Genomic DNA, 288,358 nt, shown 5'->3' with positions numbered 1-288,358 from the left:
TCCCGTTCCCGGTGTTTTCCTTCCTCGTTGAACCTCTTGTCCCTCAGATCAAATCCTCCGGTGAAAACGAAACTAAAAAGTCTGTCCATTCTGGGTCTGTTTTTTCTTCACAGAAACAGAATTGCACATTATCTACAGCAGTGGAGCCCTCAGTGTTTTTTACTCTTTTCCTCCTTATGTAGCCCAAAGGAATGCTCGTTCCCATTATTAACCACCCTGGAGGCCACGCCAAAGGCCATCTTTGTGGCTTGGAAGAAATGATAGGAGATTTTGTTCAAATGCAAGTGCTAATAAATTCTTCAGATTATCCATTCTAGCTGTTTTTTCTTTGTTTACAGGGTTTTTAATAACAGGTTGAAGGTTTATAGTGATGATTGTCACCCCAGGAATGAGCGGGCTCTCCTCTCTTATTCTCAATCCCCAATAAACACATTCAACCGTAGCGGGATCATGTTTCCACCTTGGATGCTGTGGCCCATTTATCCCATCAAAGTTGAGCCAGCAGAGCACGCCTGAGAGACTCGGGAAGCACCGTGCTGAAGTCTGATAGAGGATGAAAGAGCAGGGATACCCGAGTGAGCACAAATGCCTTCCCAAATGAGGGTCTGGACGCCTCGGAAGAGGTTGCTAAAGGAACCCAAGAAGAACGGTGCTCCTTTCTCTCTCTTCTCCCTTGTTTGAATTGCTCCCCTCTTTCATCGGCACTATCTCTACTCCAAATATTTTTCTTCTTAACAACACCCTTCCTTTCCTTGGGCTTTTTTTTTCTAAAACCACACTATTATTTCTTTGAGAACAAACACCCTTAGCTTCTTTGGGCAGGATTGGTAAAGATGCAGCTTAAATTATCAAAAGTGCTATTTCATTAGTACAGCTAATACCAGTTTCCCTACTCAACTATACTGCAGGATAACTTTCATTACCCTTGTGTAAGTCCACACTGAAGTTTTTGCGCCTGCAAATATGTAAATTAATACGCCGTTTGGGTCTGTTCTTGTTTTACATTTTCAGCCGTAGCTATGCCTACAGAGTGCTGCTGATTAACCCATATTTCATATGTCATGTTCAGCATGGCCTTGCTACTCTATCCCGTTAATCTTTTTTTTTTATTTATTTTCCTGTTTCCCCAGAGCACGCGGAGCCTGGCTCTCTAGCCTTCCCTTCAGTGGAAAATGAGGCCCTTTCCCTTCCATGTCCATGTGCTCTAAAAGTAAACTTTTGCAACATTTAAAGCAAAGGCCTCAGAGAACAGACCACAGCCTCCTCACCAGCTCTAATTAATCCCTGGAGTAGAGCACGTCCTGCGCAATTATGAGATGATACAACTGAAGCCCGCGCCTGGTGAGTAGCAAGGAGCCTCAGTTAAGATTGAGCAAGCAATGGAAGGTGGTGGGTGTCTTTTATGATATCCAGCACTGGGGGGAATGTGGACAACTCTGCCGGTGGGTTTTCCAGCTGTATCTTTAGGACTAACTTAATTTCTTTTCCTTTGTATGTCTGTAGATCTTGTCTATACTTGAGACATCATATTAGTTCCCTTTGGTGCCCAAGCTCTAAAGAGCTCTAACTCTACGGCAAACTGCAGGGTGTAATAGAGGCATAGTCTTAATCAGCGCCTGCTGCCCAGCTTTCTCAGTAACAACTCGGTTGTATGTGGTTTCACCCCGTAGGTGATGTCTCAACACAGCTGAAGCTTCACCATGCTCTGTTGCAGGCAGCTCTGTTAGCTCTACATGCTGTCAAGCACATTTCTATCTGCCTTGCCCTTTCCGTCTCCCTGTGCTGGATTTCAAAGCTGATGCTTGTGAAAAGAGAAGCCTTGAGAAGGATGAACCCAGAGCAGAGGGTTCCCTGCAGAAATCAGAGGCAAAGGTTAAAGAAAAGGTAAGCTATAGTCCATACCTTGTTAACCCATAGTGTATTCAGGTTTTAAAAAGACCGGTTTTGATGTGGAATGTAGTTTGAAGGCGGACTTGCTAGCCCACAGTGCTTCCAAGCAACAAGAGCTGTAGTTGAATTTGAGCTGTATGTGCCATGAGAACCTCCCCGCCACTTCCAGTTTTCTGAAGCTGGATAAATCCTCTCAGAAGTCTGTGTTTGCAGAGGCTTTTGGCTTGGCACAATGATTTAACTGTATTTGCCCACGTAAATTTTATCTTCTGTTTGTTTGTGCAATATTTTAATGGCTTTGACTTCGTGACTTTCAGGTGCCTGAAGTGCTGTATGTGCAGGTGGGCACAATAACATTTTTATTAAAGCCTTTCCAATTTGGGTTTTAACTCAGACTTTTCCAGCTGCTGATCTGTGGTCCAGTGACTGAATGTATGTCCAATGCCTTTTCGTTTATATGGGTGAAAACAAGAGGACAAATCCCACACTTGTTTGGGTCCAAACTGGGCCTTTAAGAGCTCACATACAAACACAGTAACATCCCTCTAGAAATATAACTCCTGTTTAAGGGCATACTACGTGCCCACCAGCGTGCCTGCTTCATAAAGCGTACGAACACCCAAGCTTTACAACCTGCCTCTTTGCTTGCAGCTCGCTATACCATGAGCCTAGCTGCATCATCTGTATAAAGTTCCCCAGCCTTAGTCCTGAAGCCTGTAAAGTGGGTGCTGGACCAGGGACTGTACAGGGACGTACACTGTTCCCTTACTGACCCGGTATAAATGGCAAATAAATGCTAAGCAGTTTGAAGCTGTAGTACTGGGTCTATGAATGCTTTGGTTGCTAGAAGTACTCTTCTTAAGCAGGATCCTAGGCTGGCCTGATACCATAGCACCCTGGTTGCCAGAGTGTTTGAGCTGAGGGAGAGGAAACCCAGCGCTGGATGACTTCAGCTACCGTGATTAATTTTGAAGAGATTCAAGCTAAATTGTCTCCAGTCCTACCTCACAGGTCCAGCTTCAAGGAAATATCCTGGGCTTCCAGTTTTCTTCAGGCCTCACTTTGGCTTCTACATTTAAAAAACTTCGCTGAGCTAATACTGTTACTTTAGTAGCATAGCTGCTACTGATTTTCCAAACAAAATGAGTTGCACCAATCAAAGTACTTTTTTGGCTAATATAACCTCAAACATTACAAAGTTCCCCAGCCTCACTACATTTATTGGGTATATCATTTGCCCGCATCCCCACCATTACCATAACAGTGATAAACATGGCAATGGCAGACCCAGACATCAGGCAAGTCTTGCTGCATTTAGGAGAATGCCTGCAAATCCTTCCCGTTCATTATGGCAGATGCTGTACTGCAGGGAAGAACAGCAAACCAGGTGAGCACATTAAGATTCATCTCTTTGTGCTTAACCTGGGTACCATAAAGCATCCTTTTTTTTTTTTTTTTTTAATCTGCTAGCTAATACTCTCACATAACCAGGTAACTTGGTAAATTTTTCATAGGTGATAGTTAATCATGCTTTGCATTTCTTCAATTTTTTTGCCTTTTGGCAAACAGTTGCTTAATAGCAACTTTTTACAAGAAGGCACTCATCTTTTTAGGACAGGTTCACATTTCACAAATACAGAAGAGCAGAGATTCCCCCCTAAAATTTCTGCCTGAAAGAGAACAATTTCAAATCATTCAACTAAAGAGAATAGCAAGTCTAAGACCAAAGCTAAGGGAACAACAGGAAATAAATTAAACAGCATGGTCAGCGTATTCCTCAGCATTGTTGTACAATCTGACAGTGTCGTAGTAACCCTGGTCCTAGCATTTGTCGATGTTCTTGTTGCTTTGTCCCGTATTCCGTGGCAATATTTGCTAGTAATGCATTAACAGAATTGACATTCCCAAGGCATGGAAACACTTTTTTTAGCTCCTGACATTACAGACGTATCTTGAATCAACAGAGCTGGCTACTTACTGCGATAATCGGAAATACTGCAGAAGGTAAATTGCTTCACAGCAAATGACTTCACATAATTTGATAATCGCTGGGTCCCAGGCGTTATTCTTGCTGTTAATCCATTGTGATTTATTGTCCATTTCTACTCTATTATTACTCGTTATTGTTCCAAGGTTCTTCTTGATCTCTGGTTCTCAGAGCCCAGCTGCACGTTTCATTGCTGGCAGTTTAAAAAAAGTAATTAGATTAAATATCGGTTGAAATGCTGTGCCCAAAGAATATGTTTCCCTTGTACTGTTGTCTGGAGGGTTTCCTGGGCAGTCCTCAGTTATCTTCCCATTTTTCAGTCCCTGTGGTAACTTAAAGGGAGCATGTCAGTATAACTCCCCTCTCTAGGGTAATGATGATTAGATTTTACTTCACTTCCAAGTCTGGCTACAAATACATAGCACTGCACCTCTTCATTGCGCAGCTGGCATTCATTGAACATGTGTCAGAATGTTTTGAAAATATACTATTATTCAGTGCTCGTGTTCTCCGTGCTTCTTGGGTTTTAAGGGTTGTCAGATTCAACTGCTTTTGGACAGTAGATAGAGACAGTGCTAGCTGACCTGCATCTCCTTCCACTCCGTTTCAATTCTGTTAGTATTTCCCAAGTGAGAGTTACCCCTTGGAGATGCAGGTGAGAGCCCTCAGGTCCTGCTGCAGGCGAGGAGAGGGAAGAGTGGCCACCGAGCAGGTTCCTACACAGCTCGCCCAGAGCTGCAGAGCTGGAAGTGGGCTCCATGCACACTCCCAGGGAGCAGGCGGGACAGCCCCAAAACGACTTTTTGCTTGGGACTTTCTGCCCAGAATTCCTGCGACGTACTTTCACAACTGTCATAGCTGCGTATGAAATAAGACTGCATGAGCTTGGAGGAGAGAGGGCTTCCCTGTGCCAAGGTGGCACGGATCAGCACCAGGGCCTTGAATAATGCTCTTTTTTTGCCCCAAAGGCTACAGTGCTTCTGTTGGATTGTTTCACTGGCGGTAAGGCAGGAGGTGTAGAAGACAGCAACAGTGCTAAGTAACCTCTGATGAGGCTCCTCCTATTTGCCTCTAAATAGAGCTGAAATGTCTGGAGCTGAGCTATGCAAAGCCTCAGAACAGAAGGAGGCAGCACTTCCATCAGGTTGGTCTAAATGACCGTCAAAGCTGTAGGACGACTCTCTCCACTGACACCAAAGCACAAGTAGCATTCTAGCCTGTGAGTGACTTGAGTAGTGAGGATCATTCACCATCCCAGATGGTGACGTGGTAGCTGGACTGCTAGCTAGGTTACTTAGTCAATGGGTTACCTCTAAAGTTACAGGAGAAGAAGGAATCTTCTCTCTCATGCCTTCAGAATGGCAGGAGGTTTGCCCAACTGGCGCTTCATTTCCCTTTCTAGTGAATGCAGTTTTCCTTCTGTTACGCACAGACTCCTGGCCTGTGTTTGGGAATGTGTGGCCATTAAAGATGCCCAGAAAGATAGGTAAAGCCTAAAACTGTAGGTATTTGTTTTGACAGAGATTCTTTCTGCCTAAATGAGACCTTTGTTTCAGCTGACAATCCAGCAGAAGGCTTGCCTGTGCTTTACACGCTTGACAGTTTTTGTGGCTAAACCCCATTTTACATGGTAGCAATACAGCATCAGGAGAGTCCTGAGCTTTTTTCCTTGACCTTCTGTACTTCCTGTTCCCATTTTTATAAGTCATTTCAAAGGTTGCTGCTGGTTATGTTCCATTTATAGTCAATCTGTTCCTCGCGTCACTGTTGTCACTCATACTGGCTAACTATGAATCTGAGAATCAAGATTTTTCTTTTCCAATGAAAGTGCATTTTAAGCCTCCTTATCTGTTGCCTATTAATTGGAATTTCAGCATTACCTGCAACACAGGTCCTTTTTCTGTCATTACTCATTGCATGGTATGTGCAAGTTGCAAGCTACTGCTCAAGAAGGGGTTTTCCTACAGTTCAGCCAATGATAATTTGTGACTGCTGTGGATTTTGAGTAAAGCCCGTATCTCTTTCTGGTAAAACTGTGACATAACCAACACCAACAGTGATAGCGTTGAATCCACAGCCTCAGCTGTCCTGATGGCTTTGCTTTCTATCCGTTTTTGAAGCAAATGGTGTCACCGCCATGGTGTCACCACTTTGTGGTAGGACGGGCAGAATTTCCCCTCTCCTCCTCCCCTCATTCCTAAGCCAGAGAAGCAAAGCTGCTGGAAGAACTCTTCCTCCAGGCTTACCTGCCAAGACCCACTCTTGTCACCACTTGTCTGCAAGCTTGATACAATTGCCCGTTTGCCTGAGGGATGAGAGTCTAAAGGCAACAGTTTAATTACCCAGAGACTTCAAAATGGCTGGCAAGTCTGTCACTAAATGTAGCATGTTATATCCTCTGCCACAGTCATTCTTTTTGCCATAAATGTACCATTAAGCAGGGTGTTAAAAATGGACTTCATTTATGTTATACACAGAAGATTTATTGCTGTACATACCAGAGACCTTTATGGAGCAGTGAACACTATCATTGTCCTCGTGGACACAATCTGAAGGGTCAGTGGGTCTTCACAGAGGACCCTGTAGGGAACGTGACCTCCGTCAGCTATGCTCAAACAGATCTGTTTCCTCAAGGCTCATTTATGTGAAAGAGGAACAGACTCCTTGAATGTGTGTGTCCTCCCTCCTTCTCCAACCCCCATTTCATTTGTCCCCCTTCCAGGTGGTGAGCAGGCTTGGCCTATGTTGTGCCACTAGTGTAAGAGCCCGTCGCACTTCTAGCAGATGCGAGTTTGTTACTAAGCACTCTTCCCTGTTGGACTTACACTGTCTAGGTGAGTAAAGCACAAAATTTAAAATCACCATGCCAAGGTTTGACCATAAGAGTTTGACTCAGCTGACATACACCTGAGAGGAGTCTGGCTTTTAGGGCTGTACAGTTGACAGGAAAGAAAAGTCTGGAAATAGCTGCCTTGAGATATCTATGGGAAAATGAACATCTGGTCTTGAGAAGGACTACCCTGGACTAGACCCAGGTAAAACTTCCCAGGTTAAACCTGATTTATCTCACTGAAACGTTGTCATGGCTTTTAATTTTCTTTGAAACAGCTGGGGTTTTCCCAAGATAACCCACTCATGGCCAAATGACAAGGGTTATATTTAGTGTTATACTGGAAGTGAACAGGCAGTGATATTCCTTTAGAGCATGTTATTATGACTAATTACATCAGTAACAGTTTGCTAAATCTGAAACTAAAATATATTTTGCTGGGGCTTGTCAAGAGAGCTGTTACCCAGGTTATGATTTGCACAATCACCCCTGAAACAATCTGAGCTATGTGACTATCTAGCATGTATCGCTTTGGCCTGTATTTTTAAACAAAGCTTTAATTTTCTTCATGTTTTCTGAGTGCCAAGATCTTGACAGTTCTGCAGAGCAATAACTTGGCACAGCAAATGAAAGTGCACCCGAGGAAGCCCCTTGCTGATGAACAGTGTTGTGAGGAGTCATGAGTCATGTTGATAGTGCTCTGGTAGGTCAAACCTGAGGGTGCCCCTTTGGGTGCCGCATGAAGAAGCACTGAACTTATGCACCCGCTGCAGATTCTGGGCACATCCCATGATCTTTGGCATGACACTTTTCTTGTAAGTCTTTGCAACCTGCCCTGCAAGGCCCTTCTAGTATCATCTCTTCCACCATTCGGACATATTTATACCATACACATGGAGTGAGGCAAGGGTGGGCAATATCCACTAAGTTCTTACAGCAATACAGGGGAAAAAGGAGCTCCCCCACACTGGCAAGGAGCTAGATGTCTGGAGTAGCAGCCTTCCAGCGCAGTGACCCCAAAACCTGAATGCATTTGTGTTGACCTGCATGTAAGCTACAGAGAGCATCCACCCCAGAGTTTCGGCCTAAATCAGTCTGTACAGATCAGAAGGCTCCAGATTACCCCTGTGAGACAAGATCTTATCTCAGGCATTCACAGGCATGTGGTACAGGTATATACAGCAACAGATGTGTTTGCAGCACAGCTTTGGTATGGCATAGTTCCTTCTCACCACCTCCAGTTCTAGATAAATGCTCCCAGGGGTGCTCAAAGAGTGGTGGGGATTTTTTTTTGTGTTTTCCAAGCACAGAAGACTTTGGCCAAAGAGACCACAGTGTGAGTGCATTACAGATACCTCCATACAAGAGTGAGTGAATAGGCAGCAAGGAGTGGGCACCCTGTGGCAGTAACGCTGGCTGGGCTGGCAGCGACAGGGAGCCGGCAGCAGGCTGGCAGGCAACGTGCAGCCTTGGCAGGCATGAGGACAACAGAGTGGGCAGAAAAACATTCTGTGAGGGCTGTCCCAACTGGTCCCTTTCTGCCTTGACCACTTGCTTAGCAGACTGTTCAAGCCACAGCCTGTGTCCCTGGAAGCCCACCTGAAAGGATGCGGTACTAGCCTTGCTGCCTGCTTTCGAAAGCTGACTGTGCAGGAATGAAGGCTCAGGGGACTGAGGCTTTGTGGGGACTGAGGCTTTGCAGGGACTAAGGCTGAGAGGTAGGCAAGGATGGCCCCTGGCGGGAGGCAGGGACTGCTGAGTGGATGGGGCATGGCTGGTCATGGACCCCGATGTGTCCTGCTTTGTTTGTCCCTGAGACATGACCTTGTCATCCGAACACAGTCTGCCCTGAACTGTGTTTCTGATGTGTGCTTGTAGCCCCAGCTGGGGAGTGCCCAGCCTGGGAGCCACACAGCTCCACACGGGTGGCGTGGGACTCATCCAGCATCACACCTTGGGGCTGGTAGGGATGGAGGACAGGCTCATGGGGTGAACACGTGGGCTGGAGCAGCAGGAGTAGCTAGGGTCCACATACCATAGCAAAGGATTTGTAGGCAAGTAAAGAGCCCTTCTGCTGAGGCTTCCTTTGCCTGTGCACAGTGCACTTGGGAATGCTGGTTCAGAGTTGTGCTGGTGCCTGTACCAAAATACGGGGCAAGCCAGGCCTGCCTCCCGTGCTGGGCAGGGAATGGGAAGAGTGGGGGAAACTGCTGAGCAGGCACAAGCCTCAGTGTGTGTGGCAGGTGCAGAGGAACAAAATGGTATGGAGCCTATGTAAGCACATGGTGCTCGTCATCTAGGGGAACTAGCTGGTCGGTGTCAACACCAAGCACTAACACAGCCCAAATCTGTCTAGCAGCCATCTGTCAGGGAACCGACATTTTGGAGCTCAGCTATTAATGCTGGAGTTCTTAAGCAAGGAAAGGCATATAGAGTTTGATAGCCGTGGAGGAGGCATGAGCATGAGCTACAGATGTTGCAGATGAGCTACAGTGTGTTGCTCACTGGACAATTTTTTGCTTATCAGGACTGAGGTAAACTTCAGGTGGGACCACATCTTATAGATTTTCCGTGATGACTTTGGCCTGAGGTTCCCCTGCAATGCACTGGAGGTGCACTGGAAGCCCCGCTCAGGGCCCACACCATATTGTTAGTGTATTCTGTTGCTAGCGAAGTAATGAGGTTCTGCCTGGGTGAGAGCCCAGCTTCCTGCTTGTGCCATGAAGGTGTACTGCAGCACCTAAAAACAGTGACCTTCAAGTGGTCTTAAAGGTCAAGACCATGTAGACTGAGAAAGCTTAGCCTCAAAGGCACTGCAGCAGGAGGATCATGGGGGGTGCTATAAACAGGCTGAGTCCAGCCCTCTGCTATCATAGCAACCACGTCACGTAAGTCCCTGCGCAAATTCAGCAAGCTTACCCCTAAATCAGCTAGTTTCTTCTGTTGCAAAATATGTTAAATGTCATGCACCTTAACAAACAAGCAAACCCAAACGAACTCAACTTTCAACAGGAAATTCTGTGTATCTCCCACGGTTTGCTGAACGTAACGTTTAGAAGGACGACACCTCCAGCATCCTGCCTGCCCAGGGAAATATGTCATCTGCAAGGAGCTACAGGGAGGATCATTATCACAGAAAGTTGCCTTCGCTCCAACGCTTTAAAACTGAGCTCTTCATTTAGATCAATGACACTCTGTCGAAACACACACTTGGCTTGCAAGGTAGCAGACTTCAGGAGAAGCAATGGGCAGGGTGCTCAGCAGTTGACCCTGTAACTGCAGTACAGCTGCCTCAGACCTCGCTGCTCGCCTGCTTCCTGCTCGCCGAAGACAAACCCGGACCTGGATGTGCCATCAGAAGCCACCAGTTCCAGAGCCAAGATGCTGCTTAGAGGTGGGCTGGTGACTTCCCAGACATATCTGCTATGGGACCCTACTCCACCTGGATTCCTGTGCACGAGGGGTCAGATACAACAATACAGCTGATGCAGCAGGAGCCAGCTTTCCAACACGCTCCTATTGTATGACTGGTTTGTTTCAGTCAGCAAATATTCAATGGCACTGTGAATTTATTCCTAGCAAAAGGAGAAAGTTATTATATGAGTAAGGTTATTCTTGGTTGTTCAGTCCTGTTTGTTTACAGGGAAGTGCATGCATGCCTCTGTCCCCAAAACAACCTGGAAACCAACAGTGCGCAGTTGTGTTGCTCACTCTTTCCGAGACTGCTTTTCCTCTCAGCTCTGCTGGCCCCAATTTTCTGTCTCCAGGAGGTCTGTCCCAGGGCAACTCTCTCCATTACTTTTCCTTATTTTTCCTGGCTTCCAGCCTCTAATATGCTTCCAACAGCCAACCTGCTTTCCTTAGCATTTGCAACTCATTCCATCAGGCCGGGTTTTAGTTCCTGATACTCTTTCATGCCATGTATTATGTAAGTTCCTACTCTTTTTAGCTATCACAGCCTTCAGAGGCTGTTTTTCTCTTTCCATTTAACTTGGAGAAACCCTACACAGATTACCCACTGTTCTTAATGAGGTTTCTGCCTTTTGTCTATAGAAGGCTATTTGATTTCAGATTCAAATAGCCCCTATTAGAGTAGTAAGATAGATACACTTTTAATCACTTGTGTGAATGGTAAGTAAGGGCCAGATCCAACAGGACTCAGGAGAAAGTTTACAGTGGAAAATTATTGTGAAATAAGCAGAAGTATGTATTGCTGCACACTAGTTATTCTGTACTTCCTCCTGCATTGTTCTTAGCATGCAGTGAGTTAAAAGAGGTTCCTTCAGTTTTGAAAACTTCGGGTGATAAAATTATATTCATTGCAACCTGCTCCACCTCCATAGCTCCACCTAAGCCAGGAAATTCCTAATTTCAGGAGTTGCTTCCACTTCCTTTCCTACTTTATGCTGTCACAAATACCTGAAGTGCTGCTTCAGAGCATGCTGTGGCATAGCTCTGCCTTGACAGGGCAGAGCAACTCAGCACCTACCTAATGCTGAAGTGCCTGAGTTTGAGAAACGAGGTTCTCCCACCCGTACCCGTGCAAGGGACAGCATCTGCTCTGAGCATGCCTCGCACCCCCACAGGATGGGCTCTTGTAAAAAGGCATTCCCGGTCCCTCTCGCGGAGCACATTTCTCCGTGCAGAAAAAGCTGGGCCAGGGAGAGGAGGAGCGACCTGCCAGGCTGGGCGACAGGAGCACTTTGAGACCCAAGTTGCCTACGTAACTGATTTTTCTGAGCCCAACAGAGGCATTTGGTTATGTAGTGTATTGCTATTGCTGATCACATGCAGGTGTCTAATAAAGGCCTGACTGTACTGATGCAAGGTAGCTGGGATTTGCCAGAAATCTGCTCCCCCGTGTACTCCTGTGTTAACAGATTGCTGGGAGAGTTCAAAGTGTCGGTGATTATGCAGCTACGGGGAAGTGAAGCAGACACATATTAAACTTTTTAAGATGTTTTTCTTACCAATCAATAAAGTGCTGATTCTCACTGTCTTTTCCATAGCCAGGAGACTTGTTATTCACTACCTGTCAGCTATCTGCTAATATTTGATTTTCACTTTACAGAGATACAGATTTTTTTTTTTTTTTGTGCAGCCATTTGATGGTTTCTGGAGAGGCAGTTGAATGCTGGCGAAGGTGAGAGCTAGCTGCAGGCCAACGGTAAATGGGAAGCAGAAAAAAAATTCGGTCCAAGCAGCCTGCAGTGACCTGAGAAAAGGGCTCCGTCTACATCACGAGTAATGCCGCGTAATAGGAGCAGATCGGCAGAGAGAAACAGTTCATGCTGAAAGCCTGACATTTACATTAGGTGCCTGTTAGGAGCGTTACTTAAGATGAGCTCTTGTCTGGTCCAATGGACTGAACACGCACTTGTGGTTCGAGCACATCAGACGTGCTTCTGGAGCACATGTTATGGTTTAATTTAATCTGAAAGGAGTCTAGCTTACAGACTCCAAGCACACTACACCAGATGCAGTAAGTGGGGACAACTGGACAATTTGTTTCAAAAGCAGATTCCTCAACTAAAACACGCATGTAGATAAGGCGAAAGACTGCTTGAAATAAATGAAATTTAGACTAAATGAAGAAAAGTTTGCCCTGTGTGATGCGTAGGAAAAATGAAGCTGCAGGTTCACAATAAATGGCAGCTGACAAAAAAAACCCCAAATGAGTATGCAGTTTCTTCTTCTTTCTGCATCCCTCTGCTTCTTTCCTGGTATACCACAAAGGAAGCTGGGGTGCTTAGCTCTGCATTCTGGGTCTCACTAAAGAAGCCAGCGATCTAGAAGTTAGATACTGCAATGCAACCTTACAGCATCTAATAATAAACATTTTTGGTTTAAATTAAATATTACTCACCTCATATTTTAAACAGGGGAGAGCCAGATTTTGCTTTCAGTTACTCCGAATGCATACTGGAGCAAGACTTATTCTATAAATATTTAAATAAACCATATTCATTAAATCAGTTTTCCTCTCACTCTTTCTATTTACTTCTATTTGCTATCAAAAGTTCCATTATGGATTCAGCTCAGTTTTTCCTTGGAGGCTGTAGCCACAATAATATTGTTTGATGTAAATAGGTTGTGGTGACTGAATTTTTTACTCCAGTAAGCATATTGCTTGGAACATGCTGCTCACTCCCATGGTCCAAAAAACTGTGAAGGGATGACTCATACCTGACAACTGCTACTGATCTCATTTCCCTTACTCAAACTCCACAGTTTATGTACAGTTCTGTTTTGAATGGTAGGGTGTATGAACGTGTCTCCAGTCTTTCTTTATTCAGCCTTAGGAGCAAAGAAGGGACTTTCTTTCAGTGGACTGGTGCTCTTCTCACTAACATTGAGTCCGTTTACAAGAACATAATGGAAGTTTTAACTTCAGTTTATCCCACAGCAACTACATGTGGTAATTTTAGAACTACTTTCTGAGCATTTTTGAGGTAGATGGTCAGGGGCACTTGCAGTAGCCCAGATTTTAAGGAGTTATTTACACATACGCATGACCCGCTCTGAGCCGGTTGCCTCTGTGCATAAAGATCTGCGTGCACGTGACATGCTTCCTTCCTGGGGTGCGACTAGATCACTGTTGTGGTCTTCCCCTGCTAAAATCAGCCACAAAGGTTTTATGCTGCAATAATCCTTCTCTGGTCATGTTTATTTTAGTGGTTCTCCCCTTGCCTTCCCACGTGGCTTTTGTGCGGTGCGTGACCAGCTGATGTGTGGGCCCGTGCGCAGTCCTACTCCGGGGTCACCGTGACTGAAGTCATGGCGCTGTGCCAACATCAGCACAAACGCTGACACAAATGCAAGTGCACGCTCCTGCCTCAGGAATGAGCACACTGGACCTCATCTTCTCCCTTGCCCTGTATTTCTGCATTGTGTTTCTGCCCAGAGCCACTCAGAGGGCCTCAGAAAAGGAGGTGATGTGGGGAGTTGCATGATGCCAACTACCAAAGCTAGTATTTTTGAGAGAAGCAGTAAAGAGACTGGCCAAGCGAGACTATAACTGAGCTCCCATGTGGTGTCCCAGTAATCCAAGGCTATGAAGAAGACTTGGAAACCTGAAGGGAAAACTATTTACAGTTGAGCCCATATTAAGTGCTGGACTGGATTTATTGGCATGAGTCAAACACACTAGTCCTCACCTCACGCCTTCCATTTAGCACTGAGCATTTACTTTTCAGTCTCCAATGTCATCCTATAGCTAAGCAGTTATTTTCTATCAAGATTTCAGTAAAATCTTAGCAAAAGCTTTCATCATGCAAGTTAAGAGAAGGTAAACAGGTTCTCTTAGAATAAGACACAGTTAGCTGGTGCTCCTTATCCCACGTTTTTCACCATGCTAGCAAAGTCAGCCATTAGGGGAAAAAAATGAGAATTCATTAATTTTCCAGGCAAGCTGCATTAATATTATTAAATCCACAACAGGACTAAATAGGCTTCGGTGGAAAGTACCAGTTTTTATCAATGAAGTCCAAGGTTGTGTACAGGAGAGAATTCATCAAAATACAGTTTCAACAAGCTATTCCACAGAAGCAATGGCATAAATAACCTCATGAGGATGTTACAGGCCTTATTCATGCAATGAGATTTGCCATTTCATAGAATCATAGAATCATAGAATGGTTTGGGTTGGAAGGGACCTATAAAGGTCATCTAGTCCATCCCCCCTGCAATGAGCAGGGACATCTACAACTAGATCAGGTTGCTCAGAGCCCTGCCCAACCTGACCTTGAATGTTTCCAGGGATGGGGCATCTACCACCTCTCTCTCTCAGTCCAGTGTTTCACCACCCTCATCGTAAAAAATTTCTTCCTTATATCTAGTCTGAATCTGCCCTCTTTTAGTTTAAAAGCATTACTCCTTGTCCTATTGCTACAGACCCTGCTAAAAAGTTTGTCCTTATCTTTCTTATAAGTCCCCTTTATAGTATTGAGAGACTGCAATAAGGTCTCCCCAGAACCCTCTCTTCTCCAGGCTGAACAATGCCAGCTCTTTCAGCCTTTCCTCATAGCAGAGGTGCTCCATCCCTCTGATCATTTTTGTGGCCCTCCTCTGGACCCGCTCCAACAGGTCCATGTCCTTCCTGTGCTGAGGACCCCAGAGCTGGACGCAGTACTCCAGCTGGGGTCTCACCAGAGCAGAGTAGAGGGGCAGAATCGCCTATCTTGACGTGCTGGCCACGCTTCTTCTGATGCGGCCCAGGATACGGTTGGCTTTCTGGGCTGCGAGCACACATTGCTGGCTCATGTCCAGCTTTTCATCCACCAGTACCCCCAAGTCCTTCTCTACAGGGCTGCTCTCAATCCCTTCATCCCCCAGCCTGTACTGATACCAGGGATTGCCCCGACCCAGGTGCAGGACCCTGCACTTGGCCTTGTTGAACGTCATGAGGTTCACATGGGCCCACTTCTCCAGCTTGTCCAAGTCCCTCTGGATGGCATCCTGTCCCTCAGGCGTGTCAATTTATTGCTTAACTCTCCACTACAGTAGCTCCAAGAGCTGATCTACCCCCATAAGTTTATCAGTAGCAGTTGGCACATCCACATTTCCACATAGTAGGGACTATACACTATACACTTCTGATCATGGATGTCTCATGTTATGTGCTGACCCTGTGGCATTCATGCAGGTTTGCAGAAAAATGGTGCTGTCACTGCCTATCATACCAAGTCCTCACCAGAACCATGTCTCACCACATCTGTCGTCTTCTACTTTAAGATTAACTTGGTAGTGAAACATGCAGAAAGTTGTTAGGAAAGGAACACGGAGGGAACATTCAAAGGAAGGAGAAGATAGAAAGAGCCATACTGTACTCTGCAGTAGTCCCAAGATGGAATTTGAGCTCAAGCTCATCTCCTGTCCATGCTGCTTGGAGACAAACCTATTAATTAGGCAGAAGCTAACTCAGGCCCGGCTCAGAGTGGGGGGAAAAAGAATATTTTTGCAAAGGCTAAGTGCATACCCATTTGAAGTATGTCCTAGGTTGGGAATACTGGTTACAGCTGTACTAGTAAATTAAACATGCCAAGAACTGTCTCTTCACACAGAGGCTAGCTGTGCAGGACGACTTACCTCCACGCTGCTGTCTCGTATCCAGGTCTTATCCAGATCAGGGTGGCCACAGGGAAAATGCCTGCTGGGGATTTGTGCCAATTCCTGATCTGCTCCCAGGAACCGCTTGGGATAGCACAAACTGGCCTGCGCCAAATCATGCCTGCACCATGCTACCAGTGTAATGGTGCAGACAGTCATGCTCCAGGGCCCAGAAACTGTTGTTTCTCTCTTGATGATGTAGCTACTGTGTCCAAAAAATTTCCCCCTCACCTGATCTTTTGCAACACCATTCTGAGCCCAACATATAGCAGACAAGTTTTGATGTCTCCTTTAGAAAAGTGCTGGTGTTGCATATCAGAAGGATCATTGCATGTGTAGGTGGCCCACGACTGGGTTGCCCTCCTAAATGTGGCCATAGGGGACCAAGTTGCAGGCATCCTATAGTGAGCAATGTGGACAGGTAGAGCACACAGCAGTGAGCAAGCTCTGTATCTGCTTGCTCCTTGAGTGTGGACCAGGAAATAAAAAGATAGCCTGAGTGATGATGGGCAAGGCCTTCTGAGGAAAAGGAAAAGAAGGGAAAGGGAAAGGGAAAGGGAAAGGGAAAGGGAAAGGGAAAGGGAAAGGGAAAGGGAAAGGGAAAGGGAAAGGGAAAGGAAAAAAGGAGGAAAAGGAAAGACAGAACTGGAAAAGAGAAGAAGAGAAGAAAGAGAAGCAATGAAGAGGCAGCAAGGAGGACCTAAAGAAGCTAATGCACTGAAAACTGGACTACAAACAGTATTAAAAAGATTAAAGAGAACTGGCATGAAGTTCAGGCTCTAGACAAATATCTGCAGAGGCCGCGGTGAGAGCTCATTGCAGGAAATGGAGCAGGGGGAAGCCGCACTTTAAAGATTCATGATGCTATTAGAAGAGATTTCCCTGCCTCATGATGTTTATTAAATATCCAATTTTAGACTAGTGATAAGGTCAGACATTAGTACCCAGCTCCTATGTTAATATTTAATACTTATTGACCCCCATTCTCATGTTTCAGGGGAACATGCTGGAAACTGTCATAAAGATTACATGGGGATGTGGTACATAAATATATGGAAAGACTAGTTCTGGTACTAATTTCTTTGTTGCCTGAAACTAGATTCATTTGCTTCTCATCTGCAGCTTAGTAGGACCTGTATGATATGACAAATATTTATTCTCAGCATAGGATGTTGCTGCACGTAGAGAAAGGCTGTGGCTGTTTCTCGATGCTCCCCGGCTGCTGCAGCCGTGGTGGTGCCATTCAGTGCAGACAAAGAGAGGAGCAGGGGGAGCATTCATTTTGGCCAACACCACCAGTTTACAGCATTGCCTTTTTTCTCCTAAATAACAATACCCCGATGCCAAACACAGACCTCGTGATCCCCTTTAAACTGTTCTGTAGCCAAAAAAGAGAATGCTATCTGGCAGCACAGCTTCAGTTACCAAAGAATTAATGAATACAGAATTACAGCTATCCGATTATTGTTAGATAAATGTGATAGTGGCAAAGTGTTATGCACATAATCTGTCCCATGCTGCTGCCATTTGCTGAAGTTGGTCCCAAAATGTGGATACTAGATGACCAATCACTGCATCTGCTGATGGTTAAAATCAAAACCTTTTAAAAACATGTAAAAGACAGTTCAACACCTATATTTTAAGGGGAAGGGAGAAGCATACCTGAAGATCATGCACACGAGCTGGTGATAAATGGACAGCTTGTGAGTCAAGGCCTCAGTCCACCACATGTGAAAAAGCCTACGAAGATGAGAACTTTAAGAAACAATGAAGATGAGAAAAATGAATCATTACAGTATTTACGTGTTTTTACACATTCTAACCTCAGAAAGACAGAATGAAGTAGAAATAAGTAGTGAGCTTGAAATAAGTGAAATGAGCTTGGAGGTGCTACATATATGTCATATATATCAGTAATCTGCAGAAGAAGGTCATACACAACAGCTGAGGTGCCAGCATTTGCCAGATGACTAATTTTGTAGATAGGTTGACCTCAGATAAGACTAATTTCTAAATGAGCTGGGAGACCTGCATGAATCATGGCATGATGAGAGACTGGGAAGGATAACTTGAACTAATTCCAAAACGGTAATAAAATAAACTGCAATTATTCAGCTGAATATGGTGCTTGTAATAAAGGCATACTGGTAGCCTTTCAAAACAATGTCCTCTCTCTGCAGGACAGATGCCTTGTACAGAAGTTGTAGGCACTTCTAGGGTGAGACTGTTCTCTTTTTAGTATTTATTTAGTACAGGATTAAGGGAGGCTATGCTCCGTGTTTGAAGCCCCAAAATATTATTATGAGATAGTGCATAACAGAAGGGAGGATGTTTTCCCTGCGTACCTTATGCATTTCTCACTACACTTGGACCTGAAATGGCCATGCCCAGGAGGAGAATTTTTTTCAGGCACATAGTTTTTCTGCATAATACTAATACTAATGATACTAATTATATAATAATAATACCTTGTAATATATTATATCAATATAATAATACATAACTAAATAAAATATAATTTAATAGTAATAATATATGTTAATATGTTATATGGTAATGCTAATATAACAATATATGATAATACTAATAGTAGTAGTGGTAATGAGAATAAATATAACAGGAACAGCAAAGCAAGAATAGCTTTTCTCTCATCTATGCTGATTCATTCCTTCTTTATTGTTCTAGACACAGGAAAAGCGTTGCAGGAGCCCTGTATCCTTATTCTCCCTTCTGCCTTCCAAACTATGGAGCAGGTTGAAGTCAGCTCTTTTAAAATGCAAATGGAGCTTATGGACATGCTGTTGTTCCTACTGTAGCTCCCCTGCAGGTCCGGGCAGATGTGATGAGATCATGACCAGTAGTCATGAGCACTTACAGTTTGTCCTGCTTTCTTGAGTGCTGGGTCATTCATCTCAACGCCAGCCCAGAAGAACAGATATGGGGTCCCAATCGCATGTCACTAACCAGGAGCTGCTGCTCATCAGGGAGCATCTCTACATCTCCAGCTTCTGGAGGAAATCTTGGTGGCTGTTTCCAGGGTCATTCAGACATAAGCAGCAGGAACTCTGGGGTCAGCGCTTCCCTGGCTTAGCAGAGCAGCTGCCTCCGTCCTAGCAGTGAGCTCCTGCGCCTTCGTGTGAGTGAGAGCTGCAAGCTTCTACACACTTGGGCACAAGTAGGCGCAACTGCTCCTACCTTGGAAATCCCTCATACTTTACAAAATACACAGCTCTGGTGTCTCCAGCCTATGATTTTATAACACCTCTCTCTTTTTTCTTTTTCCTTTTTTTTTCCCCAATTGTGTCTCTGGCTCCTGGAAATAACTGATGAGATGGGCATCTCAGCTTCCATTGAATCATTTTGTCTTTGTCTTCACTATAAAGACGGTGAAACATGATATCAAAGGCTTAAAGAAATCACAACAAATAAGCCCAAAAATCCCTTATGTTTTTGAGAGCCTAACTAACAGTTTTGAGGTCTGATTCATTATTTGGGGGTGTTTGAGGTTAGAAATTATGAAACCAACAAACCTTTCAAGTCAAACAAATTCCACAGCTGTAACAACTGAGAAACTTGTACAGAGATCACCTTCAGGTTAGGCACATCTGTCTTGAGGCTATGTACCTATATGGATGGATGGATGGACAGTTTTTCCTGGAAGGTCACTTGCATTGAAACCAGTTAGGATCATTTAAGACAGAGCAGGCTTAATCATAATTTTACAATCAGTGCATTTGGTATGGGAGTAGTTACATGTTCTCTATTTGTATCTGTAGGGAGTGCAGTACTGGGTCTAGCTAGATGTGGGTGGGTGGGTGGCTGTGTGTGTGTGGGCACACTTTACATGGCAATGAACCCCCCACCTGGCTCTAAACAATGGCCATTGTCAGCCTCTGAAGGCCGGCAGAGTGCTCATTGACTTGCCCGTTCCGCAGGGCCTCCTGGCCAGGGCTGCGGGCTCCCTGCAGAATGGCCGCTCCTTTGCTTTCAGGTGAGTGCTGATAACGCCTTGTGGGGAACTGCAAGTTAAACACTTGTAAGAGAAAAAGACAAGGGAAGCCTACCGCTGATAAAAGATAAAACCACCACATATACTTAACTGGGCTAACCTTATCTTGTTATCTCTTAAATTAGCAGAGTTCAATCTAATTAAGTGCTCACATGGAAGAAACCCAAGTTGTGGCGTGACTAATCAGCTTGAAGGCTCTTCTAACCGCAGCGTTGATAGGGCTCTATTGTGATGGGGGCTGAGAGGAGGTACAATGCATGCCCTTAGTGGTTTGCAATCTAAAGCCTGGTCTCCTCTCAGAAGGGTGGGCTGGCGGTCATTTTATAGTTTGTACCTTTAAAAGGTAGTTCCGCCAGGTTATTGCAACTCTTAAAACAAGATCAGCATATGCTTGTGCCTTTTTTGCTGTTATCAATCAGCTGCGTTTGCTATGCCAGGGCTGTTGCCTAATACACTTAAACTGATAAGTTATATTACATCTAAGGCAGAAGTTTCTATAGTAGATAAGGCCTAGGGAATCAAACTGTATCGAGTTTTATACCTTGATTTATTTATTTATACCTCGAGGTTTATCAGCAACAGAATAGTTGATAATCTGCTGTTGTGGATTCTTCAAAAATGCCCCAGAACCAGTCCAAAATGTAATATTAGGAGCAGATTTGGATCCCAAAGCTATGACCTGGTAGATTCAACAGCCAACAACACCCAGGGGATAGATGTGTCTAGCATTTGCATCTGACAATTTATTACTTCCCGCTCCATGTAGCTGGATGCCTCCTTATATCTAGGTGGTCTTTTAGGTATGCCTACAGCAAGGCCAAGGCCTTCACACAGCTGGATCTCACAGTAAATTGGAAGTACTGTCACTATGCCCCAGTGGACAGATTTATACCTGTACAGATGGATATAGCAAGTCTATCATATTTTGTGATATCGGTGAAGCTACCTGTCCGTTACTGGGTTTTGATACATTCGTCTAAAAATTAACTGAACCCTCTTGAGAACAATGTGGGCCTCAGTTACTTGTGTCCAGGTCTGAAGATGGTGTAGATATTGAGAATTAGCATAAACTGGAACAGAGTGTGTCTACAGTAGACCAATATATGTGAGATACACTCTGGTGCCGGTGAACATCACCCGCGGTGCGGCACCAGAGCTCTGCTGATGGGTTGCTGGCCCTCGCTGTCTGGTCCATGCAGAATACAAGCCCCTGGGAGGGTGGGAACCAGTGCACTGGGCTGGAAGGAGAGCAAGCTGGGAAGGAAAGAAAGCTCTTGTGTTTCTCTCCATTTGCCTGGAGGAGGGGGAAGCCTGCAAATGAAAAAGTCAACCGGCTCCTTCATTTGAACGAACTACAAAAAGAAATAGCAGCTACAGCCTCCCACGCTGGCTCATCTCAGCTACTAAGGGGGGGTGAAAATGGGGGAAGACAAACAGGCATTTGATCTTCCTGATTATCATCTGACCCGTGAATTTAAAACCCTGTGAAATTCAGGGGTGGGAGGGTTTCTCCCAAGGAGCCATGCAGCATTCCTGGGAACAAAGAACAGCCCAACAGCCAAAGCAGCTCACCTGCAGAACAGCTCAGCTAGTCCTATCCCTAAGTAGGTGAGAAGGTGACAACTCCTTTCTGCCCCTTTTCCCCCTCATTTGGGCTGCCGCAGCCCAGAGGTTCAAAGCCCTCTGCCTGCAGTCCAGCTTATAAATCCCCTTCACACCCCCCTGCCATGACTGGCTGCTGTCGGGTTGACAAGCCTCATGTGCTGTCAGGGAGGATCTTGGTATCTGCAGGTTGCTAAAGGTCCTCAGGGCTCTGTGCACCTCCTGCACTCAAAGGCAGCAGTGTCACAGCCAAGGGCAGGCCCACTTCCCATGCACAGCCCTACAGAAACGGGCTTCAGCCAGGGGTGCAAAGCCGCCAGAGCTGAGCCATACCCGTTGCAGCTCTACTGCTGGAATGTCTACTGCGCATCTCCAGTGGGCTTCACCGCCCACACCGAGCTCCTTGCTGCTGAAGCCAGACTAGTGCAGGTGTAGGGGCATAGGGGTATGGGGTTGTTTTAATTTGAGCTGAAGGAAAAAGGGAAGGGGTGCAGCCAGGAGAGAGATGCAGCAGACAGAGCTAGTGACACCTGGTCACAGTTAGAGTCCAACCCCAGCCGCTGCCTCTGCAGAAGGTAGCCAGGACCTTTCCTGGCAGGTATTGAAAGCTTCGAGAAAAAGATATTGCCCCTATTCACAGTGTCCTAATAGCTGCTTCCCAGACTGGGAGTACCTGGGGCCGCAGACATCTGTCACGGCAGCTGATGGCTTGCAGGAGGCAAGGGAGAGATGGAGGAAGGGATGGGCAGGAGCTGGGCCCCCACCTTCCCTCATTTATTTGTTGCCTCCTTCCCTCGCCCCTCCCAGGCGAGAACAAGGCGTTTACATACCCATGGGGCAGGATGGTGTTACCAAATGGTGAGAAAACAATCTTGAGTAAACAGAGGAAGGAGTACACTTGAAAACTGCTGCAGTGGCTACAGCATATATTATGGACATACACACGCACACATACACACACACATCTGTTTCTTTCTTCTTCTTTTTAATCTTATCTATGAGACCACACCTCCTCCTAAAAAGAGGAGAGGAAAACAGGATCAAGTAACATATTAAGGAAAGGACCCCATGTTGTGTCAGCTGGAGGACATATAACCAGATCCCTTTACAGTGGGCACGTAATCAGATGGTCTCTCCACCAATATCTCTGGTACGTTTAAAGCAAAATAGGCCAGTGGAATTCTTCACCCTATATAAGTTACTTGGAGGGGCTGCCTAAGGAATATGTGTGCCACCACCCTCTGTTGGATAGGGACAGAACTGCTCAGCCACGGGCTGCTGGTTTCGCTGCTGGCACCCAGCACCGCCGGCACACGGCGTTGCCAGCACCCAGCATCGTTGGCACCCAGCACTGCCGGCACATGGCATTGCCAGCACCCAGCATCGTTGGCACCCAGCATCGCTGGCTCTGTGTGCTTCCCGGCACTCGGCACCTGAGAGCCTGGGCAGCCCCTGGGAACCATGTCTCTCCTACACTTGTAGCTTTTACTGTGTCCCTCTTCACCTGTGGGAGACTGACCATGGACACAAGCTTAAAAACATCCTCTTGCTTTGGGGCACAGACCTTGCAAAAAGGCATTATCAGATCCTGATGAGCTTTAAAGCAGGTGCTGTTATTGTAACTGCTCACCGCCAAAAGCACACAGCACTATTTCAGATAAAAAGCAAGTCATGAGTGAGCTACCATGAAATTTCAACCATTTTAACATCTCCTAGTGTTTAAAATAACAATGATGTAATTCATTTTGGATTTACCATACCATGGTTGAAACAACCAGTTGGTGCCAATACTCAATAAATTCATGTTCTTTATGTTCTGTTTTTAAACAAAATGAACCATAAGCTGTTGGCACTGGATAGGTCCACGGTCTTGACAGATTAAAATTAAACATGCTGTATAAAGGCAACTGATGATAACCCAGAGGCAAGCGTCAGAAGCAATGGCCTCAGAAACTCTCCACCCCTTGGCTGTCACACATGGCTGGTGAGCCCAGACCCGGGGCTCCTGGGCAGGGCCTCCAGGTCACTTGCGTGTTACACGAAAGCCTGCCTTCAGCCATGTGCTCTGTCAGTCTCCTCATTGCCCTCTGTCCTCTAACATCACAGGGACAAGGAGCTCCCCGGTACTTCCAACAGTTGCCCACTTATCATGGATGAGCGTTGTTGCCATCGTGAGGAGCTCTGGTTGCTTCTCAAACCTGTGAAGCTGAGCAGGATCATGCACTGGCAAAGCAGAAAATGTGTTAGAGAGCCAGAAATGGAGACCCTTTGCCAGCCAGAGGAAGGCAAGATATCTCACAGTTTGCTGCAGACCAGCTACTTTGATTGGCGCCAGATAACTTGGGATAAATCCTTAGAAACTGTAGTACCACACAGAAGATTCAAGGGGGAGTAAGAACCTAGATAAATCAGGCTGATGTTAAAGCAGGTTTACTTCCAAACACAAGCAAATCAAGCACTTGCAGAAAGCCAGGGACTACCTATGCCAGTTGCAGAAAGCCGGGTGTCTTTGGCAAATGTGGCCTGACTCTGTATCCAGAAACAAAAGCAGTACTACTGGGTGGTGTGTATGACGCCACAAAGCCTGAACTGATTCCTAGGATGAATTATTTCCTCAGCCGTCACCAAAAGAGTGACAAAAATTGTCAGCCCAGAACATGGAGGTAGGTAACTCTCAGTGTAGCTTTACTGAAAAGTAGAAAATAAAACCAGTCCCAACAATCATATTATGGGCAAGGAAAAAATGCAAGCCTAGTAGGCATATGCCATAAGTGGATTCAACAGAAACTGGAGATTTACAGTCTAACTCCGGACACACTACTGAAGTTTTCTTTGAAAAGCCTGTTATAGTGAGATGTAAAAGCATGTGGGTTGTTCCTCTGGGTTACCTCTCCCCAGGGCAGATAAGCAATCAATCAAACACATTTATCTGAGGGATCTGTTAATCCTCTGCATAAACAGCATTTCACCATGCAAGTTCTAGTGGGCTTAGTGTTCCTTGAGCATTGAGAAGCTTAACGCCGCCGTTCAGTTCTTATCCTATGAGCACAACCACAAAATCCAAGTCATGTTTGCATGTTCTCACTAAGGTTACCCAGGACAGGAGGCAGGGATAAAGGCCAGATTTGGTCTCTCTCTGCCCAAAATGCGGTGCTCCAGTCCACCAAAATCCCTGCTTCATGGTAAAAGTGAGAGGGTGGAAGGGGCCTGGTACAGGCTTTGAGGCAGACAAAGGATGTATATTCACTTTTCCTTAGGTTAGCAGGAATATTCATTACGATCTCTTTCTCCCAAAGCAAAGGAGCTCCTTAGCTTGTTCTTTCAGTGCTCTAAGATTGGAGCAGCAGATCCCTGCATAGCTGCCAGGCAGAGAAGAGTGAAGTCTGGCACAGGGAGAGCACATGCCCTTAGGGGCTCCAGGCTGGAGTCAGGGAGGCAAAGCTTTACTGGGGAAAGGTAAGAAGAACCCTTGCAGAAATGCTGCCAAACCTGAAAGCTCAGGGGATCCTCCACTGAGCATACCTGCCGGGCACAAGCTGCTGCTCATGCTGGCTGAGGAGTTTGAAAGGTGAATAAAGAGGGTGGCCGTACTGGGAAGCGAAGGCATCCTCCCCAACAGCCTTCCCAAGGGACGTCTGCGAGACGGCCACCTCGTCGCCTTGCAGCTGCAGACCTTCCTGGCTCTTGCTCTGATCTTCCCTACAGGCGCACGTGTTCCTTCTCGATACAGGACTTAACCAAGGAAGAAAAGGCCACTGGCTGAATCTGAGGCTCTCCAGACACGAGCAGGTTTTATTTGGGAGCACATTTCTCCGCCCTGGCCCTGACCGTGTCGGTCATTTTTGAACTTTGTGTCGGAGGGGGCTGGTTTTGCAAGTTAAGCTGCAAAGCGCTGGAAGGAAAAGGAGCTGCCAGAATATAGAAGTGCTCTGACGTGCTCCCCCAAATGCAGAGGTTTTAATTCTGAAAGAGGAACTTGGTAAGGCTGGTAGGGAAGCTGGGGGAAAGGAAAAAATAAAAATTTTCCCTATATGCCGCATTGTGAGATAGTAAAGCCGTTGCCTCAGGTGTTATCCAGAAAGGAGGAGTTGAAATCTGATAGTCACTCGTGGTGTCGTGAATATGAAGTCAAAACAGCCAGCCAGCTTACAGCCATGTCGCTAGCGATATTCACTGCTGGAGAGAGGGTGGAGGGATAGGTGGACCCTTTGCTGAAACCCCCGTGTACCTTATATACCACTGCAAAATACTTACAGTCTCCGTGAGCAACGATATCACAAAGAAAGCACTGAGCTGAGAAAGGGGAAAGCAAGAGTGAAGTGGCCGTGGGAGCTCACCTCCTGGGCTTGTCCAGAGACACATGAATTGCATGTGATGTCCAGGAATGGCTGAATCAGCTTTAAGCAGCTGTTAGGTAAATCTCTTCTCCCCCGAGGGCACGCTCAGCGGTGGGGTGGTTCTGGCCATCAAAGGCTGCTCTCTTCTCTTCCCTTGGTTAAGGTTGTTATCATCAGCATCTCAGTAGGGAGTGGATCTTCCTCTGAATAAAAAAGAAGGCTTGGCTTTGATCATATGTCAGGCATCTGTTTTTATTTATCGCTGCCTTCTTAATTGCCATTATCCCAATCACAGCAATGTTACATGTCGTTCTTTGGAATACCTGTGCAGAAAGGCAAATTATTTTCCAACAATAGGAATCTGATACCAAGTTTGGGAAAAGATGTAATCGAAAGCTTTTCAGATACTATGTATTAAGATTAAGAAATTTTATTGATAGCTACCAAAGGTAATCGGTGATAAAAGGTATCGTTATTCCTGTTGTATAAATGAGGTAACTGAGGCATGGAAAACTTAAGAGGCTTGCTCAGGGCTGTATAGAAAGTCTTGGCCATGGCTAGGAACAGACACATCGCTATCTCCAGTCCCAAATCTTTTTAGTGTCGTTACTAATTTTTCCTGACAAAAACTCAGCCTCTGCTGAAGATGCGAAAATTCTGTGAGAACAATTTCAGAACGTTTCCTGTAAGCAGCAAACTAATGAATCCTGCTTTTCCTGTGGATTTGCATCCTGAAAGCCGAACTTCTCATCCTCAGCAGACTCCCATGATACCAACACCCTTCCCCCCAAGCTCCCTCCCACATCTGCTTGTCTCCCTGGGCCCAGCCGCAGCCCTGGCAGCCCTGCTGCTGCAGGAGAGCTGCCGGTGACGACCACCCTTCTCCTGGGGAAGGAGATGACTTTCAGTCTCTCTCTTCTACGCACTAGCTGACCTTCATGGAAAATTCATAAGGAACGTTTTCTCTTCACAAGCCCTTCTTTAAAATGCGGTTGGATAGGTTCAACGGTAATGGGAGATCCCAGTTTCTTCAGGGAAGCAGGCTAAAGCACTATCAGGCTTGAGCTAAAGCTCCTGCCACCGTCTGGAGCTGTGGCGAGCACTGCAAATTTTCCCGTGCAGCAAGCTGCTAAGTGGGGCGTTTTGGAAATAACGTAGTTTATTAGTGCTGACCCTGTTTATCTTCCAGGAAATCACAGCAGGGATTGACCCCTGTTATGGTACCGCTTCGTGGATGCTCCTCAGCAGTGCGCCAGCTCCCCAGTGCGTGTCACTGCCGGGAGGCCACAAAGCCATGACTACCCTCGGCCACAGGCTAGTGGCCATGTGGTCAAGTGCCACCTTATCCCAGCACGGTCCTTGGGGCAAGCTTCTAGCTGCTCTGCGGTTTACCTCTCACATTTGTAGGAGTGGCACTAAAGTGCACTGACAACCAGGATTTAACAGAAGTCATTAAAAGGTTGTTAATTGTACAGTTGCTTTCACTGCTCTTTGTAGATTGTCTTGTTTACTGGCTGAGGCAACAATACTGATGGGATAGATACAAAAGGGGAAAAGCAGCCCAGATTTATCAGCCTCCTCTACCATGTTTGCCCCACTCCAGTGGATTTTGCCTCACTTTGGATGTGACCATGATCCCAGCAGACCACATACTCTCTTTAAATTTATTAGTGTTACCTATACCTGCTAAAGGGTTACAGGTACTCTGATGTCTTTTTTCCTCATACATCATTCTATATGGTTAATTATATACCTTAGCCTGCCTGATGCGGGAAGCACAGCGTAGTGTGCCCTGACTGTTATGAAAGAACCAGGACATTTAAACCAAGTAATACAGCCTGAGCAAGAAACCTTAGAGCCCATCTTATGGCACAGCACAGCTGGCCTTCTTAATGTCTTTCTGCCTACATCACACTGAAAATAGCACGCCGTCTAGTGTAGTCCAATAGTAGAGATTATGACAGCACTTCAGACATGCTTTCTGAAAAATAAGAAACTTCTTTCCACAGTAAAAATCCACATTTCCTTCTTTTGCGCACTTCGGTAGTCACAGGAATAGCAATAACTGGGGGGGGGGGAAGCTGATTGCCAAAAGCCTGAAAAACTTTGAAAGAGGAAACTGTGACCTGGCGCCTGAGAAACTGGGAATGATGGAGCAAGATCCATATGCAGAAGTCAACTACAGAACAACTATGAGACATCTCTGTGAAATGACCATGGAAAAGGCAAACCATGGTCATAGGATGCCTCTACTGAGGTACATCTGGGAGACAAAGGGGAATGTGAACACCATACTGCAAGGCCTTGGTTAGGCATCCTCTGAAGGCCTGAATATGACTCTTTCCACCTGTACACACACAGTGTGATTTCATAATAGAACACATAAAGAGAGGAACTACCATAGCTCTTCAGGCATGGCAGCAGAAACTCCAGCTTCAGGCAAAAGAAACCCAGAAACTGTAAGTTGTACAGCCTGGCCATGTGAGGCTTTATCTCTTTATCTTCTTTTATCTTTTATCTCTTTATCATCTTCTACCCCTTTTCCTTGTTTTCTCATTCATTCTTCCACTGCTCTCTCTTGTCTCTCCTCCTCCATCCCTTAGCCCACACCACTGAGTGCCGTCCCCTCCAGCAAACGGTGCTACTCTTCACCGCCCACTCTGCCTGGCGTTATTCCCCAGTAGGAAGCAGGACACCCAAATGGTAAATCCATCATGCAAAGGGACCGGTTCAGGAATGAGATTCAGAGAACAGAAAGTTCAGAGGAGGCCTCTGCTCCGGGCTGAGGGGGATACTTGACGTAGGACAGTGTTGTACAGCCTGACAGTGCTGCCTGTGCCATTGCACAGCAATAAGGCAAAGACTCAAGGAAAGCTGCCATCGACTCCTCCTGTGGAGGAAACAACTTTCTGAGTGAGCATGTGCTAGGGTTGCCTATGATAGAAGGGGTAGATTCAGTGACACAGGCAGTCCCTTCCAGTTGCATGTTTCTTCACTGTCCTTAACACCCCCAGATTTGCAGCCTGGGACTTTACCATGGGAAAAATTAAGCCTTCGGTTTAAGAAGCTCTGCCTCCAGTTATTCAGTTATTAAAAACAAAACAAAACAACAACAAAAACAACTGCCTTGCTGTTGGGCATAGGTGTTTTGGGTTTTTGGTTTGTTTTTTTTTTTTTTTAATGTCTAGGTACTTCTCAGATCCTTCTGACAATCTTGACAGCAATCAGCTTATTATTCATCTAGCACTTTAAACATCATTACTAACCTCTTGAATTGCTCCTGCCAGTAGAGCAGAAATCCAAGCCCCAGAACTATGTAGTCATCCTAAACTGTACTATCATAGTCGGGAAGGGAAAACTAGTCTGTACCAGACCTCATTTCAAGGTGGACTCCAATAACAGGTCAAAGTTGAAGGCACTGTAGCATCTAGACCCACAGAGAACTAAATTGTGGCTGAATACAGTAAAGCTCACCTCACAGGAGATGGCTCCAATCCCTTGCCCCATCATAGCAGCTTCAAGTGGTCATGATGGATTCAGCAGGACCCAATAGCTGTCATCTATTGCAAGGGTAATCTCAATGTATGTCTTTGAAAGACAGTTCATATAGAATACTGGACTGAGTATCTTCTGTATGATGGTGACAACAGAGCCCCCACAACCTCCTATCAGCCCCACTACCTTACTTTAAATCACAAACAGGCAAGGTAACCACTTGGTATCACGCCTCAGGCAGATAAACAGTCCTATCCTTCTGGAAAGAGGATGAAACTATTGGCAAATGGCACTCAGTGTTTCACTATAAGAGGTTATTCCAGCACAGCATTTATTAGTGGGTAACTCTTACCTTCCCTGAGAATGTCCAGAATTACCCATGAAATTTGCCAGTAGTCTCAAGCACACCTTAGACTGGCTTGTTAACGGTTTGCACTGCTATCCAGCCCACTGCCCTGGAGTGTCTTCATGTCAGAAATCGATGAATCTAATATGTCGTTCCACTTTGAAAAATAATCTGTACTAGAAGTAGAAGAAAAATGCTGAGAATAATGTTTCTAATTGCTGTTTCAAGATACCATTGTTTGTTTTTACCATAAAACTTTTACTAGATGTGGCTTCTTTCTTAGATATTCCTTTCTCACATTTCCTCTTTAGAAACTTAAGGGCCATTTTAGCCACAGTTTGTGGGCAAATACTTGTTTCCATTTCCTTTTCTTTCATAAATACTAACATTGGTTTGTAATCCAGTTTTTCTTACAAAAGAAAGTGAAAAGAAGAAGGAAGCCCCAGGAGATCTTGAAATGCATTTCTTTATGACTGTTTCTTTTTCTGAATACCTCATTTCTCCTATTTATATACCTTCCTAAGTATTTAACAAAGCAGGGATAAGGTGGTTATTTGCATAGCATTTGCTTTTTGTTTTTTTTTTCAGTTTCATGCTTCCTCACCATCCACATGAGATATGTGGATAAGGCATCACCAAAAAGCCAAACAGATCAGCTTTTGGCTTAGGCAACTTGAGCTCTTCCAAACTGAATAGATGCATCATTTTTGCTAAAGCATCTTGTGAACTGAGGTGGTTCTACTGGTTGGGAGTTGAAAGGCAAGTTCTTTACAAGGGTTAGCAAGCATGGAGAGTACACAACTTTTCCTTCTCTTTCACTCACTGCAGTCATATACAGAAATCATTACTTTTGTTCACTCATTGGTCAAAGATTCACTGGATAACAATTTCGTGTTGATGAATCTTTAAGCCATTTGCTGCCACTTACTGGATAACTAGACATCCTGCTTCATAAAAAGGAAAAAAAAGGATCAGAAATGGGCTTACAATGAAATTCACAGTAGGCATCGCCTTAAGCCTGTGTCAGTGTAAGGAAAATGTCAAGGGCAAAATGAACATTAAAGTTGTTCCACTCACTGGAGAGCGAGCTCTTCGTTAATGAGTTACAACTATATAATGCTTGTAAACTATTCCGCCCTATTTCACTTCCTCCTTCTCTGTGCCGCTCCGTACCGGCTGCACGAATCTCTTAGGAGTGGGAGCAGGCAATCAGAATACCTAAGTGAAAGGAAATTGAATCCATTTGCAGAAGAGTTAGAGATAAAGTAACACCTACCAGGAAGAGAGAGTACATTTTCCTACCTTTTTCATTTTATTTCCACATGATTTTATTTCCTGAGGATACCAGTACCAATAGCATTGCTATTTCCTTAATGAAATGAGAAGTTCAGGGTTTTTTTGGTGTATCTGGAGAGTTTTAATACTAGCTGCCATTAAAAAAAAAAGATGGTTAAAAGAACATTAGAAGCTGCAAAGCCAAATATTTAGAAATAGTAGCCAGGACTAAGAGGACAGAAATAAGAGAGTGCATTTACACTACAGTCTAGTTTTTAGTCATGCAAGAATATGTACTGTTTTGCTGGAATCATTGCCTAACTGGGAATGGGAGGGTGAGGTACAGCCCATGCATATTTGGTCTATCCTCAGTTTTCAGTCCCTCTTTCCTTACCTACTACTGAAACCCTGATCTGTAGGCAGGATTATTAATTTCTTCCCAGGCTGTCCTGCAGAAGTGTTATCTTATTATCCAAGCACACCACAACCACAAATTAATTTATTTTTCCCAGTGCCTCTCTGGGAAGAAGAGAATCGCTGTGAATTTCTCATTTCACAGCTGACAGCTGAGACGTAATCAGCAATGTCCACAATATTTTCATAAATGAAGCAGCCAGCTTTCGAGCAGGCAGTCTGGAAGAGAGAAACACCACCAGTAGCTACTTTTGAAAAGCGTGATTTTAGCAGCGTGTACGAGGTTTCTGTGACAGAGCCAAGGCTCGAGCACAGTTCTGCACCGCAACACCCGTTTCCTTGGCTATGCCTCTTTCAGCTGCTTAGCTAATATGGCCAGGGTCCAACAGCTTCCTTCAGGCAATAAACCTGATCCATCCCCAAAACAGCTCTATGACGTCCATCAGTTGAGCTGGGATCTCAGGACAATACCAAATGATCACGTATTTAAAATTTCTGGACTGGATGTCACTAGCCAAATTTTGAAGTTGGAATAGGAAAATTTCAGCTGCCCAGAAGCCCTCCTGACAGGTCAGGAGATGCCAGGTCTTGCTTTCTGGAGAGACAAACCAGCTGAACCAGGCAAGCAGGGAAGATCTTAAGTCAGTTCAGAATGTCCCCCAAGTCGTTCCCATGTATGACCACCTTTCCATGAGCTACAAAGTATAAAAAGTAGGATATGAAAAATGATGACTTTGTGGTTCAATGTTTCCTGTTGCACAGACAGATTTAAGGTACAGATTAAGATACTTAAGCCCCATGGTGTGACCAGTAACCGACCCATTCCTCTGTTGCTTTCTGACTTTCTCACTAATTCACCTCAGCATTTTTAATAAGTACGATTTGTTGGGTTTTGGCAGTAGAAAGCATTGAGAACTGAAGAAATGAGAAGTCTTGTTTGTTGTCAGGGTCACTCTGTAAGACCAAAGCTGTCTCTAGTTCTATGTATACACAACTTACCTAAGCACAATGTTAAAAAACTGCAAAAAGCAAAGCCTCCTGATGCAGAAGGAAATGTGAGCTTACGCATGCTAGACTTCTCCCAGACAGGTTTACATCCCTCAGCTCCATAAAGTGGAAAAGTATTCAGAAGTGGGTCATAACCAGTGAAGTAACCTCCAGGGCAATCACACTGAACTTATTCGTTAATTGTTTAATTTCTTCATTGTATGGCCTTTTTTTTTTAAAACCAAACCCAACCACCTGGCGTTTTGCTGGCGCTGTGCACACAGCTGGCTATGGACCAGCTAAGGAGAGATGCTGTGCCCCAGCCCTCCTCCACGGCCTTCACAGCTCCAAGCAAGAGCTTGTCCAAGGAGCACAGAGTCGGCTGCTGCATCGCCTGCGCTGCCTGCGTGGGCAGGGAGGAAGCGAGGAATGCTGCAGGGTGGCTTGAGGACTGAAGATGGGGAGATAACAGCAGCTGCCAGCGGGTACGTGGGGTGAGGGAGCTTCCTTTTCCTCCTTGTGGGGCTCTGGGCGAGGACAGCCCAGTCTATGAACAGCCCTGGCTCAGGGTGGCTGTTTGGAGAGAAAAAGTTCCATGTCCACTGAGGAGAGAGGTGGCTTTTGAGCTTTGCTTGATGGCACAGCCATTTTTAATATACCTGCTGGATGGTTTTCTGGTCATAAAGTGAAGCAGGTCTTACAACATGACAGGTTTTATCATTTGTTGGGTGCAAAGAAAGCTGCACACTCACTGCACGGGATGCTGCATTTCATTCCTTATCTTACCTTACTCATAGCACGATCAAAGAGCACTATGAAGAAAAAGAAAAAAAATGCAAACCCTTAGCCCTCCCAAACTGTCTTCCATTTACCTTTTTTTTGCTGCTTTTTAAAGTAAATCTTGAGTGAAAAATGAATTGCTGCAACTCCACTGAGCTTTAGCTTTTCCTTCTGCCAAAGATGTAAGGGAAAAATGACTCTCAGCAGGGAGAGGCCACGGTGTCCAAGGGGAACAATATGTATGTCCTTTGCAGCTCCCCCTCTGAGGCACCCTTAGGAAGCGTGTTCTGCCAGCAGGTGCCAAAGGTAAACCGTACCATATGCCTGACACCACGTCCACCTGGTTAACATATTAGGATCAAAACAGAAGAGACGGCACATACTAAAGTATGTACATACACAGACAGAAAACGCCATTAGGAACAACCTAACTGGTTAGGGGTATCTCTGCGCATCACCTATGTTTAAATTTCACATTAATATGCAACTACAGTAACATAGAGGCTCAGGGACCACAGGAAGGATGCATTACCTACAGAAATCTCACGCAGTACTGATGTTTAGAAGCAGCTTGAGGGAGTCGGATTCTGCAGTGACAGCATACACGCCACATGAAACTATTCCAAAACCACATGAGGTCTGAAACCGACAGCCTGTCCTCCTGCAGCTCATGCACTGGTGGGAGAGTCTAGCTGTTATTAACACTGCAGACATCAAATTGGCTGCCATGTCTGGCAGACTGTGTTTTGAAAACCCTTGACAGAGGAAGGTCAGCACGAACTAGGTTGGATACAGATCTGGTTACGGGTGTGCTGTGAGCTCCGGATGCAAGTTGCTGTAAAGCTAGAAGCAGATGCTTTCAGCCCTTCCCGAGGCTGAGCTTAAAAGGCAGATGAAAAGACAGATTCAGCCATTTAGCTGCTCCATCTTAGTGTGTGGCCACCAGGACTGGGACTCAAACCTCTAGTCTGAAAGAGGTCCTGTTGGTCAGCTGTGCACGGCTGGTCTGCGCACACCAGCACATCCAGCCAGCCAGAGCCAGGAGACTGTAAATACCATGGATCTTAGGAGCCAGGACACAGACACTTGCCGTGCCCAAGACCTCCAGACCTCTGAAGGTGGCCCTGGGTTTCTCTGTACCTGGGACATTATGTGAAGGAGAAATTTTACAGAAATGGGACAGCAATGTGTTTTGTTAACCCGTATGACTAAGACTGTGATGTTTGTCTTACATTTTCCACTCAAGATAACAGCTTTCCTCCAGCAACCGCTTTCCTTTAGTTCTAGGTGGATTGGTTTGACTGTAATAAGCAAAATATAAACAGAAGTTGTTGTTTCTCAAAACAGTTTTCTTCTGCCTTATTTGCACTCCGGGTTTCTGCCTTTTAAACAAGTCTTCCACCCCAACTTCTGCATATTCTCTTTTTTGCACACATGCATATGTATATATTTGTATGCAAAAACATATACAAATACACACACACACATATATATGCACAAATTCCCTATAGTATTCACTAAACTTCAAACACTAGTTCTTTAATACTGTCCAATATACTGTCACAGTGGAGTTGAGGGGAATAATTCATTACTGATGGTATAGAAATTTTTATTTTCTTAGATTAAGTTTTCAAGTTCCTCTTCTTTGCAATTTCTGATTAGGTTTAAAATACCAATAAATGTCCAAAATGCAGTAGGAACTTTGCATGGCTCTTCCTCTATTCTTTTCAGCTCTTTTAGAGAAATAAAGTATCTTTGAAATGCTTGAAAAATTACAGGTTTTGATTGCTATTTGTTTCTCTCCTCCTTTTTTTTCTTTGCCCAAGACTAATTCCATTTTGATTGTCTTCCATAAAAAGTAAACCTATCAGAGTTAATACTTCAGAGAAAAAAAGATGTATGATTTGCATATTTCCTCTACAAATACATTCTTGTGAATTAATGAATTGAGTATTTCTATAAGTCATCAATTCATGAGAAATTTTTTATAATATTACAGATCTGAGAGGTAATATTTTGATTGACCAACAGTTCACACAGCATTTCAGTATTCTTCTACCTGAGCCTTTACACTCATAATCAGATTTCTACTGTAGATTTGTGCTGTTACACTTTTTGCAAATATTCTTGTCAGGATAGATCTACTTCTTCACAGTTATTTTCAGGCCTCAGATTTCATAGGGAGACATGTAAAATGAATACACAGCTATTAATTTAGGAATTGTCTTCTCTGTAAGCATTGGTCAGTCATTTTTCTTTTACAAGAATTTGCATTTAAAAATGAAAGCAAAAGAGGAGCAAACTCTAACTAAATTTATATCATGACTTAAATACATATGTAGAGAATACTTTGTAATTTCTATTAATTCTGAGGGCAAGTTCAGAACATGGTTACAGAAATTTTTTGTAGGTTTGTGTCTCTAAATCTCTTTACAAACAGGTTTTAACAGAACATTCAGCTGATCACCACTGACTTGCATTCCCTTGTGTCCTTGATCTTGATGTTTCCTATTGATAAGCTATCTCTGAAAGTTCAGGGACTCGGGTGCCATTTAAACCACCTGCACAAAGCTGCTTGAGCCAGGTCCTTTGCTTCTCTAGAACTGGTTTCTGCTACCCTGAAGCCACAGGAGCGCTGTAAGACAAACACACAAGTCTCTGAGATACGCTGTTGTTCAGCAGGAACATCAGCTAGCCCAGGACATGGGCAGTCCCTGGAGGCCGCAGTCTGGGGATTACCTATTCTGGCTGCTGTTTCAGCTGAACAGTGGCTGAAATACGTTACAGCGTATTCATGGGTCTTGGTCCTTGGGGTACCCAGACTCAGTACTTGCTGAAGCACTCCGCAGCTCACATTTAGCTCGTGTATTTGTGCCTTGCCCAATGGGACATGGCCAAGATGTGCAGCCCATTGCAGGCATCTGAGAGCATGCCTGGGTGCTCCAGCTTAGACGGAGCCTCTGAGGCCACATCAGGGTAAAGAGATGTGACTGGGGTGTCCTTACTCTTGGCAAGTCCCAGCTGCTTTATTTCATGTCAGGCAGCCCTCCAGTCCCTGACTAGCTGTAAGTTCTGCAATGCACAAGGACTCTTTGAATTCCTCCTTCTACGGGTGACTCAGACGACAGGAACTTAGCCTTATCGTAATTCACGCTCAGTTGCCTTTATAACTTGTCCTTTAATTAACTGATGCATGCAAGAAACCTGTTCTCCTAGCTATTCAAAATGTGGCTATTCAACATTAGGCCATGGTCTCTTACTACATCAACAGTCACCAGCACAAATTATTGCAGCTACCTGACTTGGATCAGTTTGGACAGAAGTGAAGTCACTGTAAATAAAGGAATATTGTTTCAGACCAGCCTCTCCTATGAGCACGATTATAGATTTAAGGCCAAGTCAAAACTGAGTTCCCAAAATAGCATGGGATACTTAAGTCTATTAATTACATGCATCCCGAGCATGATGGGATGAGAGTGGTTATCTTACAGAACAAAAAGGTCTATTTTCTTGAGCTGAACTCTGGTGGGAGTATTTGCTAAAACATGTACCCAAACCAGTGAATAGCAATATACCTAGATAATAGACCTGAGTCTCTTCCTTCAGGATTAGTTAAGACTCTTCCTCTCCTCCTAACCCCTGCTTTTGTAAAGTGTTATTGAATACTGTTAACCGCCCATCATATTTAATTCTGGAAATGACTGCATTTTACTTATGGTTGAAAACCACACGATATTATAGTTTTATGTCATATTTTCTTCTCCAACAAAGCTGGCTGATAGGCCTGTCCAGAGCTGCCTGTTCCCACCCTCGCACTGTTCTCATGCTGCCCTCGCAGTTGTGCCAACACTGACCGTGTGCAGGGCTGCCCCATAAACCAGATCAGTGAACCGATCTTTTAACTGGGTTAAAAGACCTCCAAAAACCTCCCAAACAAAACACATCCAGGGCTGCACCGCTCACAAAGAAAATGTAATATGAAACTATGGCCTCCCTCAACCCCTGCCTCAAAATACTCTCAGCTCTTTGGTGAATAAAATACACTGAGTTCCCTCACTGTGGCCATTTTAATTCTAATTCAGGATGGAAAATGTCAGCACATCAGGTTTTTATAAAGAACAGAAATTCCATTTCCTTATTGGGGTCAATTAAACAATTGGGGTTCTTTCACAGCAGGAAAAAAATCTTCTAACGGCAAAAAATTAAAATGGTGATTCTTAGTAGTGTTTTTGAACCCTATACATTTCTTTTCCTCAAGACTTTTCTTTTTCCTTTCCTTTGTTTATCTCGTGGAGGGAAAGAAAGGCTTGAAAACACACAAGTATAAGCTCCTTATCAGACCGGCCTTATCTCATCTTGAGGGTTTCCTTGTCTTTGGCAGAGCTGAACACAGGAGGAAGCCATGTGCCTCCAGCCACTCCCTGCTGCCTCCTGAGCAGCCAGGGAGAGGGATGCTGGCACCTCACGAAGAACAAACAAAAGTTTCCTTCAGCTCTTTTGCTCTACTAAGATAATCACAGGTTGACTCCATATCTCTGTCCTCCAGAGTGACCCAGCTACGGCCCCTCTCCCCCAGCCTCCAGCACATTTTACCTCATGTCCCCAGAACTGCATGTCCCTCTACGCATCCACCGGAGACCACCAGGCACCAGAACTTCCACCCGCCCACTCCACCTACAGCCAGCACCCTTGAAACTATCCGCAAATCCTGGCCATTCCTCGCCCAGCCCTTCGGCAGCAAACAGAAAGCTCGGAAATGCCAGATGCACCCACGCACCCCCATACATCCACCCTTCACTCAGAATTTCCGGCATCCCCGACTGGAACCCATTCCCATTCTGCTTCTCCAAAATTCACAACTTCGGGCAGCCAGTTGCCTGCCATGGCTCTGAAAAGATACTGCAAGCAGAGGCATATGTTCATATAAATTATTTGCAAATCTGCACATTAGTTCATTCCAAAATGAGCGTAAGATGTCACGTGGAGCTGTGCAGAATTTAGCAGCCAGATAAGCGACGGCAGCCTGCCTCTGCAGACAGCTGAAGCATTAGGTCCAAGTGAACTGCTTTGGCCATCTTCACTGTGAAACCTGTTGCCTCCTCAGGGGTGGACAAAGCCCTCAGGTGGGAGTGAAGCCCAGCACAGGCAAGGGGCAAGCAGGGTACACCAAAGTCCAAAGAAGGGAGTGCCCTGGGCTTTGTTTTGTTTTCGTTCAGACTTGCTGAACTTGGTTTTCCACAAGTCATGTTCCTTCAGAGATGCCTTCACTCCACCTAGTTCTGGGTAAGGAAAAAACCAGCTCCAAAGGCCAAGCCTTTCCACGTGTATTGCAGAACAGGGATTTCTACATAAAGAGGATTGTCAGAGTTTGGAAGTACATCAACACGGCAAAAAGGACCTTTTACCTTCTGGCAAGAAAAAACATCTTCCAGAGAAATATTTAATTGCCTCTGCCTTCAGACAGACAGTCCCATGTGGGTGAGGATGTGCTTATTTTGGCAAGACGCTCCCAAACTGAGTTGTTTTGTGTGCGGTTAGGAGTGTTGGATGCAAGCTCAGTAATTTGCTAGTGGCATCTTGTGGTAAGCAGCTCTTGCGAGAAGGTTGGCTAGACAGCAAAAATGTAGGTCACCGGTGGGTGGAGTTCACAACCTCCCACCTTTGCTGAAGTCAGGATGCAGAAGTTACTTCTCCTACAGAATTTGAAATTATTGATAAAGCCTGAAAGCTTGGCCACTAAATATAAGCTCTTAGGATGATAATTTAATTGGTTACTCATTTATGTGTGATGGTATCTAATGCCCAACCTGCTCCTGGATTACCTGTTATTTAGAAGAACTTCAGGCCATGTGCAAAGACATGGGTCTTACTCTACAGGGTTTAAATGTGCATGGGCATTTGCAGTTAATAAATAAAACAAATTTTGATAATACAGTTGAAGATCAGCAGTCATATTTCTAAAGCGTGTCCTTCGTATTGCGCTCATGGCAGTTCAGAGCAATCTTCTGGCTCCTAAGCTCCGATGGCCATTTAACTGGCAGGGCTTTGCAGCAATGATGGGTGACAGCCATGAGGTTCTCCATCCATGCCTGCCTCTCAGTTGCCTGGCCAAGCATTTAGCAAGGGCAATCAGGGGAAGGCACTAGTTTCTCAAATGTCCATTTAAAATAAGTTCTATATAGCAACGTGCCAGTCTTTATCCTTCCTGCTGCACATATTTCCAAAAAAAAAAAAAACCTTAATAATTTTTCTAAACAAAGAAGCCAAAACAACACACCCTTTTATGTTGCACACCCTCCATAGCCACCTTAACTCCAGGCTAAACCGCTTCTGTATATCTGCATAATCTTAAACCTTAGCAAATTAGAAAATAAATATATGTGCATGCATTTGAAATAGCACATCTCCTCCAGGCTTTCTGTCTCTGTAACTGCTGAAGTTGTCTGACAGGGCTATTCCTGGGAGTCCCATCACACAGATCTATGATGAAAAGGTTTCAGCAGTTTGCAGTGCAGATGTACCATCAGGATTGTCACCAGGATGCTTTGGAGGGATTTGTAAAAACCAGCTGCCCCTGGAGAAGATGGCTGCACATGAGCAGGTCTCTTCTGCATGCACTGGCTGCACAGAGATGGAGGTACTGCCTAGAGCACCTCTGATACATCCCATGAAAGCTGGTGAGGATGTCTGGCGCTTAAGGCTTTAAAAAAGCAGGACATCTATTCCGACCAAGTAATGCAAACAGAAGCTTGTGCCATAGGCCTTCATGTTTGTCGTCTGCTACCCTATGGGGAAAGGATTAATTGTAGACAAAGATATTCCATAAAAAGGGAAGCACTACTGGCACCAACACCAGCCCTATATCAGGATACATTTTAACGTGAATGGCTGCACTTGCTGCTGACTCCAAGTGGTCAGTCTGATTAGGCGTAATCGCCTATCAGACTGGTCCCTTCGAAGGGCAGGGATGCTCAGTTCATGAACCCAAAGCTGGAAATAAAATACCAAAAAAATGACCAGCACGGACTAGCCAAGGGGGGATGGGGAAATAAGAACTTATTAGGCACCTAAGAAACTTTACAGGTAAAAACAGAGGTGTCCCAGGAGAGGTAGGTACTGCGGAATGAGGCGGGTTTGCCGTCACTTGGGTCTAGCCGGCCAAATTCCACCTGGGTTGCACATTAGGCATCTGGCTGCTTTTCTGGATCGGGCTGTATGTTGAATTTACACAGGAAATCTGTGGTGGAATAGGAGACAGATCTCTGATTTTCCAAATCTCAGGCCAGTGCCTTAGCCATGGGCTCCTCCTCCTCCTGCAGTTGCTCTGACTTCAGACGGATGCTACCGTGCCATTGCTATTTATTTCACTGGAGTTCTTCCAAATTAGCATTGATACCAGAACAGAAAGAGGCCCTTTCAAGCACAAAATAAACACGAATAGTCCGTAAACGTTAATGATGATACAATATAAGTGTCACTGTGTTCGGTGAGGACAGCCACCCACCACCAAATGCTGGCAGCTGGAGTTTCTTTTCTCTAAGATCAAACACTGATTATTTTAATAGGCTTTGTCTCAGTAATCTATCTTAACATTATGGTTAATATCTGACAATTACGCTAGATTAACATCCAAGAGTAATGGAAAGACTGAGCTAAATGTATTCAGAACAGAGTCACCATGAAGTTCAACATAAAGATGTTTGCTGTCAAAGAAAGGTTTTCTATTATAAACAAGTATGTTATTATTAATGCTGCTGTATAACTATCTAGGAGTAGCAAGCAGGCCCTTTGCCACTTCCAACGTCAAGCAACTAAATCATGCAAAAGTTACGACATTAAATGTAAAACATACTGGTGCTTCTCATGCGAAAAAAAAAGTGGATAAAAGAACAACAAAAACCTGCTATGCTCTGCCTCTTCTTGTCTCCCCACCATGATCGTTGGCTCTCCAACCTTTATAGTTGCCCTGCTTGTCCATTCAGTACATGCATGCCCTGTCCAAGACTAAAACCAACAGAATCAGATTTCACAGGATGCTCTGGTATCTAAGGAATGGTGCAAGGGTGAGACAAGGTACAGAAAGGAATTTAAACCTCATTGAAAAATAGCAAGAAAGAGGATCTTCAGCCTGAGAACACGCAGTGTGAAAAACAGGAGGATACACAGATTTTATTTATAAATTTATGCTCCATTAAAAGGACATGTATTAAAGTACACCATTAAAAACGTCCCCAAAGGTGCCAGTTTCCTTAGCTGTTAGCATGTTCCTTAGCATGTTTCTGCCTCATGAACTACAGACATTGAAACACTGCAGAACTTCCACTGAGCTGCAGCTGAGAAGTCACTGGGACAATACACATGTAATATTTTAAGCACAATATTCCATAGCAGTGACTTCTTTAAAAACAATTTTGTCCGTTTTCGCTGCTTGTATTTCATGTGTAGTCAAGCACAGAACATGGTTGTGTGTCCAAATGCTGAAGCCCACGACAGTGGTAAGGCACAGATTTCCACTTCTATTGTATGACAAGTGTTTTGATCAGTACACAAATTCTTTTTCTGTGTTACTTACTAGTGATCAAATCCTACAGTATAGGGACAGAAGATGTCTTTGATCTGTTGTTTGCCATGATTCTTTGTAAGTTATTTAATTAAAGCATTATATCATTTTATTAATGCAGGCTTTCCAGTGTGCACTGCTGCCTTTCAGCATTCAGCCTGTGGTTCCTAGACTTTGAGTATGATGATTTGGCTGTTACTGGAGACAGGGCTGTCAATGACATGTTATTATGTTTTATGTCATATTATTATGTTTTTGTTATTAAGTCTTTGTTATACCCTCCCGTCAGGTATTCCTCTGTATTGGTAAGACACCCCTCACCACAAAAATCTTCTCACAATTTGTTTGCTTTCTCTCTGTGAGCTTGGTGATTTCCTAAATGCTGGCCCTAACTGCAGCATGCATTTGAGCTCCACAGGACTGCCCTTCTCCTTGAAGTTACCTGGATGCATCAGTGCTTGATAGTACTGCCCTTATAAACACATCAAATCTCAGGAACAGCATGATGAATAAGAATACGCTGTTTTAACTGAGTTTCTTTTTCCTCCTCACACTGAAGCCCATCTGTCTTTTAAATACAGAAAAGAAAACTGCCTTCTCCTTTTGGCAAATCCTGTAAGAAAGGTTCTGTGGGAAGGAAAAAAACAAGAGGTGGAATATAGATGCCACTCCATCATAATTTTAAGCAGTTGGCCCTGGGAAGCAATCCAATCTGTGTGACATATTGCTCAGATACTCTATACAATGACTGGAGAGTAATCAAGTTCAAACACTTCCCCCTCTCCTCTGCCAACATACCACAGGACTATATGCACCCCAGCAGCAATTCAGTCTGCTCGAGTGTGGTGTTTACCTCCTTCACTAACAACAGATGGAACTGGGGGAAAAGTTATGCCCCTTCATCCATTCGGCATCGTGGCCGTAGAACCTGCTTGGAGGATGGGTGCCGGAAAGACCACCACTGGAGCTTATACAGTAGTCCTTTGAGGTTTAGGAGCTAGAGGCTGTGTTTTGAAGTATCTGTGTAGTCCACAGACTGAACCCTATGTCAGAGGAGGGTTTTAACTGCCACCCAGGGAGGACACTGGGTGAACATGCTCTTGGCTGACCTTTGGAAGCCAGACAGCAATTGAAATCTGCGGGACCAGGTAGAAAACTGGTAAGAGGGATCCTCTCTGTAGCTTGGCAGTTGGGTTGCTTTGCTTATGGCAAGGCAGAATTAATGCTCAGATGCTGCTTTCTACGTACCGTGGGATAAAAGCTTGTTTCTCTTCTGCCACTGACATGATGTCCTATTCTCCAAACCCCTCAGTCTTTTAAAAACTGAAAGCAGCCTCAAATGCCCACCTCCAGCTGTCACTGCTTTGGCTGTGAAGCTTCCTGGCACCGTACTTGCGAGGCTTCGCTCTCTTTTTCTGATCCCAAGAGCTTTAGAAGCTGCATTGACTCAGTAAAACCCAAGCTATTTAAAAGTAATGTTGTTTGGATCGCACATTTAGGCACTTAGAAGTTAGGAAATACTAGATCTGTGCAATTTCAGCTTTTTTTCTCTTTTGAATTCATTCTGTGCTGTCCTGTCAGTGAGTACGTGAGCTACTTACTTTAATTACGGTTCTGACATTAATGGCAGCACCATCCTAAGCATGAACGGAGGGGAAAGAATTACAGTGGCACAAGCAGTCAAATAATTTCCTCTTCTAGCACTTGCCTTTATAGCCTAAATAACAATAAACCAATCTTCCTCCTGCCCTTCCTCTGTCCCTCTCCTCCTCCCTCTCTTCCTTCCTTCCCAGCCATAGTAGCCCTCCCCATTGAAATATCATCAGCATTTGAAGCTCTGAACCTTGTATATTGTATATTGAACTGAGCTTCAAGTCTAACGCCAGCTAGCAAGAAGGAAAGCTATATTCTTAAAGCCGTGGAGAGGTTGCAGAGCCCCAGCTCAAGACTGAAGGAGCGTTAGTGTAAAGCCTGACCTGATACTCTTTCTCCCTTGTGTGAACGTCAGGGAACTTCTGCTGTACGTGTTGCTGCTGACATACACAGTAATTAGGTACTAGGGCCATGGGCCATGTCCACTTGATGTTAGTCTATCCGCTTCTTTCTGCTTAGGAGCTGAAGAGTGAGAGAAGGACTGGTGTCTCCAGTATCATGTTATTCCTGGAGAAACCCTAAAATAGGAGCGTGTGTGTTGTGTGAAGGAGGTAACCCAAAATACCCCTCTCAGTTAAAAAACCTTCAGGTTTTTTCCCCTCAAAATACAATCTGAGTGTCTTTGTTCTACAAAAAAAAATTCAATGCTTTATGCTTGGAGAAGAAACACATATTCAGTTGACAACACGTGATTTTCATCAGTAAAGAGGTTCCTGGGTAAACAGGTTAGCTAGTTTGGCTTACAATTAAGTACATACAGTTGGACACTTTAAGCACCTTCCTGTCTCAAAATCTGTGGGGGAATATTACAGGTTAAAACCTAAGATCTGTGGAAAGCCAGACAGTTTGTAAAATACTAATTATAACACTATAAAAAACAAATATTATAAAAACATGTGGACTGAACACCCACTGTTCATTACAGTCATTATCTCACTTCTTCCCCAACAGGTTCCATTTGCAGTGTAATTACTGAAGTCCTTTATCTTGAGGATTATTGTTTCTTGATTGGCTGCCTCATGTAGATAAAATCTGAACATAGTTTATGGTACACATGGTTGCCAGCCACATGCTCGCTGCCAGGCTCAGCTGTGTGACCCAGCCATCAGGATCAGAAGGCACCAGGACAGATCCTGTGCTCAGTCAAACCCGGTTCTCTCCTCTCCCTGGTAACTTATTTATACTGGACATGCAGGAACATAATTTTATATCGAGACATATACCCTTGTATTAAATGTGGTCAAAGCTGCCAGTAGACTGAAAGATGTTAATGGGAGGGACACACAGACGCAGAGGTGATCACACAGTTTTGCTTCCCTAGAAATGGTGGCGAGTTGCATGTTGCATGCTGGCAGGAAAACAGATGGAAAACACCATCAGAGAGGCTTAGCATTTGATTGCTCCTTTGCTTCCAGAGGTGTTGCAGCCAGCAGTGGGGTGCTAATTCCACTGGGAGGGCTCCTGCTGCCAGCTCAAATGCATCACAGCCATCTGACGAAAGGTGTTGAAGTGGTGCAAAATCTTTCTGCCCCTTCAAGTGTGTTCAAAAGAAATTTGAAGAAACAGTATTGTCCCTAAAGACTTTTTTTTTTTTCTGATCAGCTGTAATCTGTCCTTGTCCAGATGGCATTAACATTACTGTTCTGGGTAATTCAACAGAAATACAATGGTGAGTTCACACCAGACCTGCTTTAGGGTGGTTAGTGGGTGGTTATCCACAGTTTTAACGAGAGAAGAGCCATGTCCTGATATACAGTATAGTGTTTGTATAGGCAAAGGACTCAGAAGTCATGAGAAATAAGCTCTTGTTTCAAGCTCTTTCAACAGTTGTCAGCTTCACCTTTGGTAGGTCACTGAATCTCTTTGTCTCCCTTTTCTTACCTGCAAAATGGGAATGATAATTACTCTCCTATGTAATGAGATAGGGATGACAAACGGGAAGCATTGCTATCATCCAAACACATCTTAGCTCCTCAGTATGAATTCACATCTATTAATCTGTTCAGAAGCACCTTGTTAGTCTCAGGAGTTGCAAAAATTTTTGCTTCTGCTGGCACGTATGTGGGAGTAGATCAGGATTAACTCTCCTGAAGTTAATAATAAAGCCAGGCTAAGTTAATTCAGAATAAAACCCTCCCAGTAATGAAACACCCCAGACCCACTCTCACAGGAGCTGAACTTTCTCTAGCCATTTTCAGCACCTTTACAATCTCCTGTGACAAAAGACGCCTCTGTTTCATGCTTTCACTCCTCCAGGAACCCATATAGATCTAAGGTTTCCAAATCTGACCTGTTTCCCAAGTCAAGAGTTCAATTTTCTCACCTGGAGAGCAGTTAGGTCACTGATCTTGGTGTTTTACTCCCATGCACAGACACTTTGCAACAAGAAGCTTTCACAACCTTTACGAAGGGTGAAGACCACACATTAAATAAATCCAGCCACTTCATCTCTACAGTATCTGTTTTATTCAACTATTACTGAATGGCAGTGAGTATTTCAAACGGAGAGTCCGTGACTGTACGAAGGACAGTGAGCACCAGTTCTAGCATCCTCCCTACCCACACAACCATACTGTCTGGAGCCGAGCAGTCCTGTTGCATGCCGTACCTTCCAGGCTCCTCCTAGGTTTCATATGCCGCCTTTAGCATACAAAACATGCCTGGCAGAAATCTGTTAGGATGCGTTTGGCCTCTCAAGATGCGGAAGACATACAACTGCAGACTTAGCTATAGCTATATTACATTGCTTCAAAGAGCTGAAACATAATATGTAGATCGCATATACATGATTCCCACTGCTTACGGATCTTGAATAGGGTTTTTTTTATGTGTACTATATACCACCTCACAAAATAAAGAAAATTCTCTCTATAACAGTTTTATGCCTTTTGTAGATTTCAGCCCAGCCTGAAGTTTAGTAAAAATGTCACTGCTTTGGTGTAAGGTGGGTTTCTTTTTAAGGCATGCATTATTTTCTGGGAAGCAACCAAGTAGTCTGTAGCTCTGGACTCTGTATCTCAGAAAAGAGCCCTCAGGACATGCAAGAGGAGGGGGGCTGCTCGAGAGCACGGATGCATGCAGAGCAACTGTGCCCCCGCATCAGGGCAGCAAACTTTTAGGGTCGCTGGCACCAAATATATTTGAGAAAAGACTGTAGCTTCTGGTTGCTGGGACCAATCCAAATCTATCAGTGACAAAAATGGCTCCAACAGTGCCCTATACTGCCCCCCTATATAAGTAGCCACAGTACAGGCTAAGGGCAGAAGACAGCAAGCCAGTCACGTAGGAAGAATTTAACTCCAAATGTGGTGGGGATCCTGGCTTCTCTGCAGCTCAGAGACCACCACCATAGCAACATTGATACCATTTCATGCAGCCTCTGCTGCTGCCAGGAATTTAGGATGCAAAGTGCTTTCCCCTCTTTCTCCTCAGCTACAATCCAGCCTTGGCACCTTCTGCACAGCAGCCGCCAGCACGCTGATCTGCAGGAGCCCGAGCTCCCCTCATCTCGAACAGCCCGACCTTGCTCCAGCGTCTGTGCGCGGGCTCCCACCACAGTCACGTCACCCAGCCCCCCTACCCCATTTGACCTAGAGGTGGGGAAATGAGCGCGGGGGAACGTGAGGTTTCTCCACCCGCCCATGGCTGCGCAGCGGCGGAGCACGGACCGTCCTCGCTAGCGCTGCTGTGGCTGCTCGAGAATCGTTGCCTTATAAAGACCATTTTGTCTCCAGCTCACTCCCATGTCTTGTATAAATAAAGAGAAATTGAAATGTTCCAGGCTCCGCTTGTCATCTTACGAGCAAAGATATATACAGCCCTGCGTCTTCTTTTCATCAAGTCAGCTGCTTCGGTTGGGATCCTCTCCCCGCGCGGGGTTTGAGCAGGACGGCGGGCAAGCCACCACACTGGCCAGGGTGGCACCAGCCTGGTGAGCCAGCTGCCGCGAGCAACTCCCAGGGATGGCTTTGCTCAGCCTTCATAGTTGGCACTGCCATTTCTTCCTACGATGACTGTTGGTCTAGGGTCTTCATAATAAGAAAAGGTCTCAGATTCCTGGTACCGTCTTTACAATAGGTTGGATATTAGGAAATAGGTTGGATATTATTACAGGCTGGATATTAGGTTGGATATTAGGAAAAACTTCTTCACTGAAAGAGTAGTCAGGCACCGGACCAGGCTGCCCAGGGAAGTGGGCAGGGAAGTCCCCATCCCTGGAGGTATTTAAAAGACGGGTAGACGTGGTGCTTAGGGACATGGTTTAGTGGTGGACTTGGCAGTGATAGGTTAAAGGTTGGACTTGATGATCTTAAGGGTCTTTTCCAACCTTAACGATTCTATGATTCTATGATTCTACAACACATGGACCGATTGTACAGCTCTGGTAAAAACCACTCATACTTTGTTGGCTACCTGGTCATAAAGCTGTACAATTTGCTGGAGGGAGTTGTAGTGGAAGATCGCCTCAACATCTCAGGCAGGACAGCTCACATCTTCCCACTTAAAAATCTGCAATATTGCAGAAGCCCAGCATTTCATCCTCAGCAGCTCATCATATCTTTCATGGCAGAAGGGCAGCACAGCTGGAGGTTGGATATGCCGGCCCTCAAACTGTAACTCACTAAAACAGCCCAGAGCAGCAAAAAGGCTGCTGCCACTGATAGAAGCGAACCAGACGTAATTTCTGTTCAAAATGGTGTCACAGCTGAGCCTGTGACAGGGGCTGGGGACCGGTTCTCGGCCCCTCTCCTCCCTCCTTCCGCAGTTACAGGGGCTTGAAGGGAAAATGGAGGGCCTTACATAGCGCCTTTTCCAGTAAGAAGATCAGGAAACTCTTCCTTTATTTAAAGAAACACTGGGCAACACCTGTTTTGGACACAAGAATATTTGGCTACTGGTGGTAAAGAAATCCTTCTGTCCTATCAATCTGTTACCATTCACTCCAGACAAGAAAACCTTGTGAAGTCTGTGACCTAAACCTCTCTCTCATAAGCAGATATTTAGACTAAATATATATTATTCCCCTTAGACATATTGCTTTGCATATGCCAACATATACCCTGCATTCAATTCTAATTATACAAGTAGTGACCTCTTCTATTTACAGAAGGGGAAGCTGGTCATGCAAGCATTTCTTTTTTTTCCCTTTTTGGCTACATGAGCCCTTCTGACACAAATATGCTAAAAGCTTCTAGACCAGTTGATTTATGTTGAAAGCCCAGCTTTAGCTTCAGGCTTACATTAATTGATTCCTATTGAAGCCGCTTTTGTTAGCCCATAAATGCTGTATTTCCTCTGCAAAGATGATTCACAGCAAAACGCTGCTGTAACGTCCCCTATGATCCCTTCTGTCCCTCCCAGGCAGGGCTCTGCTCCGGGACTGATACCTGCAATACAAAGAAGTGGGGACCAGAGGCCACCACAGCTTACCATGCTTTGCTGGTTTGCTTTTGCTTTACCAGGTTAACAGGGGCTTTTAGTGCCTTTCCTTGGTCAGGCTGGAAGTTGGCCATCGTCTCCCACCCATTCCCCAGGGTGAGAGGTGGGCAGGCCAGGCTAGAAGGGTCCAGCTCCTCTCAAATGGCAGATAGCAAGGAGAAAGGATAGACCTCAAAGGCAGAGGTAGTGAGAGGAGATCTTGACATGACACGCCCTCTAATATACTGCAGTCCTACAAAGACTGAACTTGGGACAAAACCATTTATTTTTATATATATATATATAAACCAGAAACATTAATATATATAAAATATTTCTATAACATATTTATAGACACATACAAGAGGCAAACACTTTCAGGGCACTTATAACAGACTAGCTACGTCTTGGTTTAGTGGCCTCAGAAGATCTATGGCATCTGTAGCCATAGGAAGGAGAGAATGAAGACAAAGAAAAAGCTCCTGACTTAACTTGGATTTTCCTCCCCCCTCGCTACAAAATAGTCATGTGTGTTCTGCAGCCTGGCAAAAGACCAAGAACAAATTCTGGAGGACAAAGGAGATAAACAAACGGTGGTTTAAATTAGCAAACCACAGATTGATACACAGCATACACAGCCAGAGCAAAAGTGAAAGCTAAGGGAGAGGCTTCAAAAGGCAAGACGACTGTTTTGCCAGAAGCAGGATAAAGACTTGCCTGCAGCCTGGAAACACACTCGGATCGGGAGCACCCAGCTCCACACAGCTGCTATATTTGCGAGACTAAAATTATTTTCTGCAAAAACTTCAGACAGGTTGATGTGGTATGTGCAGTTACGGTCCAGACTTTGCAAAGAAAATCTAGGCGTGCTGAATATAGACTAGTAATACTCACCTTTTAGAGTGGGGGAAAAAACAGTAATTTTGGGAAAAAATATGTTTGTTGTCATTTCAGCTAGTGGGAAGGGTTGAAAAACATGGGCTCAGTAACTGGGACTCAATTCAGTTGCCTAAATAAGTCATTTACTGCCCTCAAGATGCCCTACAGAGTCCTGTCTGACCCCATCTACTGCTCCAGCAGGGCAGGGGTCTCCTGTAGGTCCCGTGCTTTACCCATCAGTGTATGTGGATGTCTCACATGCCAGTCAAGATACTCTGGGGTACCAGCTACCTGTGTCCAGCAAAATGACCCTGATCCCTAGGCATCATTAGCAGAGGACTCATGATAGTCAGACAGGCCCATGAGGACAAAAGAAAACAACACTAAATAAAAGTATAGAAATTATGGGGGAAAAAAAACCCCAAATTTACAAGTAGATGAATAGCAAATGGATAAAATTTTTCTACTACTAAGTGTGATTTGAAAAAGTTAGCACAAAGACCAGAATCCAACATTGTACTAAGGTACTAAAAAAAAAATCTATTATTTGCACTGATGGATGCAGATTTGTCCCTTGGTCACAACCTGGGCTCAGAGGGCTGCGATGGGAGGCACAAACCCCATCTGGATGCCGGTCACTGGGGTGTACCCCAGGGCTCCTGGGCAAGCTGCTCTGGCTGACCCCGCTTTGAGCAGGGGCTTGGACCACACAATCTGCAGAGGTGCATTCTGCTCTGTGGTTGCATGTGGAAAAGTCACGTGCTGTCTCTGTGTTATGATTTCTTCTATCCAGAAATATATGACACGGCTGATGAGCATATAATCGATGTCATAGTCAAGGTATTTGCTAGAAATAGCATACTGATAATGGCAGTGGTAGGCAAGGGACCACAGCTTGATTCTTACAAGTTTAAAAATCAAAGCCTTTGCAAATAATTCAAACATTTTACTTCAGGTGCAGGATATTCACAATATAAATGTATTGTGGATAGTGGCGCTACAACAGCTGATCACCTAAGGACATTATAGCATGCAGATTTTAGGGAAGCCAGATGTTTTGTGAAAAATAACTAAAAAAGATATAGAAGAGCTGATGTGAATGATAGAAAAGAAAGGAATGCTCGAGTGCCAGCAGCCTATAAAATAGGCTAAGGAAAATACGGAGTGAGTTATAGCAGAGGAATGTGTGTGAGGGGAGGAAAAGAGAGGGAACATAACCACACAGAGAAAACTTTGCCAGTGCAGGACATTCAGGACTAGTCAGAAATGTAAGATGGGATCTACAAAAAAAAGAGAAGATTATCCAACTAAGGAAAAGGTTGACATAAGCAGCCCATGACAAATGGTAGCAGGTGAAAGATTGAGACATATATGAATAAATGAGAAAGGAAATTTATTTAAGGAAGAACTGTAAAGGAGATGCAATCACATCTTCAGCAAAATGTTTTAAAAGAAAGTCTTGCTCAAGGGGATCTCCAAGGGGAAATGGCATGGAAGAAAGATTGAAAAGTGTGAACCTAACCTGAAAAGGAAGGAAGATTAGGCAATGATTATTCAGTCTATGACAGATTCTTGGAGAATGCAAGAGCTCATCATCCCACTGTGTGAGGAAGATAAAGACAGGGCCGAAAAGATTCAGATGCACATACAAAATAAAGTTTAAATTTTGGAAAGGGCAAGACTGAAAAAAAGTGTAAAAGCATTTGCTGTCCACGGAGAAGAAAAACTGCCACAGGACACAGGGCCAGGTTCATCTTCACATTTGAACTGAGCTGGCCACAAAACCGAGAAGGTGTCTGGGGAGTCTCTCAACTGTTCGAGCAGCTGGGATGCAGGAATCCCTTCCTGACAAAGGTCTTTGTGCCAGGATCCCTTCCAAGGGGCAGACTGTTACCAAGATCGTTACGCTGGCTCTGTCTGCTGAAGACTTTATTAGAAGAATTTCTTAGGCAACTGTAGCTGGTTTATGACTACTTTATTCACGCAGTAATTTTGGATAGGGGACCAGAACAACGCAGTAGAATACAAAGGACAAATTCTGTGGCATAGGCCATAAACAGGACAAGAGATCAGACAGTGAAGGATGAGTAACAGCTAAAAATGCAGCAAAACACATCTGCACAACAGGAGACTGAAAACAAAAGAAAGACCTTAGAAAAGAGTGGAAAAAAAGTAGAAGAAATTTTGCAAAGATAACAAGTATCACTGTTAGCAAGGCTGGTATCACTATCCTCATTAGCCAAAAATAAAAGCCAAAACCAAACCTGCAAAGATGGATTTGATTTGAAGAATTAGGCACTGGAGAGAAGTCTGGTCTTTCTCCAGCTCCATTCAACAGCTGAAGGTGTGAGCAAGATGAAAAGCAGAAAGCAGTCAATGCTAAGGCGTGTCACAGATGCCAGAATGTGAAACAAGAAGAGTGAAGACAAAGCGTTAGGGCGGTAAGACACACAAAGTCCACAGCCAGCTCAGGGGAAACACTCCCTACCCCAGATGACTACGCTGTTTGCAGGAAATGCTACGACAATGGGGTCGATGGAGTATTTCATGCGGAAGTTTTTCCACTCCGTGGTGTCATCTAAAAGGAGCTGAACAAAATGTGGTCTGATTCAATGGCCAAAACTTGTCTTGAAGAGATGTGGCATTTTGTTTGTGACCCTGCAGGCTCCACGCCCCCAGTGCAGACCATAAGCTGAACGCCACAGAAAAAAAATAATTTACCAGCTTCGCTGAAGACCTTTTGCAAGAGCCCACAGTGAGAAAAAGAAAGGGGTGAGGAAGAGATTTTCTTTCCAGCTGAGCTCCTGCCTTCTTCCTACACAGAATTACTCCCTTCCGCACTTAAAGATGTGACTGAGGAAACCTCCTCTTTGCAGAGGTTACCAGGACAGGCTAACAAGCATCCAGCCTAACTGAACTGCATGACAGCTAGTGTCTGTCATAAGTCACAGTATCTACTGGGACTTCTGGAGAAAACATCCATGCTCACTAGCACACAGCCACTGCATGTCAGGCATTGTGAGAGAGCTCATCTACCCTTGCTGAAACCAGGGCAGGAGGCTCTTAGTCCACCAGTGTTTGCTGACACGCTCTGCAGGCTCATCACACCTGTCTCTTCTCCCTGCTGCCCCACGTGGATCCAGAATAGGAAGCTGATCTGGTCCTACTGTTCCTGCTGTTCCATACCCTGTTAACTCACCAGGATTTAAATCAGACATATAGGACCCTGAAGAGGACATGTCAGCAATGATACATGACCTCTGAAGGCAGGGTTTGATGATGCAGCCATGTGGGTTTGTCGGTGATGTGAAAGACTGAAGACGTCTGATACGGGCTGCGAGATTTTTGTCCATGCTAATTCCCAACTTTGGTGCAGGGTCATAACCTCAGAGAAGCACAGCTCCACTGTTCTTGAAAGCGTTAACAGCATCTCCAGAACTTACAGGTCAACCATGTAACCCTATCATCCGACACTGGAGGAGGCTACGAGAAACACCCTGCCAACTCAGAAGCAGATTGCTGCTGCTGCCTGGAAGCTTGCTAACCTAAACAGCCGCAGCTCGGTGGCTAACCAGCCCAGTGTTGGCAAGGCAGCTGTGGGTACTGTGGTGGAACATCATGGTCACTTTTTAAAGACACAGAACTGAAAACATGATGTAAACTACGTAAACAGCAGCATGCGTGCTTTATCCTATGATACAGACCAAGACATTGAGTAAGAACATCAGGGCAACTTTGTGAGTCCACATACTAAGCAATGAAGGTGCTTCACATTCACTGCAGAGTAAGAAAACCCACACAGGGATCAAAGTACAGCTGAGGCATTGCCAGTTTATATATTAGCTTGTTTGCAGTAACCTGAACATCTGCCTATACTTCACGGCATTGAATATATGATTGGAACAGGACACTCAAATTTGCAATTTTTTTTTTCTCCTGAACATGATGGTAGGTCCATAATAATAACAATACTTATTATCATCATCAACCACGACAATGTCCAGGGATGTATGTATTTGGGGGAGAAGGGAAGCAGAGAGCAGCTAAATGGTCTGTAGTCCTCTTCTCCCCATTAGCACCGTCTGGTTTAACATGCACTCCAGGCCATATAACAATAGAACATTCCTGTGCCTGTGCTTTCAGCTCCTACAGCAGCTGCATTTAGCCTCAGTTCAAAGGACTGAGTCTGCACCTGTGTTTATTGGGTTGCACATATTGGCCAAAAGCCTTCTGGTAACAAGTGCGAAACCACCTTTGCTGGTAGGTGAGGGAGCGAGAGCTAGAAACTTTGTATGATTTTAATTTCCCATATAACTTGACAATATGATTTTTTTTTTTAAGTGGAGGGTAAACCCAAAATTGTACTAGATTTGCAGGAACGTTCAGCAATCATTCTTTCCCAGAAGTCTGAAGCTAAATTTGCACTATGTAAAATCCTACTACTATTGAGTGTCATTTACAGATTAGTTATGCCAAATATAATTTTGATTAGATTTTCAGGAGCAGTCATGGGTTACTGCAGTTCACAGTAGGTAGTTCTCTCTTAAAAACATTGCACAAGCATGGATTAATCAATTCACTCGAAAGAGCAGAAAAATTCATCAAGTGCATTTGTTAATTGATAAATATAACCAAAGAAGGCTAGTGGTGATGTTTTGGCCAAGAATTTCAGAAAAAAAGACATGTTTCTGTAACAGCCATTTGAGCAATATGGTAACTCTCAATAATATTCACTAATTTCTTCAGCCACACTTCTAGAAATACTAGAAAGTCATACTTCTTCTAGTCACAAATCTTTCAGTCTACTTGCCATCACACCACAGCTTACTTTTCACTTTAACCTTTTAGTTTCAAAGTTAACAGTTGTTCAGAAATAAGGTTTAATATATTCAAGATTCAAATAGTTCATACTAACAGAATTACTCCTGCATTTTTGTTTTCCCACGTGAACACTTGTTTGTGACTTCTATGTCTGTTGTAGATTTAAAATATTGGCTTCAATACAAAACATGCATTATTTATGAAAGACTGGACAAGAGATAAGTTGCTAGTATACTTACAGAGCTATTACATAAAATGTTATGGAAATGTTACTAAAATGCCCTACTTCATCCTCAGATCAGCTTCAGGAGAAGCATTTAATACCTGAGAAAAGTTAGGTTTATGCAAAACTTGTCAATGAAGGTCTTGTTTTACATCAAGCTGAATTCAGAATCCCCTTCCCTCGGGAAACTAGGAAGTGTCAGTATCCATTTTCACCCTGTTTTATCATGCCAAAGAAAGCTGACATTTCAACATTTCCTACATGAAACCAGCACTTAGTCATTGCCAAGAATCAAACTTCAGCAATAGGCAAGACATGAACTTGTTAAAGCGGGTCCAGAGGAGGGCCACGAAAATGGTCAGAGGGCTGGAACACCTCTCCTATGAAGAGAGGCTGAGAACGTTGGGGTTGTTCATCCTGGAGAAGAGAGGGCTCTGGGGAGACCTTCTTGTGGCCTTTCAGTACTTAAAAGGGGCTTACAAGAAAGGTGGAGAGAGACTTTTTACCAGGGCCTGTAAGTGACAGGACAAGGGGCAACATTTTTAAACTGAAAGAGGGTAGGTTTAGATTGGATATAAGGAAGCCATTTTTTATGATGAGGGTGGTGAGGCAATGGAACAGGCTGCCCAGAGAAGCTGTGGATTCCCCATCATTGGAAGTGGTCAAGGTCAGGCTGGATGGGGCTCTGAGCAACCTGATCTAGTGGAAGATGTCTGGGGCTGGACTAGATGATCTTTGAAGGTCTCTTCCAATCCAAACCATTCTGTGACTCTATGAATCTAGAAATAGATGTAAATTCTGCTGCAGTTTTATGTATTGTTATACTACTCAACCAAGTTGTTTGTATTTTTCACCAATGGTTACTCTCCCACACTCAAAGATATCAATAGCTGCATTTGGCTGTTTAAAGGTACTATTTCAAGGAACACCCTGGGGAAGCACAGAACACAAACTCCAAAGCTTTTGATTAGGGTACATCATGGCAGAGAAGCATGCTGAAACAAGGCTAAAAATCTTTGCTTCCAGTCATTTCAATGTTAAACTTTCATTTCCCATTGTGGTGAAGCTCCATAGCTTGAAAGAGCCTGTTGTTTCAAGGCAAGATGCCCCATTCTTTCCCACAGGCATGGCAAGCTGGTCAAACTACATCTTCCATAACGTACCAGCCAGGGCGATCAGAGGGAAAGCACTGTGCTACAGAGAGAGATGCAATTTCCCAGGAACATCAGCCAAATGGAGATATCGTGATAAAATAAATAATTGCCTATAAAAATTCCAGGTTTTTTTCAGAAAGTACATTTGCCAATGTAAAACACAAGTTTCTAGGCAGCCCTAATCACTTCTAAAACCTAGACTGCTTTCTTGTCATAATCAGGGAAGTAGTCAATGAAGTATGAAGTTAGTCTCTTCCCATTCCTACATGCATCTGGAAACGAGATCCTGGGTGAAAGACTTGCTATAAATGAGGTGGGAGCATGCTGCCTGTCTTTTTTTGTACTTTCCCTTGTGCAAAGGACACAGAGACAGAGAAAGTCTTGACTCCAGGTTCATCCCAACTCATGCAATGACTAGGAGAGTTAGCCAGGCACCAAGGATGAAAAAACCTTCACCCTTCAAGTAAAACAGCAGTGTACCTCCAGGAAGGCTGGGATTCACTGTCCTGTGTATTAACTGTATTTCTGACTTGGAATTTTGGAAGCAAGTAATTTACAGGTTGATCTATATTTAGATTTGTGACAACAAAGCAATCCAGCTTTACTGAAATATGACCCAAGAAAGCCTCTTGAAGTGAGCTCAAGAAATTGGCATATTTTACAGACAGACGCAACTAGAGTCAATGATTTATAGTAATTTATTCATGGTTCCACAGGCAGGACACCACTGCGGAAGGAAGAAAACAATAGAAGAATCCTAAACAAGTAGTGTCCAATTAAAAAATGAATATATGGTGCCTGTTGACCTGAAATGAACACTTAATTCACTTTGGTGCAGATATTCAATCACGTAGAAACAGTAACAAATACAGTTTTCTCTCACACGCTAGTCTATTCACGCTCTCACCCTATTGCAGCAATACCCAATTGCTTTCCAGTAGCGCATTAAGCAACATGTCATTTGTTCTCCCTTCCTCTGCCCCAGGGGAGACGTTCGTAGAATGATTTGCTTTGATAATTTGGGTGCTTTTCTTTAATGTATATGTTGCAATGTATTTATGTCATAAAGGCAGGTTAAAGAAATCTTGTTTGCATTTAGATTATGATGTTTGTGATAGTCTTCAGCTCCTGAGGGAGTTCATTCCAGTCTTGGACCAGATTTTGAAACCTTGCACAGAGTACACTGAGACCCAAGAGTAAGTATATTTTTCTTTATTTTTTTCTTGTTTTTTTCGCCTTGAGCTTCAGCTCATCTTCTAGACCAGTGGTTTCGAAAGTGGGGTGTGTAAGACAATCCATTGGCGTGCAGCAAGAAAAAAACATTTTGCACCATTAATAAATAATTTTTAAGTGCTTATTTCATCTTTAGCTTACGCTTTTTTAATTTCTATTTTTGTGTATGTTTTATAAGGTACATAATATATTAGTGCAGTAGTACATGTATATACTTTAAAAATAAATAAATAAACATATATTAGGGATGCATTCTTAAAATTTTTTTAGTGATAGGGGTGCACTATCAAAAAAGTTTGGAGACCACTGTTCTAGATAGCATTCCCTGATGATAGCGCACTCTTAATAGCACAGACTGAGATCCTGAGTTTTGATCAGTATTCTATCAGTCAATGCAAAAATAGAGAATAGCTATCAAGTATACTTAAAAGAACCACTGCTGTTGCGGAGAGTTGCTATAACCTTCCCATACTGCATGGATTTCCCTGGTGCCAAGAATCTCCTGCAGAAATAGCATGTAGCTGCTGTGGAAGGAATATGAGAATAGGGGACGGCAGATCTGCCGAACCAGGAGACTCCTGGCCAAACATTGCCAGCCTCATGAGCTCCTATTTGGGGATCAGCAAGAAACACAGCATTGCTCCCAAACTGTGGTCTGAACAGACTGTGGGTTTGTGCACTCACACAAAGGAAACTGCAGTGGACGCGTGAATTCTTCAAAAAAATTCCTGTGAGCACCTCTTCTGTCTTGCTGAGATTTCCGACCCAAGAGCTGATACCATTATTTTGTGTCCTTGAAAACTCAATCAAATGAGTGTGATGATGCAGTTGGGTGACCGGTGCTAAGTGCTCTAGCATTAGCACCTGCTCTTGAAAATGTAGCCTCCCTAGATTAAATCAAAATATTACAAAGGTGCCAACTGTAATTTTTAAAATCCATGTGCATATATGTGTCTGCAGGGCTTTTTTTTGTTTAACATAATCAACTCAATTATGATATATGCCTCATTTCTAGGAACTTACAGAATACACTGACAGAAAGTCAAGTAGCCACTTTGATTTAATGTCAATAGTACTATACCTTCATCCATTCTCTCACACATAAAAACAATTAAAAGTTTTCCAGTTTACTTACAACTTCCAGAAAAGCCTGAGTAGTTACACCGAGGTAAGCCTGAACTTTTCCTGACTAAACCAGGCTGTTACAAAGCATTAGAGTTCACATTTTAGCAATATTATAAAAATGTTTTTTCCTAGTGAAAATAGACATGCCTTTCTGAAACACCCATTTGGCAACAACAGTGTTCCCCACAGCAACATAAGGCTGTTAAGATTCAATAGGTTAGGACAACAGCCCGTCCATATCACAAAGAGGAGGAAGAGGAGGAAAATAAAGGATGTTGAGCAAGAATACTTGAGACAGGCACCAGAGGTGCTGATGCTTCTAGGACACGCTCCAGGTCCATGCCATGGTGAAGGGACCAGCCACCAGCGTTTAGGCAACACTTTCCCTGACACTAAACAGGGTATCCAAGATGGCCACGGCCATTACTACTATTATTATAATTTGGATAGGGGAATGCAATAGGCATAAGGTCATCAACACTGGATGTGGGAACCCATGCAGCACTCTGTGTGGAGAGGAGCGTGGTGGCAGTCTGAGGGCTTTGATGGTTTGGGGAAATGTACGTTAGGGACGGGGATGGCACGAGGGCAGTACAAAGGCAGTCAGCATTGCTGTGGACTCCTTTTCTTGCTTGCATTAGCCTGTTTTGGGAAAAGAAAAAAGGGAGCATTAGGTCAGGCAATGGCTGGTGAAGCGGGCAGGGGACTTTAGTATGGACAAAACAGAGTGTCAGGGCCCCGAGCCCACTCCCATCCTCCCGGGGGTTTGGCTGCCTGGGCTCAGGGCCAACTCAGAGATAGTGCAGCTGGTGACCTTGGGGAAAGCTCTTCTGAAAGCGATGCAGGGAGGCCTCGGCCAGGGCTGCCCCTCCTTCCCTCGGGACCTGCTTTGAAGTTGAGTCTCTTCCCCTTGGTCCCTGCCTGAGTTACACTGCAGCTGCACTGCAGCCATGCCTGTGCATTGCCTGCCAAAGGCTGCCAGAAGAAAAGATTTGCATGCCCATGTCTGGCATTGGCAACAGCAGAAACTGCAATGTGCCACAGAGTACATCAGTAATAACGTTTGAGAGTGCTAATCCTGTTCCTTACTGACTTGGCATTACAATTTTGCTGACAGATTTCACTCAGTTTAAGGAATTTTCGTTTAAATTTGATTTTCTGAGTGTTTAAAGATATCCTGTAAAAATATTTTTAGGAATCACTTGAATTCCCTCCAGCAAATATAATTATGGCTGCTATACAGAATTGCAGGATTAGCAAAGTGTGCCATAATAAATCAGTTTGTGTTGTTTCCTTATCTCCTCCCAAGACAGGGATTCACAAACATTGTCCTACAAGGAAGACATTTTAATAAGCAAAATTTTCAAGTTTCACTCCTGTTCACCACTGCATGGACTAACTCTGCTCGGTTGAGGTCCTGCAGCCCACGATAACTGTAATAATTGCTTGGTAATTAGTATGAGGAAGGTTTAATGGAGATAGATGCTTTCTATGAACTTTGGTAATTTAAGACAGAGTACCACTGGCCCACTGGCAGACTTACAAATAAGAAAAATCTGTAAGATCATCTAGAAAAACAAAATATGGAAAGTAGGCTAAAAAGAGAGGGCTAAATTGGACTACCTGAAGTCGGCTGTCAGAGCATTAGGGGGAGGCTGCAACCTGACTGAACAGGCACTGATCAAAGTCACAGGGAAAGTGCAGTTGTTTAAATACCCAGAAGAGGAGCTTCGTTCCCTTCCTGATTAGAGTGTATCTATCTTTCACAGCTCGTTCACTCCCTGATAAAGCACATCTGTCCTAGCTGAAGACTGAAAAATACAGGACTACTATGGCGAACCATCAAAGAAACAAAAGACGTGAAATACCAAGAACATACTATTTTTTCAGTCATGTAAAGGTTGAAATCCAGCGGCTTTTGGAGCTGACCTCCATTCAGAGTAGACACCTAACCCAAAGACAGACAAAAGGATCAGAAAGATGTGAATAAGAAAGACTAACAAATCTTAGGTAGAAACACGCTAGGTTACTTTAAAAGAGGGCTGGAACTAAGAGGAAATGCCTTGTATTTGCTAAGGCCAAACTGGCCATAGCTGTAGAAATACAGAAAAAAATCCCTCCATCGCCTGAGCACTTGGCCCCAAGGAGTCTTCCAGTCCTACTTCAGAAAAAAAAAAAAAATCTCTTTAGCAAAACTCTGTGTGCTTTCTTCATGGAAGCACATGAAAACACACTTATCTAGAGGTAAACACATGCTCAAGTGCTTTGCTGGGAAAAAAAAAAAGTATTTTTCATTTAGGCTGCAGGTGACTGACTAAAACAAACAGCAGTGCTGTCCATGTGTAGAATGAAAAAAAAAGAAAAAGAAACAACAAAAAACAACTGTGTGAAGCTACAACATTAATAAGATTGGAATAAGCAGAACTTCTTCCAAAAGAAGCAATATAGTTAGTAGTCATAATAGCAATAACAGCAGTGGATAAAGCACAATCTGTTGGTAAGGATGTCTAGAAGCCCAAACCTGAAAATACGGGAAAAGACAAGCTAAAGACATTAGGAAAATACTAAAAAAGAGATGAAAGCAGAAGATAAACTCTACAATGAATCTGCCACACAGCAACAGTTCACCAAAGACAGCGGGGGGATCCCTGAAAGAAGGGAAGCCGGTGCACGTCCCCTGGCTCTTCCCGGCAAGGTGATGGTGCAGCCAGAGGAGAAGGCTCTAGGACAGCAAGGACACATCTGGAAAGACTGGGTGACAGGGACATCAGTTCACAGCCAGACAGATAAAATTCTTCTCATAGGCCTGTGTGTAACTGGACCCTCTAGGTTTAAGAATAATGGGAGTCCTGCACACGGTGACTGTGATAAAATGTGCAAACTGCGAATGAAGGCTGGACCCCGCTCCACGACGTGAATCTCCCCCAGTAGTGTAAAATCAGTGTGAGACAGCCCCGAAACAGACCGTCCCTCAGCTGAGGGGCAGCAGTGCCACCCCGCATCCAGGGCTCCCTGTGCATCTCACACCCTTTAAAGGAACAGCTGAGGTTCTGGATAAGAAAATTATGGATTTAATTCAGCAGGACTAGAGTCATCAATATTCACCTGTTAGAGCTTTTCACATCATTTTGCCAAATAAGAAGGCTTTAACACCTCTGAATGCTTTTGAATTGTTTTGTATTGCCAGAGCGATATAAAAGTACTCAGTATAAAAGAGAATTGAGCCAGGAATGTGTAACAGGAAAGGCATGGACATGTTTGGAAGAGCTATAATACCCACAGTGCATGCAGGACTAAGTCATGCGCTGGCACTCCGCGCGCAGACAGGTGTGCCGGTCGGTGACATTATCGTTCTTCCAGTTGTTTCTTACCGCTCCTCTGCTGAGAGCTTCCACCCCCGCAGCTCTGTTGGCAGAAGGAATTAAGTGAGCGCTCCCTCGCGTGCTTCCAACAAGTCAGATGGATTAGTCAACGAGGAGGGTTTAAACCAACCTGCTCGCTTTGCCTGAAGCAAATGAAAGAGCTCTTAAACAAACCCTTTTACCAGCAGAGCTAAGGCAGTAGTAACCACAGCATCAAAGGGGTAGCGTGTAGGTGCAAACTGGCAAAAGCTTCAAATAGCACAGTTAGATCTGGAACGCACTGTCTGTCCATACCTATACAGGTACGCACAAGCTATAGCATCTTATATGCACAACACCTGTCCACGTGTATATTTTATTCAGCAGCAAATACGAAGTTAATGCAATTACGCTGAAAATTCTTTCCCCGTGGGCTAGGTTAAGGCATGTTATCTCATACTCGCTGTGTGCTGAGAGCGTGCAAGGGAACAGTTATCAGACGATGGATGGTAAGTTTTAATTCATTATACCTTCCTAACCTGTCTAAGGTCACAAGGTGTGGTTGTGCAAAATTAAGTAGTTGACCTGAAAAAGGTTGTGATTTACCTTTCCAAATATCGCCCACAAGGTATTCCAAGAGGAATAACTGCACAAACTCAATTTGTAATGTGGTTTACTACAGAAACAGCTACTGCTTGTAGTCCAAACATTCTGCTGGCATTTTACAAATGTGCAAGTTTCCATTGTTGGGAATTACACTTTCAAAAGTTTTCTCTAATTGTAATCTGGAAGCAAGGATTGCAACATGAACAGATGTGCCTGTGCCAGGTTGGACGGCAATGAAATCTCCGCACACGAGCATTCCCGAGGCACTCAGTGCTCCCGAGACAGCTCAACCGCTGCCACCAAAATCTACTTTGGTACGTCTACTTCAGCAGCACCTGAGCATGCAGCGTAAGCATAACTTCAGACTAGGGATGGTGTTGAGGCTTCCGAGTCCTTCCTCATGAGCTTTGATCATTGTATTCTCTTCCTGGCACTTGCTCTGTGCAGCAGCACAGTTCATACTACAAAACGACAGCTTATACTATTTATTTTCTACTATGATCTATTTTTCCACTTTTGGCTTATGAGGACAAAGGCGCGCTCGTTCTTGCCCCAGTAATAAGGCTCCGATCCCGACACACTCACTTTGCTGTGTGATCCCTGCAGCAGATCACCCTGTTCTGCAGAGCAATGCTTTTGCTTGAGAGACAAAACAGCCTCCTCTCCTACCAGTGAACTTCTACCTTCCAAAATCCCTCAATATGCAGGAGCATTTGAACTGAAACTTTCCTATTCTCAGGAATACAGATTTCCAATCACGGAAAAACCATGTTAGTGGAATTTGAACTCTTTGAAAAAAAGTCTTGAATCTTCTTTACTGTATGAACATACGTCACAGAGAGGTGCTTTAGGGATCGGACAACATCCCATCGGTTTTAGAAGCTATCTTGGAAGAGTCAGCCCCGTCATGAAAGTGTTTCTTAGGTCACAGCAGGAATTTTGGGACACAAATCTTTCCAGACGTAACTTTGCTGAAAATGCTACGATCAGTATACACTGGAATTGCGTGGTGTCTCTTACGGCATGATCTATTTCTCACTCATTTCTGTAAGAGTTAGATCAGACTTAAAATACTCTCCTCAGCAGCAACAAAAGGAGAAACTGGATGTGTGTAACAAGCTCACTACCCCTATGGATAACACACTGTCTCTAATCAACAGGGTACTCTACATCAGGCATCATACAAGTATGAGAATTTAATCCTCAGAGTCTTGCACAAGTGGTTTTATCATCTAAAAGCAAAAGATCCTATTCTTTGTGTGGGAGCCTGCAATTTGTTCATTAAAACCCTGATTCAGCTGAATATACAAACACGTATTTAAATGTTTTGGTGGGGTGGGCTTTAAGTAGTATTAAACGTGGAATCGATTAGTGACGATATTCACCCACAAAGGAGTTTTATAAACCATTCTCCTCAGATATACATGCAGCTGGAGTGCTAAACAGGATTTTATGCTATGCTCACTCCCTCTCACAGCATTATGCCCATTTCATTTTTTTTAAATATCAGACTTTTAGATCCTGGAAAACAAAAATAAGTGACAACTGCTGCCTTCCTAGGGTGCATCCCCTGCACAAACTACTACCAGTGACTGGCAACTGCATAGTATAAATTTGGGTTATTCTAGATTTGAAGCAAAATGCCACACTGCAGCAGCCTATATAATGTGATGCATTGATTATTAATTCCATTCTCTCACGTGAAGCACTAGCTTTTTGTTTGCAGGAAGCCAAATCAGTCTATGATTCTTTCCCAATGAACTGTGGGAGACCTTTGTGTCTTTCCGTAACGCAGTGAGAAAGAAGCAGAAAGAACCAAAGGACTATCAGAGAAATACAGAAGCTGCGTGTCGTATCTGGAGAATTAGATTTCAGACTGAATAAAACGTCATTTGCTATCTACACGACTAGGATGGTTAACCACTACGGATTTCTTTCCTATACTGTCCCATCAAAGAATGGAAAAGGAAAGTGATTCTAGCTGTTGTCCAAATATATGAACTTCAGCAGTAAACACTACTGACTCTCAAGAGACCATGGGTGAAAAAGGTGTGTTAAAAAATTACCATGAGGTGCACATCAATGATTTTTTTAAACTACAAACCTTAGTAGCATGCGGGTTTGACAGGGGAACTGAAAATCAGTTGATGAAGAAACAGTGAACTAACGTTTCTACAAAACAAAGGCATTTTTGCTACAGCATCTCAGGACGCTTTTTGAAATATTTAGTTCCATCATGAATATAATATAAAACCTCATTTGCAACAATGCAGTCTGAAAACAAGAATTTCTGCAATGAAGATTAAGGGGTTTGAAATTTTTTGCTAATTACTCAGTGACAAAGAAGCGTTATGCAAAAGTTAAGATTGCCTGGGGAGACCTGTGTCCATGAAGACACTCAGTAAAATGGAATTACCAAACAGACCAATACAACCTCAATTCTGGCGTGACAGAGCCATTACAGACCAATTAAATTAGCCACAATGATTTGGTTAAGTTCCCTTTGTTGAGTGCACTGCACAGCGGTGGAATCCCTTGTAGCAAGCTGACAAAGCAAAAGCTTGATGAGACGATTTGGGAGGAGCTACTACCAAAGGTCTTCTCGGCAAACAGTCCAGGAGAGTCTGAGACGTTGTCCCCGAGCAACCCAACCGACTGTAACTCTGAGGTTGGCCCTGCTTTGAACTGAGTGAACTCCGGAGGCTTCCTCCAATCTAAATTATTTTATGATTCTATATCGATTCGTGAGCACTCTAGATTACCTGCTGCAATCAAATAGCACTTCTTTGCACTCCAAAATAGAGACCTATAGCTCATTATCCTACTGTTCCTCCTACGTATCCTATCCCAGCTCATTCCTGGATGTCCACTGCGTAGGTTTTAAACGTATCTGTCCTGGGTGCAGGTTACGTTCCCGGAGATCACAAGAAGTCCGTTCTGTCAATGTGAATCCCAGCAGGGATCCTTAATGTAAACTTTCTGCATACACTCACTGCAGTCTGCACTAGTTTAAACATTTAGTAAGAAATAATCTACACCACCGAACATTTCTTCAAAAACAATGTAATTTTCCAACAGGTAAAAAATTTTAATATAGGTAAGTGCTGAGGCACCAGTCAGCTGATGAATGCTGACAGGCAAGGATCAAGCGCCACAGGAATGTAAAAACATCGATACATCACAAAGCCTCAAACTTTACGAAATACGGGTCTGTTTTGCATTTTACGGAGGCTGCATCATGGGAACCCTTTGCTTCGATGGACCCAGGTCTGAATCGCTATCTCCACCCTGTGCCCCAGTGAGGCACAACAAATTTAAAAATTCTTTATCTCCCATCACTCCTCTGCCTCCTTGCCTAAATTTAGACCATCTTTCCTCCCCTCCTGGAAATCCGATACTGCCTTTTACAGTTTCTCTGTTTCTCCACAACCAACTCTCCTCTTCCCCCCCTGAATTTTAGAAAGATTTTCTTAATCTTTCCAGAAGCGGAAGTCAATTTTCTGCCAAAGGTCTCCTTTTCCTGAGTAACTCTTTGGAAGGAGGAAAGCATTCTTACTTACAGAATTATTTACAGCGTTTATAGTATTCTCACAAATTCTTCTCAAAAGTTTAAGTGAAAGTCAACTCTCCCAGAGCCCTGTCAGACCCCTGCATATTTCCAGGCCGAGGCACAGAGGAACAGAAGAATACCTTTATTACTGACTATATGACATTACATGGCAGCTGCAGCACCGCACTTCTTCACCTGGAGGACTCCATAGCCCTCGCCCTCCAACACCTTCGGTTATCTGTTGCCCTGGGCCTGGCTGGGATGGCGTCCATTTCCCTCACGGCAGGTCGCTCGGGGCTGTGGTTCGGATTTGTGACGGCAGAGCATCAAGGCCCCTGCTGCTTCTCGCTCTGCCCCGCCCGGGAACAGCTCGGGGGTGCGCAGGAGGCCGCGAAGTGACACAGCTGGGCGGATGAGCGGGCCCACGACGGGGATGCTCCACGCTGCCCAACGCCACGCCGGGGAGCGGAGCGGAGGGGGCGAGGGAAGCCAACCACCTTTACTCAGGAGCCGGCCGGGCACCGGCCCGCCCGTGGGAGGCGGAGGGCGGCGGCCTCAGCACCGCCTGTTCCCTTTTCCTTCCCTCTCCCCCGCCCCGTCACTTACCGGACTGCTTTTTACCTCGACCCACGACGTTTTGTTGCTTTTCCTCTTCTGCTCCCCCGCGCCAGCGGCTGTGGGGAGAAGGGAGCGAGCGGCGGCGCCCCGGCGGCCTGACCCCCCCTTCGCCGCGCCGCGCCGCGCCTCGAGCCCTCGCCCCGCAGCGGGACCCGCCCAGCCGGCACGTGCGGGCGGCGCACACGCCGCACGCGCCGCCCGGCAGCCCGCGCCTGCGCCGCCCCGCGCCTAACGGTACAGTCGCGCCAGCCCCGGCCCCGCCGGCCCCGACCTCCCGCCGGGCGGCCCCGGGCAGGTTCGGCCGCGCCGCTACCCCCGCTCGCCCCTCGGGCCCCCCCTGCGCGTGCGTGGGGGTGGGGGGGGGAGGGGGGACCGCGGCCCTTCGGGGGAGGGAGGGGGGGAGGGAGGGGGTCGCGCGCCCCCCCCCCCGCGCCGTGTGGCGGGCGGGGCGGGGCGGGGCGCGAGCGGCGGGGCGGGCGGCGCAGGGGCGCGTGACGCGCCCCAGCTGTCGCGCCCGCCCCGCCGGCCCCCCGCCTGCCCGCCCCCCGCTCGCGCTCCCCCTCCCCTGCGGTGGCGCTCCCGGTGCATTGTGGGAGCGGTCCGTTGTTCATTTGCCATTCGACCTGATCCGGGGCCTGTTGGGACGGAAGCGCCGCCGAGCCGGATCCATTGTGGGGAGCCCGCGGCGCTGATCTAGGCCGGAGCCGGGGGGGGAGCGGCCGGACCGCGTTTCTCTCGGCCGCCGCCCCCGCCCTTCCCGCACGGCAGCCGGCGCCTCCTTCCCCCTTCCCGCGGGCAGAGCCCTCGGCCGGGCGGGGAGCGGCGGGCCAGGGGCGCGCGGCGGCGGCGGGCGGGGGGCGCGCGCGCGCGCGCCATGTTCGCGGAGATGAACCGCCGGACGCTGGCGTTCCGGGGCGGCGGCCTGGTCACCGCCGCGGCGGCGGCGGCGGCGGCCGGCGGCGGGGCCGGCGGCGCGGCCGAGGCCTGGGAGCGGCAGGACCCCGAGGCGCTGAACGGGCGCGGGGCGGACGAGGAAGTGGAGCTGGAGGGGCTGGAGGCCGAGGAGCTGGAGGCCGGCGCCGACGAGAAGGAGCTGCTGCTGCCGCAGGAGGCGGTCTCGCCCCCCGCCGCCGGCCCCATGTTCGCCGAGAGAAACCGCCGGACGCTGGCCTTCCGGGGCGGCGGGGGGCTCCTGGCCGCCCCCTCCGCCGCTAACAATGGCTGCGAGGCCTCGGCCTGGCCGCGGAAGCACTTCAACGGGCGGGGGGCGGACGAGGAGATGGAGCTGGAGGGCGCGGAGGGCCTGGAGCCGGAGGGCCTGCTGGAGGGGAAGGAGCTGGTCCAGGACGGGGGCTCCCTGAGTGACAGCAGCGACGACGAGGAGGACGGCGAAGGGGGCAGCCTGGGCGACGGCAGCGGCGCCGAGGGCGGCAGCTGCAGCAGCAGCAGGCGGTCCGGGGGCGACGGAGGGGACGAGGCGGAGGGCAGCAGCGTGGGCGCGGGGGAGGGGGAGAGCATCAAGCACTTCCCGCTGGCCAGGCCCAAGTCGCTGCTGCAGAAGCTGCACATCTCCTTCCAGGGCTCCTGGCTCAAGGAGTTCCCATGGCTCTACTACTGCCAGGAGACCGGCCTCATGTCCTGCGCCTGGTGCACCGCCGCCGCGGCCGCCGCCGCCCCCCCCGAGCTGATCATGGCCGGCGGGGCCCTGCCCGGGGGGCATGACGAGCTCTGCAAGGGCACCCGCAACTACAAGCGGGCCCTGCTCCTGCGGCACCACCTCTCCGCCGAGCATCGCCTCAACGAGCCCGGCAGCGCCGAGCAGGTAGGGGAGGCGGCGGCCGCCGGGACGGGACGCGGTGCGGTGCGGTGGGGGTGGGGGTAGGGGGCGACCCCCGGCGGGGTCCCGCGTCCCCGGGGGAGCGGCCGGCCTCCCCTTTGGCGGAGTCGTGGGGGGATTTTGCCCACCTCCGTCAGCTTCTGTAAATGGCTTTTTGTGCGCGGTGTTGCCCGGCCGGCCGGGGACGCCGTGCGGCTCTGGGAGGGGAGGCGAGTCCAGTCCGCTTGGCGATGCGGGGCGGCTCTGCTGGCGCTGCCCTTCGGCAGCCTTCGCGCGGGCCGTTGTGCCTGGTTAACCCTCTGCGCAGGTAGCGAGTGCCGGTTTCATCGGTTTGTCTCGTGAAGATAAACCGACAACGTGGGGGGGGAGGGGGGGAAAGTTGCATGTGAATACCAGTGTTGCTGCACTGATTTAAAAACACTCGTTACAACTTCCTCCTGCGGTACCGGCGGAGGGAGGGTGGTAGTGTCCGGCTGGGAACTGCCTGTGAAGCTGCTGCTTGCCGGGGTGACATCGGAATTCCTCTGCCGTTCTTAACGGCGTGGTCCCTGCGCGTTCATCGGATGACTCTGCGTCGTCAAGACCACCTCGTTTAAATCTTTTTCCCGATTGCGTTGCTTTAGATTGAGTTGCTGAGCAAGAAGTCTGCAATTGCGTGGTGCATGTTTGAGATAAACATGTGGTTTCCTGAAAGCCGTGTTAATATGCCAGCTCTCCTCTAATGCCTTAGGACCAGCGAAACTCTTCGTGTTCCCCGCTGAACTTAAAACTACTGTGTTTCTTGGCTGCTCTTAGGAATAAGGCAGGGCTACCTCTAGAACATATGTGGATGAAAAGCTCTTAAGAAATACTCGTGTTGAACCGCCAGCCTTCTGCAGCCTTTCCTCCTAGGGATGTCTGCGCTGCAAAAGCTGACTGGGATCGCCTCGCGGCGTTAAACTTGCCAGCGGGCACAAGCTAATGTGCTTCGGGTTAGGCTAGTGCTTGAACTGTTAGGCTGAACTTGAGCTGGAATTAATCCCTGATCACTCCGTTTTCACTATTTAGAGCTCGGTTTTAATGAAAGCACCCCCCTTGGTGGTATAGTTGCATCTGGAGTCCGAATTGTAGTGCAGAAGTTAAATTGAGCACTTTCAGGAGCTCAGGGTACCTTGGACAAGAGCTGCTATTCTAATGTTTGGGTAGGATATCAAGATGACAGATAAAATGTTAGGTGAACGTAGGTTTTCTTAGAGCTAGTTGGAAAAGGAGTGCAATTTTTATGTGAAACTACTGCAGGATTGCAAGGAAAACCTTTTGGTGCATAAATATCAGTTATCCAAAATATTATTTTTGCATTTATAAATGCAACGTTCACCTTCAAGATAAGTAACACTGCTTTTTCAGTAAGTGTATTCCTGAGGCAGCTATTGTTAAAGACACTTCATGGCAGTAGCTCACCTTATCAGTTTCCTCCAGTCTGGGGTTTGCTCTTCACTCTGTGGTATTTTAGCCCCACCTGCCTTAAATAACTTGTTTCTAATTTTGAAACTTTCATTCTTAATTTTTTTTGCATCTTAATATCTTTGAAAATGTTCTTTTTGTTTAACATTGCGGTATATTCCTTACCATCTTGTTGCCTAGTTTCTAACTTTGAGTTGTGAATGATTACCCTGTAAAGGTATGTCCTGTCACTGTGTAGCCTCCTGTGTCACTAATGTTGCTAATTCATGCCATGAATTGTCATGGAAGTTTCTCTCACTCCCATTAAGATATGCGTAAATAAAACATATTCCAAGCAGTTTTTCCTACTAAACTTATGAATTTTTTCTTTCTGTCGTCCTATCCTCAGTCTGTTGTAAGACTATAAAATACCAGGAGGGTGGAAGGGGGGAGGGGATGACACACAACATGGACACGACGGGACAGAATATTGGTGTGCGTGTCACAGTAGCCTAAAAGTTCAATATAAGTATTTATTTGAAGATGAGCCTTTCATTGTCACGGCAATCTTTATAAACATGAGCCTCTGCTTTTATACCACTGGTAGTTTAAGAAAAAATATTTGTAGTAACTGTAATAATAAATGAAACAGTAGGATACATGAGATGTATCAGTGGTTCTTTTGTACTCTATTATTTGGACAAAGTAAGCTTCTATAAGGTAGCTGTACAGAGATTGGTGTTTTCAAGTGGAAAACAGTGCTGAATGCATCCCTGTGCAATTACATTTCAGTTAAAAACTTCTTACAAAGGAAGGAATTGCAGTTTTTCAAAAGTCAATGTAGTTTTCTTTGTGGTGCACTTTCGGGTTACGCTTGCTTTATCGCAGATCTGATTAAGAATCTCTGTTTTCTTTCCGCTTTTATGTTCAATTTCCATATCCTTTCACCCTTCTAATAGCACTTGAATTTCTCGTGATACATATGTTTAAATTAATGCCAAAACAATAGCCCCATTTTTTCCTTAATGCCATGATACCAGATACGTGGAACAAAAGTAGGTAATTTGTACCCTGACCATATTTCCAACATACATAATGAGGCAGCAAAGCTGTTTAGATTTAATGAAACTTGGGAGAGATCTTTCAGCCTTTGTCTTGGAGACAACACGCATGTATTCTTGACTTGACAAGCTTCAACTGCAGGGCATGTTTAGCAGCTGCTAATAAACATATGGCATAGTGCCACTGTTCAAGTGCGAAAAGGAAATTGTAGGTGTTAAGACAGTAAAGCAGTGGAAATTTCTATAGGTCTGTTGGATATTACACTCGTGAAGAAATGAGCGACGATTTCAGTTTATTTTTGGGATACATTTAATTTGTAATGCCAAAATACATCACAAGTGGTTGCAGCTGCTGTAATTCAAGGGTATTGAGCTGTCAGTTGGTGCTTCTTTCTAAGACAAAAATCTTGATTCCTTTTTTTTTCTAGTCTGTCTTTTAAAATAATCTGTCTCCATATTAAAGCTTAAGGAAAGATATAATCAGCTTGAAACTACCTTTGTTTTTTTAGTAAACAGACTGTTGTGTTGCAAAAATCTTAAGAAACAAACACTTACTGGGAAATCACTGCAAAAGATTTTAATTCTGTGATGAATTTAGATCCACGAGATGCAGATTTATTGGCTGCTGGGGTTCCTCCCCTCAAAACTGCTTCTTAAAACATTTTCTCTCTGGACATAATTTGAAGCTGAGCTTTGGAAATACTGCCAGAAAAGCTTTCTCCAGCCTAATAGGCATGTTGGTTTAAAGCAGAAGCTCTCCAAAAGGAGGAAGGCCTTTGATGTGTTATTTTTTCCATGTGAACTGTAATTGTTTGCTTTGTATGAGCAGTGATGAATAGAAGTCGTGCTTCAGATGTAAAAGTTACATTATAGTGTTCTAAGTTAACTTCTTGAATTACTCTTACCAGAGCAAAAAAGTTGAGGAAGTCAGGCCTTCAGAGTAAAGACTATCATTTACTGTATTTCTATATAGTGTTTTTTACCAGACCTGAAACTACTCAATTGGATGTTGGGCACTTAATGGAACAGTTTTAAATTGCTGAGTTTTCTGTGAGTGATGCTGTGGCGTGTAAAACGGCAGCAGAGCATCATGTGTGCAACTGATAGGATTGTCTTTTGAGATAATTTTCCGCTGTAGCTGCACGTGCTTAAGAAGTTCCTGATAGCTCGCTTTTGTTAGAGGATCTGTTTTGCAGGGTAAGAATTGATTTGGGGGCATAGGGAAGCTGCTGTTGAGTAAGGTGTGGTAATGGGGAAGGGATTAGAAAAATGTGGCATAGCTACTTTTCATATACATACAGCTGAGATGGAATCTATGGTTAGATTGGGTTTGGTTTTGTTTCTTTCCCCCCACCCCACCCCCCACTGTTATTGCTCCCAGGAGACAGAGTGTGCTGATGGTACAGGAGGAGAAAGAAAAGCAAGTTTCTAGTAGCCGTTTTTGATCATCTGTTTCTGCTCCTGTTAGCTTTTAGGCAAGTTTAATTAGTGAATTATACATATGAAATAGTCATTTATCTTTGAGTGTATTCAGATGAGTCTAACTCATTGAAACTGAGCACAATGTTAGTTTCCTTGAGCAGTCTCTGTTCTGTTAGACCGCTTCTTAATCTCACCTACAGAGAGAAGCTTTTCAGATTTACAATGCTGTAGATTCCACAAATAAGACTGAAATAGTCCAGGTTTTTATTCTAGATTTCTTATCAGCTTTTGTTAAAGGATAAGGTGGTTTGGTGTTGAGATAACTTAGGTGACAGGAATATTTGGTCTGTATTCTGAAAATATAATTGATATGTAAGCAAATATCATTAGTTTGTCGTTCTCATCAGAAAAACAGTACCCTTATGTTGTGCTCATGGCACATCATCATAAGTAACAGAAGCTCAAATATACACTTCTTAAAATTTTCTGTAATTATTTTCTGCGCCTTACCTCCTATTGAACTGTATTGTACTTTTTCTGTACAAAGGGGAGATGTTTAAAACTCTCCAAGGGATGTTCATTTTTTTTCCATTTTTCTCATAGTAAATGTTAATTGTACTTGTCACACTTGGTTTACGTAGGCTTGATAACTGTTCAGATGTCAGGGCTTTCATTTCATTTGAGGTGTGGCATTAGTGTTAGCTACTTCCATAGCAGCAGTTAAACAGTTTTTTCAAATATTACAGTTAGTTTTAAAAATATTTATGCACCCATTTCTGTAAAGCTGTAATATTGATCTCTTTCCCCCAACACACACCCCTGTAGCTTGGACATTAGCTGATGATGTCTCTTATTTTCACTCAGCCTTCTGGTCTTTTCACAATGAAGATTTCAGTCTTGTGTTTCTGTAGCGCATTTGTGATCTGCAGCTCCTTTTTACCATGCTAGCTTGTCATTTTCTTGGGAAAAGAAAATACTGTAAATCTTGATTTCTTTTTTTATCAGCTTGATTGGATACATACACATACTCAGTTAAAACGTACTCTATCTCCATTCTTTAATCAGACATTTGTAAAAAGAAAAGAACTGCTGCAGATTATTTTTAAATTTTATGTGATGTTTAATGTGTTCTCAGATAATGAAATTGTCAGCTATCATAGCATCTACCTAACATTTACTGTGTGAGATGCAAGTCACCGATGATTGACTTTGACTGAGTGACAACACTTATGAGTACGGTAATTTCCATCTTAATCTGATCCAAAGTCAGTGTAATTGGTGTTTTGAAACTACGTGGTGCTCCATTGCTGGAGTGACAGAAAGCTAGTCCAGATCTGAAATCTGCTGAGAACTTAAAGAATGGTAGACTCAGTTGTTACACGTGGGATGTGCTTTCTGTTTCAGGGCTCCGATCTGGGGGAGTACTTGGATATGTCAGAGAGCATGCAGAAGAAATTAAGCCGAGGTTGGACAAAAATCTGTTGCTTGCTTTCACATAAAAGCCTAATTGCTTTTATTTCTGCCTCTTCACTGATGTGTTTTTCTGAGAAGGGTAGAGATTTAGAAGCAACTTGAATGTGACAGCAAACTGAAATTTCTCTGCAGAAGATGCTGAAATGGTACAGTGTCTGTTTTGGTTATACTGGGCATTATTTGCTGCTTGTAGATGTAAATACCATTTTAGAGGATGTAGTTACAGCCTCAGTTGTCATCCCAGTCATCCACACTGGGATTATGACTTGAGGTGAGTACTGATTTAATGCATTAATTCCTGTGTGGTAGAAAGTGACTTTTTTTTTATATAGCTGGTTTATGTCGTAGTCCCAAATGAAGGGTAGTACTTTTCTGCAACATATATTTTAGCCCCAGTATAGATTATGGGCTCATGACTGCATTAACATTACCTCGTTAATATTGATTTTGACCTGTAATGTTGAGGTAGTCGAGCTTTAGTGATACCTCTGGCCCCCAAATCTGTGAGTTGTTCTAGAAAATAAGAAGAGAAAATAATGACATAATTTGCAAAATCTGATCTTCTCTCATCCTAAACCGTATTGGAGACAGCCAGTTTTGAACTGCCCTTATTTGCTAGGGAAGGAGAGAGAGTCTTAGAGGTCCAGTATAAAACAGACTCTGTCATCATCACATGCTCTTGATGGCAGCATGTATCAATCAATATAAGTATGGTCTCGAATATGCCAGTCTGTGGTGTTTTCTGCTTTGTTCTAGCTGCTGCTTTGTAGCAGCTCTGAATCATCATTGTCTAAACATGAGTTATAAGCTTTCTAAATGCTGTAAAATCCAGTTCAGGTCTCCTGTTTCTTATCAGCCTCTTGCTGAACTAATCTTCAGTAACAACCAATTTCTTGGTGTTGGACTCTCTGATGCTACTTTTAGCAAAATTTTCAGGTCACGTTTGAGATCATGTCTTAGGTTGTAGAGAGGCACATAAGTACGTGCTGTCTGTGTAGTGTGTACTAGTTAAAGGTGTTGCTGCTAGAAAGTTTCAGGGAAGCTTGATTCAAGAAAGTCTTGGTTAAATAATGTAGTGGAAGCTTAAGTTTTGTTTGGTCACCTGCAGTGTTCTGTCCACTTGTCATGTAATACACCTATTTAATCCTAAGCCTGCCACAATTAGAAAATAAAGAGTAAGTGCTTAATTTGTAGAACTGTATAAGAAATATATCTGCTATTATAACTAATTCAGTAATATGTTTTCTTTAAAATATGAGACAGATTGGGAGATAAAGATCTAATCTTCATGTATTCATCTCTCAGCATGAGAAAATGTTGAATCAGTTATCAACGTTGTACTTGCCCATTTAAGTGGAGGTTTCTAGGGAAGAATGGGGGGTTGGGTATGTGAGAACCATTTAGTTAAACCTTTGGAAAGAGAGAATCCTGAATCTTTAAAGTATGTGGGTTAAGAAAAACAAGTACTTCACACTCAACTAAATATTTTCTTACCTTTGGCCGAAATGTCACTTCCTTTGCCCTCAAGGTAATTCTGCTAGTTCTGGTTTTGTTCCAAATTTGGGGGCGGAGGGAGCAGAATGAGATTGTGATTCTTAGTTTTTAGAAATATTTTTTAAATTATATATTCCTGCCTGCCTTTATGACCAAGAACATAAATAAAATAAAAAAAAATCCTTCGAATAACATCATCTTCTTAAGTTTATTTTCATATCCTTATTATAGTGTTGGAGGACTAAGGAGAGCATTCATTAAGAGCTAATTATGGTTGTGGTTTTTTTTAATTGCAGGAGTCAGAGTTACCATCAGAACTGAATAATGAAGGATACTGTGATTTTAACAGCAGGCCGAATGAGAACTCTTACTGCTATCAGCTCCTGCAAGAGCTCAACGAGCAGAGGAAGAAAGGCATTCTTTGTGATGTTAATATTGTGGTGAGCGGGAGGGTCTTCAGAGCTCACAAGAACATCCTGGTTGCAGGCAGCCGCTTCTTTAAGACTCTGTATTGCTTTACAAACAAAGAAAGCCGTAACCAAACCACTGTTACCTATTTAGATGTTGTTGCTGTTCAAGGTTTTTCTGTCATCTTGGACTTCTTATATTCTGGTAACCTCGTGCTTACGAGCCAAAATGCCATTGAAGTGATGTCAGTGGCCAGCTACCTTCAGATGACGGAGGTTGTCCAGTCCTGCCGCAACTTCATTAAAGATGCCTTAAACATAAGTATAAAATCAGAAGCTCCAGAGACCGTGGTGGTGGATTACAACAGAAGATCTGTTAGTAGGGATGGTTTGTCTCCAAGGGATCAGAAAGTTGCCAGCTTCTGGGCAACGAGAAATCTTACCAACTTGGCAAGTAGCATAAAAACTGAGAATGATGGTTACCCTATTGATGAGGGCCAAATGGAAAGCTACCAAATGAATGACTGCAGTTGGGTCCAGGACAGCTCACCTGAAATGGCTGAAAATGAATCTCAAGGTGAGGGAAAAGTATTCGTATGGAATGACATGGGCGCACAGGGACAATCAGTTCAAGAACCTGGAAAAGCAAGAAGGAAAAACCAAACTGCAAAGAGATTTATTTATAATATACCACCTAATACTGAAGAGAACTCAGAAGATTGCTCAGTGTTGCAACCGTCAGTCCCATATCCAGAAGAAGATTTGTCATTTATTAAAGAAGAAGCAGGTAAATATTGCTTAATGTCAGTCATGTAATTTGAAAACTGAATTATTGAATAAAGTACACGACAATGTAACTTTTATAAAGGTATGTTGGATGGGATCTTCTAGTAAGTCAGCACACCAATCAGGTTACTAAATCAGTCATCTGATTCTCTACCTTGGGGCACAGCAGTGTATCTTCAGCTAGAGAAAGGAATGACAGTGCTGTGTCATGCAGTATGTAACAGGCTGTTTGCATTTGAGGCTTGAGGTGGGGATCCTTACCAGCTTGTAGAAACTCAAACTCTTACATTTATGTTTAATCTGTAGCCGCTATAAGGCACAAAATCAAGAAGTGATAACTGGTGGCTAATGATGTTAGCTGGTTGCACAGAGAGAAAAGGGCCTTTATAATTTCCTTCCCTACACTAGCACAAGATTTTTCCAGTAATCTCCCTCACCTGAGTGTCGCCCAGAAACAGAAGTGACCTTTCTGCTGCTGTTTATTGTAGGGGTGTCTGTGAAGCTGCAAAATTGAGTAATCCTGGCTAATATAATAGAAACTCTTAAAGCAGATTTGTGAAGCATATTGGAAAGAGGTGACACAATGACATATGGCAGAGGGAATATCTTTTTGTTGAACTGTTGTTTAAATGAATCCTGAGTATGACTGAATTCATAGGATTTTTTTTCCTTAAGGATTTATGGTTAATGTAAATGCTAGAATAAGATTAAATATGTTTGCTAAACAAATACGGTCACACAAAGGATTGTAAGCAGACTGTTCTCAGTGTGATTGGGATTTGGGGCAATGTAATTAAGTTCCAGTATTTATTTTTTAAATTATTGTAATTATACTGTATGAATAGTTGAAGTATATATTTGAAGTACTGTCATTTACCTGTATCACTTTTAAATGAATTAGCAGTTTTGAAAACTTACCCCAACTTAGGAGTCAAATTAAAGGTGGCTTTGAGACGTAACTGGAACCAAGTTCTTATTAGATGTGTCTGTTCCTAAAGCATTTTAAAATATATGCCCCCTTCAAACACCAAGGGACTGTGGATGTCCTCTGCTTAACAGGTTCAAGGAGTAGAATTAAGAGGGAAATAAAACAAACAAACAAAAAAATCAGCACTCACACCTGTGGGTATAGAATATTTCTGGATATTTTTGTATTGCAGTGAGAAAACAGAGATTTGAAAGCAACCTGAGTTGTGGGAGGGTCTGGGAACCTATATTTACTTTGGTGGAAGGAAGGATGGCCTTGGTTTCTTCCTGTACCCTGAGACTTGTTTAAAAACAAGTCTGAAAGCAATCCTTTCAGTAGTGGCAGGGACAGGCAGTTTCTCCTGGGGCCCCAAAGTGCCCCTATGCACGGTGCGTGGGTGCCCACCCGTGTGGCAGCAGCAGCAGCAGCTGCTGCCGCGCGAGGAGGCAGGCGGCGGGTGGCAGCCCGGCTGAGGGCATGTGGGACTCCGTGCTCTCCTGTACCGTGCCAGCATGCATGCATGAGCACCATAGTGATGTGTGACGATATAGAGCACTGCAGAATGGAGCTACGGATGTGCCCATCTGGCGCATGAGCAGGGGCAGCCAGTATGAGATCTGTCCATATAGTTAGTAAGTGGTGCGGCACAACAGGAGCAGCTCTGGAGAAGCAGCTGTGCTGAGGAGCTAACGTGCATTCTGTAAATGCTTCAGGGGGTTTGCTTATCTCTGGTCTTCACCTCTGAACTCTGTGGGTAGGTCTGCTTTAGCTTTGCAGTTCAGCTTGGGAGTGTGCACTTGTAAAGTGAATTTTCTGGTCTTCTCTTACTTTCTAAGCTTTCTTAGACTGCACAGGGTTTCTTCTGGCTGAAGCGAAAATAGCAGCTGTGTTTCAGAAAGATGCCTCTTGTGTGCCAACTGCTAACAGGCCTTGGGTCCACAGCACCAGGTTAGATCTAGCCTTAAGTAAAGCACCTTTAGGTGTGAATAGTGGGGATGTTGAGTCCTCAGCACCCACGCAACAAATCTGCCTGTGCTGGGTTGCACTGCTTGCTAATACATGGTTAGTTGCAGTGGCCTGAAAAAGGGCAGCAGAGGGTCTGGAGCAGGAGCTGAGGACCTGTAGGTTAATTGCAGAAACATCAAATTTCTGACACAATTTAGCATGTGATTTCTATTTCTGATTTATATGGGGTAAATATTCAACTTCTTTTACTGTTGGAAATACCACGGAGAATATGTCTACTAAACGATATCCCCAGCAACAGAAATATATACTTGATTGCATTCTGCAGAATTCGAGTATGTGCTGTGGAGCTTTCTTGGAGAAATAATGGAGGATATGGGCAGTGAAGTAATGATTAAACAAGTTTAGTCCTTGTTCAGTTTTCTTGGACAGAAGCACCAAGGTTTCCAGTAACTCGTTGTGCTAAAGAATTAAATTACAAAATACATCCATGCAACATCTTGATGAACAGAGCTATATTAGAGGCTAGGGGCACACTGAATTTGTGCTGTGGTGTCTGTCTAAAACCATTGAAAGTTCTGATTGCAGGGGGGAGTTTATTTTATTGAAGTATAAAATAGTGTCAGCTAATGATCTTAGTACTTTCAGAGCACAACATAAGTGGTCCCAAGTAAATACTTACATTTTCTGTCAGCGTGAGAACTATTTTGGAAACCATATCTAATATTTTTATAATAAGATGTTTACTTTTATCAAGTTTTTGTGTGCATGCACATTGTTTGAAACAAGAAGAGATACTGGAAGTAGGGCTTGGTATAGCTTACTTTCACCCTTAGTCTGTGCTTCAGTGTTCGGTGTTCTTTCTCCTCTACTGCTGGCTAGCTTTTTCTTCACTCTGCAGGTAGATTCCACTCATAAACACTCTTCTTTCGATTGTTCCCTCTAGGCCTCAGAAAAGGTGGAAGAGGGAGGAGTGGAGAATTGGAAGAATGACAGGAATGAGTTGTAGAGTAACCTGCGGGTTACACGGTAACTTTTTAGTTGTGGATTAAATTTCTTGTGGAGATGAAAAACTATCAAAACCAATAGGCGCTGGGAGTTAAAAATGCATAAGAAAATGTCTTCTGGAATAGATATAAGACAATGCTGTGAGAAGAAAAAGAAAGAATAGTAAATTTTTATGATGTAAGCGAAGGAGTGCGCTGTCCCTTTGGTTGCTAAAAGGGAAAGAATGAGCTTCTAGTGTTACACTTTGTCATGTGCTGCTGGGGATAACCAACACCAGATGAGATGTCCAGTTATATGCAAAGTGAGTTGCTGTGTCTTTGATTATAGTTTTGAGTTGTCTGGTGTTTTTATGAGGGGAAAGAAATACCATTGATACGGTGGAAGGGAAGCCTATTTTAAGAACACTCCTCGCACTACAAAAATTTACCCCAAAAGCCACTGCCTTGAATTCTATAGTAAATGGACTTTCTATTTGTGTACTGCTAGGTAAGTATTAGATAATAAACAGTAAAAGGTTTCTGAACTATCTGCTACTCCTCTTGTCCCAGTAAAGCAAACGTTAAACTGCTCCTTGCCAAGTGTGAGTTTTCCTACAGGTATCCATAAGGATATGTCAGCTTCTCCTTCCTCTCACCCTGCATTACCAGTGAGTTTATATTTAACACCTTCCCTGTAAAAGCAGCACTTTAGTGAGCTTCAGAAAAACTCCATGAAGTTGAGATGGATTTTAAATTGCATGTACTGTCTTACTTCGTTTACCTACTCTTACTGAAGCTTTCAAGCCTTCTCCAGTTTTAGCTATATTAATTAAAATAGCTGTGTTTCTTCACACTGAGTGTTACCGCCTATCTTATTATTTTCCTTTCTAGTTGATAATCTGCTGGAAAATGTCTTTACTGTTTACAGCCATGGTGCATCCTACAACTGAGCATTTACCATGGTGAAAGTAACAGTGCAATCAGTCAGCATCTCTTAGTCAGTTTCAAGTTCATAAAAGCCCAGTGATTCTAATTCATCATATTTATAATGTCTGTTCATGTTTTTTTTTATAGACTTTTGTCACTTTTTGAATTTGTTTTTCATTTGGGCCTGTTTTTTTTGGAGTACAAATATCCTAGCCTCAGGCTTCAGAACACAACTGTGAAGTATTGCTTATGCTTTCCAGAGGTGACGTGTTGATTCTTAAAAAGACTTGTACGTAATATCCCAGTAACTTTATGAAGCTAGCACTGGATTATTTGTTACTGTGATTTTCAGGCTAGATAGTGCTGTGTCATATATTGTGGTGGGGGTGGGGGTGAGGGAAATGATAACAAGGCCAGGATGAAAACAGCCCTTTTGTGGAACAAGAGGGTTCCTGAATGATTTTTCTAGGGTTTCTTAAGGAATTTAATTCAGCTTGCTGTAGAAGCAACTACTTTTCAAAATGATAGAAGCAGTAGCTAAACCTGCTTACAAAAATGTAGTGCTGGTCACGATTTTCCTCATGGCGTGAGGGAGCAGCATAACACAACTTGCTCCGGACTTTACAATGAAGACAGGTAACTTTGTATTTGAAGAAATCAAAATTGATGGACTTACCTTGACATGTATATATTTCTTGTAGGAATGAACCCCACTTGACTGAGCTACAAAGAAAGAAACAAAGATTAGTGTAAGAAAATTAAGCTTTTGTTTCTTGCTCTTCCATGGTACTATAAGTCTCAGTCACATCTTCCTCAGATCTCCAGCTGATACCCTGATCAAAATTTTTAAATTGCTTAATGGGCCTTTAACCTCTTTATTTGCCCCATGCCCTATGTAACCTGGTATTGAAGGCCCCATAGGTTTTTAGAAGTCACTTAAAGAAAGTACAACATCCGGGGGTTAACCTCTTCCCCATTCATTAAATTTATCTGTCCCGGGGATGATCCGAAAGACAAGTAGATCCTCACATTCTCATGGTATGGTCAAACACTGACCTTGCAACTGTAAGCAATGTTCTGCATATTACTGTTGTGTTGGGGCTTTTTATTTAAACCAAAAAAAAAAAAAAAGGCAAGCGAAGTGGATGGTTGGGGAAGAAGGTTATGTGGTGTCTACAGACCTTTTCGGCCTGAAAAAACTTTTTTTTTTTTTTGTCTCTGCACAATTGAAGCACAGGCAATACATTCCCTTTTAAAAAAATTATCAATCTGAAGTGCTGATTTGATTTTTCTGCTACCTCATTTATGAAATAGTGATGATGATGGCAGCAACTCCATAAAGAAAACCAGGGGCTGTGTGTGTTCTTGATTCATTTGGGAGGCATAACTCCAGCCACAGAAGTTAGCTGTGCTATTTCTTCAGCTAGCTTCCCTCCTGCATCTCAAAGATGTAGCTCAGTAAGTCAAATCTAATTCATTTTATCACATGCTGAGCAGTGGAAGTGTTTTTACTCCAGATGTTTCAGATCCTTGTGGATTGTAGCTGATTTTCCGAGTAGTGTGGAGCTTTTTTAAACTATCACGAAGATTAGAATACAACTTCCTTTAAAAAGCTTTCTTTCCAAATAGTAATTACGCAAGAAAGTAAAGTCTTGTTTTTATCCACAGCCCCCTTATCTCCTACGTGCTTGTCTTCACATGCCTATCCATTCCCGTATGATATTTATGAAGCTAAAAGGCTGCTAAAAGACTTTAAAAATATCCCTTATGCCTTAACTAACATACGGTACAGAGAAACAATGTTAGGTTTCTTATTTAACCTGTTTTCTGCATTGGTAGGCCTACTCAATTCAGTTACATCACCAGAACTCCCTGTGAGAGCACTCTTATGCTAGAGTGACTTTGTCACGTAAGAGTTTATGGAAGTATAAATTGATCAGTTGCTGTGCAGTTACTCTGGGTGTACAAGTCTTAGTGTGTTGTGTGGTTTGGGGGTTTGGTTTGGGGTTGGTTTGGGATTTTTTTTTTGTTTGTTGGGTTTGTTTGTTTGTTTGTTTGTTTTTTAGATTTCAGGGAAGGGATAGGTCATCCTCAGTGTTGGTACCTGAGTAGAATAGGTTTTAAGTGGCACGTAGTTTGACTAAAAGACAGTTCCTTCAGCTTCTGTTTTTCAGGTTCTCTGTCCTTGCTGAGTTGTTTTGCTTGCTGCCCAACCATTTATTCTCTGCCTACATTCTGGAATTCTTTTTGGGTCATTTTTTTGGTCATTTTTTGGGGTGGAGGAGAGAGGCAGGCAGCATTTCTTACTTGTGCCAGTTTCTGGCAGGTATCAGTAAATATATCCAACCAGCAGTGTGTTCATAGTGTAGAAAGTTTATGCTGAATGTAGAACACTGTAGCATAGCAAGCTTATACTATGCATTTACCCTAAAGAGTACTTGCAGTACACATGAATTAGTACAGCTTTAGCAGACACTTTCACTTTAACCACTAGCCTTCATTGGTGCAGCTTTGTTAGTTACAAGCTTCATCCTGTCATACTGGGAACAATGGAGAGGGGAGATAGCAAGATCAGAGTTGACATTTTTACTGTAAACACGTAGCCACAATTGCAGAACTTCAGTCACTTCTGGTATTCCCAGGGTGCAGGGTGGTTTGAGGGGACATTTTTAAAAACATGACCTTTAAAGCTGGAAAAAAAACCCCTTTGTTAAGAAGCAGTTGTCCTTTATAGTCAGGTCATGTGTTTGGAAAGTATGAGCTGCATACAAGTTCCAATCTTCTACACGTTTGCTTGGTTGTGACTTGAGTTGATCCCCTTTCTTTAGGGTGTAATGTCACATGTTACTTTGTAAGGAGAGCACGACACCAGTCTGGCAAGCTTAGTTTGTCATGTACTGCCAGATCTTATTATGCAGAGTTCCCAAGGAAGTATCTGGGTCCTTGGGGTTTTGTTGTTGTTGTTGGAAGAGGTGGATTTTTTCTTTTTTGTTTTGCTATTTTTACAGATTTGCACCTCTGTCGTGTACCTTACTTTTCTTGAAAGCCCAGTATAAAGACAAAATCTCTTGATACTCCTGGACAAAGTTAGGCTTTGGCAAAGTAAGTCTGGAATGAATGATACTGAGATGCCAGTTCAACACAAGGGTTTTGGTCAATTATGTTACTGCTTCGAAGACTGCCTGTGATTAGAGAAGCTAACATGAAATGAAGATCTCCTTATTTCCTTTCAACTGTTTCAGCATAAAAAGTTTTTCAGATCAAAACAGTCTCTATACAGCAATGGCATCTGTGCTTATGTCTCTACATACAAATAAATACAAGTGAAGACCCATATCAGTTCTTGGTGTATTTGTCTCGACTGCAGTGACATCCGTGGTCTTTGATCATGATGCATGGTGATACTCCTGTGTCCTGTCCCTCAAGCTGACACTTAATTCTTCCTTTAAGAAAATATGTTTACAAGCTACAACGTGTAGCTGATAAAATGGTAGCAATAGCATTTCTCGAATGCTGATGCAGAAAGAAACTAATGGCTTTACTGTGTAGAGAATCCTTGTATGAGGGCTAAGATGGGAATAAACTTAATTTTCCGTTTTGTTTTTTTGTTGGATGCTTTTTTACCCTTTCGTTAGGGAGAAACTGGCAGCTTTGAGGACAAGTCAAATTTATTTCCTTGGATTTGTTTTACAGCTGCTTTTTCAAAGAGTTAGCAAGAAAATAGGACCAGAACATAATGCCAAGCCATTTAATTTGGTTACCAGAGTATCTAGAATGGTTGGTGGCTTTTACTGTATTAAAGGATCTTAATCCTAAGTGCCAGTCACTTCTGAGGAGTTTCATGCAGCCTTTCAGGTGTATATCTCCTTGAAATCCTACTTATATTAACACTTTAAATATAACACTTGATGAAAAGGGGATGTGAAATGTTTATATTAGTCTTTATGTCTTGAATACTTGAGAAAGCTCTTGATGTACATCCTTAAATTGTCTTGTTTGCAGAGTTCAAGATCTGGCCCTTGATCTCACAACATAGTCCAGAAGTTTATGGATGAAGGTATTTTCTTGACAGTGAAGTCAAGAAGGGCTATTTTCCTGAAAACAGTTTACTGAGTCTCATGCTGTTTAACACCTTCATCAGTGATCAGGATAGTAGGACAGAAGATGCTCTCAGCAAGTTTGCAGATGACATCAAATTGATGGGAATGGTTGATACACTAGAGGGCAAGGCTGGGCTGTTGTTCAGATGGACCTCAGCAATCTGTAAGAATTGGCCAACAGGAACAACGTGCAAAGACAAATGTCAGGTCCTGCATCTGGAAGTAACGACCCTGTGCATCCACACGAGCTGACCACTGAGTGGCTGTGTAGTTAACTCTGCGGAAAAGAACCAGGGGGTCCTTGTGGACAGCAAGCTGAACATAAGTCAGTAATGCATCATAGGAGCAATGAAGGCTAGCCTCATCGTGGTGGTATTAGCAAGAACATAGCCAGCAGGCTGAGGGAAGTGATAATAATACCCTTATACTCAAGACTGGCAAGACCACATTTGAAATCCTGTGCCCAGTTTAGGGCAGTACAAGAAAGGTGGCAGCAAGCTGGAGGGAGTCCAGTGGAGGGGCACTGAGGTAGTTAGGGGGACAGAAAACATCTTGTTCAAGAAGAGGCTGAGGAACTGGATTTATTTAGTATGGTGAAGGCTGAGGGATCTACCTGCCATCTTCTACCTGCCACCTGAAGGGGATTATAGAGAAAATGAACTCAGATGCTTTTCAGAGGTGCACAGTGAAAGGGCAAGAGTCAGTTGTCAAGAGTTGCAGCTAAGGAAATTCCAGCTGTATATGAAGAAAATTGTTGATAATGAGAGCGGTTTATGGAATCTCCCATCCTTGTAGATACTTAAAACTTGGCAAGGTCCAAAGCCATGTATAGTCCAGCTTTGAAGTTAGCCCTGCTGAGAGCAGGAGGTTGAAGTAGGTGATGTTCAGAGGTTCCTTCAGACCTAAGTTTTTGTGTGAGTCTGTGATAGTCCCTGGGAACAATATCCCCCCCACAAATAAGTGATCTGGAGGAGGAAAGCTCTTACTATCTTGTGTTTCACTGATGTAGCGTTTGTGGGGAGAGATCAGCAAAATAGTTTTCTAGTGTGAACGGCACCCCTTTCTCAGGGAGGTGTTTTTCAGGGAATATATGATAAGCAAGTTGAAAAAACAAGTGGATGATGTATTTGGCATCAATTGATGGTCATCTGGCAGGGTTAGTTGGTGATAGATCTGCCTCCATAATTAAGGCAATAAACCATTTTTTTAATGAATGAGAAGCAGTAAAAATTCAGAGCAATTGGGAGCAGTACATAGAGTATGAGTAAGATTGCATTGGCAAAATGCCTTAAGTTTGAGCCTTGTGTTGCAAGAGGCAGTTGAGAAGTAATATGTTTTGACCCCTTTTCAGAAGCAAGGTTAAAGATGTAATACTCTGGGAACAAATGGAGTACAATACATTTCCTTTCCCCCACCTTCCCAGTATGTCAGTCTTGGCAGTGCTGTTTTTTCTGTCATGTTACTTAACATAAACAACAAATCCAGCTCTCTAATAGCAATCCAGATTGTATCAGTAGATTACCGCTGCTGCTTACAGTCCTTGAAAGCTATGGCCTAATCGCTTATCCTGTCTACTTTGTCTTTTTTTAATTGATCTGAATGAGTAGTCAATGTCAGAAAACCTGGAAAAATAGTAGTATTTCTTCTTCTCCTCTTTTGGCACTGTTTTTAGTGGTAATATGTATAAAGAAAACAGAAATTAAGTTCATTACAGACAATTGTATCTAATGTGAAGTTTTGCCTTTTCTCCCTCAGCACAGCCTATGTCCATATCCCTTTCTGTAATGACCTGTCCAATGGCTTCTATTGTTGATCTTCTCATTAATCTCCATGATCATCCCCTACTCAGTAATGTCTCCTTTTCTTCCCAAAAAATCAGCATATTTCTGGTTACAGAAAAAGAGTAAAACTTGTCAAACTAAAGATGTTTCCACACCATGTGCGTTGTCTCTTCCTGGTGCTATTCCCCTACCTCTTGCCTTCAAAACTGAAAATCAGTGTGTCTGACTTACGGTTATCCTTTTTCCTGGGAACAAACACAGTTAAACATAAAATCCTTCCATAAAGTTTTTGTTCGTTGTGTAAAAGCCTGAACAACCACTTCATTGTATTTGGGACTGTCTTTATCTCTTCTCAGATTGGCATCTTGAGAATTTTAGTGCTGACAGTTAATCAGCTTATTTGTATTCTGGTTTATTTTTATTATTTTGGGTTTGTTTGCTTTGGGTTTTTGTTTTGTTTTGTTTTTTAAGATCAGGTTACTGATAGAAATCTCTTGTCCATGCAGGGTAGAAGAATGGGTAGATGTTGGAGGCTAATTGACATTTTAATTACTAACTTACACCTCTTTTAGGAATCAACTAAACTGTAAAAAGGTATCCTTAAATCAGAGGAAAGTTGTGGTCAGATGACCTGGTCTGGAGACACAGAGCATTATTGCTTCTGATTACCCTCTTTTTTTTTTTTTTTTTTTTAAGCTCCTCCTCGCTGCTGTCTATATTTCCCCCTTTGCACCCAACCCCCAGTCCACCAGTACAGAGGCATATGTAGTTGCTTTCAGTCTCCTATCAAAATCACCTGGGTTTAAGTTGACAGCAACAGGTTAGATGATGATGATATGTATGGCTTTGCAAGCAGGTTTCAGGGGGCAGTAGCTTGGGTGGGAGGAGGAATGGGAGAAGATGTTACGAGTCACAGGGGTCCATAACACCTTATGCTTGGCTCAGCTGAAGTCAGAAGCTTATCTGACTGTAGGCTATATGTCTGCCTGGGGAAACTAGTAGAGGCTAGGTCCAGTTCCCAGTCTATATGTAATTCATGTCTTTCCTGTATGGATGAGCCATTAGGCATGAAAAATGCTTTTTTTGTTGTTTTGAACAGATTATATGTGTGCTTAATCTAGAAAGCAGGTTTTCTAGGTCAACGAATTATTCTAAGAACAAGCATTAGGTTTAATTATGATCTACTTAGTCCTCTGCTGTGCAGAGACTGGAGTGTCTGTAGCCACCTCTTATCTCTTGTGCTATCTGTGCTGGTGTTCTTTCATGTTATAGCAGGTCTCTTCAAATTGGAGGCAGAAAGATTTAGTAGTTATTATCTACACTAGACTACAGCTCTTAAGTCTGTTTGGCTCTATGCCGAGTCTTATGCTAAGATCTAGACCTATGCAGGGATTTGAGCTCCTAACTTCCGTCAAACTTCAGTACCAGCTATGAGCACAAATGTTCCTACTGAAATTCAATTTGTGTTCTCTTAGATACAGAAGAACTGTCAAAGTTGCAGTGTTATAAATGTGCTCAGCTCTTACTTATGGTCAGTCTTTGATATATGCTTATTTTGAAGGAAGCTATGCAATATTGCCTGTACACAAGCGTATATGTTACATCTGTGAGCCCTAAAGGCTTGGTCTTGATCTTACAAATATTCCTCCTGTGATGGGGCAGGGGGAAGTGATTCAAATATTTTGATTGCTGATCTTCCACTGGTCAACTAGAGACATGACAGCTCTATTAGGGGGAAAACCTATAAAGAAAAGGTCTAATATTTTAAATAGATTATAAAAACTGTTTTATTTTTTTCTCTGCTAGATCCTGAAGCCTGCTTTAATTTGGAGGCTTTTAGCCTTGAGGTCAAGTCATCTTTGCTCTTGCCCAGAACTGTACAGCGCTGCTTCCTCACTAATCCTTTCTTGTGTATTACAGAAGGAAGTTTTACTGTTCACCTCAAAGGAATGTGTAGTTGGCATGTCTATAGGGTATCTGTGTTCTATTCCTTGAGTTGTTGTGAGATGCCATTGCTGGAGTCCATAGCTCCAAATTAGTGTAAGGACTTCTTGCCTCTTTTGGACATAACAGCTATTAGAGTCAGTAATAAAAACTTTAAAAAGATAAAAAATATTTTCCTCACTACTTTGTTTCTTAAAGCAGAGGGAGATTTATTCCCTTCCCCTCTCCCTTTTTTTCTATACCAAAATAGATAGGCGGATGAACTAAAATACTGGGATTTCTCTTCCTTCATCCACTCAAGCTCTGCTTTTTAAAAGCTCCCGCAGAATACTAGTTTGGCTGTCTTGATCCAGCTTTGCTTATCATGTGCTGTTGTCTTACAGATAGGATAGCATTATAAGCTTCCTATTTGTTAATTGATTTCCTTTTTAACTGTTGTCTTATGTTGCAGATGAAACCACTGCTGCCAAATGTAACACTGCTTGAGCAGTAAATGAAACTAGTGTATATGTCTAATACTGTGAGGATTTGTAATCTGTCCAGTAAAACTGTAAGTTGTGAGAGTTTCAGTATGCAGCTTACCACTAGCTGCATGAAATTCTAGTTTACACTAAGAGAATTTCCTTCCCCAGAAAAATCCGTAGAATGAGCAGTATAGGGACAAAGGAAAAAGTCTTTGGACTATTAAAATGTACAGTCTCAGGCTTGAAAGTAAAAATGTGTATCTATTTTCTGTGAAGCCCTTCTCAAGACTTTGTACAACCATGACTTTGGTAATCCAGTGCGAGGACCTGAGCACCATCCAGACAAATAAAATGAAATCTGCCAGTTGCCGCTGCAGTTTGTTTAACAACTGTGTGCCTGTGAGGAAAGTAATAGATTTATGAGTTCATGTTTTCCAACAAACTCCTGTTTTGGGGATTGGGGGGAAGATTGATTTGCACTCTTGCCAGAAAAGTCTTTGCCCCACCAATATGATATTGGCAAATGCCTAGTGCAGCTTTCTTGTGTACTATTTATAGTTCTCTGTGCTGTATAATAGTGATTCAATATTCACTCATGCAATTCTTACTTGTTACAAAAGTACAGAATTAAACAAGCAAGGATCTTTTTCTTTTTAAGGCACTGTTCACTTCTGAATTTTGTTCTTTTAAAGAGGAAGAAAAGCTACAAAGACCACGCAAGCTGCATGAAGAGCTTGTCTAAAGACCAAATGTAAATACGCAAACTAGTCTTTTAAGCTGGTATATTCCAAGTAATTATGGTCTCCTGAATTGATGTGGTTATAGAGTAATGAAGATGATTATTCAAGAAAGGACTTAGACATAGCTGTAGGATACTTTATATAAATAAAAGTATTTAAGCACTTCATGTACCACTGAGATATTTTAAGGCAATAAAGAAAATCACACCTCCAGTAGAAAATGTTTACTTTTGTACCAACTAGACTGCCTGTGATAGACCAGATGAAGCCCTGCACAAAGCAGTTGTGAAGAGAATCCAGTGGAAAACTTTTTAGCCCTGTCATGATGATAGTGAGGGAATAAATGCCCTTACCATGAAAGTTCCTGTAGTATGAAAAAGGCTTTGAATTCTTCTCAGGATAGGAAGAAGAAATGGTGCCATGGAGCATAGTTCAAAGGTCTAATTTCATTGCAATGAGGAATACAGTTATTTCTTCATTTCAGTATTGAAGATTATGTGAAAAAAGATAATTACTATTTTAAAGTTTGAAACTTTTTTGTCACAGTTTAAAAAGGAAATATATTTTGCTAAACAACATGACTGATTAGAACCCGGGAAGCTAAAGTAAGACTGTGTCTGTAATAGGTACTTCAAGTGACTTCAAGTATGGACTGCTGCCGGGTACTTCAAGTGACTTCAAGTATGGACTGCTGCCGGGTACTTCAAGTGACTTCAAGTACGGACTGCTGCCGGGTACTTCAAGTGACTTCAAGTACGGACTGCTGCCAGAATCTTGGCCAAAAGAAGCTTGGGAAAATGGCAAGTATATTTGTTGGAGAGGAGGTTGTTTTTTGCCTCTGAATGGGGTTCTTTATCTTCTGTGTTACTGCTGGTAATATTTGATTAATTTGTTTGGAGATTTATAAGATTAAGTGTTTACCTGATTTTCTTCCATATCATTTGCCTTTCTGGATAATGTAAATACAAGTACTTCCTTGGAGGGAGAAAAAGAAATTCAAATGTCTGGAAAAGTAAAACCAGAGCATGATTTATATCAGCTTTTGTATTGTGCCTGAATATGAAGACACCTGAGGTCTTTAATGATCTGATAGCTTCCCCCCCCCCCTTAGTAAGCTAACTACAGATAAATGGGCTTTGAAATTGAACACTTGGATGATGAAGATATGAAGTTAAATATGAAGTAGATTTCAGAGCATACTTGTCACTATTAAAAATAAAAACTTCATTGCTATAAAGGTTTTGAATTCAATGCAGCCATAACTAAAGTCCTCTTCAGTCAAACCTGTGTTATATAACCTACCCTTTTGCAGCTTATGTGCCTTTCTTCATAGTTCAAGCAAGCAATTATCTGTAATTATTTTTCTGTCTGAAAACATACCAAAAAACCCACCACATCTGAAATAATGCGTGCTAGATCCTTAAAATACATAAAGTTTTCAGTAAAAAGAGGATCTTAAGGACTGGGTAATAGTAATGCCTACCTCATCTCTGTAACTTGGAGCTATTACTGGGATGTGGTTTATGGTTTACTTTAAATATTTTGGTTTTTACAGTGGAAGAAATTGGCTCATCAGAAGGTGAAACTCACTAGCAGGCAAGGGATTAGAACTCAGGTTTTAGGAGGTCTGCCTGTTCTTAAACCATTAAATTCCCATATATCTTTACAGCCCTGATGTCTGCCTCTCTGTCATACCCCTGTCAATGTGTGTAAGACTGCAATTTAAAACCTTTTTTTGAACTTACTTTTCTTCATGTAAGCCATTACATGACATTATGTTGACAGGCAGCTTGCATGAGTGCTCCAGTATACCAAGGCAAACTTTTGAATATTGGCAAAATTTAACTTCCATGTTATGATGGATTTTGGAGCTGGGAGGAGGCATCTTAGATACAGGCATGCAGGCCCATGCACGTAACACAATTACTCTTGCTTTCTTCCTGCCAGCATGAACGTTAGAAACTCTTAACGTGTATAATCGTGTAGCCTTAGCCAGTGCTTTTTGGATGCTTCTAGATGGTTACGATCATGTTCATAAATTCTCTCACCCGTATTAAGTTGAGTCAGTACTCTATTCTCAAAATAATCCTTGTATTCCTGTGTGACCTTCTTCATAGCTGTCACAGCATCCTGTGCTTTTCTATTTCACACAGTAATAGGCAGCTGTAGTAAACCTGTTTTGCACGTATCCTTCGAGCAAGCTGTATTATCCGTGGTCCAAGGATATGTAAATAGCTCTCTTCCATCATAAGGAAGAAGTGGGATATTGCTATTTCCAGAAGTTTTTTTGTTCGCTTTATTTTTTCTACTGTTAGACCAAAATAGACTTTGGGTAGAGAATAGCTAAGATCTGAACCAGAAACTTCCCTTTTTAGCTATTTTGGAATTATGCTACCTCTTACTGTCCTACTCCTTTTGTCAATATTTGTTCTTGCTTAGTTATACTTTCTTTTTTTATTTATTTGTAGAGTCAGATCTTGGCAGGCAGTTCCCGCACATAATTCTAAAGAGACTATTGGGAGAGGAGATTGTAACTGTCTAAATGCCGCAGAGCTAGAGGGTTTCTAATCCAGAATAAAGTGTTTTCTGGTATAGGTGACCTCTAGAAAATAAATACTGCTAACTTGTAGCTAACTTACTGTGATTCATGAAATAAGACTTCTTTTCAAAGAATTGATCTGTACTTCTGCAGTAGAAATTCCTTGGTTGCAAGTAGGTATTTTTTCTAGCAAGATCATACATGCAGAACCTACCAGTATTTGTGGTTTCTGCAGGCAGGCACTGTCCTGATTTGGCTGATGAAAAGTCATGTGGGTGCTTTATTGTTTTGGCACCTGTTTATTTTTGTGCACCAGGCAGAACGTAATTGAAATAGGTTTTTTGTGTTTTATCATCTTTTCTCCTGATGGCTTATTTTCTTGTAGGCGATTCCTCTGCTTTAATCATGAACAAGTTGAAGTGTCCACACTGTAATTATGTAGCCAAATACAGAAGAACACTAAAGAGACACTTGCTCATTCACACAGGCGTGAGATCTTTCAGTTGTGACATCTGTGGGAAGCTGTTTACTCGAAGAGAGCATGTAAAGAGACATTCCTTGGTAGGTAACGTCAAGAGTGAGTGTGTGTGTATGTACGCACATGTACGAGTGGGTTTTATGTTTTTTTCAGATGTTTTGGTAGTTGAGAGAAACACTGTTCTCTGATTTGCCATGATGTAAATTCTTTTATCTCAATCTAAAACGGATGGAGATAAACATCTCCTTGTGATAACTATACCTTTTATATTCTTAATGGAAAATGCAGTATCAATTGTCGCTGGAATTCTGATAGTTTCAAGATGATTTTGAAAGTGACATGATAAAGAGATGCAATATATGTAAGTATTCTGTAGATAATGAAAGGGAATTTTTGGCTTGGTGTTACTGCAACAGAATAGCACATCTTCTTGTTCTATAATGCTGCATCACCATTTTCTGTGAGGACACCCTGTTAATCAGCAATTGCATAATATCTTGGGATAGTTCCGAAATACATACTTTACAACTAGACAAAGCTATAGCATAGTATCTGGTTTAAGATGTAGGAAAGAATGAAGAATATCTGAGATGTAGAAAGTAAATGTCCTTCTGACTTGCATTCTACCAATACCATAATCAGTAGTTGAGCTTACCCTGTCCTGTGCATGTTGCATAACTCAGGATTTGACTTCAGTACTGTTTATCTGAGGATCCAGAGAAAGTATTATCTGTCTTGGGTATTTTGCAGGTTCTTTTTGTCTGGTCCGTAAGGAAATTAAGACTTCATTATAATATTTACTGTGTAAAATCCAAGGTCTGTTTTAGGGGAGTAGTAAAAGCAAGATCATATTGGTGGTGGTAAGGTAATAACATTTCTCCAAGGTGTGATTTTAAAAAAACTCATTTTGCAACATGTTTTGCAGATACTCAGAATAGGTTAGGACATGGAATGGGGTAAATCGCACTTCTCCATTTTGGTAGTTTTCCTCAGTCCTTTCAGAATCAGTGGACCACCTTGCTCCCTCATGAAGCTGTCCATAACTCTCCATAGCCTCCTTGCAGTTGGCTTTTTGTTCCTCAGGGAGTAGAAAAAGTGGTTGTGAGCTTCCAAGTTTTAATGTGGATGCAGAAAAGAGCTTTTGGTGTAAGTCTTCCTAACTTTCCTTTCTAGCTTGCACTATCATGACATGGACTTTCTGTTAGCCAGTAATATTATTACAAATAAATAATAACCTGAGTCATATCAGGATATAATTCTAGAAAATATTTGTAAGACCACTGTAGTAATTTTAAGTATTCCTTAAACTGCTCTACAGGTAGGAAAGGCATATGTTAATAGCTCCTCCATAAATTTTAGAACCAGCATCTTTCTTATATTGCATTGGACTTCTCTCATCTTAGATACACATCTTTCCACCCTGCTACTGCTGCCTTTCTTCCTCCTCCCATACCAGCTGGTGAAGGCTTAGCTGCCTGAAGGGACAGGAGAACCTGCGATGTTACCGAGTCTAAAGGACATTTTGCTCTGTAGTGTATGCAGATGACTGCGGTACAGGACAGCTCTGTGGCTGGGCAGAGGAGGCGAGGTCATTGTCACTTTATGGGTGATGACACCATCTAACACATCCCAGCAGCTGCTCTACTTCTTCCTTTGTGGCTCACCAGAGAAGATAACAACAGCGGGCGGTAGTCGGTCTACCAGCAAGAGCAGAGTGGGGCTTCAGGTTTCTGTCCTGTAGTATCTGATCAGGTCTTGTAGCTGAAGATTTTTTTTCACTCCAGGAAAGGAGTTGAAGTCAGACAGGGTGAAAACAGCTACAGAGTGAGCTCAGCCCAGCCCTGTGCTTTAACTGAAGTGTGCTCTCCCTGATGGAGTCAAAATACCTTCTTCTTTTTTTTTTTTTCCTTCCCTCTCTCCCCTCTCCATTCAACAAACACCTCAAACATTTTGATTACTGTGAAAGATTATCACAGCAAGTCTAGAAGCTGAGGAAAAAACATGTAGTATCAGCTGTACAGATTATGTAGTGGGACTAAAGTTAACTATTTGTATCTTGACCTTGTTTTTTTCCCTCATCTGGGTGGTAATTTCAGTTTTATCTAAAATGGCAACTTTTTCAATGTGACCTCAAATGAGATGTTTAAGCACATAGTTGTAACCTGTTGTGGGGACACCAGATAGAAGAAAGAAGTCTTGAACTTATTTTTTTCCACGATAACTATTCTATATGGTTGCTGAATTCAGTTACAAGTAACATACTCCCGAATTCAAAATTAAAATTTATGTTTAGTCAAGTTAGTCAACAGCAGCCTTCTAATTTTACACACAAGCTCACTCTACATACAGGACAAAAAATTCACCAAAGGGACCTGGAAAGATGATGTTGGCTTTGGTTGTGTTGGGAGGGAGGTGTCGTGGAAGAACACACTCTTTGAATTCACACAGAATTTAATAACTCCTGCTTGTTCTTAATGTTTCTAGCACCTAAAACTGTAAAGACAATTTTCTAAATGAGATATGATCCTGTGTGCAACGTAAGTCCTGACGCTGTTCTGATTGGCTTTCAGAGCCTTGTTCTGTACAGTGAGTAGTCGTAAAATGAACAGTCACCTGCTTACGGAACAGGCAGCTATTCAGCTACCTGCTGAACAGCAAGCAGGTGGTTTGGTTGTGGGCAATAGCTCCTGTAGTCAAAATGGATCTCTAGTAGTACTTCTCTTTCTCTGAACAGTGTTGGGGTATCTTTTGGAAGAGGTCAAAAAATGAATTTTTGTATTAGTAATTATTAATAGTTTTCTAGTACTATATGCAAATGCAACCTGATTCGCATATTTTTCAGTTGTTAACATTTCTCTTCCATAGGTGCATAAAAAGGATAAAAAGTATAAATGTATGGTGTGTAAGAAGATTTTCATGCTAGCAGCCAGCGTTGGAATAAGACATGGATCACGACGTTACGGAGTTTGTGTAGACTGTGCAGATAAATCTCAGCCTGGAGGGCAAGAGGGAGCAGACCAGGTGCAGGATACAGATTTCCCTAGGGATGAAGAATACGAGGAAAATGAAGTGGGAGAAGGTGATGAGGAGCTTGGTGATGATGTAGAAGAACATAATGACCAGTCTCGATGGGATGAATCTGGGGAAGTTTGTATGCCTTTAGATGACTGACAGAGCATATGACTTCAGGGTGCCGCAAATGGACACTATATGGATTGACTATTTGAAGTTCTGGACTGAAGGCTTGCGAAATATGGTACAGGCTGGATGGTAGTTATGTTGCTGTGAAAAATGTAGGGTCAAAGCCTTATAGCAAAAAAGGATTATTAATTTTTTTATGATATTTGCACAGGACTGTACAGCATACAACCATTTGGTTGAATTATACAGAGTCCTCACATCTACAGTCACTTATCAAAAGAAAAATGTATTTTTTATTATTTATAGGATATAGCTACTTGGGTCCTATTCAGACATAGTAGTAACTGTACTTATGTTACACATTCATGTATCTGTTAACATGAATGAAGAAAATTGCAACTTGGTATGGAAATACAAAGACAGCTTTTCCCAAATCCAGTCGTACTTTGTCAGTGAACCAGTGAAGCTAATTTGGGCTAGTGGCTTTGTTTCCACAAGCATGTCTTTGCCATACAAACCTTACCTCTCCCGTACTCTGATAGGTGAAAGCCAATCATTTAAATATGCATCACAGATAATGCCAACACCGTATTGAAATTTGGTTTTAAAACTTTTGGCTCTATGCTGGCAGGTGGTATAGGCGATAAGCACTGGAGAAGTTGATAATGGCATTAATTTAGCGTCTGTTTCTTCACAGTTTTGAATTTTCAAGAACATTGTTATTGATTCATCAGTTCCAAAATGATCTTGCAGAAGAAATGACCAATAATGAAAATAATAGACTGATCAGAGCATGGGTAGCTCTTCTGCCAATTAGTCAAAAGAGATAGTCATGCTAAAAGGTATCTGATGTAATAATGTTTCCTCCCTCCTCTAAGGCCCCCCTCTTCTCAAACTTTTTGACTTCCCTGGTGTATACCTCAGTCCCACAGAATAAAAATACAAGGAATGGAGAAAGTGTCATATTAAACAACTCTTTGGTTGGTAATTTCTTACTTGTCCGGTTTTTGGCTAGTTTATGTGATGTGAATTGGACACTAGGCTATTGTGCCCATCGTTCGTCATTAAAATGAACACAAACTATTTTTTATTCTTTTGTACTTAATGGGTTGTTGCTAGTGTTTAATATAAACCAATTGCATTTAAATTGTTGACTTAATTTGCTGGATTTTTTTTTAAAGAAAAACAAAAAGTCCAAAGCAAAATAATGCTCTTTGAGTTGTCTACTTTTCAGGATGATATGCTCCCTACACTCTTTATTTCAAATTTTCTAGGAGGCATTGAAACTTGAATTTTTGTAGCCATGTGGGGTTTTTTTCCTAAGCTTGTAATATTGTACCAGTGATTTCAGGCCTCTTTCATAGGGAGGGGAGGGCATTACACCTTCATCTTAAACTCCTCTGTGTTGTCTAGCCTAAGGCAAATTAATTCAGGCAATCATTGGAACAATACATCTGATGTACTATTATGTCACGACGAGTAAATATGCAGAGCATTTATCTTGACACATAGCTAGGCCAGTGTGACAGTACTGTATAAAAACCAATTGAGGGTCACCATATTTTTCAGCTTTGTTTAATTTTAAAATGAGTATATTTTTTCCTATTTTATATCAGGTAATTAAATTATGCTAGTTGTGTGGATTAACTTTGAACTATGCTTTGACGGACAGAATCTTAATGGTGCTCCATCTGATCAAAGTTGGTATGTATTTAAAGAGACAAGCTTTACTGTTGTCCTTTACATCAGTAGAACAGTAACATAATGTTAAGACATTGTTTTTGCTGATTGAAGCTGAGATAAGTTTGAACTACAGTTACATGGGAATTAAAATGCTTTTTTTTATCATCCAGTTGTTTCATTGGTAGTTTCCACATCATTGTAAACCTGACAGATGATTAGTTTTTTGGGGGAGGGTGGGGTGCCTTTTTTTTTTTTTTTTTTTTTTACACTGAAGAATACATCTTATTCTCATTGTTCTAGACTGAAATGAGTAATGTGTAATTCTGGTGGGGTCCAAAGTAGAAATTAGTTGGGCAAAGATGATATGAATGAAAAAGTATTTTAAACGTTAAAGTAATGTTCTGCTTTGTGAATATGTAAGTATAGCATAAAGATTTTTCCATCCCATTTATCCCCTTTAAAACCATAGTTTACAATTGGTAGATCTGTCTATATATATAAATATATATATATATATATCTGAAATTCACCTAAATCTGCTTTATTAGAATACTGCTCACTTAATGCTTAGAAACTGGACCTGGCTCTACATTCTTAATGTATTTTTCCCTTTTTTTTGTTTTGTTTTTTGTTTTTGTTTTTTCCTCAAGGTATGAACTTATTCTCTTGGAACTGAATCTTCTTTTACTACTTAAATCATTTATGTATATCTGGTAAATTATGACCAAATTTGTTGTTAGACTGCATACAGTAAATTGAAATATACACTTGGTACACTACAGAATTGTTGTGCTTTTGTTCTGGTTATATTTGGAAAAGCAGGCTTTAATAGAAATTAGTGTTATTTATAAATATTCAGTTATTATTCACTGGCCTTAATATTCTGTTGCATTGTGACAATCATTATTTCCTTGGTAATACTTAACTGCTTGCTTTTAGAAGTGGCATGTAATTGCCCTTGGTAGGATTGGAGGGAGAGGGATGACTACTGAAATGTGATACTAGCTCTTCAGCAAATGATGTGAAATAGTTTAATGGAGATTCACCGTTCTTGTGTTGGAGAACCAAAAGAACTTGTTTGGATGCTATCTACAGTCTGGATTTTCTGAGCTGTTTATTCAGAAGCTATTTTAAATATATTACTTTGATTGGGGAGCTCTAAATTAATAACAGTAAATTTCCTAAGAATTACCTTAAAAGGGACAGCTCAAGTTTCGTCACTATCATAAAAAGTAGGAAGAGATTTCTGTTTGCGCTAGAAATTGTCTTCCCCTTAAGAAATGCTGGAGCTATGCTGTAGTAACATGGCAGTGAATCTAAGTTTGGTTTGGGTTTTTTTTTTTTCCTTTTTAAAAGAAGAAAGACGAATGCCCTTAAACGGTCTTCCTTATCAAATTAATAGATACCTAGTCTTTCATTTTGTCTTCTAATTAAATACTTCCCAAACAAAACGTCTGAGACTTGCTTATTTGGGCAATGCCACACTAGTAGTTTTATGAAGAAAATCATGTATATTTTAAAAACAGACAAGCACAGAGTTCTGATGTTGGGATTCCCCCCCCTTTCTGTGGGTTTTTGTCTGCTTTCTGGCCTCTTCAAGCAGTGGCGGTTATCTTTTAGAAATAAACACACAGAGCACTTTCTGGCAGGGAACTGTGATGCAGGGCAAAACGAAATCAGTCAGTAAATTCACTTTGATTAGAAGTCCCTGTCAAAGTAGGTGTGATGTAAGGAAGATAGACAAGGTAAAATGTGTTTGTCTTACGCCAATGTTACTACAGTGCAATAGCAAGCATTTTTCAGCTGTAATGCCCAATGCATCTTGCAGGAAAAATGGCAATTTTTTTCAGTTCTGTAGAAAATTTTCATAATTCAGTTTGCAAACAGATCTTCTAGTAAAATCATTTTCTGAAGTGAAGCCAGTTTTGAAAGCCAGAAATGATACTTGGTTGTCAACACAATGATGCACCCTAAGAAGTAAGAGTTGAAATTACTGGTCCCCATAGCATACCCTGTTACTTTTTGAGATGCGTATAATTCTGCAAATATACGGTTTTCAGGTATTGCTACATGCACCCCTTCCTTTCTGAAAAATAATAAGCATTATCAGGTGAAGAAAAGTTTGGGGCCAGGACACTGGCATGTGGTAGGCTTCTAGTTGTGGGTCACAGCAGTAATGCTGTTAGCAGAAGATGCTTTCTTTGCCTAGCTTTAAATTGTTAAGGCTTTTAATAGGATTTTCTTTAATGAGGCCAATCTCTGTGGTTTGCTTGCTTTAAGTTTTGTTTCACTTGACTTTTCCTGTTCTTGCCACTCAGTAACACAAGTCTCCCACCTGTTCTAAAATATTTCTGTAGTCTGCTGACTCCACACGTATGCAGAATGCACTTTGCAAGAACTGTACCTTATTGGCTGTTCCTTTGTACTTTGTTGTAGTTAAATGCCTTTGGAAACTAATAAGAGAACTGAAAGCAAGATAATTGACACCATCAGCAGCCCGAAAAACTTGTGCCAAAAGAAAGTGAAAAAGGAGAAAAATGTTGAATGCAATATGATAAGAAAAAGGCTTTTGGATTTGAGTTGTTACAATTCCTTTAGTTTGCTATTTGAATGTTTTGGACAATTCACTGTATTTCTCTCTAGCACAATTTGGTGACAACCTTCTGATGAAGAAGCTATGCAAGAAGCCCAGTTTTGAGTTTACTCGGTGTCTCCAGATGTGGTTCAGGCTCCACAGAGGTAGTACCACTGAGTAGTTTTCTGTAGATATTTTACCATATACCCTTCTGTTAGCATCCCTCTTCACTATGTAATGTTATCCATTTTTTATTTGATAAATGTTTTATTTGAAAAATGCTCCTTAGAACTGAGGTTTGCCTTTTATATGTTTTAATAGCACATCACTGTGTTACACTAAACAATGTGGTAAAGGTTAAATATTGACACAATGGATAAAAAGAAATAAGTTGGGATTTATATGGTATCCTTTAACAAACCTGTAACAAGTCTTTTTTTAATAAAGAAAATACAGGTTTGAAAGCCGGGGCAGGGGAATTGCTGAGCTGAACCCTTTGAGATGTTGAAGATCACACATATAATTCAGTATGGGTTTTTAAAGTACTTTTATGTGAAAAAAGGTAAATATATACTAGAAGGATCCTGTGACTTAAACTGGAAAATAAAATTGGCTTAACAAGTACTTTGTATTTAACATTATTGCAATTTGAAGTGAATGTTTAAAATAAGCTACACCTAGTGTTTTGCTTACCTGAATTGATTTGGATTAGCCGCTTCCGAATACAGACATAAGTAATTTCTCACGTATTGGTATGTAAACATAATTTCAAGACTTCTAATACTGTGTGCACCAGTCTTTAAGTTACCATACTGCAAATAAATTCAGAAAATAACTATTTCATCCTATCTATTTTTATCTGTGCCCTGCCTCCTCACCCTCCACAAGGAGATGCAGAGAGATTTCTGTGGATGGATAAGTGTTAACATACAATCATTTGCTGCAAATGACTTAATTTCTGCTTCTGACATAGAATAGAATTTATAGAAAATAGAATTTATATTAAGGTTGTATTTTAAACTTAGCTCATAATAAGGCAGATCACTTTAAGATAACTAGTTTCCAAAAACCAGCATCCCAGATAAGATGTGTATATCTAAAACTGGATTTTAGACAAACTTCAGTGCAACATTGAGCAGATTACTTAAGGCATACTTTAGACACAGTCTAGCGCCTACCAGAAGGATTGGATCTCCTCAGAAATGCAGCTGTACTGTGTCTGCCCCAAACCTTTGCCTTGGTGTTTTGTTCCCTCTCTCCAGCCCCACCAACCTGAGATGTTTGGAAAAAGTGTTTTCACCTGGGTTTCTCAAAAGCTACGTGGCTGAATAATGCTGGATGTGTGTTTGAACTGATCCGTTGGCTTCTGTTATTTTCCTAAATGAGTGTTATTTTTGGTAGGTTAAGCACAAGTGGGTTCCTTCAGTTAAAAAATGATCAGCCTTCTGTCAGTTCTTTCAAGGACTTGAAAACTTCAAAATTTTCTCTTTGCCCTGTAGAGAAAATTTTAGGTTCCGTATCCTGGATAGGCAAGTCTGCTTGTACGTCTTGACTTAGATACTAGGGGTTTCTGAAGGCTAAGGCCTCTGTCTGATTAGCTTTTCCTATTAGCTGTCTTTCCACAGCCTTCTATCCGATATGTAGGTGAAGTGCATAAGAGAATTGTCTTGTGAGGGACAACAGCTGTGGTTGTGGGAAAGCCTGGAAGATAACTTGGAGGTCATTGAACAAACCTCTATGTTACTTTTAAAATTATTTGAATGGTGTTTCTCAGAGAATTGTTTCAAGACTTGAATATATTTTTAGCTTGCTAATTAAATGCTATATAGTAATGTGATGTTTTCTTGTTACATTTATGTAAACTATTATGTTTTGTCTAAGTATGTTAGGAAAAGAGCTTCAGATTCCACAGTATAGTGTTAACTTTGTAGCTAGAAAGGAGCAGCAGGAAAAGAAACATGTTTGTTAAAATTCAGCAAATTCAATCTAATTAGGTAAGAATTAACATTGGGACAGCAAGCAGTTGTAGAAGATGAACTGCAAAGTTTTTCGGAGGGTCATGAAAAAAGCCAGTGCTGAATGAAATGGTCTCTAGCAGCTTTCTTAATGGACCTGAAGTCTAGCTGCATTCATCAAGGACAGGAAAAGATTCTTATCTCTGCAGTGTGGTTGACTTGATGTTGCTGTAAAACACTTAACTCTTGAAATGCTGACCTTTAAAGGACAGACCTAACATCAAACTTTTAAGCAATCAGCCTCTTTCTCTAGCCCTTTAACTTGAAAAAGCCTACAGGATTAACTGTTAAGAGATACCAAAATTGTGCTGAGAAACAGCCCAAATTATTTTTAAATCAAATGAAGAGGGTGGTTTGGTTTTTTTGAGGTTATAAGCAATTACACCACCTCAATGCCTTTATTTCCCAAATTCATACAGTAGAGGCACAGTACTAGTTCAGTTCATTCAAAGATTTTATTGATACTGGATGCCAAAACTCTCAGCTTGATGGGAAACGGTAACTACATCCCACTCGTATTAACTCTTAAAATGCCTCCAGCTTGGAAGGGTTGCTTTTATCAGTCAGTATGTGCTGCATTCCCCTAAGATACTGTCTCCCTTGGTTACACCCTGTTTAAACAAGCCTTAAGTTCCTCCTTCTGGGTATAGATTGCAAAATGTTACCAGTGAAGAAGCGTCACGAAATAAATCCTACCTGGGAACGTTGTTCTTGCTGTGTTTCTCACTGCTGAAATGTAGGAAGTACATTTCTGAAGCACTGCTTTAACTGGAAGATCCTTTTACTTTAAGCAACTATTTTTCTTACGGAACGCTGATTTGGTGAGTGACCCGCATGTGCTGTTTGAATGTTGCCATACCATCTTTCTGCAAGTTATTCTCTGCGTTCACTTGAAAAAAAAAAAATCAGACTACTGAGGTCATAGGATATAATATTAATATGTCCATGCATTTTTGTTGTCTTTCTCAGAAATCAAGGTAATTGGAAAAGAGAGGGGAGTGGGACAGTTTATGTTTAACCTCTGAGTAATTGGAAGTTAGGAAGACGCTTGCTTCTAAACCTTACTGAGACTTGATATGCCAAGATGTTTATAAACTGTATGGGATATATAATGTTACTCTGGCTAAGTTTGCAACGTTTACCATTGCCATGTTTAATTAGATTTTTTCAAAACTGTTGGAGTTGTAATCTCAAAGTCATCTTTACTGTCATACCTCTCACATAATTTACAATTTTAGAAGGTCTACTCACTTGCTAGAAACAGCAAGATATGAATATATAATGTTCACAAAGAAGTTATTAATAACTCTTTCTGTTGAAAGGTACTATTCTGCCCTGGATTCCTCCTCGAATGATGTTTTTTACTCTCTGGAAGATGTGGAAAGGGGCACTGTACACTCAGGATGGGGGGGGGGCGGGGAGGACTGTTAATCTGCAAAAAAGGCGTATACACATATATGTATATATATTCATACTGGAAGCAGACTTTTCCCTTGGAATTTCTTGCACCTTCCTCTGAAGCATTTTACTTTTGAAACCTGCATAGTAGTATGAAGAGACCACTAGTCAGTCTGAACTGGTATGGTAATTTTGGTGCTTATACACCATTTCAGTTAATAAAAATATGATCACATTATAGTGCTGCCCAGGTCTTAACTGCAGTTGTTACTGTTTGCACTGCTTTAAGGAGGGTAGCTATCGAAGTGGTGTAGTCCGATTACAGCATTTGACGGGGCTTTTAAAAAGCCTTTTTGTTGTCCATTTGTGCTGAGGCCTGCTGGGTAGTCTTGGGGAGGTTATTTTGCCCCGTATATGTCTTTCCCTTGTTATATCCTTGTCTCTTTTTCCTTTTTGATGAGATACTTCATAAAGGTCTCCTGAAGTACTGAGAAAAATGCTATTTAAGAGCTTAAGTACTGGAGTGCCCATGTAAATCTGTGGTGTTTAATGAGAATTATTGGAAGTTCCTCCTCTTTGATGTAGGTTTAGAAAAGAATCTAAAACTGAATGTGGTTTTAAGTTACCACATCAAATGCTTTAACTTTAGAGTATATTCATTGTGATGGATGATGACTCATTTCTTTATCATCACAGGCTAAAATCTCAAACAACTGTTCTCTAAGAAACACTTCTACGTGTTTATCTTGCACCAGATACTCTTTTTTTTTTTTCTCTTCACAGGCTGGAATGCTTCAATTGAGCTCATAATTATCATCTGTTAGCTGGCTCTGAAGTGATTGTCCCTCTAGATCCGTGGACTTCCTTCCTTGCTGGAGACATAAAAACTCTGGAAAGGAGTAATGAACAGATCATAAAGTCATTCGTATTTCTATAACTTGATATCAGGCTCTCAAAGCAATATGTTTAATATCAACAAATAACCACCTGTGCTGGTTTGGGCTGGGACAGAGTTAATTTTCTTCACAGGAGCTACTGTGGGGCTATGGTTTGGATTTGTGCTGGAAACAGTGTTGGTAACACAGGGATGTTTTCGTTACTGCTGAGCAGTGCTTACACAGAGTCAAGGCCTTTTCTGCTTCTCACCCCACCCCACCAGCGAGCAGGCTGGGGGTGCACAAGAAGCTGGGAGGGGAAACAGCCAGGACAGCTGACCCCAACTGACCAAAGGGATATCCCACACCATATGATGTCATGCTCAGCATATAAAGCTGGGGGAAGAAGGAAGGGGGGGGGACATTCGGAGTGATGGCGTTTGTCTTCCCAAGTCACCATTACGCGTGATGGAGCCCTGCTTTCCTGGAGGTGGCTGAACACCTGCCTGCAATGGGAAGCAGTGAAGAATTCCTTGTTTTGCTTTGCTTGTGCGTGCAGCTTTTGCTTTACCAATTAAACTGTCTTCATCTCAACCCGTGAGTTTTCCCACTTTTACCCTTCTGATTCTTTTCCCCCATCCTGCTGGGAGGGGAGCGAGCGAGCGGCTGTGTGGGGCTTAGTTGCCGGCTGGGGTTAAACCACGACACCACCTGATCCCTGGACCTGACATAGAGCCTGCCCGTCCTCGAATGAAGAATGGCAGGAAACAACGGAACATATCATAGGAGAGGGAGCCCTCAGCTTCAGCACGGCAGGGAGGAGGACCCCTGCTTTTAAGAATTCCTTTCACAGTAAAACTGCATGGAATTAGATTTATGTACTTTGGAAGGTGGAAGGACTGAGTCAGCTCTGTTGGAATTTGAACTTTTGTGCTAGGGCGCTTAGATATTTCAAGCCTGAGCTTACACTGCATCCCTTTTAACAGTATATAAGTGCTGTTGTAGCGTTAAGCCTGCAATCTGTTCTTGCTATGTGAAGGTCAGATTTTGTTTTTAAACTGACTTAAATTCCCAACTTAACCGTTTAATTTTTTTTTTTAATGCTGTTTCCACATGAGCATTTGAAAATCCGCTGTTTGACACCCTGTGTGTAGTCAGCATTTAATGCAATCGATATATAAAAGATAAAATATGCAGTACCTTTTACACATGCAACAAGGGCTTTGTCTTTTCATCTTGCAGTTGTTACTTCAGATAAGCAAGCCTGAGCTCAGGTTGCCTTCCTTTGTTCCTGCGCAGAGGCTAGCTCAGAGTTTCACTTTGAAATGCAGCTGCTCTCCACCTCTCTCGGCTGTTCTTCCTGTACCAAATCAAACATCAAGCTCCTCATACCATATTTAGCTTATTTAGTAAGCACATAGTCTGAAACTTGGTATTTTTTACACTCTATAAAACTACTTGAAAAAAAGAAAAAAAGCTGATCAGTGTTTTTCAGGTGCCAAAATAAAGGTTGCTCCTGGACATTTGACCTCTCTCTGTTCAGGATGGCCAAAGCAATATCTGATTAATGTATTTAATATTAATGTAATATCAGCTTTGCCTCGAAGCAATCTCTGGTGGTTCCATGCCGAAATGCGTGCCTTCAGGCACAACTGTAATTGTAATAAAACATGGTACAGAATGCAGTTGTGTTGGAGAAGTGCAGCAGATCTTCCGGGCAGGTGAAGTGAAGAAATCAAGGTATCGCCAAAGCTGGAGCCGCTAAGGCACAAAGCGTTGCCCACCAGCCTTGTGATGTGAAAAGCTTTTCTGAAAGCTCGGTCGTGCCCTCCTCGTTTGCTCTCTGCCAAGAAGCAATGCTCGTCCTCTGGAGTGTGTGGTTTTCTCCTTAGCATCATCTCTGAGGGACAAAATGCAAGTGCCTCAGGCGTCCCGCTTTCTCTGCAGGGAGGGGGTTGTTCTTTTGGGCCTGCCATTATTTAATTTGCACCCTTCTTTAAATAGCGTGGGGAAGAGTGTGATAGTTGTTGAGGCTTCAGGTGTTTAGTAAACCCTGTCGTGAGAGGTGGTGTTCAGCTTTTCAAGCTTGATACAGAGCTCTTTCTTACCTCTTAATAGAGAACAGCTGTTATGTAGGTGATAGGGATGACAGGCTCAATGTTGACAGATTTTATGTCAAGGCTGTGCTACTCTTGCTTCTTGTCAGTTTTAGCAGAGTTGGTGTCCGATGCGATTGATTCATTGGTATCCTGTATCTCCTGCTGTTATCAGCTAAAAAGCAAGGGACGGGGATCCAATTTCTGATTTAAATCCTTTTTATGATGTTTGCTGGCTAAGCTGCCAGTGCTAATAAGCTACTTTACTCGTAAGCTTTATCAGTTTGCTTGCTACTGTTGTTAAATCTAAGTAAAGTACAAATCAGCCTTGTCAGATCATCACGATTTAAAAGAAATAATGAGGGAATCGGCACGGATGCTATGCAAAGGACAAGTCTGCTTTTACTCAGGTCTAGCTTGTTTAGAAATTACTGTACTCGGACATCTATTTTCAGAATAATAAAAATTATTTCCTGAAAAATCATCCATGCCCAGTTTCTCACATACTTATGATCAATTTTTCTTGTTTTCTAGCTAAAACAATTCAAACGATTTTTCTCTAGGGTCCCCTGCCCACCCCGGCTCGCTGAATTGCTTTAAAAAAGGACTCTGTTGAGTTGCCTTCTGCCTTGCAGTGCTTGAGACCGTAAAAGACCAATTTCTTTGGTTAGGTGTCTACAATCTTTTGTCGTTTTGTTGCACAGAAATTTTTCATCAGCGGAAAGTTCTTTTTCTTCGAGCTGTTTTCTGAGGTTTTTCATCTTCCTTGTTTATATATATAAACGTAATTATAAACCTCAATGATGTATTGTTCTGAAACATTGCATGAATCACACTCATTAAACTATAAAACCTTCACATTTGGATCCAATTTTTTCACCTTGTGGCAACAGGGCAGTGCGATTCATTACTTTGCTCAGTTTTTTAAAAATAAACTACATCACCAACAAAAAAAAAAAAAACAGGGTTGGGCATTTTTGCTTGTATTCTTGAAGAACTTGGGCCCTGTCTGTGTGTTAATAACACCCAAACCCAAAGGGATGACAAAGAAAAGGTGACTTAGTTTTCCAGCTGTCTTCCATCACTGAAAAAGTGACCCCCTGAGCCTGGCGCTGGGAGAAACAGCGGAGATGCTCCATCCAGCTCCTATTAGAAGTTCACACCATGCACAACGCTTACCTTTGCATCACCATGTGCTGTTTCTGGGCTGACAAGAGACCAGAAGACTTGAACTATCCTTTTTCTCCTCTGGAGTCAAGGTGCAAACATTTCGACTTGTGAAGTCTATGTTTGGATAAAGAAAAGGCATTGCTTTCCAGTGCAATCAGTCAAAAATGAGGTAAATGCATCCAAGTCAGAGAGCTAGTTTGGATCAGAAGGTCATTTTCGAAGCAGAACTCTCCATCATCCCCGCTTACCCAGCTTTAGTTTATGTTGCAGAGCTCTCTGAACGCTTCATTGCATCCCTTTTGGATAAAACTAAACTCGAAGACATACTTCAGGAGCGCTCCTGATATGCTTCAGCCATGCCTTGCTGTCCATGGGACCAAATTGGAGCTAATTCAAAGGAAAACTTCCTTGAAATGTGTATAGTCTGGACAACTGTTTACAGATCTCCATTTATGGGGTCACAGAACTTAAAGATGTGGCCAAAATGGCCCCAAATCAATGTTACCCTAGAGCTGTGCTGCTTTTGCTTGCATCCACTGTACCAAAGAACAAGCTGAGGACACACAGAATTTCTTAAATTCCAAAGTAATCACTGAAAAAAGTGATTTGCAAACCATGATAATGACTGGCAGGTTTTGCTACCCAAGGTCTTTAGCAGTGTGATGTTGCACAGCCTGGGAGCTGGAGGAGTATTTCCCTGCCTGAATGAAGCAGTACCTCCAATCTTGCATGTTCTCATTTATTTTCTTTGTGTTCCTTCAGTATCCTGCTGTTGCTTAATTTTTTTTTGTTGAAGCTGAAACCAACAAAAATTCTTTAAATTTTAAATTCTTTAAATTCCTTTTGAGAACAGTTCTTCTGGTGCAGCGTAGTGTCTTTACTGGAAGTAGTGCCAGTAACTAAGGTGGAGGGAAAAGTAACAGTGCTGATAGCAAGATAAGTCCTTTATAAGTTGCGGGTGTGATTATCATGACCTTTTCCTAACATGGCGGAGGGGAAAACCTGACAACCACTGTCCTAGAGCTTTCCAGGTGCATTCCTGTTTATGGGGTGTTGTGATGTTTCTGCGCTCGTGGGGACTCCCGCTATCCCTCTGAGAAACGTGAGGTATAACATTGCATCTGCTTATCAACGCTCTGTTTGCCGAGCATCTTGCTGAAGAAGGCTGTCTAGGCAACGGCCATCACCAGCATGGCAATACTTATTTAGCCATTCTCCATTGCTGTATGTTAAATGCTTCTTGAAATCGCGCTGACTGAACAGGGGACCAAATCCTCCTTATGCCCTGCTGTCATAAATTTGGTAGAGCGCGCACCTCTGGCTTGTCCTTCTGCCAGCGGTGCCAGCAGTGTCCGGGTGAGTCGTGCAGGCACAGGGAGCTGTCTGGCAGGACCCGAGCGCCCGCGGTGCTGTTTATCACAGACCAAGTTGGGGAAGGCGGGCAGAAACGATTGCAGAATAAATCAAAAGCACAGAGCTAAAGCTGACTAAACTCAGCGGCTTTTTAGGCTCCTACATTTGATTGAACCTGCCTAGAATCCAATTTTTTTTTTTTTTTAATCTCTTGAAGAAATGCCAAGTAACCATTGGCTTTTGTATCCTTTCCCTTGGAAAAAAGTACCATTTCTCAAGCCAAGCCATTTTCCTTCCTATTCTGGGAGTTGCAAGGTTGTGTCCTAGAAAGGATAACAAGCTACTTAAGGTATTTTGGTAACTCATCACCTAACACGAGGGAATGCGTTCATATACGGCAAAACTTGTTCAGAAACCTGCTGTCCATCTTGCTATCACATTAAGTGCTCACAATAACACTGCTTGTAATCCTTCTTCAGTCTGATCAAATCTTCATCAGATCTGTAAAAGTTATAGTTTGACAGGCATTCATTAATGTTTATGAAGCATATTGAAAGTGGAAAATACAGATGAGTGGTAATGGGAGAAACTAAGCTATACTTGATTTTTCTTGTGCCCAATTGCTTAAAGTGCAATTCTGTGTGCTTGTAACAAGGGTTGGCTTGGAAGCCAGCCTTTTAATTATTCTAGCGTTCACAAAAATCACTGATCAAACTTTGATCACGCCAAGCGGGAAACTTCACCAACCAGGTTTTATAAAGATATTTTAAACGTGTGGCAACAAATTAGGCACCTTCCCGAGCTCAGATGGGTTGTATCGCGGTAACGCAGCGCGGGTAGCGATCGTACGGACCGCACAGCGGGCAGGACACCGCAGCCGCAGGAAGCAAGCTGGTGTCCTCTGCCAGGCCGAGGGAGGGAGCCTGGGTGGGAGGAGAAAGGGCGAGCGGGAAAGGGACAACTTCAGGGTGGAGGATTCAAAACAGACAAAGTCTGAGTTTGTTCCTACCTGCACAGTAGCAGTGGGCGTAACTTAGAGATAACCTTCCCCCTCCAGCTGTCTTTTTTTTTCTTTTTAATAGCCATTTGTGATGTGTCACAAAGTGCTGCAGTCAGGGCACCGATGAGGTGACTCTTTTTTTATTTTTCCCCGGCTGGCGTGGCCCATCTGCTGGGTTTGACTGAAAGTGGCAAACAGATGTTGAATTAATTGTGGACGTGTGACTGGGGCAGCTGGTGAAGGTCCCGCTGCTGACAGGTTTTCAGTTCAGGGAAGAGTGGTCTGGGGGTTTTTAGGAACCCAGAACCTGTGTCCTAGCCCCTGCACCCCAGCCTGCTCCAGCAAGGCATGCCCAGTTAAGCCTGGCTTAGTTTAGTTATGCACCTCTGGATGTGACAGAGCTGGTTTTTTTATGCCTGCACAGAAAAGCATTGGCTATCGTCATCTTTTTGAACCTTTATAGAATGTAATCTGTGATTCCCACCTAAACCAGTGAAAGCAGCGACAGCCAGGAGCAGCGCGTAGAAAGAGACGCTCTGAAAACAACCACCTTGATCTTGAGCTGTTTCACTTCATAATGGAATTGTAACGCTCAAACCCAAGTGTTTTTTAATATTCCCATGAGATTTTGCAACAACTCCGTCCAAATTATATTAATTAGCTATGCCTTGGCCACTCATCCCTTCGTTATATGCCACTTTTAGTTTGTCTGGCCATGTACAATCTTACACAGATTTACTACTCTTATCAGTTACTCCTGACAATTGGCAAATCCAAAGCAAATATGTAATTCTGCATCATTCACTCCAGCTCCTTAAAATGCTAGTTCTTTGATTTGAAGAAGCTTAATCAAATATTTCCTAAAGTTTGACTTCAGTTTATAGGTCCTGATTCTTCAAAGCACTCAAGTATAAGTTTTATCTTAAGTGTCTTCAAAAACCTGGGTCTTAATTTATGTCAATATCAGGAGGCCCGATCCAGTGATACTGATCACTGAGTATGCGAAGATATTGGCCATTTCAAAAGAAATTTAGTGCATCGACTCGAATGCTGAACTCCTATGGAAATATTTACTACTTCAGGTCATCCAGAGTTTTGGGGATTGCTTGACAGTCTTAAGAGTTTGCAAAGGCTTTAATACAACACAAAAAAAAATATTCTAGTCAAAAAGATAGTTATAGGAACCAGTCAAAGCAATGAAAACCTTTGCTCTCCAAATGCTTTCTAAGTTGGCTGGCTGGTAGACCTCAGACTGAGCATCCTATTTCCAACTCATAAAAATCCATGAAAATTAATTTAGGAATTATGGGAAAGAGATTATATTCATTTTTTAAAAGACAGGTGCTGTGTTCTTTTTTTCTTTGATAGTCACTGGTTTTGTGTAGTTCTTGCTGGTACTGTCTTTGTGAAATGTCTTGAATGGAAATATCAACCACCTTCAGCCGTGTAACATCTTCCATTAATAACAGCTTTCCTGTCATTTGCATTTGTGTAAAATAATCAGTCATCCAGCTAGCTGTTGCATAGATTTCAATCTGCGTTCTTTAGATTGGCACAAAGAATTCTCAAATATAATTTTTATTAAATTGCTATATTGAATAGCACTTTGGAAAATGAGAGGGAGGGGAAGAAAAACAGTGTTTGCCGTTAAATTAGAATGTGTCAAAGAATGTTAGAGAGCCGTCTTTTTAAATCACTTTTAAGAGTGAATTTTAATTGAACGATTAGTTCTTTTTCAGAGATAAATATCTTCCTGAAATCCCACTCTATTCCCTTTCAAGCACTTCCTCAGAACCCATTTGTTTTAGATCCTTGTCAAGAAGTGAAGTAGGGGCATTAGATTTCATTTGCAGGAATTTGTGTGGACCCAGTTATGTTTGTCGAAATGAAGTAGCAGCAAGACCCAATTCTTTGTCCTTCACTTTTTTTTTTTAATAAATGACCTTGGTGAAATTACAAAAGAAGTCCATTTATCTTTAGTCTACTTTTCCACCAAATGCCAGTATTGATTTTAAAGCCGCCTATGTTGTTGAATCACACTATCGTGCTCCTCTATTCAGCGTTGTCTCGTACTCTCCAGTCCCCGAGCTGCTACGGCTTTCAGGGGAGTATGGTGTATACTCTTATACGTGTTGCTCTTACGCGCGTACCTGTGAGCTGCCTCTGGTCGCTGCTGGAGAGCGTCGCCCCGGGGAAGATCCACACCTCCAGTGTGAGCCAGCGTGGGCAGGCCTCTACTCTCACAGTGCCCAGCATGATCTTGAACTTTGGTCTTGTGCTAGACTGTTTTCAAATAGGTTCACCTCTCTGTACTTAATTATCTTACTTAATATGCACATTCACATTAATAAAAAACAATCCTCTGATAAATAAAATGCCTTTGTGACAGCCCCGGGTAAGTGCTGTCTGCAGAATGATGTTTAAATCCTTGACAGACTCTGCAGATGTTTTTCTCTCTGATTTTTCTCTCCCTAAAACCTTATCGTGGTTGTCATTCTTTCCAAGTTTTAGCTGGACATTATTTATTTCTGACTGCTGCCATTAAGATGGAAATGAAGAATAAAAATTCTGTGTGTTTCTCCGAGTTGTGCCGCCAGGAGAGGCATCAAAGCTTCCTTCTGGAAGGGGGCCAGGCTTCTTAACAACCAATAAACTGAAATAAAATGAACAAAGAGAAAGCATGCAGGCAACATTTTTAATGAAAGGAGAAAGAACCTAACTGGATGCTCTAGGAAGACTGAAATAGTCAAGTTTCATTAGAATTGGGGAATGTAGCTGGTAGTCTTAATTTATGACGACGTATATGAAACATTCGCAGTCTCTCCCCTTAACACAGGCATGCTTCTCCACCAAAGAAAGGCACACGCAAGACTTACTTAGGTCAGCACCGGATTGCATCTCACCTCGATTGTCTATGTGCACCTCATCTGTTTCACACATCTGCTTTAGAACAAGATGAACTTAACCCAGGGGGTGCTTACGCTTTTTTAGTAATGGTAAAAGAAACCCCTTTCACATGAAGGCAGCTAGGGCTCCATTCAGCTGCCCAATTTCAGATACTTTAGGGTATCTCACGTGGTCTTCAGCTGTTGGTCAGAAAGTGTGTGGGTGACTTATAGATCCTGCATGGTATCGGCCAATCCTATACGGATGCTTTGAAGTACTGAATTGATTCTGTAGGATGGAGTTCGGTTTGATGCCAAGAAACCAATGCAGGTGTTTACATCTGAGCTATGCGTCCATTAGAGCCAGCGGAGAGTCACTACGCTGACTGCGCTGGAAGCTCAGCTCAGACGAAGACTAAAAAGCCATTTAGCGGGCAAGCTATTCAGGGTCTCTTTTAGGGTAAACGGAATCATTCTATAGACTCCATTGAGCCGATTTAGACAGGCAGACGCCTGAATTGAGGTGGCTTGATCTGGAGCTGAAGTTTGCCTTGTATTTGGTCAGACAACAATTTCACTCGATGCATCGATTGCTTTCTGAAAGTCGGTGAGGCAGAAGAGGAGAGGAGCTGAACGCTGGAGGAGAGCCCTAGTGAAGACCCTCAGCAACATCAGGTGCGCAGCGTTGAGAGAGGCCTGGAAAAGGTTCGTTGCCAGCTAAATGCTGGTAGGTACAGCGATGCTCCCTACTGCTCTCTCTTGAGGGAAACAGGATTTAAGTACGCAGAGACGCGTGGAAAAGCCAATTGACAGTTGTCTTCAGCAATCCAGAGGTCTCCGGGTTTTCTTTGGTTACTTGGGCCAAAGGGTAAGACTTATCTATCCTTTATTCTTCATTTCACAAAACAATGTGGTACAGCAACTTTCACCTGTGCATGAGTCAGCCGTGGCAAACAGCGCCACAGAAAGTCAGGCAGTTCTGCGTCTGCCAAGGAAATCTTCAGACTGGCATCCAATTCTTTAGATCAGAATTTCTTTAGAAGTGGCTGCTGCTGCTGATTAGATTCTTAACACCATAACGTGCAGAAAATACCAGAATATCTATTGTGGGAGAAGCTGTATTATTCACCTTTGATAGATTCATAGAGTATAATAATTAAAGGGAGTCGTGAGTTAAGCAAAAGCTCAGCAAAACAAACTGGTGCTGACGTACACAGATAATGTCAACTGATAGCTGGTTGGCATTATGAATTGTTTTATAATTAAGTCATTAAAGCAAGTCTGTACAAACTTTGACTTTCAGGAAACTATAAAAATATATGGAGCTGTAAAATTATATTTAGCCATTAATTTCTTGTCAAGTCTGTCATACCTGCTCATAAAATGCTTAATACAGAAGCTTACACATGCACAGTCTCACGCATTTCTTCTAGAAAGTGCGCCGTGTAACAGCGCAGTCCTAGAATACCGAATTACAACTGCAGAAAGATATATAATTTTTTGCTCTTCGCTCCTTTTCAAGTTGAAGTTGTTATTACAGCTTCTGTCTTTTAAAGGCAGGAAGGCATTCAAGGCCCACCAGAAGGTGGTCCCACTGACTTAGCCACAACCGTGCAAAATTGTCAGGTTTTTTTCTGCAGGATCTCCAGACTGAGAACGAAAACTGCTGGTTACTGGGATTCGGGTTCCTTCCTGAGTTTCATTTCTGTCTCGCTGCCAGAAAGCAATTCCTAGGACTTCACAGGGAGAACAGATGTTAGTAGGTATTGGGCCCTGAACTATCACATGGTCTTTCTATTGGATCTTGTAAATCCAAAGTAGATCCAAGCAGGTGGCGTACACAATGTGCAGGTATCTCATGACGGACATGGAGGAGCTGATGCAGAGTGAAGGCACACCAGCAGATTCACACTAAGAAAAAAAAATCAGAATACAAGCCTACAGAACAGACTTAATCCTAGGATATTTAGTTTAACTCTCCGTTGCCCTTGGAAGTCAACGAAATTTTGTACCTGTAGCCTGAGTATGGATTTTGGTTCTGTACATCTGAATTTCCAATCATCTGTCCAGAGGATCCAAGGTCCTTATGCAAACTAACTTGCTAAAAACACTCTGCATTTTTTTCAGGGACTGATGATGGAGGGTGCTTTGCATACTTTAGTTTCATCTGACTGATATTTTTGCAGAATCAGGCTCTGCCAGGTATATACAACAGACGAGGCTGCTACAAACATCTTTTGCGTTGGGTATTTCCTCCTAATGTTGAATAAAATAAGTGAAGGAATTTATGTAAAACTGAAATGGACTAAAACCAATAGACATATCGCAGACGCAGAAATGGATCAACTGGCTGATATGAAAAGTTCCTCAGTTTTGAGTTGGGTTTTTTTTTGGAGGGGAACACTGTTCCTGAACAGTTCACACTGCAACAGTGAGGCCCCTTCACAAAACTTTAGGTTACCCCAACTTCAAACTCAAGGTATCTTATGCAACACCTTTTTTATACTAGAAGTGCTTAGCTGCCCAATACATCTTTGATCATAATGCATTTGACTCCCCACAACGGTATAAATCGTAGAATTCCTAAGGACGTGTTCATTACTAACCTAACTTGGACTTGTCCCATACACAGCTGCTAACGTTACAAAAAACTGTGATACAGTAGAATGAAACAAAATGCATAAGATGATACATAGGCAAACTGAACGCTGCCAATATCAGTTGCTTCGCATCTTACTTTACACGAGCCATTTCCCTTCACTGGGAAAATCCTTCTGACAATTAAATGAACCTTAGGCTGCTTTGGGGGCTGGCACAGTTCTACTTCCTTTGTTTTCCTCATCCTTTATTTATGACCTGCCAAGTGCTTGTAAAAGCAAAGCCAGGGCGCTCTCTCGGCATTTCACAATGCTTTAATTATTGGAGCAAAGCTTGAAACTTGCTAGCGCGCTTTTCTGAGTTTTAGCTACAGTGCCATAAAAAGCAATATAAACTGAAATATTGGTATCTGAACTGCTGGTGTTTTCTCTTCCTAATCGTGGTGTTATAAAGACATACCAACAGTCACAAAGGGCTGTGGCTGTCTCCAAATCTGGATGAAGGGCTCAGTTTTCCTAGTGCACGTGTTAACCATGTGCATAAAAGTACACATATTTATGGGAGCTTCCTATGTACAATTTTTTTCAAAAGGGCTGGTCATATTAGTTCCACCACAAACTCCATCAGAGCTTGAGTTTCAATTTTATAATTTATTTTCTAAATTAGACAATACAACAGTGAGTTTAAAATAGTCTTCCACTTGTGTGCACTGTTATTGTCTGCTAACGGTCTTGTTCCCATCTCAAAGGACAATATGTGTTCTGCTGATGAGCTAAAATTTTGCTTTTGAAGAAGGCTTAAAGGCTTAACTTCATAAAAGATAATTGTCTTTTGTCAAAATGAGAAGTCAGAAATTAGCCTGAACGCTCACATCTTGACACTTCAGCTTTTAGGTAGCCAGAACTGGAATCATTGGCGTATCAGCTTCTGTTTTCCAACTGTAGGGCAGATGTGCTGTAACTGCTGGAAGGGAAAAACTCAAGGTTTATAATGTACATTGACATCGGTACTATGTTCTGCAGAAAAAATACCAAGCTCTTACACCAAGGAATTAAAAAGTGCTTTGAGAGATCTAAGTCCTTACCTGTGTCCCAGTGAAATGACGGGTAATCTTTTGAGCATCCCCAATCCATGCACAATGCAGTTTGGCACAACAGACTCAGTCCGGGCTTAAGCAAGATCAGGCCCGCGATCGGGAGCCTCCCAGCTCTAATCCTAGCTTCAACACAAACTGCCCCGCCTGTGCTAAGGGGCTTTGAGATGGCAGATGGGTTCTCTTGAATGACACCAAGGTGGTGGTGGACGTAGCTAAGGGCAGCAGAGAGCTTGTACTGCCCAAGCAAGCAGAGAGAACATCAGGCTACAACAGAGTCATGGTGCACTGCAGCCACCTCATGAGTAGCATTGGCTCACCCTTCTCCGTAGGTTAAGCTTGTGTAAAGAGCCGGGAATGGGAGCAGCTCAGAGGGGAATTCTGCTCTGCTTGTTCTGGGGAGAGGCGGCCAGTAACTTTTGCAGACACGAGGGTAAAGCAACCTCTTCTGCTGTACCCTCTTAAGATACGACAGAACCAGTCTGCTGGTGCCTTACGTCCCCGCTGCAGCGTGTGCTTATCTGTCAAAGAAAGGAGCGCTCAGCAGCACCAGCAGCCATGCCTGTGCTAACTAAACCCGCACAGCATGTACGGAGCTCAGTAACTGTCACTCATATTCTGGCTTCTTTGGTGAACACGCATGTGTAGAAGTTGTTGCTGCCAATATTCCCTGCTGCCGTTACCCATGCAATAGGCAAAAGGCACTGCAACGAGACTTGCTCAGTTCAACCACCAGGCAGAGGTTAATACAGCTGATTCACAACTATCACAGGAGTTTTAAGAAGATTGATCAGGGGATGCTAAGTTACATTCAGCGATGCTTTAGTCTCACTCGATTTTATTGCGATGGCTTAGAAGCAGACACAGGTATTCATGACTCGGGTAACAAGACGGTAACTTGTTAAACACGCAGTCACTGTCAGCGTGTCACCGTACATGTCTGTGTCTGTGTGTCTGCACAGGTAAATCCTTTTAGCACGAGAAAGAGGAGACTAAAAGGCAGGAGGCAGATTTGTGTGCAGCAGCTTTTTCTGATTTCCCCCTTGTTTTATCACAAAGAGCTAGATCTATCACTTCTGTTTCTAAAGAAATAAAAACCCTATCATTTTTGCATCTAGTCCTTATTACATTTACAGACATTTAAGTGACTTCATGTGCTGTGTTGCTGCATTTTAGAATATTAATTTCTCTTTTCTCATTTTTCACTCACCTGCAAAATCCTCTACTTTCACTATTTATTCAGATGTGTTATTTGCAGTACTTCAGCACTGCAATGTGCTAAAAGTTTTTTTTTTTTTTTGCCTCTAAACAATTTAACCAACTGATATTTTCCAGGAGGAGATCTGAATCTCCACAGATTTTCTAAATACTCTGTCTCAAAATGCTCACAAACATGACGTACGATGTTAAAACTGGCAGCTTCTCTTTAACGAAAGGGCCCTACCTGACCGCTTGGGGTTAATGTGCCCTAGTTCACATTCGTTAGGAAAGATACGGACAAATAAGAAGCTGAAGCTTTACCCTGAAACAGAAAAAACTAACAGAGGAAAATCTCTTTGGTAACACATGTTTTATCGGTTTTGATCCACTCACCCCCGAGGTAGCTGAAACGTTTCCTGCGCGCGGCCAACACGTGCTGTGGCTCAGGCCTACGCAGCACCGAGGCTGCTGGACACCCTGCAGGCAGGAACGCATCAGCCGTGCCGGTTTTAGCCAACGCCGCAGAAATCGCGCCGAGCCCCAACCACACCGCCAGCCTGGCTCCTCCTGCAATGAATTTACGGGACTCCTGAGCACCGTCGCTTCCTCCCCGTGAGCCATTTCTAGCACATTCTCTGTCCTGATTGCAAAGTTAAATATGGTATGGTGCTTGTGGCTATTGACTTGAATGAAGATTTTAGTATTGTGGCTGGGAGGCTCAAGAAGGTTGGCCAAATCCAGGCTAGTTTTACGTATTTTTGTAGTCAATGTAGTATTTTACTTCTGGTTTTTATGTTTCTGCATGCTGACACAGACACAATTTACTTTCCTCAAGCACGGGGAATGACAGCCCTGCTTTAAATGCCAAGAAGCATATGGGCTCGTACGCCTAATGCCACGGCTCTACGGCATAACCATGTTAAATGCAGACCAGTCCGTACAGGTTATTTTTTTAATCGTAGAATGCTTTGGGGTGGAAGGGACCTTTCAAGGTCATCTAGTCCATCCCCCCTGCAATGGGCGGGGACATCTACAACTAGATCAGGTTGCTCAGAGCCCCGTCCAGCCTGACCTTGAATATTCGTTTCCAGAGATGGGGCATCTACCACCTCTCTGGGCAACCCGGTCCAGTGTTTTACCACCCTCATCGTGAAATTTTTTTCCTTGTGTTCAGTCTAAATCTACCCTCCTTTAGTTTAAAACCATTACCCCTTGTCCTGTCGCAGCAGGCCTTGCTAAAAAGACTATCCCCATCTTTCCTGTACGCCCCCTTTAAGTACTGAAAGGCTGCTATAAGGTCTCCCTGCAGCCTTCTCTTCTCCAGGCTGAACAACCCCAGCTCTTTCAGCCTTTCCTCATAGGAGAGGTGCTCCATCCCTCTGATCACTTTTGTGGCCCTCCTCTGGACCCGCTCCAACAGGTCCATGTCCTTCCTGTGCTGAGGACCCCAGAGCTGGACGCAGTACTCCAGCTGGGGTCTCACCAGAGCAGAGTAGAGGGGCAGAATCACCTCCCTCGACCTGCTAGCCACGCTTCTTCTGATGCGGCCCAGGATACGGTTGGCTTTCTGGGCTGCGAGCACACATTGCTGGCTCATGTCCAGCTTTTCATCCACCAGTACCCCCAAGTCCTTCTCCTCAGGGCTGCCCTCAGTCCCTTCATCCCCCAGCCTGTACTGATATCGGGGATTGCCCCAGCCCAGGTGCAGGACCTTGCACTTGGCCTTGTTGAACCTCATGAGGTTCACATGGGACCACTTCTCCAGCTTGTCCAGGTCCCTCTGGATGGCATCCCATCCCTCAGGTGTGTCAACTGCACCACTCAGCTTGGTGTCATCTGCAAACTTGCTGAGGCTATGCTCAATCCTGCTGTCTGTGTCATTGATGAAGATATTGAACAGCACCGGTCCCAGTACGGACCCCTGAGGGACACCACTCGTCACTGATCTCCATCTGGACATCGAGCCATTGACCCCAACCCTCTGGATGTGACTGTCCAGCCAGTTAGCTATCCACCGAACAGTCCACCCATCAAATCCATATCCTTTCAATTCAGAGAGAAGGATATTGTGAGGGACCATGTCAAAGGCCTTACAGAAGTCCAGGTAGATGACATCCGTAGCTCTTGCCTTGTCCGCTGATACAGTCACTCTATTGTAGACAGCCACTAGGTTGGTCAGGCAGGACTTGCCCTTGGTGAAGCCATGCTGGCTGTCTCTAATCACCTCCCTGTCCTCCATGTGCTTTAGCATAGCTTCTAGGAGGCTCTGTTCCATGACCTTCCCAGGCGCAGAGGTGAGGCTGACAGGTCGGTAGTTCCCAGGGTCCTCCTTTCTGCCCTTTTTATAAACGGGTGCAATGTTTCCCATAACGTGGCTTCATACTGGAGGAGGACAAACAATACCTGAAATTATACGGAATTAGATCAATGTAGCAAATGCAAAACAATAACTGATTTAGCAATGACAGTTACATCTCCAGACTTTCTCTTCTAATGGACTCATAATGGCTTAATGCTTTGGGTTCTGTGCCTGCTAAAGTTTCATCTATATTGTGTGCCCTAAAACACATCTAGTGGAGCTGTAGTCTAAGAGCAGCACGGCAAAGAGCTTTCTGTAACTATTTTCTGCCTCAGTTGTGCACGTGGCAAATATAATGTAGGCTTCACTCCCTTCACTTGGTTTTGAACTCCACCTTCTTTTTGAGGCTCTTGGTGTCTGACACCAAATAAAAATCGGTCCACTATACGATACTGTCAGTATCACAAAATGGAGATGGGAGATAGAAAGCTCTGTTTGGGACCATGGCAGAGCACTCTAAGCATTGAAACCGCTATGAGCACCCGAGATCATATTTAAAATAGAAAACAAATGTAATTGGGATCAGGCTGAGGGAAAATGGCAATCTCCTCCAGCAGCTTTCCTGAATGCGATAGATTGCAATATATTTTTCCCATTTGCACCTCAAGAAAAGGGAGGGAATGAATTCTACTAGACTATTTCATCTGAGGGAGTGGAAATTCACTGTGTACACTTGGATGAAAGTTTTTGCTCTCAAATTCTTTATAGCATAATAGCTTTGTAGCCAGAACTGTAAGAGCAGTAACCGTAACAGTTCCTGAATAAATGAGGCCAGTCAGGCTGGAGGGACTGGAGGTGATTGTACCGCCTTGTCAAACTGGTTGGGGCGGAGGGTGCAGTGCAGCAGAGGGCAGCCACCAGAGAACCTGCATCTCGAGTGGAAAAAGGCCACATAGCAGTGAGCGGCGGAGTCACACTTCAGAGATTTAGTACAAGTGGGAGCTGAAAGTATTTAGATTTAGAAAACTACCTTCATCTTCTGCAAGACTTGTTCTGCATGAGTGGTGGGTTTTGGTTGGATGCTGGTAGCCTTTTTGGCCTGCTCTCATTATAAATTACTGTTCAGGAATTGTTGGCTTGGTCATAGAGCAGTACGGCCTTGTTTTTTCCAAAGACCACATGATAACTGGAATCACGTACTGACTGCAATTTTCTTACTTCTGGCTAGAACATAATATTCTGATACAACAATTAACACGGATACCGACTGATCTCATCTTGCAACAAACAGGCCACCGCATACCGCTTCCGAACTCTCCGTCTTGTTTAAGTAATGCACAACGGGGAGGTGCCAGCCTCTGTGGGGTTTGTTGCAGCTCATTTTATAATAGATTTTCCTTCTCAGTATTTGAGTCGCAGAAATTGAGGGCGTGCAATAGAACAGAACTTTTCTAAACTAAAAACTAAATAAGCCCTACAGCTTGCATAGCGCTTGGAAAATGTGAGTCAGGTCCACCCTCAAGCTCAGAAACCAGAAAGCAAAAAGAACCTTACAATGTTTCCCAAAATAAATAACCACAGTGTGGGGGCACCTGACTGGGGGGGCATGGGGGAGTAGTTCTTCATTTTTTTTAATCCTTAAGCTTGGCACATCTGCCAGAAACTAAATAAACAAATCGTTATTGGAGTCAGGAAAGGACAAGCTAATGTAAAACAGGCTGAGACATAAATTAGTAGTTATAGTAATCTGTCACAGGTGAGTGCTTCTCAGAGAAGTGACTTGAAATGCCAAACAAACCTTCTACTGGAATCCTGGGAATGTGTTTATCCAACCACTTTACTTTAATCTAAGAATTAGTGACAGCTACTACAAAAAATGCATATAGAGAAATATAAACACTGCAAACTGTTGTAAAATCTACTAGTAAACTTCGTTCCGTGGCTTCTCTGCCATCATAGTGCCTGTGTAGCCATGTGCAGCACGGAGCAGTCACAGTGAGTCAGGCCTTTCTAAATCAGATGCTATGAAAACTTTAAGCATTGCTTTTTCTTCTTAAATTCCAATGTTTTATGGGATACAATTTCTTCTTTTTCTTTGCCACCATTAGAATTATCAATGGCAAAGAAAATAAAAGGTGGAATTCCTGCATAATCTTCACTCTGACAATGGAGTTTATGGTTTTATGGGGAAAAAAACATCCATGGTGCAAGAATAAGGATAAAACAATGACAGCTGGTAACAAGCAAATGTGCTCGTCTTCGAAATGCTTTCATACTCACAACAACTGCTAAAGACAACTTTGCCAAAACTTGTCAGGAAATGTCATATTACTTCTTTATATTTGTTCCTTGGGTTAGTGCTGGCTTCCAACATTTCAATCTCAAGATGTTACATTAGGGTAAAGATGATGATCATACAAACACTGAGGAGACTATTCAGCAGATGTCAGAATTACTGGCCCAAATAGACAAATAATTAACACTCCTAACTTTGACCAAATGAGTGGACCTAATAGAGCACACACATACAAATACGTGCTCTGAAAATAACTGAATGGGGGCTATTTCTGGAGTGCTGGAGGAGCATTATGACAGGATGTTTGCTCTTACGGTTCAGCCAGCCTTAGTCGTCATCTCACGTTTCTCACTTCAGATTACAACTGTTTGAAAAATTACTTCTGTCTGAAGTGCTGTTAAATTTGGAAAACGAATACTCAGCCCTTGTTTCTTGAGAAGTACTATCTGCTCACGCCCACGTTGATTTGATCAGAACTGGATGAATAGCCCAAGTTTAGCTTTCTTTTTTAGGTGTAAAGCTGAAACAATGGTCCTAGAAGCTTTCTGGAGTCTTTGCAATATGGGCTGTTTGGGTATAACAACAAAGCAGGTTTATTCGATGGCTGAACAGTCTTAAGAGAGCTAAATAGCTTAGACAGCAAATCTTTACTTAGATTTAATTGCAGCAGAATCTAATTAACAGTTGTATATTAAAGACTTGAGTGTCTCTGATCTCTTCGAAAATCACCAATACTGCCAAAACTACAAACTCATAAAAACCATGAGACTGATTTACATTGTGAGATTTTTGCACTGAAGTCATGCATGCAATTTCTTCAGAAGGAAAATAATAGGTGTCATTAAAAACCAACAAAAACACAAAAATGATTTAAAGGGCCAAATCTGGGAGAAAATGTGAAATATTGGAAGAACTAGTAATGAAGAGACTTGCCTAGTGTAAGCAGCAGACTACTTAAGCATCAGATACTGCAAAGTTTCAGAGATTTTCATGCTATCATAAGGAGGAATCTAGGAAACATATTTATATTTTAACTACAGAGCTATAATGGCAAAACTATGCCCCTAGCATGGGTGGGTACAGCCCTACTCTGCCTGGCTGCCAAATGATGGGGTGGGCCTGTGGCATGGGGCTCCAGGTAACGTGAGGCTGTAGCTTACTTCTCACGTTTCTTTGCAGCAGTACAGACACTCTTCTGTTTTCTTGATCTGATGTGCAGACAGGAAAAAAGAGAAGTTGCAATACTCCACTGAAAAGGAGGGAAGCAAGAGCTAAGGTCACCTACGATAATGATTTTATGTCTCTCCTCCCTTTGAAATCCTTGGCTGCTGCATTACTTCCCATCAGGAGAAAGTTCAGGTTTAGAAGTAAAGACAAAAAAAAAAAAAAAAAAGCATGTGACTCTTTTTCTTTTGTTTATCATCTTTTCCTTCCTACTCCTCCACTGTAGATGACTAACTTCCCCTTCAGTCCTCTGGGGGACTGACAGTACAGCACGGCCCCCAACTGCTCAGGAATGGCTCTTTATTTTGCTAGGAGAAACTTGCCCGGATGCAGAACGTGCAGCCCACGCACAGCCTCCATACCGTGTCTTTCTTAGATCCAGCTATTGACCACAAGCAGAATGTGGAAATAAGGCCTACAGCTTCCTGTTTGCAGGTAAAATGGTACCAGAACAGAATGAAGACCTGTAACTTCTCTTCTTCTGTCCCATAAGCTCTTCAGATCTGGAGAGGACATCTGACCATGACTACTGTCCTAACAAAAGAAATCCTGCACTAGTCCACTTACTTACCTTCATGACGTCCCTCTGCTCTTGCAAATAATAGCATCTGCCCAGGTTCCACCACCTGGCTCTTGGGCATGTAGATCCCCTCGAAGGAATGCCACAGCCACACAAGGAGAAAACAGAAAGTTCAAAACAAGAACACGCCAATATTCAATGCAATTCAGGCAAAGTCAAACAGTTGTTTCATATTTGACCCCAACAACTTTTTGGTGAGCAGTGACATGAGGCTGTACTCTGATACTGCAGAAATGGGGAAGTCAGAAGTACCTATAGGATAATGAGACCATGAAAAATGCAAACTTAGTTTTTTCCCTTCTGCATGGAGTTCTGACGTGTTTTCTACAGCTTTTCTCTGAATTTCTTTCTTTTTTTGGCCCAGAGCAGCTGGGAATATTAGCCCTCCAGAAACAAGTTTTGCAGGAAAATCTAATTACATACACTATATTTCATCCCAGAGCACATTTTACAGCCCACTTTTTGAAAACAAAGCTACTAGTTATGGTGCTATAACGTTATTACCGATGTTATAATAGGGATTTTGTGTCTGACCTGACTCCTGTCTCACCACTCTATCAGATTGGTTGGCTTTTGCAAAGTCTGATTAAGCATTAACTCAAAACATAAATCCTAAGGAATTTTCCCAGTCACTTCGACATTTTCTAGTTTGCTGCCATGCATAAAACCCTCATTCTACAAAATCCTATGCTGTCGCTTTTGTGAATGAATGCAAAACACTCTTGAAGCCATGGTAAATACAGACTTTTACATGGAGACACTTAATTTATTCCAGCTGCATAATTTCTCATCTATTACTATGTCCTTTATTTTCCTAATCAAACCACCTGTAATTTCAGATAAGCGGCTAAAACTACCATCTGCCTGTTTTAAGTTCAGGATCCAAAGAGGACGTAGTAACAAGATGGTTGTTTAATCTGCATTCTTCAAACAGATAACTAAATTCAATACCCAAATGAAAGACAAATGTTCAGTTGGACAGAGAAGCAGCTAAAGCAGCTTGGTAGACTGCATTCCTGGTGGGAAGAAAGTCCTCTGCCTTTAAAATCTAGGCTGTTCTCACAGTTAGGAACACACCCTTAGGAAACAGCAAACAGATTCTCCCAAATACAGGGAACCGCACACAATTTCCAAATAAGGAATTCTCTGTGGAGTCTTAAACAAAGGAAATCATCCTCTTTTCCTACCGTACGTCAAATGAATAATTTTTCCCCTCGAAGCGACTGAAGTATACTTTCCTAGATGAACACATTCACTTCAGCATTTTGAAGTTCCTATGCTTTCAGTTTTGTTTTTGCAAAAGGATAGAGAAATGATGTCTCAAGTTCCAGTAGGCAGACTTGTTTCTCTAGCTTCTTTGTATTATCTGCTTCAATTGATCTGGGAGAGCCTGTCTGTCTGCAAAGACAAAATGAAAAGCATTTATTTTTTTAAATACAACCGATCTTTCTGAAGTTTGTAGAGAATATGTTCATATGACAAATATTTGCTACTCCTCCCAGAACAAAGGGACCAAACCCAGATGTGTATAACTCGTTTAGGAAAGAAAAGAAAAAAAAAAAGCTTTAACAACTGTCTAATCTGCTTTTGCTCTATTGGCCTTTTGCTTAGTAACAGGCTTTAGGAACCTCTTATAATCAAGGTCAAAGATTGCTATACTCGCATGGATTTAAAAAAACGGCCTTTGAGCCAGTAGCTGACGTGCCCTTACCTTCCAGTTCCAGCAAAGCCACCTCTACCTCTATGTCACTTGCAACACCAGCTTGTGAGCTCCTGGGCAGAACTGACAATGATGTCATTTATGTGCAAGTCTACAGTTCCTGTCTGGAATTCTGATTTTTCTCCTATACTAGTGCTTTGTGTCAAGTTCTTACTTGCAGCTTTCTAGGAGCTGTTTTAGCCCACAGGCAAACCTCTCAATTACTGTTGCAAGATCTCCCAATAAAATCAGGACCTCATTATTAGTGATTTTTTCCCCTCTGAGAAGTTGCTAAGCAATCAGATTTAGTGGGGGCATGGCTTCTGACCAGCTTACACCCTAAATATCTTCCCTATACCCTTGCAGGCAGCGGTGGCTGCTAGCTGCTAGCAGCCAGCTCGGTTCCTGGAAGGTGCCAGCAGGCCTCCTAGTGATGCTCCCCCAGAGATGGCTTCAAGAACAAGTACAGCGTCAGACCCTACGAAGAGGGCAACACAGCTGGAATTTCCATGCATATCATCTGACACTCACTTTCCAGCTCTAACCTGAGGGGTAGGCCTCAGTTCAGAACAACGTTTTTCTGCTCCAGCAGAGACTGGAGCTCCTCAGACTTTTTTGCTGGTAACAACAGCACAATCAATAAACACTGTGAAAGGAATACTAGGAGGAGTGAAGAGGTTGTTCTGGCTTCGAGGAAATTTATTCCATAAAGTTTCCTCTTTTACTTGGAGAGAAGGGAAAGGTAGGGAGGAGTAAGAGAGGAGATTCACACATCTCCCGTTTCACTTCCCTGCGACACAATGAAGGGAGTTGCATTCCACATCTGGCTTTAAATTGAGTGCTGGACAAACCCCACCCCAGCCACTGCTGCTCAGTTACTCTCTCTCTCAGCTATGTTCATCCCTGGGAAGGCTCTCTGTTGCCAGGCATGTTCTTGCCTCCTCCTCCCACCCACCCACCAGAGTTTCCCTGGCAGCTGTGTCTTAGCCTTGCTCCAGCCCTTAGGATGTCTCCACCTACCACTTCCTGCTATGAAAACCCTTTAGATTTATACCACATCTGCTAACTTGGATAACGAGACACCAAACGCCGAGCTGTATCACCTCTCAAAGGCACAGATGGGGGCAGGGATGCAGAAAGTCACTTAACGTACCTTGGCAGCTCTTGTTCTGCTTGGATTCTAGGGGATCTGCACACATCAAGAACCGAGCCTGTCTCAGCAGCCCTTGGATTCCTTTCATTCGTTCCAGCAGCTCCTACAGCACATAAAAGTCACCACGGTGAATACTCCCTGTACAGCAGCTACTGTGTGGGAGTATTTATGACTGGCCTACACAGCCCTCAAGATACGACAATTCTCCTGCTACGGTTGTGATCCTTCATGTTTCTTCAGCTGCAATAACCTGGCCTTGATGTGATCCTTAGTAACTGTCGGGGCCCTTATGCCGTTCCCTTGTGCGTCATGCCAGTACAAATACCCGGCTCCAGTCTAGCCCCGTGTGGAAGGGTGCAAAGGCTTTTAAGGCAGAGAGAAGCTGGGAGAAGGAAGATGAGGCAGGAAGACGAGAGCTGTACAGCGCTGTGGAGACTGGGAATGGTGCTGCAAAGGGCCTCCTCAGTCCTTCGGGAGGAGATGTTCCACAGGAAGCTCAGCGAGAAAGGGGAGCGTGCTTCACACTCCCTCTTGACAACTTTTTTGTGTGGAAAAGGGAGTGAATTAGTTCAATGCATCATTATTTAGGAGGTGGCTTGTTCTGTTTGCTCCATTCCAAGTTATTAAAGATGGAAATACCAAAAATGAAATCAATTTTCCAGTCTCACTCCATCAGTGACTGAAAAGAAAAAAAACATGTTTACATTTTATTTCTAGCTGGTATGTCATTTAATGTTGCAAAACTGTAATGTCTGGGCTGTAAATGCTTCAGGGAACTTGAAAGAAAACTGTTTCCACTGGATCTTACAACACAGAAACATTTCTATTACTATGAATTTCTCACACTGTACAAAAATGAGCTTTGCTGCTTTTAAATTCAGGTCTTCTTTATTTACCTCATAACATTATAGCAGGAAAGGGCTCATATATATTGAGTATTATACCCCAAATAATGTCAAAACAATGAATGTCAAGATTCCTAAGGAGAAAAACTGTAGGTTTTATGACAGTAGGCAGCAGGGACAGAAGAGAGAGAGAGACAGAGAGAGACAAAGAGAGAAGGTCATTTATTAAAAGCCGAACATTATACAGAAGCAACTATATGACTATATTTCTAATAACGTATCTCTCAGGAAAGGTATGCTACGAATCCTTTTGAACCCCTCAAGATTCATGTGTGGAATGCAGTATGTGCCGGAGGCCCAAAACAAAGAACACATACAAATATTTCAAGGAATTAATTTCAAATAGTACAGGATTCCTGAGTGTAGTGAAAATTATTCTGACTGCAATTTCAAGGCTCTTTATGCCTGAGATGAATAAAAGCAAGTTTCCTATATTCCCAGAATATAGGAATATAGCTGTGGAATGAGTGATGTCCATCAAAATAAAGGGCATGTGAGAACCTTGAGACTCTGCTCGACTGCATGATAAATTAGGCGTTTCTCTCCTTACTTTTACTGGCTTTCTTACATTAGGAAAAGCTCAGTGCTGACCAAAAGCAAGTTTGGTTTTTTTTCCCCACAAGAGACCAATGATTAGACTATTTCCTATCCAACCTACATTTCTGTCCCTTGTTTCCTGGAGACTATTAGAGTCCCCACCACACCAGCCTAATTGTCACGATAATAAAACTATGCCCCGTTCACTTTCTGGAAGACAAAACAGGATCCAAATCCAGGAGAGGGTTCATGGCCGTGAATCAGTTAAGGAGACTTCCTCCAGTCCAGAGTTAGTTAAGTAATATCCTGAGCCTCAAAGATTTAGATGTCTAACTTGTATTTAAAGGTACCTAATTACCTTTAAGAATCTGAGCCTAAGTCCCTTGGGGTTAACTTGTGGCTCTCTCCTTAGCATTTCCTACAGCTATTTCAGAGAGATCCCTGTTCAGTTTGCTGACGCTAGGTGTTTCAGGCAGGAACAGGTCTCTTATTTCAAACCTGTGGATGCTGTTAGGTATCCCATCAGTTAAAAGCTAAGGTGCTTCAAAGCAACTGCTGGCACCTTTTAAATCCCCATCCTGAATTTAGCTTCTCATTCCCACTGACTTGACTTTGCACACACCTGAAACCCACCGATTGTCCCTTCTTCTTATGCCTTCCACCTTCTATATGCTTAAATAGAACAACTGCTTCCATGAGCCCTACATAACATGCTGCCTTCTTCTAAGAAGCAGCAGGCTTTTTCTTTCCTCTCCTGCTTTGCGACATCCTTGCTTTGGAATCCATCCAGTAAGCTCCTTAAGCACATGGAGTCACAAGTACTTAGCACAGAAGGGTATTACATAAATAATAATAATAATATAGTTAATAGCCCATAAATGGAATCTTAAGGGGCTTCTAATCTTTACATGTGCTTGGAAAGCAACTTTTCGAAACTATTTAATTTGGGTGAGAGTTCTTAGCAGCAACATAATAAGCAAAATATCAAACAAGTTTGTGCAATTACATAGCCAAGTAGGCTCCAGCACAAGGCAATATGTGTATATAGTTCGGCTGTGGCAGAGCGTTGCCCATCCCTGGATTCTTGAAGTTGATTTTTAAACAAAGTTTGCAGGGAACGTGTAGGATGTGTTACTCTTCTGCACTACTCACTTGAAACTGGGTGCCAGGCTGGAGGAGTGAATAATTTTGGAAGCAGTGGATTTCTTTAAGTTTCCTGAAATAAGAAATGATGTCATTTATGCAGTTATGCACACGCTAGCAATACGCTGTTGATGCCTATATTTAATGGTCTTGATTTTTTAAAGTTAAGTGATGTCATATATAATTCCAACAACCCTGGTGTTTGTAAGAACATTTTGTTCTCCATTTTTATGGAATATGTCAGTACCAAAATTGTGAGCAAAATGAGCAGAGTTAACGGTGCCGCTGGAGTTTCTGGTCTTACTTGTGACTGAAATGTTGCTTACATACAAAAACCAGAGATATCCTTGAATAATGATTTTTGCTTCAGACCAATTTGATTACAACATCATCCCCCCACTGTTCAGCAGTGATACTTCAAAGAGATACTAATCACCGAGTTTTCCATGAAGTACGCTTATTTTAGTAAAAACTTGAATGGTTTAGAGCGGAGTATTGGTCTGCACTTGGAAAAGAGTTGTCCTGGAAACCTGCATTCCCCAAAGTGGCTACGACACAGGCCACGGGCCCTCTCCGTGACATGGCACGCACTTGCGTGTTGGCCGATAGTTTCCAGTTCTGGCGCCTGACTTTGTGGCGGGTCCCGGGAAGCCACCGGCGTGTTTTCCACAGAGACACGGAAATCTCCTGGGGAAAACAAGCCTCCTCTTGTAAAAAGCAAGCTGTCATTCCTAGCTAACCCAGGAATGGGGAGAACTGCTGGCTCGGAAACTGAGGCACTGAGGTAGCCTCTCACAGGCCATCCCCAGAGCTTGCGTGTGGGGAAACAATCCTCTGGGGTGAAAAACAAAGATTTGCCCGTATCGCCTCTCTGTTTCCCGCACGTTTTCCCGCCCGGCTCTTCGGAGAGGCCTCCGGGGGGAATGACAGGGCCCGGCCCGGCCCGGCCCGCCGCCCTTCCCGCCCGCTCCTGCCCAGCAGCGGGAAGGAGGGCGCCGCGCCGACTTAACGGCCGCTGCCGCCATGGAAACGCCATCCCCCTCAGCGGGCCAAGGGGGCGGCGGCCGCCCCCGTCGCCCCCCCTGGCCCCGCCGCCCCCTCGTCCCGTCCCGCGGAGGGGCTCAGAGAAACCCGAGAGAAGTCAGCCCAAAACGCAGCGTCATGGGGTTTCCTTCGTGCCACGCAGTGCTGGGGGAAAAAAAAAAATTTTTTTTTAAAAAAAATCATTGTCCAAATTTAGTCAGCGCACCACTTGTTTTATTTATTTATTTTTTACAACCTAGGAAAGCGGCAGCGGGCCGAGCTGGTGGGGAGTTTTTCCTGGCTGAAAGGGGAGGAATTGTAGTTGAGGGGGGGAGAGGAGGCGCTGAGGGGAGACTGGGGAGGCGGGAAGGCGGGCGGGAGCTGACAGGGCTGGAGGAGGCGGTGGAATGGCGGGGGCTGGAAGGGGCGGCTGTGGGGGTCGGGAAAGAGAGGTCGGGCGGGATCTGGTGTAGGCAGATGGTGCTGCAAGTCTCCTCCTGCAGCGGCTGGAAGGACAGGAGTATGGCGTGTGCAGGGAGCTGGCGTGGACGACGAGGCAGACAGCGAAGCCAGAGGGTTCCTGAGCAAGGCAAAGAGAAAGAAGCACAGTAGGTGAAGGGGAGGAAGCTAAGGTTTGCCTGGGAAGAGCACAGGCAGCAAGGCTACTCTTCATCAGCTGCCATTCCCCTCCCAAACATGGAGGAGGGCCCGTTGCCCCTCAGGGTGCTGACTGACCACGCAGCCAAGGTGGTCCCCGGGCCGGCTGCTGCCAGAGTGCGGCTGTGTGGCCCTCCAGCTCCGCCTCGCTTGGTCTCTCCTCATCCCTTGCGCTGCCCTCTGCTAATTCTGCCCCAGAACAGGGCAAGGAAGCAGAATGGTGGAGGGGCTGGTCACTGCTGCAGAGTTGAGGGGAATGGGGTGTCCCCGATGATAGACCAGCTGGGCTGGAAACGTGGAGTTGCACCCACGACTTACTATTCGTCTCCTGTCAAGAAATAACAGTGAGAAACCATCGAGTCCCTGCACCGCTCACCTAAATAAAAGGTGGCAGTTTGCCACTGATGATAAGAGGTTAATCCTCCAGCTCAAATGGCAGAAGGGCATGATCTGGAGTGAGCATTCATCAAACCTGCTAATGATCGTGCGGTAATGGACATGAGTGCAATGGTGGGATGAGTGTCCTCTGTTTGCTTGTAATACAACCTGCAAAATTATGCTACAGGACTCGTTCTTAATTTATCCCCCTTCTGCGTATATTCATCATGTTGCAGGTTTCAATGGCATGATCGTATTTTTTTTTCCACAGGATGCCTCTCTTCCTCCATGCATGAGGTAGATGGTGCTCTGGGGATGAGTCGTAGCTGGGCACTGAAGGGGGATGCTGTCCATCTGGCTTCTGTTTCGGTTTTGCAGAAACTGGAACGCGTATTGTGAGCGACGAGGGAGGTCTGAGGGAGACGGGACGGCCTCAGGAGCAAGGTAGTTAAACGCCGCTTAGCAGAACTGCAGTCTGCCTTTGCCTGCGCGACAGAGCTGCTACACAGCGCTGGGCAGCAACTTAAACTCCAGCACGCTGGCCGCTGCAGGTGTGTGCTCCATTGCTTGGATGTCCAACCTGTGCTGTCACAGCTACAGCTGAGATCACCAGGCTTCTACTCCCAATAAAGAGAGCGCAAAAAAAAATGCTAAATACTCTGAAAAAGTAAGCGAAACAAAAGTTGTAGGTGTCTCAGGCTGAGAATCCAAAGTACTATGATGTCACTTGTTCATATTCTTTACCAGCCTTAAGGTTTACTTAAATGCGCATTTCCTGCAATGTCAAAGCTAGATTCTGTTTCCCCACGTCACAGCTGCCCGTACGCTCTTCCCTGCCTCTGCACAGCAGCTACCAGCTCCTCAAACACACTAATGCAACCGTTTGTGGGCCTGCAGTGCAGCCGATTTACAGGCCAATCTCATAAGTGATTGCATCAGCACTACGATGGAGCCAGTGAACTGTGCTGCGAGAGTGGGACTGGGCAGCTGGAGATGGGGGCCGAGAGAGGGGGAACTTCTTTAACTGCTTTTGCCGTGGGAGGGAACTTTCCTGTAACTACACCCTGAGTTCCTCATCACTCGAGTAGTGATGATTGTGTGAAAACTTGTCCCTCACCTCTAAAAGGTGCGTGAGCAACATTGATGAATAATTCTCTGTGCGGAGCAGAGCTGGGTGATATTTGGCATAGAAGGACACACAAACACAGGCAGAACAGAGAAGAGATCAAATTATTGACCAGGCGCTCACCACGTGGTCACTGGCTGTTCTGCTCACCAAATGATGCCAGAATCCCACAGGAAAGAAACCCACCCTAGAACATCACATGTAATTAAAGACTGCATCCTCGCACAGTTGTGCAAGGGGCTAGGCGAAGGGCACAGCTCTGAATCCAGCATTTGACTGAAATACTAATTTCCTTTCAGATATTCTGTTTATCCAAAAATACTTCTCTTCCCATTTAGATCTGGTCAGGACAACTGTTTCTCCATTTCAACCTGCCTGTGACACCTGGGAGGGTGCTGCAGACTGCGAGCAGTATCCCGGTACCCGAGGAGCGGCGATGAAGTGGTAGGGGCCTCCCGTGTCCTGCCTGCTGCTGGGGCAGCCCAGCCCAGTGTAGCCCTTCTCTGGCTCCCAGACGGACAGGGGCTGCTGTATTCTTTCCGTCCTGCTGAAAGCAGCCTGTGAGCTGAGAGCTGGGCAGCCTCAGCCGGTTGCGCAGGTGGAGGGAGGCAGCCCGCATTCCCCAGGGAAAGGTAGGCTCCGGGATACATTACTGGTTTGCTGGGGCAGACTCTTGCTGGAGGGTAGAGGGAGAACAGGGCAGCTGGGCCCTGCGAGAGGATGGCTTGCCCCACCAGAGATTGATACACTTCAGCAGACGGGGGAGCAGGCGCTGGCGAAGCCAGAAGTTAGAAGGGCAGAAGTTTCCTTTGTTCTGTTTGTCTTATGGAAAAAAGAGATGAGGAAATATCTCTGGATATAGAGAAGGGAATAACCTCTTTATTTACAGGGTAGCATAGCCCATCCAGCAGTGACAGTTTTTTTACAGACTGTTTTAAGGTTGTCTGTAGCCGAGGAAATGGTGACTGGTAAGGGTGGGGAATCTAGAGAGTTTAGTGCATGTTTGCTGCGTTACTTTTGGTTTGAAATAAGGGCAGCTTCAGGGATGAGTGGCCAAGTTCCCAAGCCAGTATTTTGTGGTTTTACAATCACACTTTCAAAAATGTTTTCTCCTTCCTGTTGCTGTGCGGAAGATCCACCAAAATAGCCCTGAAGATTGCCAGCACACCAGGCAAAAGAAAAAAATATTGCTAATAGCATCTGTTTTGCAGTTTGTGTGACATACAACACCAGGAGACAAATAGGTTTGAAATGCAAATGTGTTTTCTATTGTTTGTAATTTGACAGTGACTCTTTAAGAACATAACATTGCCTCCAGAGTTTATTTTACAGTTCCCAGTAAATAAGAGTTAGGCTGCCAGGCGTGGTTACTTTGGGGTTTTTTTAGTTGTTCCTAAAATCATGGTCTAAAAACTCCTAAAATGCAGATTGTGCTGTGGCATGTTTTTGGAAGGATGTGTTCATTGTGTCCCCACAGCACTCCATACTCTGCTTTACTGTTGCACATTTGCCTGTGAGTCTGTATTCGAAGAAACCGTATATCATAACTTTGTTCTCTTTAATAAGAAAATATGAAGAGAGCACTTCCTTTTTTTTTTTTTTTTTTTTTTAAATAGCTATGATACAAAAATAATGAGCTAAACAGGGCACAAGTGGTGACTGATAAGTGACTGTTTGTGCTGATAGCATGCCTCTTGGGATGGCTTTGGTCCATGCAGCCAGTACTCCTCAGGCAATGCCCAGGCACAAGCCAGAAACCATTCCCAGTAGGCAATGTGGGGACTTGTTTTAGGAGAGAAGGCGAATGCTGCCACATGGACACAACGAGCTGGGCAGTGCCAGTGGCCCTTAGAGTCAGAGGACAGGCACTGAACCTGTTCGGCTGGCTAATACAGATATAACTGAAATGATATATGAAGGAGGCAATTCCCCATTTTCAAGTGGAAGGCTGAGGAGCAAACAGTGAGGTGAAGCAGCCAGGGCAAGCAATAGGAGATCTTGGGATACAACACAGGTCTTCTTTTTATTAAGTTTCAGGGCCATAAATTGACAGTGTTGATGTTTCAGGTTTTGATAATCAGGTAACTGGTGTGAAGCGCTGCCACAAATCTCAGCTTCATTACGTACTTAGCTGTCCTACACCTTTCCTGTGTAATGGTCCTGGTCTTACGCAGAATCTGTTAGGAGGATCTCAAGCTGGTGGAACATGTAGGGTGCATGGATCTGCTTGCCTCGTTTCTTTATTGAATGTATAGTGATTTGAAGTAACAGTGCGGATTTGTCTCACATTTCAGCTGCACCAGATATATCTGAGTAGTCTTCGTCAGAAAATGTGCGTTTCCTCTAGAATGTGAAATATGAGCTGCAAGGTAAAGGGAGAGAGCAGCTGGATAAAATTTGTATTTTCTTCTCCTACCAGAAGTCTGTAACCTCTGGCAGCAAGTGTTGTGTCAGCTGGGTGTGTTCACGCCTCAGACATTACTGCCAAGCCTGCCAGCGTTTCTCTGTGAGAGACCAACATCAATTTGAAGGAGAAGGGAGATGTCAGGAACCTGTCTCCTTCAGCATGCTGCTTCAGCTGTTCAACCACTAAACTTAGGGATGCAGCAGTTGTAAAACAACAAAATAAATTCCAGCTTCCCTTCCCCTCCCTCCCCTGGGTTCTCCCTAAATAATGTCTGTGGTCACCTATTTAGGTTACTTGCAAAGTTTCCACTTACCACAGTCATTTCGTAGGAATGAGTGTGTTCCTTCGGTGCTAGAGAATATGGCTTTGTGATAACAAGAGCAGAAACAGGGAATGGGAAAAAGACCAGAGGAAAGTAGAGGCCTTGCCTAGTACTGCCCTTTTACCAAGTAGCCTGAGTAGAGAATCAGGGAAAAGCCAGGCAGTACTTCACCCCGAGCTATCACGTCAGTTACTGATGCTTTCACAGGGTTAAGACCATGTTTAGGGTTGGATGAGGTTTGTTTGGGCAAGAAGGCTGCCTATGCAGTTAACTGCAAATGCTTTTAATTTGTCTGATTCACAGGTTGCCACATCTGAAAACAGTGAAGTCCAGTTAAGCTTGGAAACAGAACAAGGGGACCCACGTGCACCTTAAAACTGCCTTCCTTAAAAACAAGACAGCGAATGCAAGCCCTCACTTCTAAAGCAGCTCTGCTTTAAAATCCCTGAGGTTTTGCTCCTCTCTCCTCCTCTTAGGCTGCATGAATACCTGGGGAGTTTAAGTCACGGAGACTTTCACTGGATTAAGTGTCTTGCTGACTTGGAGCTTCATCAGAACAGTAGTCTTATACCCCGAAACAGCTGTCTGTAGAAGAGCAGGTGGGCTATGCAGTTGATAAGCCTTTAAAATCAAGGAACAAGCTCACCTGCTACATACTTAAGGCAGGTCTTTTTTAACTTAGGAAAGGCACAGATGTCAAGGAAAAGGTTATACGCGTGCATACAATAGAGAAGGAGAGCTATTTCCCACACAAAGTTGGATGTGTGTGGAATCAGGATGTGCTAATCCAGACTTGCGGAGATAATGCGCTGAATTCATGTACTCCTTTGTTTTATGAGTTTGAAATTTCTAAAGGTCCCTCTGGGATTTAGGTATTCAATTTTCAGTGATACCAGGGTGCCTAAATACAGTAATTAGAAGTACAGACTTACTGTGAGGGCACAAGAGCCGAGTGACTTCTTTGAGAAATCATTTTTTCACCAAAAGCGATGCCAAGAGTGTGCTCCCAGCTCCCTTGAAGCAGCCATAGCTGTGCACCTTTTCAGTGGGAGTGGTGTCCTTGAACAATTCCAGCCATTGTGCTTTTGTAAATTGGCTTTCAAAGGTTCTAGGTTTTCCTTATCAGTATGGAGGAGGACAAACCTCTTTTGAAATGTTTGTTGATCCTACTCTTTATCTTACAGGAGGGGCATCCTGGCTTGACCCAAAGAAATCTGCAGTGCTTCTGAAATGAGCTGTCACTGCTTTTGCGTCGTTCTTAAGTGGAAGGCTTTCTGTGCTTGGCGTTGTAAGTGTCAAAAGGCTCTGACCTACACAAGTCTACAGCCACATAAATGGGTACTTCCCTTTTTATTTCAGTCTTTCCTCAGAACTGTGGAATACAGAAAAATGGTTACATTTCCCCAAACAATTCCAGTAATCAAATACGAGAACAGCAGAGAAATGTGTATGTGAACTTAAATGAAATCTTGCAGAAAATTCAAGTGGATTTTTGTCTAGCATATTCTTAAAGCTAATAAGTAGCTAAAAATGCACTTCATCTTTGGAATTTCACATGAAAACCACTTCTAAAAGAAAACATCCCTGTTTCTCCTTTTTCTCAGTTCCTGGGGTACTTGCCACAGCTTGTGTTTTGTGTGGTGAAATTGGTGTATTAGGCACTGAATTGAAAGAAACATTGTGATAGAACTTGTCCCTCGTTTATCTTTTTTTATTTGCTTGCTTCTTGCCTTTCAGGCCTGAGTTGATACCTTCTGTCCTTTACAGAAAGGGCACTCCTTTACAGTACACGCCCAAGCCACCAGCCCCTTGGAACAGCCCATGTTTTACACACTACTAACCTCTCCTGTCACACTTCTATAAGGCTGGTGGGCTGAACTTGTCAAACTGTTTCTGTGGACTCTTAATGACATGTAAGGTGAGTGACAGGAAGAGATGTGAATGTGGTAGAGGGATGAACTACAGTGCACAGCAGTGTAGCTGACAGGTATAGAAGATGGCTAAAGGAGTACTGTGCTGGTTTGGGCTGGGATAGAGTTAATTTTCTTCACAGGAGCTACTGTGGGGCTATGGTTTGGATTTGTGCTGGAAACAGTGTTGATCACACAGGGATGTTTTCGTTACTGCTGAGCAGTGCTTACACAGAGTCAAGGCCTTTTCTGCTTCTTACCCACCCCACCAGCAAGCAGGCTGGGGGTGCACAAGAAGTTGGGAGGGGACACAGCTGGGACAGCTGACCCCAACTGACCAAAGGGCTATTCCATACCATATGATGTCATGCTCAGCATATAAAGCTGGGGGAAGAAGAAGGAAGGAGGGGACGTTCGGAGTGATGACGTTTGTCTTCCCACGTCACCATTATGCATGATGGAGCCCTGCTTTCCTGGAGGTGGCTGAACACCTGCCTGTCGATGGGAAGCAGTGAATGAATTCCTTGTTTTGCTTTGCTTGTGCACATGGCTTTTGCTTTACCTATTAAACCATCTTTACCTCAGCCCACGAGTTTTCTCACTTTTACCCTTCCGATTCTCTCCCCCGTCCCACTGTGGGGGAGTGAGCGAGCGGCTGTGTGGGGCTTCATTGCCAGCTGGGGTTAAACCACGACAAGTACAGAAAGGCTGAAGAAAGGAAAAGACAGAAGAACATTTTAAGACACTTTCAACAAGCACTTGTGTGTCTGTTTTATGGTGCTGTGTTTTGTGGCAGTGCTTTACAGAGTTTATCAGGAAGACCTTTAAAAAGTCTTGGCCTCCACCCCTCTCATGTGTGTTGCCATCTCAGCCAAGTATTTCACTGGCTTCCCCTCCTTTTTTTTTTTTTTTTAAAAAAAAAAAAATCCATTGGGAAGTTCCTCCTCTCCCTTCCTTGTTCTCCACACAAGATGCTCATTTCATTAGCTGTCCACAACTTTATACTCCTTTTCCCTCCCATGCCAGGGACTGTCTGATCATGTCTCTCAGATAATTTTAAGGTACTTTAGAAAATACTACGTTAAAATTCCTCCCATTTTGAAGCCTCTCTTGTTACAGTTCCCTCAACTGTACATTGGTAGATCAAAGAAGCAGAAATCATTTCCAGCTTAAGATAAAACAGCTCCTCTTCATCTAAGCGCAGCTCTGTGATGAGCACAGAATATCTTACCTTTCATCTGTTCTTTTCCTGTGGCTGCTGTCCCTACAAGCCCATTCTTCAATTTCCTACCTCAGCTTGTGCCAAAAGTAGGCTCCAGCTGCTGAGGTATGACGAAGGGCCCTAGAAGGTCTCAGAAGTTTCTTTACAGCAGGCCAACAAGCACCGGCCTTTCAAAAAGTAGGATCAGCTAGGGTGCCTCCTGTTTTACCTCCCTAGATCAAACAGAGAATTGCACAAAGATGTGAATTATACTCGTATGGATGACACAAATAATGGAATAGAAGTGTTCTCAGGGTAATAGTTGTGATTACCTCAATAATCTAACCCAAGTCCCATTGATCTGGACCGTCACTTGCCCTCTAACAGCATACTTTGCCTTCCATGTAGATTTAATTCATCAAATTGAATTGTGTTTTAACAGGGACAGATCAAAGAAGTTGCCACCAGACATCTTTGTCAGATTTTAAAAAGTCTGTTTTTAAATCAGAAACTAGGTGACATAAAACGTCTGGTGGCCCGTCCTCAGAAATAGTCATTTGCTCAGTTTACAAGGCAGAATTCTTTGCCTGCTATAACCTGCCAGGGAAAGATTATAATATCCTCAGAAATGGTTTACGTGCATGCTGGCATTCACCGTGCTGGAACCAAGCTGGTTTAAGAAAGCCACGTTTCCTGTCTGGTTCAAGACCCAGCCTTTCCACACCTGGGAGATTTCTTAGGAAGGAAGAGTTTTGATCCGCACTTGTTGCAGTCTGAGCAGCGCTGGTTGGAAGTGGCCCTATGGTGATGAAGGCAACCTGCCAGCCCTTTGGGCGAGCCGCAGCACCCTGTTTTCTCAGCGGCGAACACCCTTTAACCCCACGCGTGTTCCAGCTCCCAAGCGACAAGCCCTCAGTCTGCACAGCAGGTTGCGTTAGTGGGGACCGCACCTGGCTCGCTCACCTGTGAGTGCACCGTAAGCCGAGGCCAACACAAATACACTGCAGTTGCCCCTTTATGCGCTCTGTCAGCGTTCAAAGAAAGCATATGTGTGATCCGAGGGCTGTAAGAGGGAGGGATGCTTCCTAGCAGGGCATGTTACGGGAGAGAAGGCATCTTCCACCCTGCTGCTTGGCTGCACAGTCCAGCAGTGGGGTAGAGCTTTGTTGCTGTTGTAGTTATCATTCTTTATAGAAACTTCAACTTGAGCTTACCTCAGTGAAAGCTGCAGGTGTTTTGCTGAACAAGTAAGGAATCAGAACACTTAAGTTCTAATATTTCAACACTACGTGTTTGTCTCAAGTTCAGGATAAAGACTGAAAAATATGACAACCACCACCACCATCCCCCAATGAAATATTTAGAAATGTTCTCATGTGGAAAGTTTCATTTTGACATTTTCCAATTTGAAACAGTTCATTTTGGCTTTGTTTCACATGGAAATGTGTACTCACAGGTGGTTTTAGTGCCTCTGCTTTGTAGGCCTCGGGATCTATATCCCATTCAGCACAGTCAGGGTTCTCCTAGTGCAATGTTCCATTCCAGCCAGAGCATAGAGTGCGCTAAGGGAAAAAACATCTTGACAAGAAGAACCATCCTACAGAGGAAAAAGAATTAAGTATCTCAGATTACATCTCCCAGAAATGTCTTGTGGGGCTTAGGCACAAACAGGTTACTACCAAACTGATCCAGTTTGTTTCCAGTGTGTTCCAGCAAGCCATATTTGAATTGATTCACTGATAAAATACTTCCTTTTTCTAGGAAAAAAGTTATTAACTTCTTCATAGTTGCATTTTCCTATAGAAAGTGTTTTGGTGCAGGTTTTAAAGCAACTGTAAAACTTAATATATTTTTACAGCCATCCTCTTATTTACAGACCTTAATACAGACTAAGGACACCCAGACTCAACTCTTCAAAGTTTTGGTCAGGAAAGAAAGTGTTCAAATGTTTACTGAACAGGACTGCTGTAAACTGGATTAATCTCTACCATAGTATTCCTAGACAGAAATGTCACTTCCAGCTTGATCCTCTTCTGATGTTGACCTTCCCCTCCAGTAACCGAGTTCTTGTTATCTGCAGCACAAGCAGAAGAACACTTCTGTTGTGAAAGAAGGAAATCAATACAGCTGCAAGTTCTGCGTCAGCTCAGAATGAAACTGAAGTCTCAGAAGAAGGCCTGAGGTTGAAGGATGCCATTCATAAATTCCAAGAAGCCAGTTTAGTTTGAAATAGACCGAACGGCAGGGAAGTGTTACTGTGAAATTGAAGCAGAAGTTCTCAGTGCTGCAGCTTTCACAATACAAAAGCTGTATTTTCATCCTCCGTCACAAGTCATTAGGAATATCAGTTCCTGTTCAGATAACCTCACTGCTGACTGCACCTCAGTCGGAGGTACCGCTTTTCTAATTTTACTGTCTTTGTCTATGCCTTAAGACAGCTGCTCTGAATTTCCCGTCGACACCTGCAGTTATGACCCCTACAATGAGAATTCAGTAATTCTTCCCGTCTGTCTGGATGAAGAGCTATGGTAACCAAGTGTTTCCTCTGAAGTCCGTGTGCATCCTTCTCCCCCATAGCCTTCGTGTCTGCGCTCTGACACAGTGTTTGAAGTCAGCGGGTGAACAGTACACACTGCAGAGTCTCCTTTCTGAATTTTGGGGTTGCAGTTGCCAGCGCACTCTCCCCTTCCCCCAGAAGTAACCTGGAGTAACACGGAGGAGTCACGGCCCTATGCTCTGGCCAGCTTCCACCTTGGATAATTACACCCTGCTTGCCTGTATCCCCCTTGCAGATTGAACTAGACACAGCGTGCGATCCACTTCCCACCAGGGCTTGCCGTGTAGTTAAGATATAGTTCACCGAGAAGATGGTGGATAGCCTTTGTGTATCTGAAGTCCTTCTAGATGAAATATAGGCTGTGGGCATCTGAGAGAAAACAGCATCTGAACAGACTCAGCACAGCCTTGAGTCTTTAGGCTACGAAAAAAGAAAAGCCCTTACATATGCTACTGAAACCTGATTCCTGATGAAACATGCACCGCACAGACTCAAGATCACACCTTAAGATCAGAACAGAAACCATCAAAACCTGAGACAGACCTCAGTATCTAGTGGTTCACTTTTCTCCCCTTATGATGGGGGGCACCACACTCAGGGAACTGGAGTCCACCTTACGCTAGAATCATAGAATGTCCTGAGTTGGAAGGGACCCACAAGGATCATCGAGTCCAACTCCTGTCCCTGCATAGGACAGCCCCAAAATTCACACCATCTGTCTGAGGGTGTTGTCCAAACGTTTCTTGAATATTGTCAGGTTTGGTGCCATGACTACCTCCCTGGGGAGCCTGTTCTAGTGCTAGGTGAAGAGCCTTTTCCTAATGTCCAACCTAAACTTCCCTTGGCATATCTTCCTGCCGTTCCCTCGGGCCCTATCATTGGTCGCCAGGGAGAAGAGATCAGGCCACGGAGGGATTTCCCTGCACACTGCAACTCTGGGCTCCTGGCAGCATAAGGCTGCTGCTGAAGTTCTGACACCCCAGGAAACCTGAGCTGCCCGAGTAGCCTGTGAGAGCCCTTCTGCTTTGTGCTGCTAACACAGGAGAGGCTGAACAGAGGACCTCAGAGCCCAGATCTCATGGGAAGAACATCAAAAGTTACCCCTAGTGTATCTGTCTCTCCTCTGTGAACGTCAGACACATCACCACATCAGACGAAGAGCACATTTGCACAAGTATTTCATGAGTGCTCTACATATTCTAACTCCAGCCCTGCAACCCATCCACAACTTCTTGTTCTTGTTGTGAACTAGCAGACTGCCCATGCGTCATACCTCTTACCAGCCTACTAAGATAACTGCTACCACTGTTAATTCAGTAGCGATGCATACAAAACATTATTCTCTCCAAAAGCCTAGGAAATCGGAATACCACCCAGCAAAAAAAAAAACACCCAACAGACTCCATTACTTACCTTCTTTCTCAAGTTGATCATAAGAGACTTGAATCGCCAAGGCAAACAACCGAGTCCCCTCCCAGACTGGAAGCCTTTGAAGTCTCTGAGCTGGGCATCCAGCCCTTCGAGTCAATTCATGTCAGCTGTGCCCATCCACGCTCCCCAGGAGGGCACCTGCCCTTTGGAGGTATTAAAGGGCCTCCACGGTCTGTTATGTATCCTCGGCATGTAGTGCTTTCCAACGCTTGTAGCCATTTGTTGGCTTGCTGATGTTAATGTTCTGTGAACTCTTATCAGATATGTTTATTACCACGGTTGTTAATGTTTTGGGAAGGCACAGGCTGGCTTGAGTTCAAAGGAGGACCACGAGAACAGAAAATAAGCCCTGAAGGTGCTTCTTTCAGGAGCCTGACTAATGCACCTTCCTAAAGAGAAGGTTGAAAAGGCAATGTGATGAGTGGGTGTTGATGCTCGCAGCTGCAAAAGGTGTTTTAGCACAGGGCTTTTCAGTTCTGCGTAGCAAGATCCAGTTTCTTGCTCTAGATGTTAGAACTTCCAACAATCTGTCAAGTAAAGTATATTTCTGAGAGGGGAATCACCAGGGCAGAGCACGGGGCGGGGGCATCAATAAACTCACCATTGTATGAGATTTTAAAAAGGGAAAAAGAAAGCTCTGCTGCGTCATCAGAGACATGGCAGTGTGTCGAGGAGAGTAGGGCATGTGAAGGGTGTGAGGTAGCAAGATCTTGAGGTCTCTCTTTTAACTCAATAGCATAAGCAAATCCTTTGTGTTTCTGCAGTGTAGTCTGGGAAGGTGGCAGTGGAAAGATGTTCAAGGTCATGTTGTGATCCAAGAATACTAGAAAATGAAGTGCTGCATCTTGCATTATTCCTAGTGGATTTATTTGAATGCAGCACAACATAAGAAACAACCGTGGTCCCGTTTAATTCCAGAGACAATGCTGCATGTGCAAGAGCTTAAAGCAAAAAATCTAAATACATTTTGTCATTCCCGTCTCTGCAGATCCTTTGTTCAGTGGTTATTAGTACAAAACTCACGTGAAGGAAAACAAAATGAAACCCCTGGTTGCTCTTTTTAAATCTCAAATAGCTCTCATCTTCACAAGGAAGGTGATACTGAAGACAGGACGGTGTTGGTGATGGACAGAAGTTTGTAACTGCAGATGTGGAAGTCAAGGAATGATGGGGAACGAATCCGGAGGGGGAACTGATACTCTGGAGGACATGAAGAACAGATGCTCTTTATAGCCAAGGAGAATAAAAGCTTGCTTTTTCTGGAAGATGTGTTGCTTTGTGGAAGATTTGTGCAGGCCAGGCTGAGAGTTACAGTTTGGGTACTCTCCTAGCTTCTTTCTGTGCTCCTTTCAGCGGCTCTTTTTTCCCTGAGCTATCAGGGTGCTTACTGTAGCTGTTTGACAGGAATTCAGCCTGCATGAACAAGGTAAGGAAGAAAATTCCCATCATGTTCCTTTTCAAATCAAAAGGTTTAGTTAACAATATTCATGCTACAAACTGCTTAAATATTATGTGGGCTTTGGTATATTTTGACAATTCTTATAGCATTAAGAAATACAGTTGGCTACTTCAGACCATCCATAGACTGTTCCTTCAGTGTTCCCTTTGAAGAAGAAAATGAAGAGACTTCCTTGCCAGCCAGGGTCAGTGTGTTTCATGCACTCAAAAGGCTAGAGCACAGCTGGGGGAAAAAAAACCCAAAGACCTAAACCCAGTGAGAAAGCAGAGAACAGGGCTTCTGAACTATCTCATTGTATACAAGGCATGGAGCATCCCTCTCTCATCATTTGTGGTTGTCTTTGACTAAGTAGTCTGTGGAAGTCCATCTCCTGTCTCACTTCTGATATCTTTCTTGTTGCCCTGTTTCCCACCGGAGAAGGAAGCAGTGACTTGTCCTTTGGAGAAGGAGCATCTTCCTTATTGACTTTCCAACCGACTCTGCCCTGTTCCCTGTCATCTCAGGGCTCTTCTCCTGGCCCCTAGGTCCCAGCCTTCTTCAGTATATCTCACCCCTGCCAGCCCTGGCGTCAAGCCCGGTTTGCAGGGACAGGGGACAGGGCAAGCTCCGGTCCCAGGAGAGGCTGGTAGGAGCAAGGGAGCAGCAGGAGAGGGTGGGGTTTTTTTAAGAAGTTGAAAAGAAAAGAAAGAATCAAGGGTCTGCCAGTAACAGGTTTGTCTCTTCTCGTTGAACTCAGCTTAGCCTTGCACTGAAGGGCATAATTAGGTGTCCCTCTCTGTAGCTTGTGTTCTTTTATTGTATTAAATTATAACTGTAACTTAGATGCAAAAATAAAACAAAGATGTTAGAAGGAGCTTTCCATTTGTAACATTTTTATTGGGAGCTGAAGCCGTCCTGACAGAGGTAAGCAGAAAGGCTTTTGTGAAGGGGACGCAACTTTTTGCCTAGACTTTATAGACTTAAACTGGAGACACGATGGGGGGAATCAGGTTGAAAAAAAATGTTTTTACATATATATGCAGCAGTCACACAATCAGTCATATGGCAAGAAGGCGTGTACTGCACTGGATCAAAGGGGAATAGCCTAGCATGAGATTAAAGGGGGGATAATTGCAAGCAACCAGAAAGTTTTATAATAGAGGTGATAATATACAGCAGAGGAAGGAAACTGCAAGGAGCAGAAATGAGGATAAAATGCAAATAAAAGAGATCCTTTGATCCTTCTGGCTTTCTCCCTATATAACAGACTTATTTTATCACCCACTTACTTCATTTCCCTTCCACTTTCATCTTGCTTTCCTCTGATAGTTTTCTAGTTCCCCTGCCCTGACACTACACCAGGTCCGCCTCCCTCCACATGTCTTGTAGCAGTGCAGTGCAATGCATCTTTATCAAGTGCCAATTTTAAATATGAAACATCTTCAGCGAGAGACTGTACTTCTCATTTTGCTGCTGACTTTGGGAAGCAACAGAGCTGGCAGAGGGATGAGCTCTGAAAATCACCCCACATAGTGAGCCGCATGGCGTGAGTTCAGCCCGAAATGCCAAAACTCCTGACCACCGTTCTGGGAGAAAATGTAAACATTTAAAGAAAAGAGAACCCAAGAAAGAAGCAGCCTGGGAGTGGGATTTTCCAGATATTTTTGGAAGTTTCAGATTTTTACCAAAGCCATGGAAGTAAAACACATTTTCCTTCCTCCTTCCATCCCTTATTCTGTATCCTGTTTGGTTTCACAGGTCAAGAGGTCCGTTGCCAGAAGGAAGGAACCAGCCCTTTCTAAGGAGGACGTCATTTGAGGCTTCTAACGGAAACCTCCGCACTACAGCACTTCAGAAAGCCTGGTCAGTCCTAGCTAAAAGCTCAGGCTAAACTCGGTTACGTGAGTCACCACTTTACAAACGTCATACCTCAGGCATGACGGGACATAATGGCAGTGATACTAATACACACCAGAGGAAGGAGCCTGCAAGGAACAGAAAAGAGGGGAAAAATAAAGAGGAATGAAAATAAAGAGGCGGTTTCTCCTCTAAGATGGCTAGAAGGTGTGTTGATGGCCTAAAAATGGGTAAAAAGCATGTCTGGCAGTGATTTCTGGGGGTGGCTTGCTCTCTGCTAGCTGTGAGGGGGTGAGACTTGAAAGCACAGGAGCTTTAGCTAGAAGGACTCTCGTGTTTGTGTTTGAGTAGCAGTTCCAGCTGTGTGGGAAGATGAAGGCATCCTCGGTGCGCTCCCATTTCTGGGGGTGCACTGGGAAGGCCTGCTATGTACATAGTACTTTTTCTGTCGATGCTAAAAGAACAAAGCTGCAGGAACGAATTTGTTCCCGCTTCTGAGGTAGGACTCAGAGCACCCTTTTCATTGAATGCTCGTATGGGCACTGTTAGTGAGAGCCTTGCTGCTTTGAGGGTAGGGGATGCCCTGCATCGGCTGGAGAGTGGGTGAGGTGTATCTATCTCGGAGAGTAGGAAGCAAGTCTAGTGGGGCAGATATAGGTGTAACAACATGAAAAGGTGCCTGGTGCTGCTGGAGTTCGGAGTGGGATGAAAATGTGATTAATCCTGTCCTTCTTGTCACAGCCCTCAGGCTTTGACAGTCCACTCCTGGCAGAGCTCGTAGTGTCTGCTTCCTGTGACCTTGAATGGACTCACCATTGAGCGACATTATTAAAAATATTTGGTTTTCCACTTACTGACTCATTTTTTTGATCATCTGGAGCCTAAATAGAATGGGTGAATTGATTTGAGTGATACGGACGAGTGCCTAGAGGAGTGAATAACGGAGATGTAGAGCATACATGCCTCACTGTGCCAGTTGTTGTTGTCTCACACCATGCTGGTGGGAAACAGGGCAACAAGAAAGATATCAGAAGTGAGACAGGAGATGGACTTCCACAGACTACTTAGTCGAAGACAACCACAAATGATGAGAGAGGGATGCTCCATGCCTTGTATACAATGAGATAGTTCAGTATTGGTGATAAAATGACACAAATACAGCTCTGATCTGCAAGGATCAATGACAAGATTTCTGTTACTTTAGCGCTTCCCAGCTACAGCTGTTCCTAAAGCTTTGCGAAGAATTTAGATAAATCCTTCCCAAATTTAAAAGAACTGTTTTTACTGGATAGATTTGCCATATTTCAGTGTTGTGTAAGATGTAGGATTTTGTGTGCTCAGGCGTTAAAAATTAAAATTTAAAGCGGGGGGGGGTGTGCCCTCTGGGATGTGCTCTTTGTGTTCTCTGAGTTCCCAGCCTGGGTCTGGAGGGCCAGCCTACCTGTATTTCTCCAACCTCGCCGTGGTGTTGACTTTTGCGAACCATTTTTGGCGACTGCAGATTCATTGGCTACCACAAGAGGTCAGCACTGGATAAGTTTGCACCTCCAGCGAATTGTTTTAAAAAATTTTCGGCTATCGAGAATGTGCAGGTCCCACCTGTTTCAGTAAAACTGGTGAGCACTGAGTTCCTTTCAGTAACAGTTTTACGTAATACAGTTTTAGCTTGCACATATTTTTAATCCCATCTCTCCTAAAAAGGATTGTTTTCTAGTTATTTTCCCTTTTTCTGCATGTTCTCATTTTGAAAACTAATTTTGTGAAAAGGGTCTCTGAACCATGTATATACATACACACACACTCTCTCTCTCTCTCCACACACACATATATATTATTATACGTGTTATATGTATTATTATAATATATATATATATGTTAAAGATGCTGCTTATAGTATTATGAAGGAAAGCTATAAAGCCTGCAAAACTAGCAGTTAAAAAGTCTGGGAAGGAAGAGTAAGTCTGCTTCTAGCCCAAAGGGAATGTTCAGATATTACTGGAAAATAATACTGAAGTTAAAGTCTGGTGGACCAATGATCTGCAGAGTCAGATCAAGACACTTGGAGCTATGCCACACTGGTTAAAGGTTGCTTAAAAACAAGCTCGGTCGTTTAACCCAGTCCTTGGTAGTGGTTCCTCCATTTCTCCCTGTCCATAAGTTCTGTTTTGGTTTGTTCTTACAACCTGACAAAAAAATCAGTGAAGACTTGTTTCAGAGCAAGACGCTGTACTATAGTGACTACAGGGCAAAGCTGAGACAAAGAGTAATGAGAAATTTGCTTGTCATTTGCCTTACATTGAAACAAATGTGCTTGAAAACTTTTCTCCTTCCCCCAAAACTGTAAAACAAACAAAAACCAAACAACCTTGCATCTGTTCATGGTGGTATCATCTGGGGATAAGGCAGGAAAATATAATTCAGGAAGGTGCAAATTCTTTCTCTCTCTTTCTCCTCTCCAAAGCTAAATTTAGAACATAAATCTTAGCATAATGTTTGCTTTTTATTTTGTTAGCCAAAAAGAGAAATGTAGCTTAGTCTTCCAACCAATATGGCAATTTTTATAACCTAAATATTTTCCTTGGCATCATAAAAAAGAGTGGGTGGGAGAGGGAGAAAAAAGTTGGCAGTTTAAGCAAATAAACTAGAAAATAATGCGTTCCATTAAGGGGCACCAAAATAATGTTAATGTTCTCTAAGTGGTATTTTCATTGCTAAAAATTTGCTTTTGGTGCAGCAGGTTTCCACTAGGACCTCACAGAAGAAGTGAGATTATAACACAATGATTCTGTAACACCACGTTTGGAAAACAGGTCTCAAAGGTACTGGCATAAAAAAAAAGATGATGGCAACATTTGAAGTACAAAATGCACAGGATATTTCAACAAAAATTTTTTTTTTGCAGCCAAGAGTATTTGAAGCCCAAATTTGAATTTAGTGAATTATTTTAGCCAAAAGAAATGAGGTTAGAGGAAGTTGTTGATGCAGGCAGAGAAGGAATCCTTCTGTCTCAAAATTTTCTAAATGGAATTACATGAGGGTGTGAAATATTTCTAAACCAAATGGACCTAAGGTGGTCACTTCTTAAAACTGTTCAGAACTGGCTCAAAAAGAGACAAAGCCTGTGTGGGAGTGGCGAGGAGGGAGTATAGGTATGGAATATTGAGCTAAAATGAAATCCCCTTTCTTTAATGTACAAAAGTAGAAAACATGTTGTTTGCATAAAGACAACTGTATCCGGCCGTCTGCCTGTCTTCAGAACCATCAATTACAGCAGAGATTATTATCTCTTAAAGTGGCATTTAATTAGCGGAATTTAATCTGAAATACCACTAAAACACTTCCTTGCTAATTATATGACTTCAAATCCCTTCCTTTTTGTACCCAGAGGAATCAGCTGTAGGATTGCCTACTCTCATGATGCAAGTCAGCCAGCTTTGGGTACCTGCCTGTCTGTGAAGACAACAGCCTCCTCCAACAGAAGCTGCAAGCAGTGCCTGGTATCGGCGGGATGACGGGCACGTTCAGGAGGGGACCGCTTGGACGAGCCTGACTGTTAGAGACCGTAACATGTTGTTGGGCAGCAGGGCAGAGCCTCTTTGCCCAAGCTGTTTTGCCTCTGGCTTAGAGAACAGATTAGTTGAGAGATCTTCTTTACTCGAGATGGACGACTGTGTATGCATGTGTGTGGTGAGGAGGTGTTGCTTGAAGGGAGGAAAACGCGAACAGAAGAAGAACGATTAAACCGCTCATTAAATTTAATAGCCTTGCTATTTATATTGGAGTTGGCTTTGCAGCAGTGGGTAGCAATGCATTCGCCAAAGGAAAATCTAAATGTGACCTAACAAAGCTAGAAGGGGAGTTGAGAACTTGGACGGAAAGGTACTAGTTTATATATTTTTTTTTTAACAAACTACTCCCTGTTTCAGGAATGTCTCTCCAACTTGCAAGTTTAAAGCAGTAGCTTCATTAGCTTTACCATGAGAAAGGCGTATCCTGTTCAAACGAAGCTTTGCCTAGCACGAGTGCTCCTTGTTGTGCACAGAGTGGCTACTCCTCTACTGCCAGGCAAGAGCGGGGCAGGAAAAGTGTTGCTAGCTTAATGCATCAGGAAGACCAGTTTTATAGCATATATCCCCCTGGAAGTGGGAAACTGTAGTCACAAGCTAAGGGCTGCACTTAAAATTCACAAGGGCAAAACTTAAAATTCAAGGGCCACATTCCTGTCCCGTGTGTCTTAGCTCACGTTATGGTGTCTAACTACCTGCCTTCTGATCGAAGGGAAGGAATTCAGTCCTGTTTGTAATGAAGCCAGTGCAAAGGCTATCACTGACTCGTGTCGGTCCTTGGTTGATGTGCTGACATTCACGGCTGTAAAAGAACTAAAGTTCACATAAACAAGTAGCAAAAGTTATACACAAGGGTTTTATTACATGAATAATTCAACATACTCCGCGGTAGTCAGATACAAGTGCATTTAATTAATGTTTTGTGGACATCGTAACAGTCGGAATATTTCAGCTGAACAGTCAGTATTTGGCTGAATTCAAGCCAGTGCAATTCATGACATAACCATAAACAGGAAGTTACAGGTCTACAATGAGGTTAGACTAGATAGCAACAGCATAGTTATTGTCACAGCAAAGCATTACAAAGTATGAAAGCCCAATATTTCACCTAGCTCTAAAATGGTATTTGTACAAACCCGTCGTAGATACCTAAATGTAAGGACTCGTCGCATCGGTAATGGATCGTGACTTTCTCTATTTTGGGGAGTTATTTCAATATTCAAAACTATTTGGGGCAACAAGAAGAAATGTAAACATCTGATGGTCCTTTGAAAGTCCCTTCTGAGAAAATACATTGTGTGCCACAGGAAAAGTGCATTCTAACTGGTGTGTCTGCTATGGCCAGTTTGACTCAAATTCACATAGCACCAGGTATTTATCCATTTCTGCAGTAAAAAGTTAGAAAATCTTTGTATTAACTCAGAAAAGAGAAAACAAAGTCAAAAGTTTTTTCTTCTTTCTTTAGAGGAACAACAATTAAATTAAAAAACCCCACCCAACATTTGAACAGTTACCTCTTATGTACAAAGGAACCAAAAGCTAGCAAAGCGCATAGCCTGTGAACAGTCTCTATTATTTCTTTTCTTCAGGTTCGTGTACCTGAATATATGAGTTTATTTACAGGTGGACAGGTATCCACAGAAGTAATAATGAGAATACTTCTATTTGGCTAAAAGTTGTATAAAAAAAGACAAAACACTTTTTTCAAATACTTTCCAAATATATATATATATATTAAAAGTATTCAGTATTTCCATTAGTGCCAGAGTTGGAAGCTCGCTCTCATTTTAAAAAGTTAACTTTGTGATATTAAGTGACGGCAAAAGACTGACGGTCGCAGTCAGAGCTTTGATTGGAGGGACTGCAGCTGGAGCTACCCCAGGCCCACAGGGCAGCGGCGAATTGCAGAGAAATGCAGCAGTGCCTTTCTGTTGCCATTACAGGCCACATCCTGGTACCGGAGATCTGCCAGCTCCAGAGAGCCGCCCCTACGGCACCGAGCATCCCTACGGCTACCTCCGCGTAACCCTCCTGGCGGCAGGTCCTCCCCAATAGGAATGGTCGCAGCTAAGGGAGATACATACGGCAGCTGAAAGCCGCTCAAGACCTGCCCTCAAGCATTTTTTTCAACTCACTGGGTTCTGTGGATCACATTGTAGGGGCCCTGGTATGGAATATGTTTTTCTATTGAGCAACATACAAAAAGCACTGCATTTTTTTAAAAAGGACAGTGTTTTAAAAAAAAAAAAAATCAACCCAAAAACCTCTGAAGTAGTGGCAAGGTTCTTTATGCAAATGGACAACTAGCCTGGGCAGGTAGCTCAATAAATGGGAAAACATAATTTCTACGCTAATTCTTGTAAAGAATATAAAATTAAAGGCCTTAGCCCATCAAATACAAATACACACTGTAAAAATATTTTTCAATTAAACATAACCTAGATGAGTGCACATCTCTGGATAGATAAGCATACCACTGCCTTCATACCGGTATCAAATATTTGAATAGTTTGCATATAAACAAAATCTTTCTTTGTTGTTGAGTCCAGGCTTGCTTTACTCTAAAGCAAGGATATTCTTAATACATCTTTTTTTTTTTGTCTTTCTTCCTGTAGGATAAACTGTAAGAAACGCACTGCATTCATTGACCAGCTGGGCTGATGTATATTACAGCAACAACCCAAAATTTAAGTAAGAATGTTGCATGCAATACCTTTTTCCTTCATTTCATTACAGCAGCTACAAGACATCCATTTTTCATCTTTCCTACTTCCTTCCAACAGAGGGTACGCTAAGAACAAGGTCTGATCCCTCGACTCTTACCCCAGCCCTGAAGTCCGGTCAGCGCTCAGGCTGAAGGATTGAGTGCTTTGATCGATGTGTCACCTGGGGCAGCAGGTCTCAGCCGCGACTCCAGAACCCCGAAGGAGCCATCCCTGCCTCCTAAGCGGTATGCTGCAGAGCACCGTAGAGAAGCAGGGGTAAGAACGAAGCTGGGCCGGTAGGGTGGCTGAGAAGGCTCTCATGAGCGGGAGGATCGTGGCTGCAAGCCCAATTGGCAGTGACCACCTCTTTGGCATAGCTTGTTCTAGTGTTGCTGTCAACTCATACTGACCCTGCGTGAGAGAGCAGCTGCTGGTCCCGCTCTGCCGCCCCAGCGTGCAAGGCGCTGAGCAAAAGTGCCAGAGGTGTCAGGGCCGGAGCAGCAGCAGCAGCAGCAGGTATCACATCGCTCTCCTCGGCCACGCTGGGCCCGGGAGTCCAAACTGGGCCCCCAGAGTGTGCCAGGACCCTGCCTTGGCCATGGCCCCCCCGGCCTCTCTGCTCCTGCGGCCCTGCAGGTCAGCACTCCGCCGTCCTGCGGCTTGCGTGTTTGGACAGCAGAAACAAGAGACAAATATACGCTGAAGGAGATGGCAGCACCTTCAGCTCCTGAAGTTTGGGGGTTGCTAACTTAGAGGAAGAGGTTGGAGTTAAATTGATTCGAGATACAGTATGCAGCCGTATGAAAATGCATAGTTTGTACGTATACATTCATTTACAAAGATCAAAGGAAGGTTCTTTGCTATGTAGTTTAATCACCAGCTGCTTTTGACAAAAATGCGACCTGACAAAGCTACAGCAGACCAGTTAAGCACACAGCTTGTGAGTTAATGGTAGCTGAATGGCATTTCCCAGACAAAGAATTAGCTTCTTTTTCTTCTTGCTTTTTTGAGATCATTTTAAGTAGTTTTTCATTCAAAGGCTGTTGCTTCTGTAACAAAGTGTAATAGATTTTGGGATTTCGAGAGATTCCAATTCAACCGTGGTCATCTGAGTATTGGTGCCCCCTGCTCTGAGGTTTATTAACAAGTATAAGTCCTGTAAGACAAACAAGCAACGCAACAGAAATCGGGTTTTAAGTATGGTGTGTGAGCTAGACTAAAACGTGATTCTTTTAAAATGCTGACATTCTAGTTCAGCAGTAAGTAGTGCTTTTTTGCTTTTTTGGCAATAGCTGAGCTAGTATTTAGAAAATTCTACGAGTTTGCTCACTTTTGCTTTTATTTCAGTTAACACTTTGGAACCTAGCTGCTTCCCGTGAAGAATGTCTGTTGTCCTGAGCATCCCTGGACGTACACCAGTAACGTACCAGGCAGCATGGGCTTAAAGACAAGGAGAAAACCTTGGTTTAAATGGTCTGTTTTAATCTTGTTTTCCCTTTGTGCTTTTTCTAAAGAAAAATTGCTTTCTCACTTGTGATACGTACTAAAACACAGTGGTTTGCTATTAAATGTAACTTTAACAAAGATTACTGCTTTTTACTAATCAAGATGTTCTATAAATACTTAATTCAGGAATGAATTGACTTTTTTCATGATACTTCATGTTCTTAATTTTTACTTAGGAAAAAAAGTGGTGAATGCACTTATTAGATGACTTGGATTCTTCCTTGCAAGTTTTATTCAACCATATCTATGAAAACTGCACAAAAGCATTTCTGGAACTAGAAAAAATATACTAATCAGATAATCAGGATTCACAAGTAGAACAGTAAATTTATCAAAGCATATTTTGCCATCTAAGTGAAGAAACATTGCCTGTAGCTAGTGAACTGATCATTCACTGGGAAATGAAAAAGCAGAAAACATTTTTTTTTTCCATACAAACAAGGAATATTAGAAGTGCAAGAGGATGAGATTTGCTCGTTCTAAAACCCAGTGACCAGAAACAAACTATTCATTACCTGAATTACTTGAATAACTTGAGAAAAAAATATTCCTTCTCAATTTTTAGAAGTTACTCTGTCCAAAGCTGGTTTAGTACATACATTAATAAAACTCAGGAGCTAGTGCTTAGAAAATCAGTAATTCAGTAGTCCTTCTTTAAAGTTTCAAGTGCAAGCACATACTTCTTAGTATTTTAACTCAATTATTTTCGTAGACTTTTATGCCTTAATAGACACATTGCTAATTTCACAAATGTTTCCAATTTAAGAAAAAGATTTGAAACGTTTGGAGCATCACGGCTTGTACTGAGAATGACTCCCTACGTATCTGAAGTCTACTGGAAGTGCTCTTGGTTCAGCAGGCAGAATAGACTCAGATGCAGGCACAAAGATTTTAACTCTTTTTTTCATATAAAGTAACAGCAAAACTCTTAGAGGAATTTTGGAGAGCCCAAGTCTGTATGTTTTTGATCCAGCACTAAGACATTTTCAGTGGCAATGGATTGTAGAGGCTTTCTGATGAGTTATGGCCAAGGTCCTCTGAATTCTGGAGTTCTCCCCAGCTGCTGGTGCTACAGGGAGACAGTGAGAGTTTAACAAAGGTCTGCATGGTGGCATTTTGTTGTTCTGTGTTTTTTAATATTAAGAAAAAGAAGAGAAAAAGCACCTGCTTCTAATAAGAAACAGTTTTTTGCTATGTGCAAGTCACTGGCAGTGGAAGTCCCTTATCTAAATCTGCTCTGCGGGCCCACAGACTGCCCCCAGAGGGCAGAATGAAATCAGATTGCTGAGGAGTATCATCTACATGCAGAAGTCTTCTCTTCTAAGCTCTCCTTCAAACGTAAATGAAAATACAGAAACTAGTTGGGCAACAGAACTGTTATTTGTGCTGCCTGATGGACCGCCACCTTGGAGTAGGCCGGTGACTGCCCTTGCTCCTCAGCCAAACACCAGCTGAGTTTTCAGAGACACCCTGTGCTTGGTGCAAAGGTTTTAAGCACTTTCCCACAATTGCCAGACCTGAGCAGCGCTGCATGGCGCTCGTGTCTGTGGTAGGATGTACAGGTAACATTAATCTATGCTTTCTCTTCAGCACAGGTATCGTGGTGCTCGCCAGTGTTAAGGACGTAGCTTGCAAGCCAGTGGCAGTGCGCTTGCCACAGTCCAGGGACTCCTGTTAGTCCCTGAAAGGACACAACAGCTTTACAGCACGCAGAAATACTTGGATTCTGCACATCTTTGTGGGCGAAACCGAAGCTTGATTAAAAAAGGCAAGATGATACATTTGCAGCTCAAGGTGAGACTGTACTCATGCTATGGAGCAGCGGTTAGCTTTTACTTTTACTTATGGACGTAGAAATGAAAAAGCAGAATGTCTGAAAGTCTCTTAAAAGGAACTGGGGCCCCTGGGAGGTGGCTGACAAAGCGCTTTTGCAGGGATTTCACACCACCACGGTGTCAACGACTTCAGAGCTGCGCGTGGCCCGTGCACACATGCGCTCATCCGCCTGGGAGAGGGGAGCCCCAGAAGGGCTCACCCTCGGAAGAAAATCGCCGTCTCTCTCTCCCCTCTTTACTGCCGTGTGCTTTGTTTTCCAGTCACTGCAGGCCTCCACTTTTCTAGGTGTGATTTGGAATCAGGAGGTTGGACAAAGTAAAAGGAAAAAATGTCTTTGTTTTTATTTTATTTTTTATTTTACCCCAGAAGATTTGAAGGGATTCTATGCTGGGGTAGAGTAGCTGTTCTTTGTTTAAAGCATTGAAATTGGCATCTAAAAATTCTTAAGCTAAACTACATGCAATAGTATTAGGGCTGTTAAGTTTAACACCAAAACCAGACGGAAGACGAGTTCTTCATGAGCTCATTTAGGAACAAGAAGATTGTCTTTAGGACACTAGTTCCCAAAATTAGAGGGGGTGAAGGCAGGAAAAACCAAACAGAAATGCCGTTGTCAACCTGGAAGCGGGCCTGTAAGCTGAAGAGTTTGGAGAGCTGCTGTTTAAAGCAGGAAAGTCCATACTCGCACATGGCTTCTGGTGGTGCCTTGTACTCGCCCGAGCTCAGCCCCTCCAGAGAGAAGGGGCTTCTCCGACTGCCCGCGACACGGCACTGCCTTAGCCTAGTGAAAAACGCATCTCTTTGGTAAGGACGTTAAACTGATTTCAACTTTCCTGTGAGCTCTCTTCATTTTAACCTGGCTTATTGAATAGTTTTATACTTTAAACTAGATTAGGCTAATATTGTTAAGACCCCTATCAATTAAACTAATGCAGGTTTTGCATATAAGCAAATCCAATGTCTAGAACTTTGTCTCCTGCTTATTCATATTCCATTTCAAACCATGCTAGCCATTAATGCACTGAATTTGCCAAATGGTAAATCATTTCAGAAGCAATAGTATTTCTCAGCGTATCATTAAAAATGTTTCTCGTCTAAATAGTTTTATTTGCTGTATTTTATGGAACTTGCATTTTTATAAAAGCATCTTAGTTTCACGGTTAATTTCTAGTTAAAACCAGATTAACAAAACGTTTATCATTTTGTATATCAAAAATACATGGCCCAACAAGTGAAAAAAATATATAAAGTGCAATGCAGCGCAAATTAAAGCTCAGTAATTTTACACTGAGTGAAAGAGGAGATGCTCTGGTTCTAAAAATAATAATTCAGAAAAAAATGTTTTTAAAAAAGAACTTAAATTTACTTTATATTCTCCAAAACAATATTTGATAGCAAACAGAGGCAGAACAATGTATGTGGGCAGATATTTCCCTTTTGTGACCGAAGCGAGACAAAAGGATGCATGGATCTAAATACTGCAGTCTTATGCAAGCAGAGTGTATTATGAATCCCATAATCATAAAAACTGGGCAGTTGGGCTTTTGTTTTCCTACAGCTGCTTAACTTGTGCTAAATTCACCCCCTGCTATGATGGAAATACTTTTCTTACATGAAATAATATATGAGTAGCAGATGACAAGAAAACATAATTGCTTTTTTCAACGTTTAAAAAAATGTGATGCAATTGCTGCTGACAGTTATCTTCCTTCAGTTACCTTATGAATTTTACCTTCTCCCTGGTGTTCCCATCGTTCTTACACTGATGCCATCATAAAAAGAGGCTGAAAAACCGCACTAGCAAAGCAGCTGAGGATCTTTCCTGTTTGCTACCATGTCTGGATAAGAAGCGTACCCTGGTTTTCTGTGGCCCAGAGGTCTATTACAGAGATGACATCTCCTCAGCTCCCAATAAACCTTGCCTGGCCTGAGACGACGCTGAATAAGGTCAGACCAGCTCCAGGACGCCCCTGCGGTCAGGAGAGGATCAAGGTCCTGTAAGGCTGCTTTTCATGTCCCTCAACTCCTCCAATATCTGCTTAGCAAAACCATGGCACAGTTGAGATGTAGTCTTAAGACTCATTGCATATAGGATTATTGATCTAACTCCTCTTTTTTTGCCCTGCAGATTCCATTTCATATCAAAATCAATGCTGTTTTAATGGTATTCTAGTAGTGCTAAGCAACCAGCCATTAGTGGAGCTCTCTCGAGCTAGCTGCTGTAGGAGCATGTGTGACTCCAGGCCCTGAATGAGACTCCAGCCAGGGCGGGGTGGGATGAAGACAGTATTAGCATGCCTGCCACATGAAGACCAGAGGTACAAACCCAGCAAGGCATATACTGATCTAGTCTTTAGGCATTTTATATAGATCTACACTTTTAGGAGTGGTTCAAACCACCATCATCCAGGGTATTTCTCTCCAGACATGTCTCTGCCAGGGGGTAGGAACAGTCGTTCAACAGTAGCACAAGCTTATGCCAACTTAACCTGCTGTGGAACTACAGCGTTAGGTGAAATGTAGAGATCTAATTCTAAAATAATATTCCCCAAACCCCGTGACTGACAAAGACAATGTCTGGTTCCTTGCAAATGCAGCAGTGGCTGGTGCTGTGTTAGAAATGCCACTGGGAAGCGATGGGGCAATGCCCCCTTTATAAAAGTCTACTAATAAAACACTCGCTTAGGAAGTGGAAGAGCTGGGAAAGAGTTGGAAGGAGCCTCCTTCACCTGGGGGGTCAAACTCACACTGGCCTGGTTTTAGGGCTCTTTGCTGGGTTCCAGCAAGTCTTGGGAAAAGGACTCGGTTAAGGTTACAGGGCTCCGCTAGAGCCCAGGCGGGAGCCTGCTCCCACCGGCTAGCTGGGGAGCTGCAGCATGGCTCTGGAAGGAGGGAAACCACTGCTTCTGATTTCAGCCCTGACAATACCGTAATTTATTCAGTGACCTTTTGTAACATAAAAGTTCTCCAACGTTTTTACTTTCATCTCTGAAAGAACGAACATTCTTCACAAGAGCATTCTGTACTGTGGGTCACGAACGAATGCAGATACCACCTCCCTCAAGCTGGACACAACCAACGGAGCACTTGCTCCAGCTGCCAGCACACGGACTGCGGGGGTGACTCCCTTCACAGAGGCTGGCGATCCTGGATCCCATTCGGAGAAACCCCCTTCTCCCCAGCCCTGGTATCAGCAGCATGGATTCCAGGCTGAATACCATGTGCTTAACAGCTCTTGAACTTGTCACTAAGTGACACATCCAAAGTCTCGCCACTTTGCTGTTACTAGAAACTGAGCCAACATCTTCCAACAGCCATGCAAACGTGCCTAGGTTCGCATCCATCCCTCTCACAAAGCCGAACAGCAAAATTCTCTTCTCAAGCCCTTGGAAGGGGAGATTCACAATTTCACACTCCCAGTTACAGTGGGGACAGTCACACGGAGAACACCCAAGTGCCTCTGTTCTACACCTGTTTCCCAGGCGAGCAGCCCTACTCAATGCACTTATTCATGAGAATAATTGCAACTCTCCAGGGAAAACCTGTAACGCTCCCAGGGCTCAGCTAGTTACAATGCTATCTGCATTTTGCTCTTAATCGTGTAACAAGACTTTTTATCAGGCTTGTAATTTAAAAAAAAAACAAAACAACAAAAACTTCTGCAACTGACTGCTTGAGACTAATTTCCTCCTACGGGAATCCAGTTCTGAGCAGTTTTGCTTCAGGTCTTACCCAACTAGCTCAAGCCTCTTTCGACTGATATCCCTAAATTTTGAATTTGTCCTTTGGCCCTTTACTAGAAGTCAGCCGAACAGGGAAACAACCAAACAGCCTTCTGGTCAACAGATCGGATTTTCTGTCTTTCAGTTAATTCTGGACTCTGAGCATAAGACAAAAACAGTAAGAGAGATGGGAAAATGATGTGTATGTCATTATTTAACAGCAAAAAAAAAAAGCTGTAAGATGGCAAGATACGCCATACTTGGCAACCTGTATCCTGTTGACTCCACAGTGCAGATGGAGAGAATAAATACGTGAACGGAGCTTTTAGTTTGATTGTTCAAACCCTTCGTGTAACTGAACAGCGAACCCTCAGCGTAATCTTTTCCTGTGTAACCTTCTGCGTGCATGAACTCGCCACAGAAGCTGGAGCAGATCGTGTTGTATGATCTCATTCGGACTCTACAGTACGATGAAGAAATCTCTCCATTTTAAAAGTTATTTTCAAAAGAATAAAATTTCAAGCCAAGTACTGGTGATTTAGAAATGTCTTCACAATCAGAATACAAACAAATAAAACCCAATAATAAAATGCAAGAGACAAACCAAACACCGAGCACCGAAGCAGGCATTCTCATGACATCACGGGCAATTTCAGACTAAACTGTCTCTGTAACCAAGGGCAATATATTTTTTTCTTTCAGTAATCCAGAATTTGTACAGCTTTGTAAAGGTGGGTTAGGTTACTTCTGCCATGTAAAACACCACACCGCTATTCTATGTGATTTACAATTCCCCCTCTCCTCCTTCTGGTTCTTAGGAAATCCCAAATCCTGTTTCATAATGTATAATAAATGGTTATAAAATTATACCAACGTTACAATTTCAGAGAGGTAATAAGATCCCAGTGCTATAAAAGTCAGTTTTAAAAGAGTGCACATTTCGCAGTGATCTACAAACACACACCACTTGTTTCCACAATTTAGCCCTTTGTAAGTATTGCACCTTGTTAATAAGGCTACTGTCTATTTTCCTTTAACACTAAAAATTACACATAGACAACATCATTTGTGGCTTAAAAGCACAGTTTTCCTGAAGTTTTTAGGTAAACTTACTTATTTCCTTGCACGCTTAGAGCTCCTATGCCTGCAGTTGCCTGGAGGAGTGTTGAGCGAACCGGGAATACAGATGGAACTATATAAATTCATATATAAACGTGATCTGCTTGTCATGCATTTTTTTTCTGATGTGCTCAAGTAAGTTCCTTTGAGCTTGATGGCACATTGACACCTTTCACAACCCTAAGCAATGCTTTCACGTGCTGAAATGTACAGTTAAACTCGTCTTCTTTCTCACTTCCCTTTTGCAATGCAAAAAATAATGAAAAAAAAGAATTCTCTAAATTCGTCTGGTCTTCTAAATACAAGATAAATTGCATAAAGTCAGGAAAAGATAGATTGTCTTACAAAGTGCATATTTCAAACAAAGCTGTAAGAGTATCTCTCTTGCCAAGGCCTGATTTCAGAAGAGCAAACGCATGCCTGACTTTGGAGACGCGGGCGGTCTCATCAGCAAACCCCGCGAGTGAAGCTGAACGCACACTTGAGTGCTCTGATGAACCTGAGCCTACGTTTCCCTGTTGGGACACCAGTAGTTCTACCTCTGCGCAGCCATACCTGCTCATCTATAGATTACGTGCACCCCTTCCCTGCGAGATTTGTTGGCATCACTCTAAGGATCAATTACTACAGTTAACTACCGATACTAAAAATTCTGACGCCAGGTGCTAGTTCCATTTTTAGGTCCTAATCCTGATTTTTATTCACTTCAGTATAAATATTTGGGAATTTGCAGAATGGAGTCCCTGGACACAGGAATAAGACTTGACAGGAAAAATTATTACGGACCAAAAATAATTTCTTTGCGTACAAATAAAGAAAAACTTTAGAATTTGCATAAAATACTAGTTAATGTGGTTCAGTAAAACCTTGGATTTCCTGAAGCTGATACCTTTGCAGATATGAAAAAAAGATGTGGTGGCATGTTTTCTTTTAATTTCATGTAGAATTAGCACTTTGCAAAATGGAGCACTCACATCTCCAGGATATCATGCTAACGTATTAATTTTTTGCTCGCTGAAGGAATTTGGTAAGAAGTAATCCAATTATAGACAAAGTATGCTTTGACCAAGCAACTATATAAACAAGAAGCCTTTATATTTACAGTAGATCCTCAAAAGATTTATACAAATGTATAGATTTACAAGTAGGTTATGGTTCAAGCTCATTTTCTCTATTTTTGTATCATCTAACATGTTTTGTTTTGTTTTTTTCTATTTGGAACTTCCTAAGCTATAACATTAAGTAAGACCATGTTCACTACTTAGTGCTTCCTTCTGATTTTAATAATTCAAGTAGTGACATATTGCTCTTTAAATTTTGCCTAGAATAGGAAAAAAAAAATCAATTTCTTAGCCATCTTCCATTCAAATAAACCCACATCCTGCCTTTACCGCCCTCTTATGTTCCCTGAGGAAATTTGTATTAATTATCTTTTTTCTTCCCCCGTCTTCCCAAGTCAGTTGTTTACAAACATTTTAGTAACTTTTGTTTATCTGACCGTTACACACCATATACTACTTGCTGCAGGGTATAACATGCTAAGATAAGAACTCCAAAGTCAAACCTGAATTTTTTAAGAGGCTTGGCAAATGGTAAGCACTAACATTCCAACGTTTTAAAATGTTCGAGTCCGTCTTTAGCATTGAATTACCTCAAGAATTCGGATTTAATCTTGAAACCCTACCTCATTAGTATAATGTTATGCATATGGCCAAGTAATAGGAAAGCTGAAACAGCATTTCTATTGCTAAATTAATTTCCCTCAAGGGTGTATTAGAGATCTCGCATTCGGATTCAGACACGGAAGGAAAAAAAGTCTTGGTGTTAAGAGGTGTTAAAAAAAAGCAGAACACTGGCTTGTAACTAAATTTACCCATTCCCTGACATTTCATCAGCTGACTGGCCAAATGAATTCTTGCTGTGAGTATGAGCAAGCGTAGGAGCAAACCATATTTTGTTTTGCCTGGTGACATCAGAAACAGACTGATTTCTGGTTTCAGAGTCTTTCTGGACTGCTATTAAAAATGGTCTGCGTGAAGCACAAAGAACATGATTAGTGTTTTTTGTATTGAGGAATAAACTCAAGAAGTTGCATGTGGAAGATACACATCTTCTTTAATCTTGTGCTTGGACAGAAGTGAGAGCGTGGTCTATGCGAAAGCGCTGGAGTCCAGGATGGAAAAAAACAGTTCAAGTGGGCACTATCAACTATAGGCGTACACTGGCTTTTTTGCAATCTCAAAGCTTTTCAAGCTCCACGTAGACGCAGACGGGGGCTGCTTACATCTAGCAGATACAGAATGTATTTAAACTCTCAGCTTGATTAATTTTTGCTTATGGTTTACTTTCTAGCTATTTTGCTAAAGGCGCCATAAAACTCTCCTGAACTTGTACTAGAACAAAATCTCTGCTGTGGTGCTTTGCAACAGCCCACGCTTATCTACCAGAAAAATCCCGACCAACGCAGATTAAATCCCATGCTCTGTACAGGTCTCAGTTCCAATGCTACCACCTTACAGGAAGACTGAGTAAAGTGTGAATGTAAGACCAAGATGAGACTTTACAAACGCTTCCTTATCAAAATATTTATAAGAAAAGGCGCAGCACAACTTTCTCCAACAGATGACTGAAGTTTGGGCCAAGGGAAACAAGCCTCACTGGTAACCTGTTATGCTTCTACACGGGGCCAGCAAGCTTCTACTTCCATGTCCTGTTTCTGAGATGATGTTTCAACATATTTACAGGCAGGGGAAGAAAGAAATTGCTTTATATTTGCCACACTTACGCTGACTGTCCTGAATTCTCAGCAGGGCCACTCCAGCTGGCCCCAGACCGTAGCAAGAAACAGAAAACCATCCCGACTCACTGCATCAGGATGAATGAGAAAATAAAGAGTCAGTGACAAAGACATCTGAGATAGGACACGGAGCTGAAATCTGTTCTTACATGCAGGTTCTAGAAGAACTTTTGGCCAAAGCTTTGCACCCTGTTGTGTTGCCTACCTAGTCATCTTAAAAGATGAAGGGGAGAAGGAATGAAGAAAGTGATGTCGGTGATGGTGAATGGGTGCAAGGAATCTGCAGATCATTAGATACCTAACGTTCATACCAGGCTAATGATTTGGATAAAGTAATTCAATAGATAGGCATTCTACTCAGCTGATTCACACAAGCAGCGCTTACAGGTCTGGCTTACGTGACGACGGATACTTGCGAGGTGACGACTGGTATTGGTTAAAAGCAAGTGTAAACCCGCAAACTGGAATGGAAGAGTTTTTGCTCACTTTGCATCTCGTGTATCCTGTTACATTTGTGCAAGGCACTAGAGAATCAGGCACATTGTTTTGGGTGGAAACCATTTTATGACTAAGATGATCCGAGTTTGTAACGTCCAATAGCTGCTATTTCATACAGGAGCACTTGGAGCAGTCACGTTTTTAAAACTGCCATTAAAATTCCCCACTTCTAAAATTATCTCCTTTTCCAGATTTTTCTGGGGGGAGGGCTAAATGGGTAAGTGGGAAATAGCTTTGTTATAACAAGAAAACTCCTGAAGGTAAATATTTGGGATCTATGCAGTTGATCTCCACTCTGATACTGATGTTGGCAATTTCTCTTACCAGCATCAATACCAGTAAGTGGTTAAACCCAATAAAATAGATCCTTCCATTTTTATATCTCAGGGAGAAGTTCTGGCTCTTGACATACATGAAGCCACGTCCAAATCCCTGCAGCACACAGAGACCGCGTGACGCATTCAGGCCGTTCTTCCTGACCTATCTCCCACAAAGACACCAAAAATAAGGGAAATGGCGTGTACCGATGAAGATAAACGACCAAAGCATTCAGGCTAGCTCTTCCTTGGGAAACAAATCTCACTCTTTTGGGGAGGCCGGTGCAGAAGGTTGAGATGAATCGGACGTTAGGAGGACAGCGATGCAGCTTACAGCAACACCGAAGCAAGAGACTGAAAAATGGAAGAAGTTATTCCAGATTACGCTCGGTCCTGCCAGCAGAGGAAAGGCTTTGCTGACATGTCCGTTCTTGCTGGGTGGGTCAGGAGGGTGAAGGGGATCTTGGCGGATGCCGAAGTGCTTGCGTGACATGAAGTAATCTGAGTTCCAAGCACAAAGCAACTGATGAAGGCTTCACGCAGGTCCAGACGGCCGTGCCGTCTCGCTATTGCAGGCCACGGTTGAGACATGGTTACTCGAGGACTGCCTACTTTTGAATCAAAATGCCACAGCCGTAAGATGCAAAACTGATTTAATATAAACTGCTGATTAAAGGTTGTGTAAAAATACTGGCAAATTTAGCTTTGTCCTGGCAGGATTTATCAAGTATCTTCTGTCCTCTGTTTTGTTAACACCAACTTTCTAGATTTGTGGCTTTTGTGCCTATATGTAATCCATATCAAATTTGTACCAGAGGGCCATCTGATCTGGTGACAAAACCATTCTTCCATGCAGAAATTTATAAAGAATAATCTTATTACAATAATTCGTAAAGTGCCCTCAGGAAAGGTGCTCACAATGCCATGACATTATAGAAACAATATACAATCTGATACATTATTTTCAAAAAAATCCTCCAAAGCAAAAAGAGAAAATAGAAAAGGAGGGGAACAACAAATATATACGCAAATACGGTCAGTCTAGCAATAGTCAAATTAATTATGGAAATTATAATTAGTCTCAGAGTGCTTGTAAAAATGGGGGGGCAAATTGGCAGGAGTATCTTGGAAAAGACCCACATTTTCTAAGTTCTACCAAAGTAAATGCACCAACAGCAAGCTCAGTGTTTTACGATTAAATGACTATGAATTACTATGAGGTATTTTACTAAGGAAATTGAAAAAAATACAACATCCAAAGAAAACCCATGACCCACATCTTACTAAGACGATAAAACAGTGGCTATATGTATCCACTGACCTTTAGTGTCTTGTTTTATATTTATAAAGAAAACAATCTTTCTTCTCCCTGTTGATCCCAGATTATATATATATATATAAAAACCCTATATAATATATAGTTATATATTTTATATATATATATAAACACTCATACACACACATCTGTGTATGTATTTCAGGGTCTTACTAGATTTCAGAGTCTATTTTCCTTTTTTTTTTCTTTTAAATGACTTCGAGAACACAACTGGGCAAAAAATCAAGTAATTGCGTGCGTGCAAGCATATCTTGCCACTTGTGCATGCAAATGACACAATTTGTAAACAACTGCAGAAATAGCATGCTCAAATTAGGCATCTGATTGCCCAATTAACTTGTTCAAAGAAAATCAGATGATAACCTGCGGTAGCTCCTATTATAAATGTTACTTCTCGGTACTACCATACGGAATTCATAATGTGTATTCTTAAGAACTGCGTTGTTATCTTGTGCTTTTACAGAGGCATAAGCAGCAATGCACGCTTAATAAAGCTATCAAGTGAACTTTGGACCAGATTTTAGAAAGCTGTTTAGATACTTAGAGTGCCCTTTTTTCAGTAAGGATGAGCCAGCTTAGACAATTAAAAAAAAAAAAAAAAAGAAAAAGATCTGGTCTAATTTCAAACGGTATGAAAAAACAAAAATCCAGGAATTTGTGGGCCTCCATGCCTCTATTAACAGGCAAAGTTTTGCTGCTGTGTTTTTGTTTGATTTTTTTTAAGGTGTCTTGTTTTGTTGAACAGGCAAGTATGGTTTAACTGTATACATTCATATCCTAGTAAATCCTTATTTTATTTTCGCATTGAAATAATCGTTAATTAATGGTAACTTGATACAGGTTGAGACAGAACACCAGCTTTCCGCATTCTGGTGTATTTTCTAATGGACAGAGAAACTAAAGTACCCAAATCTATCCAAGTACTGCAAGTAGAGAAACTTGTTAATTCGTGTATCAAAATGTGTTAAGAAATGGACTTTTACCATAAATACACTGCTCCTTTGCTGTTGCACTTCTTTTTCTGCGATGATGTTGTGGAAAGGGGGTATTTTCTTTTCTCTACCAATTTTTTGCATCAAATAAATCTTAGCAACTTTAATGGAGGGGGGAGGGGAGCTGAGCAAACCATTATCTTAACAACAATCTCTCAAATAAGAGAAAAGGAAGCAAGAGCAGAACTGCTGGGCTGGATCGTGTCCCTGAATAGGTATTACATATAATCCTAGCGGCTGCATTTACCAGTTCTTTATAGGCCTCCTGCAGCAGCAGACGTGCTGGTCCAACTGTTCCCCCCCCCCCCCCCAGAAACAGGAGAGCGGTAAGAAAAGCTACCGGACCCCAATTATATTCTTACGGGTTTCAATCAAGCATCACCGGATTTCTTCCCTCAACTTCTCGTTGTGACAGTATCTGCTGGTGACTTTCCATTGCTGCTTTTCTTCCTCTTGAGGATCAAAATCCAATTTGGTACTTAAATTACTTCGTTCCACTCCACTGGTCTGCGCCTGGTTTAAAAATCTTCCAGGAGCACTGCTTGTCCTTCTTGCAAATTCAGACTTTGCTTTTCTCCTATAAACAAACAAATGAAAATCCCAACTCCTCCCCACATCCCCTTTCCAAAAATATAATATAATCATGGTCATTCGTATCAGGAGAATTATTTAGCAGTCTCCAGTCTTAGTACAGCTTTTGTTGAGTAAACTGTAGCTTATATGACTCTGAAGTGTTTATTAGAAAGCTTTCAAAAAGAGATCTTTGTTTCAGGAAAAGAAAAATTGTTCAGTTTAGCAAATACAGACGTTCACAGCACAGAGACTGAAATGGTTAAAAATTATCCTAAGGAGCAAGTAGCTCACAGAGTTAGCAAAAAAATTAACTTTTTCCTTTCTTTTACAGAAAAACACTAATAGCTGCTCTGGTTTCCATACTTAGTAAGACAGAATTTTGTTGTATGTTCTTGGTTTTGCTTTTTTTTTTTTTTTTCTCTATTGCTCCACACAGGTTTTGATTAGTGCTTCTCCTTGGCTACAAGTGCTTCACTTTGAAATACAAAGCTCTTTTTAAAAAAAAAACCACCCGAAAAACAACAAAAAAACCCCCTCAACACCACATCACTGGAGGGAAAATGGGAAGTGATACAGTGCAGCTGCAGCAATCTGGTTCTGCTGTTGTCCTCCCCCATCCCCAAATCCTCTGCATAATTTCAATCTTTAGTCGATGAACCTTTGGCAGGCCTTCTTCCAGCGGCAGGCAGTACACCACATATCTCTGTTCTCCATCCCATAGACCTTCCGACACTTTTTCCCCTCCCCTCTAGGCTTCCTGTCAGAGAGAAAGGGAAGCTGGTTAACGAGATGCTTTCGTAGCTTTGCTCTATCACCCTAAGATCAGGACAACCATCTCAATGGAGTGCAGCAGGCAGAGAACCCCCAGCGTTTCAAAGGGATTTGGGTTGTTTTCGAGTCAACCGGGAGCTGAGGAAGCAGACAGGCGTAGGGCCGTGACTCCACAGCTCCGAGGGACCAGTCCTTCTCCTCGCCTGCCGTCCACAGCCTCTGCAGCAGCTGCTGAGCCCGCTCCTCTGCTCCGGGGCTGAGCCCAGGAATCATAGAATCACAGAATCGTCAAGGTTGGAAAAGACCCTTAAGATCATCAAGTCCAACCGTCAACCTGCGAACGCACAGCCCTGACGTTAGCCAGCGACTAAACCCGGTCTAGGTAAGTGGTACTTTAGCCATGTAATGGATAGTCATAGCTATTCTACAATACAGTCCGGGTCACGGCAGGCAGAAGTCGTCTTTGCTTTAGAGCTGCGGTACAAATATTTTGCATAGCTCTGAGCAGCAGACCTTGGCTACCAGCAGGTAGCAGCTATGCAAAGCAGGGGAAAAGCTACCAGCTCCTAAGCTTGCCAGCCCTTCCTGCGTGGTTTGCTCTGAGCTTACTGACTGAAAAATAACAACGTGATTGAAAACAAGTTTTAACCCTTGCCCTCAGGCTGCAGCACGTTCACGTGTGCTCCTTCTCTGTCGTTCCCAAAGCAGGCAGTGTCTGCTTTTAAAGCTGTAACGATTGTCATGTTTTCCATCTTATAATCACACTCAAAAGTTCACAAGTTTAGAAAATGATGGAAGTAACTGTTAAAACGGAACTTTTTTTTTATTCAACACATAGAAAGGCAGCAAACCTGAGGAGCAATGCTACAAGGAGTAACCCAACGCTCGCTACAGCAGAGCCATCTGTCCTGGCATCTTTAAATCAAGTACCTGTACAGACAGAATTGTCTAATACCCGTATTACATGCTGCGCAGCACACACGGGAATTGCCTGGTGATTCCTCTCTTGCATACCTATACATTTTTTGATTACTGAACATTCATTAATGGGCACAATCACGAATTGGGAAGATCTTAAGTTTGGTTTGTAGCATATGCGATGATCTGAGAGTCATGAAGAAAACGAAAAGCATGAAATCTTTTTGTCTCGTTTTAGGGTACAGTCACCTCGAGGACTGTGAGAAATTAAGAGTTTCTTTACTGTAAGAAATTCAGCATCACAGTCTGATTTTTTAACATAACTTTTTGAACACTTTTAAAGCAGATTCTGGTCAAACATCAGTTAGCTGTAATGGAAGTGAATGTAGCTTACGTCTAGGAAGACAAGGTATAAAAAGCTCTGCTTTGTTCTAATTTGTTGTAAGATACAGTTTCTTATATAATTCACTTGTAGCCAAATACCATCCTGACTGAATGGTGATGAACGCACAAGACTGCCCAGACTTTGAGAGGAAAAAGCAAAGCCGCATAATGAAGTTCAGGATGCTTCAGCTGGAGCAGTGAATCTGGGCAGCGTTGCTTTACAGGGCAACTCAGATCTGCATCTGAGCTCCAGACACGCCTGGCATAAGGCCTGCAGTTTTGCCTCACAGCCTGCCTCCTTCGTTTTGCAACAACTCACTTTCCCCCCGAACTTTACTTTTGATGGCAATGAAAAGCAAAATAGGTCCAGAACAGTTACTCTGAAGCATTCCCGTAAGAAACTGCCTGACAAGTGCAATCACGGTTGGTGGTGTGGTTTTTCTGTTTCTTTGGCCACTGACATCTTATTTACTAAACGCCCTCCAGGTTCTGAGGCTGCTGGTCTGTCAGCAGGAGCTAATGGTCCCATACCTCAAGCCAAATGCTACTCTAGGCGGTGATGAAAGAACTGTGTGGGACTGTTTCTGCTCTCCACTCCCTGCAGGACGATTATGAGTTGGTGAGACCTGTCAATACAGACAAAAAAACTGCTTATGAAGAACATACACATATGAACGCAGTATAAACACTTCTCCCAGAAAATGCAATTCATGATGCATGGTGGCACGGATACCCCGGAAAGGTTGTTACGGAACATAAAAACCTAAGTAAGTTATAGGTCTATTTAGCAAGATGTCCACTGAGCATTAGGTACACTATATTAGCTCCATTTTGTTTCCCTGTACTTCCAGTCATCCAAACAGAGCAAACCAGAATACAGATCAGCATCATTTCAGGTTTTGGGAAATACAGAAAATTCATTCGTTCTCATTTAAGAACTCCGAACAGCTCTTATGAAAACTTTCTCCGATTTAAGCAGAGAAAATAACTGGAAAAATAAACTCCGGCCTGTGCCGAGATCAATACCAATAAACCCCTATGAAATAAAGGGATTTCACGTGTTGCTCTCGTCTGTGACTTGGCACTCTTTGCGGAGAGACGAGAAGGGGCTTTGCTGCAGGACAGTTGCGATGCAGCCCTCCAGGTTTTAACGGGAGTGCAAGGCAGCCCTTCTGATCAAGGCTGCCAATGAGACGTACTGGATTATTTCCTCTATTCTGCACTGTAAACCTTCTGAGCAGGTGTCCTCCTTTGTGCATGTTCTCGAGCAAAGGGTGTAGTTTGGTCGCCTGTGACTTTCCAAATAAGCCTCCTACATGAGCTTGGGGGTTGGCAACGTTATTCGGGTAATCGCATGGCATAAAGCTTGGCCTTAAATAATTCCGAAATTATTTACTGCTAGGGTGTTATTTTGCTCCTGGGTGAAGGCCATAACCATTTTACATCTAAAACACCAGAAAAAATGTACAAACACTCATTTTTTGTTAGGTACAGAATGCAGCAAGCGGCATTTGGGCACCTGCCCGGACCTGCAGGTATTGTCATAGCTCCCTGCATTGCTGTGACTTTTCAATCCTGCCCGTTTGAAGTCCCATCATATCTGGCAGAATGGGAACGGACCTGACTTGAAGAGATGAATGTGCTTTGATTTTTGATATAAAGTCTATTTTATAGCTACTCCACAGTAGCAAAAAACTAGTACTTATAATGGAGTGCAGACACTCTTTCAACTTTTACTCTTGGCTGGTAACTACAGTAATTTCTGACTTAACTGCATGTGCAGCTCACACCCTGAATGCGTTTAGGCCATTACTGATATATTTTATATATCCAAAATGTGAAAGACATTTCCTCTCTCTGTGCCTGTTTACCAGAACTCGTGTTTTATACATCCAGAGACCACACTAGCTCCTTCTGTCCTGTCACTCCTCGATACTGAGGGCAGCTTGCAGTCTGCATGTCCTAGATCTTTTGCAGTCTTTACTTTCAAAGTCAGTGCTCTCCTGAGATGCCAGGGATTATCCAAATTCCCTTGTTTCATCAATACAACCTTGCATTTTGCACAATTAAAGGACACTGGGTCTGCAAAGGGCCCCACTTCACAAACGGAGTATACAATGATACATGATTATCCTGTCTTTTTGTCAAGTCTCTCGGCCATCCGGAACATGGATCATCAGCAGTAACTTCGTATTTTTATTTCCAAATCAATGACGCAAATGCTGAAAAGCACCAGTCCTCGTATGGAGGTGACGCTGGCTCAGTAAAGAAGATTCCCAGTTAACTGCTGCTACTTGAGGTCTGACAGACAGATCTTAATTTGCTTAATATGTGCTGGGTTGGCACTCCATATTTTCAGTTAAGAAACCTGCTGCTTTTTGAAATATACGTTAGACATGTTCAGTTGCCTTTATCCACCAAACCCGTCATATCCTTAAAGACTGGTATGAGGTTTGTTTGGCAAACCCTGCCACGTAAGATCATGCTGATTCACCTTTTTTCCTATCTTTCATCAACCACTTCTCTTGTTTTACCTAAGAATGACTGAAACACTGAAGATAAAATGCAAAGCAATAACACTTTTCTAGTCTTTGGCATTTACCACACACTGCATGGTTTTTCAGTCATTACCAGCAACCAGAGATCCCCAGTCAATTCTGCTCGGTTCTTAAACATTTTAAAAGCCAGAAAATTTGGATATCTACCACTCCTAACCGATACTCAACATATTCCTTGGTTATCACTGAACAGAAAAGTACTTTGATGGCCTCCTGTGTTATAAGCAATTATTCTGCTTGCTTCCAAACACAGAACAGGCTTGAGTAGTAACTGCAGCGTGCAGACTGCGTCTCCCCTCACATTCTCCAGAGAGGGTCTCTCTCTGAAAGCTGAGCTTTAAGTGTATTTGGATACGCTTTGCAGCAGGTCTAAACAATACCAGTTAGCTGTACTCCTCTGTAGGCGACACTGAGTGCAGATCAAGAGGAGGGCGTGAGAAGGCAATCCTTGCCCTCGGAGGCTTTTCACATTTGAAGTGTTGTCTATGCAGACCATTAACGTGAAACGATAGTGTTTGTTAGAAGGGAGGACCTGGAGTTTCCAATTACAGCTCCTGGGGGAAACTGTGGTTACAGAGAAGATTTGTGATCTGTAAACATCAGATTACCAAACTTCTCCTGTTCAACCTTTTTGGATCTTATGAGCAGGCAGGTAAGAATCAACATCACATAGCAGAGATCACACTGGCGTTCGAGAAGACTTTCATCCTACGTTACTTAAAGTGGAACTGTATGGTCATTATGTTAAGTCCTCCAGTACCCAGAGATACAGACTTCACCACTGCTCATCCCACTAGAACCACTTGCATCATTTCATTCGTCCTCCTCATATATCCCCATGCTGTGCCTGATTTTTTCTCCTTGTTCAGTCTCAAGTGGTAGAGCAAACATGAACTTGTCCTTTCTGCTCTATGCAGAGAATCACACCTACCAGCGACTCTTAGCTGTGCCAACACTCAACCTTCTCTTGCACCTGCAAAGTTATCTTGGGAAAATGGTACGAAAAAGTGTATTTCCCATCTGCCTTGGGAATCTAACTTATATGATTTAGAGCACAAAGTATAAGGGCTTTGGAGGTTCCCCTAATTCTCTTCATTTATAGCTACAAGACTTCTAGATAAATGTCTATGGCTACATGCTGTAAATACCCCTGAGCCTAAAGCAGCTGCATACCGAACCCCGACTGATCCAGCTGTATGTATGGCTTGCTTTGAGGTGCTTAGGTACTTGCTGATAAGCACGCTCACATTCACAAAGGCCTTTTGGTGCTGCTCTGCTAAAGACTACCCAAAAGTGAGGACTAAATGCAATTCATGATGTCTGTCTGAACACCTAAGTTCCCAGGACAGAAAGCAGTGAGTGCTCAGCGTCATCGAAACTCCATGTCTGCAGGAATGAATGGGGTAACATCTAAGGTAGGTGTCAAAAAACCCACAGAAGACAACTGTCCCTCTAAGGGGTCAAGGACAGAACACCACTAGTAACATGAAGAAATGTGTAGACCTACGCACTTTTGCAAATCTGTACCTAATCCTTTGCTGCTCAGCGGTTTGTCCAGGCCAAAAAAGTATCCCAAAGCCATTTCAGAAAACGGCTTGAATAAATATTAAGGGTCAGGCAAAAAGTAATGGTTTGGACTTAACTCTCTGAAGTTCCTTTGGGTGCTACAGATGTGCATCTAATCTCAGGGACCATGTACGTACACAGTTGCATGAGTTTGTAGTATGTTGGCTCTGTCACATAGGCTGGGCTTAAATAAACCTCGTAAGAGAAGGAGAAAGTCCCCTATACTATAGCTTTCCTGCAGTAGTTACACTCAGTGTAAGGGTGGGAATTGACAGAGCCCTGTTTTTACAAGGCAATATCTAATTTAGTTTGAAACCGGAGAAATGAAACTTTCATTTAATATACAGTTATTTAATATCACTTTGCATTTGCATCCTCACTCACTGCACGTAATTTTCCACTGCAGGCAAGCCTTTGTAATTCATAAATGATCTCACTGATGACAGAATAGTCAAATGTGTGCAAACCTAGAAGGTTTGTTTTTTTTTTGGCTAAACAGCCTTATAAATGTTGTTAGACAGAGATATAAATGCAGTTCATATGGTTCCCTGAGGGGTTTATAATTCCGCCATCATTGCTGCTTCCCCAGGTTTTTGTATTGGGATTATTTTTAAATTGTACCTAAATCATTGGCATCTCCATACACTTCTCAGAAAACGATTTGGCATTTCTTAAATTCTTTTGAGAACTCTCAACTCTACAGCCACAGATCAACGTTGTTGCTCGAACAAGTAAACTCAACGCATACGTGTCTAATCCTGTCCTCTTAAGTGTCTGATTTACAATGTGGCTAATTGCATTTTTAGATTCCCAACACTCCTGGCACCAATTTCTGGTACACCACAAAAGGAGCCAGTTTCATAATTACTCTGTATCAACCCCATTGCTGGGAAATCAAATTCTCGAGGAACTTTACGGATAGCACGCTCTGTCAAGGCACTCTTGTTCAAATTGCTGCCAGCATGATGTCTTTCACTGTTAGTTGTTCCTTGATGGAATTTAATAAATATTCATTGGCAGAGTGCAGTGTAATTGATTCAGCCACTTTCATTTTTTATCAGCCCTGCAGGATGCCACAGCCTCTGCAGAAAATCTCCAAAGGTTGACAGTAAGAAGCTTTGGAAAGTCACTTGATGAAGAGAAGGGAGAGAAATAGTGTCTCTTATCGCCATGTCTAATATTCACTGTCAGGAGAAAAAAAGCTATGTGGTTCTTTGGATGAGCAATGTGCCTTATATAACACACTTTAAAAGTTCACAAATTCATAAAGTGTAATATTAAATGAAATATTATGATATCAAAAAGGTTTATGATTAGAGAATATCAATTTATACTGAAAAATGCTTTCTAATAAAAATCAGGATACATTACATTAATATTTATTTCTATTTATTATACAGAAGATTTTCCACTACTCATAAATAGTGATTTACATTTACTTTTAGTATTCACCATGCTAGGCACTAGAAGCCTAATCCCACTGAACTCTTCATAAAGGTTTTAAACTCCCCCTACAGTATCCACGCCTACGCTGCGTTACATTTAGGACTACTGGAAGTCCATGTTTAAGCAAACATCCCATTTCTGCTGTCCTGTTCATGAAATTAGGCCTTGTACAGTAGCTTTTTTGAAGAAAGGGTCAGAGTTGACTTTACATCTAATAAATCTTCATTAAAAATGTGTCAACTGCAACATGTATTAATATAAAAATGCAATATGTATTGAAAATATTTTCTGTATAAAAGTACAGAATTTTCTGATATCAATAAGGACTACATATATGTAGCCTACCAGAATCAGACTTTGCATTTCATCTTATTGTTTCTTTAAGTTGCCTTTCAGACATGCCTCATCTTCAGAGTTCATTTAGGTAACAGCCCTACTGCTTGAATCCAATTAGCCCGTTTGTTAGCATAACCATCACCTCACTGATTTTCCATGTAGTTTGGTAAGAAATCTCTTAGTGGCGCAAAAAGGAGCATATAGTGGCAGGCTCTGCACCTACCAGAATGTTCTTTTGCAAGCATATAGTTTAAAAAATATATACTATAGATCCAATTCTCTGCTTGTAGACACATATGCAAAAAAAAGTAACTGTATTGAATTAAAGAGACTGGCGAAAGTGTTAAAATCAGCCATGCTGGCAAACTGAGGCATATATTTAATTGGTTTCTTTTCAGTACCTGTCATGTCAAATTTACTTCTCTTGTGAGACACTGTGAAACAAAACAAAAAGTTGTAAAAAACTTGTTATTTTTTCTTTCTTTCTTTTTTTTTTGGAGTCGTTCACTTACTGGAATGCCGGTGAAGGTAACTGGAGGCGACTGCCAAGAGATGCTAAAGCTACTGCCATTGGGAGTGAATTTTGCTGACCCTGGAATGTTCACCGGAGGAGTGGCCTGCGTGAAAAGAAAATATTATTCCAGTAAGAAGAACCCTCCTCTTCCAAAGCATTTCAAGGGATCTTTCACTCCTTGAAACTGTAAATCTACGAGAGACCTTCTGAGGTGGAAAAAAAATGCATGGTGACAAGCATTTTACCCTTATGAGAGGGATAATCATGGATAAGCCAGGAAGGAGGGGACATATTTATATATCACTGTTTTTAAAACCTTGTTTAGAGAGGGACAATAGCTCTCACAAGAATCCACGCAAAACCCTTAAAAGCCAGATTTGATAAAAAAATACACAAAATCAAACATCATATACAAATAACTTTTAAAATAATTCCAGCTAGCAGCAAAAAATATTACAAATGATCACCTGTTCCACAGCGACAAACAAGGCAGCTGGTTTGAACAAGTGAAGACCGGTTGGTGTGGCTTCTTGGACAACAGGGTTAACGATCAACAGTAAGGGTTGGCCATTTCTCATTTATCAGATAAAAGTTGTTAAGAATCATCCCAATTAAAACAGTCTTTCCTATTAAAAACAAGGAGCTGAAAATCATCCTTGGGACTCAAAAACCAGCTCTGAAAAGACTAAGTTAAAGCAAATATTTGAAGGACCCCTGGGCCCCTTGAACTCTTACACTCTTAGCATCTGGACTGTAATAGTCAGTGCTGCTCTGGGGTGCAATACCTGATAATCTGAGCTCAGACCATTGAGCATCTTCCATCCTGTGCCTCCCCTCCTGTTTTCTCACTGGGCTCTGGGCCCTCAGGAATTCTCCCCTGCCCCTTTTCAAATCCCATTTAATTTACAGAATCAGGAAATTCATACCTTTGCAGTTACCCTGCCTAGCAGGAGCATGAGCAGCCACCATGAACACAGGCTCCCTTTGACCCTTGAATGTCAAGGTTTCACCACAAAAAAAGGCTCCTTGGTTTAAACTTACAAAGGACTTGCTATTAAAAATGAGCTTTTACTTCTGCCTTACAGTTGCCTGCGCCTGACAATAACACAATACACTTATTTAAGTAGTGTTTGTGTTTGAGGCTGCTGAAGTAGTCTCACCGCTTCAGGGAAGAGAGTGCTTCCCTGAGCTGCCAGGCAGAGAGGAGTGATGACAAACTACAACCTGATAGTCCCTATTAAAGATAATCTTCAGAGTAAACAAGTGCTGAAGCAATCCCCTGGAGTCTCTCCAAGGAAAAGAAACCGAGACCACTGGATGCCTCTGTCTACGGCAGCTATGCTCTGCGGGCTGCCGAGCCTGCTGACAGCTCCAAGAGAATCGACACAGACATGCGGAGCAAACATCCGCTGAGCTCCATAAACTCTAAAAACCTCACTGAAAGGCATCAAGAAAAATTTGGCGACTCCAGATGGTACCAGCTTCATCACAACCCTGTTCAAACGGGAAAGAGTGAATGACCACAGCGCTCCTGACAGAACGAACTGGAGGCAGCTGGGTCGGCAGCGAGATCCCACTGGGATATCAGCTCAAAGCCGGGGTCGGCACAGCGACTTGCTCACGTATTCAGACAAGACCTGCAAGGGAAATCTGAGGTGCTGAAAGAGCCTGCCTGTAGTTCCTCTGTAGCTAAATTTAACAGGTACAGGCACTAGTTTCATAATCAAACGTGAAGTATGGGAAGTTTAAAATTGCTCTAATTTGCAGTTGCCTAAAATACTACTGTGCTCAATTCTTTTTTCTCAGTGCCTAAATAACTACCTCAGACATGATCAGATTTAGACAATCACCTTGTTCGCTTGTTTCCCAGACGTGCATATTTGCTCATCAAGCACAGTCACCTTTTCCAGGCTAACAATTTAGAGAATCTCTTCCATAAGCTAAGCAACTATAACATTACAACGAACTGAAGAGTTTCTATACCCTAATCTCACTTTACTTAGAGACCTCCATCTAATTTCCAATCAAAATATATTCATGGATAATTTATAATTACTTATTTGTGCCAACACTGTCCTTATATCTGAAATAGCATGTGCTCGTCCTCTTCCCTTCTCATATTTGTCTCTCTCTTTCTTCCCAGGCAGCAATCTCATCCTTTCCTTGCCCCTGCTTTACCCGAGCTGTCAGTCCCTGGGCTGGAGAGGCCCCCCGTGTCCTCCCTGCCCTCCATCTTCGCTCTGATCACCTTCTTTCTACCGCTTCTAATTGGAGCCCAGCATCCTTGAACTTGGTTGACCAGAGCTCTACTGAGGATCTCAGCTGAAGTTATCCAGGGGTCTTGTACAACAGCATTAAAAATCCCTCTCTCCTAGGTATTTCTTACCCAAGAACGCTGACAACTTTTTTTTTTTTTTTTCCTTCACAGCTCTATTGTTGTTGGCTCACGGTCATTCTGTGCTTGACTAATGAACACGGGTTTCCTCCTCATGTAATTCGTTAACTACCCCAGTTTATAGGAGAAAAATCTCATTAGTTCCTAAGGTGCAGGACTTTGCATGTTCTGCCATTAAATTGCATCCAAAACCTATTATTCTTAAGATCACCCAGTCATGTGAGCATGATATACAAATTCCTTTACTGCTGACGTCCCCTGAGTTCGTTATCAGCAATGTTTACTATAGTATTTGTCTAGTATCAAAATGATTTAATGAAAATGAGATCAGGCCCAAATACAGCTTTTCATTCAACTCCACTAATAACATTCAGCAGCCCTTTCAAAATTACTCATTGCTGTTCTCCTGGACTCCCCATCTCTCTCTCCTACACTAAATTTAATCTCTAGCCTAACAAATAGTGCCTATATGTTTTAAGATCAAATGCTTTCCTCGAATCTAGAGGGATTTGTTCTTCTGTACTGCTTCTCCATTGTTACAAAGGTACCTTGTCCAAGGAAGACGTCAGACTGTTCTAGCATAATCTTTCTTTGGGGTTCCTCCATTGCAGTTCACCTCATTTTCTGTACTTTCCGCAATTTCTTCAATTATTCTTCTAAATCCTTCCTCATCCATAGGCACAGATCAGAGAAGAGAGTCAGGACTTGTCTGATCACTTCACCTTTACACCTTCCTTACTACAGGTATTATATTTGCCATTTTCCAGTCATACAGGAAATGGCAATTAACAGATGTCTTTAGGATTCCTGCGACCCAGCTTTGGGTTCCCTATTTTTTTCCCTTTTTTAACAGGAATTCTGGAATGAACATTATTCGGCCTCCCTTACGTGAGTTCCTTGAGCTGTGAATTTTGCCTCTACTCCCAATTAAGTGATTTCCACTTTCATGCTTTCATTCATAGGAGAGATTGTCTTTATCACTACATTCCCATTCTATACTTTGTTTCAGTTTTGATACAGGTAATATTTTTATCAGAAGTAAAAAAAGTTTTGAAATTCTGTATATGGCTCACTCCAGCAAGCAAACTGCAGGAAATAAGGTGGTGTTAAAGATGCTGTTGTCACCTTCTCTTCTATTCGCTTTTACACAACAGATTAGTCACAAGAATGCTTAAATGCTATGAGTGACAGCTGGGCTCAATTCCTCCTCTTGCTGGTGAGAGCTGAATCTCCACCTTGCCTCCCGGAGTGTGCTCTTCTTGCTGGGCTAGAAGGACCCCAGCACAGAATGCCACTGACCTGCTCTGCAGAAGCTGCCTCCTGTGCAAGGAAAACCCGAACATGAGCTGGAGCAGGGACCCCGTCTCCTGCTTCCAACAAGAATGCCTTGAATGGTGTGAACTGTGTCACTCCTCACTGATGAAATGAAGTATTGAAACCAGAGCAACTTGAAAAGGAGACGGGGCTCAGACGCTTGTAGTCTCTTGTCATGGAATACATCAAATCTAACTCAAGTGGCTGAAACATCTGAACTAGGATTTCCTTAGGCAAGTAGTTTACTCAAAGGCTGCTTATGAAAAAGGATCATGCGAGTCTCCAAATTGCAGGGAAGGGTGTCACAACTGCAAATCCCAAATAAAGCGAGACTCTTCTCAGCAGCCTACACTTAGTGCTTCACTCACAGGGCTTAAGCTAGACTGAGAAGAAAGTCTTTCTCCTAGCTGGCTTGATCAACCCCCAGGTTGGCGTGCTACCCAATGCAGCTCCCACCTGAGATGCCAAGCTTCCACCCATGCTTTCCGCCGTGCACGAGAGTCTAAAACAAGCCTGTGAATTCTGTGTGGTTCCCTCTGCCCTTTTAGTGGGTCTGCTCCAGACGCACAACAAAGGTTTCATCTGTACAATGCTGTATACAAAAGTTATTGCATCTGATAAATTTAACAGAGTTCAATTCTCTGGTGCATAGGCAGGTCATGGACCACACTACTTCAAAGCTGCTATTTGTCTTTTCTCATATGGTATCCAGACCAAAACATGTCAAATTTTAGTGCACTTTTACAATTAATGCTTTCTGTCTGAACTTAGTTGGAAGTTTTTGGAACAGCAGGTTTTGGATCTGATTGGATTTCTGCCATTTGCAAAGCATTACCTCTAAGAGCAGGAGGATATCATATATGATCTTTCATTCTTCCTGCTCTACTTCACATATGCAAACTGACATCTCACACTGTACAAATAAAGGAAATGAATTGTTTCTGGCATCCCTTGGGTACTTGCCTACAGACACATCCAGTACAAGCAGAGCTGAAATGAAGACTCTGAGAGGGAGCTGGCTGACTGAATGAGAATTTTTACAATGCAGGAGACCGTATCTGAGCACGTCACCTTGGGTCCTCCTTATGGTCAGTGGAGAAATAACTGATGTAGTCAGTGGGACACACAGAGCAACTCTTCTCAACCTGAAGTATGCACCTCTGTGCATACTGGCTCCCACTGGCTATGGTGGGAGCACAAACAAACAACTAGCTCAGAAGTGGACATCTATATTTAAATGAGACAAAACCCCTTGGGCTGCCCTAAAAACTTTTCAACCCGTTAAAACTAGACTTGGCTTTTTAAAACCCAAACATTGTGATCTGACATTTGTTTATACATTAATGACATTAGTGTAATCAATGGAGTTCACTCTCGCTAGCGTTACCTGGTAAGCATGGTCCGTGTGTACGAGGTAGAGGTTGGTAGGAGCTGAGCGGCTCAGAGGTGTCATCAATTTAGTCTCGGTTTTGGCACAGGAAGTTTCAGGACGGATTGCATCTTGGGTGGGAAAGGAAGGAGGAGATGCTAAAGATGGAGAGACTGGGGAAAGACTGCTTAAGCCATCAGCTACTGAGTCCGTGTTGAGCCTGATTTCTGTATAGTAAAAATCCTCCTCTCCATCGCTGTAGTCAGACTCTCCGACACGTCTGTATCAAGACAAAGAATGAAGGACTGATTTAATGAAAGCAAGAACCCCAAGGTAAATTTTAAGTTCTAGATGCATGAGCAAATATATTCATACTGTCAATAAATTAATATTCCCAGTTTCAACCCTACATACTTTATCAGCATTCTGGCTGCAGGGAAGGGGAGAGGAAAAGAAAATCATCTAGTGTGAAGGGAAAAGAATCATGAATTAGATTTTTTTTTCTCTGTGTGTTATTCTTGCCTAATTCTTTGACCTTGGAGTAGATGTTTAACTTCTACGCTTCAGCTTAAATATCAGCTTCTCATTCCTAACTATTGAAGTTAACAAGAATCTCAATGCACTTTGACTTCAGAAATGACAGAGCAGCCACAGAAGGACGGGTAAAGATAACAAACAAGGGCAAGATATACTTCACTAATGTAATAGCAAACAATATGTAATCTTATCATAGGTTACTTAATTAAACCAAATATAGTTATGGCCATGGTTCACCGTAACATTCCTTGGCATAACAGAAGAAGCTGCTAGAAAACAGTCTCACCATGCAACTCACTCAAACACAGGTAGAGAAAGGACACGTAAGGGCTGGCTTGCTAGTGCTGGACTTTCTGGTCCTAGTCTGTAGATGCAGACTTACTGAAGGAGGAGATGTAAAAGGCTTAAGTGCCCCTGCATCCCCTGGCACTATCTGCTGCGTGTTTGAGCACAAGTGCTAGGAGCGAAGCAGCCCAGTCAAAGCAGTAGTTGCCAGTAGGCTACATGTTATCTTGAAGTCTCAAGCAAACCACTATTTTAAGCACATTCATAATCCACATGCTATACAGACATAACCCACAGCTCATACATGCCTATTTTCTCCTTGGATCTTCCACATGGGAAATCTGAGAGCTGTAAGCGTCCTCCTGCCTGCATGTCCGTATCAGGGCTGAATGCTGGGCCTCTCCAGCATTCAGGTGCAGGCATGCACCGCAAAACCAGCCCCTAGCCAGTTCCTGACTGCTTTCCCATATACCCCTACCTGTGGTCCTCTTGCCACCTTACTCAATAGAACTCGTTGAGAGAGCATGGGTTCAGCACGTTTGAAAGGCTCTACCACAAGTGAAGGGCCTAGAGCACAAGTCTTATGAGGAGCGGCTGAGGGAGCTGGGGTTGTTTAGTCTGGAGAAGAGGAGGCTGAGGGGAGACCTTATTGCTCTCTACAACTACCTGAAAGGAGGTTGTAGCGAGGTGGGGGTCGGCCTCTTCTCCCAAGTAACAAGCGATAGGATGAGAGGAAACGGCCTCAAGTTGCACCAGGGGAGGTTTAGATTGGGTATTAGGAAAAATTTCTTCACCGAAAGGGTAATTGGGCACTGGAACAGGCTGCCCTGGGAAGTGGTGGAGTCCCCATCCCTGGAGGCATTTAAAAGACAGGTAGATGTGATGCTTAGGGACATGGTTTAGTGGTGGACTTGGCAGTGCTAGGTTAACGGTTGGACTTGATGATCTTAAGGGTCTTTTCCAACCTAAACGATTCTATGATTCTATGATTCTATCTGTCAGACCGCAGTCAGTCACTCACCAAAACTCCCTCTCTACAGCAAAGTTACAAACTCCAAATTCCAGGGAAGTTCTGCTGTTTACTTCTCCCTCTTCTGTGCCACAAAAAGGATTTCCCCATAATATACAGGAGAAAGCAACATTCGTAACTGCATTTTGAGAGAGATTTTCTCTGTTTCTGATAGCTTCACTCTTCAGAGCCTAAGCCCAACTGCAATTACTATGACCTTTGCAAGACTCTCCTGAGCTCCACGCCAGACTACTACCTCATGGTCACTTTAATTTTTAAGCACTGGGTAACACACACTTATACAACAGAGATGTATTTCCACATACCTAAGAGGTGAAGACCATGAGTTCCCACTGTAACTATATATGAGACAGCTAGGTCTCTCAACAAATTGCACAGGAGATTTCAGTTGCAAACTAAAGCTCTGAAACAAGCTTGTGTCATGCAAGACTCATTTGCTTTTGCTTCTAGACCAAGTAACATACACATGGAATTGCAGTTCAGTTCCTTTTTCTTAGGTTTCTTAGGTTTTGGGGGGCGTTTTTTGAGTTAATTCGACTCAGAACTAGCACAAGCACCTGATCTGGTGTGAAACAAAGCTGGAAAGCATTCATGCAAGACCCTGAAACCTGCTGACTTTTGCACAGCATCAGCCTGGACGTGACATGCAGATACCACAAACGAAGAAAATGCCACTGAGCTGCGCTGCCATTAGGGAAGTGCAGTATGACCTAGACTTGTATTTGACCTTCTAGTAAAGTTCACAAAGGTTCAGGAAAGAAAGTGCCTCGCTGTTGGAATAAGATCCTGTTCTCCTTGATGCACTACTCCGCAATTTCCTCAGAAACCTAGGGATCTGAGACAGAAAAGCCACGGACAAGCCAGTTCACCTCCCTGGCCAGCTGCGACTGGTACCCTTCGATACCAAATCGTTTAGACTTCTGAAGAGACTGCTCTCTTACCCAAGGTGAATGGTCCGTATGTGTTTCTGAATCCCTGCAGCTGTGCTCAGTACCTTCCCACAGTTTTTCCACAGGCATTTGAACATCACCTTCATGGAGTTCTGGAAATGATGAGTAAAGCAACATTAGTTGCATGAAAGATAGAAAGAAAAACCAAACCACCCAAGCCAGATACAAAACACTGTGAAGGTTCAGAGCCTGTAACTCTGTAATGATGTAATAGTCTCTGTCAACAGTATCATCCTACTGAACTCAACAGAATCCCAGTGAAAAGCCACAGGAGCAGCCTGTGCCAAAACTTTACCTCTCTCCACTCTTTGGCATGGCTTTTTCATTTGCAAGTTCCAGTTTCTGTCTCAATGCTAAAGGAGGTAGATGATACAAAAACTTTCTACACTTCTTTGGAGCCTTTCAAAGAACAACTGATGAGGACTTCTCAATGCAAGGCATCTTCTTAAATTAAGGTCTTCCTAAAGCAAGCCCTTATGAATATTTCTGCTCATGAATTTTGCAACACAGAAAGAACACTGTGCCAGAAAACCGTAGCTTCTGCAATGACAATATTCACCCATGAGCTGGCAAAACCTGCTTTTATTTCATTCAGAAGCTGCTGCGACCCATACTTGGACAAGAGAATGAGAAGCCATCTGGCCGTGTTCAACATTTTTAAAAGAACATGTGTATAATCTCATTTTACTATTCTTGTTATACTCTTTAATATAACTTCACTGGCTTAAACTGAGTTATCATTGATTTAGAGCACAGCCAACAAGGCTATAACCAGCCCAATCTTCAATATTTTGAAGATTCTGGACAAAACTAGTCTTAATTTAAAGCACAGTATGTCATAACAAACAACACATGTTAAGAACTGTATAGATTTTCTTAAAAGCTAATTTTACCCCCCAAATGAAACCCCTATATAAATTTTAAATAAAAAAGATCTAAATAATTTATGCTTATCAAAAAATCATTTTCTCTATTATTACAGAACACATTATTAAAGAAAACATGAGGAAGAGCTTCAAAATACTGTATTATTATCCTATAATTTTAGTTGCATGTAAGATTAAATGAGTATATTCATATAGAGCTTGATTAAAAAAAAAGGGAACAAGCATATACTTAGAGTTAAGTACATGCTTCGCTGTGTCTTGAACAGAAGCTGACTTGGTGCTTTCTTCAATTTGGACCCTTTGGAACTGCATGCCAGTAGATGCTAAGTTTCAGCATTTGCTAGAAAGACAATGATTAGAATGTAATTTTTTAAAATGTCAGCTGATGGGCTTTTTAAAATACAAGTTGCTTGAGGTAGCATATTCTCATAGTTACTTGGCAGTCTAACATCTCCTGTTTGAAAGTACGGATGCTAAGGGCTTTAAGATTTGAGGTACCTGGTCATACTGTTCGCATGAAAACTTTCTACTTTGCAATAAATTGCACATAAATTCCCTCTATAAGTTTTTGATCTGATAATACAACTACCATTCAAATAGATACAGAACTCTTTTTTCCTAAAATTAAATGTAGCCTATCTAGCAATTCTGATAGATACACTTCTTACTTTTATAATATAATACTAAATACTATCATCAGCTCAAAACCACACAGCCAACCACCAACCATGGCGACAAGACGAAGACCACGCTTATCATTTACACCTTAGGAATTCTGATATGACATCATGAACACCATATGCATCTTTATGAACACAGAATGATTTAACATCCATCTCCAGTTTGATGGTAAAACCAATCTCCTAGCTCCACTGTGTTTTTAGCTTTATTGGCAATGCTAGGACTCTGCAGAAACCCATGCATTTTAACGTAACCAAATGAAATCTCACTCAGTAGAAATACAGAACATGAACCATGCTTCCATTTCTGACTAGTCAAAAAATTGCCTATTCAGGCTTAATGTTTTATTTAAGAAAATAATGGAACATAAATGGTTTGGTGAAGAATAACTACATTAGTGGAAACTTTTAAGCAAGCAACTTTCTTAATGGGAAGTGGTTGCTAACATGACATTTTCCAAACATGAAATGGAAGAAATTTTAGCGAGTAAAAGTAAGGTTACTGATCACTTTATTTCCAGGTTTATTCCTTCTGATTTTTGCAGCCCTGAAGAAGATATAACCTGAACATTTTTATTTCAGCTTCCAAAGGTGCGAAGCTGTACTCAGATGAAGTACCAGGCTGGGACCAGAATAAAAAAAATGTAGGAAACACAGTTCATTTACAAAACAAAGTTTGGCAGGTAATGTTATTGTTTAGCTACATTAAACATTTGCCATACAGAGCAAAATCCCTGTGAACCAGAACAGGTAGTGTAATAGATCTGTGGTAGGTACATAAATGGAAATATTTGAAGACAACTTAGATAACAATAAAGATGGCAGCTGCAAACCCATCTGTCTCATCACAGCTGAGCAATAAGAGTGATGCTAATAAGCCAAACTTTAACTGAGAAGTAAAAGGCAAACCAGCGTACTTCTGCATTCCTACTTCTCCTGTCCCACACCCTCCAAAAGCATCTCTGTCTTTAACAGTCAGCTCTAACTTCTAATTTATTATAACAAAGGTGTCCTCCAAAATATTTTTTTTTTCCTTTTTAGCAAGAAGCACAAACATTTTACACCCCTCTCCCACAAACAAGGGCAGAACAGTGTGGATCGGCAAATAAGCAACTTCTGGAGCAAAGGGATAAATCTGAACAGGTTTAAACGATCATTAAAACTTCTTCCTGCTGGTGATGAAGCAATTAACTGTCTCAGACTGAGCCAGAAACAAAGTCACTAAGGAGAATAAATTCTCTGGTTTTTCTTCTTACAAAAAGCCCTTTTTCATCTCGCTATGTAAAATCTGTCCTGTTGTGTTGGGAGGGAAGGAAACTTGGGACTAGTGCCATCTCTTTGTTTTCTTTTTCTTCGAGAGGAGCTTGCTTGCTAGCATAACAGTGCTTTTTTGGGGTTAGTTTTCTACTTTTTTTTTTAACACTGTGGTTTTTTTAGTCTGCTTTTGCACTCCTACTGAGGATAAATTTGGCCACTGCTAATACTGTATCAAAAGCCATCAGATTTGATCTCTCTCTCCTCTTTTCACTCCATATGTTTGCGCAGAGAAAGCTTCACAGTATTAAGGTATCTGACATGCTGTCAGACAAACAGCACTTTCAGGGAACAAGAAGTATTAAGGCCATATCTAGTTTTTGCGATGACATGTAAAGGCTGCCTGTTGCATCCTGCATACAAAGAATTTGCCAAAGTAGGATAGAAATCCCTTGAATGGCCAGAGGCAACACCTTCTGGAAATCACTCTAGTGTTTTCTGAGCAGGAGGCTCTGTAGAACCTCACCATCTGCCAGCAAATATGTGGTGCTGATGGCAGCATGTGTGTGCAGTAGGTGACTAGGTTGAATGAGACATAGCGACTAGGCCAAGTACCTACGTTAACTGGATGCCAAGGAGGGATACACATGCAGAGCTGTTTTGGTGGCCTGTTCCTTTCTTACAGCAAAGTAAGTCTACCAACATCCTGTCTGCCCATGGGTATGGAAATTAACAAGAGGCTAACCTTCCTCTTCCTAGGAATGGGTTCATCAAAGAGAAGGTTGCTTGTTTCAGCTTCATCAATACCATCATCTGGCTGGGAAGGTGTCCGAAAAGCTTTGAAGCTATCAGCTGACAGAGGTGGAGATGGGGTGGATGGGTTGGACTGGTCACTGGGAGCGTTCCAGCTCCAGTATCCACTGCTGCTGGTACTAGAAGGCACAAATCCTCCTTCTTTCCAAGATCCATTTAGGGATTCTGTCAAGAACAACAACAGCCATCATTACAACAGCATCATGTGTTAGGGCTATGCAGCTTTTTTATCTAAGGCTTAGATGCCATGTTGGTAATTAACTGTACGTGCAATAAAGGAAAGCGAAAGCGTTGGATGTAGAGAGGACAACCACACCTATCCCACTGCACACAAATTACGTATTCCACACTTAATCATATTCCACACTTAATTTTTCAGGTGCTTTTAAAAAACAAGTATTTTTCTAAAAATAAATGCTGGGTTTGGAAAATTAACCTGTTCTGGAGCATAAACCGCAACAAGCAGTCAGATATTGCACGCATGATTAAGGGGAAACATTCAAATACATCCTCAGCTTTCAACAGGAACACACGACTGTGGTGGGGAGTCAGAGCAAGCTCCAAGCCACCACACGGCCAACAGGAGATCCCCTGGGAAGGAAAAATACACTCTGAGCAACAGGACACTAACGAGATCTGCAAAAACATGATCGCCATCCCAGTACTAAAACACTGAAGAAAACCATAATTACACTCTGTCTTCTAATAATCTCCCAGTGTACACGCCTCTGCCTGATTTGAATCTCTAATTGAGGTGGTATGTATCCTTGGAAGGATATCCCTTTTTCTTCATACACGTGTATCGTTAAGCATCTGGTTTCAGAAGTGGGACGCATAGACGCTGGATCACCTCCACACCTACTCGCTGGAGGAACCCCCTCCTCACTGCAGCAGCTCCCCTGACATTAGGTGGTAAGCAGACGCTCAGACTAACAGGTTAACTCTACAACACGGTGGGTGGGAGTAACAGCACTGCTTTCACAGTCTGCGGCACGGCTCGAGCCATGCTTCACACGTTGAGGTCCTCAGGCGTTAGACACTGGCATCTTCCCAATCCCTAAAGGGCTTTTGGCAGGAGAGGAGTACGTAGGCCACCAGCTCGGCCAAGATATGGCCTGAGTGTGTCCAGCGGTGCGGCCATGGGCGGCTCTCCCTGAAGCTTCAGGGTCTCACAGGGCTGGGGCACATGTGCAGGGACTGTTTAGGTGCAGTTTCTCCCTAACTCAGGCATTGGAAGCTTTTCCCAATGACACTGTAGGTGCCTGAGTATTGTGCAATACCCAGCTTTGGAGCTGGCAAGCAAATAACATTATCTGTTCGCGAAACGTTATTTAAGTGTGAGACAGGAGTCTTTTCAAGCCAGTGCCTGCCTTTAAGAGTTCTGCAGAAGTCACTCCTTCATTCCTTCTCAATTTCTTACAGATAAATTTAACTAATGACATCAGCAAGAAAATAATGTCTACCACCTGCTACCAAAAGCTTAACCCAAACCCAATGAATTTTTATTTTTCTTCTCCTAATTAATTTGGTTTTGGACAAACCCCTTAATCATTAACATCAGCTGCTCACAAAACAGAATGCAGTGCTCCATCATGTAAGCACGTGCATAAAAATACCCCCTTGCGCAGGCAGCAGCTAAGTCCCCGCACTCACTGATCAGGGCCACAGAGCATAAATGGGATCAACCCTCCCTCCCCCCCTTGCAAATTCCTCTTTGGAAAAGGGCATATACATTTCCAGTAGCTAATAAGTTAACATATGAAAATGTCATGTTTTGGTTCATGATTACAGCCTTCATGTGACTGTAATGGAGGTGGGTTTTGTTTCTTTTAAGTATTTGTACTTGAGTCTCATGCCAAAGCCAAGAAGTACATCTGGTATCAACTTGTGACCTTAGCAGAGCTTAAAATTTCCATTTCTTCAGAAAAACAAAAGAAACAGCACTCTTTCAACAACTACTTTCTGACACATTTATGGTGGTACTTTGTATTCTCAGGGTTTACAGCTTCTCCTCACCTTGCTGAGAAAGAGACGTAAATCAAGAACATTTTTAAAGTAGTATGGAAAAGACTGAACGAGGCTGACAACAGGGAAAAAACAAACACTGGTTCTCATTACTACTAACAAATCTGTCAATGTAAAGAAGTTTAAAATACAAATAAATGCAACTTACTCTTATTTTGGGGCTCTTTTCACATTGCTGGAGTTGCGTGAAAGAGAACCAGACCAAATATTACTCAGCTGCAGGGAAACAAGGGCCAAACTCTAATCCAGTTTACATGGGTGATCAACCCCAGTAATTCCAGCACAGATCAGACTTTAATATTAATGCTAATGCTATTTTGTTTACTTCTAGGCAAAATTCCATTTGTTTAAACAAATGTTGCTTTAATTACACTGCTACTTACTGCCCTCTTTTGGAAAAGGATGTAGAAAGAATTCATCATTAGAACATTTGCAGCTCGTGTTACTACGATCAGAGCGTAGCCTTGCAACACCGATTGAGCTTTAAATTATCAAATCTTTATGCTTCTAGTGAAGTCTTTAGTAAGTCTCCACTCAGGCAAAACTAAGATATTCAGGGAGAAGGTGCCCAAGAACAGCTTCATAATCTTGTCTGTGACTACTGAAAACACGTGAGTTACTTTTTCAGGCTTGTCTTCCCAGATTTCGGGAAATAAGCAGACAAGCTATGTGAAGAAATATCAAAGAGCACTCAGGCTGCATGAAGAAATATCAAAGGCAGTTAACAGCTACCATTTACCTATTAGCAATTCAAAAGGGCTTGTTTGGAAGATCTTTCCAATCGACAGCTGCTAGCTCGTGTGCACTGCCGGTCCTGACAAGTCATCTGCTCAAGCTGCTTCAGGTGGCAGATGCTGCCTTGCCCCACACGAGAGCAGCTACCCGTGACCAGGGATGCAAGGCGGGACACGCACGTGCCTCGGCCACTCCAAATCCCTGCCTGGCACATCAGCACAGATCCACCTTCGCCTGTGGTTTCGGCTGTGAGCTGGAGCAGCTGGAGAGCAGGTATGTTTTTTCCCTTCCATTGGCCTTCCCTGGGAGCTGGCAACCTCCAGCCCTGAGGTGGGACAGTCACTGGGGTTGTCACCACTGGAGGTTTCCCAGGGCTCCTCAGAGCAGCAATACTCCATAAACACTTCTGGTTTTAACATTTGGTAAGTGTGGGGAAAGCACACAGGCAGGAACCATGGGTGTTCATGGCTAAACTTCCAGCTAAATGAACAAAATTTAAGTTTTCTGGAAAGAAATGAAAAAAACCACACTACTCGTTCAAAAATCTTGAAAGCTGGGACACTCCTCATGGTACAGATTCCTTTTAAGTACAATTCAGTGGATTGCCCCTGCTTCCATGAAGAACTGCAAAGACTACTTCCCTCTTAATTTGCAATCAGTTAGTATTCCTCAAAGCACTCCAATTATTTACAGTAGAAGGGCATTTAGTATCGATTTAGTAGTTATGAGTAAGAAAAGCCAGTCATACAAACAATGCTGAGACACCCTAGCAAGGGTGTCCTAATTTAAATTATTGCTTAAAATATAACACTTTCAAAAATTTCTTGTAATCCCAGTCAAGCTTGCATAGATTAATTATATTTCATTAGCAATCTCATTATTACCACTAACTTTTTAGATTTATTTTTACTAGTGTGTCTTCTGCTATACCATGAACGGAGTAGTCTTTTAAGGGATTATGGATTTGATGGCAGACCACCAGAGAGTTACAAAGGGCACAGGAACAGAGGGTCTAATCCTGCATCGGCAGAAAGAGACCCATCGCCGTGCAGACCGCCAGCACGTGGCCCCTCAGCCGAGGGCTGCGATCTGGAAGTGCTTTGACTCATCATAGTGTTGAGTAAAACCCGATCTGATTTCCACAGGGTGGGGACAAGAACAACTGCTGTCATGTTTGCTGCATATGTGCAAATGCAAAGAAGCTGTTTGGAAAATTAGTGTTTCAGTGAGGTCAGGAGACCTTCTGCAGCACTCATCTCCCATTTATGAAACGGGGCATCTCCTGTTTCATAAACTGAAGCTGCTCTATGGTTACGGAAAAGGTTTCTTCTCATTTCTGCCAAGGCTGTACCAAAAATCTCAACTATGTCGGAGCAAAGCTCACTCAGTATGATCCCCAGCACACATGGGCCACTGCCAGAAGATAGCCACTCACCCTTTGTCCTCCAGCACGGCCACCACTCCTGGAACCAAGCCCCCACAGACACAGCCTGCCACCCCTCCCTGCAGCCCCTGCCCAGGAGCTGCTCCGAAGGCTTACCGTTGGGTCGGACAGGAGGGCTGCGGACCAAAGGGCTGGTGGATAAACTGGTGAGTACCATGGCTGCTGTTACTTTATCCATGTCCAGTTCTTCTGAAGATTTTCTGAAACACAGCGAATGGAAGGCAGGAAACACATCAGCAAATATTTAACTCTTTTTAGTGGCTTTGTTTGTTTGTTTGTTTGTTAGTTTTAAATAATGGACCAAACACTAAGCCAGTAACCAAACCAAGCCACGAAGCAGAGTTGTCAGAGCTTTTGTCTTCTGGCAACCTGAGCATACCAAGTAGCTACGTTAAGCAAACCAACTCAGCATAAATAGGAAAAGCAGTAAGAAAAGAAAATACATCAAATTGTCAGGATTATTGTGACCCTCCATTAGTTTGACCTTGTTCCCTCTTTTCAGAATTTCAGCTGTTCGTATCCTTAAAGCTAAGTGTTTCTTTAAGTTTTTTTTCTTGGATGAAGACATAGAGATGCAAAACCAGGTAAAATTACCTATAATATTAATAACATACACTACTCTCTGTAGGGTGAGGAAGAACTATGAACTGGAACTGAGGGATGTGATTTTTGATTTGTTGCTTCCACTAAACACAATTAACCTTCCCGTACTCTCTCCGAAAGACCAATCCCGAATTTTTCCTCATCAGATTATAAACTCATTATTTAAAATAATTAGTAAATTGGCAGAAAACCGGGGGGCGGGGGGAGGAGTTTGCCGCAGGTGTGATGGGTGCCCAGGCCAGCGGGACAGTGCAGCAGAAAGAGGGCGACCCATCACTGCCTCAGCTCAGCCTTGCTGGGGACTGGCCCTAAGTCGCTGCTTTGATTCGCGCAGTTAAGAACAATGAGTTCTTGGGGAAAAAAAATAAAATCAGGAGAGAGGCAGAGGGGAGGGAGTGGGGAAGGGGTAATAAGGGAGAGGAGGGCAGCCCGCTTTCCAGGGGAGGGAGGAGAGGATTTGAAGAGAACGGATGCCTCCAGAAACCAGGCTTCAGTGACCCACTGCTCAAGGAGCAATGTGGTTTTTTAGACAATGCAGAATTTTCATTGGCTGTAAAAATGTACATACCATCACTTTTTTTTTTCCAAAAGTAACTTTTCCTGACAGGTTAGCAGTACAATGTACAATTTCTGAAGAGTGAACGTACCAAAACAAAACTACTAAACCCACTAGGTTTATCAGACTTTAGCTTTCCATCCTTGTGGGACAGTGGAACCAAAGCAGACAGCTTCTTGTAAACATTTGCTTTCAAACATACAATTGATCATCTGAGACCATCTTCTCATTTACTAGAGATCAAGTTATATTTGTTCTTACAAAAGGACACATTTTTCCCCCTCTATTCTGCATTGCGGGGTTTCTAGACTTTCCTCTGTGCCTTGTCAGGAGCTCTACTTAACCATCAGGTTGAGTCTTTATTTAAAGCCCAATGTAAGAAGTGTTCAGCTACCTCATGTTTTCTGTCAGCTGTTGATCAGTATCACCATGCTGCTTGCAGTTCCCTTCCTAGGATCCCATTTCACCCATCAGGTTAAAGGCTCATTAACTGGAAACTACACTATGGCCAAAGCCTCTTGATATTTTAGTGAGCAAACCTCAAATTTGTCCATGTAACAGTTCACAGCTGCTTTCTGGCTGATGCAAGGAGCCACACGCATGCTGATGAACACTCTCCCATGCCGCACAACAGCTTAGCTCTCATGACTGTCTTCTGCAACGCATCAGTGCCTGGAACCGAAATGCTGATGATGGTTCCTGCTGCGTTCTGATTATATCCATAGAAACCCTCCTTTCCTTCAGCCAAGGTTTTTGTGAAGAGCACAGCAGCCATATGGTCATCACTGAGTACTGGAAACATCTTGGATATCTGCTATCATCAGCTAATACCTGAATCCATCACCCATCAGGTCCTCTCACCAGCAGAGGAGTATTTTACTCAGAATGCCAAATTCTTCTGGGTCCAGAAGACCTTTCCTCAGGGATGACGTGGAGATGCTACGTTTTCTTCACCCTGCCATATGATTTTCCAATTACCTAATATCCCAGTATGAAAATCCACTCTCTGAGAAGCATTCAGCTGTTCTGTAGTCCCCTCCTGCGAGACTACACTGACTGTCCCTACTCCTTTATCCAGCTGTGGATGAACCACTAATACTTGCACTTCTGCGACATATGAGGACAAAATGACCATAGATTCCTGATAACGCTGGAGAAGCTAATCCCTGCTGTTTGCAATCCGACTTCCAACAAGGTTCTTCTGTGCCTGTGGGAACAGGACTAACGCCCTCCCGTCCAGGCCTCAGCAAAATTGCAAAATCACACTACAGCAGTTGTGTTTGCCAAGTTGGCGTCAAGACGTCAGAACCTAGACCCAGAGCTAATCCCAAAGTTCCTCCAAATAGTCCATAATTTTAACTTCTTCTAGCTCTTCTGTATTGATGGGGTTTTTTTCCCCCTCTACAATGGCTCAGACTGCTGCTCTGAAAAACTAACCCTTGCTCCAAATAATTTTGTCAATAATGCCCCAAAATTGTCAGCATTGGCATCCATGCCTAAGATGAAAATTTTCACAGGCTGGCAAAGGACAGGAACGGTCATGAACCCCCCCACCATTTCTAGCCATGCAAAACCACGCTCTTGCAATTAGTGGAATGCTTTTTTCTACCTGATCCAATTTAACGGGTTTTCAATATGGAAAGCCCAAATAAACAAAACTTTGAACTTTTTTGCTGCCCATTTTGAATCACGGTTGTTTTTACTACTTACTGCTCCTCAGCTGCATCCAGCAAACAAGGAATGCTCTGCTCGTACTTCCCAGCCACAAGAATTTTAGCAGCTACAAGTGCTGGCTTATGTGACTCTGCTCCCAAACACATTTTTACAGTTTGGCTCATAAATGTAAACACACATATTTCATATATCATTCAGCCAGCACCGCTGCAGCAACAGCAGCCTTTGAGAGAGAGGCAAACTAAAGACAGGAATCACTTAAGCCATCTGCATTTAGTCAGCATCAGATGTGAGTCGATGCCTTAAGGCTGCCCCAGTCTTTTCCAGCTTTCTCCACTGGAAAGTTGAACCTGCACACAGCTGCTCAACAGTATTCGCACTCGGAGGGGAGAATAGCTTGTTTGTTACACATCGATCGTTCACAAACCACTCATTCCACCATTGCTAAGGTGATTTTCTGCAGACTAAAGTTATAATCCCTGATGTTGCTTATACTGTTATTGGGTGTAATGAATTCTAACTCAGTTGTAAGATCATCTACTACATCAGCTATGGAGATTTCTTCTGTCCTCTAATCCCACATCCCAGTCTCCAAATGCCATCTCCCAACTTCTGGATGGATATATTTGTGTCAGCCCAGCCTGCACTTGAGACCAAGCAGGTTTGGATCCTTTATTTCCAAGTCTTTGTAAATCCAAACACACACGAACAGCTGAGAATGATCCAGCTGAGACATAAGCAGCAGAAGTTAGAGGGCCTCAGGGACAGATCTTTTACCACCACCCCATGTCTCTCAGCTTCATGTCGCCCTGCTTCCTCAGCCGGGAGAATGGTTTCACTTGATCCCTGCAATACCCTAACCTAGCCAGCCTCATATTTAAAATTGTCCTTTTCTTTAATAGCCAAGCTCAAATTAAACTTAGTTATTACCCTCACTCTTGCTCAATGCTTCCCTTGGTTTTGCTGATGAATTTACTGCTTTTTTGATAAACATTTGACAGTGTTAAGAAACTATCACATCTCCCTCAGTCAGAGCTCTCTGGGAGGAAAGGCTGGGTTTAAGCTCCAAAAGATGAGCTAAAGAGGGTCCAAGACAAGTCCAAGTCTACACAAGTATCCCAAACCAACACAACATCCGATCTCCTGCTGTCCCATTTCCTCGGCTTGTAGCTGACTGCCCCTAGGACCCGTGTTTCCTTATGGGACTGGTTTAAGCTCTTGGTGCGATTCCTCCCTACTAGCAACTTTCTGGCGAGGGGACATCCTCCTGACCTCCCTTTGGGAAAGGTGCACAGGTCCTCTTCTGGCCGCTGTCACCTTCACACTCCCTACTATGTGTTATTCCCATCTGGACACACTTAGACCGCACCTCTGCTTTTCCTTCTGTCTATCAGCCACACCATCATCTATGGTTGGAACATTTTTATTTTTAAACTTTCTCTCAAAAAATCCTTAGAAATATGTATTTTATTCTAGTTTTGAAGTCTTTAGTCTATTCTTTATTATTTGCCTGGCTTAGATCAAAAAGCCCACAGTTATTCCTCTTGGAAAGACTGCATCTTAGGTCAGTTCTTTACCCAAGCGTATTTTAAAGGTCCTGGAGAATATTCTCAGAGCAGAGAAACTGGTAGTGGCAGCAGGTGTTTTTGATAAAATTGACCTTATTCAAAAGGACAACTAAGTTCATTTTAAACAAAGAAAAAATAAAAACCAGACAAATTTATTTTCTCTGCCCACAACTCCAAAGCTTTCAGTTAATTCCCTGACTATCAACCTCTAATGCCCGCACAGTGATGCTCAAAGCAATGATGCACGGGTTCCCTGTATGGGAAGTGCCCTCCTATGCTCCGGAGCTGCCCCGACACAGCGTGAGTGTGGACCAGGCAGCGTTTCTTCAGCAGGGCTCTACTCCCATCCAGAAGGCGGCAGGGAAGAGCAGGGCCAGCGGCATTCTGCAGCTGGCAGGACCAGGCTGCAAGGGGGCAGAGACTCCAGCTGCGGGAGATGAGCCCACGGAGAAGGGAAGGATGTTTCCAATTACTTCAAGTGGAGGTTGGGTACAGACGCTGATGGTCACAGACCCAGCCGCCTTCTCCAGAACCACGTCCCCCTGCTCTTCCAGCACTGCTGAGCTTGCCTTTCCTTATCTCACTTTCTAAACAATAACCATCTGAAGCCCATATGCCCTCAACATTCAGATTTATTAAAAGGCTTACATTTTTTTTCATTTTGGCAGAGGCATATGCCTACCTGTTTCTAACTGCTATCTTCACCAGAGGGACACAGTAAAAAAAAAAAAAAAAAATTGTAACTAGGATTGATCAAGAACAGCGGCAGTCAGGCACAAAAATGCTAGTATGCTATGTTAGCTGGTTTCTGTCCTCCACCCAAAAACCAGCTTATGACAGTAGCTCACAAAACACCTTGATCTTTTATTAAGGAAGTACCATATAAATATGCATGCATTAATATGCTACAGCTAGGACAAAATAACAGCATATTTAAATTACTCTCTCCCTCCCATACTTACACTTCTAAATGCTCATAGAGACGCCTCTGAAGTCTTACTTTGACCACCTGATTATAGCCACATCACACTGATGCCGTCATACTGAGCACTGTATCAATACTGATAGATAAACATGTTGTTACAGGCTTTTGTACACCAAAAATATGATTCATCATATAATGAGTCATTGTAATCAGTGCACTAGTAGTAACAGAAGTACTTCTGAAAGAAATAAAAATCCTAAATTACATTCTACAGGTAAAATAAAAAGATTTTAGGTTTCTTCAACTCATCATTAATGGCAAAGGCAACATCCTAACAAGCAACCAGCAAGAAAAACCATGCATGTGGCTGCGACTCCAGATATCTAAAGTAACTACAACCACTCTTCTGTCTTGAGCAAAGATCTACAGTATTGTGCAGCAAAATATTATTAATCCATAAAATACCTTACATTTACAATAATATTTGGTTACCATCTAACAACTGAAAATACTGACAGTACAGATAAATAAATGATTTTGCTAGTTGCTGTTAGATTTGGTTGTTGATTATAAAGATGAAAAATTAACCCGCTTGCAAAGACAAAAGGAAAAATTATAGAGAGAATGATCCATATAACCAGTCTGAGATCCTGAGCACTCTTCGGAAAAAGCTGTAACTTTTCACAATAAAACAAAAAGCAAAGGGAAATTTTTTCAAAGATTATATTAAATCATTACAGTACTATAATGATACATCTTAAAACTTAAGGGAGCATTACTATTTACATATCTAAAAAATATGGCGTTTGATATTCGAAGCACAAACACAATAATACGATGCAGTAATCAGAAGCTAGGGATTTCTGCCTTTGCTCGTCATGGCCAAACATAGAATTAACCTTTTCCACTCTTAACTTTGTGATATTTGCAGACTAGTTCATATACAGAATAACTGCCCTTTCTGTGTCTCTCTCTGCTGTTCTGGTTATACACCAGGAACTTTTTAGGATACTGACAGCGACTAGAAATTAATTATGATCAAAATCTTTATTACACTAATATAGGAACTTTTCTTCTAAAAAACATATATACCTGAACTTCTCAAGGAAAAAAGAAAAGTGCTTCAAAGGCCACCTCAAAGCTCTCCACCACCCTCAGCCAAGCTGAAAGATTTTGTGATTCAATTATTCAAAGGACCTTTGGAAGTCTGGCTGGTCTGATAGAGGCCAAGGAGAGTTGATTGTCATCAGTAATGCAGATACAGACTTTCTATCTGGACTGTAATGGTTTAAAGACAATAAAAAGTCTCTGCAAATTAGTTGTATCAGATGGGAGACATTCACAGAGCAGTTCTCAGCATCCTGGAGAAGAAAACATGTTCAACAGAACTGAAGAGTAAGTGGTGTGTAATGCAGGTGTGTTTCTCCAAGTCTTTTATTTTTCCTTGCAACAGATCATGCATCACCTTCCACTGCTCCGCAAAAAGAGAACTCTGTAAAAACAGGTATTTCTCTAGCCATTATCACTGAAAGCACTAAAACTTGACAGAAAATAATCCATTTGTTTTTGCAACCGTTTCATAGATTTAGATAATCAAGAAAACGCAATATCCAGTTGTAAAGGCTGGCTGATGTACTCTTCCATACACAGGGGTCTCGCCTGTCTCTCCCTCCGCCGCCCCTGCCTCCTCCTCCAGCCCCCAGACGGCAGCCAGCTTCCCGAGCCAGGCATGTCCCCAGGGACCAGCAGCTGGAGCACCCTTTCCCAGTGCCCCTCTCCTCCCTAGGGGGTACGACCCAGTGATGCTGCCCTGGCTGCTCTGTAGGTTACTGCCGTACCAGACCTCTTCGGGGAGCGCTGGCAGAGCTGCACCAGCAACAAAAACGATGCCAAATTACTGCGATTTCTGTTGTCTGGTGCAAACATATCCCACAGAGACTCTCTGCTGCCGCCGTCCCCTCTGCAGCCCAGTGGCAGGAATAGCTGCTTTGCCCTCTAAGAATCCCCAGAAAAGTCTGCTTAAGGCAAAACAGACGGAAAACGCCTTTTTCATCGAAGCCTTTTTATCACTGCTTCTTAAGCAACTTGTCTGCCTTCCTTAAGGCGACTGAAATTTCAAACCTATCCAAATGGTAACAGGACTGAACTCTAGGTCTCGCTCTCTGATTTACAAAACACAGGAGACAGTGTGTTGGGGGTGGGGAGGAAGAGGATGGGTAGTAAAACACGGCTCTCGTTATGGGCCAGTGATAAGACCTACAGTTTTTAAATGCTCGGCATAAATGGGAAGAGTTAAGCAAGCCAAATTCAGCACCGGGAGATAAGCTGCAGTTTACAGGAACAATTTATTCTATATATTGAAAAAGTTGATCCAATGAATAATTTTTACTTTTCAAACAGCTGCGCATATCGGGATAACATATCTGGCACAGAGCCCTCAGGGCAATGACAGAAGCTGAAGTAGAACATAGAAATAGCCCGCTTCAAAACAGAGCAATCAAATAAATGGTAATCACTTGATAGATTATGAGTGCAAAGCAAAAATTAAATTCAGAAAGGAATAACAGAACCCTGCAGAGAACGGTTATCCCTTATGGTCACCCACAAGCCTTGAGGGTTTTCTGAGAAGATTTTCTGTTCCATCTCCTCTACTTTAAAGGCCACTTGCTGAAGCAATAAACAAATCAGTCTCTACAAACCAAGTCCCAATAGTACCCTGAAGCAACGGACCAATTATTCCAAACATTATCCAATATATTCATCTTCATCCCTTTCCTGCCTTTAACTTATGCTACTGTTCTGACTTGTTCACAGGCACATCTCCTTTCGTAAATGGGATTGATTCAACCGGGTACTGTTTACAGAAAGAAAATTTCACACTTCTGAGCACTGATGCGCTCTTTGGGAAAAGGGGCTGGACCGCTTGCTGCAATGCCCAAGAGGTGCTGCTCAGTGCAGCTGTGGTGGGCCAGGTGCCCACCAAAGCCACTCTGTCACTGCCCCTCAGCTGGGCAGGGGAGAGAAAATATAACAAAAGGCTCGTGGGTCGAGATAGGGACAGGGAGAGATCATTCACCAGTTAACATCACGGGCAAAACAGACTAGACTTAAGGAAATCAGTTTAATTTGTTACCGATCAAATCAGAGTAAGGCAAGGAGAAAATAAAACTATATCTTAAAACACCTTCCCCCCACCTCTCCCTTCTTCACAGCGTCAACTTCACTCCCAGTTTCTCTGCCTCCTCCCCACTGGCAGCACAGGGGGACGGGGAATGGGGGTTGCAGTCAGTTCACCACACGTGTCTGCCGCTCCTTACCCCTCAGGGGGAGGACTCCTCACACTCTTCCCCTGCTCCAGCGTGGGGTCTCTCCCACGGGAGACAGTCCTCCATAAACTTCTCCAAGGTGGGTCCTTCCCACGGGCTGCAGTTCTTCATGAACTGCTCCAGCGTGGGTCCCTTCCATGGGATGCAGTCCTTCAGGAACAGACTGCTCCAGCATGGGTCCCCTGTGGGGTCACAAGTCCTGCCAGCAAACCTGCTCCAGCCTGGGATCCTCTCTCCATGGTGTCCACAGGTCCTGCCAGGAGCCTGCTCCAGCACAGGCGTCCCATGGGGTCACAGCCTCCTTTGGGCATCTACCTGCTCTGGTGTGGGGTCCTCCACGGGCTGTCAGTGGATATCTGCTCCAGCGTTACCCTCCATGGGCTGCAGGGGGACAGCCTGCCTCACCAGGGTCTTCACCATGGGCTGCAGGGGAATCTCTGCTCTGGTGCCTGGGACACCTCCTCCCCCTCCTTCTTCACCGACCTGGAAGGTCCCAGCTCATCAAGTGTCACAAGAACTGTGAGAAGAAGTGCTGTGATGTGCTAAGGGGACAGCTGATGCCACCTGATAACACAGAGAGAGGGTAAGACGCCTTGCCTCTCCAGATAGCTGGCGTTCCCACTACAAAGCTTGCTGCTGAAGAGCAGCGCCGTTTGCAACCCTCACCCGGCCCCGCAGTCAGAGCCACCCAAATACTACCATGTCTGAGGGCATTTTTCACAATGCTCTCTCACAGAGCCTTTTGCAAAACAGTTTTTTGGTAACTCTTCCTTAACCTTTGAGAATAATTATTTTACCAGTGATTAGCTGAAGGGATCCTTATGGCAGATGCTACAGGAATTCTGTCTTTCCCAAAGTAAAATACAAAATGCAAGGCCAGAAACGTTTTGCTCTTCCTCCTTCTTCCCCCCTTATCTATTGCAAACAGTATGATTCCCACTTTGAATTAATTCAATTCTAACGTTCCCAAAAGACATTTTATATCAATGCTTATATACAATCCTAACACATCTATATGGATAAAGTTTACCACAATTCATCTATAAAAGGTGCTGTAAGTCTATTTTAAAATAATATTTAACTCCTTTTTTCCTGCTCCACACAATAAAATATACATTTTTTCCTAATAAAATATACATTGATGAAACACTTTTAAAAGCCTGCAAGTCTACACTACATTTATCCCCTTTTCCTCTCACCAAAGAGTCACAGGCTTGCTGTCCTGCTGCTACTATAACTATGAAAACAAACAAGACAGCAAGCACTTTGCTGAAATCAAATCAGTCTCAAAAATGACCCACAGGGTCAGTTTCTGTTTATTTTTAATATTTACATGTCAGCCTTTTTGAGCTTTCTGATTCCTCACTTTTTCAAGCTAGAAGCTAACAGAATTGGGAAGAAAAAGGCCACCGATTCTGGACAAGGCTGTCCACAGCCATCAGTACTGTTGAAAGAGATCCAGCAACTAGAGGCAGAACCACCTCTGAGATGACCCTCTGCTTCCTGCCGAGGTGAGACATTATATCCCAAAGGGTGGAATTTCCAAACATTAAACCACAGTTTCTATGCCACACGTGAGTCAATAGGTTACAGCACTGTAAAGCATCTTCCAGGATCTTCCTTGCTATTGCAGCGATCCAGGAGACAAACAGCATGGTTTACCTCCTAACTGGTTTTCATCCTTCTCAATCCATTAGAAACCTGTTTCAAAACAGGGAAGGCACAGAGCTAGCTCATCGTGTCCTCTCCACTCCCACCTTCCCTTCATCACCATGTCCTTGGACCAGTTTTGTAGGGTTATGTTGACAACAGTACCTGTGATAGCTAGTTCACAGCTATTTTGTCCATGCACACACACTCCGTTGGAAAGCATCCAGGTACAGCTCTTCAGATGGGTTCTCCTTCCATTTCCCTGATCATCCTACAAGTCTGTCGTCGTCTCTTGTTGATGTGAGTACATCCATCGTGAACAGAGCTGCTCTAAGTGTTCTTGGTATGGTCTTGCCCATATCTTCTACAAGGACAACAGTGCTTCCCTGTCTCTGCTGAAATCTCTACGATTTGACTTACAAGGATAGCTCAGTCACCTGTAATGAACAGTACAACCCCACTGCCATCCTCTTCATCACTTGCTTACAGCTAATGAAGTTGGAATTAACTGGTGCTAACGAACTTTTTTTTTTATTTTGACAGGGTGACAAAAATATTTCCTTTAAAATAAAAGGAACAAACACGACTGCCATTTATCTTTCCATCCAACCTGTTTACAGGCCAGATTTTCATGATTTTCCTTTCTCGGTTTTCATTTGCTCAAGGAAGATCATTACTGAGATAACAGCACTTCCAGATACTTTTCAGGTAGGGCAGCAGCGTATAAACTGCAAATAGCGGTAAAGCGTAAACTCTCACACTCTACATGTGGGGCTCTGCAGGCCATTTGGTCTGGTACTCTGTGGCCAGCACTGACTGTTTCAAAGGAAGATGCAACAGGGACGTTCCCATGATCAAAATACCATCCCGTTCCCAGGAATTATGGATTTCCTTACACTCTGTGACCAGATTAGAAAAAAACAAACCTAAAATGCTCTAGATCTTCCAGTACATCTTCTATCAGCTATGGCTCTGGATACTCTTCTTTTCCACAGTATCTCCCTCCTCTGTACACTGTCCTCATATCTGGCCTTCAATCATGTGCTATGGCAAGGAGCACTGCGATCTAGTTATGTTACTCAGGAGATGAATATTACCTTTTATTAGGTTTGATTTAGTTACTTTTCTGATTGTTCTGTTGTTTACACACTACCAGACATGAAGAACAGAAGCTCGAAGCGCAACTTTTGCTCATCATTGCTTTATTTGATATGACAATCCCTCCTAAAAATTTCCTTTTTGATGTGAACATACACAGTAACTTCAGTATTCCTTTACACCAAGCTCCTTCTATGTTTATCAAGCCACAGTTCAGGATATGCCCCATTGCCAAGGAAGAAAAGGGAATGGGAGTTTCTGAAAGATAATATCTCGGTGAGCCAGAGACCCGGCCACTGTTTGATATAATTTATAGCAACCCCTGGTTCCTCCAAATTAAATGTGAATTATATAAACCAAAGCCCCAGAGGCTATTCCAGGGGCAAGAAACTGACTTCACCAATTCTATGCCATGTTAATTCAGGAGACAAGCTGATGTTCTGACGGACTAGCGATGTGTTGAAGAGCTAAAGAAGGATTGGGTCCTTCTGTTTTAGGAAAGAGCATGCTAGATTACAGACTGAAACAGATACCACTACATTAAAAATACATTCTGCAGTAAGTAAAACCACACTGCACATACTCTACACTGTATAATCCCTTTCCACTGTATAATCTCGTTTCAGGTTATGTGTAGTTTGCCATTAGGTCTTTCTGCTTTTTCAGGCACGTTTTGTGTGTTTTTTTTAATCTCACATTTATAGATAAGAGGTTTCTGTTGTTTGGTTAAAATGCACCTGAAATTCGAACTTGACATTATGAACTGCAGAAGTGCCACCACCAGAAGATCTCCAGGCCTAACCAACACGACGTGTCTCAATAAGGGCACCTGGTCTTCGGTCTCTCAAGAAACAAACAGGTCACAAAGCCATCTGTTCTCTCAACCATCCCTTATAAAGAGGAAATATATTTATGCCAAACACCAATCTTTTCTTCTTGCCTTTAAAACAATTGTTCTTCCCTTTCAAAGACCTCCCTAACAACTTACTTTCTTCCACAGGAACCAAATACAACCTCACGGGTGGCCACCTTCTCACTAGAGAGGAGAAGAGGTCAGTCTTCTCATCCCACGATTTAAACATCTGTCGCACTGATATGAACTGAAGATATTTTTAAAATTGTGGATATGAAAACAGACACTCCAAAACAACTAAAATCTGCCAGACCATTCAAGAAGATGCATGCGCAGTAAGGAAAAAGCCTCTGGGCAGAGTAGGACCTACTGGGCACGAGCCAAAGCTGACTGACTCCGCACAGACACGCCAAAGCATCCCCAGGGCTGCCAGCTTTCTGCAGCAGTCGGCACGTGGAAAAGTCAGGGCTTCATAAAAGCAATGACCATTGCGCATATGCTGTACAGCGTGTGCACGTCACTGTCCTGGAGATCCCAGGCAGGAGTCACTGCACTCTCCACAATTCTCCACAAGAATATTTAGGTATCTATGTAAAGTAGAATGGTTTCAACAAGAACGTGAGAAAGTCTGGACCATCTAGACTGTCTATTCTAGACGGCAGCCAGCGTTCACTGATGTCAGACACTAGGCCCCCTTACTATAGGTATTTCTTCATTATTCAATGCTAACTACTGTATTGAAGATGCTCCTCCTTAACAATCCCACTGATGATGATGATGATTTTAAAATAACCTCCTGTGGAAGGCCCCTCTTTAGTCCATAAGCAATTAAAATTGTTTCCCTATATTTCCCAACTCCTAGCGCAGAATTTTCTAACTGATAAATGTTTGCAATAAGCAGTGATGGCAGATGAGTCACTATTTTGTTTCATTCATGTTAGGATTATTTGTTCAAAGTCCTACATCCCAAATTATGAGTTAAAAATCACAAAACTAGATCCAGAGCTGTGCTTTCTAAACATACCATGGGCACGTGTCAAAGTGAACTTGATGTTTCACGCACAAACCTGGCAATGTTGCAGTTGAGAATGATCATGCTTGCTGAAATGGCATAAAGTGGAAAGATTGGCCACAGCAGGGAAAACAGTGCTACACACCACTACTTTGCATTACACTGCATTAAAGATCATCAAGCAAGTTGCCACAGTTCACTTACACTATGCAACATTATCGTATCTATATCAGCTTTTCAGATCTACCTTTAAGTAAACAAACATTTTATTTTTGACCCCTTCACCACCAATTAATGTAGACTTATTCATTTATAAACAGTCCCAGCATTTAACAACCAGCAGCAAATAAGCGGTGATTCATGACAACTATGGATACGCAAGTTTCTCTTTAAAGCCACTGGGAAGTCATGCAAGCCCTCAAGAAATTTTGGAGCTCTGATTTCTCTTTCCCCTTCTTTGAGGGAAGGGAAAACATTGCCCTTTTATGAAGAGATGGCAATGAAAAAAAAAAAATCATCGTTTTAATATGTTGATTATATTTTTAAAATACACGCAACAATCCTGGCGGAACAAATTGGACCTGAAGTTGGAATGTGATGCTGTAACTGAGATTACTGCGACACGGCAATCTCAAATCATCAAAAAATACAGGTTGCACAATCAAGTAAGTGGGGGGATAACACACCATTTGAGAGCAGAGAAAGACTTACATTTAATAATCTGGAAATGGTAATATATAAAACACCTTCCAAGTGGTAGAGGACCCAGAAAAAGCTGGGCGCAGCAATTACCACCTATGGTCCTATCAGGACGGTGGGAGATTTGGGTAAACACAATCTGTAAATTATTGCTTTGTCATTTGTTTCCAAGTAGTTTACCTATGATAGGAAAAGGTAACCAAAATAGATACTTATATTTTTTAATGAAACAAAGGCAGAACTTTATAAAAGTGTGGAGATATTATGAAAATAAAAATGGATTAGGAAGTCTTACGAAATTTGTTTCTTTTTTTGATAAACCACTGTCAGCATACAAGATGGTCAGTTTAGATGGATTAAAACTGAAGGGACCTATCGGGAATATCTGTAAGTACTCCTGACTTAAATGTTTTTTCAAGATGCTTTTAACATTAAACATTCATTGTGCTCTAATAGGTTTGCTCTATGAGTCCGGGGTGGGTTTTTTGTTGTTTTTTTTGTTTGTTTTATTTTTAATTACTTGAATGCTTTGCATTTAAAAGAATGAAACCACTGACATAATACATGGTAGCAGAAGAATGCATCTGGCTTTACTGTCACCTTTAGCGTTCTTGTCTGAAATTCAACCTTTTTTCTCATAATAAGAAACTAACTGAACTGTGGCCTGCAGGTATCAAAGGGAAATTGAGAATACACCGCCCAGCCTCTGGCTAGTACTAGGTCCAGCTTCTTCTCCAGTTTCTTATGTTAGATGGAAACACTCTCCTTGGTAATACAGGTATTTGTGTTAGTAACTGTTTATGAAGCCATAACACTGTTGTAGAGACTCAGTTACGTGAAATTTCTTCTTGTAGGTTTTTAAATAACATAGCAGAGCATGCTTTTGCCTTTTTTTTTTGTCTAGGAAAATGCTGCTATAATAAATATTACAAGCAATAATTACCATGACATAAAACTGCCAGTCACTTATTGTGGGCCTGGTATTATGGTCATGTTAACCAATCTCCCACTTCCATAAAGTTACTCCTGATACTGAGAGGTACATGAACAACAGTAACAGTCATCTGAAAAAATCACAGCAAAAATTTAACTGTGATGAAGATACCTTCTTCACCACCTTCCATACTGTCCCCTAGAAGCTGTATTCTGTATTAAACCTCAGCTACACATTGTAAAAATTTATCAAGGTGTTATTGAATAGTTATAAAATGTCCATGTTATGGTTGATACTACTAACCTTATTTCCACTTCTGTCTACCAAAGATAACACAGACAAGACAGCATCATTTTCCATTACAGAATTCAATTGTCTTCCTATTCCCACATAGAGAAGTGGATTCTTTTCCACTGTTAGTCAACAATGCACAACATTTTCCATCTTTTTTCTGTTTCCGTACTATTAGCACTGGCCTAATGGTCTAGAGCATGTGCAATGCTCCATGATAACAAATGAGAGTATTTACAGTCACAGAGGCGTTGACATTTAAAGTTTTCACGAGAATTATTTAAATTATTCTCTTCACACCCAACACACTGAATGGTACCTCTTGGTTCAGAATGGAGGGAAGTCTCAGATGAGCACTGTTATTAGTTTAGTCTTAAAATCATACCCACTAGAAACGTAGGCTTGGAGACCCAAAAGGAACTGCAAATGCAAAACATCCCACTTTGCATACTGTCAGGCAGACGGTCCATAATTTCCATAAATTGAAACATCCTCTCCTCCTCAACTTCTCCCCTGTCATCTTAGTCCCTCTGTCTTGTGATGTTCTGCTCCGGTTTTCTTATACTCCCCTTTTTTCTGGACACCAGACTTCCCCTAGCATGCCTGCCTTTTTCTACAGCCATCAGAAAATTTCTGCGAGAAAAAAAATCCTGCTCCAATTTAATGAAAACTAAAAGGTGAAGATAAATAAAGCCATTAACAAATAAATACATCTTTTAATAAAGGAAGTGAAAAGGAGTAGCTTCAGCCTGTGAGAAGCTGGCAGTCAAGGTTTGGTGCCTGCTTAACATCCACTTTCATCGAGTCCTCTCTGCAGTACTGGGCAACCCCAGCCTCCTCCTCACTGCTCTCCTGGGCACCCCCAGTTTGGATGTTAGCAACTTCGGACAGAGGAGGTGCGGCCTTACTTACTTCTCCATGAGTCACTGTCTGAAAGCATTCACCTGACAGCGGTTTTTAATACAATACAAACATGACCACTTCCAGAGGCAGATTACACTATGTTTTGTGCAACCTGGAGCACTGCAGCTAAACACTATCTTTGCAGAACATTACTGTGTTTTGAAAATTTACCATTTTTATTTAAGGAATAAGTTGTTTCTAGAATATCCATAATTTCTGAATTTTTTTCCCCTCAGAAAAATTAAGGCAACTGAATTTATTCTTTCTCTTTTGCGTGTCTCAATACAGACGTAAAAACTGCAATGCAGCTGCAAGTCCCCAGTGGAGCTGACAGCACAGCCCAACTACAGCCTCTTCTCTACCATCACGTTTTGGCTTTTCAAAATAGATGAATCACATTAGTTTCCTCTTACTTCCCTTCAACAATCTCTTCTTACACACACAACCTTGATGCTCTTCCCCTCCTCAGCACAGCTCAGCAGGTCACCAATTCCCCCAGCTTGCTTAGGGTAATCTTTGCCTTACTTCACCTCCAGCACAAAGTCCTTACATAACCTGACATCAAGAAAAAGATGTAGGTAGGGAATTTTTCCTGGATGCATTACCCATCCCACCTCCTCCTACCTTTAAAAGTCCCCCTTTGCCCTCCCAATCCCACCGGCATGGTCTAGTTGACACGAGTGATGATGGAGGTGCATCTGACAACCTGCCCAGCAAAGAGCTCCCCTGGGCTGTGGGAATTGCTCTCTATCCTCTACGTGACAGGTTTTTGCTGTTTGCACAGCAGATCTTAGCAGATGAGCAAATCTAGGCCAGCATCTTTCTTTACAGCATGCTGTGAGTAAGGAATCACAAGTTTATCTTAGCAGGCTGTGCCATCTTCAATTTGTGAAGTTCTTCCTTTTGCTAATGCCAAAGCACTTGGCTCAAACACTCGAGGCAGGTTCTCGTCCTGGCAGGAACGAGCTCTGGCAGCGAACCACATGAACTGAAGCCCATTACAGCACTAGTGTAACGATGGCTTGCTAACAGAAAGCATGACCCCAGACCACTGCAGCCTACCGTCCTGTTGCTGATGATGTCAAAAGTTTTGTAAATTATCCAAAACTCACCCTTTTTTCAGGGAAAGAGGATGCTACTCTTACAGCCCTAATCGTTGTGGCTGCAGCTTCAGTAGTAGGTTCAACTTACTCCTTGACTTGCATTATCAAAAAGGTATTGATCACTGACAGCACACTGAGACACCCTCCCCCCAAAAATATCAGTGTGCTTCAGGCACTACTCCATAGGGAAGAAAGGAAAAAAAGGACCCTGACCTGCCTGACTTAGGACTTTTGAGCACTGTGGGACTCATAACTTGGCCAACTAAACTAGATCAAAAACAACATTCACGACCAACAGTTCTGAGAGGAAAGTGGCACTTCTGTGCTTCAGGGATGAAGCACATGAGCTGGCAATGTGTGCTTGCAGCCCAGAAAGCCAACCATATCTTGGGCTGCAAAAAAAGAAGCATGACCAGCAGGTCGAGGAAGATGATTCTGCCTCCCTACTTGGCTCTCGGGAGGCCTCACCTGGAGTACTGCGTCCAGCTCTGAGGCCCCCAATGTAAGAAGGACATGGGCCTGTTGGAGAGAGTCCAGAGGAGGGCCACAAAGATGATCAGAGGGCTGGAGCACCTCTCCTGTGAGGACAGGCTGTGAGAGTTGGGGTGGTTCAGCCTGGAGAAGAGAAGGCTCTGGGGAGACCTTATAGCAGCCTTCCAGTACCTGAAGGGGGCCTGCAAGAAAGCTGGAGAGGGACTTCTTACAAGGGCACACAGTGATAGGACAAAGGGTAACAGCTTTAAATTGAAAGAGGGTAGATTTAGAGTAGATACAAGGAAGAAGTTCTTTACTATGAGGGTGGTGAGGCACTGGACCAGGTTGCCCAGAGAAGCTGTGGATGCCCCATCCCTGGCAGTGTTCAAGGCCGGGTTGGATGGGGCTTTGAGCAACCTGGTCTACTGGAAGGTGTCCCTGCCCATGGCAGGGGGTTGGAAGCAGATGATCTTTAAGGTCCCTTCCAACCCAAACCATTCTATGATTCTATGATGAGTGCTAATAGCAAAGAAATACAGGGCAGACCCTTTGCAGAGCCTGCATTAACTGCAATGGCCGGAAGTTTTATTAATGTTTTGATAAGGTACACAATTAAATTGGGGTAAATTGGGAAGAGACAGAAAGAACATGTGTGCATGTGCACAGAAAATTAGAAAAGCATCATTTTACCATTCAAAATGAGGTTTTTTTGTTCTACATCTCACCTTTCATCCTCCCGCGCAGGACCTTATAGTTGAATTTTTGATTCATTAATTTCATATAAAATAAGATAAAGAACCATGTACCAGATGCATATTTGTCCTTCACTTTAAAGGAATATCTTAAAAAGGGAATCGTTAACTTAACTTATAATGCCAGAAAAAAATCATAGTCACACTTTTTTGTCTGTACATGATCCACAAACGGGATCTGCTAACAAAAGGTATTCAGCTATGAACAGCAATATGCAGAGCATGATAAATCACTTTGAAGCAAGCATCCATAATGTCACAGCCTCCAAAAAACATTTCACAAGCAAAAATATTATTAAAACAGTAACACGTGCTTTAGGACTGATTTTTTTTTTTTTGGTCTCGGTTTGCAACCAGGTCCACATTTTGAAGAATTGAAAATAAACTCGAGGGCAGATTCAGACTGTGATGGTTTCCGTACGCCTGCTCCCTTGCTCACTGCCGCGCTGAAGGGATGCTCTGTCACAAGGGATACGTCAACCGGCCGAGCGGCAAGGCCGTTACACAACGCGTCCATCTGTGGTTTCTCTGCTGGCTTTGACTGCTCGCCTTAGGAAAGCCAAGCGTGTCGGCATCCTCGCTTTGTATTTAAAAGGCTCTCCTTGTTCTTTAAATAACTCTAAGGATGACGTTTGCGTGACTCCTCACCGCCATACCTGGCTCATGAAGAGCAGCACATGGAGTTCTGGCAACACAACGCCGACTGCGTTGCCTCTGGGACGGCAGTACGAGGAACTGGTAAAATCCTACCTTGCCAAAGTTGAAACCCAGCAAAAAAAAAAAAAACAGAATGGGAGGTGAAAAAGCAAAGGCTTCATCCTCAACCATTTTATTTCGCCTGACTCTCCATCCAGGCTGACATCTGATGACCAAGCATGTTTGTGGTTGAGCTGCACAGCAGAAACCCCAGCCTAGGAGGCGAAAGAGAAAGCTGCTCCCGCTGGTTCTTCAGCGGCCTGAGTGCCCTGACACGGGGATGTACAAGACTGCCACTGGTTTGAACTGGCCTGGTTTCTGTGCTTCTGCCTGGATAATGGAACTGTTGGTAACTGCAACGGTTTGTCCCCGGTTTAATGGCATTTAGATAAACATGTACCTAAGTAACACCTACGCCTTTAGCCAAAGATGAATAATTAGAAAACACAGATTTTCAACTGGATAGTGCTGAGTGCAAACTCACAGTCAAATATGTTAAAAAAAAAAAAAGGAAAGAAAAAAGCTGTAGCCAACTTCTGTAATTCACACCTTCCTTCAGCATACCTCACTCCCAAGCAACATATTTGAGACAAGTTTAAACATTTATCTATTGATGTGAGAACAGACAATTGTAGCATAAAGCTACATGTGTTAGGGCTGTTTAAACCTATTCATGCGCTGTCAACTCCAGCAGACAGATGTTATTTTGGTACCCAGACTCAGAGGAGCATATCTGAACCACCTTAATCACTTGACAGTGGAAGACCTGTCAAAAAAATAATCTTTCCAAAATATTTCATGAAAATCTAAAATAAAATAAAACTATGTTGTTGCACGTGTGTTCACAGTTATGCTTTTTCTGGAATAACTAGTAATTTGGGGCACACAACCTAGCAACTTGGAAGGACCAGTTTTTCAGAAAATGTTAAGGTGGCAACTTTCCAAAAAAAAAAAAAAGTAAAACAAAAAAGTTGTTGCAATCATTTGTTGCAATCAGACAATGTGATCAACACAGCCTCACGTATCACTCTTGAATCAGGGACGCGCAGAAGTAAAACTGATTTCACAATTTAGCCTAGAGGGCATCTGAGTTATACAGGGAAGCTTAACTGTCTAGCACAACTTTGCTGTGATATTATTGCCATGGTGAACAGCCAAGATTTTGGATAATCCAAATGCAGTAATCAAAAAAGTAAGCGCAGCCTTCGGTTTTTTGATTCATCTTCTCATTTTTTATTCCTCAAGAATAAGCAGTTTCTTTCTCAGTTGATTTTTTTTAAACTACCATTATTGAAAAAAATCACAGAAGACTCACTAGAGTCAGAAAAACGTGATATTTTAAAGGTTGCCTTCACAAAAATTTTCACATGTAACTTACAGTTTAGAGTATAATCCAGCAAGCAATGGCTGTGCTCTCACCAAATACAACATGGAATAGTATTTCTATAATATATGTAATATGTTCTCTAACACTGCCGAATGTTTGCAATACTAATATCCAATATTTCTGAGTCATTATGAGTGGGTTGGGGGTTATTACAATGTCAGTTCTGAAAAGGGGTATCTGCTTCAAAAACTGGGAGAAGAGAGACAGCTATGAAATAGAGAGACCTTCTCTCATGATTTCTGGCAGTGATCTGAATAAGGTCTGTTCCCAGAACTAAATCACAGGGACAAAATCTGTGGGGCCAGTATTTGTCTTTGTTAACTTGAGCCTTACTTCAGCTTCAACATCTATGAACAGAAGTTTGTAAAACATGAACATTTTGAGAAGCTTTTTTGCAGCCAAAATTTTAACTGTACTCCTAAATCAAGCTTTAGAGTGAGTATCCATTTTCTACTTTTTTTCTCATTAAAGTTGTGATTTTTACTGCTTTATCAGGTGAAAATCGTGCATCTTCAAGCCATGCCTTACAACATGACATAGCAAAGCTGTATGTATAGACTGGAGGATTTCAGCACATTTACAGACTGCATTTTCCCACGTTAGACTGCTGGGAGAAACCATTAGCTGAAATCTTGTTTCAGTAGCCCACAGTCCTCTGTACTGAACAAAAAGCAGATGTGATAAAAAGGGTACCCGTTTTCCCCCTTATATTTGCACTCCAGAAATATTTCATCAAGTTATATGCTGCCTTTTTCTTCTCTTAGTTAAGATATAATTTGACAAGGGAAGTTTAACAAGTTGAACCACAGCTTGTTAATGTGCAGTAGCAATTGATTACATAACGCTTTTTAAAATTCATTTATAGCGGTGACAAGAATATAGTTATTGGTGGAAAGAGAAAATAAATACCTGCTCTACTCAGAAATCAGCTGACAGCCCTGGTGAGTTGCTACTTGATTTAATTTCCATTAATTTTCCACTGAAGAAACTCCCAGCAGGGAACACAAAAGACTCAACAAGAAGTTTCTGCAAATACTTGACTCCTTTAGCCAAGTGATCCTTTTCCCTGTGCTGCTTTTAAGGCAAATGTGCTAAAATCAATGGTTTTGTGCATGACTAGCTATTCCAAGCCTTGTGGAAACAACCAAAAAGCAGGGTACCAGCAGAGCACTGCATGAAATGCTTTGAGAAGTCCTCAGATTAGAAAAATCAAATGTTCAACTAATGAAAACTATGCATTTTTAAAAAATATTTTACTTTTAATTATACTTGCCATAAATATCAAGGGTCTAATCCTGTAAACTTCAGTTTGTGCCAAGAATTTTACCAAAACTCATTATGTTTTTTTTTTCTCTAGAGCAAAACTTCAATCCACCCAGAAAATGTCTGTTTGGCATTATTTATAGCATTAAAATGCATCTGTATTACGACTTCAGCCTATAAAAGGGAGTGTGATAAATGGCTTTAATTTTATTTATTTATTTATTTATTTAGGAAAATTAAATGCAGGATTAAGCAATAGCTAAGTGGATAAATTGCCTTACATTTCCAAACCAGGAAAAAAATGTTCCCATTAATTTAAAACTGAGTTCTGGAAACTACGTACTGGAAATGGCCACATAAAATGTACATGTCAGGTCACTTCTAAATAATCGTTTTCAAAATGAGAGCTCCTGAAATACTCAATAACTAAACAGCAACACAAGTTAAAATACATGTGTATGGCACAACAGAATAGAGTTATATTACATATAATATATACAATATATATGTGTATATATATGTGTGTGTATGTATATATGTGCATATATACATATATTATATGTGTGCATATATATGCACACACATACGCACACAAGTCAGCTCCAAATTAGCCAGCATGGGTCCCAACAGGTAGGATGTTGCATGCTGGGGAGAAGGCAGCAGACCAGCGCTGCTGCTTACTGGTTGTGCGACAGCTCAGGATCAGGCCCAGGCGATGGACCACCGGGCGTGATGCCAGCTGAGGAAGTTCAAATCTGCATCCCCCATCTCCCAGGCAAAGTTCTTACATCTGCAGGAACCTGGAAGTCTCAGCTGCACCTCAGGAAATCAAAACCCAGCTCCTACTTGAAAAACTGCATTCTGCTGAGTTTGTTCATATAGGAAACCAAGTGGTGATTTCCCTCCTTCCACCTTCAGACCCATCTTCTCCCACCACACCTATAGTCAGCAGTATCTTAAAAAATACAGCAAACAAGAGAAACTAAAAAATATTCAGAAGACTTTGGTAACAAATCTAGGACACCCAAGCCTGTATTTAAGTTTTTAAATGTAGTAAAATATTGCCTCCACCTAGATTAATTCAGTTTCCCAGGAACAGAAAGGGTATAGTTGAGAGCACTGATTAATCTCACTCTCCCGCAAGTCACTTGCAATCATACTTGATTTGTAGTTTCCATACACTTCCTTAACGACTGTAATTGATGCTTTTTGATCACAGCTCTGAAATCAATTTTGTATCCTTATCAGGACTAGCAGGAAAGCAGCAGTACATCTCCCTCCAAGTCCCTGTGCTCAAAAACCTAAATTTTAACCTCAATGCCTAGAACTGTGTACTTGGTGCAACACCCAGTGCTGTTCCTTCTGTAGGATCAGCAAAGAGAAGTATGAGTTTCCATCTAGAAGCATGCGAGAGAAGTCTTTTTGCGTTTTAAACCAAATGGTTTTTAAAGCATATGTAAGTTTTACAAATCACTGCCATAAGCAATAAAACGTGTTGTTAAAATACAGAGAGCTCTTTTAGAGAATTTTAAACCAAAAACTTAGACACACTACATTGAGCTTCAGTTAAAGGAGTGGTTAGAAATACATGCAAAGCTGGCTGACACGGAGTGGGATTCAGCTCCCGTTTAGGACATCTATACTTAGGTACACAAGTGGACTATGTGCCTGCACTCCTACCGCTGTCGACAGAAATGTGGTCACAATAATTAGCAGAGCAGAGAGAGTGACTCAGCTGACCAACTGTTACGGCAGGGTTAAGATTGGGCTTGCCTAAATTTAGGTATCCAGCGTCTTTGAGATGCCCTGGCACGTACTCCTGGCCGTTAGCTGCTGCTCCCAGATCAAGGTCTCAGGCAGTTCCCGGGTCACATCCAGAGCTCCGCACAGGCGCCTCAAACACTTGATGGCATGTACCACAGCACTGGATGCTTATGCCTAGCCAACTCCATCTCCCACTTGGTGCTTCCTCCGGGGTAAGATGAACCGACCTCTAGGTCAACTGGCCTCTGTATTGAGGAAATCTCCTGACCACAATGACACCGTACATGAGACATTTAAGTTCCACCATCTGAAAGGAAAACCCCATTCTTATTAAGTTTTTCAGAATAAGAAATATCCTGCATTTAATTCACACCTACTATCAAGGCACTTGCTGTTGACTCACAGGCTGAATCATAACCAGCATGGGTTTATGAAAGGGAGATCCTGTTTCACTAACCTGGTCTCCTTCTATGACAAGGTGACCCACCTAGTAGACGAGGGGAAGGCTGTGGATGTTGTCTACTTGGACTTTAGTAAGGCCTTTGACACTGTCTCCCACAGCATTCTCCTGGAGAAGCTGGCTGCTCACCGCTTGGATGGGTGCACTCTGCGCTGGGTTAAAAACTGGCTGGACGGCTGAGCCCAGAGAGTGGTGGTGAATGGAGTCAAATCCAGTTGGCGGCTGGTCACAAGTGGTGTTCCCCAGGGCTCAGTACTGGGGCCGGTCCTGTTCAATATCTTCATTGATGATCTGGATGAGGGGATTGAGTGCACCCTCAGTAAGTTTGCAGATGACACCAAGTTAGGTGGAAGTGTCGATCTGCTGGAGGGTAGGAAGGCCCTGCAGAGGGACCTGGACAGACTGGATCGATGGGTTGGGGCCAACTGCATGAGGTTCAACAAGGCTAAGTGCCGAGTCCTGCACTTCGGTCACAACAACGCTACAGGCTGGGGGAGGAGTGGCTGGAGAGCTGCCTGGTGGAAAAGGACCTGGGGGTGTTGGTTCACAGCTGCCTGAACATGAGCCAGCAGTGTGCCCAGGTGGCCAAGAGGGCCAATGGCATCCTGGCCTGTATCAAGAATAGTGTGGCCAGCAGGACCAGGGAGGTGATAGTGCCCCTGTACTCGGCACTGGTGAGGCTGCACCTCGAGTTCTGTGTTCAGTTTTGGGCCCCTCACTACAAGAAGGACATTGAGGTGCTGGAGTGTGTCCAAAGAAGGGCAACGAAGCTGGTGAAGGGTCTAAAGAACAAGTCTTATGGGGAGCAGCTGAGGGAGCTGGGGTTGTTTAGCCTGGAGAAGAGGAGGCTGAGGGGAGACCTTATCGCTCTCTACAACTACCTGAAAGGAGGTTGTAACAAGGTAGGGGTCGGTCTCTTCTCCCTAGTAACGAGTGATAGGACGAGAGGAAACGGCTTCAAGCTGTGCCAGGGGAGGTTTAGGTTGGATATTAGGAAAAATTTCTTCACTGAAAGGGTGGTCAAGCATTGGAACAGGCTGTCCAAGGAAGTGGTTGAGTCCCCATCCTTGGAGGTATTTAAAGAACGGAGAGATGTGGTGCTCGAGGACATGGTATAGCGGTGGACTTGGCAGTGCTAGGTTACGGTTGGACTCGATGATCTTAAGGGTCTTTTCCAACCTTAATGATTCTATGATTCTATGATAACTACATTCCTAAAATTCAGATATACCCTACTATCCTGTAATATTTAGTTCTTTCCAGTAGACCCTCCAGAAGTACAGTAGAAGTGTAATAGCCCTAATTTTACATACGGAAAGACAGCAGCAAGAGGGAAGGAGTTTGCCCAGCATCAGCTACGCCATCACTATCCGCTGGTGCTACCAATTCAGCAGTGAAACCCAGAGCAGATCCCCCTCCATCGTTACTCCTGGAACCAGCAGGATCCCCAACAGCATTTCAAGGCAACTTTCCAACACAATTAATTAAGCTTTACCTCAGCAAAACCAAGGTGTGAGTTTGTCTCAACACTTCTAAATTTGGGTAGCAGGCTTATTTTTGCTTTTGTCTCTGAATGAAAACCACTTGCTGTCTTGAAGATTAAGTTCATCCTTGAGCACAGCTATACATAAAGTGCTGTAAAATATTGGAAACTAAATGGTGTTTATTCAACATTAAAGATTTTTTTTCAGAGGGACATGCTGGGTTGGTAATGCTGAAGGCATTCTGAGTTCACCTCTGAGTAAGCGTATTTTGGCACCGCTCCCATTCACAGCGTGAAGTTAAAAGATTACTATTTTGAAAGTATACAAGCTAGCATGGTACACAATTTGTCTGTTGCAGATAAAGCTGATTATAAGGAAGCGGCGCTTAAACTGCAAGTCTATTTGCTTTACTCCAGATTTTCCTAATGCTCCTGGAGTGGAGCTGGAGTGCTCCCAGCTGAAGCATTTCATAGGCGCTGTTACCTGCTGCCCATGCTTCTAGAATATTTTCATGAAGACAAATAACCACCTGTTTCTTCACCTGTTCTCTGTTGTTACAGAGACTACAAGAATTACACTAAATCTTTCCACACCTTCAGTAGCAGCATTTTTTTAATAAAAACCTACCTGTACTACAGTATACAGAGAATATTTTTCCGATCCCTTCAGGGACAAGAATGGGTAGTGCAGCATTTCCATACCCTAAGTGGCCCCTCTGATTTTTTCAAAATGATGATTTCCCGATTTGGCAACTTTTTGATGAACTTGCTGATAAAACCAGCTTGGTCTTTGAATTGAACTACTTCCCCCAGCAACACGCTCTTTTAGTATTAGTCCCCAGCAAAATGTTCAGCTCTTTGTCCACTTTTGGGGTATTCAGCCAGAGTCTCCCCCTAGACCCCAAAGCTGAAAGGGGGATGCAGTGGTATGAGAGTAACCAGGCGTCATAACTCAACCTCTTCCTCTACTTAATTTCAGATCTCCCTGTATTTGTATTGCTTGCTGTACTACAATTACTAAGACACATGCATCTAAAAGAAGCAGCTAAAGCACCTTACATCAGGAATGAATAAAGCTATAAAGTTGTTACAGATAGTAGTGATAATTAAGGCTTTATAAACAGAGAAGTTTGCCCTGTCCTCATCTCAGAAGGTAGGTGTTGCACTGAAGGAGAAGGTACCAGGTATCTATGAGAAACCAAAATAACGTTGAACATTTGTCCTGTGTTCTACTTCTTAAAGAGGTCCCACAGTATTTTTCAGATGCTAGGCACATTTCTGCTCTCACCATTTGCACCCAACATCTCAACCTAGTCTGTTAATCTTTGGAAAAATCTGTTAAATGTACTTCTGAGGAGAATTTCACTGAATGTAAGTATACAAATCCACTAACACCTCTGGCCTGTGGCTGTGCAGGAGGCAGAGTACAGCAGCAGCAGTTCCCGTGTACTTAACCTTATTTTCAAACAGCTGCTCTGACCCGTTTGCAAAATGGCATGACTTCTGTGAAAAAAACCCAGACTGGATCTTCAGTCATTTTAGGAGACCAACTTCCTTCACAGTGGAAGCAGAATTTTTAAATTTTTTTTTTAAAATTTGTGTAAGGAAAATCCTAACTATCTTCTATTTAATGCAGTCAGATTCCTGAAAACAGTGGCAGGCAAACCTGTTTAGTTCTCAGATATTTTCTCATGGATTATTTTTTAAAAAATTAATAAACAATGAGTCTAAATATGGCCTCTAGAAATACAAGAATATGCTTGTTTTTTTCTAATAGTCCAAGTTTTATATTTAAATTCCTATTAGAAATGAAAACCCAGTTATAGAGTGGAATAATACAGCCTTGTCAATGCTACACTGTACCTAAACAAGAAACATATATACAGATACATATTAGGTCTACATAGCCACCTTCCACAAAAAGGCAACTCGGATTGTTGTTGAAAACTAGTAGTGCAAAAATGTTAAGGAGCAGGAATGGGGGGAGAGAAAAAAATACCTGCTTATCCTTTTTGGAATGGCAGACATGCCATTTTCTAACAACATTGTGGAAGCAAAATAGAGTTCACTGTTTTTTGTTTTGCACTGATGCTTGATTTTATTTAGTAGAAGCTCTCATAGGTCTTTAAATAATTCATAACGCAGCGCCTGTTGTTTAGTTGAAGGAGGGAGCTTGGAGAATGTTAATCAAACCAGAGATGAATTGGCACAGCTGTAAATCTGCAAGACCCCCCCCCCCCCGATGAGCTCATCCCCTAGCAGTGCAAATTAGAATGACATCATGCTTGCAAAGCCACGCGTGCGCTCACACTCCCTCCCTCCCTCCCTCCCTCCCTCCCTATCTCCTCCTCCCCACACAGAATTTCTGCTGCTTTTTCACATAGCTTTTTCCAAAAAAGATCATTATATACTGCTATTCCTAGGTAGAAGGAACAGAAGCTGAAGCACCTGCCGCTACATCCATGGGTTTTGTCCCATTAGGTCTGCCACAGCTTCAGCACAGACACAGAAGAATACATCTTTCTACCTAGAAAAGAATTAAACTGTACATTTATCAGTTCAGCTCAAAAAATACTTTAAAAAAATATTAAGAGACATGCCTTTAAATAAGATCCACAAGTACCTTTCAAAGGACTGCTCAATGCTTCTACTTGATTTTCATCGAGCATGCAACTTCATGACCTTTTGCTCACAAAAACGCTCTCAAAACCGGGTTTCAAACAGATGTGTGTGAAAAATAGAGTTCATATAGCTATGCTGTTGAAATCTCTCGCTAACCCGTTTTAGTTAGCCATCAGCACTTCGGGCACAGATACAAAAATATGCAATACAGGTGAATAGTCAGAACCTATTAATAATGAATAACTTAACAGACAAACTAAACAGTTAATAAAAAGCCCATAGACAGAAATAATGTATGGGAAAGAAATGCTCAGAGAACAATTTTGATACTAACCTGCAGAAATCCAAGGTGTTTTCCTAATTGTCCATGAACAGAAAGGGCAGCTGCATTTGTTTACTCTTAAGAATATACTAGCCCAGGTCCATAACAAGCTTAGTAACTTCAGCAAGTACAGTAAGCATTAATATTAACAAGCTCATTTAGGTCTATTTCATGTTCTTCAATAATTTAAAGTTGCTATTTTACTGGAGAAGTTTATAAAACTATTGACTGCAGTAGAAAGCACAGCTCAGTTGTCCGATGCAGTCCACATACCGCTCAACAAAACAAAATTGGAAACAACTCTCAGTCTCATAGCATCTACTGGTCTGGTAAACAGCCCACACAAAGATCAGGTTTCTTTCTTCGTATTGAATAAGGGCATACTATATAAACCGCCATATGAGAAAGTAGTGGGGAAGAAATATAATCTAAGAAAAGTTTTAAACCTTATCACTATGTATTCTTCATAAGACACAAAACCCCCCATGCTTTCTGCAGTTTTGAAATTTTAGATATTTTTTTCTGTCCACTTGTAAAAGCCTTTATAAAAAACAACCTAACATGCCCAAAGCTAAGTAATGTAGTTTTAATGTGCACTATCATCTCTTGTGTTGTAGTCCAGCTCAAAACCGATGGACCAGGTTTCTGCTCCATGTGAGAGTGACAGAATATGGCTGCAGGAGGCTTACAGGCTTGCCAGATGTAATGCCAAATTGCCGGATTTTCTAGGCTTCATGTTGCCTGTTGAACTACGCTATCTAAAATCCACAGTTTGGAGAGAGAAAAAAAAAAAGGCACACTGGTTTCTCAGTAATGTACGAATAGCTTTGCAGTCAGCAACATACAGGAGAATTGAAACAGGCCTCTGAAGAAAAAGATTATAGCTTTTTAGATGTACAGGAAAAACAGAAAATGAGAAGAAACCAAACACAGACAAGATACAGAAGCAGTGCACGTGACAGCGATGACGGATGTGGGGCAGCAGGATGCCTTCAGAAGTCCGTACCACACAGCCTAAGCCAAGCTAAAGGTGCACCACAGCAAGGGGGGTCTTCCAGCCACCAAGGAGGCACGGCTGCTCACCTCAGAGGGGAACGCAACCGGGGTGTCAGGAAAGTGTTAGAAATGTCTGAGGAGCACTTGGGAAAACCAAGAAAGGAATCGGTCAGTGGACACAAGGAGAGTGGTTGCAGAGGGGTGAAGGACCATTACAGCCTGACACGACCTGCCTGGTGCGGAAGCAGAAGAGGAAAAAGCCAGACCCATAGGTTAAAGGACTTTTTTAGGTTAGAGGACTTTAGGACTATGAATTTGCATAGGGTTTTTAGTGTCTAGTACAGTGGTGTCATTCCTGGACTATGACCTTTTTCAGATACGAACATAAAAACAAACCAGAAGAGGTTCCTAGCTCACTGAACTGCAGAGTAATTTTTCCATAAAAGCAGGAAGCCTCATTATTTCAAACTAATTCAAGTCCCAAATACATTTTCAGATATGAGATTAAGAAAACTAAAATATACATGCCTAGAAAAGAATAAATGCATCAACAAAACCATACTTCAGCAGTAACATTGCACAGGCAAACACTACTACAAAACACCAAGTCTAAAGCAAAGGATTGCAGGCATCTCCCAGTGGGGCTATCTGATGGAGCAGTTCAAAGTCCCTGTGGTGAGTGGCAAGTGAACCAGCAGAGGTTCATAGCCCAGGAGGGCACAGCAAGACAAGGCATGATACCCTCAGAGGGGGCAATTTCTGTGGCACTTGCTTTACCGAATCCTGTGTTTGTACAACGCCTGCACAAACGCTTCGGCTCGTCCGTGAATCTCCTTCCACTCTGAGGAATCCTGCCTAGCCTTCTTACATAAACATTTGCACTGTGATATGCTCAAGATTTCAGAAAATAAGAGGAAAACGAGCCAAAACATCCCTTCTGATCCAAGTGCAGATTTTGAAGCTTGTGAACAGACTTTGTATTATGAAGAATTGTTTGGAAATCTCCCATCTTAGCATATAAGTCTTTGGCAATTAGTCCCCTGATCCAAATTCTGGTGTTCCATTCTACCACAGTGTGAGGATACATACTTATCCTTCAATATTTACTCTTCTTATAATGTCAAACAGCTTGAACCTCTCTCTTCTCCCCCCTAAACTGGGATGCTTCAAATTAATCTGGACAAAGGCTAAGCAGAAAGTTTAGATGAAACAGATCGTTTCATCTCTCTACACTACTACTTCGCCCCAGAAGATGCTAACAAAATGCATCAGTAATGATTCTGCTTAAAAAAAGTAATTTTAGATTTGTAATTTAGAAAAAAAATTTTACCTAAGCTCTTCCCCATCTTTCCATCTGCACACAGCAGCAGAAAAATTTAATGTAATTTGGTGACTAATGGCACAGAATTTTAGTCTTTAGTGCTCGATAAGCCTCTCCAAGCAGAAAATATGTAAATGAAGAGTTATAATACAGAAAAACTCTATTGACATAGAAGACTTGTATTTCTGCTGCTTTCAAAAGATGCACAGAACGATTCCCACTTGGATAGTCAAAGTGACAGGCGCACTTTGATTACCTCTTATTTTTTTTAAATAATCGAGTTCTGTAAAAGTTATTCTGAAAATCTATGGAACATAAAACATATCCTTCTTTCTGGGCATTGTTTCAATGATACTTTTTACATATATATATAGAGAGAGAGAGACAGCAAGCATTAACTTATTTACAACTTTTTAAAGGATGGTTTAAAAAACCTCATAGAAGTACCATAATTGCATGCAAGACTTGCTTATGTGGCTTCTTCATAACGGTATGTATTAATTTACATTTCTTTGGTCTGCATAACGCAAGATCAGAGCCAAGGACCACTGCCAGTTTCTCGCAGGCAGGGATCGAAATTGTAAGATGCAAGATGGGCAGGTGCACCATCACCAGCTGCAAAAGAAGGTGCATGCCCGAAAACGGACAGAGGTAGTCAATGTGTTGTGTAACATCGGGCAGAGGTGGCACTTTAAGGAGTATCTAAAGACCTGCGGAACAAATCAGGTTGTGCAAGCCCCGGGAAACACACAGCTCGGCACAAGGAAAGCCTATGAAGCAATAAAGGGACTTTTGGATGAAATAACCAGAAAGACTTCAAGAGCTAACACCGTCACTAGTAATCGGAATTGGACAACACAGGATAACCGGCAAAGAGAGGACTATGTGCCAGGCGAGAGGTGGAAATAAAATCACGGCAGAGAACAGAGCCTTCACCACTGATGTAGGTCCCAGCAGACCAGAAAACACATCCAGAGGTGAAAAAGGGAGGGAACAGATCCCCGGGGAACAAAACAGGCAATCTGTAGGACAAGGCCCGGAGAGACACAGAGGCACCAGCAGAGGTGCTGAAATGCCAGCGGGCAGAGCGGAAGGGCTCTATGGTTAGCACAGGATTTCAGAAACCACCAGAGAAGACAAAATCACGCTTCCTCCCTGGCTACTTCATTTCTCTGCTTGTACAGTTTTTCTTTGATGTGCCAGTGAAGCATTATAAAATATTACTAATAAAAGAGGAGAAAGAAAATCAGCTCAGGTCTCGTGCTGACCTGGTTAAACAGGGAAAATCACCAATTCACCAAAGCACAGCTCTAATCAATATTTATAAAAAAGGGTTTTAAAATAGAGCCAAGTTACTGTCTGTTCTAAAAACGCTTATTCTCCAGTTAAAGATAAATAGCACTGGCATAATCAGAATGCTAACTCTGCCTTTTTAAGCTCCTCCTGTCCCTAACATCTGCTGTAAAAAGAGAGGTTTACTTCGGTTAAATACAGCTTTTCCAGTTTCGGCAAGATAAGACAATACTGTATTTTGGGGAGCTCTGTTACTCTGAACTTCATCTAATATTTGCAGCTAGATACACAACAGAAGAACTCCAGGACGCCAATGTGCTACTTCAGATCATCACATCAGTCATTAAATACGACATTTTCTTCTGCTGAACCATGCACTTAAATAATCATTTATTTAGCTCTGTTTCCTTCGACTCACAGTAGACTGCCACATTTCAAATACAACTTTGTTTTCTTTGGACTCAGAGGTTTCCACGATGTGGAACAAGAAAGGAGTTTATCAGACTGGGATTAGAGTCTTTAAAGCATTTCCACGCTATTCAGTCCTTGCGATGGGATGCTTAGTTTGGAGAGTCCTGCTGAACAAAAGTGAAGCCCTGTGAGAGACTGGCAACATAAGGCGTAGGAACCACTGATACTGTACGGAGCCCCTGTTACCACTGTGACTGACATCTATTTTCTGTAGTACTGTTTCATTTATTTATATATAGTTTTAAAATATGCACACATGCTGTATAGCCCATTTGACGTCTCCCAGAAGCTATTTTTGAGCAAATTAACCTAAAAAACATTCTCTACAAAGCATTCTCTGAGATGCTTCTTTGGTGGACATTTAAAGCATGACCAAATTTGCAGCTGTATCACAACTGGAGATGCAGCAAACAAAGGAAGATCTGAACAAGCTGAAAGTAAGATGGGGAAATTTTGAGTTTTGAACAAGAGTTTTGAAAGTATTATACAGTTGAGAAATGGCCTGATGCATAAAAATTTGTATTGCCCATATAGCTTTGAGAAGAAATTCTTTTTCACCTACTCTCTTACATCCCTAGCCTTAAAATAAGGATGCACAGTAAGAGAAAAAAATATATATGATGCAATGCAGTGGATCTCAATTATCTAGCCCTTCATTTAGCTTCAACTGCCCAACCACCTCGGACCTCCAGCGCACTCGTGCACCTCATGCTGCGGCTGGCAGGGCAGAGTAACCTGTGCGGAGCTGCACAGCAAGTCCTTGCGACCACCTTCCAAAAACGCTTCCAAATCAATTACGCTGATTTTTAAAGAAGCTCTGTGAGCAAGGGGGGGGTTAGTACCTCCGCACCTTTCAGGCTTTCGTCCAACTGGGCGTAATGGCTGCGTGACTAATGGCTAAGCCAGACGGCTCACTGCAGGCACTGCCTCCTCCTTCCCAGGTATCGCCCATTCCTCAGTGACAACACTCCTAGAACCACAATTTACTTAATAGGTGAGTGGTAACAATTATTTGTGAATCACAAACTCATCTCAAAGTTTAAAAGGTACCCTGCCCTTTTAAACTCCTCTAAAAACCCTCTCAAACAAATTCACTTCAGCCCAAACATTTGGGAGTTTGGGTTTGACCCAGAGGGATGGGCAGGTTGTTTATCTGGAGCATTTTAGTTAAATCTGTTCAGCAGTTTGAGCTCTACATCTGTAAAAACAAACCATTTTTTGCCGTATGTTATACTAAAAAATTTTATGAGCATATAAAATCTGCAATGACTAAATGTGACTTACTCTGCCTTAAAGATTGCATTGAGAATAAATATGTTTGACAGAAACTAGTGAAGTCTGAGCTCCCACCTTCCTCCTCTGAGCACGCAAGAATTTTCAAAGGCTGCGAAGTGTCAGCTGTAGAAAGTGGCCAGCCCCTGGAGCTCCTCGGAGGTGACCAGCTGCATGTTCCCCCAGCAGAGCTGCTTCTGACTCATTTCTGTAAAGCATTTCAGTTACAATACGCGGTGCTAACTTAGCCAGCTGAAACAGTCTCTGGCAGCTGTAACCTCTTCTACAAGCACTGTCAGACTCCCAAGATTATCAATGTCCACAGGTGCTTCCTTTGTTATTTTTTTATTTAATTGAAAGCAAACAAACTAGATGTAATTAATCATTGGAGTTAAGAGACTTTGTGAGTCCACTTCCCTTGAGGTTCTCCTGAGGAGCCAGAGTGACTTGGGAGCCTAAGTCCCGTTTTCAGTAATTCTTCATGAGGCTTAGGTTGATACGTGTGTAACTGCTTGAAGTACAGGTGCTTTGAACCCCCCATCTCCTGGCAGCAGAGGAATCGCCCAGCTCATTCCTGTGGCCTGAGGTGCAGAGAACATCAAACTCATGAACATGTGTTTTCTTACCCAAAAAATGTATCCTTCTTATAATAGAATCATAGAACGGTTTGGGTTGGAAGGGACCTTAAAGATCATCTGCTTCCAACCCCCTGCCGTGGGCAGGGACACCTTCCAGTAGACCAGGTTGCTCAAAGCCCCATCCAACTCGGCCTTGAACACTGCCAGGGAGGGGACATCCACAGCTTCTCTGGGCAACCTGGTCCAGTGCCTCACCACCCTCATAGTAAAGAACTTCTTCCTTGTATCTACTCTAAATCTACCCTCTTTCAATTTAAAGCTGTTACCCTTTGTCCTATCACTGTGTGCCCTTGTAAGAAGTCCCTCTCCAGCTTTCTTGCAGGCCCCCTTCAGGTACTGGAAGGCTGCTATAAGGTCTCCCCAGAGCCTTCTCTTCTCCAGGCTGAACCACCCCAACTCTCACAGCCTGTCCTCACAGGAGAGGTGCTCCAGCCCTCTCATCATCTTTGTGGCCCTCCTCTGGACTCTCTCCAACAGGCCCATGTCCTTCTTACATTGGGGGCCTCAGAGCTGGACGCAGTACTCCAGGTGAGGCCTCCCAAGAGCCAAGTAGGGAGGCAGAATCATCTTCCTCGACCTGCTGGTCATGCTTCTTTTTTTGCAGCCCAAGATATGGTTGGCTTTCTGGGCTGTAAGCACACATTGCCGGGTCATGTTGAGTTTCTCATCAACCAACATCCCCAAGTCCTTCTCCTCAGACCTGCTCTCTATCCATTCTCCATCCAGCCTGTATTTATGCTTGGGATTGCCCCGACCCACATGCAGGACCTTGCACTTGGCTTTGTTGAACTTCATGAGGTTCACACAGGCCCACCTCTCCAGCCTGTCAAAGTCCCTCTGGATGGCATCTCCACCCCCGAGGCGTGTCAACCGCACCACACCGCTTGATGTCATTGGCAAACTTGCTGAGGGTGCACTCAGTCCCACTGTCGATGTCGCCAACAAAGATTCTTCTCAAATCAACAAATTCGTCTGCTATTCACTTTTATATTTGGGGTAAGTGAGGTATAAGAGTTGGTATCAACAACACTAAGCTCTTCATAAGGTAAGCTACAAAAAAACAATGACTGATGTTTTTATTCTTCTTTTAAATCTCTACTGCTGTGAAACACACTCTTCTGTTTGAGGACCAACCTGACTGCAAGATTGGCTTTAAACCACACGAAAAAACAAAATTCTCAGTTCTTCACCCCCAGACCGCTAATAAAATTTGCTGTTTAACACCTCATCTGGACTGATCAGAGACTGGCAATAACCTAAAACTGCTACGTGCGGCAGGATGGATAGTCGGGATCCACTACCAAGGCTAACAACCCTGTTGTGTCCATGTAGACAATTCACTTACCCCAACATTTTCAGGAAGTGCATGATTCCCAGTTTGACAAATTCATGCACAGGTCTCACTGCAAAACAACCCAGACGACTGCAAGTCTGGGTGCTCAGCACCTTTAAAAGCCACACTTGCATGACTTATCACCCAAAGATACAACGTTTTAAATAAATATATGACATTTTAAGAATGCATGCTTTTGACCATCCTTGGAATCCAAATATGAGAAGAGAAAAAGCATTTTAACTTCTAAGAGAAACCATGGGCTTTTTTTTTTTTTTTTAAGGCCATTAGGCATACAAGGCAGGAACAACACAGATTTTTTTCCAAGCGGGGGTATAAGCTTTTATATGGAGCAGAAGGTATTTTGCTTTGGGTTTGGATCAAAGGTTTTTCCCTGTTTATCAACTCGACTTTGAGGCCGGATTTCAAATGAGGGACCTCAGATGGGAAGTATAAATGGGGCATAAAAGTTAGGAACAGGAGCTGGCTGTTGGGAGTCAGAAGGAGGAGGGCAGGGCTGGCAGTCAGGAAGTCTCCACTTCTAATCCGGGTACAGCCCCTGCCTTGCTGGGCAGCCGCTTCCTCCTGCAGCATCACTTCTTCACCATCTTTAACGCGGTTTTGCTTACTGTCCTCTGTTATTTTAGAACACGTTAGTGTCTGTACAGCACTGAATCATAAAAATGCTGTACTAAGCATTATTATTTTTATTGTCAGCACAGTTGCTATCCTGCACACGTTGAAGTGGACTTGATAAATTTTGAAGGTATCACCATCTGAGTAATTTTTTTTTCCCCAAAATAAATTCCCATCTCCCTGTGCAGGCATGAAGTTCAGTTATAAAGCAGAAAACATCTTCTCTTCTAAATTATACAGCACACTAATAAGATGCGCTGCAGTACATAAGTACGTAAGTGCACTAACACAGCCAAGGGAAAGTACACGGGAAACCATTCGTATCAAATGTAGTTAGCAAAGCAGTCAGAGTGATTAATTTTTGGATGCCATGTGTTTCAACTGGATGGTGCACCTGAAAATACTCCATAGGAAACGGTCCTTCACTTTTAACAGAGGGTCATCTGTTCAACCATTCCCAGGTCTAACTTCAACCCAATTCCCACAGAAAACAATTAAAGTATCCTTGGGAGGGGAAGGGAAAACAGAAATGACCTCTGAGACTCATCTACACCACAGACTTTTTGAATTCATGTTCACAAGGCTCTAAAATATGCATATATATTTTATATATACTGTACATATATATACATACACTTATACAAAATGAATGCTTCATCACCACCGTTTTGCAATCTGGAGTTTGTCAAAACCTATCTAGTGCATCGCTATTCAAACAAACAGTAATCAAGTTTCAAAGCCGCATGGATGGACAGTTGCCAACCCCCCCCCCCTTCCTTTTGAGCGTAAAACAATGCGTCTGCTTTATACCTGCTGTAAACAAACCGCGTTCAAAGCACCGAATCCGCAAAGCAACCTTCCCTACCTCCAGCGGCACTCTGCTGTCGGGAGCCTACGCACATGTTGGGGAGCACAGAGGGAAGGAGGTGTGGGCAGAAGGAGCAGCTGAAGTATATTCAGTACATTATAGAAAAGAGACAACTCAGTTTAAATTGCAGAGCTAGCAGTGGCGAGAAGACTATTGCTTTTACAAGTGAACAACAGATACGCCTTCTCTAAACTAGTTTTAATGCCATCCTTCAGTGGACAAAAGTGGCATTTCTGGGCTTCCAGCCATGCATGAACTACAGCAGATTGGGTCGGGTCCAACGCTGAGCCCATACAATGCACTAATGTGGAAAATATTACACTCCCTTTCCCAGAAAACAAATACTGGATTCGGTTTTCAGAACCTGTTACTTCTATTACCATGTGTAAACGCCAGCAGCCTCACCCGGTTATTCTACTCGCCAGCCTCACAGAGGTACTCAACTAGACCAGCTGTGGAGCTCCTCTAATCTTCTCCACCACTATTTCACCTTCAGTGTTAAAATTGGAGAATAGAGGCAGAGGGGGAAAATATAATAATAAAGCCACAGAAAATGCTGATGCTTAAAGGGCACGATCCACAAATTCCTCATGAGCAACACAGAAGCCACAGGCATCTTCGGTTCTTGCTTGTGACGTGCTCAAGCGTTTCTGCCACCATGTGTCTCTGCTGACTGGCGTCAGTCCCCTTCGCATCCCATCCTATCCCATCCCACCCTATCCCGTCGCCAGCCTGACCCCCCAGTTCCCCGGAGGGTGCCTCAATCCCTTGCTCTCAGCAAAAGGCCAGAGCCTGAACAGCTGTGTCACCATGAAAAGGGATACTCACCCATGGGATGTTCATTTTCAATTTATTCATGCAACCCATATTAAATAGCGACTGGATAAAAGGTGTCCCTTCCACTCACCAAAAGAGACTGTCTTCCACTATGTAAAATAATGTAGGGGAAAATAAAGAAAAAAGGAAGGGGGTATATTGTTCTCCGTGCCCACTGGGGTACGGGGAAGAAGCAATAGATATAAAAAGCAATGAGGAAGGTTTTAGCTGTAATTGGAAAAAATGCTAGCAGTAAAAATATTTAAACCCTGGAACCAACTGCCCTTCTGAATGATGACCTGTCAATAGGTACCAACTTTTAAGAACAGATTAGACAAACAGTTATCAAAGGGGATAAATACAACTGATCTTGCTGAAGAGCAAGTGAAGACCCGTGTGACCCATGGAGGACCTTCCACCTGTATTTTTGCTGTTCCAATGCTATAAATCAAAATATGCCAATATCTATCATATCTTCTAAACACATCTCTGAGGCAACAGTATTTAAGCTACCAGTATAATAAGTGAGCAATTATTTGGCATAGATGATGATACTGGTAATCTGGCAATACACCAGAAATAAAACATGCAGTCATGCATCGCCTAAAAGACAGAGTTTGGGAAAGTATTCAGCATATTTTTTAAACAGAACACAGTACGAGTTTAAGGTTGTTAAAATCTGTTCAAATATTTTCCATTAAAACAACAGCAATTCTCTCTATCAACAATACAAGGCTCTGAGGTAATGACAGCATATCCAGTTTTCCCATCAAGATAAATGCGAACATAAAATAAGAATTTACTCTATGTACATACACACACCGACATTTCAAGGAAATAAATAAATCTTCACCAATCACAGCGTAGCTTTCTGTAATGCCTTTTATAAATCCCACAACATTTTCTATGCATGCTGCATACTGCAAACGATGGTCAGACCTTGTTTTCATTGAAATCAATTAGGGAAGATGTATGGTAGCAGAGCCAATTTGCTTCAGCAGAGCTACACGAGTTGCAAGAGCAGCCCATTGCGTGTGCAGCTTGGCATTGCTCGCTCCATCTCCAGTTCTTGTCCTCTAGAGGTAGCTGCCCTACTGGGTAACGCACAAAGCTTGCTGATCGCCTCAAAAGGGCCTGGTTTTGTATGCAAGGAGGAACCAAGGTGCCCTCCACCCCGTAAAATATAATTTCCGTAACAGGTACCCACTCACGTTTGTGCAGAACCAGCAGAATGGGGTCTCCATACCCCTATGAATGGGCTCCTGTAATGGTCTGAAGATAACTATGCACGTTTTTGGCTCAAGTATAGTGTAAACAGAAAACAACTCATTAGACTTAGTAATATATACTGACAAAACTTGTTTAGGACCAGAGGAAATTAGCCATCTATTCATAATGGTTGTTCTCCAGGCTTTTTGTTGTCTATCTTCCGCTTGGCTTGTGGGTTTTGGTTTGGGGGTTTTTGTTTGGTTGGTTTTGTTTGGGTTTTTTGAGGATTTTTTATTCTGTTTGTTTGGGTTTTTTTAAACTAGAAAGATAAGCTTCTTCAAAGTCTAGTGCTTTCTTTAGGTTGTACTGTTTACAGAAATCGGTAACAAGTTGTCCGTCACTGCTTACATAAAGAAAATAATGTGCATGTTGTTTGTGGCCTCACCACAGGCGTCACTCAGCAAATTTTAATTATCCTGTTGGTGATTTAGTGTTGCATAGAAACATATCCTAGCATGTATATGCATCTGCCCTTGCTTATGAAAGTTTGTTACTTTTGGCTAGATCACAGAAATGAAGATACTTACCACCAAGCAAAGCAAATTTTGAACTTCAGTCTGTTGTTTGCTGCGCCCCCCCAAACAAAAATTGGATATAATCAGCTTACATAACAAATGTTGATAACTTCACAAAAACAGTACTGAAAAAATGACGATTGGGTTCACATATTTAGTTAGCCAGATTTGCTTTCTCCCGGCTACTTCCTTCCCTCCAGGAGCTTGCACTGCTCTCAGGAGCCTGCCTTCCCAATGCGGCAGGGCAGGCAAAGGCTACCTGGCTGTCTTCCAGGCACACAAATACACTCAGTGCTCGACAGGAGAACAGGAGCTTTTAACCATGTAATTCCTTAATTCAGCCCAACACAATTTACCCCAAATGTTGTTTATAGAATACATCATAGAAGCATGAGGAGTAATTTCAGAGTATTTGGAAGGGTATCTTTTGGAGAGGAAGAAAAATGTATTCCTCACTGGAACTGAAGGGAAGGTTTTAGAAGTCCATCTGTCAAAAATGTAAAGTATTTGAAAGAAAGCGAGGTTTGAAGAGTCGCTGGTGTTTTTAAGGGATGGCTGGAGCAGAGGCATATCCACAGAAGGAACGGCACGGGGAGAACAAGTGGGAGGAAGAGCATACGCAGCGATAGATGGGTAGGCGGGAGGCTGTATAGCACAGTGAGTCAACAGGAGATTTTACAAAGCAGGAGGGCAATCTAGGCCAGATGCTTTGTAAGTTCCCATGGCATCAAGGGATACATTTACCTCAGACAAGCTTTAATTTAAAAAAAGTAGGTAAGAAAAGCAGAAACAGGACATCAAGGTGCTGGAGTGTGTCCAGAGAAGGGCAACGAAGCTGGTGAAGGGTCTGGAGCACAAGTCTTATGAGCAGCAGCTGAGGGAGCTGGGGTTGTTTGGTCTGGAGAAGAGGAGGCTGAGGGGAGACCTTATTGCTCTCTACAACTACCTGAAAGGAGGCTGTAGTGAGGTATGGGTCAGTCTTTTCTCCCAAGTAACGAGTGATAGGACGAGAGGAAACGGCTTCAAGCTACGCCAGGGGAGGTTTACGTTGGATATTAGGAAAAACTTCTTCACTGAAAGGGTGGTCAAGCATTGGAACAGGCTGCCCAGGGAAGTGGTTGAGTCTCCATCCCTGGAGGTATTTAAAGAACGGAGAGATGTGGTGCTCGAGGACATGGAGGACATGGTTTAGTGGTGGACTTGGCAGTGCTAGGTTAACAGTTGGACTCGATGATCTTAAGGGTCTTTTCCAACCTTAACAATTATATGATTCTATGAAACACATAGAATGGCTTAATATTTGTCCCTCAATGTAGGGATGGACAGGACAGTTTGTTTTCAGTTTTGAAGTCTGACTAAAGATTTTATCTTCCATATTTCCTATTTCTGATATATTTGATAGCAGGTAAATAAGCCATACTTCTAGGACAGCAGAGAGGCAAATAACGATAGAGCCATCAGTACTTTAAAAGGCACAGACAGCACTGAAGGACTGTGATGAATTGGAGCTCCTTTACGAGGGCTGTATTTTACCAGACACATACAATAAAAACTACCTGGGTCTCCTCAGCTGTTCCCGAGCAGTCCCCTCCACCCGGGGGGGATTTCATGGGCGAAATGAGGACAGCATCTACCGATGCGGAGGCTCAGCTGCAGCCACGATGCTGAGGGGCGGCAGCTGCTGAGACCTCAGTCCTTGTCTCGCAGAAGGAAACCTCAGCCGTGCTGGGCAGTGCTGGTACGTGGGACATCCACTAACCCCTCGTGGTTTCCTTCACAGCAACCACATTTTTCCCTGGCTCGTAAATCCAGCTCTCCACCACAGATATGCTGCCTCTCCAATTCCTCTGCCATAATAATGACAGGCAACTCAATTAATACTGTGAACAGTTTGGACTGTCTGCACAACAGGTTGCCAAAAAAAAAAAAAATCCCAAGAAAAAAGAAAAAAGAAAAAAAATGCCCAAAGATAACTAAGAACATTTGCTGCATAATGTAATTCAAAGCTTCTATCTGTAGGACCAATACAAGCCATATTTGTTAATGTTACACATTATGTCTTAAATTAAGATGTGAAAGCTTGGTTTTGTACTGCTTTAATGTTAATGATTTATTCTAAGTGTAGTACATATCTAGTTTATTTTGGCAAGACCTGTATTATACATTCAATGTAGATTTTCTGTCCAAGCTTCTTACTCAGATCAAAATGTAATAAAATGACAAAATTGCTGCATTCCCCTGCATATATTTGCTTCAGAGATTAGCAAGAGACAGTAATGTATCTTCCTTTGTAATACTTTGAACTTCTGTCAACATCATCACAAAATACATACCACAAAATATAAACAAGTGTAACCACAAGCCTTTTTATGTGACATGTTTTAAAGGGCTTTCAACATCGATTAGATTTCTACTACTGCTGTTTTTATTATTCCTGTGATCTAAAAGTACTCTTGCTAGGTACCAGAAGTAGAAACACTAGTTTAGAAAGGTTCAATATCAGCAAGATATTTCTCAGGATATCAGAGATGAGTGCACAAGTATGTCACACAAACACATGCTTACACTCTGATTATATATGTACATATGTGTACGCATATACATAAAAAATAGTATTTAATGGCTACTCTGCACTCACTATGAGAATTACACATCTGTAATCTTGGAGCCAAGGGCTTGGTGAACCCTATAAAAGCAACCACCACGATGTAAAATAAACTAAGCAACATTGAGAAACAAGAGATAGCATGAGCATGCCCCATACTAATAGCCCCGCTACTGCCAATTTAGAGAGAGAAGAGGGAAGAGGGAAGGCCAAATCATTTCATCCAGGAGGACATTAACAAAACAAAGATCCATGACTTCAGGTTGCAGCTCTCAGGAGTTAAGCTAGGAAAAAGCAGCCAAAATATTCTTTCTAAATCATTGGCACAGACTTATCAGGAAGCGGTATCAAACCTTTCTTCACAGACACTTTTCATTAGAAAGAAATATCAAAATAGGCCCAGCGCATCCTCTTTGGCATCTTTTCCCTCATTGCCCAGCCAGGTGAGGAACCGCCTCGCACCAAGCCATCAGGCGCACAGTGCTTCCCACTCCACACAGTACGTGGCACTGTGTGTGTGTATACGGGAAAGTTCTAAAACCTTTTTTTAAATCTTACTTCACTGCCTGTCTCAGCTTCACGGGAGAAACGAATCAGACACTCAAGGTGAAAACAAAAGCAATAATCCAAATTAGGATAAAGGGGGAAAGCAGACAGACACAGCAGGGAGCTTAAGTTTGCAAACACACTAGGGGATGAAGAATGTCCTTCATACACAAAATTAAGTAAAAGACTACAAAGTACTTCAACGGGGGTTTTCCTGGGGAAAGCATGACCTAAACATAGGCTTTACTTCATTATAAAGCTGATCGTGACGGTACATCTGCTGCTGGCAGAAATACCCTCTGTCCCTCCTCAAAGAAATGGCCAGGACATTAAGTTTTGGGTAACAAACCAAATCAAATGAGGAGCAACAGTATTACAGTATAACTTATTAAAAGCATCAATTGGCTATTGACTCCATTTACCACCTGGAATATTGCTATTACTAAAAACATCCATGCGTCAATACGGTAGCAGCCTCAGGGCAGTATGCCAATGTTGACGCTGCAGAGGACAACTATTTCCATAGGACAACACAGCTCAAGTGTCCGGCCACATGTGGGCTTCTGGTATGCTCCTGGAGAGAAGCAAAGACAACTCTCTGATACCTAGAATTTAGTATAATGTGTAATTAAAGAAAAGAATCAGTCTGCTACTATATTCTGGCAATGTTATTCTATACTTTTTCCCTCAGTTCCCCAAGGAGGCTATTTTGAAGATGTGGGTATCAAACAAACCATTTCACATACACACCCACTAACAGTGAATGTTTTATCCCAAAATGAGAATGAAGTTATGTTTCTAAATGTTGGTTCTATACAAAGTGTAAACATACATTTTCTCGGGAATGTTCAATATTTTAGCAAAAATGTGTCATCTCATTTCATCTTTTACACTATGGATGGAAGAGCAAGGTACTTTGGGATGTACTTTCTCTGCTGGGACCACTAATAGTAGAAGTTCATGTTTCACACACAGCTTCCTCCTGGTCCACTGAAGATGCTACTATTACTGTTCTGTTCACTGGGTACCAAGCACAGATGGTGCAAGGTTACTTGGCAGACGTGGTATCAGATCACCTGTGGGAATTCCTGTGGCAGAATTTAAAATACAGACCCATGCAAAATCGCAAAACTCCTTACGTAGTGAGCTTGACTAGTGTACTTGAAGAACAAAAACTATTTTTTTATTTTTGGTTCAAAAAAACTGTGAACTAGTCATTCAGTAGGTATTAAAAATACATTGAACACAACAGGTTAACTCTTGCAAACTCCCAAAAAGCAGCCATTCAGCTGGGTAGGGAACTACTCTTTCCCTAGGGAACAAAAGCCACGCTTGCAAGTCACGCGCAGTACACATCCGATGCAATACAATGCCATCGGGTGCTGCTTCAGTAACAAAGTCAAAGGATATTTGATTTGGAAAGACCAGCAACTTATCAGAAATTGTAGCTGCTTCATGCAGACCTTGTGTATCTAGCAACACTTCCCTTCCACCACTTTCCCAAAATGATCAGGGAGTAAAAAGGGAAGAGTTGCAGCTTATACTAAACCATGCAAATGACTAAAACCACAAGAAGATGTGGTTCTGCTCCAAATAAAAATTACCTGTTAAAAAAATCTAATTTACATACAAATCCTAATCTAGATATTGATAATTCAAAGTGATTAAGTCCTCCATCCTTTGACAATACTGTTGTCACAAAAACTGGAGTAGTAATAGGCAAAACAGATTTCGGATGCGTATAAACCAATATAATAGATTAGAAAATCTTCCTTATAGAAATTAATAAAAGGCACCTTAAAAATAGCCTTTCATCAATACAAACCAACCATACACTTTACATACCTCATAAAATCAATAGGGTTAGATGAGTTTCATTGTAGTGTAGTTGTCTTAGGGATACAAACAAAACACTGAAAAGCTCTTATACACATAATGCACGCATATTACTATAAATGGAAAAAAGTCACTCTTTCTACCTCCGTTTTTTAAAATGCGTAAAATGAATGTTTTCATGGAAATGATGCTAAAGGAATTAAGACAGAAATTTCTAAAAATATTTTACAAATAACAATCAGTTATACAGCTTCTCTCAGAAAGGCAAGCTCCGTGTCTTTCCTGACCTCAAGGATACAGCATTGAATACCACTGCCTAAACTAGAATATTTTAATTTTATAGCATTTAAATAAAATTATAGCTATGAACATAGCTATGATGTATGTAATCTATGTAACAATATACATGGTAACCCATTCTTGCACGTTTCACAGATACACAAGTTATAAACCATGTACCCATTGACTTTTTTCTTTTTCTCAGCACAGATGGCATTTCAAGAGGAATTTTTTTTGTGCCACAGCTAACACAAACCACAAAGAAATTACTCTTATTGAATATTGCCTGCTGTTGAAGAGTGTTTTGAAATTATACTCCATTTTTTAAGGGAACTGAAGAGCTGAGAACAAGCCGTGCATTCACAGCAATGGCTAACAGATAAAGCAGCAATGCTGACTGAATGCAGCTCTTCAAGAACCAGCGCCTAATGGTCGCTGCAGCTTAAGGACACATTTTTCCTCTGCGCCACATTAGAGGAATTCATTGAAATTTGCTTGGTAATGAGATCATTGCCCATTGGCAACTTCCATCACACAGATAAAACTATTTAGCCTTTTGTCTTGGCTACCAGTGGAAGAAGATTTTAAGGATAAGTAGTTATACTACTATAGATGAGGACAAATCTTTCTCAGCAGTGCTTTGAATACGGGATTTTCTAGAGAAATGGGAAACTTATGTATATTTGTATATATGCACATGTATGTGTATACATATGTATACATGCACAAGCAAAATCTTATTTGAAAATAATAATTACCTAAAATAATACAGACTCCAATGTCAGGCAATAGGACAACTTACCATTACCACATTTAACTGCATAATCAAATCCTCATGCTCTTATTTTTCACTGGAATTTCATTCCCTGAGAATGCTGAGTCCACAGTTAAAAAACTGGACAATAACACTGCCTAAAAATCCAGATGGCTAAAGTCACCTGCTGGTGTTAGAAGTTCCCTCTCCTAATATTAATACTGCTGCACACATCAGAACACAGACTGAAAGCTGAAAATTACGGAAACCCAGGAATAAAGAACTAAGAGGTCCGTGTGATGACCAGTTGCTACAAAAAGCCCCACCAAACAGGAAGCCACTTATTCATGAGAAGTAAGCTTCATCCATATTCTTGCTAGGTCCATCACTCTTAAATCATATCCTGCTCTCACAGGATCAAGTATAGTAAATCAGGCTCAAAGACCACAACCACACGTAGTTGCCGTTATACCAAATTGTGTGAAAATCACTATCTAATGCAAAACGTTATGAGTAAAGAATGAGAAAAAGCACTTTGTGTTATTCATGAGATTAATATTCCCCCTGCTTTGAACATTACTGGGAAAAAAAAACCTCAGGAGTAATGTTAACTCATCCAAAATACACACTTCCACAAGAATATTATGTTGGCAAAATCCTGCTGGAGAGGCCAGTCAGCATATCTAAGACTGGTGATGAAAGAGTAAATTGTGCTAGTCACATAAGTGGTTCCTCTACAAGCTGCAACTGATTGAACACGATGGTTGTAGATATGTCAGTAATACAGTTAAGTACGAGGTATCTCGAAGCTCTCAGATACGCACACAGTACAACACAAAGGAGAGAAATGGGGGAACTGACACTGGAAAAAAAAGATACATTATGCACACTTTCAGAGTAAATTTTTCTATAGCAGGGGATGTTGCACTTTTTTCAGCAAACGATCCTATCCAACATATTGCTGTGGCTCTCTGGCAGCGGGGACTTCTGAATGCTAATGCCCAAGTCTGTACCACCCGGCTATGAAACCCAATCTTATTTATAACAAGCTCAACCATCCCTACATTCAGCCGCCCTTTGAATGGGACAGTCGTACTAAGTGTGTCCTCTGCTGCCCAGCACTCTTGAGGCCTGAACCATCTCACCACTTGAAAGGCGAGTTTCCAACAGTTTGCAAGCTGTCATGAATGCTGTCATCTCCCTCATCATTGCGAGAAGCTGGTTCAGCTATCACGGAGACAAACAGTACCGCACACCCAGGCAAGTAATCTGGAAAATGATGTTCCAGTTAAATGAGCAAGGTGACTTTTGGAGTTCTGGGTTTGGCTCTGCGGTAGCTGCTTGCAGAGTTTTTATTTGCAATTTAATCTACGTTTTTCAAAGAAGCTTCTGCTACACCACTTTTGCATGCTGCAGGCAGACCAAAGGCACCTAGAGCTTAAAGCACATATACAGTCCTTCTAGAAAGCAAGGAAAATTTAGTACTAGAAAACAGCAGCAAGAAATATATAATTTTTTACTTCAAAATGTGCTAACAGACCGATTCTGTGATTTTTCTTTGGATAAGCCTCTTTTTTCCCCATTAACAGTCAGATCCTAGAAGGCACCACACCTTTTGCAACAGACCATGACTAGCAGTTTACCATCAATATTAAACATAATCAAGCTCTAATGACTGCTTGGGTGAAATCCAATCAAGCTGCACACATATTTAACTAAAGAAGTCTAGCAAAACAAAGCAACTATTTATATTCAATAATTAGCTGGTATGGATATTTGGAGAAGCTGCTTTTAAATGCATGGTATTGCCAACTAGCAACATTTTTACAGAAGCCCTGAAATATGGGAATGACTCTGGGAGTAATTCTCATTACATGAAAAACAACCATTTTCAAAGTTTCCAACTATCATGGATGCACAAGAAAATAAAACTTAAGAAACCAGAGCACTCAACCTATAGGGTGGTGAAAAAACCTGGAGAAAAACTCATACCCCAATGAAGTGCTTTTGGGCTAGAAGAGCTACAGTCAGTAAATCTGAAGCACAGCCTGGTTTCTTGGCCTTTTGTTTTCACCCATTTGACTGAAAAGCCTCAGCAGCCAAGAAACAGTTGAAGCCTTCTGAAATTGCCCCATCAATCTACTCTGCTGAAACTGTAAGGGATACAGGAAAGGAGCTCCCCCAAGGAGAACTATGAAGCCTTCTAAAACAGATGGAGAAGCATCACAGAAGACAATCTCTGAATAAACATCATCTCTGGATAAACACAAATCACAACTTGGTCGTCAGGTTCTTCCCTCTGCGAGTAGATTGGGAAGTCCTCCTAGTGAGGATATCATAGTTAAGCAGATACTGCTTTTGATCTTGGAGTCAGGCTCCTGGAGAGTTTTGGCTATAAAAACATGCAAATGTTTCCATTGAAATGCACAGTGCATAATCAATCATGCCCAGCAGGCCTTACGGATCAACACCACACTCTCTAATCAGAAAGCTGCCCAGAGCTATGTTCCTGGAGAGACCAGGCAAGAAAAGCATTTAGGGATGAAAATGCAGCACTGCCTATACTGTTTCTTTAGAATGATGGTCAGAAAACACAGCTGCAATTCATTTTGCTTCGGTTTTCTGTAGCTATTGTAGAAGGATCTAAAGAGGCAACAGGGGAGAGAATTCCTAGAGACATTTCATTTATTTTATTTCAATTATTTCACACATTCTTCCATTAAATTATGAACTAATTAGTAGATAAAGTATAGGTACATGAATAAAAAGTAATTTCACAGTAATTGAGTAACTTTTTTTATATAAAAGAAACAGAAGATAGTAAAATCCAATATATTATTGTCATGGTAAATGCTTAATAGCAGTGAACCAGAAGGGCACAGGAACTACAAGGTTTTATTGCACAATAGCTATTTTCACACTATAGGAAGTGCTTAAGCAGCTGAGGTTTAGCTTTGGCTTGTCCTATAAGAGCACAAACCTAATGTAGAAAAAGTTAGGAAGTTCGAAAGTTTGTTTCCTTCTTTTTTTCAGAGAAGACCGGGTACAGGAGGACTGGGGAAAAGGAGAATGATGTGGCAAGGGAATAATACAAATTTCACAATATTTTGAGGTCATATAGCAAAAAGTTAACAAAAGCAAAACTATTCAAACACTCCAACCCATCAGAGGGGTACGAGCGATGCCTGCCTAGTTCCTTCTTTAATTCTCTTAACCTTTGGGATATTTGCAGTTACTCCTTTCTGGGACACCAGAAAGGACACCATTTCTGACACTAATGCATATAAGTTTTGAAGGGTTTCCAGCTACAGCTGGTCAAAACACTTCTGCCTAAAAGGACCTTTAACCCCATCACCGTTTCCAGATATTTGTTCTCACATTTTACTCAAAAAAAAAAAGGAAACTTCATCCCTTGCTCTCCATCGCCCACCCTTCCATCCTCACCCTCCAAGAGGCAGAAGCCATTCCCCGCATGCCTGACCTGCACTGCGTCCCTGCATCATGACTCACACCCTCACACCCACCGTATCAGCAGCTCAGGCTTCTTCTCATCTTTCTTATCGTCTTGCTTCGGGAATAAGTGTGCATTACGGTGATGAAAATAAGAAGGAGCAAAAAGCCTCTGTTAACTTCCACGCCACTGCCTACTGGGGACATCTTTGATTACATCTGACCTCTACAGACGTAGCTGCCTGAAACGTTGGTAGACCTGTGCTTGCTTCTGCCCACAAGACAAGGCGATTAGTCCCTCAGTGACACCACTCTGTTTTTAGAAAATGACCTTTCATTACTCAGATCCTAAGGATCTGGGCTGTGTTTGATCACTCATGTTTGAAGTGGAGGTCAATGTAAAGCATATTCTCCTCTGTTGTACAGGTAACATCTCAATTCTCAGAGATAATTGCAGTTTATAGTTGAGTGGTCGGACCCCTTTCTCCAAGACAGCGGTCTTTTATGCACCAGAACTACCAATAAATTTGAAGGGAAAGTAAGGAGTTCAAACTTCCTTATTATTTTAAATAATTGATCTACTCAAGCCGAACATTTATGCTCATCTGAGCTTCAGAAGTAGGAAAGCTATTTAACTGACGTAAGTCTTGTTCAAAATGACCAAATGAAGAAATCTGAAAAGGGAAAGACTTAATGCTGTTAACCTCTCATTTCATTTTTGCATTCCAAACCATAAAAATCAGTAAGAAAAAGTCATGGTCTCCTCCTATTTTAATCCAAAAGACACTTCCAGTACAGCACACAGAGAGAAGCGTCTGCAGTATTTATGCAAGATGAAATAGAAAATATAAACAATCAACTTCAAAATTTAATTTAATTTCAGTATTAAAATTCTCCTGCATGTAATAAAATATTTATTTCAGGTCTGCTACATTTAGCCTGACACCATTACTTGAAAGAGCTGCCCTATGAAGCACCTTGAATAGGCCAGGACTTCGATGGTTGAGACACCTGTCTTGTGCACTGGAGACCCCAGTTCAGGTGTTTGCTCCAAATACAACAACAAAAGAACCTGAACCCACACCTTTCATGCTCCAGGCAAGTGTGTAAATGTTGGGTTATTAATTACATTGTATTATTATTAGATTGATGTATTCATTAATTAGATGTATTAATTAATTCTTTCCAGATGTCCATGATTTCCATTAGTCTCACGTTTTCCAGCACATGCACGTGAGACGGCCACCAGCCTGTCCCTGCTCCACCATTCCATCTACTGTAATTTCAGCACATCTGAGTACCAATCACCTGAAACACCAGAGACTCAGTTAAGATATTTTCACATCTCTAAAATTTCAGAGTCTGTAAGCAATAACGAAAGCCCTGCAGCTGAATGCCTGAGAAGCAACATTTATTATGCTGGTGTTTTCTGAACTTAGTTATTTTGGATGCAGTGCCTCACAAACATTTTCATTCTTATTCACTGAGAAACTTAAAAACAGATAAGATGGGATGAGCTTTGTTTTATTTTGTGGTCAAAGTCAAGTGCACTTGTCCATGTTACCAGCTCTTTTGCAGACCCTTTTTCAGAGCTCTTGCAGAGATACTCATATGCCCTTGTTAATAAGGATTCTGCAACATGATAAACTTCTGTCTCAAAATCACTTACATATTGTCTTGGGTTTAGTGGGATACTGCAAAATCTAATGTTACCCTTTACCTTGGCATCTGAAGTAAAGTGGGTAAGCTTCTCAGCTCCACTAAGGTTTTAAAACAAAATAAATAGCAAGCTTCATTTCCATAGCATTTTTCTACTTCAAAACGATAGCCGAAAGTTTCCTTTAAAGCATGTGTATGTAGCAATAAGAAACTGAAGATCATATTAAACTCCTTATTTCTCCCACGCTTTTGTAAACATCATCTGATTAATTCAAGATGACTGTTCACAACTGGACACGACAAATAATCTGTGAAGGCAATTAGCAAGCTGCAAAGGCGGATGGATGTTCTCATCAGAGAAGACAGTCATCCCAACAAGTCCTGCCAGGAGAACAGAGGAGGAATTCATCTCAGGGGAACACGCAACCCCATCAGCACACTCCTAGACAGAAGACTGGAAGGGGCTTATAAAGAGGCAGGAGAACATCAAATGCCTGGACTCTCACTTCTCAGAGAATATGACTTAAGAGATCAAACTGTGCTGAAGGGGAAGAGAGACTGGGCATTCCCCTCATTACAACAACAAATACTTAGTAAGATCACCAAGCAAAGGTTTTAGCGCTCTTCCTGTCCTGTGTGGACGAATGGACCAACAAATCAGCTCAGATTAAAAGAAAAAGTTAAATGTCCTCAGAACAGTAGCACTAGTGACCAAGATGTTTATCATACTACCAAATTTAGACTCCAGGTTTATTTCCTACTTCATTCGCTAATTCTGCTAATGTCTGAAAACATGCAACAACATAATATGATCATTTTTCTGTTCACAACAAAATACAGGAACAATGAACAATTTTAGAAGACATCTTTGCAAATGAACATATTTCCTATCATCTTAAGTATCTTGAGCTCATAACTGGTGTCACAATTAGTCTTAAGAAGGCATTAAAGATGTTTATTCATTCTCTTTTCCACCTTGTTGGGGAAAAAATATCCATTCCTCCAAGGAAGGATGATCTTGCAGCTACAGAAAAGGGGAGCTCAGCTCCTTCTTCAGGTGGATTATCTGCATGAAGCCACACAAAAAGGCACTTAAATCCTGTACCTTAGCTGCCTGAACTGTAAAATGGAACTGCTAACATATGGTTTGAGCAAGAGGTTGGACTAGGTGACTTCCTGAGATCCCTGCTGACCTGAATTTTCTGATGATCCTATTTGCTTTGAGATATATAAGCATGAATGAGAAGAGCACTCAGCCATTACGGGATTGATTACTGGTGAAAATCTCAAATAAGTATCCTAACATTTTCAAGCTTTTAATGCATAGCTTTTTACTAGATATTGGGCGGGGGGGGGAATCCTGTCAAAATGCTCGTGAACTTTGCAGTTTTCACAAGTGTCATCTATAAGAGCCAGAGGAAAACAACGGTCATCCTGTTCTGGATGATGTGGGAGAACCTGCTGGTTTATATTGGTTTTCAGAAAGCAAACAAACCAAAAAGCAACAAAACATCCAGTTTGACTACATGGTTTTTAAGCGGCACTATAAACTCAGAAAGCATTTCGCTGACTATTACATGCAAGTGTATTTATCAGGCAAGTTAAGAAAAAAAAATATTTGCAGATAGACTGATGCCAACACAAAATCACAAATAACAAAAAGAAAAAAGAAAAAGCATTTGTCATCTTGCAACGCAGAATACCCAATTTGTTGTCACGTTTTCACCATTTATACAAGTGAATCTGCTTAGCATTGCTGGATATGTTTCTTTTATACTAAAGTTCAGCATTTCCTAGAGGAGTCATTCCCTTTCTCTCTCAAAACAGTGAAGTCCTTCCCCAAAGTTCAAGGTTCTAGTCTGTATGTTCCAGGCCCTTCTCTTTAAATCACTAGCCAGTATGAAATTCTCAGTTTCTCCTTCTCTTATTATTATTCCACTTAAATATCAGGAAGGGAAAAAATAGACAAATAAACCTTGAACTTCTTGTTGTGATATACGTCAAGTCTCAGATTAAAGTACAATTACTTTTCTCAAGATAATTCCATATAAATAGTTTATAACTAAAGTGTAACTGCCCAGATGCAAATGCTGAAGACACAAACATTTATGTGCATTCACAATAGATCCTCAAGGAATAACAAATTAAAAAGCAATACCAAAATCCCCATTTTGTACAAATTTTATTTCCCTGCATTGGCCTTTCATCACTACTTTTTTCTATTAACCCATTTCATGGACCACATTATGACCCAGCTGTATACCTATGCAGGGATATAACAGAATGTAAGATACTACATCCTCACTATGCAGCATAAGTCACTGCACACTCCCATGAGCATAAAGTGGCTGCAGGTATGACAGAAAAAATAAAAAATAACAATTAAAAAAATTGCTAGTAGGTAAGATGATTCTGTGTTTAATTTAGAAGATTAGTTCTTGGTGCGAAGCTGGGTCAACAATCTTTTCCTGTTAAGACATGTCCTCTTCTGGGAGTACCTCAGTTGCAGCACATGATAAAACCAAAAACATGGCAAAAGCAATACGAAGTCCTACACTGCAGATGGTCTCAGTTTCTGCTACTACTGTTTTCAGTCTTCTAGCAGATCCCTCAAGTAATGGAGTTGTGATTGACTTTGGACTGCTTGGACACGAATACTAGTCTTATCAGTTCATTGTACTGCATACCAAACTTGATTCTAATACTCCACTTAAAAAAAAAAAAGAGGCGGGGGAAAAAAAGCTTAAAACAAAACACAACAAAACCCCTCAACTTTCCTTACCTTGCTGGAGGCACATCAATATTTGAAGAAACAACCTTGCGCTTCTGTTCCAGAAGACAAACAGAACGAGTGTTTTCCTTTTCATACTCATGCGCTCTGTTTGGTTTTTTGGTCTCTGCTGTTTTTAAATCTTCCTCCTTTGTGGTGAACAGGAGAAACTGTTGGTCTGGCAGTTTTCGACTGATGTCACTTTTTAGATCCTCCTGTTGAAATGCAGGGAAGGTCATTTCACGCTTGATGCTGGCTGCCTGTAAAATTAAAAGCAGTTATTAAATTTCCGTCTAATGCTCCTAAAATGTAGAAGGGAAAAACCCAATACCCACAGGCATTTACTTCTAATTAGCTCTTCGAATCAGAGAATACCATTTCTTTGCCCTTCATAAATTCTGAAACTGCCATTAATTTCTCAGTGTTGAAGACTATCCAGAAAAATAAGCAATTCTTGTCCATTTGATAAAACAATCAGTTGCCTCTTAATGCTAAATCAAAAAGGTATCTGAATGGGAATATCAGAAACCACAGTATATGCAACATATATTTAATGTACACACATCTGTTGCTGCATAACTACGCAAAAGAAATCCTAGCTGCCCTCCTCCTAAAATTCCAGGAAGAAAGGCAGAATTTATCCAGATAAAAGGCAACCAAGAAATTAAAGTGCTTCTGACAGCCACTTACTGGATTCTTTAACAGCTGTATTTGTAAATGAGGGTTTCTCCAGGAGCAGAAAAATAATTTGCTCCAATCCAGCTCAGCTGCCAGAATGCAAAGGGGAGCAAGCGATGCCGGCAGGATCTCCGTGAGGAGCCCGGCCAGCTCCACGACCCACGGCCAGCGGTGAGGAGCATAGACACACACAGGTTGTCCCTTTGGCTGCCAGTGCTTCTCAGATCTTCAGGTCTGCTGCTTCCCGTAAGCAAAGACTTCCCAAGCAAATAGGTATCTTAACAAATACACTACCTCTCTGGAATACAACGTGTTGGTGTTTATAAAGAGAACTATAGTAGAGTTGCAGTGAAGAGAATGGAAAGCCAGCAGAACCAAGCCACTCCGCCTTCCCAGCAAGCAGAACAAAGTCCATGATCTCGATTTTCCTCTGCAATACCATTCCCTGGCCAGCTACGCTTCCTCAGCTTCACGGGGGCAGACCTATCTCACAGGCTGGCGCGAGCCTCTCGTCCCGCCGTACATCGGCCGAGCTCCTCCAGCCCCTCAGCCTGCTAGCCTCCTCGTGCCCCAGCGGACACCGAGCCTACCAGAAGCATCAGCTAACAGAGTTATTTCTGGATAGCTGTGCTGTTAATATCTTCAACTGCTAACTTGCCACAAGTCCAGGAGATGCACCAGGGAGGCAACCCCTCCACCCAACCCAAACAGCCCAGCAAAATACAGCCCAACAACATGGCTGCTTGCCCCGCCTTGAGCAGAAGTACTTCCACCCCACAGGCACCACCTCAGAGAAATCCAGACACCCTCTAGGACTTGCAAACTGGATTTTTAGATACTTGCAAATTATTGCTGATCTTTACAGTGGAGAAATCCAGGATGTGCCACCCCCAGACAGTAACAGCACCAGTAAGCTGAAATTCCTATGGAAACTCTTCCCCCTTACTCCTTCTCCTTTTCAGCATCCAAAACAATTAATCAACGTATATGTGTATATATTTATGCATAAAAATACATAAAAATACATTCCTCTCCCCACAAATCTCCCTGTTTATAGCTTTTAGACCTTGGCAGGTATAAAAATGGTACAAGCAATTTTAAGTTCACAGGAAAGACAATCGCCACGGTACTTTTGTTTTGTTCGGTGAAGTATATAACATCGCTAATGCATAAATACTTAGGACCAATGATTTAGCTGTCTCATTCTAGTGTTTCCACGGAAGGGCTTTTAGCAGTTGCTTCAAGAACAAAACTAGAATTGTTACTTTCTGAATGTAAATAGTAGAAAGAATTAGTCATTTTACACTTCTTCACACACAAACAGATGACACATTACCAAGAAAATCTGCCTGGAAGACAAAACAGTCAGCATGTGATCACATAGAATTAGGAGAAGACATATAAACAACACAAATATAATTCTGATTTAATGATTATTTTTAAAAAAACTTCCTAGATTTACAGTAAGCCCTTTTTTGAGTGCCTGAGGATCTTAACAGATGCTGAGTTGCCTTCAATTTTCATCAAAATTGGCTTAGAAGTGATGCACTAAAGCAAAAAAAAAAAAAAGCCTGAAAACAGCCAAGTTCCAATATCCATCCCCTAGAAATTTTATAATGCCAATCGAAGGTACGAATAAGACTTGAATTCCATCCCCTCCGTTGCCATATGGCCTTCCATTGCATGACCACATACCTTTTCCTCCCCCCACAGGATTTCCACCTTCCCCGGTGCAGAGGACGGTGCTGCGCAGGGCACGAGCTGCTACACCGGCGGTGCATGGTAGGGTGCTGGTGCACACACATGCAGGGCAGGACCCAGCAGTTTCCTCCTCGCTCTGCGCAACCCTTGGCGGAGAAAGCACCGAGAGCATGGGAGAGGGGCAGCCTCCCTCCTTCCCTACTCTCCAATGCCAGACTGAACATGGTATTCAGCAAGATAATTTTTTTTAACCTAATAAATCCATGATTTTACCAAAGGAAAAAAAAAAATTCCTCTATTTATGGAACTGTAATATTTTCCCCAGTTTCAGCAAACATATTGTGCCATACATTATTAATTTTCTTTACAGACCTAAATAGTGACGACAACTATTGCAGACTCAGACTATAGTTGTACAAATAAACCCTAAAATGTAAAAAGCAGAATATTTGTACTGTGATAACAGATAGTCTATTTGTATATATCAAAATTATTCAAACCCAGTTCAAATACATGCAAACAACAGTTTAGTTTTCATATGTCAATGCACCATAATTAATAGCCAGCCCCATGCAAAGAAATGGAAGCGAGGAACGACAAAAACCACAGAAGCAAGCGCTCAGAACATTGCAGAGCTGCTGCCATGCAGTTCACGTCCTTTGTCTAAATGGCCAGAAATAGCCAAATCCAATGCTTATACTAACCCTCTCCCTCAGTTTTCAACAGATGTTTGGAAACATTAACCTCTTTCTAAACTTTCCCTTGAGAGCAACTGCAGATGAAAGATCTTTTCTGCTCTAAAAAGCAGGTGATCATGAGAGAAAGCCAAGAGTTTCTCTTGGTGGCCACTCTCCGGTAGCTTTCTCCTGCTCCACAAGCAGTTTTTCTATTTTAATTCATCCATGTCTACAAGACCCATTTCCACTTGAGACACCTGCCCTATCTGGAAGGGTATAGGTCTTTTGCTGGAAATCCAACCACCTACACAAGCAGCCGTTGATGTGGGGAGTCACTTGACTCATCAGATTCCTCGCTTCGTAGCAAACACATTGATTAACCACCAGGACCCCTCTGCTTTCAAGCTCTGCTTCACCATCACTCACAGTTCGGAGATAACACGGACAACGTCCGACGTATCTTTCCAGATAAGTTAACTGTTCTGTCATATCTTATCAGGAAGCTTGTTTTTTTTTCCCCCATAGATCCTTCATATTCTTTTAACCGCTTTGAGGCCTGCGGTGGTCCTCTAAGTCCATAACATGTTTCAGGAAAAATTTTGTGGAAGGTCTAGTCCAAGCAGACACAGCCTGTCTTGCAGACAGCCAGATGTTAACACCGTAACATCAATTTATTTCAGCTTATGTGCAATACTTCGCATTTTTCTCTCCTTAGTTGTTCTCAAACTCCACGATTATGTTGTTCCCTAATGGTTTGGCTTTTCTTGTCATCATACCTCCGTATTTGCCACCTTACTGCCTCCAGTATCAACTGCTGATAAGAAACTTAAAGTTTTTTCCATGCACTTGATTAATTATCACTCATACAAGCCATTTTATAATAGGCTAACTGTTTTTCTATGCAATTCACTGCATATTTTCACCCTTAAGCCATTAGCAACCTTCAGCTTACTCTCAACTGAGTCCTTTGCAACCTGGCCTCAGGCAACCGACATTGCTTGGAAGTTCAGTCAGAGAAACAGAATTCATAAACCATCTGCAAATTTTAAAAACTATCTTTGTTTTTGTCTGCACTTACCCTCACCTGCCTTTGACAGCTTCCCTCCCATCACCAGTGGGCAAGGGAAACTTTTGATATGCTGCCGCTTGGAAACAAGAGCTCAGTATTACCCGCACCTTCCTCCCTGGAGCTCACACTTGAGGTCTGATCCGGCTTTACTCCTTCCCTGCTTCTCAGCAAGCACTGGCCTTCCCGCTCACTCTCCTCTGAGTTTTCAACACCTAATAGCCCAACTGTTTCCATGAACTTCTTCAAAGGCACGAGCTGGGTCACAGAGCAGTTTTCCCTTGCTCAATTTGAGATATGCTCGCTCGCCGAGCGCAGCAGCGCGGTGCTGTGGCAGCCCTACTCTGGCAGACCGAGACAGGTGCTACTTTGACCAGGGAGTTTGGTAATCTTCCTGCAAAAACCGTAAGCCATTTCTTGCTTTGGTTTCTAAGCAGAAGCTTTATTAAACAAAAAAAGGAAACCATTTTAGTTTCTGTTTTGAAGTTGTCAAGACAATGGTATATATTTAGGTTGAGGGTTTTACTTCTAAGTTAAAGTTCTTGCTTGATTCATTATTATTATTATTTAAGTGGTGAAGTTTAATACTCCATGTGACAGCTAAATGATTACCACAATTAATATTTTCAGCAGTATATTAATAATTTTTCATTGCAAAAGCCATCTCAGTCTTCCTATAGAAACTTGTATTTGGTGCTATCTTGTCATAACCAAGCTGCTAGTCCTGAACTCCACAGGCCCCAGTCAAGACCATGCGTTGCAATGGAAGTCCTGCCCAAATTAAAGCATGCTCAACATCGGCACAGATTTTGAGGAATTTAGAGAAATTTTTCTTTATTCTTTACAGAGGATGTGCACACTGCAATTTTTCAATAGCTTAGGCCTTAACTTATCTGCAGTCAATTTTTGTTGTGCCCAAAAGCACATCCTGATAAGATGCTCACGTTGCAGTCAAACTTCAGTCTTCTCCAATTTCAGTTAAATTTCAGCTTGGATTTTGCCCTGAATAGCAAAAAAATTATTGATCAGACAGACAGCTTAAGTATTGAACCGCCTAGTCAAAGGATCAGCAAACACTAGCATAAGTAGACCTACCATATTTATATGCAAATGCAGAGACTTACATTTGACAGACTATATATATATATATATATAATCTCTTGAGTACAACCTGACTGGGCTTTAGCATCTGCCCTTGCTTCTGGTGCATTGCTGCTTAAAAACTGAAGTTAGTTATTTTCAAATGGCTTGCTAGCATTTAAAAGGCATTAAGATGTCTGTGTTTCCTATACAATGGAAAGTATTAAACTCCCAAGAATATTAGCATCATTTACCTGTATGTGACCCAAATGTATAGAAATATGCCTTCAAATGTAAAAACTGACTCCCACCTATGTTCTTTCAAATTTCCTGGTTTTTTGTGCAGCACCTGTAGATCCAGGTGGGCACACCAGGAGCACAGACCTCATTTTTACCAGCCTTTGTAATGGTCTACACAGACAGATGGCAACAGAAAAAAAACACTGCAAGAATTGCCATGCCACATACCGTGCCTACTGTGCTGACAGTCTTATAAACAATTCAGGGGCTGATTTACCAGTGAGGAGTCAGGCAGCGGGCACTGGATGAGATGGAAGTGCACAAGCAGAAGGCAGCTGCCCAGCGCAGAGCATCGCTCACCCAAGCAGCACTGCCTCCCGCCCTGTCACTCGATCTAGCATCTTCAACGAAGCTACGCCGATTTACGCCAGCTGCAGAAGATCTGGCCACACATGTGATTGCATCTGCCTGCCAAGAAGCAGGCCAGCGAACAGAGGCTCAGCAGAGCGAGGCTTGCGTCACGCTGCCAGGCAGCAGGACGGCAGTGAGAGCCCAGTGGGCTCCCCTGATCTTCTGGGGGACACCAGCTAACTCCTATTTCTCCTCACCTTGTCTACTGGGATTCTGGAGGGGCTTAGATGCCTGCAAAAGACCCGTCTGTGCACAGTTTGAATCCTAGAGGCCTGGGTATATTAAATAATCTTGCAACTATGGCCTATTTTGTGCCATTATGTTTTGTTCACGCAGATAAAAGAGCTCATTTTACAACAATAGCAATAAAAGTACCTCTAAAAAACACTAAAAATATTTTACGAGGGTGGAGGGAAGTATCTGTACAAAAGTTGACTGCATCCAAAACTCCTATAAAAAAATAACACACTAGTGGGAATATGCTTTGGGGAACTAGCTGCTTAAAAATAACACCTTATCTTAACAATTGCCATTGCCATGTTTCCATTTTTGTACAAACTTCCTTTTCTCCCTCATCCCGTAAAGCTACACTTCCTTTACTTCAGCTACAGGCCACCGTAACTGGACTCACCCCCGGCGTCGTTTCATCCCCAAACCAACAGGATCCCTCACAAGCCACGCTGGCCGCTTTCCAGCCTAGGAGGAGGCAAGAGGGGGGGAACAGGCATACAAAAAACCCCCACCCCAACAGCAGTCACCCAACACGCTGCTCCAGTTCTGGATAAATTTGCATTGTCAACAGATAAATAATTTTAACTTAATTGTGAGTCCTAGGCCTATGTACAATATTAACACTATATACCTGTTAAGGAAGACGGCTCAGGACGAGGATTTTTGATTTCCATCTGATTCACTATGTAATCAGTTGGTCTAATTCCATCAAAAAACTCTTTTGATTAAACACCAATTAAAAAAACACCAATAGCTACAAGACGGTTTAGCACCAGCCAACCTGCCGTATAACTCTCTTATTTTTTATAAACAATTGTTTAAATTCTGACTTTGTGACCATCTCTTTCCGTTTTCTGAAATACACGTAAGCATGCTAAGTGTTAGGGACTGCCAATAAAACTTCCATCTGGTAAGAAAACGGAAGTCACAAGTTTGTTTTTGTTTTTTTTAAACGAGGCTTTAGCAACATTTTTGATCCACTACAGAACAAATATGCAGCTCAATGGGCGAAGCGAAAGAAGGCATCAATGTATTTCAGCCTAGCTTATTAATGGAAAACAATAATGACATGTATGTACTTAACCTGATACACATTTAAAAAGTTCAGCCAAAACAAGAGCTCAGTAACTGCAATACTCTCTTCAGGCCAGCCTGAACAGCTAGGCTATGCTCTAGGGACAGCGATAAGCTACTTTTCTGAACAAGAAAGAAATCAGGAGTAAAGTTCACAGCAAAATACAACAAGCAGCAATGAGAAACACCGAACTTATTACCAAGATAACATCATGCAAGTAAAAAATATTTAAATTAAATCCCTGGAGGGACAAAGGTTTTGGTTTATTCATACTACTTCGTACAGTATTTCCAGTTCAAGTTCCTGTAACAGAGGTTTTTTTATGTAGAAAGGCTCTAATTTTTGCCATCCCAAAACGGTGTCCTCACTGGAAGGAAAGAATGCATTGAATTTCCATTTCACCAGAAATCTCTATTCATACTGGAATACAAAGAAGTAAGACAGATTCTCATAATGATGCTTGGAAATAATCTGCCCTGAATTTCAATGTGTTATTACATTTTCGAGTATACTTTGCATTTAATTACTTGCTTCACCAGTGGTTGCTCATTACACGTAAACCATGTCAATCTAATCACTCTAAGCATTTGTAAACTGCTGCTCTCTAACAATACGGAAGATAATAATGCATTTTAAGGTCACTGTAAGTATTCTTTACAACATATAGTACGCATTAATGTATAGTAATGTAGTATTCATTTTCAACCAGGCTGGGACAAAGTCCCTATCTTCACCATTTGACTGAATATACAAAACCATCCCTAGAATATATTTTCTAGACATTAAAATACAAATCTAAACATTTATGTTGCCTGGATTCACAATATGGTGTTAGGCAGCAAAAACTGGAGTCAGCAAGAAGTTTGTACCCTTTGATCATCATGTGTATGTCAGCGCTTATCTGGCTAAATATAACTCATCTACAAAAACCGTGTACCCCAACAATTCTGAATTACACAGCATCTATCCAGATGAATGACAGACACTTCCACTCCCACATTTGAAATTCAGTACCCATCCAAGTACCTGTTGTACTCCAAATAAAAGAACGGCCAACTTGTGACATGTGAAACTAACATGGCACAAGAGGCACAGATGGTATTAAAACCGGACAGAGAGGCGTTACTAAGATTACAGGGAGAGACAGTGATGAACACTGGGAATCCATGGCCCTTCCCATACACCATTTTCAGGTCTAAACAAAAATGATTCAGAGATATGATCCCTGGAGGTATTTAAAAGATACAGTAGATACAGTGCTTAGGGATATGGTTTAGTGGTGGACTTGGCAGCGCTAGGTTAACAGTTGGACTTGATGATCTTAAAGGTCTTTTCCAACCGAAACAATTCTATGATTCTATATTTGAGCTTTTTTTTCTCCACCACAGGAACAAAGGGATGAAGATGTGAAAGTATAGCAGCTTCCTTTCCCATCTTACATGCAGCCATAGTAAGTTCCTTACAGAAAAGTACATGACATGACTTCTAAGATCATCAGACACCAATTAGTAACAATTACCAAATATTAATTATTGAATGCGTGCATCTTCCAAATTTGCTTGCCATGTTCAATCCTTAAAGAAATAACTCCGTGTTCTGCATTCTGGACATGCTGCGCACGGAAGCGGATGCCTTGCAGTCACCGCTCTGCAAACCTGGCTAGCTGGGTTCAACTGGACGACGGCCCCCGGGCATGGCGTCTCTGGAAGGATCTCAGCAGAGGTCTTTCAGCCCTGTTTTCTTTTTCTTAAATAAAATAAGGGCCTGAGAAACACAATGCCTGTAAACATCTAAAAATTAAGAAGATAGCTTGGAAAGCCTTAAACAGAAGGAAAGTGGAGGATCATAGTTGCAAAAAACAGGTTCGTTTTTCATTTAGCTGTCCTGTTGCTGCACTTCAAGCTTTGCTAAACACACTCACCATTGAGTGCTCAGGTACTCCACCAGGCTGAAGAGGACTTGGCTGGCCAGGAATGGGCAGCCATAATTGCCTTCCCAATTACTGGTTTCACAAACAGTGAGTTCAAAATGAACTAAACCCATTACCACATTTTCTCGCAGCGACCTACGTGCCTGGCTGTTCAAGCGGGAAGGGTGTCTGCCAGGCAGTAGGTTCCCCTCGCCTCTCCTGCGGCGAAAGCAGCGTGAGCAGTGCCTGGTGTCGCCGGGGCAGGCTGTGGCCACGCACAGGACAGGAGAGAGACTGGAAACATGTGCCCTGGGCTGGCTGAGGAGCACTGAAGGACAGAGGAGGAGGATACACCTGGGTCTTGCTGGTCACCTCTGAGAAAGTTTAAAAAAACTGGGATTGGAGATAAAAACGACTGTGCTAATGAGGGGTAGCAGGGAAGTTCAAACAAACTTTTTTGTTCTTCTTTCTATTACATTACTGGTTGTAATTACAAGCTGTAATTAATGAGCACCATCAAATCGTGTGTTCTTACTGCACTGGCTGAAGTTCTGAAACCTCACATCAGGGTATTTTCTATGGTATGCCTATGAACATCTATTTTCTCTGAAATGGTGATTTTTCCTACTTGTAAGAGATGCAAAGAGGGTCCTAGAAGCCAGTGGGAAAGTATCTACTGTCTTTGCTGCCTGGAGAGCCCGAAGGAGATATTACAAGATCAGAATTAAGAATACATCCTTAACTGATCTCGAGCCTGGAAGTAGAAAGCATGGTCCTTCAGAGGAGATGAACAAGCAAGGAGTGCTGCCCCCAGTTTAAGAGATTCTCCCGAATCTATGTTCGGCTCCAGACAAAAACATCTAGCAGTTTTCCTGTTCAGAGCGGGAGAGGTGCCAAAAAAGGAGTTTATTTTTGGGTCTGACTATGCAGATAAGTAGTATCACAGAGTTTCATCTCATTATCCCTGGCATCAATGGCATAACACTAGTAGAAACCTGCAGAGGCCAAACATGACCGTCTCTTCCTCAGCCACTCCAGGAAGCAGCCCTCTATCAAACCACTAGAGGAATGCAACGATGTCTCATGGCAGAAGAGCCTTCACAAAGAACCTGAAGAACAATCAAGCCCAAAGTCAAGCACAGCCCAACCAGTCAAATGTCTGCTCTCCTCCAAAGGAGGAAGGCTTGCTCCCTTTCTCACCTTCCTTTTCCTCCCTATGCGTGCCCTAGCTGCAATAACCCATCTTTTCCTCGGCACTGTCAAGATGCTTGACAAGCCTTTCCCTGAGTCACCTTAACTTATTGAGGTTACAGACTCTCAGCTGCATGCTTCTCGCTGTTTCAGTAGCCCACAAAAGCACGCAACGAATTCTGGCCCAAGCCCAAGGTAGCTAGCGCATGGCTGGGAGCTGGAGGAAGGATGGAGACGAGAACGCTTTGTCCTTTTTTGGAACTGATGAAACATTAAATCACCTCACCATGGCTCCACAAACACCGTCTGGTTTTGCCCAGTGCCCTGGCACAAAGCATGCTGCGCTGCAAAGGCTGCTGCTCCAGCCGAGGAACCTACCAGCATGGAAAGAGAAACACCTGCAAGACCAACCACTTCTCTCCTGCCCTGAGAAAGTAAGCACAATTGTCTAGAACAGTGGTGGCCACGCATGTTGCAGTAAAATATCACTGTAAATCCTTAGCAACTACCAGTTCACCCTTATTCATTTTTCTGCTTTTTCCTTTTTCTGCTCTGCAAGCCAGATGAGGACCACTTTCCATGGCCTTATGAACCACGAGGTACAGAGGAGCCACCACTAACCGAGACCTAAAAGCAGCAAGAAATGCATCACAGTGTTCTCTTTAAAAGTATTTTAAAGTAGAAAAATCAGATTTTGTTCCTTTGGCAGTACTTACATTTGTCACAATTACATTAAAAAAATATATTTGTTGAGATATATGAGATCAAAAGCATTTTTGATCCAAAGATAGTTCTTTCCGCCATTTCAAAGGGATATGCGCGTATACATAAAAGATCAGGATGGCTCCAATGTTTAGCTCGCCAACTTTACAAAGTCCAGTTTATAGAAGGTGATTGTACAAGTTGTTCTCTCTGTCAGTATGATGCAGGTATTAGCCACTTTATCTGCTGAAGCAGGACAAAAAAAAAATGTAAGTAACCATCCAGTCTTACGACTGCTCGTCATAATTGCGCTGCCCATCTAAAGTTCAAGTAACCTTTTATCTATCCACTGTGTTAAAAAAATACATTAAAGATGATAAAACGATGAGCTATATAATTTCACACTTCAGTATCTAATCGTTGAGGCATTGTACCTTCCCTCTGATTCTGTGCCCAGTGATCATAATGGTCTTCTATAGTCTGAAGCAATACTTAAAAATTATTAGGACCGCTGCGGAAAGGTTTTAAGAGACTGATGGATTCACCCTTGTGGTTAGGTAACTGGGCTGAAATCCCAAATCTGCTTAAATAGGAGGACTTTTCCATCAACTTCAGCTGGGTCAGGATTTTATGGAAATTTGATTCTTTATGTTTTGCAAAAACACCAATAAAAAGATCTGTATTTTTATCCAAAGTTCAAGCAACAGAAGTTGTTCAGCTTCCTGTCTTCATTAGTTTTGTTGTCAAACAACAAATACCACCCACACATGTACTTTTTAATACAATGAGACAAATGTCACTGCAATCATCGTTTGGGATTGGAAAGTTTGGCAAGGTGCCAGAGTGGTGAAAGCGATCCCATCAGAGATCGTTCAGAAACAGCAATAACATTAAATTCCTATGTGCTCTGTTCGGCAACATGCTACAGAAAAACATCAACACGAGTTCGTGAGATTGAAGCTGAACACCACAGGAGCTAATGAATGCTCTTTTTATTCACCTTATATTTCCTGTTCAATTTTCACAAATAAACAAAAACACTAATAAGAGCCTCTCTCCTAGCCTACCGTCCTTCTGTAGTCTTTGGACTGGCCTCAAGCTGCAGGAATGGTCAAGCTGCTCACTATTTTTAGAAATAAGCAATTCAGTAAATCACTTGAAAGTATTACAAAGCCAATGGGCACTCTCATTTGGCACGGGGAAGAAGCATCATTGCTCAATCCACAGCAGTATTTACAGAGCAGACACCAGCCAAGAGCAGCATGCTCCCTACTGCCCAAGCAGCAAAGCTCCAATCTTTGAGACGGCCAAGTGGCATACTTTGAGGCACAGATTTATCCCACAGTCTGCTAAGATCTCTCTGGTGCTCTCATATCACTGGAATTTCTAATCTAGCAGCTAGGAAAACACAGAGTAGGACTCAAAGCTGATCTACAGAACTGTTAGGCTTCTCTGTGACCTTGGGTCAGAAGCAAGGCTGGAAGACCACGGGGTCAGGAAAGGCACAGATGGTTCATGCATCCGCACTTGTCATAGGACACATTACAAATGTTAATTACCAGACCATGAAAAGCATTTTGTCAATACTTAGTTTTCAGATGCAAAAAAATGTCACTTCTATCTTCAAAAAGGAGGACCCAGGGAACTACAGGCTGGTCAGCCTCACCTTGATTCCCAGGAACATGATGGAGCAGCAAATCCTGGAAACCATTTCCAGGCATGTGAAGGACAAGAAAATCATCATGGGTCAGCATGGCTTCACCAAGGGGAAGTCATGCTGGGCCAGCCTGATGAACAGGACAAAATGACTGGCCTGGTAGATGAGGGGAGAGCAGCGGATATTGTCTACCTAGACTTCAGGAAGGCTTTTGATGCCATCTCCCATAACATTCTCACAGACAAGTTGTTGACGTATGGGCTGAATGAACAGACAGTGAGGTAGGCTGGAAACTGGCTGAATGGATGGGCCCAGAGGGTGTTGATCAGCGGCACAAAGCCTAGTTGGAGGCCAGTAAATGGTGGTGTACCCCAGGGGTAAATACTGGATCCAGTCCTGTTCAAGATCTTCATTATTGATCTGGCTGATGGGGCAGAGTGCATCCTCACCAAGTTTGCAGATGACACAAAACTGGGAGGAGCAGTTGATACACCAGACAGTCCTGCTGCCATCCAAAGGGACCTGGACAGACTGGAGAAATGGGCTGACAGGAACCTCATGAAGTTCACCAAGGGAAAATGTGAAGTTCCTGAACCTGGGGAGCAACAACCCCAGGCACCAGTACATGCTGGGGGCTGCCCAGCTGGGAAGAGGGTCCTGATGGACACCGAGTTAAACATGAGCCAGCAAGTTGCACTTGTGGCAAAAAAAGTGAATGGTGTCCTGAGCTGCACTAGAGAAAGCATTGGCAGCAGGTGGAGGGAGGTGATCCTGCCTCTCTGCTCAGCACTGGTGAGGCCACACCTGCAGTGCTTGGTCCAGTTCTGGGCTCCCCAGTACAGGAGAGATGTGGGCATACTGGAGAGAGTCCAGCAAAGGGCCACCAGGATGATTAAGGGACTGGAGTATCTCTCCTATGGGGAAAGGCTGAGAGAGCTGGGACAGTTCAGCCTGGAGAAGAGAAGGCTCAGAGAGCATCTTAAAAATGTGTAGAAATACCTGAAGGGAGGGTGGAAAGAAGGTGGAGCCAGGCTCTTCTCAGTGGTGCCCAGTGACGGGACCAGAGGCAATGGGCACAAACTGAAACACAGGAGGTACCCTCTGAACATCTGGAAACACTTTTTCACTGTGAGGGTGACCGAGCACCGGCACAGGTTGCCCAGGAAGGTTGTGGAGTCTCTCTCCTTGGAGATATTCAAGAGCTGTCTGGACATGGTCCTGGGCAACCAGCTGTAGGTGTCCCTGCTGGAGCAGGGGGGTTGGACCTGATGACCTCCAGAGGTCTCTTCCAACCTCAGCCGTTCTGTGATTCTGTGATAAACATGCAGCAGCACATCTCTATCCACCGGTACATACTGCGTACCTGAAGGCAGCCAACTGATCGTTCTCAACTAAACTCATTCTAGACTGAAAACAGTCTAGCAAATAAGGATCAAAACTATTAGTGCCTCTACTGTACCTCTTTATTCTCACATACTTACAGCTTTCTAACACAACTCCTTTTAAGGGCAAAGTGGTTATGCTTGGTCTGTGTCCAGCGAAAAACAAAATTACATCAAAAATCCTCAGCGAATTACTCCCATTCATTCTTTATTATGGGAAAGTGAAGAAAAAATACCATCTTACAATCTTCACCACCTCCAGCTCTGCCTCCAATAAACCATACTACGTATAAACTTTTTTTATTTTTAATATGGAAGAAAAAAAATCCCAAGTCTACTCATGCAATTTCCACACCAACTTCACTAGCCAGGTTTTCACTCAAGGACTATAAGAAACTGAAAGAAGTCTGAAACTTAAAAATCAATTAAGCTTATCTACTTACAAAAATATGGCTAAGCTGCTGGTGTTTATCTGCCTCTCCTGTCTCACCCTTTAGTTGTTCCCCACAGTCCATCAGTATCCCTCCATTATCTTCAACTTCGCAGATGAGGGTAGAGCAGGATCATGCTTGTTCTGAGTTTGTACACAGCCTAGCCTAACAGGATCCTGCTCCAAGATCAGAACACGAGTTCTGGTGTTCTAATAGCTAGTAGTATTTATAAAAACATCTTTATCATTATTAGTCTGAGAGGGAACATTTCAGTTTACTCTTAGGTTAGCATGCAAGTTCCTAATGTGTCTTAGAGATCTCTCCACCACTAAGCTAATCTGGTATTTGAAGTCTGCATTTTGCAAACTGCCTGTTAAAATGTATTTGCACACACATACGAAAGCTAAATTAAATAACACTTTCCTAATCAAGCAAAAAAAAAAAAAAAAAGTTTGTCTTGCCCAAGATGTTTTGCCTATAGTCCATTCAAACAGCAAAGCTGATGCTGAAAGTTTGATTTAAAGGATGACAATGAATTCACGCCTGGCCTTAGAAAGAATGCAGAGAAAAGGAGCAAAGGAGCAGAGAGAGAATTCAACCCAGCCAAACAACACACATAAGTAACAGGCAACTGATTTCTTCCAGACAAACTCTGAAGATTCTTCTACATCCCATGTATGACACAGATGTCTCTATCTTTAAAAAAAAAAAAAAAAAAAGGCAAAAGACCAACCCAAAACAAAACAAACCACAAAAATCATGTCCAAAAGCATATGTTTTCCTGGATTAACCTAGACTCCAACCAATATCTGCCATCCCCGCTCTGAAACCTCTGGCACAGACTTGCATGTGCTCTGGACTTTGCACTTGTTGCAAATTCCACTTTGCAAGGTGGGCAAAACTGAGCCCAACGTGCATGAAATTGAAGTCTTGCTTACACAGCTTGAGCTATCATATTCTGCCTGTGTCACAGAACAGCCCTCTGGGCCTTCAGTTTTCAGACTCTTCTTCTGCTCATTTCCCATGATTTTGGGAGCTGCATATTTGCAGGAACAAATCCGTTTGTGGGAAATGCATCCTTCTGAACTACCAAGAAGTGCTCACACACAAGCCAGTATCTGGAATGAATAATTCCATGGGTGCTTATGGTAAGGTAAAGGGCAGAAACCATGGAAACATAATGCTTGAGGAACAGGAGCAGCCCCCATACTCAGCTGGGTTACAAATGTCCTGTGTCCGTATTCTGAGCCTGGGGACAGAAAACAGGCTGGAGACGAAGTGGCAGCTCAACTGGGCTAAATAGAAGAAAGCACTAACCCCTTTACTATCTATAACAGCAGAGAAAACCTTGCACCATGTTGGCAAGTTATCACAAGCCCATGTTCATTACCAGCCCAATCACAGTGCTTTAGTGGTTTACAGGCAAATTAGCATAGCTCTGCAACTTGCAGGGAGGCTTGCTCACCAAGTACCAGATAAACTCCGCATCACAGACCGCTGATGGACCCTACTTCAACAGCAGTTTCCATGGAGTGGATTAACCCCAGTGCGGTACTAACGTGGCTGCTCGTGGTATCTGAACCAAGCTCCATACAAAAGATGAAATAAAGAGGACTGCAAATTAATCCACGCTTCAAGACAAAGTACTGGTAATTACGCTATTTATTCTTTTTCATCTAATTTCAAATGGCTGGAAATCCAGATGCAGCCAAAGCAGCAAGCGTGGGTTAGAAAGAAAGAGTTTCACATGCAAAATGAGTCTGTAAAATCAGCACCTTGGTGTTATTTGTTTTCCTATAGAGATTAATGTACCAGTTCTGACAAAACAAGAAATCCCAGCACTTCTCAACAAGGCTTTACTGGCTCTCAAAGTCTTTCTGGCTACCCTGCCGTTACCCACCAGCGACATACAGCACACTCATGCCTCTTCCAGCATCGTGTTAGAATAGCAGGGAGAAAAGAGAGCAACAAAAGTGTTCTCCAGTGTCCTCCACTTGGACATCTATGTGGCTACGGCAATATAAGAAACAATTTTTGTATCTTCCCCATGACCAACAGTCTCTCTCACTCTCTTTTTTGTCATATCTGTTCTCTCCTTACAAGACATTAGAAATTGGAGAAATAAGATTTGTCTTTATAAAGTTACTTCTTCCCATCTCTCTACCCCCACGCTTAAGAGTGGGGGTCAAAAACAAACCACCAGCGGTGCAGCCACACAGTGGGCTTCTTTCTGGTGGAGACAACACAGCTGTGAGACCTGACGGTGCAGGTACTTTTTTCATCTTGACTAGTGGACCAAATTCTCACGCACTTTTTAAAAACACTGATTCCATCGGAGACCCTATGATGCATTCATCTACGTACCACAGCCACTCCACGGAAGTGACTTTGTGAAGTGCCCATGAAACCTCTAGCTTGAAAATGCCATTCCACCCAAGGGCACAGACATCAAGCGTACGCGTGTGTCATCCGTATATACGCCGCACACCAAAACATTGCGTGCTGCTTTTTAATTGCATTATCTGGATAGTGTATACTGCAAAACCAGCACCCAGACCTCTTTGCTTTCAAGTCTGATTAAATTCTGAAGCCCTTCAGGACGTCTCTCGTTCTGAAGAATATTGGACACTGCAACAGTTTATGCCCTGTCTCTGCAGTGGACACCCCTTCACTTCCCTTTGCTCCCGGACCCCAACTCGGAAGGCCAAGTCCGGGAGTCAAACGCTGCTAATCCCACGCCAGTTCTCTCTTGGCCAGGAATCCCATTTGACAAACCACAGCCGGAGTGTGCCAGCCCTACTACCCTGTGCGGTTTTGCAGTCGGTCCTCTGCATTCATTTCATGCCCACTTTTCTCACTTCTAATCTGTGGCTTTAAAATTACTTGAAAGAATCCTTAGATTAAACTTTACGTACTCCTACATATCAGTCCCTAAAGAAATATACAGAAAGCAAAGACAATTTCTTTAAAATGTTAAATTATAACAGTTTTCCTAGTTTATGGTACTTAAAGTACAAATACTGAAAGCAAAAATGAGTCAGGTCATGACGGTTAGAAATATTCTTCCAAAGTCAGTAAATACCTGCACCTGGTTACTGAACTACAGAGCTGCAGATGACTTGAGAGTTTATTGCTGGAAGTAGCCTAATACACATTACTCCACTCATCTCACCTATGAGGCAGGTTTACTTTCCAGGTAAGTAAATACATGTGAGCACAATGCTCTTATATGCACATACGGTCTTAAATGCAAGAGAGAAATACCAGCGACCTCGATTCATATTAACAGACCTACGACTTGAAAACGTGCTGAAGGCTGACAAAGAGAACAGTATGCTCCGATAACCCACATTATATGCAGGTTATACCTATGTAATCCAGCTGATATTTCAGATTATTGTGCTCCATTTGAGACTTTCACACTTTTTACCTATCAGGTACACAGGGGCAGTTTCTCTGAGCCTCCTCTACCACTTGGAGCTTCGGTGCGATGGGAAGACCGATGGGACCAGAGGCCCGTTACGGTGCCCTTCATCTTTAGGCTACCAGTCAAGTATCAACAGGTTTTGTAGCAAGAAAGTTATCCCAGCCTGCCAGACCTCAGTAGCGGGGATGGTCTGACCCAGCCAGACCATAACCACATCTCCTGGCCTTTGAATGACTCACTGAACAGCTACAAGGACAGGGCCCAGTGACCCAACTGGGTGAGATTTATCCTGTCACTGCTATATCAAACTTGCTCTGAAGCAATATGGGGATAACTTCTATTTCTGCTGCTGTTTCCCTTCAGGGATTTTTTTTATTTTTTGTTTTGGTTTCCTTTTTTTTTTTAATTCTATGGACACAGGGAAGACCCCAGTGGTAACATGGCGCTACGACTACGCCAACCTTGATGTCTTGTTAAGTAAGAATCGTTATCTGGACTAAAAAAAAAAAAATTCAATCCAAATGGATACCATTTAAACTTTAATACACATTTATTTTCCAGAACCAGTGCACACTTATCACATGAATCCTCCACAGACCTACACACAGACTTAACCCTACTATCCGGGTTATCCCAAGAGAAAAATAATTACAGAAAACCCTCGTGATAAAATAATTAAGCCCAGGTCTGCAGGATCTCAGCCTGCGAGCGTTCAGCAGGTTGCTCCAAAACGCACCAAGTTCAGAGGGCTGCCCGCGCACGCTTGGACGCGGTTTCAGTCGGGTCTCCGCGCGGTTTTGCTGCATCCAGAAACTTTTCGCAAGTCGCCCACCCAGGTCCCCTCCCCACGGCCCCCTTCCCTCGCGGGAGCCAGCACCGTCTCGCCCACACCCCCCGCGGGCACCACTCCGGTCTCCAAACACCCTCCGTGCAAACGGCCGGCTTGAACACCCTTCGCCACCCCCGGCAGCCCCGCGCGTTCCCCAGCACAGTCTTTATTCTCAACACTCAAACTACTCCAGACACCGGCGACTCCCCGCCCACGCCCCCTTTTAGCCGCCCGCACCGGCCGCCGCCGAGCCCCCGAGCCGGCCGGCCGCCGCCCTCCCGGCGGGCCGCCGCGGGCACCCGCTTCCTCCGGGACTGGTTCAGCGCGGGCCCGGCCGCCCCCGCCGGCCGCCAGCCCGCTCCCAGCCCCGCCGGCACCCGCAGGCCGCCCGGCCGGGGCGCGGCACAGCGGCCGCCCCCACCGCTCCCCCTGCCCGGCCCGGGGCACCGTCCGGCCCGGCCCGGCCCGGCCCGCCCCGCCAGCCCGGCACCCCCGCCCGGGCCCCTCCGCCGGCACCGAGCCGGGCCGGGCCGGGCCGGGCGGCTGCCGCCACCGCCCCGCTCCCGCCCTCGCCCTCCCGGGACGCACCTTCAGGCTGCCCCGGAGGGGGCCCTTGCCGTGGCCGGTCAGCGCCGGGGGGGGGCTCCCCAGGCCGCCCTCCTCCTCCTCCTCTTCCTCCTCCACCTCCACCACCACGTCCTCGTCTTCGTCCTCCTCCTCCAGCGCCGCGGCGGAGCCCTCCCGCCGGGGCGGCCTCCAGGCGCTCTCGGGCTTGGGGGGCCGGACCCCGTCCGCCTGCGCGGCCGCCGGCCCCGCGCTCAGCCGCCGGCTGCCCATGCTGGAGCGCTTGGCCAAGCGCCGCGCCTGCATGGTGCCTCCGCCGGCCCGGCCCGGCCCGGCCCGCCTCCCGCCGCGCTCAGCCCCGGCTGCGGGCAGCGGCAGCGCCGAGCCCAAGGGGCGGCGGCGGCGCTCACCGGGGGGCGGCGGTGGGTGTGTGCGGCGGGAGCGCCGCGGCCATGGGGGCCCGCGGGCGCGGCCGCGCCGCCGCTCGCCCACCTGCTCCCGCCGCCCTCCTCCTCCTCCTCCTCCTCCTCCTCCTCCGGCGGCGGCGGCCTGCCGCCCGGCCCGGCCCGGCCCGGCCCGGCTGTCGGGCGCGGCGCGGGGTCTGCTCCGCTCGCCCTTCCTCGCCGCCGCCGGTCCCCGGCACCAAAACCCGGACTGGATTCCCGCCGACCGCGGCTCCGCCAGGCGCTGCGCGGGGCCGCGCCGCCTCCGCCCGCGGCCGCCGGCGGGGTTCCCTGAGGAGCGGCGCCGGCCCCCGCCGCCCGCCTGGCGCGGCGAGGGGAGCGGGGCGCCGGGCCGGCCCTGCCCGCGTCCGCTCCGCTGAAACGTCAGGAGGGCCCGGCGTGCCCGGCAGCCTCGCCTGCGGGTCAGGCTGCCCGGTGCCTCGGGCCTGGGTGAGATAAAATCATCTCACCTCTCCCCAAAAAACAGAAATGGAAAAATTGTGGAACTTCTGGGGAAAAAGGCTGAGAAGAGACTGGGGGTTTTTTGAGATGAAAATTTGAAGCAGAACTATCTACAGCCTGTGGAGAAAACTATCCAGGATGGTCAGGGAAATAATTTCCAGTTTAAATTGTAGTACTTCTGCGCTGTGAGCTTTAAAATACCTTTCTGAAAAGTTTTTTAAATTAAAATAGTTTCCAGAGTTTTAAGTTATTGCGGTCACCATTTAAATTTATTACAGGCTTCTATACCATTTATTAAAGCATCCTGAAATTGAGTTATACTCAAGGTTGCCACATGCTTTTCCTAACCTCTTCCTCGACAAGTAAGTTCTAAGTCTGCATTCACATGGTATTTTTGAGCCATATATACATAATCTGTTCCATTTACAAGTGAATTACAGTTACTCCCTTTTCAGTGTTCAGTACCTTTCTCCCCGCATTCTGTTTCAGAGACATGCCAACAGCCTGAACGTACACATCGTATGTCAGCACGGGGCCAAGCGTCACCTCTAGCGCCAGGTTAATTTGTCCCTGTCAAAAAGTAATGATATTTATTCACTTTGGAATATAGCATGCAGGGCTTCCCATGCAAGAAATAACACAGTACCCATTCTCGGAGAAATAATGACGCTACTTTTCCTGTTGAACTATGGAAGTTCTTTTGGTTTCCTCAACCCAGCCCCACAAACCAGTTGTTTTTGTTCGTTCTTTCAAGGTTTCCAGAGACCGTGCATCTCTGGACAAGATCCGCAACAGCATCGCTGGCAAATTCTGGCATATCAGGTCTTCCAGCGGGATTTCCCCACACATCTAAAAGTGCCGTTTCCAGACGTTTCGCCGTGGCTTTGATCGGCTGCTGCAGCGTCGGCTCAGCCCGGCTCACAGCAGAACCGCAGTCAAAGCCCCTGGTGCCTGCCACCACGAGACGTCCCGTCTCTCGTCCTGCCGCTGCAGGAGTATTTAGCTTCTTGATACCTGGTTGAGGGCATCAGTCATGGTTTTTTGCAGCTGATGTTGCATAAAGGATAGATTTGTGGGGAAAAAAAAAAAAAAAAGAAATGCTTTTTAGTTTTATTGCTAAACTGAAATGTTCAGAATTAAGGTTTAGATTTGACAAAAAGTTATGCTTCCATTTTGCCTTAAAAATGAATTCCACCGTGAATTTAAATGGTATTCTCGGCCCTTCAGACTCATACCTCAAGGGCATAGAAATGGAATCATTCAAGTACCTCCCAGTATTAAAATTATTTGAAATATTTCGTAGCATTTGAATACCACCTAAACCTAATCGTGATCTTCTGTAGTGGCCTGCGTTCAGAGTTATCTGAATTATAATCACGTTATGGAAGGTCCCGTTCCTACCTGCCGCATACTGGGATAAAAGTTGAGAGACTTCCTCGATGTTTTCAAAGGTCCGTATGTTTTAACGGTAGCAAGAACAGAATGAAAATTAGAAATTATATACACCGAATGTGTTACCACTGAATTGGATTATACGTGCTAGCATGAACACCGCAAATACCAGAACGGAGACCAAAGGATCTCTTGTAGAAAATCGTGACAAGAAAGGATAGTTGGGCTTGCAGAGACATGTCGGTTAGCTTCCACGACACCTCACACTTCGGCCTTTACTTGAACTCTGCATCAGCCCTTTCGTCTGATTAGTTCTGGGACGCGCTGTAAGGTACAGCTGACTTGATGCCTCTTGCCCTGAGGTTTTGGGGGATGAACATAAAAGCAGAAATTATCCACCAATCATCAGGCTTTTAGGTGTCAGTTCAACACCACTTGGTTCAAAACTGACTAGCTGGGGTCTCTGGTTTGGGAGCACGGTGGCAGGAGGCAGAGGAGAGAGGCTCAGACAGGTTCTGAGGGACGCACAGAGCACCCCAGACCCGCCTGCCTGCAGGAGCTTGCTCCATCCTCCGGGATGCTGCCTCTTCTCCCCCGGGGACCCCCGGCAGGTCGTGGGCCCTCAGCTCTCAGCGCAGAGCAGGACAGCAGGCGAGGCCTGGGGAAGTCGGGCAGGGTGACGGAGGAATTCTGGTGGAAGGAGGAGGCAAAAGAGTTTTGGGATCAGGAGGCAAAAGGAAGAGTAGTCCAGAGTTCACCGGGCTGATGGGCAGGGCAATCCCGGGAAGGGGTTTAGAGAAGAATACTGACTTTTGATTAGTAATCTGAGCTGCTAATGCTTTTTACTCCTGCTGGGTTATCAAATGCAATGAGAAGCCAGTGTTGACAACTCTACAACAGATTGGTTAAAGATTTCTAGCACTTCCCAGGAGAGCCAGATTGGAGCTGTAGTAAGAATAACTTCTCTCACAATATTTGATACAAACAAAAGATAGAAACGACTGTTTGCTCCGTTTCTTCCAGTCTGTCTGACTCGCAGTATGAATGGAGCTGGAGCTGAAGCTGAACCCATATTGCCCTTTCAGTGCTTCCCAGGGGAGTTAAATTACGAAGAAAGTTTTCTGAGGACAGTCAGGGCCTCCTAGATACAGTCCTCTTAAGTATCTTTACATTCGCAAATAGTTAAGAGTCAAACACAAGCCATAATCCACTATCACCCATCAACATTTTTTCCCTGAGACTGAGTCTTAGCACTCTTGGGGTGAACTGCTGAACCATTCCGGCCCATAGCCACGTCCTGACATCAAGTAAATTCTTGTGATACATGGGGTAATACAGTAACACTTAGCTAAACAGAGATATCTCATGATTGTACTACAGCATAATACGCCTTTAATGAAAGTACAGGCTCTGGCTGTAATAATAATGGTTTACATGTCAATGATTTCCAAGCTTATTAAAAGTTAATGTGCGCATTCGCACTCCCTTTGTGTATACAGCTTTCCAACACCGCAAAAGTGTTTCAGATGCTTCTTTGCCTCTAACCTTAGCGATCAGTTCCTATTTCCAAAAAAGAAATGTCTCTCTCTCTCCAGAGACGTATGAGACAGTTCGAATGGTAAGTATATATAAGCATATATCGCTCCAGACGTTCTTCTAGAACAATCTGTGAAGGTCAATTACAGTGACAGCTTTGCAGTTCATCTTGAATAATTATTGCCTAACGTCTTTCAGTACATCCACTGGGCAGTTCCGTGCACTGTGGCAGAAAAAAAATCTAGCTTTCCCTGGCACTGCCTTAACTGATTAATGACTGGTGGAGTTTTCTTATGATACATACTTTTTCCAAACATTTTATACAGTCCACCTCTCAGTTAAGTATTCCTCTCATTTTTAATATAATTACTTGTTGATTTTTTTGACACTGTGTTCCATTCAGCTACTGCTACTTTATATTGTGATTGTGACTGCCGGCAAAGTTTGCGTGACACCAAGTTGGGGAAAGAGTCCCTTTCCCTTTGAAAAGCGGAGATTCTTCCCTAATGCTCAGGGAGGCACTACTCTGTAACCACCTCGCTTGCTGGTCCCAGAACTGCTTCCTTCAGGGACGCTCAGTCAGCAATGCCGCTGCCAGCAGCAACGAGCACTAGCCACGGCTAACAAGCACCAGTACCGGTGTGCTTTAGTTTGCCTCACAGGGGCAGGCGGATGCATCGCAACGTGCATTTTGCTGGACCACCCAGAATCCTGCCTGGGCTATTGCCGCTTTGTTGTTTTTTCCCCTTCGTTTTTTCTGATGTGCCTGCAGAGAAAGAATACATTTCTTGATTTATTATCTTTAGTCTCTGAATATTTTTTCCCCTTGTCCATGAATGGCATCTTTTTATTACTAGAGGCAAGATCCCCTCTGCTCCCACCTCTTCCCAGACTGATGCTATGCTTCAGTTCCTTAGCTTTAAAAAAAGTCTAGCAGCAATAGGAAGCAAAGAAATGCTCAATTTTCTGCACATTTAATCACCACTTTTTTTTTTTAAACATAACCTGCTCAAGTAGTCATTCACTTTTCACTTTGTAGTGTGCAACAAATGTATTTGCGTGAGCTTTAGTATTCAAACCAGCATGTGCATTAACCATGTGTGTGTTCCACTTCTCTCATAATCCCAGGCATTTGAGCCCCTGCCAACTTCTTTATTTGGGGACTTGCCTTCTCCACACCCCCTTTGTAAACTTTGCATTTGTTTTGCTTTATAGTGATCATTGAAGTTCTCACTCCAGCTGGGAGGACAGTCAGGCACCTTCAAGAACAAGGGAATGATTGACAATATTAGGCAGAAAATTGTCTACCAGATGCTGCTCAAAAGGAGAGGTGGCAACCTTCCGACCCCCTTCTCAGTAAGCGAAATCGTCGCTTCTGTGACATGCCTCTGCCCCGCTCATCAACTGAGCGGGGAGCACGAGGTCACTTCTGCGTCTGGCTGTTGTGCAGCGAAACGCCACCCTGCAGACAAGGCTGCGCCTTCCCCTTGAAGGAGGTTCCGGTGCCAGCCATGCGTTGGAATGAAGCGGCAAAATTCATCAGCCATTACGCGTTACTCTTTTCAGTTCCTGCTCTGAAGCATTTACTAGTTCTGAATAATCTCACTGGTACGGAAAGGAATTCCGGAGAGTCCATCCTTGGACTCTGAGAGAATGAACATCAACCAGAACGGCACGGCTTTTTAAAAAGCCCTCCCCAAAGCTTTTGCTGTTGTCGAGAAGTAATTTCACACAATTTACACGCTCATGTCTCTTAAAAGGCTTTGTTTCCCAGAAAAACAGGTCAGCTCATGGGAGTTTCATGCTAATACTAATACAATGATTACAGTTCCCCTTTTTTCAAATTAACTAGTCTGAGAAAGACAAAGGGATGAATTTGAAAAAAATAAGACTAACATTTTCCTACTTAAGTAGCCCAGAGTGACCACCACGGGGGGAAAAATAACCAGAGAGGGAAAACACTTTTCCTTAACAAAAGCAGCACAAGACAAAAAACCCACAGTCAGTCTACACTGAGGGCAGAAACACAGAAAACATAGGCCTGTGTCATGCAAATGTTCGAGCACATACTAGAAATATTTTTTTTTTCTTTTTCTACACAAAAACCCAGTTATTTGGGGGAGTTTCAAAGTTGTTTGTGCTCACTCATATGTGGTAACAGCAACATGGTGAATAACGACCCCTAAAATGACATCGGAATTAAAGGAAGGATATAGAAAAGGAATGATAATAACTGAAATATTATTTTAAGTAAGTGTATTCATTAATTGTCTTAATTTAGGTGGAACTTCCTCTGTCAGTTAGATTAAACATATATTAAGAAAAATGCAAGATTGGCATGTCAACTTCCTCTTTCTCAGTCAAGTGTCAGAGAACTCAGCTCAGTTCTTAACAGTCAAGGCTGAACTTGCAGAGGTAGCAATTATGAAGAAAATAACTAGCTGTTCCTTTCAAAAGGAACAAATTAGATCAGGCACTCAGGAAAACATAAATATTACAGGACCACATGAAACAGTACTTACAGACTCATTTTTTACATGGGAACTCCACTGTAAATCTTGTGGAACCAAGAAAAAAAATACATAGCTGCCAGTCAATGCCAGCAATAAAAGTATTTACTCCAATAAATTAAGCAATGGGTACAATTTTATTTTGGTAATCTTGCTACCTACCATAAGATAGTATAGTTTTATTTGCATAAATTCTTAATGTCGGAGATGAATACTCTGCTTTGAAAAGGGCACTCCACATTTTTTTGGCTTGCATACCACACTGACCTTAACCCTAACTGCTCTTTAAGTAAATACCACTGCGTCCAAAATTTAAGGGAAACGTCAGATAGCCAGATAACTAGAGGATCACTCACACCTCGAAGATTTTTCCATTAACCAGCTGAAAGCCGGGTCACTAGCTTGAGACGTAGGAGCCGTTTTCCCGTGTTGTTCACGTTCCTATTTTCTAGCGAGTACGGAGGGTTCATTAAAGCCAATTTTTGGTTTGGTTTTTTTTTCAGGGAAGCTCCCTGATGAAGTTTCTCTGGAGGTGCTCCTTCCAGTCAACTCCTTACAAGTCTTCATAAAAATTGACGCTTTCGATGGCCCGTTTTTTCCTAATTAAAAAAAGCTGAAAAAGACAACTCTAGACTGCTTGTTCTGCTTTTCCCCTCTGTCCCCTGGCAGGAACGAGCTGCCCCGCTCTCCACGGGGAAATCCGGCTGACCTCTTCCTGCCTCTCCCGCCCCGCTCTCCTCCATAAAAAACCCCGACCAACCAACCACAGAACCCCTCAGGGAGCTGGAAAGGCACAGAGAAAGCGGACTCGCTTGGAAAGCGGACTTTTCCCCTGCGGGAACACGCCCTGTGCTGTGGCACCGAAGATGAGCTGAGGCTGACAGGCCGCACCGCCGACCCCGGGTGTGTGAGGGCCCGGCGCGCTGCCGCAGCCCCCGCTCCATGCTCCCGCCCGCGATCCTGTTCAGCTTTTGCCTCAGATTTCTCCTCCTGCCGGCGGAGCGCGGCCCGTAAACATGTGCGGCCCTGTCAGCGGGGTCCGCCATGCCCGCCCGCCCTCCGCACCGCGGCCCAGCTGCCGGCGGCGGGGCGCTGGTTGCGCAGCAACGCGGGGTGGTGGGGCGCTGAGGGGAGGCGGTGCCCGCCGCGCTGAGGGGAAGGCGGCGGCGCCCCGCCGGGCCGCGGCGGCGGGGAGGGCGGGCAGCGCCCTGCCACGGGCGGCGGGACGCCCCCGGCACCGACCGGTCGGTCGGAAGAGGAGGCGTTGAGGCCGGGGCTCCTGAGAGAGAGGGGGACGCGCCGCCTTGGGCTCCGCCGGGGTGCTGTCCCGCCGGTATTAGTAACTGCGTGTTTCCTACGCGATGGCGGAGGCGGGCGGCCGGGCTCTGCTCCTGGCTCCGGCCCGGCCCGGCCCGGGCCGCCCCTCCTCTGCCAGCCGCCTTCCTTTAACCCCTCTCCGTTTCCCTGGTGAGGTACGGTCTCTGCAGTAATCCGTTTTACAGTCGGTTATAAATAAACGTCTTAAAGCCCCCGTTACTGAAATCGGAGGATTTTGTAAGACTTTCAGCTTCCTTAAAAAAATACCCAAATAAAACCTTTGTAATCTTCCTGTGTGGGGAAAAAAAGTTTGGAAACTTGATACAAGTAAACAGCTCAGAAATCAGCAAATACATAAAAGGACCCAAACTTGGCTCGGTCACACCTCACGATTGTTGAGCTAAAACTGATTAACTGGGAACCTATGACTTGGATTAGGTTGGGACAATTTGTACTCCAGCAGTTAACCTGTTTCACAGACGTAATACAAATGTAACCATGTAATATTAAACATATTAAATGTATTAAAAACCCACATTGTGGGGTTTGGGTAGAATACACTCTAGTATAAAATGCAGTCAAGGTCGCAACTAATTGCTGTGGCAAGTTCAGTCCTTGCACTGCAGCAACCCCCCAGGAAACAGCAAAAGCTCCTAAATTTCACATGCTAAATCTCATTTATTTCTCTGGCTGGCGCTTAGGGCTTTGGTTTCGTTTTGAGAGGGAAGATCTAGTAAAATTGAAAACCTGAATTTCGAAGCGGCAGTGCTTTGAGTATTTTCTTGTGATTATATTTTCAAGTATGATGTTTTGGCTTGTATTTCTAAGTTCCTTTAATTAATTTTTGGTTTCCAGATAGTTGGGTTTTGCTTAGAACCACTGGGGCCATTCTGTTTTGCTGGCTTCCTTTGGTAGAGGTGTGTTGTATTTTAATCTATGATTTGTGTAGCCAAAAAGAAAACCTTGCGGGTACTGAAAGTGTTGCTAAATACAAAGGGTTCTTTTCCAGTGTTTATAGAACAAGCTTATTTGTGTGTAACCTTTATTTTTTATTTAAATATGAATGAACTGCTATTCCGGGCTTTGTTGTGGGAGGAATGGAGCAGCAGGGTGGTAGAGGGAAGAGGGGAGCAGAGAGAGAAGCCAACCCGAGTCCTCCCAGAGGCTTTCCCTCCTCTTGGTGTTAAAGGTATCTGGTCAAAAGGTGCTAATACAATGCAAAAGTTTGCTCTAGATGGCAAGATCATGAGTTTCACTTGAGCTACAGTTTAATGAAGCATCTACTGCCTTGTCTGAGTTAGTCGCTTGGAACACGTTACTTAGATAAACACAGTCTCAAAGCAGAAAACAAAGGCAGAGTGAAGCAGCTCAGGGAAATGCAACATAGAGAAGGAGCAACAGGAACAGCAGAGGATGGCGACAGTCACAGAGGAAGGACAGCAAAAGGAGGAGAGCAGGGGGATCAAGAAGTAGGAATGGGAGAGTAGCCCCAGGGCAATGAATGATAGCAGAGGTGTTGATGAAACCAAGAATTTTGTTTCTAATATTTATTTCTTTGCGATTTTCCCTTGACCACAGCTCTTCTTCACAGGCAGTTTGCTGGCACAAGGGAGAAGAGAAGTAGGTAATCAACCTGATGTTACACCCTTGTGAAAGAGGCTTGGGGTAATTACGCATGACACAGGTGAGTGTCGTGAAGATACCTGAATCAGCTCTTGTTAAAAATTTGGATCGTTTTCTTTCTGTGTCTCTATTTCTGTGGTCACATTGCCCCTTGTGCTGCTCACAAGTTCAGCTGTCTGCAAAACCCAGACTTAGGAGACTTGGGACCTAGATTACCATTTTCCTACAGTAGCATGAAGTTCTTCTTACAGAAAAACAGACACTGATTTTAGAGGAGAATTAACCTCTTCTGCCACAGAGCATTATTCGCATGAATTATTATTTTGAGTATTTTAAGTGTAATAACTAAAGTGTAGCATAATTCTTTCAAAAAGGAGATTAGTTAACTGACACCATCTATCCTTGCTAGTTATCTGCAAGTATATTACAGAGAATGATACTCCGTTTGCACATGCATTTTGCAAACTTACTCCTTGGTTGTACTCTTTATTTTGCAAATTGCAGACATTGAGATGAAGGGTCTATAATTTCCTAGCTTGCCTTTCTCTTTGAACACTGGTGCTGCACTGGCACGCATCCACTTTGCTGTGACTTCATTTGAATACAGCAAATTCTTTATTATGATTAACAAAGGGTTGCTCTCTGGTCTGCTTTGTATCTTAGTCTGCTCATGGAGATTAGTGTGTTTTGAGCAATGCCAACTCACTAAGTATCTCTGCTTCACTGATCTCAAAGACATTTGTGACAATGGATTTAGTAGTCATTTTCATGCGTGTACTTGCCTTTGAATGGATAATACCTTAGTAGTTCTGCTTTCCATTGCTGTTTGATTTTCCATCCCATTCAAAAGAGTTTAAATTCAAAACTTCTCTTTCCTTTTATGTTGCTTATTTGAGATACATAAACACATCTGTTTGCGGTTTTAATCCTTGAATGCAACCCCCCCTCTTTGATTTTATTTTGGGTGAATACATTGCAAATGTCTATGTATTATCTCCTTCTTCAAGGTAGAAACAAATAAAACTTTTTTTCCCAAGGCAAGATTGACAGAAATTGTTCTTCAATTGAGCAGGAATAGGCTGGTGGTTTTAAAGTAAGGGGTCCCAGTTACATGCCCTGATGTGGCCATATGTCTCATTTGGCCACAAGAATTAGAGAATGGACTACAGTAAAACCTTAGGTGACATCAGATCAGCAGCCCCTTTTATTTTTTCATGCCAATGTCTCCATTAACTTCTTCACCTGTTAGCAAGTAACACATACAGACCTCATTTAGCTGTTAAGTCTGACTGAAGTATTTGTGCCAAGTATGCTTTTTAAACTGGGATCATTTCTCTTCAAATTATCTGTTCAGTATTGCTTTCTTGTAAAGGTTTCTCTCAATTCCATTGCAATGTAGCAAAATAATCTTCTTCCTGCCCCAGATACGTGCCTCAACTTTGAGTTACTCAGAGAGATATTAGAAATAGAAGGGTATTTATTTTTATGATGTAATCACAGAATACATGCAGTGAAATCTAGAAACATTAGAGATAACCAGCATCTTAATTCTAATTTTCCAGTTAAGGTCATGGGCATGAGCCACATTGTATGTTGCCACTTAGTTACAGAGGCTTTCTTTTATACTTTTAGTCCCTAGTCTTCTCTAGGGACTCCTGACCACTAGAACATTTGGGTTTTAAAGTTCTTCTTACCCCCAGTTTTAAGATGTATTTCTTTTCTGAAATGAAGATGCTGAACAGGTAAAGTGCTCTTATGTAGTCAGAGCTCAGTGGTTCTGAATAGCTTACATTTAAAAATAAAACAATTATTAGCAAACTCATCCCTGTTTTATACTACTCACTACAAAACAGTTGCACAGGTAAAATTTTCTAATGAGTAATGATGGTATGGTATAGTGGTCTAGGTACAAAAAGATCTTCCATTTGTGTATTTCTCTTACTCTAGCTGGAGTAGGGCATCACCATTATCATCACCTAAATCATGAAAATGTGTTAATTTAGAGAAATCCCTCATGGAAACAGGGACTTATGTTGCTCATTTATTTCAATAAATAGAACTAGGCAGTAATAGAGAAGTAAAACCAGGAGTTAAGTTTCTTTGAAGAAAGAGTATTTGCAATTTGGGGTTTATTTTCATTCACGTTAGTAAGAAATGCCATGTGGCTGAACAATATCTTCTACTGATGTTTGTCACATTATTTCTGTCAATGCATTGAACCTTGTATAATAAAGCAGGATCCTGGAATGATGAATTTTAAATTTTCTCAAAGAAAGTTGATCAGCCTCTTTCTTCTTCCCAAAAATTCCTTGAGACAAGGAGTGTTATTTTATCTTGATGTATTAGACAGAAAATTATAAACCCTTCAAAAATACTAGGTTAAATTTCTGGAAGCAAAAAGACCCCAAAAGCCTTGTGTTCCTGCCAGCTCAAACTGTAGACTTCTCTTTCAATTGCTGCAGGAGAACAGCAGTTAATTGCCAAAGCTGGGTTTGGTTTCAGAAAATGGATGAGCACAGTGAATTCCTTATTAAACTAAAGAAATTTACTAAACTGACTTTCTCAAAAGAATAAAAGCAAAAGTGTTCCGAGCTTCTAGTTCACAGAAAATCCAGATCCACCAACACAGACATAAAATAGGTAAGAGAAGTAGAAAGTATTAGGTAATGGTGAAAAAAACCCCAAATGGTAGTCGATGGTAGTTTCTCTATAGGGAAGTTGCTCCCAGTTCAGGATTTGGCTGTTGTACTCCCAATCCATGCGCAGCAAAGGACATAATTTATTCATAGCATTTCAGAGGCTTCTTCAAGGCCAGTCTTTGAAGACCTGTCCTACTCAGTATCTTTACCTGCATTCCAAAGGCCTGCACTGTCCTCTGAGGTACAATTTCCCACTGATGAATCCAGTGGATCAGTCAGGGCATTCACTTCTGTACATCACACACACTCTAACATCAGCAGCACAAAACCAAAGGTGGTGGCATAAAAATCTTGCAAGAAAGCTATGCCAGTGCTGTGCTACACTCACAGCAATAAGCCACGAAGAATGTGTTCACCAGTAGCAGCATGCCTGGGAGAATTGCTGTCACTTCTCTCTTGCTCCAAGTGCCAGATCAGCCTGAGCTGTGAGCCACTGATCACTTCCACCAGGTGCTCATGATGTTGGGTGGGAAAGATACCGTAACCTTGGGCTGTTAAATCTAGTGCGAGGTTTCACTAAAAGCAGTGTCTGAACTGCCACCCAGCAATGTGAGGTTGCCCCTGCGTCATTACTTGCCCAGGGATGTGCTAAATCTTATCGTAGAATCATAGAATAGCTTGGGTTGGAAGGGACCTTTAAAGGTCATCTGGTCCAATCCCACCTGCAATGAGCAGGGACACCTTCAACTAGATCAGGTTGCTCAGAGTCCCGTCCAACCTGACCTTGAATGTTTCCAGGGATGGGGCAAATGTTGCTCAGTGGGATTTATAATCATATCGTTATAAAGTGTTAAAAACTGGCTTTTGGTTTTGTACTCAAATGGACATTCTCCTGCAGCGTGACCCTGGTCTTTGCTACTCGGGTGACCACCTCCAGCTCTTCTTACCAGACCCAGCATTTCCACATACTGGTTTTGGGCTGTGCTCCACTGGGATCACATCACCTTACAGATTTACATAGCTTCCAGCACAAGTCACATTGTAGCTAAAACATCTTTCAGCTGTGGGCATTTCCATCCCAGGTAAAAAAATACAGACCTCTAGTCCTTGAGTTCTAATTATGCTCCAGCCACCTTCATTCTGGCACACTGACCTGGCCTGAAGATGCCAGCAATGGCAAGAGATATTATTTTGGTGCATTTGTTCCGTCAAAGCATAATTAAGCTACAAGTTTTGCATGTAGACGTGCACCAGCAGGGGCTGGGCCTATTTAATTTTTTCCATTGATCAAATTTGAATTCCATTCCAAGTTACAATCAGGGAAGCAGCTTCCAATGCATGCAGAGAACATTTGCTTGACAATGAAGAATTTTAAAACCTGTCCATGAAACTTGGTAGCACTAGATGAAGCCAGAAGGATTGCTACTGAATCTGCCCAAAATTCCCACTGCTGAAAAAGAGCAAGATGATTGAATAAAAGGCAAGATTTTCCAGTTTGCCTGTCAGCAATTACGAGGAACAGGAGATAAGGAGGAAGAAACTAATGTCATTATTTTGGGGCCAGAGCTAAAGACACCAGTGCATGGTTCATCACAGGGCTAATATTGTATAATGACTGACGATTCTGTAATCAGAGTCCACATAGAGAGAAACAGGCTGTAAATTAAATGATGGAATATTTCACAAATGGCTTGGAATTGTAATGCAATGATAAAGAATTTACAGAGAAAGACTTTATGCCCCTTTCTTAACAAGCTGCAGCATTTCTAACAGAAATAATTAGGGTTCTGACAATGTATTCATTTGAGTGAAGGATTGAGTTTGACAATAAAAAATAGCCTGTAATCTGCCTGTCACATGCAGCTTTCTACTGACACACAACCTCATGGTCTAGTGCACCAGCATTCACAGCAAATTAGTCTCAATTTTACTGTATTCTTTAACCACGCCAAGTGGTACCTGGAGAAATGAAGTTCTTTTACTATGTCACTGCTAGTTATGTAGCTCTTACAACTGAAAAACTGGAGAATGATTCAGTGATAGACTTAAAATCAATGTCTCATTGTGGTTAGAAGTTTCTTTTTGTAGACTTAGTAGTAAAGAAAAAGGAGGAGGGATCCATTTCTCTTTCTGTTTTGAAATCCTCAGGTTGGCAAGCCAGTTGGCAATCCAATGGCTTCCTCAAGCAATTCACTGCAATTCCTTCCTGGAAAGCTCCTCCTCTCTAGAAGCAAAGCATCCCCCTTGGCTTTCTGCAGAAGTGGAAAAGTGCACATTGAAAGTAAATTACAGCATGCATTTGGGGAAATTAGTAGAATTATGGTTAGGAAACTGGACTAACATGAGCAGACATGCACCGAAGAGTCCATGCTGATTTAAGCTAAACAAAACATCTCTTCTTTTGGTCAAAGTCAGCTATATCCAGCACATGGGCAGATCAGCCATGCAGTACGCATAATGCCTCTGACACCTCTAGGAAACACAGGGTCTGTTGCTGCCTTCCAGAAAATTTGAAATATCCATGAAGTTTTGAGTTTATATTTTGCCTGTGTTCTGCATGGTATATGTACATACTCTATTTGGGAAGTCCCACTGTCAGCATCCCTAATTCTTTCTAACGTTAGGTGTCACAGTGCAGCTGACCTCTTTCTTGAGGCAATCAAAGATGCACTACAACTGCCAGTTCTCAGAAGTGCTGGACGCAGTTTTTCACCAGCTCATCAGAAAACTGGACAGTGTTATTAACCATCTCATAACCAACTGGTAAATAGAAAGGGGTCCCCCTTTCCGTGGCGGCTTGTGTGATCATACAGTCTACCAAAACACAGTTTCTGAGTTACTTAACCATTTTTGGGGCCAGCCTCATCATTTCAGATTCAGGGGGAGGTAACTCCGGCAATGACTACTTCTGGGCATTCAGAAACTGCTGTCAAAGACTGAGTGTGTGTTCAAGTTGGGGCAGCTCTTACCTTGGGGACAGTGGTATCCATCTTAATGAGAAATTTATAAGCCTTGTTAATACCTTCCTTTTTCATTTTGTTTTAATAATGACTTGTAAAAAATTTCCTAGCTCTTAAATACGTGGCAGTGTTCTTGTCTGTTTGTGGTGGCATATCCAAGTCAGATTTTTCTCTAATGATGAGAAGAAGGTGCACGTGTCAGTATGTGGAGGAGATGAAACACCCATTCACAACCGTGTTTCTTGGCTAACTTTGGCACCAGTACGGTTATGACAACAAATGAAAATGTGTCTATGCAGTAGCCATCAGTGAGGATTTTGGTGGCTGTCCCCAAGCTTGCAGGGATAAGCATGTGACAACTCTAACTGTGAAAAGGGGCGCACGGGAGAATGACACAAGCTCCTGTCTGCTGGGCCCTAATTTTGGTCGTGCAGCTAGTAGGGAGAATTTACAGTATAACCGTCTGCTTCAGTGCTATAAGGATTATTAATTTTTAAATATTATTTTCGTGCAATATTTTTCTCTTAAATCTCCCTTGTGTTATACATATACACTTGCATGCACATACCAAATTTTCTGTTGAGATACCCACTAAATAAGAAGAACTAGAGCTGTCACTGCTCAGGATAACGCATCCATTAAGTAGTAGCCCTTTTCCTGTAGACTGGTTGAGGATGCCTTCTGGGCCACACTCTTCTAACTTGAAGATATTCAGCAGTTCACATCTGGCCCTCTTATGGACAATTTTTCCTTGCATGCATGTTTTTATCTTTTTCAGTATTACTGTATTCAGCTTTGTTGTACCATACACACACTCACCAAATAATAAGTATACCATAGAGTTAGGGAAATAAATGCCATTAATGTTCATGAAACAATCAAATGCTCTAATGATGGGCAGGACAGAAGCACCCAACAAGGGATTTAAATCATTAGGTTTTCATAGCAGGATTTGAGAAGCGTGTAGTAAACAAAGAATGGGGCCACATGCTAAGCAGCAAGTAAAAAATAAAATAGTGACTAGCTGCTCATTAAGTGAGTATTGTCCATTCTGTGCCCTGGGTGAAACAAAGGGCTAGTGGAAAAAGACAGCATGTGATTGTAATTAAAGACTTTTATATGACATAGGCACACAAGGAGGCCAAATTAAGGTTGCACAGGCAATCTTACCTCGGGCTCTTCCTGACTTTCCAGTGTTCAGCTTAGAATCACTACAATGCTCTTCTGATACAAAGTTGTGTGTGATGCATTTAGTACACGTGGATCCCTCAGAGATGTCCTAGCTGGAGCTTTCTGCTAGCAGTACTAGTAATAAACTGCTAGGTTTGCTTCACCTTGGATTTGTTTGTCTGCTCACCAGTGACTGAGTGGCTTATCTGATTGGAGGACTAGGAACTAAGCCATAGTGCGTGGTGAAGAGATGAAAATGGTATGTGACCCCCCCCCCCAGTCTGGCAAACCCAATGAGAAAAGAGCAACTCTGGGCCCTGATGCTACTCACCCTTCTCTGACAGCCTAAGGGGTGGGTTTGTCCGGCCACAGATTGTCCCTCTTTGGTACTGTATTTGGTACATAGATTGCCTGTGTTCATTACAGGGCCTTCCAGGAGCCATTTTATATAGCACAGAATGGCTAGCAAGGGATGGTCCTAGCCAAGGGATGGTGCTTGCTGGCGAGTATTAAATGGTGGTGGTGGTGGCAGTAGGGGGTCAGGGAGCAGGAGCATTCAGTAATTTGTGTATACACATTGTGAACCACTTCATGAACGGTGCTTATGTTGGTCTTTCAGAAGCAAGGAGACAAAATTTTTCAGTGCAGCTTACTAAGTTAACAAGCGCCAACTTCACTGTGCCTTGAAGCCCAAATCCTGCCAACACATCACAGCTTATGATGCAGAATCCTTGTGCCACCTGCAGAACCGTTCTCTAGAGCTGCAGTCAGGGAGCAGCTAGAAAACAGCAGCTCAAGATCTACATAAACTGCCCTGTTCAGTTCCTGGAAACCACCTGTGGGATATGTTGTGGGAGTACTATCACCACCAATAATTGGTTTACTGATACATGTGCAGTTAGCCCAGGGAGATTCTTCTCTTCCAGTCCTGCATTGTACCCACTCTTCTGTTGGGCTGAGAAACATTTTTTCCCCTTTTAACCTTCAGACAATGGTTCTCAAAACTTCTTTTCCTTGCAGAAGGGGTGTCTGATGAGGGGACCCCAGTGCAGGACTGGGCTGGTGGAAGTGCCTGATGTGTGTGTGGTGGATTACATGGCTGGGGAGAGGACATGGTGCTGTGCTGTAGCCACCTACCAAGCTGTCTTTGAGGGTGAGGGAACTGATAATGAGCACTCCCCATTGCTTCACTCTTTGCTTGTTTCTTTGGAGAACGCCTGTTGCAGTGAGACATTGTATCCCTTAACCCCGTCCCAGGGAAGTTTAATTAAACAGTCAGCAAGCCATTGTCTTATGACCATAAGGCACTCTGAGGTGTGCGCCGAGTGAGCTAGATAGGCCTTTTGTGAAGAACATGAAAGCACAATGGAACAAAGCACTTCTACCACTGTTAACTCCCTGATGTGGCCAGCCAGGGCATGGCTGCCCCAGAAAAACAGTTTTCAGCTACTGCAACCCAAAATGTCTCCTCCAGCCCTGACATCAGTGGTCTCAGTTGTGTCGGTGGCAACAACAGCTGTGACCGCAGCGAGCTCAGCAGAGACAGAGTGAAATCTGGGTAACCAGCAGAGCCTATCCTAAAGACACTGAAATTAGAGAAATCTTTTCAATTCCAGATTTGCACAAATAGAACAATCCTTTAACATTGAATCCAGGTAGGTACCTACTGTACTTCTGACTTGTCATGAGTGTTTCATGCTCTCATGACGATTTTAGGGCTAGAGACAGTTTTGAGGGGTGTTGAGCCAACACTTTTCGCACATATTAAGTTTATTTACACTGTGGCTTGTTTTGAACGTTGCCTACAAAATTATGCTTCATAGAAGAAAAGCCTGGCAACACAAGGGAAATTGTTGTAAACAACCAGAGTGAGCGCTCCAGCCTGTGTACAATAGGCATGCTAGAACTCAAAATAGCACCAGAGGACAAAAAAAACCCAACAACTTAACAAACAGTAAAAACATTGTTTGTTTTTAAGAAACACTGAGCATTGTTTTCAGTTTCTAGATTAAGCCCAATTGCCAAAAAAGCCTTTGTTACTGCCTAAACCAAACTCAAGTTGGGAAGCATAGTCAATAATTATTTCACTTATGAATGTACCGCCAAAAACCGGGGTGGGAATGCAAGAAGTGAACAGTCGTTTGAAATGAAGAGCCTCATCCTCCCCCTGTCCTTTGTCTCTGTTTTCCCAGGTGTAGGAATAGCAGCTTTAATGAACAGCAATAGAAACGGAGTTTCTGAGAGAAACCGAGTTCGATATGGAGAGCTTTTGGCAGCAGTCCCCCTCCCCCCTCTTTTTGAGATCCTTAACACATGCCAAAGCTTTCCTCTTAACACTTGCCAGGGCTATTGAATACTGAAGTCAGTGTTTTGAACTTAAAACCTTCCAGAACTCTGAGACATCTGTATGGAGGGTGCTTGCTGCCCTGCATATCTGCCGGAACCCAAGACTGAAATTTTAATCATAGATTCAGCTTTGGAATCTTAGTAAATGAAAATGAATCCTGACCGTGTTCTGTCTCCTGTCCTTTTCCCTCCCCTCCCGGCTTTTCCACCCCATCAGGCACAAACAATAGAGTTTCTTGTACCCTGTAGTACCCACCTTCTTCCCGTTAGGAACAGAAGACTTGGCAGTCTCCCTGGATGGCCATGCTGGTCCAAAATTGTCTCTGGGACACATGCTTTCTTTTGTGCTCAGTGGAGTGAGGGGTACATCCCTTGCAGCACAAATATTGCTTACACTAAAATGGACAGGAGCAGAAGTTGTTCACTAGCGGCTGTTACTACAAGCGACTGTATGTGGTACAAACAGTAAGTACACTAAAGCTGTCCAAGAGCATGGACTCTGGGGATTGCCTCTTTTCATCCTTTTGCTACAGAAACAGTTCATCAGGTACAGAAATGGGTTAGGGAATTATTGGCAGCTTAATGGTAAGCTTTTTATTTCTGCCCCAACATGGAGTGCAATTGATGAATTAAACAGCCAAGGTACCTTTCTTGTGCATAAGGAAAGCTACATGGGGGCCCCAAAGCCTACATACCAAAGAGGACACCACCCTCAGGATTGCATTGAGAACAGCATCTGAAGTCCTGGAGCCTGTGGAGACCATTGATGGATTCAGAGCCAATCGTGCCCCGGGCTTTCAGCTGTCTAGGAAAGACAGAACACTTTTTCAGTATGCTGAGGAAAGGCAAACATCCAACAGTAGTTACTGGTTAGGCCTTCGGTGTCAAATCCACAAGCTGTGGATGTAGTAACATGGCCCTGTTTCAACAGGAGAGGTGAAGCATTCCCTCATGTCAGGTAGCACAGTGGTTGGAGATCTCTTCTGGAGGCAGGGAGGTGGGTTTAAAGCCTGTTTGCCTCAGAATAGAGCACATTGCCTTGCCTAGCAAGTAACCAGATAATGTCCCACCCTCTCTGAATGTGCCTGCGGCTGTTTGTTTTTATGCTGAACTCCATGACATGGAGTTGCATTAGGGGTATTCAGAGCATGCCTGCTGGACCAGTGCCCTCAGAATAGGATCTGTCTAGGTTCTGGATCCCAATGGCACCTACATAATTAAACCAGGCACATAATTACTTGAATTAGATTACTGCTGGGATGGTCCATTTGGTGTGCAAGGAAGTGCTCAGAGGACTTGCAGGCCATACAGGAGAGCATGTAGTGAATTTATGTATTTCTAGGGCTAACCAAACAGCAGTAGGTCTGGATTGCACTTCCAGATTTTGGGTGATTTTTGATATCTAAGTCATTCCTTGGCCCTAGCCCCAAGCCTGACGTGACTGAAGTCTACCAAACTGCATCTCTCAAGCCAAGAACAGGTTAGCAGTGTGCTAATGTGTGCTTAAAAAAAAAACCAAGCAGAAGTAGGCAAAGTCTGTCTGAAGAAAATTCCTGTAGTTCATTCTACTCAAATGACCTCAAACTGTCCTCTCTGGCCGTGAAGAATAAGTGTAGCAGTAGCAAGAACTCTTGTGATGTGATAGCATTCTCATTTTTTTTCCTCTGTTGAAAATGTACTTTACAGAGGAACAGGTGAATTAACTTCATCATGAATTAACTACACTTCAAATGGCAGTATTCGACTTGCTTGGCTTTCAGTGCTGCAACTTTCTTCTTCCTGCAGTATGAAAATTGCGCGTGCATCACTGGGACAAGTCCCTCGATGTGCAGTTTCTGTTGTTAGTTCTGAAACACTAGAAGGAAATCTGGACTTTGTTAAAATCAGTGAGGGATGTCCTGGCTTGACCAGATCTTCATCTCAAATGAGTTCAGGCACTCCTCTAAATCAATTCTGAATGCAGTCTAAAGTGTTACATAGCACTTTACATTTCTCAGTGTACTAGAATGGAGATGACACGTGCTTTAAAGCGTTGGATTTATGCAGATTTGCCACGAGGGCAAGGGTGCACAAAGAGAGACATTTTTAACTGAAAGGACATGTGCTCCCCATACGGATGCAGTCATGGTTGTTTAGTCTCTGAATGAGTTCATACTTGCACTTTTCCAGAAGGGAATATGTGCTAAGTATTTCTTCAGGCTAATTTTTTCATGCTACAAATAGTAGTTGTCATCATCTCACCCAACACACAGGTTTCAAGACACAAGCTGTCAGAACAAACTGGAATGGTTTGTGTCTGTGAAAGATGACTACCAGGAGGTACCTACCTATCTTAGGTTGGTCCCTCAGAGGGGCTGGCAAACCCTTAATATTGTCCTCTGTGTTCCCCAGTGACTACCTCAAGCAGTTTGTTCTCAGTACATTGCCCGTTTGAGACTCCTTTGAAGGCACCTAGCTCCATTAGCGGTACAGAGGACCCAGACACTTAACTCTTCTTTTGTGTTAGATATCTAGGGCTATAATAGCCTCACAAGTATTCTCCATACATGTTAAAGTATTTTTTCATGGATGCAAATGGAAAGTTGCTCAGCTCGGGTCCAAACAGTGATAATTTGTATTTTAAGGATTTTTTTAGATTAACCTAAACTTACTTAATTTATTAAGAACGTGCCTGTAAGCTCCCTCAGGCACCAGGATAGTCATGTTGGTTTTAATTTTGCCATTTACGTGGCTGAAGGGGTCAGGGTAACCCTCAGGCCATCGTCCCTTTATGAATGGGGTTTCTTTTTCTGTAGCACCTCATGGTGGTGTTGCCTCCAGCTCACGCATTTCCAGTGGTAGAGTTCTCTGCTTCCAAACTCTCTCCTTCTGTGAACCACACTGAACTGACCACAACCAACCGGAAATTTTTCTCAGGATGGGTGGCTCTTCCCCCATTTTCATGCTATCTTGGAGTTTTCTGACAATTTTCACTATAGGCCATTGCTCAGACAATTCAAAGTGGAAAAATGCGTAAGAAAAGCTTTAAGAAGGGAAGTTACATGGTATCAAACCTGTAATTCTCCGTCTTCTCCCCTCCCCCTTGATACACATGCACACACATAATTAAACAAATAAAACAAAACCACCTAATTATCTCCCTTATGTGTGGTAATTACCTAGTTTGTGGCCAAACCACACTGCCGGTGCAGAGACATACCAGTTCCCTCTGCACAGGCTTGCTTGGCTTCAGGGAGGCTCATTAGCTGGGGCTTGGTGCTAGACCTGCAGGACTGAGGAGCAAAAACCCCACACTTGATCAAGCAATTAAAGACAAAAAGTCATTGAAAATAAGGTCACAATACTAGTTTTCCACAAGAATCCCCTTATTTGGTGAATGCGGTGGCTGGACGTGATCTGCTTGAAAGACTACGATGGGATAAGGCCCTGGAGGGAATAGGGGTCCAAGGGAGCTGATTGATTGACATTCGAGTCTCCCCTCCTCCAAGCTCAAGAGCGGTCCATCCCAAGGAGCGGGAAGTCAGCCAAAAATGCCAGCAGGCCTGCGTGGATGAGCAAGGAGCTCCTGGCAAACTCAGACACAAAAAGGAAGCACACAGAAGGCGGAAGCAGGGGCAAGTGACCTGGGAGGAATATAGACACACTGTCCAAGCATGCAGAGACACAGTTAAGAAAGTCAAAGACCAACTGGAATTAAATCTGGTGAGGAATGTCAAAAGCAACAAGAAGGGCTTCTGTAAATATATTAGTGGCAAAAGGAAGACTAGGGAAAATGTGGGCCCGCTGCTGAAGGTGGCAGGGGCCCTGGTGACATAGGACATGCAAAAGGCTGAAGTACTGAATGCCTTCTTCCCTCAGTCTTTACCAGTAAGACTGGCCTTCAGCAATCCAAGGACCTGGAGACAGAGGGAAAGTTTGGAACAAGAAAGATGTACCCTTGGTGGAAGAGGATCAGGTTACAGAATACTTCAGTGAACTGGACATACCTGACTCCACTGGGCCCCAAAAGTGCTGAGGGACCTGGCTGATGCAAGATCCCTGCGAGGCCACTGTTGATGATCTTTGAATGATCGTGGTGACTTGGAGACGTGTGTGAAGACTAGGGGAAAGCAAATGCCACTCCTATCTTCAAAAATAACCTGAAGGAGTACTCAGGGAACTGCAGGCTGATCAGCCTCACCTCGATCCCTGGGAAGGTGATGGAACAATTAATCCTGGAAACGTGTTCCAGGCACATGAAGGACAGGAAAGTGATTTGGAGTAGTTTGCAGATGACACAAAACTGGGAGGAGTGGCTGATACACCAGACAGTCATGCTGCCACATGGAGAGACCTTGACAGGCTGGAGAAATGAACCAACAGGAGCTTCATGAGGTTCACCAAGGGAAAAAGTGAAGTTCTTGCACCTAGGGAGGAACAACCCCAGGCACCAGTACATGCTGGGCCACCCCATTGTAAAGCAGCTTTGCAGAAAAGGCGCAGGGGTCCTGGTGGACACAGAGTTGAACGTGAGCCAGCAAGTCGCACTTGTGGCAAAGAAGGTGAATGGTGTCCTGGGCTGCACTAGAGAAAGCATTGGCAGCAGGTGGAGGGAGGTGATCCTGCCTCTCTGCTCAGCACTGGTGAGGCCACACCTGCAGTGCTGGGTCCAGTTCTGGGCTCCCCAGTACAGGAGAGATGTGGGCACACTGGAGAGAGTCCAGCAAAGGGCCACCAGGATGATTAAGGGACTGGAGTATCTCTCCTATGGGGAAAGGCTGAGAGAGCTGGGACAGTTCAGCCTGGAGAAGAGAAGGCTCAGAGAGCATCTTAAAAATGTGTAGAAATACCTGAAGGGAGGGTGGAAAGAAGGTGGAGCCAGGCTCTTCTCAGTGGTGCCCAGTGACGGGACCAGAGGCAATGGGCACAAACTGAAACACAGGAGGTACCCTCTGAACATCTGGAAACACTTTTTCACTGTGAGGGTGACCGAGCACAGGCACAGGTTGCCCAGGAAGGTTGTGGAGTCTCTCTCCTTGGAGATATTCAAGAGCTGTCTGGACATGGTCCTGGGCAACCAGCTGTAGGTGTCCCTGCTGGAACAGGGGGGTTGGACCTGATGACCTCCAGAGGTCTCTTCCAACCTTAGCCGTTCTGTGAATGCACTGTGGAAGGAATTGAGCTTATATGAACAACTGGAAATCTAGCATTTCCTCATGTTTTGAGTGCTTGAATTTGAGACTTAAATTTTAATACAGGCCTTTTTCAGATCAGTTCCTAGGTATTTTAAAGACAGAAGCTACTGATAACTCTGTTCTCCAAGCTGTGACAGCCTCAGCCATCTAACCCAGAAACAGCACAATGCTGGTTCCACTGCTGGGTTACTGGGCTAATTACATCACTTGGAGCAGCAGCTGTTTTCTCCCTTCAGATCCAATCCAGACTTCATTTTGCACAGATTTTTTTTTCTTTGTACTTTGCTGCTGAATATAAGCTGCAGGAAAGAGAGGAAAAAGACCTCTGAATGCTAGTTTGAGTGTTAGCCTTTGAGTATCTGCTGGAGAAGGCTTGGTTCTCTGCTGTTTGACTTGAGGCAGCCTTAGAAAATTCAGGTTCAGGTTTGGTTTTTTTTTTGGAGACTCCCATCATTTCCCAGAAAAATTAAAGAAGGGAAACAAGGACTTGTAGGATAATCTGGGTTTTGTAGCTCAGCCAAACCCTTACAGAATTGTATGGGACAAAGGAAAACCACAAAGCTAGCCTTAGAGTTTTGTCCTTGCCAGATTTCAAAGATTAACTACATAAATGTGGAGCATGTATGTGCTTTTCAAAACAGGTCACAAAAAATTTTTACATAATAGAAATTGTCCAGCAGTCTAAATACACAGATTGCTACCAGATCTTCCTTAATTTTTCTTCATCTTGTGGCAAACTGTAATCCTTAATAATAATGATCCTTGTTCTTATATTATCCTAATAATCCTTAATTACATTAACTGATGATGGATGGGATTTATATTCCATTTCAGTCACATCTGTAAATATGCAGCTCTTGACTACTTTGGTCAACAAGCTCTTTAGCAGGAACTATTTCCGAAGTATCTATAGTGGCTCTAATGTGCTTTCTAGCATCACGACACACATGGGATCCCTGGTTTCTGTCTGAACTGGCAGTTCTCTGTTCTTGCCTATCAGTCCTTCCACAAAGGCTGCACGGAGATTCCGGTTGTGTGAGTTATACGAAGGGTCAATCTCACTTGCGTAGTAACCAACTGAGAAGAAGTAGTGATAAAGTGTCTCATCAGCTAGAGTGGTAGGAAGAACAGCCATTCATGAAAGATCATGTCACTGCAATTTTGGGCTTTTGAAACAAACCTGTCGGATATATTTTCTACCAAGTAATGTCAAGCCACTCTTTAGCTCCAACGCTTTCTAGTTCAATATAATGCTATGCTGCATGAACACAGGGTGAACTGTGAGTCTTTGAGTGAATAGGTACCCAATTAAAAGTAAATTGTCAGTCACACTTCACAGGGAACAATTCTAT

The 288,358-nt window shown here is 43.0% G+C and overlaps 2 protein-coding genes and 2 long non-coding RNA genes across 7 annotated transcripts; 1 reads left to right on the top strand and 3 right to left on the bottom strand.

The window, feature by feature from the left end:
- Positions 1 to 67,115: 67,115 nt before the first annotated feature.
- ZBTB10 (zinc finger and BTB domain containing 10) lies at positions 67,116 to 100,269 on the top strand. 2 transcript variants are annotated; one of them, XR_015703260.1, is made up of 6 exons: positions 67,116 to 68,063; positions 75,247 to 76,144; positions 89,645 to 89,818; positions 91,943 to 92,118; positions 94,901 to 96,880; positions 99,296 to 100,269. XR_015703260.1 is itself a non-coding variant. In XM_087750990.1 (5 exons), the coding sequence occupies exons 1-5, from the start codon at positions 67,116 to 67,118 to the stop codon at positions 95,204 to 95,206; spliced, it is 2,502 nt and encodes an 833-aa protein (XP_087607116.1). In that variant the 3' UTR covers positions 95,207 to 100,269. The 2 variants fall into 2 exon arrangements, 1 of the variants encoding a protein (XP_087607116.1); XM_087750990.1 differs by having other exon boundaries at positions 94,901 to 100,269.
- Positions 100,270 to 117,555: 17,286 nt separating this feature from the next.
- Positions 117,556 to 123,592, bottom strand: LOC148057289 (uncharacterized). Its single transcript, XR_015703829.1, has 3 exons — positions 123,508 to 123,592; positions 119,212 to 119,520; positions 117,556 to 117,684 (listed from the first exon to the last, which is right to left on the bottom strand). It is a non-coding gene; the product is annotated as an uncharacterized LOC148057289 (long non-coding RNA).
- A 13,191-nt stretch (positions 123,593 to 136,783) lies between these two features.
- Positions 136,784 to 139,568, bottom strand: LOC148057288 (uncharacterized). The gene is made up of 3 exons (XR_015699432.1): positions 139,432 to 139,568; positions 138,008 to 138,210; positions 136,784 to 137,484 (listed from the first exon to the last, which is right to left on the bottom strand). It is a non-coding gene; the product is annotated as an uncharacterized LOC148057288 (long non-coding RNA).
- A 10,095-nt stretch (positions 139,569 to 149,663) lies between these two features.
- Positions 149,664 to 263,906, bottom strand: ZNF704 (zinc finger protein 704). 3 transcript variants are annotated; one of them, XM_087750964.1, is made up of 11 exons: positions 263,459 to 263,905; positions 244,196 to 244,443; positions 190,535 to 190,638; positions 186,167 to 186,399; positions 182,592 to 182,692; positions 179,817 to 180,078; positions 174,719 to 174,823; positions 168,832 to 168,926; positions 166,886 to 166,984; positions 166,017 to 166,231; positions 149,664 to 152,687 (listed from the first exon to the last, which is right to left on the bottom strand). In XM_087750964.1, exons 1-10 carry the CDS (start codon positions 263,738 to 263,740, stop codon positions 166,033 to 166,035), a joined length of 1,728 nt encoding a protein of 575 aa, XP_087607090.1. In that variant the 5' UTR covers positions 263,741 to 263,905; the 3' UTR covers positions 149,664 to 152,687; positions 166,017 to 166,032. The 3 variants fall into 3 exon arrangements, with proteins under 3 accessions (XP_087607090.1, XP_087607096.1, XP_087607104.1); XM_087750970.1 differs by lacking the exon at positions 174,719 to 174,823 and having other exon boundaries at positions 263,459 to 263,906; XM_087750978.1 differs by lacking the exons at positions 149,664 to 152,687; positions 166,017 to 166,231 and having other exon boundaries at positions 166,371 to 166,984; positions 263,459 to 263,901.
- Between the last annotated feature and the right edge of the window lie 24,452 nt (positions 263,907 to 288,358).

Source organism: Nipponia nippon, unplaced genomic scaffold (genome assembly GCF_047370975.1).
Source record: "Nipponia nippon isolate SJK-2023a ecotype South Korea unplaced genomic scaffold, ASM4737097v1 scaffold_1, whole genome shotgun sequence".
NCBI classification, from domain to species: Eukaryota; Metazoa; Chordata; class Aves; order Pelecaniformes; family Threskiornithidae; genus Nipponia; species Nipponia nippon.
This window is presented reverse-complemented; position numbering and strand designations above follow the sequence as displayed.

Excerpts from the sequence above, each read along its gene's own strand:
- ZNF704 (XM_087750964.1), bottom strand. The coding sequence starts at position 263,740 with ATGCAGGCGCGGCGCTTGGCCAAGCGCTCCAGCATGGGCAGCCGGCGG. Across the intron at positions 186,400-190,534 it reads CCCTCCTGTCCGACCCAACG|AATCCCTAAATGGATCTTGG; the intron begins GTAAGCCTTCGG and ends TGTTCTTGACAG. Across the intron at positions 168,927-174,718 it reads TTACCTTCACCGGCATTCCA|GTCTCACCAACTCATAATCG; the intron begins GTAAGTGAACGA and ends CTGTATTGACAG.
- ZBTB10 (XM_087750990.1), top strand. The coding sequence starts at position 67,116 with ATGTTCGCGGAGATGAACCGCCGGACGCTGGCGTTCCGGGGCGGCGGC. Across the intron at positions 68,064-75,246 it reads AGCCCGGCAGCGCCGAGCAG|GAGTCAGAGTTACCATCAGA; the intron begins GTAGGGGAGGCG and ends TTTTAATTGCAG. Across the intron at positions 76,145-89,644 it reads ATTTATTAAAGAAGAAGCAG|GTACTTCAAGTGACTTCAAG; the intron begins GTAAATATTGCT and ends TGTCTGTAATAG.